The 243,793-nt window shown below is 45.4% G+C and overlaps 1 protein-coding gene, 2 non-coding genes and 1 pseudogene across 8 annotated transcripts; 2 read left to right on the top strand and 2 right to left on the bottom strand.

Moving 5' to 3' along the window:
- Positions 1 to 2,555: 2,555 nt before the first annotated feature.
- LOC144669566 (TOM1-like protein 2) lies at positions 2,556 to 118,989 on the top strand. 6 transcript variants are annotated; one of them, XM_078532056.1, is made up of 16 exons: positions 2,721 to 2,839; positions 33,913 to 33,997; positions 51,267 to 51,345; positions 56,984 to 57,133; positions 60,444 to 60,578; positions 64,184 to 64,312; positions 65,431 to 65,547; positions 66,649 to 66,782; positions 69,833 to 69,872; positions 70,802 to 70,913; positions 74,339 to 74,468; positions 96,375 to 96,450; positions 101,946 to 102,011; positions 106,858 to 106,917; positions 115,208 to 115,250; positions 118,307 to 118,989. In XM_078532056.1, exons 1-16 carry the CDS (start codon positions 2,788 to 2,790, stop codon positions 118,450 to 118,452), a joined length of 1,554 nt encoding a protein of 517 aa, XP_078388182.1. In that variant the 5' UTR covers positions 2,721 to 2,787; the 3' UTR covers positions 118,453 to 118,989. The 6 variants fall into 6 exon arrangements, with proteins under 6 accessions (XP_078388184.1, XP_078388186.1, XP_078388182.1 ...); XM_078532055.1 differs by lacking the exon at positions 2,721 to 2,839 and adding an exon at positions 33,704 to 33,731; XM_078532058.1 differs by lacking the exon at positions 101,946 to 102,011 and having other exon boundaries at positions 2,556 to 2,839.
- Positions 118,990 to 167,047: 48,058 nt separating this feature from the next.
- Positions 167,048 to 167,210, top strand: LOC144669885 (U1 spliceosomal RNA). The gene has a single exon (XR_013573785.1). It is a non-coding gene; the product is annotated as a U1 spliceosomal RNA (small nuclear RNA).
- Positions 167,211 to 196,101: 28,891 nt separating this feature from the next.
- Positions 196,102 to 196,253, bottom strand: LOC144669737 (U1 spliceosomal RNA; annotated as a pseudogene).
- A 12,560-nt stretch (positions 196,254 to 208,813) lies between these two features.
- Positions 208,814 to 208,995, bottom strand: LOC144669740 (U2 spliceosomal RNA). The gene has a single exon (XR_013573721.1). It is a non-coding gene; the product is annotated as a U2 spliceosomal RNA (small nuclear RNA).
- Positions 208,996 to 243,793: the final 34,798 nt, after the last annotated feature.

Here is a 243,793-nt window from a genome sequence, read left to right as displayed (position 1 = left end):
ATGCCTTAAAGGAGCAAAGTGAGATAGAGAGGCTGATAGTTTAGGGAGAGAATTTCAAAGTTTAGGGCCAGGGCAGCTAAAGGCTCTGGGGGGAACAGTTAAAATCGGGAATCCTCAAGAGGCCAGAATTAGATGAGTACAGATATCTTGGGAGGGTTGTGGGGCTAGAGGAGGTTACAGGGAGAGGGAGGGGTGAGGCCACGGAAAGATTTGTAAATATGGATGAGAATTTTAAAGTCAAGGCTCTGTTTAACTGGGAGCCAATGTGGGTCAGTGATGGGTGATAGGGACTTGGTGTGAGTTAGGTCACAGGCAGCAGAGTTTGAATGACCTCAATTACGGAGAGTAGAATGAAGTCGGCCTGGAAGTGTGTTGTTATATCAAGTCTAGAGATAACATAGGCCTGAATGAGGGTTTCAAACACATGTCTGGCATGAGTCATCCCAACTCCAATTACAGCTGCCAACTCTGAACGTATTCCCTGGAGCTTTCATCAAATGGTCTGCCATGTCAAATCGGCCCATATCTCCATCCTCTTCGTCCATCAGACGGACTCTCCAGTTACCCAATTCGATGATGTCTTGCCTGTCAGTTCAACAACCTTTCTTCCTCCATCTTTTTTTATTACTCATAAAGGTGTTCAGAGAAAATAAAATAAAAGGTAATTTGTTGTAATGTTCCCTCTACTTTGTCGCTTTCATTGCAGCAGCGTACCTGAAGATTTACCTTCAATTCCTGGACGACCCTTAGCTTCAATGTATAAAAATCATGAGAACAACTTTCTTTTTGGCAAAAACAGTAAACGCTGGAAAAACTCAGCAGGTTTGGCAGCATCTGTGGAGAGAGAAACAGAGTTAACGTTTTGCATTCAATATGACTTCTTTGGAAGGGCCATGGGACCTGTGTTCCAAAGAGGAGCCACATTAAACTCTTTATTCAAAAAGGGAGGGAGACAGAAAGCAGGTAACTACAGGCCAGTTAGCTTAACATCTGTCATAGGAAAATGTTAGAAGCTATATTTAAAGATGTTATAGCTGGGCACTTAGAAAAACTCAAGGTAATCAGGCAGAGTCAACATGGTTTTGTGAGAGGGAAATCATGTTTAACCTATTTATTGGAGTTCTTATCCACACATGCTGTGGATAAAGGGGAACCGGTAGATGTACTGTACTTAGATTTTGAGAAGGCATTTGATAAGATGCCACATCAAAGGTTATTGTGGAAAATAAAAACTCATAGTGTAGGGGGTAACATCTTGGCATAGATAGAAGATTGGCTAGCTAACAGGAAACAGAGAGTGGGCAATAAATGGGTCTTTTTCAGGTTGGCAAGATGTAATGAGTGGTGTGCCACAGGGATTAGAGCTGGGACTTCAACTGTTTACAGTTTATATAAATTACTTGGATGAAAGGACTGAAAGTGTGGTTGCTAAATTTGCTGAGGATACAAAGATAGGTAGGAAAGTAAGTTGTGAAGAGGACATAAGGAGGCTACAAGGGGATATAGATAGGTTAAGTGAGTGGGCAAAGACCCGGCAAATGGAGTATAATGTGGGAAAATGTGAAATTGTCCATTTTGGCACGAAGAATAATAAAAGAAGCATAGCTAAATGGTGAGAGATTGCAGAGCTCTGAGATGCAGAAGGATCTGGGTGTCCTCATGCATGAATCGCAAAAGGTTAGTATGCAAGTAATTAGGAAACCTAATTGAATGTTATATATTGCAAGGGGAATTGAATACACAAGTAGAGGGGTTATGCTTCAGTTATACAGGGCACTGGAGAGACCACATCTGGAACACTGTGTACAGTATTGGTCTCCTTACTTAAGGAAGGATGTCAATGGATTGGAAGCAGTTCAGAGGTTTACTGGATTAATACCTGGAGTGGGAGGGTGGTCTTGTGAGGAAAGATTAGACAGGCTAGGTTTGTTTCCACTGGAGTTTAGAAGAGTAAGAGGCGATTTCATTGAAACATATAAGATCCTGAGGGATCTTGACTGGGTGGATGTGGGGAGGATGTTTTATCTTGTGGGAGAATCTAGAACTAGGGGTCACCAATTTAAGACAGAGATGATGAAAAATTATTTCTCTGAGGGTAGTGAGTCTTTGGAACTCTCTTCCTCAAAAGGCAGTGGAAGCAGAGTCTTTGAATATCTTTCAGGCAGGGGTAGATAGATTCTTGATAAGCAAGGAGTTGAAAGGTTATTGGGAGTGGGTGAGAGTGTGATGGGAACGTGGGATTGTGATTACAATCAGATCAGCCATGCTCTTATTGAATGGTGGAGCAGGCTTGAGGGGTCAGGTGGCTGAGGAACTCCTGCTCCTAATTTGTATGGGCTTGAAACATTAACTCTGTTTCTCCCTCCATAGAGGCTGCCAGACCTGCTGAGTTTGTCCAGCATTTTTCAGTTTTTATTTCAGAACTCCAACATCCTCAGCATTTTGCTTTCTCTTTGGGTCAATGTGCTGTGATTCCTCAGCCAGGGCAGCAGAGGGCGCTGCACTGCCCTGCCCGCTCTCACTAGTCAGATCATCTCTTGCCGCTTCGGAATGTTGTCGACAACTATGCGCCATAGAAAGGGGCGGGATTGGAATGAGGACGATATTACTGAGCCGTTTTAGAATTTATTATTTTTTGCCCTGGGCGTTTTTAATGTATTGAATTCCGAGGGCGAGGCAATTATTTTGGAGGCAGTTTGATTTTTGATTTCTGACGGTTTGTACCATGCTGCCTTGCGGTGGGTGGTAAACATCACGTGACGCGGGTCAGCTGCTCGCTCGCTCGAGATGGAGTTTCTCTACGGGAATCCCTTTAGCACCCAAGTCGGGCAGCGGGTTGGTAAGAAACACAACAAAATGCATTCAGAGAAAACAGCGGCAGTGCTTTCTGTCGGCAAATGATCACACAAAGGTGCCTCCGGCTCCTTTTCAAACGTTTGCGAGGGATTTTCCCCTCAACGGCCGGACTGAATGCCGCTGGTGGTTGACAGCCGTGTCAGCCAATCGGGTGCAGGCCGGTCCTGGGCAGGTAGCCAATGGAGGCGCCGGTGGGCGGTGCCCAGCCTGGTTGATTGACAGCTGGCATCTCAGGCTGTGCAGCCCTCCTGCAGTTGTGGCTGGGAATTTTTTCTCTTTCAGGGTATGTGGGTATTTTTGACAAGGCCAGCATTTGTTGCCCATTCCTAATTGCCCTTGAACTGAGTGGCTTGCTGGGCCATTTCAGAGGGCAGTTAAGAGTCAGCCATATTGCTGTGGGTCTGAAGTCACATGGAGGCCAGACCAGGTAAGAATGGCAGGTTTCCTTCCCGAAAGGGCATTAGTGAACCAGATAGGTTTTTATGACAATCAATGATAGTTGTCATGCTCATCATTCACTAATTAAACTTCCAATGTCAATATTGTACATTTGCCCAGGGATGCATTCTTCAGGCACATTTGAAAATATTCAAATAGTAGTTCCTACCTTAGCATATAAAAAAAAATTGAAATTAGGTGTTCAGCATGTGGAGCTAAAATAAAAACAAAATACAGCGGAAGATGGAGATCTGAAATGAGAACAGAAAGTGCTAGGAAAACTGATCAGATCTGGCAGAAGGAAACATTTCAAGTTCAATATGACTCTTCTTCAGAACTCTAGAGTCATATTGGACTCGAAACGTTATCTCTGTTTCTCTTTCTCCACAAATGCTGCCAGACTTGCTGAGTTTTTCCAGCACTTTTTTTTAGTGGGGAATTGCTCAGGAGTCTGTCAGTGTTTGTGGTGGGAGATGCAGCGTTTCAGGGCGATGGCCTTTTGTGAGTACGGGTACCGGACCTCTTATCTGGCATCCAAAAATCTGGAAGGACTGCAAACTAGAATCCCCATCAGGCATTGCTGATGGTCATGTCTAGGTTGCAACGCACTAATCTCCTGCTCTTTGGGTCCGGGATTAACGGTGGAAGTGGCCTGGTCCGCCCCTCATCCCTTTCTTTCCCCATCCTGGCTTGGTCCATCTTGATGGAGAAATCAGTCCAGCTTTAAATTATCCTATTTACCCCCCATCCCCCCGCTCCCCGATCTCCCCCCCCCCCCCCCCCCCCCCAATCCTCCATCCCCCATCCCAGAACCCAAAATCTGAGAAATTCCCATATCTGGTACACATGTGGTCCCCTGCTTCCCAGATGCAGGGTCTAGTACCTGCATTGGAAAAAGTTAGACATGTAACAGGTTTTCAGTAAGTCCAGAGGTAGGAGATGTGGGGAGGAGGAACCCAAGGAAAGGCCTGTGACAGGGTGGAAGGCTGGATAAATGAAACGGCAGCCCAATTACTGCTCCAACCCCTGCCTCTGTACTTAAATTCTGTTACATCTTGAACTTTTTCCAATCCTGACGAAAGGTTAGCTCTGTTACTCTATTTACAGGTACTCCTGATCTCTGCAGCATTTCAAGCATTCTGTTTTTATTTCAGATTTCCAGTATCTGTTGAATTTTGTTTTTGCTTTAGCAATGGAAGGGTATGTTTAAGAAATAGAAAGTTATGCTGCTGGGCTGAGATGAAGTAAGGCAGGAGGGGGCTCATGTGGAGTATAAACACCATATACTAGTTGGGCTGAATGACCTGTTTCTGCACTGTAGGTTCTATGCATGGTATTGTGTTCAGAGGCTTCATGTCAGGTTTTGTTGTGTGCCATCTGCATTTAGTTTAGGTGCCAGGTGCTAAAAGCCAAATGTTTGGCTGTGAACTGCTTTGGGACACTCTGTGTTCATGATTTATAAATACAGTTTGTTTCCTTTCTTGAGCATTCCTAAAGGAGTTCTGAGTCTTTGTTCCTCTACAAGAGATGAGTACTTTGCTGGATGGATTCAGGTTTTTTAATGACTGTAATTGTAGGCCTTCAAGTCAGATGTGGTTTCAGATGTTTCTTGGTACAGGGCCAAAATCAGTCTCTTATACAAACGCCCTGAATTTGGATCTGTGTATCGTTGTTCTTAAAATGCTGAAGGATCGCTTTCAGTGGGTTCCTAAAATGAACTTGACTCTGCATTTTTGCATTTTCTGGAGTTTGCTGCATTATTGGATTTGTATTGTCTTAACTGAGTGGCCACAGACTGTTCAATCGTCTGGGGTTGTGCGATTTTGTCTTCACGTGATGTTCACCTCCAGCTGGGATCACTGCATTATAATCAGGAATCATATAGACTGGACTAATCAAATTGGCAAGGGTAGCCTCGAGGGAGAGTTCATAGAGTGTATTAGAGATTGTTTATTTCTTGGAGCAATATGCTGTGGAACCAACCAGGGAGCAGGCTATTCTGGATTTGGTTTTGTGTAATGAGATGGGATTAATTAATGATCTCATAGTAAAGGATCCTCTAGGGAAGAGTGATCATGGCATGCTAGAATTTCAAGTTCAGTTTGAGAGCGAGAAACTTGAGTCCCTCACTAGTGTTCTGGAGTTAAACAAAGGTAATTACCTAGGCATGAGGGCAGATATGGCCCTAGTGGACTGGGCAGGAAGACTACAAGTTAGGACAGTTGATGAACAGTGGCAGATATTTAAGGAGATATTCAATTCCTCCCAAGTAAAGTATATTCCAAAGAGGAAGAAAGATGGTAAAAGGGGGGAAAAGCATCCGTGGCTAAGCAAGGAAGTTAAAGATAACATAAAGGCAAAAACTAAGGCATACCAAATTGCAAAGGTCAGTGGCAGGCTGGAAGATTGGGAAACTTTTAAAGATCAACAAAGGGTTACTAAAAAAAAAATAAAAAGAGCAAAGGTAAATTATGAAAGAAAACTAGCACAAAATGTAAAAACTGATAGCAAAAGCTTCTACAAGTATATAAAAGGAAAGAGAGTGTCTAAAATGAATGTTGGTCCCTTGGAGGATGAGACTGGGGAGTTAATAGTAGGGAATGCAGAAATGGCAGAGACACTTAATCAATATTTTGCCTCAGTTTTCACAGTGGAAGGCACTAGTACCATCTCAATTGTAATAGGTAGTGCAGAGGGTATAGAGAAGGAGGAACTTAGAACAATCACCATCACTAGAGAAAAAATACTGAGCAACCTATTGGGATTAAAGGATGACAAGTTCCCAGGACCTGATGGCCTTCATCCCAGGGTCTTAAAGGAAGTGGCAGCGGAGATAGTGGATGCATTGGCTATAATATTCCAAAATTCCATGGATTCTGGAAAGGTTCCAGTGGATTGGAAAATGCTAATATAATGCCCTTATTCAAAAAGGGTGGTGGGGGGGAGGCAGGAAGTAGGAAACTATAGACCAGTTAGTTTAACGTCTGTCGTTGGGAAATTGTTGGAATCCATTATTAAGGAAGTAGTAATGAGGCATTTGGAAAGTCAAAATGCAATCCATCAGAGTCAGCATGGTTTTATGAAGAGTAAATCGTACTTGACTAATTTGCTAGAGTTCTTTAAAGATGTGACAAGCAAAGTGGATAATGGGGATCCTGTAGATGTAGTGTATCTGGACTTCCAGAAGGCCTTTGATAAGGTGCCGCACAAAAGATTAATACACAAGATAAGATCACATGGAGTTAGGGATAATATATTAACTTGGATAGAGGATTGGCTAACCAACAGAAAGCAAAGAGTTGGGATAAATGGGTCTTCTTCTGGATGGCAAGCTGTAACTAGTGGGGTGCCACAAGGTTCGGTCCTTGGGCCCCAACTATTTCCAATCTATATGAATGACTTGGATTCAGCGATAGAAGGTACTATAGCTAAATTTGCAGATGACACCAAAATAGGTGGGAAAGTAAGTTGCAATGAAGAAATAAGAAATTTACAAATGGATATGGACAGGTTAAATGAATGAGCCAAAATTTGGCAGATGGAGTTTAACATGGATAAGTGTGAGGTTATCCATTTTGGTCGGAAGAATAAAAAGGCCACTTATTATTTAAATGGAGAGAAACTTCAGAATGCTTCAGTGCAGAGGTATCTGGGTGTCCTCGTGCATGAATCGCTGAAAGCTAGTATGCAGGTACAGCAGTTAATAAGAAAGGCAAATGGAAGTTTGGCATTGATTGCTAAAGGAATAGAGTATAAAAGTAGGGAAGTGTTGCTGCAACTGTACAAGGCATTGGTGAGACCGCACCTGGAGTACTGTGCACAGTTTTGGTCCCCTTACTTGAGGAAGGATGTAGTTGCATTGGAGGCGGTTCAGAGGAGGTTCACTAGATTGATTCCAGAGATATGAGGCTTGTCTTATGAGGAGAGACTGAGCAGTTTAGGCCTATACTTGCTAGAGTTTAGAAGGATGAGAGGAGATCTAATTGAGGTATATATGACGCCAAAGGGGATAGACAAAGTAGATGTGGAGCGGATGTTTCCCCTTGTGGGGCATTCTAGAACGAGACGCCATAGTTTTAGGCTAGGGGGTGGTAGATTTAAATCAGAGATGAGGAGGAATTACTTTTCTCAAAGGGTTGTGAATCTGTGGAATTCACTACCTCAGAGTGCAGTGGATGCCAGGACACTGAATAAATTTGAGGAGGAGATAGACAGATTTTTAATTAGTAAAGGGTTGAAAGGTTATGGGGAGAGGGCGGGAAATTGGAGTTGAGGCCGAAATGAGATCAGCCATGATCATATTGAATGGCGGGGCAGGCTCGAGGTGCTGAATTGCCTACTCCTGCTCCTAGTTCTTATATTCTTATGGATGGGAGGCTTGGCAGGTTCTCCCTCTCAAGCCCAGAGTTGTGAAACAGATTGTTGTCCCCACTCCCCCCGTTCCCCCGTCCTGCCCCCATAACCAGCTGAAAACACTGAGCACAGGCCAGAATCAGAAGTTGGAACTTGGGCAGGAATTGGAACATGGGACTTCTTAGTCAAAATGGCTTTTTCTTTTTGTTGCCATTGCTGGGGGAGGTTGTCATTCTTAACGAAAATATTTCCAGTCAGGCCAGATATTTATAAAGGCAAAATACTGTGTATGCTGGGCTTCTGAAATAAAACGAGAAAATGCTCAGCAGGTCTGGTGGTATCTGTGGAGAGAGAAACAGAACTAATATTACAGGTGGCTGACCTTGCATTCATAATTATCTCCAGTTCAAGGGTTTCTTTTAAGAGCCTGAGAGCAACTTATTTTAAGTTAAGCAGATTCTGTGTGGGTACGCTGTAACAGACAAGGAGGGCATCTACGAGTAAGAAAGAAAATTATTTGCATATAGCATCTTAACACATTCCTCAAATGTCCTTGGACATGAGGTTGAAGTGCAGAAACTATGTCTGACAGGTTACTGTCATTAGGCCTGACAACCAGGACATCACAAGCGTACTTGGTTCCCTCACAAGGTGTACACTCTCAACAGAAGTTAAGGTTGGAAGCTTGCTGGTTTGTTTTGCTCATTATCCCAGGGAAGCTTTGTCCATAAGGCTGCTTCAGCCAAGCTTAGATCAGTTAACTTGGCAAAGCCTGATGGTCGATCCTAGGATTGTGGCTCATTTGCACGGATATACAGTTTTGTGGCATTGGAGATATATTTATCTGTGACTCTACTGGGAGTGTTTAAAATAAATTTGTGCAGTGTAAACAGCTACATTGTCATTGCTTCTTAAATGAAATCTTAATGCAGTGTATTTATTGACACCACTATGGTAATCAATGAGCTCTTGTGGCAGGATTCTCAGCTAACAGTCTTTTATACAACAGACAAAGTTTTTAAATTTAGCAAAGCAAACAAAGTCAATTTACACTACCTATTTGAAAAGAGTCTCTTCCCACTTCAACAAGCAGAACACATGACCAAAACTGGAGCAGGATGATTTTATCCAACACAATGCAGTGAGTGGAGTACAGTTATAAAAGACAAACAAGTGAAGAGGGCACTCAGAAGCACACTTACCTCTGCCATGCTGTGTTAACTTTATTATGCAGCTCTTCCCTGCCTGATTGATGCTCTTTAGCTAAAGTTGAAAAATAAATCTTTTTATTAAGAGCTTCCATTTCCTTGAGGAGGCTTCAGCCAATCCACATCGAACAACCTGCTCTGAAAACTCTACTCACATTTTGACAGCTGTGACAAATTGCACCACAGCAGTTGAGACAATCCACAACATTCTAAAATAATCAACAACAATCTAAATAAAACAACCCACAACATTCTTCAAAAAATATCAATTTGTCCTATCTCCCAATGTTAATGGATCTTTTGAAAAATCCTAAGATCTGGATCCGCATCTTCACCAAAAACGAATCGGTTCTTCCTTGGGCTATACCCTACTTGTGTACCAAGTTCTATTGAAGTCTGTGGATTGGTTTTTGAGATTATTTGTCTGTAAACAATGTGACTAATGAAAGAGACAAAAACATTATTGTCCCAGTCACTTAACAGCAGTGCAAGCTCCAGGTGTGATTGACTGGAGAATTACCCCAGTTACCCCATTCTGACCAAGAGTCGTGACATCACCGTCAATCAGCATGTTAAAGCAAGGTCAGAATTTGCCCCAACAACATCAAAATGGGGCCAGCAAACACACTTTTTTGTATACTTTCTTTCATAGAGAAGCCTAGATGGGATGCCACCCAGGTTGATGTGAGTATGAGAAAAGCTGAAGTAAATTGAGAAGCTTTGATGAGATATAAGGGCAAACTCAACCTTGAGTTATTTTCAACTTCATTTCATAATTCAGTTTTTCTTAAGGAAAGTACCTGTTCTAGAATCATAGAATGAAACGGCTGCTTCTTTGAAAGAACTGTCAGATTAGTTCCATTCCCCCTGCTGTTTTCCTGTAGCCCAAGAAGTTTTTCCTCCATGTGACACCCAAGTTACTGGTTCACAACCTCAGTGCACTGTGTTTAAATAATATCACTCTGGGTTTTAATCTACAATTTGCCCAATTAACAGCATATGAGTAAAGTGTCCCAATGAACTGTGTCAACAGAAAGTAGCATTTTATGGCTGGCTCTTCAATAAATTCTTCTCTCAATTCATTTTTAAATGAATAATCTGCTAGCCACTATCATATCAGGTACAGTGTAAGTAGGTTTTTGAAGCCAGTTTGCTACATCCTGCCTAATACAAGGCTACTGAAATTTATAGTGAACAAACACTGACAGTTCCTGCTCAGTTGGTTTTCATTTGTTGAGAATTTGGTTTTGAAGAATATAAATCGTTGGTAAAACTGAGATTCTGCTTCTCTAAGCTGAAAAACACCCTTGTCTGACCTTGCAGAATTTTGAAAAAATAGCATTACAATATAATGTTGGATCATTGGAAAATAATTATTGTGGGAGCAATATTTTTGGGTAAACTTTATACGCCTCCTCGATTCCCTTCAATAAAAAATTGCAAAAGCAGCCAGGACACCGCTGTGTGGAGGGAGGGGGAGCCCTCTACAGGGTGGCTGTTAGCTGAGCCCCCACTTAGTCTGGGAGGGCCTGCAAGCCTGCCAGGAGCACTGGCTCCCGGGTTATAATCTTCCAAAATTCCTTAGATGCTTTAGTGACTGGAAGCCAGTGTCCAGTGGCGTACCACAGGGATCTGTGCTCAGTCCCCTATTATTTGTCATTTATATAAATGACATAGATGACTAGGGGTAGGATTAGTAAGTTTGCGGATGACACAAAGATTGGCCGGGTGGTTAATAATGAGGTTGAGTGTCTTGGGCTAAAGGAAGATATAGACGGGATGGTCAAATGGGCAGATAAGTGGCAGATGGAATTTAACCCTGAAAAGTGTGAGGTGATACACTTTGGAAGGAGTAATTTGACAAGGAAGTATTCAATGAACGGTAAGACACTAGGAAGTTCTGAGGAACAAAGGGACCTTGGCGTGTGTGTCCATAGATCTCTGAAGGCGGAGGGGCATGTTAGTGGGGTGGTGAAAAAGGCATATGGGACACTGGCCTTTATCAAGGCATAGATTACAAAAGTAGGGAGATCATGCTGGAGTTGTATAGAACCTTGGTGAGGCCACAGCTGGAGTACTGTGTGCAGTTCTGGTCGCCAAATTATAGGAAGGATGTGATTGCACTGGAGAGGGTGCAGAGGAGATTCATCAGGATGTTGCCTGGGATGAAACATTTAAGTTATGAAGAGAGGTTGGATAGACTGGGTTGTTTTCATTGGAGCAGAGAAGACTGAAGGGCGACCTGATCGAGGTGTACAAGATTATGAGGGGCATGGACAGGGTTGATAGGGAGCAGCTGTTCCCCTTAGTTGAAGGATCAGTCACGAAGGGACATAAGTTCAAGGTGAGGGGCAGGAGGTTTAGGGGGGATGTGAGGAAAAACCTTTTTACCCAGAGGGTGGTGACGGTCTGGACTGCACTGTCTGGGAGGGTGGTGGAGGCGGGTTGCCTCACATCCTTTAAGAAGTACCTGGATGAGCACTTGGCATGTCATAACATTGAAGGCTATGGGCCAAATGCTGGTAAATGGGATTAGGTAGGTAGATCAGGTGTTTCTCATGTGTTGGTGCAGACTCGATGGGCCGAAGGACCTCTTCTGCACTGTGTGATTCTGTGATTCTGGAAGTGTTCCAGCGGATTGGAAAATAGCTAGAAAGGAGGGAGGAAGAAGCAGGAAACTATAGGCCAGATAGCCTAACATCTGTCATAAGGAAAGTGCTAAGGAGGTTATAGCACGATACTTAGTTAAACACGATTTGATCAGGGAGAGTCAACCTATGAAAGGGAGTTTTTTGACGAAGTAACATTCAAGTGGATAAAGGGGAACTGGTAGATGTGTATTTGGATTTCCAAAAGGCATTTGATAAGATACCACATCAAAGGTTATGACACAGATAAGAGCACGTAGTGTAGGGGATAACATATTAGCATGGATATAGGGGATTTGTTGGTTAACAGGAAGCCGAGAGTAGGGATAAATGGGTCTTTTTCCAGATTGGCAAGCTGTAACTAGTGGAGTGCCACTGGAATCAATGCTGGGTCTTCAGCTATTAATGACTTGGATGAAAGGACTGAATGTATGTAGCTAAATTTGTCGATGACACCAAGATAGGAAAGTAAGTTGTCAAGAGGAGGTAAAGAGTCTGCAAAGGGATATGGACTGGTTAAGTGAATGGACAAAAATTTGGCAGATGAAATATAATGAGGATAAATGTGAACGTGTTCACTTTGGCAGGAAGATTAGAAAAGCAGTATACTATTTAAGTGGAGAAAGATTGCAGAACTCGGTGGTCCAGATGGATCTAGGTGTCTCGGTACATAAATCATGTTAAGTTAATATGCAGGTACAGCAAGTGATTAGGAAGGCAAATGGAATGTTGGCATTTATTGCAAGGGGAATGGAATATAAAAGAAGGGAAGTTTTACAGCAGCTGTACAAGGCCTTGGTAAGACCACATCTAGAAAACTCTGTGCTTTGGTGTGTTTAGTCTCCTTATTTAAAAAAGATATAATAGCTTTAGAATCAGTTCAGAGAAGATTCACTGGACTCATTCCTGGGATGAAGAGGTGTTATTATGAAGAAAGGTTGAGCAGGTTGGGCCTATACCCTTTGGAGTTTAGAAGAATGAGAGGTGACCTTTTTGAAACATAAGACCCTGAGAGGACGAGATTGGGTGGATGTTTCCTCTTGTGGGGGAGACTAAAACTAGGGGACATCATTTAAAAATAAGAGGTCTCCCTTTTAAGCTAGATGAGAAATTTACTCTCCCAAAGGGTCAGTGTGTGGAATTCTCTTCCCCGGAATGTAATGGAGGCTGAGTCATTGAATTTATTGAAGAAAGAGTTAGATAAATTTTTGTTAGGCAAGGAAGCCGAGGGTTATAGGGGGGCAGACAGGAAAGTGGAGCTGAGACCACGATCAGATCGGCCATAATCTTATTGAATGGTGGAATAGGCTCGAAGGGCCTGATGGCCTACTCCCTTCTTCTAAGTTCCTGCTGCTGGGTGCCCACTTCCAGGCAGTTATTCTGCCTCCTGTCATGCCGTTGAAGTGGTCAACTGGAAAATCCAAGTTGGCCTCCTTAACAAAACTCTTAATAGGCCTAATTGCCTGCATTGCCGTCGTGGGGGAAGACGACCTTCCAGGTCCTGAACCCACGAGGGTCAAAATGGTGCCAGGTGTGGGGCCGGAAAGCTGACATGCTGGCTGGCCTCATTATTTTGGGACCCGTCCTTCTCCATTCCTGATGTTGGTAGAATCTGAAAATTCAACCTTTAGGGTATACAGCAGTGCACACTTCATTGGTTCAACGTGGGATAAGCTCCCTGTACTCTTCCTCAAAAACACTCCAAAAGGGACATCCTTCTCCCAGAGTATTTCCCTATTGTAATTTCCACACATGTTACTCTTGTGACCTGTATGAATGAAAGTGGCCTTGTAGCATTGTACAATGATAACAACGAGGAACTTAGTCAGACCCATTGCTTCGTACCCTTGTGCCTGCTGGAAATAAAATCTTTCTATTAGTTTACTAGGCTCAACTCCAGATCCCACTGTTGATGATATTGAGATTCTGATAATGCTGTCAAGTCTAATCAGGACTTTATTTGCTTGTGGAAAAATGGATAAGCATGGATCTTGACTGTTTTTCCTAATGAAACAGAAACATTGGGACACATTGGCTTTGTGTTTTGTTGACAGCCTACTATTAACATTGCAATTGCCCATTTCCAGATGAGATTAAAGAAAAATTACAAGGGAAAGCGTATATTAATTTCAGCACTACTGAAGAGAAATGGCGAACAAAACTTCAAGGACATGTACTGCTCATCTACCTGATGGAGGTTATTTCAATATAGAGGTTGCAACCATTGTCAGCTAACATTGCACTGAAAGCCTACAAAGCCACTTCCTTTGTTTTTGGAAAATGAGTTGCAGATGTTTGATAATTGTCGATGAGCAAAAGCATAATTCTCTTTCAGCTTTTTATAATGGTGCATTCAATTGCACAATGTCTGTGAGTGTAAGAAATAGAGGTGACATTCTTGCTGATTGCTCGCTGGGTGTTTTCAGCATTTTCAGGGTTTTTACATTTCGGATTCACAGCATCTACAATATTTTGAACTTTGTTTTGTTCTAAACCAAATAACACTGGAAGAAGGAGCTCAGCTGACGTAAAAGGCTTAATCTCTGAGCAGTACAGATCAGGTTCATTTCTGGGTGTATGCTGTGTTAGCTAATTTTAATTGGAAGATGGAGCCTTTTTTTTAAAACACCATCTGAAAGCTGGCACCTCTGAAGCTACAGCACTCCTTCAGAGTTGCACTGGAGTATCATCCGAGATTCTGCGCTCAGGTCTCTGGGGTGGGACTTGAGCTCACGACTTTCTGACTCCCAAGTGAAGAGTGCTACCCATTGAGCCATGGATCAAAGAAAAAGTGACGAACTGATAAATACTTAAGAAACAATTGCCTCTGGATTTAAAGAGAGTTTGAACGTTATTTTGACGTGAAAACTTCTGCTAATATGTGAAGCTGGAACAGCACTCAGTAACCTTTCACTTGTCAAGACCAAGGTATGAGATTATATCCAAATTAACTTGAAAAGTAAAGCCATATAACCTGGAACAGACAAGTCAACAGTGCTCCACTTTCTAGGTGAATTGAGGTAAATAAATGTACGCAAGTGAGATGGGTGACAGGCTCTGGTCATAGAAAAGCTTCCGAAATTAGGTTTCTTCTCAGCAGAGAAGGTTTAGAGGAGGCCTGATGGTGGTGATCAATATGATGAGGACTTTTGATAAGGCAAGTTGGAAAAACCTATTTGCAGTTGTTAATTAGAGGGCATAACTTGATTACAGCAGCATTAGTAACTTGCATTTATATAGCACCTTTAAGATAGTAAAACATCCCAAGGCACTTCACAGGAGCATTATCAAACAAAGTTTGACACTTAGCCATGTATGGAGATTTGAGAGTGGTGACCAAAAACTTGGTCAGAGAGGTAGGTTTTGAGGATGCCTTCAAGGAGGAGAGAAGGGTTTAGTGGAACAATGAAATTCGGGGATGTGGAAGGGTTCAGGATTGGAGGACTGCAGAGAAGGAACGCAATTTCGGAAGCTTTTCTATGACCAGAGCCTGTCATCCATCTCACTTGAGTACATTTATTTACCCCAATTCACCTAGAAAGTGGAGCATTGTTGACTTGTCTGTTCCAGGTTATATGGCTTTACTTTTCAAGTTAATTTGGATATAATCTCATACCTTGGAGGAGTGCAGAGGCTTGAAGAGTTGGGGAAGATCAAAGATTGATATCACCAAAAGAACAGTCATAGAGTCATTTACGGCTCAGAAGGAGGTCATTCGGTCCGCCGAGTCCATGCCAGCTTTTTAAAAAGCTTTTAAAAGAGAAGTAAGCATGTTAAGGGTATGTGGAAAGTGCAGGGGAATGAGGTTAAGTGTGTAGCTGTTTCAGAAATCTGGCATGGGGCCTTTTACCATCATGTTTCCATTTCATATTTGTTTCATCTACCTGTGGAATAGTAAATTTATAAAATATTTAAAAAGTAAAAATAACATTTAATATTTTTTCATTGCCTCTTAACATCATGGCATATACAGTCTTTTCAAATTCAGTACTCGGTTTGTGGAAAAGACTTGCATAATATTTTGTTTTTTGGGACATATGTTTATGATGTTGATTTCATGAATTGTTTTATGTCGTGTAACAAGGTTGTTGTTTAGTCAGCCAGTTTGGTTAGCCTTGTAACTTTAAATTGTTTAAGTTTCTCCTTGGATTTACGACAAATTGGAAAAATCTAGTGACATCAACTTTATTCATGTGGTACATTATGGTCTTATTAAAATGAACTTAAATTGCTTAAGTTTCACTCATGGTTTGACCCACATTGAGGCTATTCGGTCCATTATGTTTGCATTTGCTCTTGGGAAACACTATCCAAATAATCCCATTCCCCATAGCTTTTTTTTACCCCTTGTAAGTTTTTATCCAATTCATTTTTGTTTCCACCATTCATTCGGGCAGGTCAAACTCCACAAAGTTGTCAACTGAAACTCTCAGAATTGATACTCCCTTCCGGTTGCCTATCTAATTATGATGCTTTGCTTACCATTATTGAATGTTATTTTATAATGCTGATGTTCATATATTTATGAAATTTGTACTTCTCTGAAGCTAGAACGCACAGTCACCTGACAAAGTTGTGTTCATGGGTGATATTTTAACTCACTAAAAACTCGTTCACTTGCAGAGTTAAAAATTGGTTCTCATCCAATGGATTTGTTGCCTTTTATTTAACCAATTCTTTAAATTAAAGCTTAAATTTAGCCACTGGAATGTCTTTCTAAAAAGATTGGAATTTTTAACTTTTGCATTTTTGTGTGTGTAGGATCAGGAGTAGATCATGTGGCCCTTTGAGCCTGCTCTACCATTCAGGGCTTATCTTTTGTTGGAACTCCAGTTTCCTGCTGACTCCCCACATTCTTTGATTCCCCCGAGTCCAAAAATCTATAAAAATACAAGTAATAAGTATTTACCGATGATTGCTTGAGTGTGTTGTGTGAATGATTTATGGTGAAAGTATGTATGATCATGTGAAGACCCAGATGTTTCTTTTGGTAGTTTCACTCCGTTGTCATGCTTGGCATCCATCTTATTGAAAAGGTGGTTGCGAGAATGTGAGGAATTTATGCAGAATGGTCAATCTGGCACACAGACCTAGAATAGATTTTTAATTTAGGCTAGCCAGATGTGCTCATCACCTTTCTTCAATCTTCTGCTCTGTAATTCATGAAGAAAGTTTTTGACATGATTTGGAAGAATATCAGCGATTCCAGCTGAATAAGTTTAAAATTGGATTTGCACAGTGAGCTTATTGCTATCTACTGACTTAATGTAGCTTCTTTGCTAGAAAAAATTGAAATTAATAATACAATTGGAGAACAGCATGCATTTACATATTATCCTTAAAATGGAGGTGTTAAATTGAGCCAAATCAGAAAAAAAATTTATCCTGCGTTGAGAGCTTGGTCATTGAAGTGGGTTTTATGGAGAAGAGTGGTAGAGGGGTTTAGAGAAGGAATTCCTGAGCATGGGGCCCATGCGATTTTTTAAATTTATTCTTTTGTGGGATGTGGGCACTACTGGCTAGGCCAGCACTTATTGCCCACCCCTAATTCCCCTTGAGAAGGTGGTGGTGAGCCATGTTCTTGAACCGTGAGCCGTGTTCTTGAACCGCTACGGTCCATGTGATGTACGTACACCCATTGTGCTATTAGGGAGGGGGTTCCAGGATTTTGACCCAGCGACAGTGAAGAAACGATGATATAGTTCCAAGTCCAGATGGTGTGTGACATGGAGGTGAAATTGCAGGTGGTGGTTTTCCCGAATGCACAGCTTGGAATAGTGGGGCAAAGGGCAAGTGCATAGTAGACTAGAGTACAAAGAAGATGAGGTGTCATAGAGGTCTACAGCACAGAAAAAGGCCCTTCGGCCCATCGAGTCTGCGCCAGTCAAACAAGTTCCTAACTATTCTAACCCCATTTTCCAGCACTAGGCCCATAGTCTTGTATGCCATGGCATCGCAAGTGCACATCCAAATACTTCTTAAATGTTATGAGGGTATCTGCCTCTACCACTCTTTCAGGCAGTGAGTTCCAGATTCCCACCACCCTCTGGGTGAAAAAATTCTTCCTCTCATCTCCTCTAAACCTCCTGTCCCTTACCTTAAACCTATGCCCCCTGATTATTGATCCCTCCACCAAGGGGAAAAGTTCCTTCCTGTCTACCCTATCTATGCCCCTCATAATTTTATACACCTCAATCATATCCCCCCTCAATCCCCTCTGCCCCAGGGAAAATAACCCCAGTCTATCCAATCTCTCCTCATAACTAAAACTCTCCAGCCCAGGCAACATGCTGGCAAATCTCCTCTGCACTCTCTCTAGTGCAATCACATCCTTCCTATAATGCGGATTCCAAAACTGCACGCAATACTCTTGCTATGGGCTAACCAGCGTTTTATACAGTTCCAGCATAACCTCTCTGCCCTTATATTCTATGCCTCGGCTATTAAAGGCAAGTATCCCATATGCCTTCTTAACCACCTTTATCTACCTATCCCGCTACCTTAAGGGACCGGTGGACATGCACACCAAGGTCCCTCTGATCCTCGGTACTTCCCAGGGTCCTACCATTCATCGTGTATTCCGGTGCCTTGTTTGTCCTGCCCAAGTGCAACACCTCACTATGGATTAAATTCCATTTGCCACTGATCAGCTCATCTAACCAGCCCGTCTATATCCTCCTGTAATCTCAGGCTATCCTCCTCACTATGTACCACCCCACCAATTTTCGTGTCATCTGCAAACTTACTGATCAACCCTCTTACATTCAAGTCTAAATCGTTTATATATACCACAAACGGCAAGGCACCCAACACCGATCCCTGTGGAACCACACTGGACACAGGCATCCAGTAACAAAAACACCCCTCAGCCATCACCCTCTGCTTCCTGCCACTCAGCCAATTCTGGATCCAATTTGCCAAATTGCCTTGGATCCCATGGGCTTTTAACTCCGTTATCAGTCTCCCATGTGGGACCTTATCAAAAGCCTTGCTGTAGTCCAAGTAGACTACATCAAATGCATTGCCCTCATCTACACACCTGGTCACCTCTTTGAAAAATTCAATCAAATTGGTTAGACATGACCTCCCCTTGACAAAATCATGCTGCCTGTCCTTGATCAATCCCTGCCTCTCCAAGTGTAGATTAATTCTGTTCCTCAGAATTGCTTCCAATAGTTTCCCCACTGCTGAGGTTAGACTGACTGGTCTGTAGTTCCCTGGTTTATCCCTTCCTCCCTTCTTGAATAACGGTACCACATTGGCTGTCCTCCAGTCCTCTGGCACCTCTCCTGTGGCCAGAGAGGTATTGAAAATTATTGCCAGTGCCCCTGCTATCTTCGCCCTTGCCTCGTTCAATAGCCTAGGATACATTTCATCCGGGCCTGGAGATTTATCTACTTTTAAGCATGCCAGACCATTTAGAACCTCCTCCCTTTCTATGCTAATTTCTTTAATTATATCACAATCCTTCTGCCTGATTTCCATACCCACGTCGTCCCTCTCACTTGTGAACACCGACACAAAGTATTCATTTAAAACCCTACCTATGTCTTCCGGCTCCACACACAAATTACCACTATGGTCCTTAATGGGTCCCACCCTTTCCCTAGTTATCCTTTTACTCTTAATGTACTTGTAAAATAACTTTGGATTTTCCTTTATTTTACCTGCTAATATTTTTTCATCCTTCTTTTTGCTCTCCTAATTTCCTTTTTAAGTTCCCCCCTACACGTTCTATACTCCTCTAGGGCTTCTGCTGTTTTGAGCCCTCGGTTTCTGCCATAAGCCTCTCTTTTTCTCTTTATCCAATCCTGTATATCCCTCGATATCCAGGGTTCCCTGGATTTGTTGGTCCCACCCTTTGTCTTTACTGGAATATGTTGGCCCTGTACTCTCTCTATTTCCTTCTTGAATGAGTCACACTGCTCTGACTCATATTTAACTAAAAGTAGCTGCTCCCAGTCCACTCTGGCCAAATCATATCTGATCTTATTAAAATCGGCCTTCCCCCAATTTAGAACTCTGATTTTTGGCCCATCCTTGTCCTTTTCCATAACAACCTTGAATCTAACGGAGTTATGATCACTATCTGTAAAATGCTCCCCCACTGATACCTCTACCACTTGCCCGGCTTCATTCCCTAAAATTAAGTCCAGAACCGCCCCCCCTATTGTAGGGCCTTCTACGTACTGGCTTAAAAAGCTCTCCTGGATGCATTTTAAGAATTCCGCTCCCTCTAAACCTATCACACTATGACTAACCCGGTTAATGTTGGGGAAGTTGAAATCCCCCACTATTACCACCCTATTATTTTTACACTTCTCTGAAATTTGCCTACATATCTGCTCTTCTATTTCTCTCTTGACTGTTTGGGGGCCTATAGTACACTCCTAGCAATGTAATTGCTCCTTTTTTGTTTTTCAATTCTACCCATATGACTTCATTTGAAGAGCCTTCTAAGATGTCATCCCTCCTTACTGCTGTAATGGATTCCTTGATCAATATTGCGATAACCCCTCCTCTTTTACCACCTCTTTTTCCCTGTCTCGCCTGAAGACCCTATATCCTGGAATATTGAGCTGTCAATCCTGCCCTCTCTCAACCATGTCTCTGTTACAGCAATTACATCATATTTCCATGTGTTAATTTGTGCCCTCAACTCATCTGCCTTATTTGTCAGACTCCTTGCATTAAAATAAATACCATCCAACCTTGCCAAGCTCCCTTGTGCCTAAACTGGCCTAAAATTTCTATGCCTTCCAGACTCACTTTCTCTCTCTTCTAATTTTGGCTGTGAATCTCCCTCTGCTGAACCTCCTCTCAGGATCCCATCCCCCTGCCAAATTAGTTTAAACCCTTCTCAACAGCACTAGCAAACTTCCCCACAAGGGTGTTGGTCCCATTCTGGTTCAGATGCAACCCGTCCACCTTGTACACCTTGTACACCGCCTCCAGAAATGATCCCAATGTCCCAGAAATCTAAAGCCCCCCCTCCTGCACCATCTCTCCAGCCACGCATTCATCTGTACTAACCTCCTATTTCTATACTCACTAGTGTGTGGCACTGGAAGTAATCCAGAGATTACTACCTTTTGCGATCCTGTTTTTTAATCTGTTTTCTTGCTCCCTAAATTCTACTTGCAGGACCTCATCCCTCTTTCTACCCATGTTGTTGGTACCAATATGTACCACAGTCTCTGTCTGTTTGCCCTCCCCCTTTAAAATGCCCTGCAGCCGTTCAGTGACATCCTTGACCCTGGCACTAGGGAGGCAACATACCATCCTGGACTTCTGTGGTCTACGGCCGCAGAAATGCCTGTCTGTTCCCCTTACTATCAAGTCTCCTACCACTATGGCTCTTCCCCTTTTTTTCCTACCCCCTGTGCAGCTGAGCCACTCACAGTGCCATGAGCGTGGCTGCACTCCCCAGGGAACCGTCACTCTCACCATTTTCCAACACAGAGAAACGGTTCTCGAGCGAGATGCACCCTGGGGATTTCCTGCCCACCTTTCTTCTGACTGATGGTCACCCATTCCCTCTCTGTTTGCACTTCTGTAAGCTGTGGGGTTACCACGTCTAAAGACGTGCTATCTACGAAACTCTCAGCCTCGCGGATGCACTTCAGTGCCTCCAGCTGCCGCTCAAACTCCGAAACTTGGAGCTCAAGTAGCTGCAGCTGGTGGCACTTCATGCACACGTGGTCGGTCAGAACGCAAGGAGCATCTAGGACTTCCCACATGTTGCAGGTGGTACATTACACAGAACTGAGCTGCCCTGCCATGCCTCTAGTTGGAAAAAAAGACCCTTACTTTAAAGGTGCTGGAGAAGGTTACAAAGGTGAAAAGGAATAAGTTCATGAAGGGACTTGAACATGGGGATGAGAATTTTAAGGGTTTGGGGATCAGGATTTATTGCAGGTCAGCAAGGTCAGGGTTGATGAGCATTTGATATTTGTTGTAGTATAAGATGTGAGCAAGAGCTTTCAATAAGCTGAAGTTTGTAGAAGACCAGTTCGGAGAGCATTGAAATAGTTGCTCTGGAGCTGACAAAGCATGGATGGGTTTTTTTAGCGACTGAAGCAGTGGCAGAGATGGGCAATGTTACAGGGGTGGGAGTAGCTAGTCTTTATGACTCAGAGGATGTGGGTTTGGAGGCTTATCTCAGGGTCAAATCAGACAGAGTTTGCAAAGAGTCTGGTTCAGCGTGAAACAGTGGTTGTGGTGAGGGATGGCATTGGTAGCAAGGTATGGAGTTCCTGGTGGAAGTTAAAGACCATGGCTTCAGAATTCCTATTTTTAGCTGTAAGATGTTGTGGTCCATCCAAACTTGGATGTCAAACAATTAGACTGATGACACAGACTTGGGTCAGGAGAGGTGGTGAAGAGGCCTTTTTCTGTGCTGTCCATTGTATGTAATATTCTGCATTGCCTCAGTGACCACAGTGTAAATATTGCCTGTAATTACAATATTGATGAAGAGTGGAATCTAAAGTGAAATATGCAGTTTGTTAACGAAACGTTACAAGGAAAGTGACCAGATGGCAACAGTGAGCACGTGGACTCCTACTTTGCAATCCAGCCCAAGTTGCTGAGATGGAAAGAGATCTGATGTCTCAACAAGTTCCAAGTAAACCGAGTCTAGGTTGTTTCAGTGCAGCTACTGTGGCTACAAGCCTGCAGAAAAGCATTGTCCATTACCCAACATAAATTACTGCCAAATTGACAACCTCCTTCACAGGGCCCAAGTAAATTGCTGGTGTTTAAAATATCACATTTATGTTTGAAGTGATTACTCCTTTGGGTATTGGATTAAGGTGACGTAAAGGAAATAGATTTTTTTCATGACTACTGGCCATTTCAGCGAGCTTTACAGCTCATGTAGCACTTGAAGTATAGCAACTTTTGTAATGTAGGAAACGTGGCAGTTAATTTGCGCTCAGCAAACTCCCATCAACAGCAATGTGATAATGTTCAGATAATCTCATTGTTGTGACGTTGATTGAGTGATAAGTATCGGCCAGGTCACCGAGGAGATCTTCCATGCTCTCTCCTTCAAAATAATGCTATTGGATCTTTTACATCCAGCCGAACAGGCAACGGGGTCTCGGTTTAAAGATTATCCAAAAGATGGCACCTCTGAATGTGCAGTTCTCCCTCAGTACTGCACTGGAGTGGCAGCCTTGAATTTTGTACTGAAGCCCTGGAGTGGGACTTGAACCTGGAGACCTGTGATTCAGAGTGTGCTTCCAGCTGAGCTGTGACTGACATGAGATGAATCCGATCTCATTATAATCCAAACTTGATACTGTGTTTTGTTTAACCACTGACATTCACCATGATTATCAGCATCAATTTCTTTCATTTTGAAAAGTGCAAAAGATGAGCTGGCAGAACTATTTGGTGGTCGTACTTAGTCTGCATTTGGGGAAATGCAGGGAGGAATGGGTGTTCAGTTTAATGAATTAGCTGAGACTGCTGCATGGTTTAGCGGAGGGCAAGGATCAAACTTGCTGGCTGGGGAATCACAGGACCAAACATATCCATGCCAAAGCATCCATGGACTCTGTCACCTAATCAGTTGTATAGTCTTGATCTTACCTTGAATGAAACAACACTGAATTAACTGATGATCACTTTTTAGCACCAAATACCCAATAAGCTCTTCTTAATTTACATTATTGTATAAATAAATTTTTAGCACAGTAAATTACTTTGAATTATCAGATCTGGACTGTATTAGGATTCTAATATCCCACAATGGCACCAAATGTCTCTCAACCCTCTTCAGAGTTTCTAACCATAATGGTGGCTGTTTCCATTCTTGGGCAATGATTAAAGACAACCACCCATACAAATGGAGCCGAAGAGCAAATGTATGAAAACTTGTAACTATAATTCGGAAATCTTGTCTTCCTATTAATTTTCTTTACATACCGTTGATCACTTGTTTGGGTTCGCTGGCCGCTGATCATCAGTTCATTCAAATGTCAGTTGTGCGCACGTGAACCTTGTAAGTATACGTCCGTATGCTATTCAGCTGAGGGGGCATCAGAGCTGCATCAGAAGAGACTGTGTCTACATAGATATATTCCCAGTTGGAGTATCTGAATATTGTTTAGAAGTGAGGATACTGACCAATTTTACAGTCTCTCTGTTGTGACTGAACTTAATACAGACTGAAAATTACAGCTGGATCTTCCTGTTTGATCTGATGATAATTGACGTGATTCATTAGCACTCAGATGATAAATAACAAAAGCAGGTTCTGAGAAAATTGTGCTGTTAATATTTGAGATCTCAAAACTCAAAGATCCCTCTCTCGCTCCAATATCTCTAGTACATTCCCATTAAGCACATAACCTTCCCTCTGTCAAATCTGATAACCATACTTTTCCCTGTATTAAATGGCATCTGCCATTTCTGCACCCACTGATCTTGGCGAGATCCTTTTGAATTTGTGCGCTTTGATCTTTATGGTTTTCCAGTACTTGCAGTTTGGTATCGCCTGCAAATCTGGACATAATTCCTTCCTCTAAATTATTTATAAAAATTATAAACAGCAGCAACTCCAATTTTCATAGAATCATATGCAATGAAGGAAGTCATACAACCCATCATATCTGTCATAGAGCTATCTAATTAGTCCCATTTTCCTGTTCTTTCCCCATAACCCTGCAAATATTTCCTTTTCTAAGTATACATCCCTTTTAAAAGTAACAATAAATTTACTTCCACTGCCCTTTCAGGCAGTGTATTCCAGATCATGCGGAAATTCTTTTTTCCTTGCTCTTGTTCGTTGAAACATCGACAGATGAATGCCACATGTTTCAATCGGCTGTTTATCAGATATCTGCCCATGCACTGTTACTCGTTCTCTACTTACCAACTATTTGCCAATACATTCCCAGCTGTCCCCTGGGCTTAGACCTAATGTCGTAGCCTATTATTTGGGACAGTGTCATCTTCCCTCCTGAAATCCTCATGGCTATTATCTACTGTTTCTCCCCTATCTATTAACTTGGCCACTTCAAAGAAATTCATTAAATTGGTCTAGCAGGACCTCCCACTCATAAACCATGCTGCCTCTGATTATCTCATGCTTCTCAAGATGCTCCTTTTTATATTCTACTTCATAATAATTTCAAAAACTTCCCAACAGTGCAACTTTAGCTGAACTCATCTATATTTTATTTTTCATCCCTTTTTTCTTGAAAAGCCTCTTTTTCCCAACCCTTTGGAGTTTGGCCTTGGTCCAGTGAACCACGAGGATTTTGAGGCAATTCCTTCAGGCCTCTAGGATGAAAAGCTGTTGGGGCCTTGAGATTCAAAAACCACTTCAATCTGTCTCCTTGAGATCTAAATACTTGTTGGTGCAAATCTCAATAAGCGCATGCTTTCTCATTCCAAATAACAACAACAAAAAAATCTCTGCCAATTTGTGAACATGTACTCACTCTGCCATCAACATTGTTTTTACAATGCAATACAATTGGACTCAAAATTGGCATGTTTTGTTGAGAATCCTTTTAACTAGAAACTGAGACTCAATACTGTGTGTTGCAGTGGCCCTTCACTGCTTTTGGAAAAGCATGCCTGTTGACACAGTCATTGTGATAACGTGATCCCACTATGCATCTGCCTTGTTTGTATTGTAATGTTTGAAGGTACTGTGGTACAGCAGAGATCTGATTCAGTTCAAAAAATGTAATCTCTTGGAAGTGGCAGTAATCCTCATCTGTAAACTAGTGTTTGTGCTTAGCTGCTCCTGATAGTTTCAGACAACCACTTGAAGTTGCAAAACTAGATGGAGAAATTGTTTTACATTTTGTACTTTTTTTTCCCCCTCTTGCTTCCAATTCTGCTGTCTTGTGCATCTCTGATTTTCATCGTTCCACCATTGGCATTATGTATTCAGCTTGCTAAGGCCCTAAACTCTGGAATGCCCTCCCTAAATTTTTCCGCCTCTCTTTCCTCTTTTAAGGTGCTCCTTTAAAACCTATCTCCTGACCAAGTTTTTTAGAGACCTGTCATGATATCTCCTTATCTGCCTTGTCGAATTTTGTTTGATAATCACTCCTGTGAAGCGTTTTACTGGGATAAAAGCAAGTTAAGTCACTCGCTGCTTGCTTTGCGTGTCAGAAGGGGCCCCCATTTGTGTTATAATGACCATGCCTCTGCCATATTGAGTGATTGCTGTGATTCATAGATATCCCTCTGTGGCCAGATAATCGGGGATTGGCATCTGTTCCCTGGTTACCATTTGGTGGATTCTGCCCACTTAGCCCCTGCAGGTGGCTGAAGTTTGAGCCAAAGTCACCTCTCTGTGGTAGATGCAGTCCATCCAATACCTGAGCTGGTAACATTGCCCAGCTACATAACTCACCAGTGGAACATGAGAAGTATAATTGTCACTGGAGGTTTGATTTCTCTGCACTCTGCTTCAGATGAATTTGTAAGTCAATGCCCAACTGGTGGTGATGCTCTAGCTGAAGCAACGGGAAGCCATTCAGTGCTCAGTGGATTAAAATCCTGTTACGATTTAGAAAAAACGATTCAGTCTGATTTGTGAAATTTCAACAAGCACAGACCTTCTCATTCCAAACAGTAAACAATAAAATCCCTGGCAGTCTATGTTTGCACATTCTGCCTGCAGCATTGTTTTTACAATAGAATGGGAAGTAATAACAGCAATGTGATGTTGAATAACTGATGTGTGATGTTGAATAGTCTTTTAACTAGAAACTTGTGAACTAAAGTTGTTTGCTACAGTCTTTCTGGTATGTTCTGGTTATAGCTCAAACCCATTAGTACCGTTGCCAATGATAACAGGATCCGAGTGCTCTGTCACTCTGTGCTCACAGTCTCGAGATTTAATTAAGTATGAGGTGTCCCTATTGAGAATGAGCTTGCATTCCATGTTGGGCCAGTAGAATCTACCAGCGTGGACTGCGGAGTAGCTTATTTTGGTGGGTTTCAAAGTACCTGATAAACCTGACTAGCAAAACCTTTTGTTGCTGGGTATGGTGATCCAGGGTCTTGCATATAGTGCTGTTCTTCATGTGCATGAGTCTAGGCAGTGTCTGTCATTAAGGGCATCAGCTGCAGGAGCATCACAACCAAACCTGATCGTATCCCTACCCAAGATCCCCATGTACAATTACAGCAGAGGATGCTGTGTAGTGATCACCAATGGAGAACCTGATCATGTTTTCTCTCCACAACCCTTCTCTAGGCCAAAGGTCAGGGCATTTGACCTATTAGCAGACAACTGGTACCTAACTCTCTTGAGTTACACAACTATCCCAGAGTGACTTATCCTCCCATAATGATGAGTGGAAATGTGATCTGTGGGGGCAGAAACACTTAGGTCATTAGGATGATGGATGTGATGCACTGCTGTCCTGTATTATTCCATGCCCAAGGCTGTCACTGTCATGGGAGAGTTTGTGTGCTTGGTATCTCATGTGATGAGAATTTTGTTCCATTAATACTTCGGCAGCATTTTTTTTAAAAAGCTATTTCACAATGGTGTAGTAAACTGGCCCAATGTGCTTCGCGAGGGCTGTGAAACAAAATTTGACACCGAACTTCATTAAAAACAAAAGATATCATTCAGGAGCTGTTCAGGTTGGTTGTGTGCGGTTCCTGTTTGATCCTGAGGCAAGTTCTGAACTTACACTTCTCCATCACAAAGATTGCCTAGATCTAGACCAGACTGCCAGACTAGATTGCCTAGACCAAAGATCTCTGTAACATTGCCCATCTCTACCCCTGCCTCACCTGATCAGCTGCTGTAAACCTCATCCGCCTCTAATGCTGTCCTGCCCAGCCTCCCACCTTGCACCCTACATAAGCTTGAACTCATCTGAAACTCTGCTGCCTGTATTTAACTTGTCTATCTTACCCTCTTAAAATCTACCTCCTTTTGGCTAAGCTTTTAGTCACCTGTCCCAATATCTTCCTATGGCTCCACAGCAAATTTTGCTTGACAGTTGTTACTTTAAAGGGCTTGGAATATTTTAATATGTTAAAGATGCTAAATAAATGCAAGTTGTTGCTATATTGCAATTTCTCAATGCTTTCCCGGCTGCTAGAATCTAAGATTTTGTTTTGAAAAGAGAAACCTGGATGCTGATGGTTTTGACAAATGTAATGTTTTGCTGAGCCATGCGGACCAGCAAGGCCCCAGCTCTGAACACTGGTGAATGATCTAATCTCAATTGGAGCTGAGGTAAGAGGATATACAGTTGACTTCATTTTTCCCAACAAAGAAGCAAGTAAATGATTGATTGTTAATCCACAATCTCCTAATTGTAAACCAATGACCTTTGTTGAGTGTGTCAAGGGATTGCCACCCTGTAGCTGAGAATTGGGAATATCTAGAACTATCAGTGTAGCCTAATTGCCTTATTTTTCAATTTCACTGTTATGAAGTCTTCTGTAGTTGCTACTTTACAAAACAAAGTTATTTATTCAAAGCATGGAGAATAAATTAGTTGCCATCGGTCATTTTTTTTCCTGTGAATTTTTTTCTCAGTTCCTCTCCCCCTGAAGTTGATGGCTCATTCTGTAATATGATTACTCAGCACAATAACCCCCCCCACCCCTCCATGTTTCTACTTAATTTGTGAGGGTCATCATAAGATAAGTCAGAGACAAACAAAGACCACGGTCTAGAGATTCTGATAATTTGTGCAATTTACTTGAAATCAGCCAAACCATGTAAGCTGAAGGAATTTAAGTGGAAGTTGCATCCAATGCAGCTAAGAGTCTCCATGATCTTTTACGCTAGTTTGTGTGGGAGCACAGAACTAGCCCACACCCCCAGACTGAAATAACAAGCATGGCAAGTTTCTACTAATTGTGACAATTTTCCACCCTTCGAAGAGACTCTTCAAATTGAGCTTTCCATGGCTGAAAGTCACTAATAGCCATGTTTAAATATTAAGTTTTTAATTTACTAAGAAAATGACCATTGTAAACCAATGCAATGGTTTTCTACAGTTTTTCAAAGTCATTTGCAATTATTTCAAATCGGTTCCTCAAAGTAGTGGAATAGACACTCTTATTGAAAATGCTTTTTTTTTAATTAATTCATTTTTAGCTGTATTAATAAAGCGGCACTAAGTTACCAGCTAAATATATCAGGGAATGTTTTTAATGTAATGTGGGGATGAAAAGCCTTCTTTACAGTATCTTGATTGTACTGGTTCATGGGAGATGCTGCGATTGGCAGTAATGCAAATGTGTTTGAGCAGAAGCATGGACCGTAACTTCACTTCAGGAACCAGTGTAATTTATGCTTGGATAACCAACTGCCCCCAAAAATAATGCTATTTTTCTGTGTGAGCTTCATTGCTCTAATGCTCCAACTTTATGCTGTCATAACAGCCAAGTTTTGCCGTTTTCTATTGGTTTTAAATTTTCTTTCCACTAATTTCCGTTCATGTCTAAGTCCTACTTTTCTGATTTACTTTACATCATACATGAATTTCTCATTGAAGTATAATTTATTTGTTTCTACTGTAGGTTGTAAAGCTTAAACTTCTGAACCCCATCCTAGTAGTTCACCTAGTCTCCGACCTGGTACACTATCCCCGGAGAGGATGATCTGCCAGTTGCGAGAAGATGTGTGGCAGGATGGAACACGGATACTTGTTCGTGGTGCATTTGTAGTCATTGGATGTGATTTCTGTATGCTGCACGTAGAATCTGATTATGGCTAAATGCTTTCTTCCCCCTCCCCCCACCTTTGTTTTGGGAGTGGAGTTGCACTATATCTGGCCAATTTTATACCGTCTGCATGGAACCTTTCCTATGCCTCTTTTGGCAATGGTTGTTAGAAATGACTGTGTGAGAAGGTGTTGGAACTGTCTAGACTACCTCTAAGAGGGGAGACAGCTGGGACTAGCTCTGCCCTGGCACGGTGTCTGCTGGGTTTGGACTGGCTCTGCATGAGGGCACGAAATCGACCTTTTGACTTCTGCTGATTTGCGTCTCGTCACTGGCTTGCAGCTGTTTTTGGGAGAATATGTGAGTTTTAGCATGTGTACTCTTCCAAGTCCTCTGCAAGGATCAATTGGGTAAGTGTTCTAGGCTCTTGGTGGTTCAGTGGTTTTCTGCTAGAAGAACTGTGGATCTTAGCCTGGAGCACCACACACCGCCTGTACCTGGGATTTACCTCAGTCCTGTGGAGGAAGCCTGGAGGAAGCAGGTGTCGAGTGCTGATCGTAAATCAGCTGTGATAGTGGCTGGTGGCCCTGACCCTCCTGCTTAGGGAGGGCAGTAAAGCCTTCACATATTTAACTAACTTGCTGGAGTTTTTTGAGGAGGTAACAGAAAAGGTTGATAAAGGAATTGCTGTTGATGTATATATGGATTTTCAAATCGCATTTGAAACAGTACCACACAACAGACTTGTGAGCAAAATTCTAGCTCGTGGAATGCAGATGATATGAAGATTGGAAATGTCAATTGCATTGGGGATAGTGTTGAATTTCAAAAGAACATAAGACATGTTGGTGGATTGGGTAGACAAGTGGTAGATTAAGTTAAATGCAGACAAGTGTGAGGTGATTCATTTTTGCAGGAAAGATATGGTGAGACAGTATAAAACAAAGGGAGAGACTCTAAAGGCGGGGCAGGAACAGAGGGACCTTGGTGTATATGTACATAGGTAATTGAAGATGGAAGGGCATGTTGAGACAGCAATTAATAAAGCATATGGTATCTTAGGCTTTATTAACAGGGGCATTAAGTACAAGAGTAAGGAGGTCACGTTGATTTGTATAAGACACTAGTTAGGCCTCATCTGGAGTTCTGCTTCCAGTTCTGGGTGCCATACATGAGGAAGGATGTGAAGGCATTGGAGAGAGTACAGAGGAGATTCACAAGAATGATTCACAGAATGAAGAACTGTAACTATGAGCATAGATTGGAGAGGTTGGACTGTTTTTTGTGGAGGAAAGAAGGCTGGGAGAGGAGACTTGATAGAGGTATTCAAGATTCTGAGGGGTATGGACAGAGTAAATAGTGAGAAACTGTTCCCACTAAAGAGAACATCAAGAACTAAAGGGCACAGATTCAAAATAATTGGCAAAAGCAATAAATGTGATGTGAGGAAAAATCTTTTCACCCAGAGGGTGGTTGGAGTCAGGAACAAACTTCCTGAAAGGGTGGTGGAGGCAGGTTCGATCGAGGTATTCAAAAGGGAATTGGAATGCTACCTGAAAAGAGAGAATGTGCAAAGTTATGGGGATAAGGTAGGGGAGTGGGACTAGGTGGAATGCTCTTTCAGAGAGCCAGTGCAGACTCGATGGGCCGAATGGCGTCCTTCTGCCCTGTAAAGATACCGTGACACTGTGTGATACACAGGTTGTGAATTACCGTCTTTGGACCCTACGGAGGTAGCTGTATGTTGACAATCCTTCTAGATGGTGAATATTTGCAAGAGTTTTCTTTGCCTGAACTGCGACAGGTAGTTCCTGTTTGTATTTGTTTTTTTATTGCTTATGTTAAATTTATATTAATTTATTTGGTGCATGTGTTTCATCTGTGCATTAATGGTGCCTGAAAGGGGCATTTGTTTGTTGCCCTGTTGGTCCATCAAAATCAGCCCAGTCGTTCATATTTTGTTATTCAATTTAGGAGATGTCTCCCCTCTATCCTTTTATATCTATCCCAGTGTATGTTTACCATTGTTTTGTCGTGTGGTGACCCAACCCCAGGCACAGTTCTTCAATGATACTTTTTATATTATGGAAGAATGGCATGCCTTCCTTTTTTGGCTGCTACTCAATTGGAAATGCAGTCCCTATACTTGTATTCCCAATAAATATTCCAGACTACACAGTGCAGCATAGTGTTAATTGTCAACTCCCTTCTCTCTGGTTCTTGCAGCACTCATTGAGTAAGCATGAGACGGTTGTTTGTATGGAATAGACGTTATTTGTGCTGTTCAGATAATCAGTGCATACGATGTAAAGTGAAGCATTTGGTGTGTTCTCTTCCTTTTTCCCTCTTTATCACTGTCTCTTGTTCTTTGCCACCCCCGCCCCCCAACCCCACCTCAGAACATAAGCACAAAAATCAAGGCTAACGCTCTAGTGCAGTATTGAGTGTCACAACTCACTGGGGATAGTGTGCTGCAATATCAAGCCCCATTGCTCCCCGAGCCGTGACAAATGTGAAAAAATTTTATCAACTCGCTTAATTGTTCAATTTAGGTTAACAAAATACAAGCACCAGGTTTGTAAACTTAATAAGTAATTACCTGCAAATTGAACAAACTGTCGTTAACCAGTGGCAAAAGAAAGAAATATGAACTGTTAATTTCTAACTCTATAACCCAAAATCTACCCCATCTCAAATCCCTATACACACATATACAAGACACATAAGACACACAAAAACATGGATTTTAAGGGTGGGATAAAACAGTTCAATAGCACCAATTTCAGAGTATAGAATTCGATGGGTTGATTTTGATCGACGCCTTCCAAATTCAGTTCGGTTCTTTGTTGATGACACGAAGTGGTCTTCCAGCACTTTCAGTCTGTAGTTCATTGTGAAGAATTTGGTGCGTTCTCTCTTTTTCTCTCTATCGCTGTCTCTCATTCTTTGATCCCCACTAGCACTTGCCTTTTAATGTCTCTAACAGTGATTTTCTCCTTCTCCACTTGACAAGGGTTTTCAGAGAGAGAAGATTATAGAGATATGAGGAGAAAAAGCCAGCTAGCTGCTATTCTGGATTGCTATTACTGGAATCTTACACACACATGAGCAAGAGGTTTTTGGTCTTTTTTCTTTCAGACTAGGAGTTATTCTGCTGCACTGCTCTCACACAAAACCTGGTCACCTGGTCAGGAGCCAATTAAAGCGTTGTTGCCAGGCAGTCCCCCATTAGACCAGAACACTCTCGGCGCCATCCTGCCTTTCATGGCACACTCTGTTCCAGGACAGCAACATTGTATATACCCCTCACACTATTCCAGTGGACATTTCTGTCAAACTGTAGCCATTGTAATTTTAATCCACAGAATTTTAATCAACAGAAATAAAAAGACATGTTCCTTACATGCTTCCACCCTTAAAAAAGATGAAACGCCATTTCAAAATACGTTTCATCACAAGGTATGTGACACATGGACAACAAAACACGACACTTACTTCCATTCATCATACGATATAAAGCGAAGCATTTGGTGTGTTCTCTCTCGTTCTTTTTCTGTCTACCACTGTCTCTCATTCTTTGACCCCCACATTCGCTCTTTGCCCCCCATCCACCCAAATCAGAACTTGAGCACAAAAATCAAGGCTAATGCTCTAGTGCAGTACTGAGGGAGTGCTGCACTGTCGGATGTGCCATCTTTTGGATGAGGCCCTACTTGTTCTCTTGGGTGGAAGTTAAAAGATCTCATGGCACTATTTCAAAGAAGTGCTCTGCCGGGCCTCCTGCCAAATATTAATCCCTCAATCTGCATCACTGAAACAGATTATCTGATCATTATGACTTTGCTGTTTGTGGGAGCTTGCTATGTACAAATTGGCTGCCACGTTTCCTCCACTACAACAGTGGCTACACTTCAAAAAGTTCCTCATTGGCTGCAAAACTATTTTGAGACATTGTGTAGTTGTGAAAAGTGCTATATAAATGCAATCAGTCTATTTTTCTTAACCAACACCACTTTTTCAGAAAAGAAATTCCAGTCATTTTCTTATTGCAGCTGTGACTACACATCAGAAGTGCTTAGTTGGCACTTTGTGACTACCTGAGAATGTGGAAGGTGCTATATAAATGTAAAGTTTTCTTTTATACAGGCAGCAGCCTCAGACCTGGTGTTTCTGTTAAGCCCGTTGGTTTGTATATAAGACGTCAGATTTTTTGGGGAGAAAAAGGAAATGAGATTGACTAATAGGAAGGAGCAGTAGGAGTGTTATAAATGGCTGTAGAGTCCTGAGATAGGGAAGGGGAAATCAGCTTGGGTTCCTGATACAAATATCTATATGTCTAGTGACCCTTATACATGCAGATCTTGGGTGAAGGCAGATGGAGCTCAGTTGTAATATCCTGTAATCGTCTGAGTATTGAGATTCCCCAGGAATATGGCCTCTTAAATGAGACGTGAACGTAATTGCTTACGTTGGAGTGTTACGTTAGAGTGGGAGCTGATGCATTCAGGAGGTGGAGGAGTCAAACTGGCGAGGGGGAAAACAATGAAACTATTGGGTGGGAAAAATAGCACAGTTTAGTTACAAATACAAATCCATATGATAGGGAATGTAAAGAACGAAGATTGTAAAACAAAAAAGTCTTAATTTGTGAAGTATAAAGATGACTTGTGTGTTTTGCCTCAGTAATGCTTTAATCACTTTAAGATGCTTCCTAATGTGCTATATGTTTTCACTAGAACAAGCAACAGATGGCTCGTTGCAAGCAGAGGATTGGGGCCTCAACATGGAGATATGTGATATCATCAATGAGACTGAGGAAGGGTGAGTAATATTATGACTTAGTTACAATACAGCAAGTATCTTTTAAAGTTACATAGCTTGCAGGATTGTGCTGTTCTCCTATAAGAAGGGGATTAGTTAAATATTCTTTCACAGAGTGGTTAGGATGTGGAATATGCTGCCAGAACCTCTTGCAGCAACAACAATTGCACTTTTAACATAGAACAACATCCCACAGTTAGAGAGAATCCCAGGGTTTAGTACTAGGGCAACTGCTTTTCTTGATTTATCATAATGACCTAGACTTGGGCATACAGGGCACAACTTCAAAATTTCCAGATGGCACAAAGCTTGGAAGTATTGTGAATTGTGAGGAGGGTAGCGATAGACTTCAAGAGGACACAAACAAGCTGGTGGAATGGGCAGACGTATGGCAGATGAAATTTAATGCAGAGAAGTGACATTTTGGATGAAGAGAGGCAATATGAAACAAAGGGTGCAATTTGAAAGGGAATGCAGAAACGGACAAATCTGAGGGTGTATCTGCACATATCATTGAAGGTGGCAGGGCAAGTTGTGGTTTAAAAAAGCATATTGGATCCTGGGTTTTATAAATCGAGACATAGAATACAAGAACAAGGGAATTATGATGGACCATTATAAAACACTGGTTGGACCTCAACTGGAGCATTGTGTCCTGTGTGGGCACCACACTTGAAGACTGTGAAGGTTTTGGAGAGTGTGCAGCAAAGGTTTATGAGAATGGTTCCTGGGATCAGAGACTTCACTTGTGTGGATGGATTGGAGAAGTTAAGACTGTTCTCCTCTTGGAGAAAAGAAGGTTGAGAGGACATTTGATAGAGGTATTCAAAATCAGGTGTCTGGGGAGAAACTGTTTCCACCGATAGAAGGGTCAAGAACCACGCAACATGAAAAGCTTTTTTCTATGCAGCAAGTGGTTAGGATCTGAAATGTACTGTCTGAGTGTGTGGTGGAGGCCGATTCACTTTTCTTTCAAAAGGGATTGGATTGTTATCTGAAGGGAGAGAATTTGCAGAGCTACAGGGAAAGGGCAAGAGAGTGGGGCTAGCTGAGTTGCTCTTGCAGAGAACCAGTATGGACACCTTGGCTGAATGGCCTCCTTCTATGTTGGAACTATTCTATGATTCCTTCTTTCCTCACATATTTTACTTGCCTTTGAATGCATCTACGCTATTCACCTTAACTATCATGTAATATTTAGCTGCACACCCTGGGTAAAGAAATTTCTCCTGAGTTCTTTATTGGATTTAATAGGGACTATCTTATTTATGGCCTCTAGTTTTGTATTTCCCACTAGTGGAAACAACATCTTTCCATCCAGGAAATATCAGGGAATACCAGCACCTGCAAGTTCCCTTCCAAGTTTCACACCATCCTGACTCGGAACTATATCGCCGCTCCTTCACTGTCGCTGGATCAAAATCCTGAAACTCCCTAACAGCACTGTGAGTGTCCCTAGACCACATGGACTGCAGTGGTTCAAGAAGGCGGCTCATCACCTTAAGGGCAGTTGGGGATGGGCAACAAATGCTGGCCTTGCCAGTGGTGCGCACATCCCATAAAATAATTTTTAAAAAAGTCACCTCCCCACCTTCTCTGAGAGAAAGGAACCCCAGTCTGGTCAGTGCTTCTTAATGGTTATAACTTCTTCATTCTGATATTGCTCCTGTAATTTTTTTTTATCCAGACCAGAATATTCACATTTTTGTAAGTGTGGTCTAACCAAGGTTCTGTATAAGTTGGACATGGCATCTCTGCTTTTGATTTCTGTTCCTCAAAAAAATAAACCCCACTACTTTATTTGCATTTTTGATGGCTTCGTTAACCTGCATTGCTACTTTTAAATGACTTATGCATCAGTTCCCCTACCCAGTTAGACTTATATTTTCCAGGAAGTATGTGGTCTCCTTGTTCCTCCTACCAAAATCCACTACATTGCATTTAACATTTACACACCCATTCTCATGCTTGTTAAAGCTGTGCATTTTGTCATCTGTTATTTTTACTGTGTACTTCTGACATCTGAATCCAAGTCATTTATGTGAATAGTGACTAGCAGTGGTCCCACCACTAGTCTCTTTGGAACACCACTTCCCACCTTTCGTCTGTCTGAGTAACTACCTTTTAACCCCTATTCTCTGTCTTTAGTTTTGTAGCCAGCTCACCATCTGTTCTGCTTACTTGCCCACTGAATCTACCCTGCAGTATCATATCAAAAACTTTTTGAAAGTCCAAATATATCTTATCCAGTGTATCACTCTTGTCTACTCTTTGTGTTACTTCAAGAATTCAATAACACTGGTCAAACTTGACATTGCATTTTGAAACCTGGGCTGACTGTTTATTATATTTTGGATTTTTATATGCTTTGCTATTATATCTTTGAGTAAGCCACTTTTTAAACTTAATGCAGTGATAGAAAAGATTAGCTGGTCTGCAGTTCCCAGGATTTAGGTGCTTTTAGTACCCGCGGATGCAATCCATCTGGACCAGGGGTTTTATCCTTTCTAAGTGTAACTATTTTATTAGTTATATCCTCCACTTCTATCGTAAGTGTCTTGATTTTTTTTTGTTCGACCTTTTCTAATGACCACCTGGTTGCTCTCCTGCATAAGTACTGAGGCAAATTAATTAATATTTCTGCAATTTTGCTCTTGTTACCTGTGATTTTATTGTGTGTATCTCAGCAGTCCTATCCCTATCTTGATTTTCCTTTTGTTTACATGTCCCTAGGATACTTTACTATTTAATTTTTATAGTTGATAATTTACTTATATAATTAGAAAGGCAAAGAGAAACTATTAAGACTTCTTTGTTCTCTTTTGTTGTATATGTACTTGATGGTGTTTCTCTCTTTTATCTTTATTTATCCATAGTGTTCCATCATTGGCTTGTTCTTATTTTTAGTGAAATATATTTCTCTTGCACTCTATTGAACACCTTTTAAAGCATTTCCCACTGCTGCTCAATATCTATTTGTCATTTTAAAAAAAATTTACCCTAATTCCATCTCTCCCTCGAAATAAACTTTTTTCAATTAATTATTTAGATCTTAGTCTTACTTATATCTTTCTCATTATGCTCCCCATGCTTACTTCTTTTATCTGCTCTGGTTCATTTCCCATTTCTCGATTCAATAGCGGTTCCTCCTTTGGATGCTTGTGTATTGAGTAAGAATGAAATCCTGTACATACTGTAAAAATGCTATTCCTTTTTCCCCTTTCACAACTTTTGCCAGTTTATTTGGAGGTGGTTGTATTCACCCATGATTATTATTCTTTTATTCAATTCATAGATTTGCCTGTATATTTCTCTCTTAACGTCCCTTCCATTAGCTGAACTTCAGAGGTGAGGTGAGAGTGACCGCCCTTGACATCAAGTCTGCATCTGACTGAGTATGGCATCAAAGAGCCCTAGCAAATCTGGAGTCAATGGGAATCAGGGGGAAAACTCTCCATGGTTGGAATCATACCTAGCACAAAGGAAGATGGTTGTGGTTGTTGGAGGTCAGTTATCTCAGCTCCAACACATCACTGCAGGAATTTCTCAGGGTAGTGTCCTCGGCCCAAACATCTTCAGCTGCTTCATCAATGACCTTTCTTCCATCATAAGGTCAGAAGTGGGGATGTTCGCTGAAGATTACACAATGTTCATCAATCACGACTCCTCAGATACTGAAGTAGTCCATGTCCAAATGCAGCAAGACCTGGACGATATCCAGGCTTGGGCTGACAAGTGGCAAGAAACATTCGCGCCACACAAGAGCCAGGCAATGACTATCCCCAACAAGAGATAATCTAACCACCACCCCTTGACGTTCAATGGCATTACCATAATTGAATTCCCCCATTATCAACATCCTGGGAGTTACCATTGAGCAGAAGCTGAACTGGACGAGCCATATAAATACTGTGGCTACAAGAGCAGGTCAGAGGCTAGGAATCTTGCAGTAAGTAACTCACCTCCTGACTCCTCAAAGCTACAAGGCACAAGTCAGGAGTGTGGTGGAATACTCCCCACTTGACTGGATGAGTGCAGCTCCCACAACTCTCAAGGAGCTTGATGCCGTCCAGGACAAAGCAGCCCGCTTGATTGGCACCCCATCCACAAACATTCACTCCCTCCATCACCGATGCACAGTAGCAGCAGTGTGTACCATCTACAAGATGCACTGCAGGAATTCCCCAAGGCTCCTTCGACCGCATCTTCCAAACCCACAACTGCTACCATCTAGAAGGACAAGGGCAGCAGATAGATGGGAACACCACCACCTGCAAGTTCCCCTCTCTGTCAGGAGAATATATCGTCGTTCCTTCACTGTCACTGGGTCAAAACCCTGGAGCTCCCTACCTAACAGCACCGTGGGTGTACTGACACCACAAGGACTGCTGCGGTTCAAGAAGGCAACTCACCACCATCTTCTCAAGGGCAATTAGGGGTTGGCAATAAATGCTGACCCAGCCAGCGTAGCCCACAACACATGAATGAATTTTTAAAAAAAAAAATCCCTGTAGTGTGATTGATCCCCTCTTATAATTTATCTCCACTCAGTTGTCGCCCTTTTTTCTACCAGCAGTATATTATCGCTAATTAATACAGCTACTCGTGTGTCAGCCGTATCTCAGTGGGTGGCACTCTTGCTTCTCAGTCAGAAGGTTGTGGGTTCAAGTCCCACTCCAGGACTTGAATACAAAAATCAAGGCTGACACTCGTGGAGTGCTGAGGGATTGCTGCACCGTCTGATGAGACATTAAATCAAGACCTCGTCTCCCCCCCAAGATGGCTGTAAAAGATCTTGTGGTACAATTTTGAAGAGAGCGAGTTGGTGTACTGGTCAATATTTATCCTCCATCAACATCACAAATGTAGATTATCTGTTCATTATCACATTACTGTTTGTGGGAGCTTGCTGTATGCAAATTGGCTGCCACATTTCCTGTATTACAATAGTGACTACATTTCAAAAATAAGTACTTAATTATCTGTAAAGTGGCTTGAGACATCTGTAGTCATGAAAAGCATTGCATATATTCCAGTCTTTTTTACTGTAACATATTTTATTTTACTGTAAAATAAAATATCACCCCTTCTTTCCTATCTTTTTCTAAATACATTGTACCCTGCACTACTTAACTCCTGATCCTGCCCTTTATGTGGCCAATGCCCATTATCCCTACTGCATCTGGTTCCTTGCTACCAATTGTTGCCTCCAGTTCCCCGCTTTTGTTTTGGATCCTATGTACATTACTGCATATGCAATTTAGTTCATTGATTGTTCCTCTTGCTTTATTTTTGTTCTTTTACCCTGCTGTTCTATAACTTTATCTGTTCCTTGACTATTTGTGTCACCCTTATTCCTTTCCTTGGTCTGACCTTCACTTTCATCTCCTATTTTATTTTCAGGCTTATGTTATTTTTCACCAGATCCCCCTGGCAGGGAGCCCCCAGTCCATCTTACTAGTTTAAAGTCCAGTCCAAAACCTGATTTTTAAAATTTATGCTAGGACTCTAGCTCCATTCCACCCCAGTGGTATAGCCTTCTTACATTGTTCCTTCAGCCATGCATTCACCTTTCTGATCTGTTAATCCCTATTCCAGTTAGAACGTGTTTAGGTAATATAAAAGCAAAATACTGCGGATGCTGGAAATCTAGAACAAATACAAAAATACCTGGAAAAACTCAGCAGGTCTGACAGCATCTGTGGAGAGGAATACAGTTGACGTTTGGGATTCAAAACATCAACTGTATTCCTCTCCGCAAATGCTGTCAGACCTGCTGAGTTTTTCCAGGTATTTGTGTTTAGGTAATAGTCCAGAGATAACCAGACCTGAGATCCTTTTTTAAAAAATTTAGCTCCAGCTTCTGATATTTGTTTAGCAAGAACTCCTCCCTGTTCTTCCCTATGTCATTGGTCCTGATATTGACTGCCACAGCAGTTTTTTCCCCAAATTCCTCTCTAGTTTTTCTGGGATATCCTTTACCCTGGCACCAGGTAATCAACGCACTATCTTGGACCATCAGTTGCAACTGCGAAGGATGCTATTTGTCGCTCTAATTGTTGAATCCCACATGACTCATACCTTTTCTAACCTACCTTCTAAACCTGCGACCTCTCACACCGAGAAGAACAAGGGCAACAGATGCATGGGAACATCACCACCTGCAAGTTTCCCTTCAAGCCACACATCATCCTGACCTGGAACTGTATTGTCGTTCCGTCACTGTTGCTGGGTCAAAATCCTGAAATTCCTTTCCTTACAGCACTGTGGATGTACCTATACTACATGGATTGCAGCGGTTCAAGAAGGCAGCTCACCACCGTCTTTTCAAGGGCAGTTAGGAATCGACAACAAATGCTGGCCTAGCTAGCAATGCCCACATTCCCCATGAACAAATAAATAAGAAAAATCTACTCCTCCCCTTCCATACCCCACTTTTCCCCACTCCAAACTACCAAACTATAATCTGCTCAGTGGTTAACATTTTGGCCATTCTCTCTGCTGCCTTCATCATTATCATCACAGGTAATAAGTGCGCTGTATAGAACAACAGAACCATAAAAAGGCTAAGGCACAGAAAGAAGCCATTCTACCCATTGTGTCTGCGCTGGCCAAAAATAAAAACACTAGCTGCCCATTCTAATCCCACCTTGCAGCACCGGTCTATAACCTTGTAGATTACAGCACTTTGGGTGCAGATCCAGGTACCTTTTAAATGAGTTGAGGGTTTCTGCCTCCACCACCAAACCAGGCAGTGAATTCCAGACACCCACCACCCTCTAGGTGAAGAAGTTTTTCCTCATGTCCCCTCTAATCCTTCTACCAGTCACCTAAACCTGTGCCTCCTGGTATTTGACCAGTCTGCGAGACATCCTTCTCTGCTTCCCCCTCCTTCTCTGCTTCCCCGACCTTGCTAACTGACAGTTCGACATGCCCCATTTTTGCAGCTGTGCTTTCTTCTGAGGCATGATAGTGTTCTAGAGTAAATGTCCAGAAATTTCTCCCCCTCTGTCACTTGTCAGAGTATCTCTAGCTCATGTTCCAGTCCAACAACCCCTGACCCCGCATGTCTTCCTGGTGTGGTCATCTGGGACAGGCTCACAGTCCACAAACTCCTACATACTGCAGTCCCAATTTATCATTTATTTGCTAGCTTATAATTTATTTTTAGAATGAATGGAATGACTTACAGTCTAGATTATATTTAGTAGGTGGATTTAGCCTAGTTTCAAATTAATTAGTAATTAGTTACTCTGATTAAATAGTTAAAACAAGAAATAAATAAATTTGATAAGGTTTAAGATGAACATTTGGCTTAAATTTCTTGGGCCCTACCTCTGCTCCTTCTGCGTTGACTGTGAAGCCACTGTTTCTGATTTTTCCCTGAGTTTGTTTTACTGCCCATTCTGTTTAAATGATGGGCTCTGCTTCTGTACTGCAATATTGTATGTATTAATAAAATTGAGGCGAATTATGCATTCATTGGCAAACCAACCATCAATCCATCTCGGTCCCTTTTCTAATTTGTTTTTGTCTTTCAATGGTCACTGTGGTCCTAGTGGTATATATACCCGTTCAGATCAGCTGACTAAGCCCAGAACAGGCATTGTATCAGAACTTGCCTGGTCTGTGTGGCTCATTGGTGCTTTGTCTGTTTTCAATTAAGCAATGATTTTTTTTTCCCTCAGCTAGGTGTTTGGCAAGCATGGAAGCCCATCACCTTGGTAAGAGTTTCCAAGCTAAGCCATTGAAACATCTCCACATTGTATGGGAATGTGCCACAGTTACCCAAGTCCAGGATATTTGGGTTAGAGACCCAGAGTATACTGGAGCAGTGCTGGAATTTAGTTAAAAATTTGCATCTTGTCAGTGCAAATCGGCAGTAGGCTTCCTACAGCTTGACTATCATAAGTGCATCAGTTTATGGGGTATTTTAGAGCCAAGTCGGAAGTGAGAGTTGTAGCTTCTAGGCTCCATTAATGTGCTAAGCCAAACAGCGGCAGTGTTTAAGACCTGCCTGCTTTAGGTATTTCAGTACTGCTTTGTTCTGGCCTTGAACCTCTTCCTTTTTCCAAGCGTGTCAATTTGGGCTACCTCAACTCCCTTGGACCTGACCTATCTACTAAACCATTGAGGAAGCTAAGAATGGTGTGTCAGGCTTGACAATGTTATTTTCTCCTTGTTTATCTTTATTGCAATTCCCTTTGGACCACTGTGTTTTGCAGCCATTTTAGTGGAACAAACAAGCTGGTTTATTCTACAGGAATCTTGTTGCCTTGCCTTGCAGCTGCTTCAAGCGAAAGAAAACCAGTTTATTTTGTTGACTGTTTAACAGATTATTCGTCCATTTTATTTCATTCCCAAGCAGTATTCACTGAGTGTTTTGGTAAGCGTTGAGTAGGAACAGAAAAATAATCCATCCAGCGACAAAATGTGAATCTTCATTGTCACTGTTGTACAGGAATCCCCTTGCACATAAACAGAGGGCTGATAACCCTCTAGGATTACCCTGGAGTCCCCCAAGAATTAAAGATGAATCTCTAGGAACTGCTGCGAGCAACCCAGGAGATTTGAAGTGCAGCATTCTGGGGAAGGTTTAAGACAGCACAGCAGGTTTCCGTCTTATGATAATGTCCGTCAGAAGATGCTGACAAACAAAAGCTACCGAAGAAGTGCTGACAGTTTTGCATGTAAGCATTTGGTAAAAATCAATTGGTGAGGGTGGGGGGGAAACAACAATTTTAGAATGGTGGTCTTGCTATCAGAAAAAGTGTGGTTGGTGTATCCTCTAAGGTTTAGTCACACCACTTTGAGCCCTGGCACTCCAACAGGGGATCACCCCAATGTCATGATTTAACTAAGAGACGGGTTGTGATTTAAAAGGTGCAGAACCTCTGCTCTCGTCTGTAATGTAATCCAAGTTAATAGATGACAACACTGTGAACCAAGAATACTAATCGTTTGAAAGAGGAGAAGCGGGACTAGCCAACAGGAGGCTCAAAGAGCATTACACATATTCCTGAGGAATTTCAAAACACTGAAAAAGAAAATCACAATTGTTTGTCTTTATATAGTGCCTTTCATGACCTTGGAATGTCCCAAAATGCTTTACCGCCAATTAAATACTTTTGAAATGTCACAAGAAGGAAGTACAGCAGCCTATTTGTATATAGCAAGGCTTCACCAACAGCCGTGTGATGATTTTTTTTCAGTAATGTTAATCGAGGGATAAATATAGGCCAGGGCACTGGGGAGACCTCCTCTGCTTTTCTTCGAAATATGCCATAGTATCACTTAAGTCAACCTGAAAGGGAAAAAAGAGCTTCTGTTTAATATCATCCAAAGATGGACCTCTGACAGTGCAGCACCCTGTCACTACTCCACTGGAGTGTCAGCCCAGATTTTGAGCTGAAATCTTTGGAATGGAGCTTGAACCCATAGTTTTCTGAGGTGACTGCTACCACTGAGTCATGGCTGATAACATTGGAAGTATTAACCAGAAAAATATATTTCAGTTTGTTCATGTATGCTACCAACTAGCATTATCACAAGCACAGAAGCTACCTGAGCACATTAAATGGATCCAAGCCAGCTGAAGTATGAAACTAGACATGGATCCTTTTCTTGATGATAGTAGGTTTATTTACAGAACACAGCATTACATATCTCTGTCTCCTACCTCCCAATCAATCCAGTGCCCTAGCAACACTGTTTTAAGTATACCAGTTAAACAAATTAACTAACACCCCCTTCAAGGAACAAAATCAAAAATTAGAAACTTATTAAATTAAAATGACGTTACCAGGGCTGATGATACACTCCAGCCCTTGTAGCAGCCACCGGCTGCAGAAGTCCCTTTTTATACTCTTTTCAGCAAACTGAAAACAATTAACCCAATTGATTAATGAACCTCCCCTTCAGGGGGAATCCCTTTTTAGATATGCTGAAGATACTTAATCACACCCTCCATCTGTTTGTCTTTAACCTTAACAATACAATTAACATAACATTAACAATGGCCATGCGTACCTACAAGTTCTAGGTGCTTGCAGCTTTCTGTGATGATCTGGTATAGTGTGAAATTCATATGATTTTGGCAGTAAATATTGATAAGTAAAATTACAGTTCATTCACTTACTGGCCTTATGCAGGTAAGACCCTCCTCTCACTAGCAGCTGTCTTAATTGCTAATCCTGACTGTGTCAGGGGTGAGAGGGTGTTATGACACAGCAGTTTTTAAAGGCTGAGTTATTTAAAATCCCAGAGGGAAACTTTAAACAACTGTCATAACCTATATTTTCAATTGGTATGTTTTGAGTTGCAGCTCTAACTTCAGGAATAAGACCACCAGTTCTTGAGAAGTTTTTATATCAAACTACACGAGACATTTATTAATTCACAACAAATTAAACGTATACACACGGCTACAAATTACTACTACTATAACTTTTTATCAAATTTCCAAATTAATCTCCACTAAGGCAACAATAACCAATAGACTTAACCAGACACCAGGCAAAGTATTTTCACCTTATGAATTCATAATGAGTTTCCTTTCAGTTTGGTTCCTTTGCAGACACTTGTAGGCTTACAGCTGCTTAGATGTTACATGCCTCTGCTCCTCACACACACAGCTGCTTTTTGTTATACCCAGGACTTCTCTTTGAATGTAAATTCTCATTGTATCACAGGCCCTTTGAACTCCTTTCATAGTACCAATTTTTATTAATATAAACATTGCTTGGTGTCTCCTAGCTAGGTGCAAGATTTCACTCCCACTCTTGAATGCTCTATTCAACAAAATGCAAATGTACCTCTACCTCTGTGTACATCTCAAAACTACTATACATCAAAGCATCCAGACTAGCTAGCTTTAATCCAGTTAACACACACACAGATTAAACCTCTATAAAAAAAATTCCAATAACATTATATACATAATAGCTTCATGACAGAGGGTGCAACCGCAAAAAAAAAAACCGGTAACAGGTTTTAAGTATTTTCCAAAACTATGATGCAGTTTGCTCCATGACCTGTTTGTTATTTTCATATGAGAACATTTCTCCAGGAATGAATTCAATAACTTGCTGGTCCCTGAATTCACATATAATTGAGTAGAAACAAATGATCATTACAAGTTCAATCTCTCCCATACCCTGCATTGAGACTAGAATCCAGGCAGTGTCACCTCAGGAGAGACAGTGGAATGACAAACGCACTGCTTGTTTGAGTAAACATCTTTTTCACTGAAACAGAACTAAAGCACTGCTGAGATTAGAAAAAATTTCTCCCTGAAATTCATGTAGCCCTATAAAATGCTGGCACCTAGTTCTCCTCTGAACCTTGACTCCATGATCCATTGAAAGCAGGGATAGGACCCAACACTGACCTTATGGCTACAACCCATTGATCAGAACCAATGCATTCAGCCAGCGAAAGGAAGAGCAGCACAGAGCTTGACAGAGATAGCAAATGACCTCATCACAAAGTGTTTGTGTGTAACTTTGACTGGTGTGTATCTGAGTCCTGCTGCACTTGCAATATGGAAGCTATTGAATCAAGTGCACATGTGCAGAACCAACTTTGTTGGGGCGCTTTATAGGATGAATTCAGCTTAGCATAGTAACTTGAAAAAGACTAACAAGTGGAAACAAGGTGAAAATGCTGACCGGTTGGCATGTATTACCTGCACTTTGCTGTCATCTTTTTAAAAAGGACTTGTGTGAAGTAACTTTGACAAGGCCAGTTAGCCCTTTACATTTCAGTAACCAGCAGCTTGAGATGTGCTCTAGCCTTTCTTATTTTGATCCCTTAACCCTTTCAATAATGAACCATTGAATTTATTTAAGAAAAATGTAATAACTCCTGGCATTCAATTTTTAAGCTGTAGTGAATATGTAATTTTAAATGCTCATTGCTTGCTGTTTATATTTTAGTAACGTATTATGATAGTGGTTTGTAATGGGATTGGCAAATGAAGTGATGTGTATGTTTAACTCAGATTTATGGTGACAGAATTGGGTGTGAGTATTTTTGGAAAATTGAGGCATGTAGGTTGGAAACACCCTGAAGTTTTATTGTTTGCGAAATGTGTTGAACATATCTGTCACATTCCTCATGTCCTTGGCATTTGTACTCTACTTATCCAATATATTTCATGTGTGAAGTTCTGTTCCCTATCCCATCACAATATTGACCTACAGCTTACTCTAATTATAGTTTTGTTGCTTGCTCTTCTCTCTATCTTCCCCTGCCCCTCGCTTCACTGACTTCATGTGCCTGAAAACACTGAATTGAAAATCACCATCTATATGTTTTAAGTTGTCACCCTGGATCCGCAACTTTCGCTAGCCCTTGTACCTATTGAACCTTGGTTAGACCACAATTGGAGCACAGTTCTGCTTTCCGTATTAGAAAAATGATATGGAGACACTTGAGGCGATGCAAAAGATCGAGGACCAGAACTCTGAGATTATAACTATCAGGAAAGACTGAACAGGACTGGGGCTCTTTTTCCCTCTGGGAAAGAGAAGGCTGAGGGTGACCTTATATAGGTCTTGAGGATTATGAAAGAGTTTGATAGAGTTCGCAGAGAGAAAACGGTATCACTGGTGAGAGAGACCAAAAATAGAGGTCATAAATGATGGTCATTAATGAAATCCAATAGGTAATTCAGTAGAAATTTCCTTACCCAGAGGGTGTTTAGAATTTGAACTTGTCACCATATGTGGTGAATAGCGTAGATACATTGAAGGGGAAGTTGGATAAACACCTGATGGAGAAAGGCATGGAAGGAAATGCTGATAGTGTGAGTTGTGGCGCATAAACACTGGCATAGACCTGTGGGCGGAATGGCCTGTTTCTCTTGTATAGACTCCTTGTAACTATGTAAGCCTCTCTGTCTCTAAGCTCCTCATTTTGCTTTTCTTTAAAATCTTCTCCAAACTCAACTTTTCAATCATCTCTCTGAATTCTCCCACAAGGGCTGAGTGTCCTCTTTCTTTTCTGTGAATCAACTCGGGATATTTTTTTCCATGTTAAAGGCACTATATCAATGCAAGCTGTATCCTGCCCATCATAAAGCTGTTAAAGGCATTGTATTAATGCATGCTGTATCTAGCCCATCATAAAACTGTTTTGAATTTAACAATTATGCAATCTGAGCTGGGCGTTTTCGATGTTTTGTCTTAAATCCTAAGGAACACTACCTGAACCAGGATTGGGGAAAAAAAAAAGTATTTTCTGTATCTAAAAAGAAAAGGATTTAGAAACCACAATGCATTACATTTAAGGACTTGCAGTTGACACTGTGCCAAGACGTGAAGCTCCTTTGCTCTATTAGATGTGCAGCATTCAATTAGATATCAAAATTTACATCGGCTGACTGCGGAATTCATTTTATATTTTCTTTGGGGAATAAAAAACGAGGACATGTTTATCTGGCGCCTTAGTGCCTTAATATCTCAGAGCACTGGTGAATTAGTTTGAGGTTTTCTGACTGCAACGTTTTACCCATATCACAGCAACCATTTGGTACACAGCAAAATCCCAGGGACAAAAATAGGAACAAATGTGATTTTTGATTTTAGATGATTGATAGTTATTGTGACAATAATGGATGTTTATAACTTCCATTGGGGTGGAATTGCTTCTGTCTTGTGGCAGAACTAAGCCACCCTGTTCCCTTTGTTGTTGAACAGCATAGTATTCATGTGAGTGCAACTAGTTGTGCATTCTTTCCATACATGGCCCTTCCAGAGATCTAGATGTGGCTGTTTGTAGAATATATGGCATTAACTAGGTACTGTAGCATAGTGGTTATGTTAGTGTACAAGCAATCCAAGGTCTGGACTAATCGTCCAATGACATGAATTTAAATCTGGTCACGGCACCTAGGGGATTTCAGTTCAGCTAATTAAATAAATACACCTGGCATAAAAAGTTAACGTTGATAATGGTGATTAAACTACTGGATTGTTGTGAAATCCAGCTAGTTCACTAATGTCTTTTCGGTGTTGGGGGTGCGGGAGGGGGAAAGTCTGCTGTCCTTATCCTGGTCTGAATTATGTGACATATTTCCAGACCCACAGAATTACCTTCTGAAATGGCCAATCAAGCCACACTGTCGTCTCAATGGTAATTAGTGATGAACAATAAATGCAGGACTTGCCAGTGATACCCACATCCCATTAATGAATTAATAAAAGAAAAACAGCCTGCTGTAGAATCTGTATGATATTACTAGTCTTTGACTTGCATCATTAATATTCTCTGCTGATTGATTTAAGACTAAGTGAACAAAATAAACATCAAGCCAGTTAATTGGAAAATATGAGATACATCAATTTCCTCACTCATTAGTGTGTCCCCATTAAATAAAACTTCTGTGTATTACTTTTGAAGTATTATTGTATTGATTGGGGAAACATTAAATTTCCAATTTAAGCCATGAGTTTTTAATCCCCACTGCAGAATGTTTGCTATTAATCATTAAAATATTTTTTAATGTTTTATGAATTTTAATATCTGTATAAATATTAAAAGTGCTTTATTTCAAGTACCCTAAAAGTATAGACAGCCCTGAAGGTAAAATCACTCTAAGAGTTTACACCAAGCTCAGAGTATTTTAAAAAAATTACAAAATGCTCTTTCTTTTGTGAGCCATCTGCATTGAATCACAACAGTACTTTTAAAGATAGGATTCCATGCAACTTTAAGGTCAAAAAAGGAATAAGGTCCTTTCATCATTTTCAGCTCATCCTGAGTGTCAAAGACCACTTGTCTGATTTTAAGAGATGGCACCTTCAACAATGTAGCACTTCTTCAGTTGGATTATATAATTTGATTATTGATGATCTAAAATCAAAAATATTTTGAGCCTGAGTGAGAGGGCTTCTAGTGGAGCAAAGGAAATGCACGCGTGTCCATTCAAAAAAGTGCAATCATTTAAAAGTTTAAAGCTCTCTAAATTGTTAATGTAATTACCAATGTGAAATCCCCTGTTGATGCTATGGGTTGGGAGCTGAAATATTGCTGCCGTAGTGCACTGGGCCAAAGAGTGGCCAGATGCTTTTCCACACTTTGGTGTTCTTCATTTTCACTTGGGGATTGGAGGGGGGCGCATGAAATGGAAGTTTCATAGGTTGGAGAGGGATTCCTGAGGATGTTAATGCAGAATTTGTCCCAAGTCCTCTTCAAAGCAACAGTAGTTAATTCAAGCATTTGTGGCTCTAGGCACAGAGAGAGAGAGAGGGGAGTACAATACCTTGGCAATATCATCTGAAAATAGTGTCAGGTTTCATATGTACATTGACCAATATCCATCTCTACCTCACTACTACCTCTCGCAACCCCTCCTCTGTTTCCGATTTGTCATGCTGCTTGTCTGACATCCAGTATTAGATGAATAGAGAGAATCTTCAAATTATATTATGGGAAGACAAAAGCATTGTCTTTGGGCCTCACCGCAAACTCCAATTCTTAGCCACTACCTGAGGCTGAACAAGGTTGTTCATGACCTTGTCCTACTTGAACCTTAGCCAAGCTTCTGATCATATATTCAGTCCTTTACTAAGATCTCTGTAACATGGCCTGTCTCTGTCCTCCCTCTGCTCATCTGCTGAAATTCTCAATCTATTCCTGTGCTATCTCTTGACTTGGTTGCACCAATGCTGTCATTGCCGGTCTCCCGTTGACACTTTCCGTAAACTTGAACTCATTCACACTGGCTGTCTGTACCTTAGTTCGCACCATGCTCTGTCCACCCATTATACCTGTGTTTGCTAACCTACAATAGCTCCCAGTCTGGCAACATCACTTTAAAATTCTCATCCTTTCTTTCAAATCCCTCCATGACCTTCCCCTTCCCCGTTTCTGCAACCTCTTCAACCCTACAACTCTTGAGATAGTCACGCCAGTTCTGGCCCCTGCATCCCCAAGTTCCTTTGCTCCACCATTGGTGGCCATGCCTTTGTCTCCCCTGGCCCTAAGCCCTGGAATTCCCTCTTTAAATCTCTCTACCTCTCTCTCCTTTAAGATGCCCCTTAAAACTTACTACTTTGACCAAGCTTTTGGTCATTTGTCTTTAGTATTTCCTTTTGACTAGGCTTGTCGCTTGTCTTAATGTTTCCTTGGTGGTTCAGTGTCGTATTTTGTTTACCCTCCTGTGAAGTAACTTAGAACGTTTTACTACCTTAAAAGTGCTCTGTAGAGGATAGTGAAAGAGATAGGTTTGAGAAGCATCTTGATGGAGGAGAGATGAATGAGGTGAATGATAGTCTGAAAATCACACATCATCCATTAACACTTAACACCAACATAATAATAACATTAACACTAGAAGCCTACCAATGTTATGGTAAAATTAGATAGTGAATTTAGCCTGTATTGTATGTTAGACTTTGAACATTACTTTGTTATACTAGACAATGCCAACTAATGTTGAGAATTGCTGCTTTCTAAGTTTACTGTTGAGCCTTTTATAATGTAGATCTTAATTTGTGATAAATATTACTGTCCTTGTAATCCCCAAGAGTGAACCTTGTAATTGTATTAATTGGATTATTATAAATATAGTCAAATAAAGTGCTCATACATCTATGACTGACATCCAACAGGCAAACGAGAGATAAAAGCAACATACTGCGGATGCTGGAGACCTGAAATAAAAACAAAGTGCTGGAAGAACTCTAAGTCTGGCAGCATCTGTGGAGTGAGAAATAACATTAACATTTCAAGTCCAATATGACTTCTTCAGAACAGGAAAATAAGAGACATGTGTTTCACTCAGTGTTCCACTATGATCCTACTGGGACTGATCTAGCTTAGTTAATAATCAGCCTTAAAGATCAGATTATGTGGAACATAGTGAGTCAAACTAACTTAGACACGAGATCTGAAATTCTAGGCTGGGATAGTAAATCTTGATCTAATGTTCTAATATTGTTGATTTGGGGCAGGAGTGAGGGGAAGGAGGAGATCATTTGACTTATATTAAATGGCACATTAAAATTTTTGAATACAATATTTCTTGCATTGGATAGGCATTGTTTGAAACTTAGTGTTCATATTCCTACATAACACTGGGGATCAAACTTGAGACCTCCTTGGACTCTTGTGGTTCAGTTAATTTTTGGATAACTTCACTGAATTTTTAGGGATTTTTTATAGGATGTTTAATCAACAATTAAAAGCCTGCTGCCAATTCTGTCTTGTAAACTGTTGGGCTTTTTTTGCCTCATTTTAAATGGATTTCTGTTTTGTTTCTCAGACCAAAGGATGCAATCAGGGCCTTGAGGAAGAGGCTTTCGGGAAACAAAAACTTTCGGGAGGTGATGCTATGCCTAACGGTTAGTCTTGTGATTTGTCTTTCAGGGCTCTTTTGTAACAAGAATGCTGCAATGGAACCTACTTTTGCAAGCATGTTATGTGCTGTTGACTTGTGTAATATTGCATCTTTGTAATATTATAAGTGGGTCTACAGTAGAATTGCTAACATGCATGATAGTGTTTTGTAATATTGGGATCATTATACATGTAACACACACTGCATTCTAATGTTAAGATGGAACTGTACTTCAGTTGGTCTATTCTCCAAAGTCTAACTGCTATAAACAGTGTCAACCTGATATCAGTCACAAGTTATATTGTTGCATGGTGAAGGAAGTTTGTACATTGGAAGGTACTGGTAATTCAATAGATGTTAAGCAACTACTGATAGCAACTGAGCACATAACATGCTTGAGAAAGAAGTTTCCCGTTACAATTCTCTCAACACTAAAGAACCAGAAACAAACATTATTATTAAATAACTGCCTTTGTCTTTTTAAAATATCTGTTGTAATCTTGAATCATGGCAGATGGCACTTTTATTCATAAAATAAATTCAGGAAATAAAATATCTATTGATCAAAGCAGTATCCAGCAGTTGATAATTTCAGGGAGGCAGGTTAGATTTAGGTCTATCTTGCACCTGTCTCTCATTTAGTGACTAGAAGCTCATTTATTTTGAATTTGTACAGACTGCAGCGGTACAAGGGAGGATTAGATGCTGAGTTGAAAAAGAAAATATCAGAAAGTACGATCAAAAATGTGTGGTCGAACAGGTAGGTTTTGAGGAAGGCCTTAAAGGAGCTGAGGAAGGTGGAGCCTGGTAGGATTTAGTGAGGGGATTCCAGAGAGTGAAGCCTAAATGGCAGAAGAGACAGTGGGCAGAAGGAAGAAATATTTGAGGACAAAGTAAGAAAAAGGGAGAGTTTGGTGAGAGGGTTATGGTGCAGGAGCAAGTTGGAGGTGGTACATAGACCAGGAAAGGATTTGAGCAAATGGATGACGTAAATTTGAGGGAGTTGGGGACTGGGAGCCAATGTAGTATCGGAAGCATAGACTTGATGGTAAAGCAGGACTGCAGAGTTTAAAACCTTCTCGACCTTAAAACCAAGCCGTAGAGAATCGGAGCATTTCAAAGAGAGTATTGGAGTAGCTGGCTCCAAGCAAAGACATGCTTGAGGATTTCAGTGGTACATGGGCTAAAGTTGCAAACAGTCTGGTGGAGCACTAGACTGTGGTCAGGAAAGTAATGAGGATGTGGCTGGAATTTGAAGATGATAGCTTTGGTCATCTCCATATTTAGCTGGATGAAATTGTGATGGATGGAAGCATGGGGCATTGGGATTAGAATATCGGGATCCAGCAATCCAACCCTCATTCTCCTGCCATTTAAATGTAAAAAGATAAACCAAATCAAGCCATCGAGACTTTCACAAAAGGCAGGGGGGCCTAATGAACATGCGAAGATTGCGGCCCAGTGATGACATCAGTGCAATATAAACTTAACTGTAGATTGAGGAGGCCTGAGTTGGGGGATTCCCAGAGGTAGATGCCAGACAGGCGGAGCTGGCTGCCTAAGGCAAGTACAGGACCTGCCCTTTTTAAACACTCCTTGTGGGCCAGGAGGCGCAGGAGTGCTTCCCAGTTCCTAACATGTTCCCGATCACTAAGCCTTGCATCCCCATTCCTGATTGCAGCACAGAACTTCTGGCTCTCAGGGGCCATGCCCTTGTGTCCCTGGCTGCGGTCTCGTTCTGCTACATATCACTCCCATCCACCAGCCAGACAGCCGATTGGCTGGCTGTTGGGTAGGAGTCAGCCCAAAATTATTCAAGCGCGATCCTGACATTACAGTCAGCGGATTCCACGCCCCCCCACCTGGCCTTGCTGCTTTCCACCCACACTCTCTTTGAATCCTCGTTAATAGTAGGGCCACTGTCTCTGGACAACAGCCTTGGTTATGACTTATTTAGAGTATTGTGCCTAGTTTTGGTTTCCTTACATGATGGTTGTCACTTAGGTATGATAAAGGCTCTGAGGAGGTCCTTACCTAGTTTAAAAGGCCCTTTGTTACCATGATTGACAGACAGCTGGGCTTTTTTTGACTTTAGAAAGCGTAGGCATGAGGAGATTTGATTGTGGATGTTAAAATAATGAAAGCATTAGATTCAGTCCAAGTAGACAGGTTGTTTGAGCTTGATAAGTTAGCGGGAGATCAGGTCCCATAAAGCATGGAATTAGGTTAGATGTCAGGAAGTACTTCTTTCCACGAGTCATCAACCAACGGAACAAGTTGCATCCTTGTGCTGCAGACATTGAAAAGTGAGCTGGATGAATGCCTGAATGTGAGCAACCGAACTATGTACAGAGGGCAATGTGCCTCCCAGTCACCTTGGGCTGTTTGTAAAATCAAAAGTTCAAAAAGTAATTTATTGATTTTAAAGCTCTTCTTTTGAGGGACATTCTGAAGATCTGATGAACAACATAACAGTGAAACGTATATCTTGCTTATGAACATATGAATTAGGAGCAGGAGTGGGCCAGTCAGCCCCTCGAGCCTGCTCCACCATTCATTAAGATCATGGCTGATCTGAATGTAACCTCTGCTCCACATTCCTACCTACCCCTAATAACCTTTAACTCCCTTGTTAATCAAGAATCTATCTAGCTCTGCCTTAAAAATATTCAAAGACTCTGCTTCCACCGCCTTTTGAGGAAGAGAGTTCCAAAGACTCACTAACCTCAAGAGAAAAAAATTCTCCTCATCTCTGTCTTAAATGAGCGACCCCTTATTTTTAAACCGTGAATCCCCCCTTCTAGGTTCTCCCACAAGAGGAAATATTCTCTCCACATCCACCCTGTCAAGACTCCTCAGGGTCTGAAAGGTTTCAATTAAGTCGACTCTTACTCTTCTAAATTCCAGTGGATACAAGCCTAACCTGCCCAGACACAAGACAACCTGCTCATTCCTGTTATTAGCCTGGTAAACCTTCTCTGAACTGCTTCTAATGCATTTACATCTTTGTTTAAATAAGGAAACCAGTACTGTATACAATCCTTCAGATGTGGCCTCACCAATGCCCTGTAAACCTGAAGCAAAACCTCTAGATAAAGGCAAAACACTGCGGATGCTGGAAATCTGAAACAAAAACAATAAATGCTGGAAAAACTCTGAGGAAGAGTCATACGGACTCGAAACATTAACTGTCTTTTTCTCCACAGATGCTGTCAGACCTGCTGAGTTTTTACAGCATTTATTGTTTTTGAAGCATAACCTCCCTACCGTTGTAATTAATTCCCCTCACAATAAATGATAACATTCTATTAGCTTTCCTAATTACCTGCTGTACCTGCATACTAACCTTTTGTGACTCATGTACTAGGATACCCAGATTCCTCTGAATTTCAAGAGTTCTGCCATCTCTCGCCATTTAGATAGTCTTTTTTATTCTTCCTGCCAAAATGAACGATTTCACATTTTCCCACATTGTACTCCATTTGCCAGATCTTTGCCCACTCACTTAACCTATCCATGTCACTTTGCAGCCTCCTAACATCCTCTTCACAGTTTACTTTCCTACCTATCTTTGTGTTGTCAGCAAATTTAGCCACCATTCTTTCATCCAAGACATCGATATAAATTGTAAAAAGTTGAGGCCCCAGCACTGATCTCTGTGGTGCACCACTTGTCACATCTTGCCAACCAGAATAAGACCCATTTATGTCAACTCTTTGTTTCCTGTTAGCTAGCCAATCTTCTAACCATGTCAATATATTAGCCCCTACACCATGAGCTTTTATTTTCTGCAATAATCTTTGATGTGGCACTTCATCAAATGCCTTCTGGAAATTGACAGTACATCCACTGATTCTCCTTTATCCACAGCACATGTGACTCCTTCAAAGAATTCCAGTAAGTTGGTTAAACATGATTTCCCTTTTACAAAACTATGTTGACTCTGCCTGATGGCCTTGATTTTTTCTAAGTGCCCTGCTATAAAATCTTTAATAATAACTTCTAACATTTTCCCTATGACAGATGTTAGGCTAACTGGCCTATAGTTTCCTGCTTTCTGCCTCCCTCCCTTTTTGAATAAAGGAGTTATATTTGCTATTTTTCAATCTAATGGAACCTTCCCTGAATCTAGGGAATTTTGGATAATTAAAAACAATGCAGCAACTATCTCACTAGCCTTTTCTTTCAAGACCTTAGGGTGAAGTCCATCTGGACCTGGGGATTTGTCAGCCCGCAGCCTCAACAATTTGCTCAATACCACTTCCCTGGTGATTTTAATTTTCCCGAGTTCCTCCCTTCCATTTCCTGATTTACAGCTATTTCCGGGATGTTACTTGTGTCCTCTATAGTGAAGACCGAAGCAAAATACCTGTTTAATTCATCCGCTATCTCCCTACTTTCTATTATCAATTCCCCAGATGCACTTTCTATAGGACCAACACTCACATAGTTAACTCTTTTCTTGTTTAAATATCTATAGAAACTCTTACTATCCATCTTTACGTTACTAGCTAGCTTTCTCTCATACTCTAATTTTTCCCTCCTTATTAATCTTTTTGTCATTGTTTGCTGTTCTTCATATTCTTTCCAATCTTCTGACCTGCCACCCGTCTTTACGTAATTATCTGCTTTTTCTTTAAGTTTGATACTGCCTATAACTGTTTTAGTTAACCACAGATGGTGGCCCTCCCCTTAGAATTTTTCTTTCTCATTGGAATGTATATATTCTGTGTATTCTGAAATATTTCTTTGAATGTCTGCTACTAAACTTTTTTAGACATATCCCTTAACCTCATCTGCCAGTTCGCTTTAGCTAGCTCTGCTTTCATGCCCTCATAATTGCCCTTATTTAAGTTTGAAATACTCATCTTGGACGCATTCGTTTCTCCCTCAAAATGAATGAAAAATTCAATCATATTATGATTGCTGCTGCCTAGGGGTGCCTTCACTAGGAGGTTATCAATTAACCCTATCTCGTTGCTCAACACCGTGTCTAGTATAGCCTGCTCTCTGGTTGGCTCCAGAACGTGCTGGTCTAAGAAACTATCCCGAAAACATTCAATGAACTCCTCATCTATGCTACCTTCGCCCATCTGATTTTTCTAATCTATATGTAGATTAAATAATCTCCCATGATTATTGCTGTACCTTTCTGGCAAGCTCCCATTATCTCTTCTTTTATACTTGTCCTGCTGTGTAGTTACAATTAAGGGGCCTGTACAACACTCCCACAAGCGACTCCTTGCTTTTATCATTTCTCATTTCAACCTAAACCGTCTCTACATCCTGGCTTCCTGAACTTAGGTCAACTTTCTCTAATATGCTAATACCATCGTTAAATAACAGAGCCACCCCTCCACCTTTTCCTAACTTCCTGTCCTTCCTAAAAGTCACATATGAATTCAATATTCAGGTCCCAATCTATGTCATCCTGTAGCCATGTCTCTGTAATGTCTATCAGATCATACTTCTATATTTCTATTTGCGCTATCACTTTTCCCTTTGTGCATGTTTGCAGCCCAGTCACAATTGTAAACCACAATAGTCAAGTTAAAATTAGAATAGAGGATGCTATTAAAATTCATGCTTAATGGATCAATATATTCTCAGTTTGAATTTGTCTAATGTTTTATCTAATAAAGGTTCTAGAGACTTGTGTGAAGAACTGTGGCCATCGATTCCATGTTATGGTGGCCAGTCGGGACTTTGTGGAGGATGTATTAGTAAAAACCATTCTGCCTAAGAACAATCCACCCACTGTAGTGCAGGATAAAGTACTGAGCTTAATTCAGGTAAGTGGCACTGATGGCTCATACGTGTCTGTGATAACTGACGAATCAGCAGAGGTCATGAAAACATAAGAAATAGGAATAGGAGTAAGCCATTCAGCCACTTGAGCCTGCTCTGCCATTCGATAAATCATGGCTGGTCTGATTGTGGCCTCAACTCCACTTTCCTGCCTGTCCCCCCTTAACCCTTGGCTCCTTTGTAGATCAAAAATCTGTCTTAAATTGGGCTTGAATATTTTTAATCCCAGAAATCAACCTAGTGAACGTACTCTGGACTGCCTATAATACAAGTATATCCCTCTTAAATAAGAGCAAAGCTATACATAGTACTCTAGGTGTGGACTCAGCAATGTCCTGTACTGTTGTAGCAAGGTGTCCCTACTTTTATACTCCATTTCCCTTGCAATCAAGGCCAACATTCCATATCTTATGAGGAAAGGTTGAGCAGGGTCAAGGTGATCTTATTGAAACATACAAGATTCTGAGGGGGCTTGACAGGGTAGATGCTGAGACGATGTTTCCTCTCTTGGGACAATCTAGAACTACGGGGCACACTTTCAAAATAAGGGTTCTCTCATTTAAGATGGAGATAAGGAGAAGCTTCTTCTCTGAGGGTTATTAATCATTGGAATTTTCTATCGCAGAGCGTAGCAGAGCCTAGGTTTTTGACCTGTAAAGGAGTCGGGTTAAGGGGGTGGGGGGAGGGGGCAGGCAGGCAGGAAAGTCAAGTTGAGGCCACAATCAGATGAGCCATGATCTTATTGTAAGGCAGAGCAGGCTTGAAGGGCCAAAGGACCTATTCCCTCTATTTCTTATGTTCTTAGGCGCTTCACAGCAGCGTTATAAAACAAAATTTGACACAGAGCCAAATAAGACAATTTTGGGACAGGTAACCAAAAGCTTAGTCAAAGAACTACGGGTAAGTTTTAAGGAGCATTTTAGAGGACAAGAAAGAGATATTGAGGTGTGAGATTTAGGGAGAGAATACCAGAGCCATGGCCTCTATTGGTGAAGCAATTCAAATTGAGATATGCAAGAAGCCAGAATTGTATGAATGCAAGGATGTTGGAGAGTTTTGGGGTTGAAGGAGGCTACACAGAGTTTAACCTCCATAAACTGAATGCACCCAAGTTCCACTGGCCTATATTGGCTTCACACTCTGAATGCATCAATTCCTTGGCTCCGTGTTAGCGCTTGACCGTGAGTCAGAAGCCCCATTCTGGAAGCAGAGTGCAGAGACTGAGGGAGTGTAGTATTGTCAGAGATGCTGTCCTGTGGATGAGACATTTAAACCATCTACCTGTTTTGGTGGATGTAAAGGATCCCATAGCACTCACTTTGTGTACAAATTGGCTGTTTGTTTGCTTGTATGTCAACAGTGGCTGTGTGCCAAAAATGATTCATTTGCTGTGAAGCAAAATCCTCATCTACAAATATCTTCTATCTTATATTTGCAGTGCAAATGGAAACTTTGGGCAATGTACAGCATTTGAATGAGAGAAAGAAATAGATTGTACATTTACAATGCCTTTCATGACCTCAGAGTATACCAAACCATTTTACAGCCAATGAAACTAGTCTTGGTAATGGTGACGATGATGACTATCATTTGTTGTTGTGAAAATCCATCTGGTTCACTAATGTCCTTTAGGGAAGGAAATCTGCCACCCTTACCTGGTCTGGCCTACATGTGACTCCAAACCCACAGCAATGTGGTTGACTCTTAACTGCCCTCTGGAATGGCCTATCAAGCCATTCAGTTCAAGGGCAATTGGGGGCGGGCAACAAATGCTGGCCTAGCCAGTGACACCCATATCCTATGAGAGAATAAAGAAAAAAAAGTACTTTTGAAGTGTAGCCATTGTTGTAATGTAGAAACCGTGGCAGCTCCCACAAACAGCCATGTGATATTGTCCAAATAATCTGTTCTTTTAGTGATCTTGGTTGAGAGATAAATATTGGCGAGGACACAGGGAGAGGACTCCCTTACTCTTCAGAAGAGTGCAAAGGGATCCTTTACATCCATCTGAGAAGGTGAAGGGACCTCAGTTTTAACATTTCATTGAAAGAAGTAACCTGAAAGAAGCAGCACTCCTTCAGAACTGCACTGGAGTGTCAGCCTGAGTTTCGATGCTCTGTCCAACCTCTAACTAATAACCTTCTGACTCTGAGCCGAGAGTGCTACCCACTGAGCTGTGGCTGATACCTTAATGTTTTCAGCAGGCTTTATTTGTAATTTGTGTTAAAATTCTAATGAGGCTTTCTGTTTTGCAGCAGTTAACTGTTTAAATACCACAAAAAACATTCAATAGTGTGAATCTTTCTTGCAAGGTGTAAAATAGTTGGCCAAAAAAACACTCTTAATATGAGGCTGGGATGCATACCATTCAAATCAGATGGATACTGGTCAACAGTGGTGGACTTTTCAGGGAATTTTGGTACTTAATGTTTGTTACCTCCCTGGTCTCCATTTATGCTGTTCTTCAAAAAGTGATGTGGTAGAGAGGATCATTCCCTGATCTGTATTGTGAACTAACCTTGGCTGAGACAGCAGTTGGGTGTGATGCAACTGTTTTTAGTATCTTGGAGTTCACTTTTCAGTACTTGTGCAGAAAACTGCACATGTAGATTTTGTGCAAGCCTATCTGTAAAATGCTTCAAGATGATTCACAATGGTTGTGAAGCCATTTATCAATAAGAGTCAAAATTAGTTTTTAACTATGCTGAAGTGGTATGGCACAAGCTGAAGCATTTTGCCTAATTTTGTGCACCATGTTTTGGGAAGGATGTGGGTGGGGCCTTGACTGCAGGAGAGATTAATGGTGCCACGGATGAGAGACTTCAGTATATGGAGATTGTTTTCCTCAGAGCAGAAAAGTTTAGTGAGAAGTTTAATAGAGGTGTTCAAAATTGATGTTTTATAGTGTAGATAGGGAAAAACTCTTTCAACTTGCAGGAGGATAAATAACCAGAGGGAACACATTTAAAGTAATTGGCAAAAGATCCAGAGGAGAGATGTTTGTTTTACGCAGAGTTATATGGTCTGGAAATTATTGCCTGAAAGGATGATTGAAGTAGATTCAATAGCAGCTTTCAAAAGATAATAAATTAAATAAAGGCAGGGCTGTGGAACTAAGTGGATCATCTTTCATTGAGCCAGCACAGATGTGATGCACCAAAAGAGCATCTCCTGTACTGTATGATTCTATGAAGAGCCCATGCCATTATGAGAGATAGGGAGGAACTTGGGGATAGGCATGTATAAAATATGACTTATAAAATAGTAATGCTATGGCTTTAATGTTGAATGCAGGCTTGGGCTGATGCTTTCCGGAGTACTCCAGACCTCACTGGGGTAGTGACTGTGTATGAAGAACTGAGGAGGAAGGGGCTTGAGTTCCCTATGACAGACCTTGATGCACTGTCTCCCATTCACACACCTCAGAGAGTAAGTATGAATTGGGGTTTAGTTATTGCACTGCCCCTGATGATATTATGCTGATTTTAATTCAGCTGCTTAAATGGTTAAACCTTTAAATTTTCAACTTAACTGGTTTGACAGTGACTCAGAGGACTTTGATGCTTTAAGTATTTGGCAACATAATTCTAATGCAGCTCCTCGCTGATATAAACTAGCCAGTGATTTAGACATTGGACACTGGCACTTGTGACTCTGTTTGGAGCCTTTTCAGACCTGTGGAAGCAGTGCAAACTTAATTGGTGAGATTCAAACATGGAGTAACAAAAAATGGTTGGTGATGGATTTGGGAGATTGCAATACGTTCAAGGATTTTGTAGAGGAAAGGAATGTTGGAGATGGGATGTAATTTGCTGAGGACAAGAGGGGTTGAGGGTGAGTGTGTTTTGAGGAGAGAGATGATAAAAGTGGCTTTGAAAAGGGGAGGGCAGTACCCGAGGAGATAATGTTAGCTAATATGGGGGCCAGAGTGGGAAACTAGATGATTAGTAGTTTCCTTGAAATAGGGACCAAGAAAGTAGGTGGTGGGTCTCATGGACAAGATGAGCTTAGAGTGGGGTATGTGGGAGAGATTAGGAAAATACAGTGTGGGTCCTAGGGTAGGGTGGGGAGGAACCTTGGGGGTCGTTTGGCTTAAGAAATGTGGCACAGGCAGCTGAACAGATCTCAGTTTTCATGATGAGAAGTTCTTGAGGCTATTGCACTTGTTGGAGGTGAGGGTAGAGGGAGCGGGGCAGAGAGGGGTTTAAGGATCTTGGGGGAAAAAATGATCTGGAGGTTTTCTTTGCTTTCCATGAAAACCCTGGAGTAGAAAGTGCTTTTGCCAGAGAAAAGTGAGGCCCAATAGTACTTGATGTCCAGCCAGATCTGAAAATAAATAGTTAAACCAGTTGTGCACCAGATACTTTACTCCATGTACCTTTGGACTTATGACCAAAAAAAGAGGGACAGACCAGAAGGAAAATCCAAAACGACAGAGATTAGGAAATAATAATATTAGGGCTCACAGCATCAAAGGTGCATGGGAGAGACTGGTTGAGCTGACCAGCTGCAGAAGTATTGTGACAGGCAGAGAGCCCAAGGTTAGACAGTTGGGACTTGAAAGTGAAGTTGTTAATGACGTGAGGGAGCACATTTACAGGGATGTACGCAGAAGGAATCGGGGTTGGAAGTGGTCAGAGGTGGCCACATGTATGATTCAGATGATGGAGAGGACATAATGAGACGGTGAGGTCGAGGGGTAGCCATGAACGAGTAAGAGATTTTTTTGGAAGGGACGATTAAGGAAGGAGAGGAGAACAATGAAATTGAAGGAGATGGCATGAGATGAGATGGGGATTAAAGTTACTCAGGCTGAGACATCACTCGGCGCAGATGCTGAGGAAGGATATCTGAAAAACTTGGGTTGAGACTCAAGTGGAGAGAAAAAAGATTGTACTGGAATTATGAAACTTCCCTTTTTTGGACAGGTTGAGTCTACAACTGCCCCTTCTCGAAATGCATCAGCATTAGCAGTCTTATTCTGGATTAGGAATGTTTCAATTTGATGATATCGGTTTAACTATCAGGAATGATTGAACAAGCTTGGATTTTTCTCTGGAAAAGGAAAACATGAAATGTGGCCTGATAGAGATCTTTAAAATTAAGGAAGGATTTGATAGCGTGGACATAGAGAAGATGTCTCCACTTGTTGGAGAGACCAAAACCAAGGGCCATAAATGTAAGACGGTCACTAATAAAGGTACTGTTTTGACCAAATTGCACATGTCCAACCTATCTCCTGCACCTCCGGCCTCACCCCTTTCCCTCCCTCCCAGAATCATGATAGGGCCCCTCTTGTCCTCACTTTTCACCCCACCAGCCCCCACATTCAAAGGGTCATTCTCTGCCATGTCCGCCAACTCCAGCATGATGCCACCACCAAACACATCTTCTCCTCACCACCCCCTGTCAGCATTCTGTAGGGACCATTCTCAAGGCCACCCTGGTCCACTCCTCCATCACCCCAACTCCTCAGCCCCTTCCCACAGCACCTCCCCATGCAATCACAGAAGGTGTAATACCTGTCCCTTTACCTCCTCCCTCCTCACCATCCAAGGCCCCAAACACTCCTTTCAGGCGAAGCAGCGCTTCACCTGCACCTCCTTTAATTTGGTCTACTATTTGCTGCTCCTAATGCGGTCTCCTCTATACAGGGGAGACTAAACACAGACTGGGTGACTGCTTTGTGGAACACTTTCGCTCGGTCCACAAGCATGACTCAGACCTTCCTGTTGCTTGTCATTTCAACACATCATCTTGCTCGTACGACCACATGTCCGCCCTTGGCCTGCTGCAATGTTCTAGTGAAGTCCAATGCAAACTGGAGGAACAGACCTCATCTTCCGATTGGGCACTTTACAACCTTCTGGACTTAACATTGAGTTCAACAACTTCAGACCATGAACTCGCTTTTCCATCTTTATTCCTTTTTAAATCCAATTAAAAAAAATATATTTATCTTATTTATTTCTTTCTATTTATTCATTTTTAAAATTTAAAAAAAATTAACCCTTTTTTTTATCCTTTTTCCCCAACCACTGTTGTGCCTTCACAGAGCATTGACACTTGTTCAGCTATTAACACATTCTGCTATCTTACCTTTATGCCACAAACAGCACTTTCTTTAGTCTTGAACACTGCCATTAACACTCTCTTTGTCTTGTGTCCGTGACATTTTTGTCAATCTCTCCCGAGCTCCCACCTATCCCTGACCTTCTATCTTGCTCCACCCCCTCTTAAACAGTATAAAACCCATCACATTTCTACTTCTCTTTAACTCTGAAGAAGAGTCATACAAACTTGAAACGTTAACTCTGTTTCTATCTCCACATATGCTGCCAGACTTGAGTTTTTCCAGTATATTCTGTTTTTATTTCAGTTTTCCAGCACCTGCAGTATTTTGCTTTTACACAGTTTTGAAACCTGGTTTCTGCTGAGTTAATTCAGTATGGAGCAGCAATTGACCTCTGCCTTTGAGCTACAGAGAGGAGAGGATTTTCCAGGATTCTTGCTCCTGATTGCTGTCCAGTGACCATGACAGGAAGATTTCACATGGATGCCAGGCGTTGACAATATTTGAGTCAGCTGTGATACATGTTACCCTGTTACTTTGGTGGAATACATTAGGGAATCCAGACCCTGTGGAACCATCTCCAGCAACTTCAGATGCTGAGGCTGTTAAGGCTCCAAACACCACCTGGTTCAGGTCAGCTGGCTCAGCACCGAGCAGGGTTCCAAACTAAGCACCTTTCTGGTTTATAATGGCTCAGCTAATTAACTGGATGAACTTGCTGAGTCATTAAAGAACCTCTTAAAACTTTTGTTATCCTGCTGTGTAAACTGAGAAGGACTTACTTTCCTACAAGTAACCTGCATAATTTGGGAGTTTTAACATCAGACGTTTATCCAAAATGGATGTCTATTCATTTTGTCCTGTTGTTAATCCTGGACGTTAATTCTGGAAGCTTGTCATTACCCACTGCACTCATCCTTTTGCGTACAGATGTTCATTTTACTCTTGTTTTATTTTTCAGACTATTCCCGAAGTTGACCCAGCAGTCACACAAAACTCTGCCCCAGCACAGCCAGCGATGTTCCCGGTCTCTGAGCAGCCTATCCCAGCAGTGTCCACAGAAGGTGCAATCACTCCCTCCCTCGAACAGGTAAAAACTAGTTGAGACTCTACCTCCTCAAATGCATCACCACAACTGCAGCCATCGTTCACTGTTGACACACAGCAAATTAAGTAGTTGGTTTGAGATTCTTCTGCTTGATGTCCCTTATGCATTGACTAGAAAACCAGTTATAGAATGTGAAGGCTTTTCAATAGAAACAATCTTTCACCCTTCCCTCCTTAATCCACAATGAGAAAATGTTTCCCCTGCTATTTACTAGGATGGTACCAGAATTGAAAGACCTCAGGTTATGTGGAGAAACTAGAATAACTGGATTGTTCTCCCTCGAGTTTTGAAGGTTAAGGGAAGATTTGATAGAAATGTTCAAAATTGCGAAGGATTTTGAGTGAATAAACAAGGAGATATTGTTTCCAGTGGCAGAAGTGACATGAGGACAAAATCTTTTACACTGAATCGCCATGTTTTGGAATGAAATGCACTACCTGAAAGAAACTGGAAGCAGACTCAGTAGTAACTTGCAAAAGGGAACTAGATAAATACCTGAATGGGGAAGATTTGCAAGGCAATGAGGAAAGAGCAGGGGAGTGGAACCAATTAATAGATCGTTCAGATAAAACCGGTAAAGGCATGATGGGCCAAACCGCCTCATCCTGCGGTATTATTGAAAGGGGCACTGTCCTGGAAGGCTTGTTTTGATAATTGTGCCTTCTTCCTCTCATTCTACCAATTAAAACAGAATAGTCGGGTTAAATGATTATTTTAAATGTCTTCAATCCACAGTTTGCCGTTATTTGAGGCTAGTTTTTTTTATTCATTTGGGATGTAGGCATCGCTGGCTAGGACAGCATTTATTGCTTGTAATACACATAAGATATAACTGTGGAAACACAATTCAGTTTCTACTGGTTAGTCATAACTATTGAGAAATGCTAGCTGCCATTGAACAGAATGAATCTTAACACCCGTTGCGTAATGGTTGAAGTGCTCACTTTACTATTAGTCATTTTTAATGAAGACGAACAAACTTATCAAATGGTTTGTCATTCAGTCGCCACCTGCTGGTAGCAGTTAGAATAACATAGCTGCGCCAGTTAGAACCCACTTGATTATCCTTGACTTTTCAAGATTTTAAATGTGTTTTGCAGGTCGCTAAACTGCGGAGTGAACTGGATGTTGTTAATGGTAATGTAAAGGTGATGTCTGAAATGCTGACTGAGATGGTCCCGGGTCAAGAAGAATCCTCTGACCTTGAACTGCTACAGGTGAAACAATGTTTTAACATAGGACGGGAGGAGTAAGCCATTCAACCAGTTGGGCCTATATTGCCATTCAGTTATATTATGCTGGATCTGTATCTCAACTTAATTTACCTGCCTTGGCTCCATATTTCTTGAATATGGAATTGAACTGGATTTGGGGAGGAAAACATCATGGCCCATCTGGCCAATCCTGCAGTTCAAAAAAAATCAACTATACTTTAACTCCCATCAATTAGCTCTATTGTCAAAAGCTAGCCCCTTTCTTCTCTGTTGCCACTGCCTCCTTTGATGGTCTGTTCCACACAGTGTCAAGGAGTGAAATCTGTACTATTCACTTCCATCTTCTGACTTAGAGTCCTGGCCCTTGAGTCAGTTCACTCATACCCTTTGGCATCTTTAATTTTCGATACCTTAAGCCATTAAACCCTAAACCATCTTTTGGGTATTAGTAATCCACACCTAAGTCTCAGCAACCAGATTAGTCTTCACCTTGCATCAGTTAAAACATCATGTTCTTAAACCAATATGCTAGTACGCCTAAACCCCAAAGTTCTGATTTTGTGGTGAACAGAATTTGGAACAGTTTACAGTAAATGTGAAAAACCTGCCCTTGTGACAATCATGCACTCTTCAAATGGAAATACCTGGGGCATCCCCTAATGACACAGCAAGTTTATCGACACTGTAGCTGAACAATAGAGAATACTGAGTTCTTGGATTCCTGTCCCATGTCAACTTGATTGATGTCAGTAGTAAGGGGTGACAGTTAGCCTGAGTACCCTGAGATTAAGGAGAAGACTGATCTTATTATGCTCTCCAGTGACTGCAGCTATAAGTGCTGATGTGTGGCATTAAGCAAGGACAAGATCGGGCTCAAGAACACCAATGAGCCTGCTGATATTGTGTAGGCTCATGCAGGAAGAATAGCCACTTCAGCAAAGGTGACTGGTACTCTTAATACAAGGAGCCCAGACTTTTGGGAGGAACAGAACTTTCAAAAAAAAAAGAAAGTTGGTTTAATATTTAAACACCTGCTTTAAGATAATTCACCTTTGCCTGCCATATCTTTAGCAGTTGCATGTAATTACACATTTTCCACAACAGGAGTTGAACAGAACATGTCGAGCAATGCAGCAGAGGATCCTGGAGCTTATCTCAAGAGTCACCAATGAGCAGGTGACAGAGGACCTATTGCATGTCAATGACAACCTCAATAATATATTCCTCCGATATGACAGGTAATCAAGTGCACCTTTACAGCTACACTGAAAGATCCTTTTCTTTAAAAAGAATTTGCATTTATGTAATGCCTTTCACAACCTTGATGTCCCAAAGCACTTCATAGCCAATTACAGTTTTTGAAGTGACTGTTATGTAGGAAATGTGGCAACCAATTATTGCTCAACAGTGTCCTTTAAATAGGAATGTGATGACTAGTTAATCTGTTTTAGTGCTTGAGTATTGCCGAAAAAAGAAATGTTTTTTGTCAAAACCTTTCGTCTTGCACTTGTTAGGACAATTCACAAGAATACCAAATTAAAAGGGGACAACAATTAATACTATGAGAAGACAGTGCTGATTGGCTGGCAAGTGGACTCTGATTGGTAGAGTTGTTGCCGTGGAGAATGCGCCAGTTGATGGTGACCTACAGTTAACTGCCAAACACTGTTTGAAATTTAAACCAGGTAGCTTAACTCTCGTCAAAGCATTGCCCTGAGTAATGAAGCAGCAAATGGCTGTCACTTATTTTGTTTAGCTGAAACAGGTGCAATGTGTGTACACGTTCTTTCTGTCTGCAAAGAACAGGGCCCTGTTTATTGATATATGTAGCTTCCAGTACACGCAAATGCGCCAAATTGTGAGCCCAACTGATGATCTTAAATTGGTTGTCAGTATAATTCTTAGCACACTGAGGATTATTTAGCAAATGTTGTCCAATCACGGAATCACATCTAATGTTGGACACTGTGTTTTGAGTTTTGCAAGCACGGGCTGGTTGAGTATGGTCTGTACCTTGCCCATTGTGAACAGCGGAAGGGATATGCTATTTGACATGATCGGCCGTCTTTGGGATGTACGGCCCACATATCTAGCATCACACTGGCACTGAAATTCATATACCACATTACCCATTTGTGTGATAGGCAGAACATCTTTTTGGCTTGACAGCAGCACCCTGTTAGTGGTGAATACCACTTGTGTTGCTACTGCATAGTCACAGCATGTAACAGCCAGCTTCACCTGCTGCTCAATTTTTTTGAGACACCTTTCCCTTCCAGGGTAATCTGAGGTAGGCTGGGCACTTTTCAGGGCCAAAAATGATGGCCTTAGGTCTGTTCATGAGATTGCATGATATACAGCACGAAATGATCTGATTAGGGTAGCCATTATCCTGCAGGATGCCTTTAATGTGCCTTATTTTGGCATCAAGCTTGCATGGCGAGCAAATGGCTGGGGCCTATTTACGAGATTTTCGATAAGGCCAATCTCCAAGCACGTGGAACTGTAAGGATCCCAATGTGTATATTAACCAGTGAAGGTAGGCTTGCGGTCGACCTTGGTAGAGAATCCCCCGGCAGATTTCTCAACTAGAAATCAAGGAAAAGGAGTTCATTTGACTGCTCCATTTCAAAGATGAATTTGAGTGCAGAATTGAGCCCATTGAGACATGTAAGGAAATTATACATGCAGCTGCAGATTTAAATATGGCGAACATATCATCTACATATCGGAAATATACAAAGCGTAAGAGATTGCGTGACATTTCATCGAAGACATGTTTCCCATTTCGCACTGTATATCGTGCAAACTCATGAATGGGCCTAAGGCCGTCACTTGCGGCCCTGAAAAGTACCCAGTCTACCATATTACGCTGGTTAGGCCATAGCTAAATTGTGCCCAATTACGGACACTACACTTTAGAAAAGATACAAAGGCCTTAGAGAGGGTGCAGTGGAGATTTACTAAATTATCAAGGGATGAGGGATTTCAGTTATGTGAATCAAGTAGAGAAGCTTAGATTCCCCTCCTAAAACAAAAGAGGGGAAATGGGATAGAACTGCTCAAAATTATGAGGGGCTTTGGTAGGTTAGATGGGGAGCTGGTAGGAGGGTTGATAGCCAGAAGTCACCGATTTAAAACGTTGTTAAAGGAGCCAGGTGAGAATGAGGGGAATTATTTTTCTCCACGGTGAATTATGAACTGGAATGCGATGCCTGAAAGAGCAGTGGAAGCAGGTTCAACAGTAACTTTCAAAGGGGAATTAGATAAATACTTGAAGGGGTAGGAAAGGCAGGGGTGTGGGATTAATTATGATAGCTCCTTCAGAAAGCTGACACAGGCACAATAGGTTGAAGAGCTGCCTTGTAACTGTAATGTCAGTTATGTAGTTAAGGTTAGGGGTAAACAGGTGGTGGGTATTGATTGATTATCTTGGAGCACATATAAAAATGGAGTGCCCCACCAGGGGCTGTCAACCCCTCTGATTTATTGATTTTTTAGTTTAATCTATTGATTTTTGTTTTGCTTAAAAAGAGAGTTTATTACAAGAGAATATAAAAGAGAGTGCTGGGATACTGGGAATTAGTAGTAATGAGGCAGAGATCTGTAATGCTGCACCCTGTAAATAAACCTACCAGCAAGGAAAAGATTGGTATCTTGTTTTGTACTTCACCACCTGGCTTGGAACCTATTATCAGCTTTTTGTGTTGTGCTAACCTACATCGATGTTGTACAAAGCAGGAGGAGTGTGATATTTGTGCCTGAAATTTCCAACATGAACTTTCTGGTTTATATGGGAGAAACCCTTAATTCAAGAGCACAGGGCAGAACAATTGGTGACTCCTGCTCCATTTGTACAGAATTCAGATAAACATGAAATCATTTTTTATATCTCACACTTGTCACAACCCACATTTAAGCACATTGCCAAAGTACTATCTCAATTTTTAATCTCCAACATTCCTAGTATGTACATTCTTAAGCTGAAGAGTTTTGAAAGATTTTAGACTGGTTGAGAATTAATAGTGCTTGTGGAATCTGTCCCTGATTTGACTGAAAGTTTTAAAGACCGAAAATTCTCAGTATCTTCTCATGGAATCATAAAATGATACAGTGGACCATTTGACCCATCATGTCTGTACTGGTCCTTTGCATGAGCTGTCCAATTAATCCTACACCCTTTGCTTTTTTCCCCCATAGCCCTGCAAATTTTTCCCTTCAAATATTTATTTGGCGGTTTATATCTTGTGCCTATTTCATTGATTCTGTCTTTCTCATTTTTATCCAGGTTTGAGAGGTTCAGAACTGGACAGAATGCTGCTAATCGAGTGAGTACAGATCAACTCTTGAAGTAAAGCCAACTAATCTAGTTTGAGTCACTATAGACACATGGCAAATATCTCAGACTGAAGGTAGATGACATTGTGCGCATGTTATTTGAAGAAGGTCTGTATTGTGTGTGATGCAAGATTGTACCATACTGTGCAGTTCTTATGGATCTGGAAAATTGATTTAAGATGATTAACAAAAGAAATCCAGAAGGGGTGAGATGGTTGAGCGGAGAAATTTTTTAAAGTAGCGAGTTACCATGATCTGGAATCCATCACCAGAGAGGGTAGCGGAAGTATGTTCAATAATAACTTTCAAAAGGGAAAGAGATAAAAATTTGAAAAGGATAAAATTTACAGAACTATGGGAAAGGGAAGAGGATCGGGCATAATTGGATAGATCTTTTAAAGACCCAGCACAAGCACAATGAGCTGAATGGTCTCCCTGTGCTGTATGATTTCTATGACTTGGCATCCCACTGGCAGCCAATAATGCTCAGCATTTCAATGAATCCAGATGTAAACTGTGCCAACTTGGGAACATCAGATACAGAAAAATCAACCCATGATATCCACAGGCACGGAATTTACTTCCTTTTCAGACTGACTAGGTGCACCTTCCCAACTTGATGAGAGGTGTCAGCTGTGGCTCAGCTCATAGCACCCTCGCCTTTGAATCAGAGGGTTGTGGGTTCATGTCCCACTCCTGGAAACCAAGAACTGTGATTGTACTCGAAAGAGTTCCAATCTGTGACTGTTGATAACTCGAAAGAGTTTCCCAACTTGATGACATCCCATATCACTTCCCAATTGCAGGGTTCCACATATTTAGAATTCATTTGTCGCTACATTTCCTCTTGAGTTAGTTTCACATTAGTATGTTGTAATAAGTTAATTTTCAATCTCTCTTTCTTTCTGTTTCTGTTAAGGTGCCCAGTGGTTCAGAGAATGCAGACAATTTAATAAATCTTACACCAAGCTCTCCAGCTGTTGTCACCCCAGTGACTTCCTCTAATCTCTCATCACAATTGGCAGGGCTCAGTAAGTATTGGTTCCCAATTACCTTAAATCATTAACATTGAGAAGGGGTTAAACAAAACTGCATTTCCCCATCACTGCATATAGTTTCACAGGCAGCAGTGCCTCTCTAGTACAACATACAGGCGATTGTTCTTTGTTTCTAAGTCTGCACAGTACCTCTGGGAGATATTGCAGCCAAGTCTGGTCCTGTCTTTTTACTGTTCCCTGTAGGAGTTGCCTGCTTGATAATTTAAATTGAGGCCCTGACGGTTTAGTCTATAGCCTTCCCCAATGCAGAATGCTGAATCCACTCCACCTGAAATTGGCAGCGTTTCAACCTAGTTAACATCTCAAATAACTAAGCCAATTATATCACATTCAATAAATTAGACGTTGGTTGAAGATTGCATAGTTATAGATAGATCTACAACACAAAAATTGGTCCCTGCCCACAGGAGCTGCCTGCTACCCTCCTTCATCTTAACCCTATCAGCGTAACCATTCTATTCCTTTCTCCCCTTGTGTTTAAATAACTTCTTTCCAATGTATCTGTTCCGTGTACTTCAACTGCTCCATGTGGTAGCAAGTTTCACATCCTAACTACTCTCTGGATAAAGAAGTTTCACTTGACTACAGAAACTCAGTTAGATTACTTTAAATGGACAGTTTTTGTTTTAAGACAAGCAATCCTACTCGCTTTACTGTGCACCAATGGATTTCTGGTAGTTTCAAAGACCACTCGTCATAATATACTCCTTTTAAAAAAAAAATCGAATAGCACAAATTTATTTGGTTGAGACTGAGGGGCTGAAAGGTTTGAGCTGTCAGGTACACAGGAAGCTGAAGGTAACCAAAGAAAACGGCAAAGTAGAAGCCGCAGACCTGGTATATTTCTCCCTCCCTAGCCCAGAGATATGGATGTAGCACCACAATTGTAACCCTTGCTGATTGAGGACAAAAGCAGAATTTGAAGCTTGACTTGCCTAGTTTATGGCTCAGTGCCTCACAGTGCAGTGCATTTAAGTATTTGATCACTTACTAAGGTACAAGAGGGCTGTGAACTGAGTTGGTGACTTCAGAAAAAGTTGGGCGGGAGATGCAACAGTTTCACTTTTTTTGATACATTGCAATAGTAATGAATATTATAATTCTATTATGAGTAATGTAAATAACATGTTTCCAGAGCTAGGGGCCATAAATATTAGATAGTCACTAATAAATCTAGTATGGAATAGAGGAGAAACGTCTTTAACCAAAGAATGAAGAACATACAACTCCATACTGCAAACCGTAGTTGAGGTGAGTAGTATTAATACATTTAAGGAGAAGCTAGATAAACACAAGAGGGAGAAAGGAATAGAAAGATGCAGTGATAAAATCATAGAATGGTTACACAACACCACAGTAATTTGCTGAGGTTCGCATGGTCTATGGAACTCATTTGGTGACTGTTCAGCTACTGAATGGAGGAGGCCATCAGATTCTGAAGGGGCTCGATGGGATAGACAATGAGATAAAAACGGAAAATGCTGGATAAACTCAGTAGGTTTGGCAGTATCTGTGGAGAGAGAAACAGAGTTAATGTTTCTACTCTAATATGACTTTTCTTCAGAACTGGTGAAGAATAGACACTGAGAGGTTGTTTCCCCTGGCTGGGGAATCAAGAACACAGACACATAGTCTCAGAATAGGGAGCTGATCATTTAGGACTGAGGTGAGAAAGCCCTTTACTCAGAGTTATGAATCTTTAGAATTCTCTGTCCCAAAAGGTTGTGGATGCTCCATCGTCGAGTGTATTTCAGGCTGAGATAGACAGTTTTTTGGTGTCTCAGGAAAGTAAGGGATTTGGGGAGTGGGCAGGAAAGTTGTGTTGAAACAGAAGATTAGCTGTAATCATACTGAACGGCAGAGCAGGCTTGAGGGGCCATATGGTCTACTTCTGCTCCGATTTCTTTTATTCTTGTGAAGCCTGTCTGCAATAGCAAATCAGTTAATCCCATACCCTTGCCCTTTCCCTGTAGTCCTGCAGAATCTTTCTCTTAAGGTGTTTATCCTGTCCCCTTTTGAAAGCCTGGATTGTATCTGCCTCCATCACACTCTCAGGCAGTGCATTCCAAATCCTAACTAATTGCTGTGTAAAATATTTTTCCTCATGTCACCATTGGTTCTTTTACCAACCATCTTAAATCTGTGTATTCTGGTTCTCAACCCTTCTGCCAATGATTTCTCTCCATCAGCTCTATCTACAACCCTCGTGACTTTGAAGACCTCCGTCAAATCTTCACCTCAACCGTCTCAAAGGAAAACAACTCCAGCTTCTGCAGTCAATCAACGTAACCAAAGTCCCTCATCCCTAGAACCATTCTCGTAAATCTTTCCCCCACCGTCTCTAAAGCCTTCACATCCTTCCTGTGGTGTCCAGAATTCGTCCCAATACTCCAGCTAAGCTGAATCAGAGTTTTATAAAGGTTCACCATAACTTCCTTGCTTTTGTACGCTATTTATAAAGCCCAGGTTCCTATGTGCCTTTTATCACTTTTTCAACTTGCCCTGATACCTTCGATTTGTGCACATAAACCCCCAGGTGTCTCTGTTTCTGCACCCACTTTAGAATTGTATCCTTTATTTTAGATTGTCCCTCCTTGCTCTTCCTACTAAAATATACCACTTCACACTTCTCTCCATGAAATTTTACCTGCCACGTGTCTGCACATTCTACCAGCCTGTTGAAGTCTATCACGATCCTCCTCAAAGCTCACAGTATTTCTCAGCTTTGTGTCATCCACCAATTTTGAGTTTGTGCTCTGCACCCAAGTCCAGGTCATTAAAATCTATCAAGAAAAGTGGTGGTTCTAGTGCCGACCCGTGCCTCTCGTCTGAAAAATAAACGTTCACCACTACTCTCTCGTGTTACTCACCCATCTTCGTATCCATGCTGCCAATATCTCTCTTATTCCATGGGCATCAACTTTGCTGGCAAGCCTGTTTTGTGGCACTTCACCAAATGCTTTTTGGAAATCCACATACACCATATCAACTCATCATAAAAAACTCAATTGAATTATTTAAACATGATTTGCCTTTGACAATCCATGCTGGCTTCCTGTTGGACACCTATCTAAGTGACTATTAATTTTGTCCTAGATTATCATGTCTCCACAGAGGTTAAACTGATGGCCTGTAGTTGATAGGTGAGATGAGGGGTAGTGAGAGGAGGTTTGTATGGAGCACAAATGCTGACATAGATCAGTTGGGCTGAATGGCTGTATTTTTTGCTGTAAATTCTATGCAATAAATCATTTTTGTTAAAAATCTTTCTCTAAATCAGTGTAAGGTTCAGCTTAATGCTGAAAACGCCGGCCTGTTTCTCCTGTATTGTGGAGCAATCAGTCTGTTGAAATTATATTATCTGAGAAGTATTACATTGGGGATTTGTGTATATTTAGGTGTTGCAGAAGAAAGTGTGAGTCGAACACTGAAGTCCTTGGAGAACAACGACCATCCAAAAACTGAGGAGGAAGAGTTTGACATGTTTGCCCAGACCAGAAGCAACTCCTTGGCTGATCAGCGCAAGAAGTGAGTAATGGCTCATCTGGTTTGTTGCTCCAATTTGTAATTTCTCACCAGTTACCTGAATTTAGAAGTTGAAACAAAAACAGAAAATACAGTGCCTATGTGTTGAAAGAGGAAGAATAAGTAAATATACATGTTGGAGACTAATCCCTACTGAATGAGGACTGAGTTCTGAGGAAAGACCAGACGAATTTGAGTGCTTAGTGTTAAACTCCTGATAACCAGTTGGTGAAGAATGACACCAGGGCCAATATTTACTCAGTTTTGGTTTGTTCAGAGTGAAGCATTACAAGTATACACCTCCTAACTGAACCCTCACCATAGACAAGGTAGATGTCAAAAAGATGTTTCTGTTCTGGGTGAGTCCAGAACTAGGGGGCACTGTTTTAAAATTAGGGGTTGCCCTTTTAGGACAGAGATGAGTAGAAATTTTCTGAGGGTTCTGCGACTTTGGAACTCTCTGCCTCAAAAGGCGGTGGAGACGGGGTCATTGAATATTTTTAAGGCAGAGGTAGATAGATTCTTGTTAGGCAAAGGAATCAAAGGTTATTGGGGTTAGATGGAAACGTGGAAATTGAAACACAAGAAGATTAACTAAGATCTTATTGAATGGCGGAGCAGGCTCGAGGGGCCAAATGGTCTACTCCTGTTCCTGTTTCTTATGTTCTTGTATGTGCTCAAGTAACAACACAGTCAATGCTCTCCACCTGCATTTGTTAACCATTTTTTTATTCTTTCACTGGATGTGGCCATCGCTGGGTCTGCCCAGCATCGGTTGCCCACCATTGATCTCGAGAACTTGGTGGTGAGCTGCCTTCTTGAACCACTGCAGTCCATGTGGTGTGTAGGCACATCCACAGTGCTGTTAGAAAGAGAGTTCCAGGATTTTGATCCAGCAACAGTTGAGGAATGGTGTTATAGTTTCAATTCTGGATGGTGTGTGTGGCTTGGTGGGGAGCTTGCAGATGATGGTGTTCCCATGCATATGCTGTCCTTCTAAGTGGTACAGGTCGCAGGTTTGGAAGATGCTGTTGAAGGAGCCTTGGCAAGTTGCTGCAATGCAGCTTGTGAATGGTACACACTGCTACCTCTCTGCGTCGGTGGTGAAAGGAGTGAATATTTAAGGTGGTGGATGGGGCGCCAATCAAGTGGGCTGCTTTGTCCTGAATGGTGTTCAACTCTGTGTGTTTGTTGGAGCTGCATTCCTCCAGGCAAAGGAGAGTGTTCCATCACACTCCTAACTTGTGCCTTGTAGATGGGCTTTGGGGGGTCAGGAGGTGAATTACTTGCCACAGAATTCCCAGCTTCTGATCTGCTGTTGTAGCCACAGTATTTAATATGGCTAGTCTGATTCACATTCTGTTCAATGGTAAACCCCAGGATGTTACTGGTGGGGTATTCAACGATGGTAATGCCATTGAATGTCAAGGCGATGGTTAAATTCCTTCTTGTTGGAGATGGTCATTGACCGGCACTTGTGTGGCATGAATGATACACAATTACTCAGTATTGAAAGGAAGCCACTGAGCTGGAATCTCAAATATTAATTATTAAAGTATATAGAAAGTGTTCCAGACTTGCCTTATTTCAAGCTGTAGCACCAACAACAGCTTATGTATATAAAGCTCCTTTAAACATAGTAAAACCTTCCATGGCACTTCATTGGAGGATTATGTTATGACCCAGCAGTTGGTAAAGCTGAGTTATTAAAGTGGCAGATGGAATACAACGTGGGGAAGTGTGAGGTCATGCACTTTGGTAGGAAGAATAGCAGCATAGACTATTTTCTAAATGAGGAGAGAATTCAGAAATCTGGAGTGCAAAGGGACTTGGGAGTCCTAGTCCAGGATTCTCTTGCAGGTTGAGTCGGTAGTTAGGAAGGCAAATGCAACGTTGGCATTTATTTCGAGAGGACTAGAATATAAAAGCAGGGATGTGCTGCTGAGGCTTTATAAGGCTCTGGTCAGACCACATTTAGAATATTGTGAGCAATTTTGGGCCCCGTATCTCAGGAAGGATGTGCTCGCCCTGGAGAGGAGGTTCACAAGAATGATTCCAGGAATGAAAGGCTTAACATATGAGGAACGTTTGAAGACTCTGGGTCTATACTCGATGGAGTTTAGAAGGATGAGGGGGGATCTGATTGAAACTTGCAGAATACTGAAAGGCCTGGATAGAGTGGACGTGGGGAAGGTGTTTCCATTAGTAGGAGAGACTAGGACCCGAAGGCACAGCCTCAGAGTAAAGGGAAGACCTTTTAGAACAGAGATGAGGAGAAACTTCTTTAGCCAGAGAGTGGTGAATCTATGGAATTCATTGTCACAGAAGGCTGTGGAGGCCAGGTCATTGAGTGTATTTAAGAACAAGATAGATAGGTTCTTGGTTGGTAAGGGGATCAAAGGTTACGGGGAGAAGGTGGGAGAATGGGGTTGAGAAACTTATCAGCCATGATTGAATGGCGGAGCAGACTCGATGGGCCGAATGGCCTAATTTCTGCTCCTATGTCTTATGGTCTTATTTAAGAATCCCTGAGGGAAACTTTAAACAACTATCATAACCTATATTTTAAAGTGGTATGCTTGAGATGCAACTCTAAATTCAGGAATCAGACCACCAGTTCTCGAGAGGTTTTTATATTAAACTAAATGAAACATTTTATTAAGTTACAATACATTAAACACATACACGTGGCTACAAATTACTACTATCATAACTTTTAACAAATTCCCAGACTAATCGCCACTAAGGCGACAGCAACCCATAGATTTTTAAGCAGACACCAGGCAAAGCATTTTCACCTTACAAATTCAAAATGAGGTTCCTTTCACTTTGGTTCCTTGCAGACACAGTGGTAGGCTTACAGGTGCTTTGATGTTACATGCCTCTGCTCTGCACACACAAAACTGTTATTTGTTATACCCAGCACACCTCATTGAATGTAAATTCTCATTATATCACCAGCCTCTTTGAACTCCACCTCTTCTAACAGTAAAACCCCTTTCATAGTACCAATTTTATTAGTAATATAAACATTGCTTGGTCTCAGATAGCTAGGTGCCAGAGTTCACTCCCCTTCTTAAATGCCCTATTCAACAAAATGCTCTACTGCTCTTACATCTCAAAACTAGTGTACATCAAAGCACCCAGACTAGCTGGCTTTAATCCAATTAAGACACACTCACAGACTTAAAAGAAAAATAATTTCCAATAATCTATATTAATAGCTTCATGACAATTATCAGACAAAATTTGTCATCAAGCCTTAAAAGGAGACTTTAAAACAGATGACCACAGCTTGTTTGAGGAGGTAGGTTTTAAGGACTGTCTTAAAAAGGGAAAGAGAGATAGAGAAGTGAAAGGTGTAAGGAGTATTGCTGAAAAAAGAGACATGCTGTCCAAGCTTTTCGTCTTGCACTCAATCAGGACAGTGCGCAAGAAGTTACCAATAGTAAAGGGGGATCAACAATTTATACTGCATGAGAAGAGAGTGCTGAGTAGTTAACAAGTGGACTCTGGTGAAGGTGTTGCCATGGAGAATGCGGAATGAAACAGTTAACTGTCCAGCTTTGTTCAAATTTGGTAGCATGTTTCTTTCTTTTTCTTCAGCAATACTCGGGTTTAAGGAGGGAATTTTAGAGCTTAGGGCTGAGGCAGTTGAATGCAGGGCCATTGGTGGAACAACAAAAAACAAATGCACAAGAAGCCAGAATTAGAGGAGTGCAGAGATGTAGGAGGGTTTTAGGGCTGGTTAAGATTACAGAATTAGGGAGGGGGCAAAGCTATCGAGAAATTTGAAAATGAGGATGCGAATTTTAAAAATTGAGGCATTAAAGTAGAAAAATGTCTCCGAGCACATCAGAGGTGACAACAAAAAAAAGATGCTGAACCTAAAGGAGAAGAGCATAGGAGAGGTGACCAGGAGCTTGGTTGAAGAGAGAGTTTTAAAGATGGCCTTGAAAGGGAAGAGTTGTGGCGAATCAGAGTTGTACATGGTTGAAAACACGGCTGCTAAAGGTGAGGCAAAGGGTGAGAAGTATGCATATGAAGTTGGACCCAGAGGAACAGAGTGCTTGGGAAGGTTGGGATTATAAGGTTTGAGGACATTATGGAGAGGGAGGAATTAAATACAAGAAAGAGAATTTTAGATTTGAATTGTTGGGAGGGGAGGTGGTGCAGTGGGTTATTGAGGGTGCGAGGCAAGTGAGATGGTGTGAGCAGGAACATTTTGGATGAACTGAAGTAGGTTTCCTGCTTGCACAACCTTAGTGTAATTGAGTTCAAGTGACAAAGGCTTGTGTGAGGGCTTCAGTGGGAGTTAGGTTGAGGTGTGAGCATGGGTTCAAAATGCAGTCTGGCAAGTTTCAGAGTCCTTCACCAGAGAGACGTGTGCAATGGATATCCAGTTAGCAAAGTGGAGGTAAAAACCTGGAACAATATAAGTGTAGTGGATGATGTGATGAGGATGTATGGGGGTTTTCCCCTGAATGAATGGGCCAAATAATAGCCCAACTTATAGAATCATTCAGCCCTCTGGTCATTGTGCCTGTACCTGCTCTTTGAGAGAGTTGCCTGATTTACTCCCACTCCCATGCTCTTTTGCCCATAAACTTCCAGCTGAGGCATAGCCTGTGATTTATAAAGATTTAGCATAACTTGCTTGCTTTTGTACACTCATTTTGTATCTGTTAACATGCTTTTTTTAACAGGCTTATCAACTTTTCCTGCCACCTTCAAGGATTTGGGCTTGTGAACCCCCAGATCTTTGTTGTTGCATCCATGTTTAAAAATTTTATCATTTAACTGTGGCTCAATTGGTAGCACCCTTGCTTCTGAGTCAGGTTGTGGGTTCAAGCCACAATCCAGAGATATAAGCTGTTACAATCCCCATAGAGACAAATAACATGAAAAAAAAGGAATCCCTAAATGACCCCGATGAAAGGAACTTTTCACTTTTACTGTAATAGTCAAACCCAAAAGCAACATAAAATTACGTATGCATTAATGGATAAATTGTATTTCAATAGAAACGATAAATTGCACTTTAAATAATTGATACAACAAAGATAGGTGTCTCAAAAATACATCACCCCCCACTGTGCCCAAATCATATATGGCATTAATTTCAGCCACCTAGTCACACAATCTCTGTGTCACCCAGGTGGAGATTCAGTTCCTTTACTTATACAGGAGGCAGGCCTGAAGTCCTTTCAGACAGCAGTCTTACCACACCCAATTTCCATGAATACCCCAAAGGCATACTCTTCCAGGAACACTCCTCCTATCCTGGAATCGGTCTTTTTGGTTATCTTTTCCCAGCTGCCCAAGACTTCCTTCCTTAGCCATCTCCCACTCACAGCTTCACCATACTGAGCTGTTCACCTTCTCCTGACCTGAACCTCTCAAGAACCCTGCCTGTTTCTTTCTTCCGAACAGAAACCAACTCCTTGACAGCCCTGTTTGGGTTCAACACCAGAAGTTCTAACTCTGCTTCTGACCCCAACAGAGGCTCTGTGTCTGTGTGTGTGTTCTGCACACAACACTAGCTGAAACCTAGAACCCAATTAGCTGATGTTTGTCATTTTTGGTTGTCAAGCTGTCATCTGTATAGCAACCTATTTCTCAGAATTGACCTCGCAGCTAAGAAATCCAATTACAAACTCCTTTCCCAGAACCAGCTTAGTTTGACTTTGGATTAAAGGGATATCTCACAAATACAAGCTTTTGCAAGGCGCAGAGCATCACAAAGCACATAATTCAAGCTGATTCCAGTATAGTAATGAGAGAATGCTGCATTGACTTGAGTTGCTCTCTTTTGGATGAGAGATTAACCCAAGGCCCTGTGTGCCCTCTTGGGTAAAAGATCAAATGGTAATCTTTGAAGAAGAGCAATGGAATTCTCCATGGTGTCCTGGTCAATGTTTACCTCTCAGCCCACATCCCAATTACCTGGCCATCATAACATTTGCTGTTTATGGCAGCTTGCTGTGCACAAATGGCTGCTGTGTTTCTGACATTACAGCAATGACTACACTTCAGAGTTTTTCATTGGCCTAAAGCATTTGGGATGCCCTGAAGTTGAGAGAATGCAGTATAAATGCAAGTCTTTTTTCAAACGGCAGAGAGATGTCCACCCAGAATTTATTTTCTATTAGCTTTCTTCCCCCTCACACGCTGCACTGGCACCAGGCACACCTTATGATGTGGTGGCATTAACTAGTAAGTTTATGCAAATTCCATGCTGGTTAAGACAATATGCTCGCAAACAATGTTCCGTTGTTTACGGTATAATGCTTCAACACTTGGAACCAAGTTAATTTGATCATGAGAACAATATCACTCGAGTTTATAGTTCTTGAGCTCAGTCTCCCCAGGTCAAATTCAAATTCCTGTTTTAGAAAAGAGTAATAAGACCGTTTATCCTACAGCAACTATAAATTCCTTATTACGATGTCATAATGGCAGGCTTTGCATGACCTGATTAAGGTCTTGTTCACTTGCAACCTTCTATCTAAACTGTAGAGTATATTAGGGTGAGTCATTTACAATACTTCTACTGTATTGCTTGATGTGGCTGAAAACTGTTTCACTTTCAATCATTTTGCCTGTCGTCTTCCTTGCTACCAATATTTTTCCTTCGCAAGTTCACAACCATTCTTTTAAGTCTTAACCTAGCATGGTTTCCCACTGGGCCTGGAGTGCATGCAGGTGTTATCTGCCTTGGTGAGGCCCGATCTAGTATTTTAACGGAAAAAGCCAATTCATGAAATTCTGTACTGTGGAAAGTGTTGGTTGGATTACAGCTATGCAACTCAGCCCACCTTGTTCATCACCCACCCCCTGTGCAATCTGGTCATATTCTTTACAAGTTGGTACAAGATCATTGTTGCAGTCCAAGCAGGGCCATTGGCCAGAAATAACAGGAGGGTAACCCATTAGATCTTTGCCTTTTGGTCGGAACTGCAGACAAGGGTTTGGATTCCAATGCCAGTGTCACATGGCAGCTGGGTCATTTTACAGCATTACTCTTTAATGAAGGAGTGTGTGTGTCACAGATGAAAGTCGGGAATGAATAATTTCCCCCTATTTTGAGAGGCAAAATTCCAAATCGACAAAAAAAAAACCACATCTAAATTTGGAAGTAAGCAACCTCACAACATTACAATGTAAACCTCAACCAATCAGAATGATGTTCCGCTGCCAGCATTTATCCCTAACCTCAAAAAAAGGAATCTGAACTTCAAACCTGCTCGCAGATCCGTCTTTAAATGTCAGACTTCAAAAAAAATAGTTTTACTTTTACATTTTAAACCTGCATAACAATTAGGATGAATGAAATCGACAACCTGGATACGATAGCGTTTACTTTAAAAATTAGGAAAAGGAGGGAAGTTGGGCAAAACATTATCTCGCCCAAAAACTTCTAAGAGTAAATTACCAGACATGGCATTTGAGAGGACAGAAGGACAGAATGCACCATGGTTCCCAATCCTGTAGGAATCGCTGGATTCTGACACTCTTCCAGCATGCAGTTCTTGTTTCCATGTGAACAATCATTGCCATTTATAGAAAGGTAACACATGATCAGCCAAATGAGAAGGATACTTTACAGTCAGGTTGTTACATTGCAGCAGCTGGTTATGCCCTATATGGCAGTGCCACAATGCTGGTCATATCTACAGGAAATGGGGTGTGCAGCTCCATGCTGGATCCAGCCATTGAGGAAATCCATATTGCTGGGCAAGAATGTGACCGTGAAAAAGGAGGATAGTATTTAAGCTGGTTTAAGGGGGGGTGGGGGGCCCCAGCTTATATTTCACCCCTTTCCTATTTTTACTTAGTTCTGTTGAAGGGTCATGAGGACTCGAAACGTCAACTGTGCTCTTCTCCTCTGATGCTGCCAGACCTGCTGAGTTTTTCCAGGTATTTCTGTTTCTGTTTTTGTTTTGGATTTCCAGCATCCACAGTTTTTTGCTTTGATCCATATGTAAGGAGATGTCGGTGGTTAAAGGTTAAATGTGGACTGCGGGCCTCAGTAAAATAAGGAGCAGGAGAAAATTTAATGACTTTGCTTTCCCTGCTGAAATACTAGAATGGGTTGTAACCTAACCACAATATTCAATTGACTTTCTAAACATTAATCAAATTTCATTTATATTTATTTCTGTTTATTAATACCATGGGCCTACATGCCTACCTTCTGAAGACAGATTTATGATCTACAAGGGTTATGAGGGATAAGCAGGGAAGTGGAGTTAAAGCCACAGTTGGATCAGCCATGATCTCACTGAATGGCAGAGCAAGCTCAAGGAGCCGAATGACCTACCCCTTATGTTAAGAAAGGTTCACATACCTAGATGACCAGAGGATTGTGTACAGCATAAATTTTGAGACTAAGTTTTCTGTAAATTGCATGGCCCGGCAAAAGGGCACGATGACATTTTAAAATTTGCCTGTTTACTGTAGGGAACTTGCTAAATAGTTAATAAAAGGAAAAAAGTAGGATTTTAGCTCTTAATTCTAGACATAAAGTTTGAATTTTGTGTAGAGGGAACAGATCAGTCTCAACTAAATTGAAGCAGATTCTCAGAGAATCCATGGTGCATAACAGTTGATCACTTGCTTCCTGTTGGAAAACTCATCTTCAAAAGACCATTTGGTGTAGTAGATGATATGTTGCCTTTCTAGTTGTTGAGATAATCAATGTCCGTGTTGGAAATTGACTGTTCCTACTTTTTGCGTTCATTGTCAAACATTAATTTTTCCCATGTGTGGTGCAGCATTAGGAAAACAGTGACTGGAGTAGGCCATTCAGTTAGGTCGTGGCTCATCTGTGCCTCAACTCTATTTGCCCACCTTAGCTCCATACCCCTTGATACCCTTATGCAATAAAAACCTGTCATCTCAGATTTGAAAGATCCAATTAGTCCTTTGTATCTGTTAATGTTGCAAATGTTGTGACAATGATCTAGTTGTGATTAAGAGCAGTTGATACTAATTGGGGTAAGGTCAGGGCACATATATAAGAACCAGTTTCCACCTGTGTGGGGGAGAAACTATGTGGAAGGGAAAAACAGCCTGCACTTATGTTATATTGGGTTTTGTGAATAAGCCTATGTTGAAAACAGACTGGCTACAGCTTATTCCGTTACCTGATACCTGCTCAGCATGTTATCATGGTAGCAGAAGATTAACATCAATGTGGAGGATGGAAGCTGAATAAGAGATTTTTATCTCTTTCTTCTGACAAAAGTAATGCTCCCTGCAGCTTCTGGTAAGAAATGACTGAGAACCGATGCAAATTCTCAAACTTTGATTATCACCATTTTTTCCGGAGTCTGAACTGTATGAGCAATGGAAATATGACATGTAAATGTGGACTGGGGTTACCTCGTCATCCAAGAGGAAGCAAGATACAGCCTTGGCTTTGTCACTATGAGGAAATATTAAGATTAGAAGTAAAGTATTTTCAGAGCTAGATGTGGATGACTTGTATACTGAAGAGGGATTAGTTTTTCTATTACAGGATTTACAAGAAGGATGATCTGTTGGAAACCTATGAAGAGTGGTCCACTTTTGATAAATTTAAGATGGGCAATCAGCCCAAGTAAGAGTATATTATAGACTTTAATAGGTTGTATAAGAGATTGGAGACTGTACTTGCATTCAAGTTACTGGATTGTGCACAGATTCCACAGAGAGACAGACTTCTGGTACTGATGGGGGTTCAATTTCAGATTCTCTTTTAAACCAAATGGCTGCTGCCCTAAAAGAACAATTTGGAAAGCAATCATTTCCAGCTGCTATCAGCTCACAAACGGACAGCTCTGCAGTAATGCAAAGAATGGAGGACTTTGTGTGCTGAATTTCAAGACCACCACCAGAATACTAGATGCAGGCGTCAGTACAAAGATGGAGTTGCTGATAGGCGGTCTGAGGATGGTTGCACCTTTGGCCAATTTGTGGTTTAAGACAGAAAGCAGGACTGAGATGGTGACTGCAGGCATACAAACCCTAGAAATGCACGGGGAATGATTAGCTGACGTTTTCTAAAAATCATAGTGCAGTGAATTGTCCAAAGCACAAAAATCGAGCCTTTGAGGTAACACATGATACAGACAATTCTGATGATACAAACTTGACGATAGACTGGACTGAAGGAATTGTATTGGTTAATGGAAAGCCTGAGCCTGGTGATGAGCATTTTGGTCATTGATTCGTCCAACTGTGTGGTGTTGGATAGCAGTTGCAGCTCTACAGCAATTGGCTCAATTGCTGGAATCTCTAGACAAGGAAGATAGACATGAGGTTAAAAAGTATGAAAGCTCAACCTGCTTTAGGTTTTGGAATGACAGTAGGCTCAAGTTCATGCAAAATAGCTGGAAAAGTCTGTTCATTAGCTCTGATGTTGTCTCCAATGAGATACCTTTATTGTTGAGCAAGTCTTCAATGTAAAAAGCGCAGATGAAACTAGGCATGGAAAATGACAAAACACTTTCGGGAAAGCCATGGATTTACGTTTCACTTGATCAGGGTATTACTGCATACCATTGAGGAAACCAGATGTTTCTTGTCGAGAAGTCCAGGCAGTATTGTTGGCTTTAGGGGATAAAAGCCTGGCTGACAGGAAAAGAATTATTTGAAAAATACATAGACTATTCGCACATCCTGCGTCGCAAAAATTAAAAGCTCTGCTGAGGGATGCTGGAGTAGTTGATAGGGGATTTGAAATACTTATTGAGCAAGTTACTTCTCAATGCGACATTTCTGCCAAATACCGGAGGACACCAACGTGTCCTGTTGTAAGTCTTCCACTGGCTCAAGAATTTAAAGACGTAGTGGCTATGGACCTAAAGGTATGGGACAAAGATCGAGGTTACACTTTGTGGATCTGGCAACTAGATTCAGCCTATCTACAGTGATATATGGCAGGGACAAACAAACCACAAGGTCATGGAAAAATGGGTTGGTACTGACTAGGAACACCAACGTTTTTGAGGATAATGTGGAGGAGAATTTGTAAGTTTCAGCACATGTGCAAGTATTTGAATATTGTAGTCAGGAATACTGTGGCCAAGAGCCCATTCAGCAATGGTTTATGAGAGAGGAATCCTGCAGCAATTGACGAGATGTTGTGTAAGATACTGGTCGACCAACTGACTTGCAAGTTGCAAATGGCACAAGCGTGGGTGATGCATGCTAAAAATTCTTTGCAAATATGATAGATGACGAAACACCATGTGCATCGCATACTCATGCATTTTGCAGAGTAGGGGCCTGAGGGACAAGATATGACAGATCAGAGGTTGGATGCCAGTAGAGAAACTGATCATGATGAACCAGAAATGGCTATTTTACGTAGAGGCCAACTGCCCAAAGTGGGTTCCTGGGTAATGTACCATCCAGAAGATTCGAATAACTGGATGCAGCAGTAGCGGGAAGGGAAATCCACTGGAAAATATAAAAATTGGTTGAATGTGCAGGATGATGGGCAAAGAGTGAGGGCCATACACTGAGAGCATGGTGTGTGAGAATGGAAAATAAGATAACATAGCTCGAATTCCAGTTGTAGGTCCGGCGATGAGTCCTAGTTGAGGAAACATTTATTTACAGTGGAAAGGTGCTTAGATTGGGTATATGGGATCTAACAGCAATAGCCTGCAAAGACTTAAGGTGAATAGAGGTCAATAGTCTGACTAGATGACACAGTGGAACGGAGAATGCAGCATCGTCTCAACAAACTAGTAGAAGCAGAAGCCCTCATACCTGAGACATTTTTGTAGCTGCCAACAAATTAGGAGATAAAGCCAAATGTGAGGCTAAACAGAAAGTTTGGCGTATTTTCAGATCGGGGTCAGCCTGCATTAGCCACATAGATGGACCTGCATAGAAAAGGTCCTACTGGATGGAACTTAAGGCCAAAGCTAGTTAGTGGCCTGGGGTATTGAAGATTGCTTAGGAGATAGAGGTCAGAATGGACTTGCCCTTTATGGGCAAGGTAATTTTTAAAAGACTGGCCCTTTTAAGCAACATTTTCTTGGGAATGTAAATCAGTGGACATGAAAACTGCATTTGTGCAGGAGAATCGCCTCCAGAGGGAAGTGTTTCTCCAACCTCCTAAGGAGATGTCAGATGTAGAAGGAAGACTTCGGAAGTTAAATAAGTGTGTCTGTGGTTTGAACAATGCTTCCACAGTATGATATTTTTCAGTTAAGTCAGTTTTATTAAAGTTGGGCCTTTAAATATATTGGGTTGGAAACAAGGCAACATGGATCTGATGTTACTTTATGACAACAATCTGACTGAGAACATGTTAAGCCTATCACAGTCAACTCTGTCAGGTCCTCACAAAAAGATGCGGATGCTTCCAAAGCTGAGATGGAGCAGCTGTGAAGTCTAGTTGGGCATTTGAATTGGCTGGGCACACAGACAAGGCATAGTGCAAATTTTGATGTCTTACAACTGAGTACTGTAATGAAACAAACAAAGGTCGAGAACATTTTTTGGGCAAAAAAAATGGAGAAATGTGTACAGAAATTCCCATCTTTGGGTGACCCCAGGAATATAAAATTGATTGTTTCTGGTGATGCCTCTCATGAAAACTTATGTGATGGGTTTTTGAGCACAGCTGGTTTTATAATATTTCTAATGGGAGAAAGCGAGAAATGTTGCCCCTTGGCCTGGGAAGCCAAGAAAATAAGAATAGTAAAAAGTACTCTGATTGCTGAAACTCTTGCACTTGAGGCAGTTGACATGGCAGTCTTTTTATCAAAGACGTTAGGGGAAATGCTATATGAAGAAACCAAGCCTACTGAATGTTATGAAGACAGTCGTTCCTTTTTGGGATAGTGTACACTCATAAAAAGTTTGAATGAGATGAGATTAAGAATTGATATTGCGAGTTTGAAACAAATGTTGGAGAAAAAAGAAATCTCCAACCTCAGTTGGGTAGATACAAGCCATCAATTGTCTGACTGTTTTACCAAAAGGATTGCTTCCCGGTAGTCTTAGGAATCCTCATGATGCAAGCCTTGCGAGTGTAAGATTTATTTCTCTCTCTGCAGTATTTTTTGAAATCTTGTCTGTAAATATGTAGTTTTTTTTCTTTTACAAAAGAAGGGAATCTTGTTAATGTTGCAAATGCTGTGACAATTGAGTGCATGCTCTAGTTGTGATTAAGAGCAGCTGATACTAATTGGGGAAAAGCTAGGGCACATAGATAAGAACCAGTTTCCAACTGTTTGAGGGAGGAACTGTGGAAGGAAAAAGTAGTCTGCACTTAAACCCAGTACAGCACATGTTGAAAACAGACTGGCTGCAGCTTCTTCCTTTACCAGATGCCTGCTGTGCATGTTAACAGCATCTACAGCCTTTTGAGGCAAAGTGTTCCAGATCCTGCTACCCTTTGTGTGAAAAAATTGCCTCTTAATTTCCCTCCTAAATAGCCTAGCTCTAATTTTAAGATGGTGTCGCCTTGTTCCTGATTTCCTCAAGGGAAAAGTTTCTCAGTATCTACCCTATCAAATCCTGTTTAACATGTTGAGCACCTCGATCAGCACAGATTTACCAGGGCAAGAAGGTTGAATTATGAGGACAGGTTGCATAGCCTAAGCTTCCACTCTCTTGAGTAGAGGAAGATTAAGGGAACTAATTGGGGTGTTTAAGATGATAAAGGAATTGATAGAGAGAAACTATTTCCTCTGATGGGTAGAGCCCACATGAGGGGAGAACATTAAGAATTAGAACTAGGCCACTGGGGTTGATGTCAGGAAGCACTAATGGAAATATGGAACACTCCCTCTCTCCCAAAAAGCTGTTGAGTTAGGATTATGGCAGATGGCTACAAAAAAGATACTAGGAGTAGGGAAGGTATGGGGTAGAGCTTGGGTGGGGTTTCACTATCAGTACAAGGCTGGTGAGATGGACTGCACTCCTGGGGTCTCCCCAACTTTTTGGCAAAGTCCCCAGCCCATGGGAGCCTTTTCCTCTTTCTATGCTTCTCTCAATTTCTACTCATATCGAATACTTGAGTGTGACTTGAGAGCACATTTCATGCCTGGCCTCTTTAATAGGGAATGATGCTGGGTGGACTTTAAATGGAGGGAGTATGTAGTAAAGCCAAATTAATTTGAAGGAAATTGATCTCTTGAAAGGGAACGCTGTGCTATGATCTGGAGTACTCAATAAAAATTTGATCCCTTGCTAAACAGCAAAAGCATGTGAAGCATCATATGTACCCATGCAATTATTTGGAGGTGTCATTTAAAAAAAAAAGCAAGATCTCTGAATTTAATCCTTGTGTACGTACACTGTGTTCTATTTTCAGGCGTTCTATTTTTGATTTGAGCCTGTCGTGTGAAAATACTTCTCCAGTTGCAAAGTAGTTCTTAGTCCTCAGCTTTTGACGGAGATGTATTTGAAACACCTGAAGCCCTTTGTACCATTTTTCCTCATCAGTTTGTTACTTATTGCACTTTTCTTCATCATTGATGCTATTATTCACAGTGGCCCGTTCACCGATCCCCACTTTTTCGAAAAGTTTGACCGCCAAAGACCCAACCCAGTCTCTCTTAATTGGACTGGGATATGATGAAATGGATTTGGTTGAGCACTTCATTTAAGAACTTTTAGTTTTGAAACTTGGCTGAAGCTTATAAAATGGCAGCAATGGTTTTGATCGAGATCCTGGAATTGTTCTACTGCACTACTTATTTAGGTGAGTTTACAACAATTGATGCAGAATTTAATTCCAAACTGTAACTTTTCTAATGCAATGATCCTATTGCCTGCAGTTGGGCAGAATGAGTAATTAAAGTTTAAACATTTTAGCATCTTGAGGAAGTCAGTAGCAAATTCTGCGTGGATAGATTTTTGTTAACTCCCAATGTACACAAGTGTTATGGCACAGTGGATAGTAAATGCTGAGCTGTTCAAATCCCAGAGGGAAACTTTAAACAATTGCTACAACTATTTTACAATTTGTATTTATTTCGAGATGTGTGCCTTGAATTCAATAGTAATAAGACCACTGAATCTCGTAAGTTTCTTACAAAACTAAATTAAATCTTTATTAAATTTAAAAAATGATTTTAAGCACATACATAGGTTTACAAATTACTACTATGATAACTCCTAGCTCACCTAGTTAGTCTAACTCCCAGTTACACCTCCTTTAAGGCAACAGTAAAACACATACATTTTAAAAGACCCAAGCAAAGTAACACGATACCCTGAACAGTCAAATTCCAAGTGAGTTTTTCTCAGCTTCTTTGTAAACAGCAGCTCGAGGCTTAGATGCTGGAGGCTTTTCACACTTGTGTTAGATCTTAAAATGCCTGCCCTTACACACTGCCTTCTCTTCTTTATACATATTTTCCCCTTTGATTGCAAATTCCCATTGTTTCACTATGTCTTTGGACTTTACCTCTCTAATAATAAAAATCTATCATAGTACTAATTTTACCAGTAATCTTTGGGAAAAATAAACACACTGTTTCTTAACATCTTCTGGCTAGGTGTAACATTTCATCCCCCTCTTTGAATTCAAGCCACTCTGGTTTATTTAAAAATGCAAATGCTCCCTTTACACCTCACATTCTAAAACTTTACTCATGTTTACCTATTTAAAATTTCAAACCCAGCTTATATTCTGATACATCAAAGCTTCAGATCAGCTGCCTTTAATTCAGTTAAGTCACACAAGCGCACGCACACACACATCCCACTATTACTGTACTTCACAAATACCAATAACATTATGAAAATTATTATAATCTTCCTGACAATAAATATATTTGCATGTTCTTATTTTGTTTTATGTAGAATTACATAAAAGTTACAACACAAAATTGGGCCATTTGGCCCAATTGGTCTGTGTCGACCATTCAAGTTCCGCACAAGCTTCTTTCCACCCCTCTTCATCTAACACCATCAGCATATGTTTTTATTGCTTTCTCCTTCATGGTTGTCTAGTTACTCCGTAACTGCATCCATGCTATTTGCCTCAACCATGGCTGGGCATCTCAATTCCGCTTATGTCCTGGGCAGCCACAAGTGTAAGAAGTGTTGTCAGCTCCAGCAACTTGAGCTCTGGATTTTGGAACTTGAGCAGCAGCAGGTGTCAGTGCTGTGCATCTACAAGGTTGAATTTTATGGGTAGTTTTTGGACGTGGTCACTATGTGGTTTAAATGTTTCCAGACAGAGGGGAAATGGGTGACCACCAGACAATCCAGGAGGGACAAGGCAGGTGGCGTAGAAATCCCTGGAGTGCATCTTACTCTCCAACCATCTTTTAGGGAGGGAGTGAAGGCACTAGAGGGGGTGCCGAAAAGTTTTATACGAATGGTTTCAGTGACATTGATAGATGGAGAAGCAGGAGTCCTTCTCCTTGGAAGGTTGAGAAGAGATTTGATCAAAGTGCTCAAATCATGAGGAGCCTAGATAGAGAGAAACTGTTCCCATTGGTAGAAGAGTCGAGAACCAGAGGACAAGGATTTAAAGTGATAGGCAAAAGAACCAAAAGTAACAAGAGGAAAAAAATTGGCTAGGGTCTGGATTGCACTGCCCAGAAGTGTGGTGGAGACCGATTCAGTCGGGGCTTTCAAAAAGGAATTGGCTAATTATCTGAAAGAGAAAATATTTGCAGTGCCAATGGGAAATGGTGGGGGAGTGTGACTAACTTAGTTGCTCTTTCAGAGCACTGGCACAGACAGGATGGACCAAATGGCCGGCCACCTTCTGTACTGTAACCATTCTATGATTCTATGAATCTACTCATTTAGCTGTGGTGACCAGTCCAAGAGTTTCTTTGTGCTATCACACTTACTGGGACTCTTTTTGAGACTTGTCTGAATAAATGTTTTTAAATATTGAAGCAATTGCTCAACAATACTGTTCAATGGGTCAGAGAGAGCTGTAATGTATGGACTTGAAGCAGTAATGCATGACATTCCGTGTCTGCTACTAAAGTTGCTTTACATGTACACAGTGCCTCTGTTTCTCCTGTCCTTCTGATTTTTTGTCATGCAGATCCATCATCCATCTCCCCATCTTATTGCAAGGCATTTGAACTGGGTGCTCTGTCTTGGGTATTGAGCCATGAGGTGTGTCATGACAAATTAGGTTTGAACTCTGTTGTCTTGCTGTAAACCAGGAATGCTTTGATTTATTCTTTATCTAAATGGATCAACCTGATTTATTTAAATGAGGTGAGGATTTTTTTTAGGTGGTGAGTTGTGATCTGGAATACATTGCTTGGAAGGGAGGAGGAAGTAAATTCAGTAGTAACTTCCCAAAAGAGAATTGGATTAATACTTGAAAGGAAACAATTTGCGGGCTATGAGGAAAGAGCACGGTGGAACAGAACTAATTGGATAGCTCCTTCAGCGAGTCAACAGGCATGATGGGCCTACTCCTGTGCTGTAAGATTCCATGATTCAAGGTGTGGTTTTGCTTCATTCAGTGGTTTCCTACCACCCCCACCAGATAGCAAGTAAAAAGTCAGCAAGGACTCTTATTTCTGAGCCCTATCCAATGTCTGCTCAGTTGTAATTGCCCCTGTGGTTAAATAGCCAATAGCATTCACTCACACTTGGAGGGTGATTAGTTGACTACTTGGGAATGTCCTCCAGATCAGTTCCAGCACTAGGGCATTCAGAAGAGGAAATGAAATTGGAAGGGAAAAAAATTAGAGGTGTTTTTGTTAATAATGAGCAAAGACAAGGTAAAAGGTAAACATAAGGAAGACTTACCTTGTGTTCATGTGCAGCACCTCAGGAACATGCTGTGTCATTTAATGTTATGATGCGACTCTTGTGCCATAATGTGTATCACTTTAAAAGAGCTTGTACTTAAAGTCTAGGACATGATTTGAAATGACCTCAATGTTGTGTTGAATATGATGTCAAGAGCCTTAAGTCTGGACTTGTTGCACCGTCACCTCTTAAGTTGGAAGATCTTGGGTTTAAGCCACTTCAAGGCTTGAGTATGTCATTTAGACTGACCTGACGGATAGTTACACTGTCTTTTAGATGTGGTCTTAAACTGAGGCTCTTTCTTCTGGTTCTCCTGACCAGCATTGATCCTTTTCCCCATTTCATCAAATGAAATACTTGATAATTTATTTAAATGCTGGGTATGGAATGTTGTTGTGCGAAAATTGGCTGCTGTGTTTGTCTAGTGACTATGCTGAAATGAAATTGTTTGGTTGTGAAACAGTGTGGGATGTCCTGAGTGTCTGAAAGGCTTTGCATAAATGCAAACTGACCCTTAATTTGGGCAACTTTTTAATACAAATTTGTTTCATTAGGTGTCATTTTGTTCATATACTTTTGAACTTTTACTGCACAGTGCTGCTAAAACTTCATTGTTGGCAAGAGTTAATTGTTAGCTTCATTTTGCCTCCTGCATTGGAAATTTGAAAGGAGGAACTGGATGATAGCAGTGTGATACTTGACCATGTGGTCCTCCTTGGGGTATAATATCACTTTTATTGTCATGTTGCTCCTGAATGTGTACACATTGTACAAATAACATAAAATGGATGAAAGGCTCTAAGTAGCTGATCGGCTGAATGGCCTGTACAGATATTAAACTCCCCACTTGCACTTTAGCGGAGCAACATCTATCCCCTCTAGTCTGCTCTACCATGTAATGAAATCATAGCTGATCTGCAGCTTAACTCTGTATACCACCTTTGCCTCATATGCTTTAGATTTTTTTTGTTAACCAAAAGGGTATCATCAATCTCAGGTTAAAATTAATAAATGATTAATTACTGCCATTTGCAGAAGAAGGTTCCAAACTTGTACCACCCTTTGCACATAGAAGTGTTTGCTAACCACACTCCCTGAAAGGCCGGGGCTCTAAATTTTAGGTTATGCCTCAGTGCTAGATTCCTCATGCAGCGGAATTAGTTTCTATCTATCTTCCCTATCTGTTCTCCTCCATAATATCTGGTCAAATCACCCCTTAACCTTCTAAATTTCAGGGATTGTAGAAACCTTGTTTGTTAGGACAGATGATCAAAAGCTGTCATCGGAATCTCTTGTTTAAAGTGAGCTATCAAACATCCATTTTGCTTGAAGTGGTAACTTGAAATTAAAACACTGTTTCAGATTAAAACAAACTACTTTCGAATCTAAAATTTAATATATAGTTTCCTTAGAAAATGTCTGATTTACCATTATTCTACTTGTTCTTTACTGTTGACTTTTACTTTCAAATCTGTCACCAGTGTGTATGGTGCCATAATTTGGATTTTGACTTTAAAGTGCTAACCATCAAATTGTTAAGAATCTTCTGACTAGAAGAATTTATATGAAAGGGAATATTGCTGCAGAAGATACTGTACATTGGCAATCTGTGTATATTTAAGATCAGAACTTGAGCATTGCTGATAAAAAGACATGCTGCTTAAGCTTTTCGCCTTGCATTCATCAAGACAGATGCAAAAATACCAAATTTCAAAGGGAAAAACAGTCAATAAATCAACCAATCAGCCCCCTTTTCTCATGTAATATAAATTATGTTTCCCTTTGAAATTTGGTATTCTTGCGTCTGTTCTGATGAGTGCAAGATGAAAGGTTTTGACAGCATGTCTCTATTTTTTCATTGATATATTTAAGATCCATGTTGACACAAGAAGTTTGAACCAAGTACAATGCTCTTTTGTGAAAAGAGAACCTGTTTTTATTTCGGATTACCAGCATCTGCAATATTTTACTTTTTTATTCTGTCTGTATTGCATTTACTGTGTTGGCTACACTGTGTGATGTGTCCAAATAATCAGCATTTTCTTGTATTCTGTAAATGGTTTTCAATTATATTTTAAGTAAACACAGAAAAACTAAATCTCTCTTCAGATGCCCTAAGCTCTTATACAAATTTATCGCATATAATTAGCAATGGAATCACCATTGATATTTAAAATTGCCTTTTCACCTGTACTCTGCTGCCTTTGCATCTTGCTTTAGTCTCACTGCTCTGTTAGAATGTGGAGGAATAATGTTGTTTTATTCAGGGATGTATTCCAGTGGGTGAAAGGGAATAGGTGTGCTCTCGTGATTAGCCAAGTGTACTGTTTCTAGGTACTAACGTTATATAATGCTGCTGCCTTCAGTTGATCAGCTTTCAGTTCAGTTGGTAAGGTGGTGATACTTGCATTTACTGGAGGGAACTAATAATTGTAATTACTGTTTCTTGGGTTTTTTTTAAAACTGCACTGCCATTTACTTTTGAAGCAACCCAAGTGGCCTGTCTTCTCTTCATCCCCTTCACCCCACATTTCCCCTTTTCATTTTGAAATCATTGTCTTGTTGCTTGGAGTATGGTTCAATAGACATTTGAGTAAGAGTCATTTGTGCAAGCCTTAACCGCAATAACCTATGGGGTATTCCAGTGGAGGAATGGAAAGAGGAAGTGTAATGCTGCCCTCTCCGAACATGTTCAGTCACAGCAGAGCAGGAACTAGGTTACTTTGTTACTCCTTAAATAACTGAGGCCACTGGGATAAAATGTGGCTGAGATTGGGCAATACAAAACCAAGGATCAAATCAGATCTTTTAGTCTATAAAAGTTCAGCTGCTTACTGGACATTTTTACCTCATTAGAAGAGCCTGGCCAAAAACTTGGCCTCAACTCCACCTACCTCTCTTGGTTCTCTAACTCTTGATGCTCTTTACCTAACAGGGTCCTATTAGCACGGCCTAACCAGACACTTCTGAGGAGTTGAAATTTATATCCTTTTGACTCAGTTGAAGTATTGAAAGGGGGAGGGAAAAAATATATGATAAGGATCGAAACAGTTACTATACCATGTGCAAGAAAAACATAAACATCAACAATAATTTTTATTTGTATAGCACCTTTTAAAGTAGTAAAACGTACCAAAGCACTACAGAAGAACATTATCAAACAAAATCCAACACCGAGCCAGAGGAGTAGATATTGGAGCAGATAGGGAGCTAGGATTCAAGAAGTGTCTTAAAGGAGGAATGAAAGATGGAAGTTCAGAGAGGATGTTTGAGAGCTTAGGGCTTCAGCGGCTGAAGGCAAACATTGAATGGTGGAGCGATTTAAAATGTGCAACGGGCAGGGTACAGACCATACCCAGCCAAAACACAGTGTCCGACATTAGATGTGATTCCGCGATTGGACAACATTTGCTGAATAATCCTCAATGTGCTAAGAATTACGTTGACAACCAATTTAAGATGGTCAGTTGGACTCACAGTGTAGCGCGTTTGCATGTATTGGAAGCTACATATAATAATGCACAGGACCCTGTTTGCAGACAGGAAGAACATGCACATACATTGCGCCTGTTTCAGCTAAACAAAATAAGTAACAGCCATTCGCTGACTCATTGGTCAAGGCAATGCCCTGAGGAATCGGCGTCAAGCTGTCTGGTTTAAATTTCAAACAATGCTTGGCAGTTAACTGTCAGTCACCATTAGTGGTGCATTCTCCATGGCAACTTATCAACCAATCAGCACTCTTCACATTCAGTATAAATCGTTGTCTTTCCCTTATATTGGTGTCCTGATGAGTGCAAGACAAAAAGCTTAGACATGGCTTTTTTTTACAGCAATACTCAAGTTCTGTACTACCAAATGACTATTTGATTTAAAAATCAGAGGTACAGAAAAGATCAGAGTTGGAGGACTTCAGAGATTTTGTGAGAATGGAGGAGGTTACATGATAGGGACGGGCAAAGCCATGGAGGGATGTGAATGGAAGGATAAGAATTTAGATACAGCTTGCTATTTATGAGCTGTTTTTCTTCCCTCCTCTTCTCGGTATAGTGAATCCGGCAGTCAACATTTCAATTTGTTGCATCCTCTAAGGCTGGTTATGGAGACTGATTAATCAACAAGCACATTGCTAACAAGAGAATGTTGGTTTTCTTCCAGTGTAAAATATGAAGAACCTCAGGCAATTGAAGGACTGGCAGGAGCGCTGGATACTCGACAACAGAACACCGGAGCGGTGAGTGTTGCTTCAAATCTATTTCCTATACACAGCTCATTAAATATTATAATGAACATAGGTTTCTACTGATTTATTCTCTAATTTGTGGATTTGGTCCAGTTTTGTATTTGCTGAAGCAAAGTGAATTTCACTTCATCAAAATCATTAAACATTTTTTTTAAAGAAATTCAATGCTTTTTACAAACAAGTGAGACTTATTAGTTGTTAAAATGTAGTTCCATTTTATTTTCAAAATACAGATGAAATTTGTGCATTTGAAAGTTTTGAAATGTTCTTACATAAAGTTGTTCCTGGGAGGGGTGGGGTTTGGTGGACCAACACAGTGCCACAGATTGGAGGATTTGGGCCTGGCTTCAGCACCTAGACAGTGTGTTTCACAGTATCACAGTATCTTTACAGTGCAGGAGGAGGCCATTCAGCCCATCGAGTCTGCACTGGCTCTCTGAAAGAGTATTTCACCTAGCCCCACTCCCTCGCCTTATCCCCGTAACCTTGCACATTATCTCTTTTCAGGTAGCCATCCAATTCCCTTTTGAATACCTCGATTGAACCTGCCTCCACCACCCTTTCAGGAAATTTGTTCCTGATTTCAACCACCCTCTGGGTGAAAAAATTTTTCCTCACATCACATTTACTCCTTTTGCCAATTATTTTGGATCCGCGTCCTCTAGTTCTTGATGTTCTCTTGAGTGGGAACAGTTTCTTACTATTTACCCTGTCCTTACCTCTTGGGATCTTGACTACCTCTATCAAGCCTCCTCTCAGCCTTCTTTTCTCCAAGGAAAACGGTCCGAACCTCTTCAATCTATCCTCATAGCTACAGTTCTTCATTCTGGGAATCATTCTTGTGAATAATCTCTGCACCATCTCCAATGCCTTCACATTCTTCCTTAAGTATGGCACCTAGAACTGGACGCAGTACTCCAGATGAGGCCAAACTAGTGTCTTATACAAATTCAACATGACCTCCTTACTCTTGTACTCAATGGCCCTATTAGTAAAGCCTAAGATACTATATGTTTTAATTACAGCTCTCTCAACATGCCCTGTCATCATCAATTACCTATGTACTTATACACCAAGGTCCCTCTGTTCCTGCACTAAAGGCTCTCCCTTTACTTTATACTGTCTCACCATATCTTCCCTGCCAAAACGAATCACCTCACACTTCTCCGCATTGAACTCCATCTGCCACTCGTCTACCCAATCCACCAATATGTCTATGTCCTTTTGAAGTTCAAGACTATCTCCATCTCAGTTGACAACTTTTCCAACCTTCGTATCATCTGCAAATTTTGAAATCATGCCCTGCACACCACAGTGTAGGTCATTAATATATATCAGGAAGAGCAAGGGTCCCAACACTGACCCCTGAGGAACTCTATTACAAGCCTTCCTCCAAACTGAAAGGCAACCATTCATCACTATTCTCTGTTTCCTGTCACTCAGCCAATTTCTTATCCAAGTGCCTACTTTCCCTTTTATTCCATAACCTAGAATTTTTCTCACAAGTCTGTTGAGTGGCACTGTATCAAATGAACTTTTAAAAATCCATATACACCATATCAACAGCCTCCCTTATCAACCTTCCCTGTTACCTCCTCAAAAAATTCCAAGTTAGTTAAACATGATTTTCCCTTAATGAATCCATGCTGGCTTTCCTTAATTATCCTGCACTTCTCGAAGTGATTATTGATTTTATCCCATACTATAGTTTCCAGAAGTTTCCCTACTACTGAGGTCAAACTGACTGGCCTGTAGTTGTCAGCTTTATCCTTGCAACCCTTTTTGAACAAGGGTGTAACATTTGCAGTTCCCCAGTCCTCTGACACCTTCCCTGTGCCTAAGGAAGACTGGAGGATTATCACTAGTGCCTCTGCAATTTCCACTCACTTCACTCAGTACCCTTGGATGCCTCTCATCCAGTCCTGGTACCTTGCCTATTTTAAGTAAAGACAGCCTTTCCAATACCTCTTTCCTCTCAATTGTAAGTTCTTCTAGTGTACCAGTTACCTCCTCTCTCACCTGGGTAACAAGCTCTTCCTTTGTAAAGACAGATGCAAAGTACTCATTCAATACCTCCACCATTTAACCAACCTCCACATGCAAGCCCCCTTTTTTGTCCTTAATCGGCCCTATTCTTTTTTTTACCACCCTTTTATTATTTACATGCTTATAGAAGACCTTGGGATTCCCTTTTATGTTTGCTACCAGCCTCTTTTCATGCGCTCTCCTTGCTTTTCTTATTAGTTTCTTCACTTCCCCTCTGGTCCTTCAGTTGCAATGGATGAGATCTTGAGCAGAGGTAAAGGAACAGTGTCTATTGACACCACTGTGCTAACCACTGAGTTGGGTGGGACTTGAGGAAGGATTTGCAAGTCTATTTTGCAAACAACTCTATGTTAACAGAGCAGTACAGCAAATGGTCTACAGAATCTGTTTAAGAAAAATCTTTGCTAGCTACAGAAAACAGAACTCATAACCTAAAAGCTACAGCAACGTCTCCTCATAAAAGCATAGTTATTTCTCCAGGAAAATGCAGCGAGTGGAGAATAATTTATATAATACAAATTGTGTGTAAAACCAATCCCAGTCACTCAGTGTGATTGATGGGGAAATTCCCCACCATCATTTCCATTCTAGCTGGCAATAGTGATGTCACTTTATGCAGATGGTGAGGAATGAAAAGTAAAAAATTGATTTACTTAACATTAACTTCATAACACCCTGTAAACCATTGTGAATCACTTTGACATCCTGAGAATGTGGAAGGCACTATATAAATACAAACTTTTCCTGTGCTGCACTGCCTCCATCTCTAATGATACATTTACAGTAAACACTAATTGAAATTATTACAGGATAACTACAGTTCTTGTTCATTACTATTCTTGGAAATTCGTAAGTATCTTAAAAGGTCACTTGGGTGGGTCAAGAGAGAGGCCCGTTTAACTTTCCAAAGGTCCCCAGGAATGAGATGAAAGTAATTTTACCATCCAATTTAAATTTCCATTCACACCCCTGACTCAGTCTAAAGAGAAACCTGTGCCAAGCTCCAAGTTTCTGTAAGATAATTAATTGTAGCTAAGCAACACTTGGTCAGGGCTCATTCAGTTATCCAGATGATGACTTCAAATGAACTCTAAACAGGTGGTGTATGTATTTGTGCCCTACTCATTATTCAATGTCTGGTGAGGCACTGGGGATATTGGATCTCTCTATATCCCTACAACAGAGGCTGAAGAACAGCACTTGTCATTAACATTTCTTTACTTAAAGCAATTTTAAAAGATGATTATTTTGTAAGATGTTTAACATTTGTCTCAACACTGAATGAGGAGAGAACCAATGTGGATGAAGCTGAATTAGTGACAACATTGATTATAGGCATTGATCCAGGTACTTTAATGTTTTGGGTCCTTTCAACAGTTCAGTTTGCTGATTCTCGTTTACATCCTGGGGATCAATATCACAAAGAAAGTTCTCCTAAAACCATCGTTTACTACTTCAGAGATTTTCAAGTAGTAGAAAACGGCAATAATATTTCACATTTATATAGCGCCTTCAACATAGTGAAATCTCCCAAGACGTTTCGCAGGAGTATTATTGCCCAAAGTTTAACACTGACCCACAGATATTAGGACAGGTGAAGAAGGTAGGTTTAAAGGAGTGTCAAAAAGGAGAAGAGATTTCCAGGGCTGAGGGCTGAGACAGTTGAAAAAACTTGGGGATGCGCAGGAGACCAGAGTAGGAGGAATGCTTAGTTCTCTCAGGGTTGTAGAGGAGGGGACAGTTGCAGCAATAGGGAAGGCCAAGGCTGTGGAAGGATTTGAACGCAAGGATTAATTTTAAAATTAAGGCATTGCTGGACTGGAAGCCAGTGTACGTCCGCAAAGACTGGGGTGATGGATGAACAGGATTTAGTGTGAGTCAGGATACAGGCGACAAAGCACAAGGACATTCAAGTTGATAGTAAATTCTTTAAGCATTTTTGGATTACTTTCCAATCTTCTCTCCTGAAGACATTGATCCCTTGAAGGGGCCCATTTCAGTGGAGATTCTCCTCTGATACGCTGGCCAAGAGATCATTGGAGTCTTAATAGTATCATTAAACTGGAGTCTTAATAGTATCATTAAACTATCAGCTGTTGAGAAAATTGCAGCTGAGCTTGATGCTGTCCTTAACCTGGCATCCATGTACACAGGCTCTTGGTTGAAGTTGTTGTTTAGCAAGAACACTGGTTGCTTTTATTTTCTTCCCTCTACTCTCAATTACCCAGAGACTTCAAGAATTGCAGTGCTCCTATTGCTGCGATCAAATAACTCAACAGATCTGTGTCCTTCGTACCTGCATAGCTCAAAGGTGGCTTTTAGTTTTATAAAGAGCACGACTCTCCACCCATATTCTTGAGGGCAGTTCAGGATAGGCAACAAATGCTGGCCTTGCCGGCAACACTTGCATCCCAAAAAAAGGCCTTACATGTGGGAGACGTGATTGGAAAATTTGCAGATGACACAAAAATTGGCTGTGTAGTTGATAGTGAAGAGGATAACTGTTGTCTCCAGAATAATATCAATGGTTTGGTTGAGTTGGGCTGAAAAGTGGCAAATGGAATTCAGTCAGAAAAGTGTGTGGTAATGCATTTAGGGAGAGTGAACAAAGCAAGGGAATACTCAATAAGTGGAAGGTTATTGAGAAGGGTTGAGGAAATGAGAAACCTTGGAGTGCACAGGTCGCTGAAGGTGACAGGACGGGTGGTAAAGAAAGCATATGGAATGCTTTCCTCTTTTGGACGAGGTATTGAATGCAAAAGCAGGGATGTAATGATGGAAATGTATAAAACATTGGTTAGGCCACAGCTGGAATTTTGTGTGCAGTTCTGGTCACCACATTATAGGAAGGACATAATTGCTGTGGGGTGAGTACAGAGAATATTTACAAGAATGTTGCCAGGGCTTGAAAATTGCAGCTATACGGAAAGATTGGATAGGCTAGGGTTGTTTTCCTTAGAACAGAGGAGGCTGAAGGGTGACCTAATTGAGGTGTACAAAATCATGAGGGGCCAAAATAGGGTAGACAGGAAAGACTTGTTTCTCCTAACTGAGGGGTCAATTATCAGGGGGCATAGATTTAAGGTGATTAGTACAAGGATTAGAGGGGACCTGAGGAGAAACTTCTTAACCCAGAGGGTGATGGGTGACTGGAATTCACTGCCTAAATTGGTGGTTGAGGCTGAAACGTTCAACTCATGAAGTGCTATAACCTGCAAGGCTACGGACCAAGTGCTGGAAAGTGGGATTAAAAATGAGCGGCTGGTTTCTTCTTTTTTGGGGGCTGGCCCAGGCATGATGGGCTGAATGGCCTCTTTCTATGCTGTAACTTTTCTATGGTTCTCGAAAAACAGTGTCCTTTAAAACACAGGTGAGTTGAGTATAGACTTTTAAAGTTGCTTTAACCTGTTTTTTATTGAGTGATAATTTCTCTGAAATAGACGAAGGATACATTGAATGAGCACACGAACGGAACGATAGACACCTGGATGTTAAACCAAGGACTGGTGAGAGTTCACCATATTCTCTGGCTGGTTCATCTTCTGCCCTTCAGGGCCTTGACCTGTGGGCTGTTTGGTGATGCCGCAGACAGTGTTAGGTGACGACCTTACCTGAGATGACACGGTGGTTGTCTTTGTGTTTTACATCAAATTGAAAGGATTTGGGGGCTAAAAACCTGCTCCCTGAATATTAAGAATGATGAAATTCTTCCCATCCAGTACGTCCCCTGCCCTTCCAACTCTCACTGCAAAGCCTACATTGCTGCTCGATTCCCTTCCTTTCCTCGCATGCAAAAAAAACAAGCGCCTTGCTAGGAATTAACCTAAAAAATAATCTGGATTTCTACAACTGACGAATTACGTGTACTTACAGCTCAGAAACAGGTTACTCGGCCCACTTGGTCTATGCTGGTGTTTATATGCCACATATGCCTTCTCTCAACCTACTTCACCCTATCAGCATATCCTTCTGTTTCTTTATCCCTTATATCTTTAGAGATGTGTTTTTCAGCCTAGAAAGGAAGGTCCTAAGAAATAACTCCATAGAGGATTATAAGGTAGTTAAGGGACTGGGAAAGGTAAACAAGAAAATCCCCCCCCCCCCCCAAACTATATCTTGGATGCTGGCCACCTATTCAAAGGTGAATTCCAAAAGTCATTGGATAGCTCAGTTGGGGTAGGAACCATGAATAACTTTCTTTCTCCTCCTCTTCCCCATTCCTGCATCTCCCCACAATCAAACAAAGCCCAATTAAAGCAAGAGATAAAAGCAAAGAACTGCGGATGCTGGAAATCCAAAACAAAAACAGAAACAGAAATACCTGGAAAAACTCAGCAGGTCTGGCAGCATCAGCGAAGAAGAGCACAGTTGATGTTTCGGGTCCTAATGACCCTGAGAGAATAGGGAGAACCCCCCCCGCCCCACAAACCAGCTTATATTTCACCCCTCCCCTATTTTTCCTTAGTTCTGTTGAAGGGTCATGGGGACTCGAAACGCCAACTGTGCTCTTCTCCGCCGATGCTGCCAGACCTGCTGAGCTTTTCCAGGTATTTCTGTTTCTGTTCCCAATTAAAGCAATCTGGTTTAGTTTGTTTTTAAAAATCACTTGGTAGATGTCGCTTTATCATTCTTATTTTTTTGAAGAACAAACATTACTAAATCCTTTTGCCTAACACTCTCCCTCCTGTTGGATTGATTTCTTTGTAAAATTCTTCTCGTCTTCAGAGAATGAAAAATATTTTATTGGCAGAATTAGTATTGCTAACTGTATACATCTAGGCTGGTGGAAGTCCCTCAATACTGTCTGTGTCCTGGGGTATTGTAACTCTCAATCCAACCTGTCTGGGTTTTTGGTATTTGGAGCAAGCGTGTTTCTACTTTGCTTTACTGGGAACAACTTGGTTTTCCAACAGGCATTTATTTCACTTAAACAATTGATGAAGCAGAGGCTATTGCAGGACGTCCTCTGTACTTGCTGATTCCAATGCTGGGTCATTTATGTTGTTGGGTGATCTTGTAGAGTTGTTACTTATTAATCATTTGTTAAAAGCTCTATTCAACTTGTGATTATTTTAAATAATTATTGTGAAATGTTTAATTTTCCATTGCCCTTTCTGAAATGTAATCTTCCTCACTGTCTAAAGTGCTATGTATATGAACAACTTTCAGAATCCGAGATGCATATCAATTCTACTAGTTATTTTCAAATTTCAATGAAAGGAGATCAGAGCCACTGCTAGAAGCAAAGCAGTGTATGTATTGGCTGTGGACTTTTACTTTTTTTGGCATCTGATTGCTTCTTCAGGATTCCTGCACTTAAGGATTGTGACCATCCAGTGCTGCCAAAAGATAATGTTATTAAAAATTTGATTCAAATCTTGTAATGTCCAGAATAGCTTAAAATACTACCACTGTGTTCAACCTGAAGCTTTTGAGATGGTATCAGTGGTGGGCAAGACTATTTTGAATGGGTCCATATTCACTTTCAGTCTCTATTCAAAGCTCTCTGACCACAGGATGACAGTCCCTTCCAGGTCCTTTGTGACTAGAGTTGAGGTCATTCAGCCCAAATCCTGAAGGCCATGGATCCACAGCACAGAATAGCCAGAAATGTTATACTGCTTGGCACTTGGATATTCAGCACATCAAGTCTACCATTGCTGCTTCTGAAGTACAGGGTTGGGTCAGAATAGAGGGTACATTACATTTTCAAACTGTCCCATACTTAGCCTGAGGGTTTTGTATTCTTACGTTGACCAGTGCAAAAAAGAAATAATCACTTACAATGATATTTTTAAATGACTGAGTGTTGGCTGTTTTGCGTGCCAAGGCATAAGCGCAAGTCTGTGACTGATTGCGTTGCCATAATGTGCAGCTGGTTATTTGGTCTAGAACAGGCTTGTTCTACCCGCAGCCCATGAAGCCCCTCCATGTGGCCCCTGGAACGATTGTTGAAAAATGGTAAGATGGCTCAGTGTGTTTGAAGATTTCTTCAAGGGTCTGCTCTCCAATCACAGCCTGTTTTTCTCCCAGCTTTGCTGCTCAGTAGTGAGCCTGTCAGCATCAAACATGAAACAGGATGTGATTGGAGGAGCAGCGAACATCAGCAACTGCGAGTATTTGAAGATAGAGACACTTTGAAGCACACGTTCACCATGCTTTCCTGTGGCTGCTGGTGCCCTGGCCCAGCTGCGTCTGCTCCCCCCATCCCACCCCCGGGCTGCTGTGAGGGAGGGAGAGTGCAGGTGAGGGCGGGAGTGTGCGAGAGTGCGGGTGGGGGCGGGAGTGTGCGAGAGTGCGGGTGGGGGCGGGAGTGTGCGAGAGTGCGGGTGAGGGCGGGAGTGTGCGAGTGTGCGGGTGAGGGCGGGAGTGTGCGGGTGAGGGCGGGAGTGTGCGGGTGAGGGCGGGAGTGTGCGGGTGAGGGCGGGAGTGTGCGGGTGAGGGCGGGAGTGTGCGGGTGAGGGCGGGAGTGTGCGGGTGAGGGCGGGAGTGTGCGGGTGAGGGCGGGAGTGTGCGGGTGAGGGCGGGAGTGTGCGGGTGAGGGCGGGAGTGTGCGGGTGAGGGCGGGAGTGTGCGGGTGAGGGCGGGAGTGTGCGGGTGAGGGCGGGAGTGTGCGGGTGAGGGCGGGAGTGTGCGGGTGAGGGCGGGAGTGTGCGGGTGAGGGCGGGAGTGTGCGGGTGAGGGCGGGAGAGGGCGGGAGTGTGCGGGTGAGGGCGGGAGTGTGCGGGTGAGGGCGGGAGTGTGCGGGTGAGGGCGGGAGTGTGCGGGTGGGGGCGGGAGTGTGCGGGTGGGGGCGGGAGTGTGCGGGTGGGGGCGGGAGTGTGCGGGTGGGGGCGGGAGTGTGCGGGTGGGGGCGGGAGTGTGCGGGTGGGGGCGGGAGTGTGCGGGAGGGGGCGGGAGTGTGCGGGAGGGGGCGGGAGTGTGCGGGTGAGGGCGGGAGGGGGCGCGAGAGGGGGGGTGGGGGCGGGAGTGCGCGGGAGTGCAGGTGAGGGCGGGAGTGTACGGATGAGGGAGGGAGTGTGCGAGAGTGTGGGTGGGAGCGTGTGTGAGGGAGAGGGAGTGCACCGTGTGAAGATAAGCGCAGGTGTATATGTGACAGAGTGTGAGCGCATGCACCTGTGTGTGTGTATGTGAGAGTGAGGGGGGTGATAAGGAGGGGAGAGTGTATGTCTGACTCACTCCCAGTCACGGGGTTCTCATTCATCCTTATCTTCTCACACCAATAGGCACTCTCAAAGTGGGTAATGGTGAGTGAATGAGCACCCTGAGACTCGGAGTTAGCTGGACACACACACTCACCCTTTCAGATTCGAATGGTCGCCTTTATTTATTACTCATTTTTTAATTATCAATTTATTGTTGTGATTGTTTGTTTTTTGCTCAGCAAGTTGTTTCTAATCATATGTCAGTTTATTTTTAAAAATTCATGTTTAATGTTGCGCCAAACCTCATCTTTCTGAAATTTGCTCATCCCCCCCCCAGTGTGAGAAACATTGAAATGTGGTCCCCAGTGAGAAAAGGTTGGACAAGTCTGGTCTAGAACAACACACTAATGTTCAGACCCAGATTGTCCTGTTGTACAGGCTTGCTATAAAGTCATAAGAGTATAGCTGCAGCAGCTGATCGCCTGACTGCTGTCTGCAAGGTTTCTTGGCTTAGCTATCACTCAGACTATCCTTACCTCAGGTGAGTTTCAGTTCTCAGGTGGTGTAAAGTGGCAGCAGCACTGGCGAGATGAGCGAGAACCAAACCAGCAAGTTCTGGCCTTGCTCTGTTTGCAACAGAAGAGGTATGTTTCACTTCCACAGAGTTGAACACCCAGTAGTGGAAAAAGAAGGTGGTGTATGAACAGGCTGTCCACATGGATAAGTGCATGGTTAACTAAATCCTTCCTGTATCATTTTGGATGGATGTCTTAACTATTTTAGACCGTCCAATCATCAACTTCTCTTACCATGCTGACCCTATTCCTCATTTTTTTTGATTAAATTATTAATTTTGAATTTATTTTTCCTTTTGGAATATTGTGACCAATCAGTGATGTATATGTTTGTGTGGTGAAATTGACTATAATTTTATCAGTTTATTTTTTGGAAAGCAAGGTATAAAGTTCTTGGAGATCCACCTGCTCCAGAAGGAATCCTTTGGAACCTCATTTTAAAAATCAGCACCTTCCAAATTCTTAAATGGGAAGCAGTTATGATTGACATGCTATATGGAGCAGAAATTAAAATAAAAGAATTTTATACCTTGCTTACATATGAATTTTAAAGACCAATTTTATTATTTTTAAATTATTTAGTTTTGATTGTTGTTTAACTTCCTCCTGCCCTTCCCATTTATGTGTAACAGATTCCAGTCACTCAGACCAATCTAATGGATGACATTGAACAGTGGCTGTCCACAGATGTGGTGAGAATTTTGGGTATCTTTTTAATTTACATTGTTTAACTCCAATAAAGCTTGAATTTGACAGGCGCAGTAATGAACCATTGGTGCTTTGGAGCTGTGGCAGAGCTGCTTTATGGATTCCAAGCTTTGTCTGAGAAAGGCATTTCCTATCCTGGCCAGAGACCTAGTTTTGTTCTGCTTTTGTCTATCCATTCATCTCCCTGATGATGTTTGTTGGAACTGTTCTCATGAGTTTTTGCTCAAATGGGGGACACAGAGATCATTCAACGGCTGAATTCTGAAGGTTTGAGCCCAGTTACTTGATGATGATGACTGTGGTGCAGGTACTGAGCCATACAGGCCAGAAAGAACACCAGGACATAAGAAGTAGGAGCAGGAGTGAGCCATTGGGAAAAGTCACAGTTCAGTTTCTGGTTGGTGTTTAAGTTAGCTGATTGCTCGAGTGGTCGTGATAAGCGATACCACAATTGGCCCAAATGCCTCAGTTCCCCTCCTGGCCACAGTGGTGCGGTGAATCCTGCTCTTGTGTGTGGAGAACAGGTTCTGCATTGACTTGGAATCACTCCTCCACCTCCCCCAGTTGCCCAAATTGCTGTTACTGCTAAACTTGCGCTTGAATACTAGTCACTTGGGCAAGATCCACAGGCGGCTAGTGCACATGAAATCTCACTGAGGGTAAGGGGAGCTTGAGATTCTCTTATTCACATTTGTTTTGACCACTGTTAGAAAGGCCATTAAGCTGCCACAGTTGAGATCATTCAAAGGTAGGCATTTAACATGCTATTGAGCTTTGCTCTTTCAGCTAACAAAAATTAAGCATGTTTATCTGCTACTGAAAGGGGAAAAAGTTTTTTTGAGCTCATTGGCCTTAAACAATTCAGCATTGGTCCATGACCTCCCAACAGTGGTCTCCAATGGAAGATAGTGATTTACAGCTTCTGTATAAAACTGATCTTTGGAAACCCAAAGAAATTATTGGAGAACGACCTAGGAATTAGTTTGGAAAACTAGATTACACTGCATACCTGTGATATTACGATGGAGATACAGTGAAACCTGTATAAATGGTCACTTCCAAAAAATGGACATCCGCAAAAACGAACATTTAAGAGACTCAACGTATTTGCATGGTAAAATATACTTGAGGCACTTGTAAATTACAAGCTACTGCAATGCACCAAGTCCTTTAAAACATCGAACATACAGATCACTGAGGCAGTGGATTTTGTGAAAGAAGTGTCCTTGTGGAATAGCAAACTCTTTACTCAGTATCCATAGAGAAACCACTGTTGTCTCTAAGATTTACTGCTTGCATGGCCCTTCCTCAGGGACACAGCAGTACCTCTGATGTTGGATAAAGACGTCTCTGTTTGACAAAAGCTGTTCATTTCATAAAATCCACTGCCACCTTTTGCTGATGTATGCATTGAACTCACCAACCTCTCAAATCAAGGAAAACACATGACTCTCAGTCAAGCAGAATTTTGATTTTTAAAATTCTCATCCTTGTTTTCAATGGCCTTGCACTTCCCTATCTTTGTAACCTCCTCTGGCCCCACGATCCTCCATGATATCTGCACTCATCTAATTTTCCTGAGCAGCCCCAATTTTAACAGCTCAACCATTAGTGACTGTGCCTTCAATTGTCTAAGCGCTAAACCCTGGAATACCCTCTCCACACCTGCCTACCTATATCTGACTGAATTATCTCTGTGTCTCCTGTAAGCGCCTTGGTTTTACTAAAGGTGCTATGTAAAAATAAATTATTACAAACAGCGAGAAAGGCCATTCTGTTTTGCCCCAGTGTGGTATTCATAAACACAGCGTCTGATAGCAGTTCTTCTCCCTCAGACGTTGCTATTATTGTCTTTCCCTTCCTAAAATATGAACATAATTAACTAGGAGCAGGAGTAGGCCACTCGGCCCCGTGAGCTTGCTCCATCATTTAATAAGATCATGGCTGATCTGATTGTAACCTCGACTTCTCATTCCTACCTACCCCAATAACCTTTCACCCCTTATCAAGAATCTATCTACCTCTGCCTTTAAAATATTCAAAGACTCTGCTTCCACCGCCTTTTGAGGAACAGAGTTCCAAAGACTCACGACCTCTTGAGAGAAAAAATTTCTCCTTATCTCTGTCTTAAATGGGCATCCCCTTATTTTTAAACAGTGGCCCCTATTACTAGGTTTTCCCACAAGAGGAAACATCCTCTCCACATCCACTCTGTTAAGCCCTTTAGGATCTTGTATGTTTTAATCAAGTCACTTCTTACTCTTCTAAACTCCAGTGGATACAAGCCTAGCCTGTCCAACCGTTCCGCAGAAGACAACCTGCTCATTCCAGGTATTAGTCTAGTAAACCGTCTCTGAACTGCTTCCAGCACATTTACATCCTTCCTTAAATAAGGTGACCAATACTGTACACAGCACAAAGATAAAAGCAAAATTCTGCGGATGCTGGAAATCTGAAACAAAAACAAAAATTGCTGGAAAAACTCAGCAGGTCTGATGGCATCTGTGGAGAGGAAGACAGAGTTAATGTTTTGAGTCCGTATGACTCTTCATTAGAACTAAAGAGAAAAAAAAATGTACACAGAGTTCTATACTGTACACAGTACTCTAGATGTAGTCTCACCAATGCTATGTATAACTGAAGCATAACCTCCCTACTTTTGTATTCATTTCCTCTTGCAATAAGCAATAACATTCTATTTGCTTTCCTAATTACTTGCTGCACCTGCATACCAACCTTTTGCAATTCAAGCACTAGGACGCCCAAATTCCGATGCATCTCAGAGCTCTGCAATCTCTCACCATTTAGATAATGTGCTTTTTTACTATTCCTGCCAAAATGGACAATTTCACACTTTCCTACATTATATTCCGTTTGCCAGATCTTTGCCCACTCAGTTAACCTATCTATATCCCTTTGTAGCCTCCTTATGTCCTCTTCTTTCTTACTTACTTTCTTACCTACCTTTGTATCATCAGCAAATTTAACAACCATACCTTCGGTCCCTTCATCCAAGTCACTCATATAAATTGTAAAAGATTGAGGCCCCAGCACTGATCCCTGTGGGATACCACTTGTTACATCTTGCCAACTAGAAAATGTCTCAATTATGCCTCCTGTCTCTTTTCTGTTAGCTAGCCAATCTTCTAGCCATGCCAATATGTTACCCCTTACACCATGAGCTTTTATTTTCTGCAGTAACCTTTAATGTGGCACCTTATCAAATGCCTTCTAGGTACAGTACAGTCCTCTGCCTCTGATGGTGGAATCACTTCTTTGAGGAGTTTTGGCTTCGAAGAGTGAAGGTTGATGCCTGTCTCTCTCTGCTGCTCCATAAAGTGATGGAGAGGCCTATGAGTCCCAGCTATCGGTCAGGTTTCCTACAGACACTCTGCCAGAGAGTCCAGAAAACTGCTGATATTCCTACGCACATGTGACCTGTTGTGTTTTCCCTACCAGATGTTCTCAATCCATTCTAAGACTTGCCTTTGAAACTTCAGTATATGGGCACAACCTGTCATCACATTTTCCCTCCTTTTAACACAATATAACCAAAGCAAAAGGCTATTTGGCACTTCTAGCCTGCTTTCCCATTCAGTAAGATCATGGTTGATCTTCTAGCTCAACTTCATCTTCCCACATTATCCATTAATTTTCTTAGTATCTAAAAACCTATAGACTTTTGTCTTGACTATACTCTGACTGAATATCCACAGCTCTTTGGGGTCGAGAATCTCAAAGACACTCAACCATTTGACTGAAGAAGTTTCTCCTGATCTCAGTCCTAAATGGCTGACCCCTTATTCTGAGACTGATGTCTAATTTGAGAATCTCCAGATAGTTGAAACATCCTCAAGCATCTACCCTATCAAGCCCCTTTAGCATTTTATGTTTCAATTAGATCACCTTTCTTTTAAATTCTAAGGAATATAGGCCTAGTCTATCCTATCCTGCCTCACAGGACAATCCTCTCATCCCAGGAATCAGTCTATTGAAACTTAATTGTATTCTGTCTAAGGCAGTATATCCTCCCTTATGTAAGCAAACCAAAACTGTACACAGGACTCCAGGTTAGGTCTCATCAGCTGTGAGACTTTACTCATAGGCTGATCACTTTGTATAAAAGCTAACACACCATTTGCCTTCCCAATTGTTTGGTGTACTTGCATGTTAGCTCTGAGATTTGTGTACGAGGACAGCAGGGTCCCTCTGAATGTAAACGTTTCCCCGTGTCTCACCATTGAAAAAATATTCTGCTTTTCTATTTTTTTTTGCCAAAGTTGTTTTTTTTTAATTAAAAAAAAAATTAAAATTTTTGCCAGAAGGTACTATAGCTAAATTTGCAGATGACAGACACCAAAATAGGTGGGAAAGTAAGTTGCAATGAAGAAATAAGAAATTTACAAATGGATATGGACAGATTAGGTGAATGGGCCTAAATTTGGCAGATGGAGTTTAACGTGGATAAGTGTGAGGTTATCCAAATTTTTGCCAAATAATGCCCTTATTCAAAAAGTGGGGGGGGAGACAAAGTAGGAAACTATAGACCAGTTAGTTTAACGTCTGTCGTTGGGAAATTGTTGGAATCCATTATTAAGGAAGTAGTAATGGGGCATTTGGAAAGTCAAAATACAATCCATCAGAGTCAGCATGGTTTCATGAAGAGTAAATCGTGTTTGACTAATTTGCTAGAGTTCTTTGAAGATGTGACAAGCAAAGTGGATAATGGGGATCCTGTAGATCTAGTATATCTGGACTTCCAAGAAAGCCTTTGATAAGATTAATATTAACAAAATATATTATTACAATATATATTAACAAAAGATTAATACACAAGATAAGATCACATGGAGTTAGGGGTAATATATTAGCTTGGCTAGAGGATTGGCTAACCAACAGAAAGCAGAGAGTCGGGATAAATGGGTCTTTTCCTGGATGGCAAGCTGTAACTAGTGGGGTGCCACAGGGTTTGGTCCTTGGGCCCCAACTATTTACAATCTATATGAATGACTTGGATTCAGGGATAGAAGGTACTATAGCTAAATTTGCAGAAGACACCAAAATAGGTGGAAAAGTAAGTTGCAATGAAGAAATAAGAAATTGACAAATGGATATAGACAGGCTAGGTGAATGGGCCAAAATTTGGCAGATGGAGTTTAACGTGGGTAAGTGTGAGGTTATCCATTTTGATTGGAAGAATAAAAAAGCAACTTATTATTTAAATGGAGAGAAACTTCAGAATGCTTCAGTGCAGAGGGATCTGGATGTCCTCGTGCATGAATCACTGAAAGCTAGTATGCAGGTACAGCAGGTAATAAGGAAGGCAAATGGAATTTTGGCATTTACTGCTAAAGGAATAGAGTATAAAAATAGGGAAGTGTTGCTGCAACTGTACAAGGCATTGGTGAGACCGCACCTGGAGTACTGTGCACAGTTTTGGTCCCCTTACTTGAGGAAGGATGTAGTTGCATTGGAGGCGGTTCAGAGGAGGTTCACTAAATTGATTCCGGAGATTCGGGGTTTATCTTGAGCAGTTTAGGCATATACTCGCTAGAGTTTAGAAGGATGAGAGGAGATCTAATTGAGGTATAGGAAATGCTAAACCCTTGTGGGGCATTCTAGAACGAGAGGCCATAGTTTTAGGCTAATGTGTGGTAGATTTAAATCGGAGATGAGGAAGAATTACTTTTCTCAAAGGGTTGTGAATCTGTGGAATTCGCTACCTCAGAGTGCAGTGGATGCTGGGACGCTGAATAAATTTGAGGAGGAGATAGACAGATTTTTAAATAGTAATGGGTTGAAAGGTTATGGGAAGAGGGAGGGAAATTGGAGTTGAGGCTGAAATGAGATCAGCCATGAATGGCGGGGCAGGCCCAAGGGGCTGAATTGCCTACTCCTCCTAGTTCTTATGTTCTAAGTGGATAGCTTCATACCTCCCCACATCATATTCCATCAGCTACATTCCTGTCCACTCTCTTGACCTGTCTGTATTTCTTTGTAGTCTCTGGCGTTCTCACAGCTTGCTTTGCCACCTTAGCCTGCAAATTTGGTTACATTACATTCGGTCCCCTCACCTAAGTTCTTGTTATAGATTGTAAATAGCTAAGGCCCAAGCACTGATCCTAGAAGTACCCCACTAGTTACAGCCTGTCAACTTTAAAATGTTCTGTTTGTTCCTACTCTCTGTTTCAATTTGTTAACTAATCCTCAATCCATGCTAATTCTAGGTGGCCTAATTGTGGAATAACCTCTTGTGCGGCACCTTCTCTAATGCCAGCCCACTTTAAATGGAGTGGCTCAGTTCATAGCACCCTCGCCTTTGAATCAGAGGGTTGTGGGTTCATGTCCCACTCCCGGAAACCAAGAACTATGGTTGTACTCGAAAGAGTTGCAATCTGTGACTGTTGATAACTCGAAAGAGTTTAAATGGAACATGTCCTAATGGAACAGTTCCATCTTTTCTGAGTGCTCAGCCATTGCCCAAGAGCCAAAATGTGTGCCTCAGGTAGCTGTGTGTTTAACCTTCTAATTTGGTTATCCCTATGCCAATTTTACACATTGCTCAGGTAGCAATTCAGAGATTATAGCTATGAGGTTTTGTTTTTCAATTAAGATTCCAGCTCTTCAGACACTCTCAGTAGAACCTCATTCCTAGTTCTGCCTATGTCATTGCTTCCTATGTGGACCATAGCACTGGATCCTCCCAAGTTCTCCAACCATGAGGAGATGTCCTGGAGCTGTTCAAGTGCTGGTAATTAGAACTGAGGAATGAAGTTCATTACTGAAGTTGCACTCTGCTCCAGGTGAAAGTAGTTTCAAATAAAATGGGAATTTAGACTGCAACAATCATTGAGCAGACCCAAAAGCTGGAGTAATGGGAGCATTGGAGGGGAAGCTGAATGCTCAAATTGAATACTGGAGTGGGTGGGGCTGTTGAACACTAGAGTATTAAGGGGGAGGAACTGAACGTTGGAGTGTCGGGGGATTCTTGGCATTGTTGCAGCTGATTGAATAGATCAGCTGATTCCACAAGATTGAGAACATTTGTACAGCATATCCAATGACCATGCAAAAGATGGACAGCTGACCATAATTTACAGGTTTTATTGTATATACTGTAAATAAAATTTTGCAAGGCTTAAAGGAAAAGAGCAGGGGAAGTGGGACTAATTGGATAGCTCTTTCAAAGAGCGACCGCAGGCACAATGGACTGAAAGACCACCTTCTGTGCTGTATGATTCTATGATTATGTAAAATCTGGAATTATAATTCTATACAGTTGCATCAATCACCTCACTTATCATGCTAATTTGTTATGCCCATTACAGCAGTTATGGTATGATTATCAGGAATGTAAATTTCCCAGTGATTATATGAGTATATAAAGTCCTTTCATCAGACTTTCTGCTGTGCTGTAGCATAGTTGCAGCTTGTAGAAGAGAGTTGAGAAGATATTATCAGCACACAGGTAAGTAATTTCATCTATATGAATTGAGAATTTTGAGGGGGAGAAATTGAATTTAAAACAACTGTGCTTCAATATTGGTATCAATATAGTGTCTGTTTATTGGGGTGTCTAAAGTTTAATTATGGGAAACTCTGAAAATGGGAATCTTAAGCCCTTATTGCCTGGGTTGGAATGGGCTAAGCTGAGGCCAATGTTGCTAACCTGCACTAATGCACCGTAGGTGTATAGCTTTTGCTGAATGTGGGTGAATTTGGGGAAGGAAAGAGTTGTCTCTGTCCAGTTCAGATAAGGACGCTGCTATGAGGTGACACAAGATTTGAATCGATATCGTTTTGATGCTTTAACCTCCCTTAACCTTGAAGTACTTTGGTGTTCTTGAAGTCCATGTGGTTGTGGATTTGATTTTTAATGCTAAGCAGTACCTGAATCAAACAGTCAAATGGATTTACTCACTTCTTTGAGCTAGGATCTGAAAAGGTATTTGTTATTTTGGGGGTGGTAGTGTTTAGTTTCCCTCACCCTGTTTCTCTGCATAGTATTGGTGGTGGTAATGGCCATAAATTATTGTGTGGTTTTAACAGCCAAAGTAAGATATCTATTTTGTCTGTGACCCATCGATGCAGATGGCTATTTCAACAGCTGCTGTGGATGGAATGTACATTCTCATTGACCTCACTCGCTTGACCATGCACTCAGAATTCAGTGCAATCTTAGTTGACACTCATTCAGGATAGAAGAAAAACACAAGATAGAATTCTATCTTCAGCGCATGTGGAATGACTAACAAATCTTATCTTTAATTTTAGAAGGGTGAATTTGGAGAAGATTCTGAAGGAGTAACAAGTGAAGGTAAATTCTGTTTTCCTTTGCTCTATTTTCCTTTTTGACCTTTTTTAAAAGATCTGTAGGAATATATTTTATATTTCATATGTTGAATTCATAATACATGTAACTGTTTTCATTTCTCAATATTGGAAATACCATTGACAGGTTATCTCACCAATTCCCGGGCCCCTCTAATATCGATCTGATTTTTATTCTTTCCTCTTAAAAAGCGCAACTTTATTGCTTGAAAACCTGAAGGCATTAGAACAGTGCTTCCCAAATTTTTTTCTGCTGTAACCCCATTTTAATGCTTTGCATTTGGTACGACCCCAGGGTGAAAATTGCAGGGTGGGAAAGAGAGTTGTTGAGCAGGTTGGGGGGTTCGAACAGCACGGAAACAAGGCACAAAAACATCTAAGATACGTTCCATTTTGCAGTCTCTGTTGGTGTCAATGATTGGGCCTAAGAGTTCATTTGATTAGGCCATGCCCACAAGCAAGAAAATTATGCACATTTAAAGGGTCCTCTCAGCCTGCACTCCAGTCAAATCTCAGCCTGCACTCAATTGCCACAGTTGCTGCCTTGGAGCTCATGACCCCAGTTTCTCATTGTCGCGACCCGAAGTATTAGAAGTGCATTGTCATGTACAATGAAAGCTCCCAACTTTGTCACTGGTCACAGATTATAACAGTGAGCTATTGATCGATGCCCTTAGTTTTCTTCTAATTGGCCAAGTTTTACCCAGAATGGTAATGGCTTGATGCCTACAAGGCACCTGTCCCGTTCATCCAGCACCCCTGTGCTCACTGGCCTACATTGACTCTCGGTCAAGCGATGCCTTGAGTTATCCTTTTTTTTTAAAAAATCCCTCCATGTCCTCTACCCTCCCTGTGTCTGTAATCTCCTCCAGCCCAACAACCCTCAGTTACCTGTGCTCCTTTAGTTCTGGATTCATGAGCCTCCCCAGTTTTAATAAGCCACCATTCTTAGTTGAGCCTTCGTTCTTCTCCCCATGAACCTGAACCTGCCTAAGCTCTGGAATTCCTTCCCCAAACCCCTCCACCTCCCTTTTAAGATGTTTCTTTATGATCAAACTTTTGGTCTTCCCTAATATCTGTGTGGTTTGGCATCAAGTTTTGTTTTAAAATTGCTTCTGTGAAGTGACTCGCAACATTTTATTACATTAATGGCACGCTATAATTACCAAGTTGTTGTGAAAAGCCCTCTGAAGAACTGCCAATAAAATCCCACCACATTATTCTCCACAAACTCTGTCACACATTATGTATGATTCCATTTTCCTAAACCATGGTTAACTTTGAAATAAAAGCTAAATGTCTCTTATTCTTATTAAAAGTGCATGAATGCTGTTTGTTTGATTTCAATGGTTTAGATGCTGCAGGTAAATCATGCTCCTGACTTGTTTGTAATCTGGAGTGCTGGCTGCTTTCCACTTTATTTGCTGTTAACCTGGCATTTAATGGCATTAAAATATTTAGCTGCTGCACCCCTTAATTCTTGAAGTGTTTTGGTATGAATGTCATTTTGTCTCGTTCTCATGGATGTCCAATCCATCCAGCTTTTATTTAATACCATTTGAGGAGATCTCCTATTCTTTATCTATCAGAAATAATCTACCAGGTTTCTCTACAGTGAAAGATATTGAACCCAAAAATCCTTCCATGATTTCATCTGATAAAAGCTTTTTCTTTTTCATCCTTTATTTTCCTTTCAGAAATTTTTATTTTAGTTTTAATTCCTTTTTGATCCCCCTCTTTTCCTGGAAAATTGTAAACCATTCATCCTGACTTTTTAAGCAATGGATTTAACTTTTAATTTGTTTATAGGATGTATATTTAGTTTCTATCTCTGATATATCCATTAAAGGAGTTTTACAGGTTTCCCCTTTTCTAATTTTATTCTTTTCATTTTGAATATTGCTGAGAAGAAAGCCATGTTGCCAAAGCTTTTCATCTTGTGCTCATTAAGACAAATGCAAGAATGCCAAATTTCAAACGATCACAGCAATTTATATTAAATACCAAAATAATTTGTCTACTGTTATGTGATTCTGCGATTGGCAGAACTTATTGAACAATCCTAAGCATGCTATTAACGACCAATTGAAGGTAATTAGCAAGCTTGTAACATGGCTCATTTATGCTTGCCAGAAGTATGAGGTGTCAGCTGTGGCTCAGTTCATAGCACCCTCACCTTTGAGTCAGAAGGTTGTGGGTTCGTGTCCCACTCCAGGACTTTGAAAAAAAAAGCTTGCCAGAAGTGATGTACATTCATACGCAGGGACAGTTCTCTGCAAACAGAGGAATATGTTCAAGCCTTGCTCTTCTTTTGAATTCCCTGGAAGCTTGGGGAGCCTATAGTTGACCGTTGTTTTCTCCATGGCAACATCTCAGACTTTCCAACCAGGTAGCAACCTTTTCTCCTATAGCATAAAATGTTGTGATTGTTTGAATTTTGTCATTCTTGCATTTGTCCTGATGAGTGCAAGATGAAATGCTTTGGCAGCATGTCTCTCTTTTCAGCAATATTCAAATTCTCTTCATTTTGAAGCTCATGATTACTAAATCCAAACTCCTAAAATCTTTGTTTTATTATTGATTTATCATTTCTGAGGCGGAGTTAAGTAGAAATTGCATATTTTTATTCTCTTGAGATGAAAATCTTGACTCTCTTGATATTTCCTATCTATGTATAAACAACGACGGACTGGATAAGATCCTCTGGTCCATCATAGCCTGTCCCACATAATTGTGATACCTTGTGTATAACAATATATAAGCACTTTACGCCAGCCAGAACCAGGTGATCTGGGAAAGGCAAAAGAAAAATCCAATTTTGGGGAAAACAAGCTGTGAAATTCTTCCCCTTGCCCCCTGCCCAATGACCAAAATTAGCCCAGGAACCCGCTCTCTGGCCTTAAATTCTTTGCAATACTTTTCCTTTGTAAGAGGTGAACTCCACCCCAGCCAGAAACAAACCCGGTTCTTGCTTGATCTAAAATACTAAGCTGCAGAAAAGTTGCATTTTTGCACATTAGGTAAAGCACATTTTTCTCCTAGAATTTGATAAATTCCTGGAAGAACGAGCGAAAGCAGCGGAACGGCTGCCGAATCTCCCCTCGCCTCCCACAGAGACCCCTGGTTCTGTTACTGCGACCAAAAAGAAGAAGCAGGAAAAGATGGAGGACGCCCTCTTTAAGCTGTGAGACCTCGAATCCGCCCTCCGCCTGCCACCATGTATGAAGGAACACATTGAGGCAGTCCTGAGCTGCGCCTCTCCTAGAAATTTACCCTGTTGCTCCTGAATAGGGGATGGTACGAAAATAGAGTGCACACTCTTGCCCTGCGAAGTCTGTGTTTCAAGATGGACCCTATTTTCAAATATTTCTCTCAAATGACCCTATAACAGGGATAAAGGACAACACGTGACTCTTTGCTGAAGTTGTGGAGATGCCATCCAATTACAGAACGATGTTGTGGGCTGACTGTGCTTAAGTTCAAAATAGGCTTGAAAATAATTTAAACTGCAGATCTGAGAGTACACTACTTTTTAACCTGTATCCTCCTCACAAATCCATGTACATTTTATTAATTTTTTTTTTCTTATGTATGCTAAACTGAGAAATGGTTTCCAAGCATTAACTTAATCTATTTTAAATACTTCAGCACAAGGATAGTGATGATGATGTGTTATGGTGTTTGTGGGCATGTGTTGGGGAATAAACGATGGCGCCTCCAAGTGATGCATTGGGTCACGTTCCACACTTTAGTCTGATTTATGGGATTTCTGAATCAGATGGATTCTGTTGTTTTGCTATTGGGGGGGTAGTATGCAGCTGCAATTTCTTTTTACATCTGTATCCTGTTGTCTATGCAATGAGACCTTTCCCCCCCTCCACAAGCTTTTAGAATGGGGCACATCTGTGGCATGAAGCAGAGAGTTTAAAGCTGTGGAAATTGTACGGTTGCCAACCCTCCAGGTTTGTCCTGGGGTTTCCAAGAACTGAAGATTAATTTCCAGGCCACTGCTGCGAGCAACAGGCAAGAGAAAAATACTGGGGGCTTTAAACAAAATTGTTGGAATAGGCAGTTTCACCAATAGTCAAGATTAACACAATTGGACACCTGGGTTTGGTCTCTTTCCAATTGGGCCATGGGATGCAGTGTGCCTGGAGGATGGATCAATGGCCAGAGTGTGGAGGTGGCAGGGTGGTTGCAGTGGGAGCTAATGTAATGAAACCTCCAGGAATACACCCAATCGGAGTTGGCAACCCCAAGAAAATGCCCCAATTGCACTTAGTGTTTAATTATATCAATTCCTAGACCAATTTTGGGGGTGTGGGGAGGGGAGGGAAGAGAATGTATGGTTTAGAAAAATAATTTAATGCAAAATCAATAAAATGATTTTTGTGGGTGTTGGCACGCCCAGTAATTTCTAGTGTTTTAGTGCCTCTTAGTAAAACTTACTAGCTCTTCTCAGTGGCAGCTGAGGTGTCCAAATCTATATCGTGGAAATATATTCCTGGCTAAGATTTTGCAACGGTGTTGTGACAGGTCGGGTGTTATTTTAGACATGGTTCAATGCAGTAACTTTTCACTTCTGTATCCCTACATTGGACAAATGCAACCACTCGAAGGTGTCTGTTGTATAATACATATCCATTTCTGCTCTGTTGTGTTGGCTTCAGATTCTGCTGGCTTGTAAGAGATCCAGCTCCCAAAAAGCGCTGAACTGTCAGCAGGAAAAGTCATGGTCAATTGAGAAGAAGCATGCTTCTTCATAGTAATATTTTGAACATGCCCCATGTTATGAAAAGGATATAGAGGCACTGGATAAATTGGGAAAGAAAGGTTTACAAGAATGATCCCAGAACTGGAAGGTTGTAATTAAATACGAATTAGGAGCAGGAGTAGGCCCTTCAAGCCTGCCCCGCCATACAATAAGATCATGGCTGATCAGATTGTAACCTTAATTCCGTATTCCCACCTACACCTGATAACCTTTCACTCCATGCTTATCAAGAATCTATACCTCCTCCTTAAAAATATTCAAAGACTCTGTTTCCACCTCCTTTTGAGGAAGAGCTCCAAAGACTCACGACCCTCAGAGAAAAAAATTCTCCTCATCTCTGTCCTAAACGAGCAACCCCTTATTTTTAAACAGTGACCCATAGTCCTAGGTTCTCCCACAAGAGGAAACATCCTCTCCACAATGACCCTGTCAAGACCCCTCAGGATCTTATATGTTTTAGTCAAGTAATTAGCAGGAAAGGTTGAACAGAGAGAGAAAGGAATAGAAGGTAATGCTGGTAGAGGTGTGATGGAGAAGGGCAGAAGGAGGTTTGTGTGGAGCATAATGACAAGTTTGGTCAATTGGCCTGTTTCTGTTTGCATTGATCAGAATAATCAAGAGTTATTGAATATTATTTGGAAAAGTTATTCATCAAATCAATATTTCTTAGTTAATGCCTTAGAAATTGATTTCCCAATTAGGCATTTTTAATCCTGAAATTTCAAAAAACATTCTAACATTTGCATGGGGAATCTTGAGGCAGTTGAATTTGTGCTAAACAGGGGAAAGGTGTTCCTTTTCAATATACGAAACATACTACTGCTGAAAAGTCTGTGAAATTTGTGCAATCGATGCTCACTTAGGAGGTCATCCAGCAGAACTTAGGATCCCTGCCAGACCTTTCATCAGGAAATGATGTCTGGGACGACACCTAGTCAGCTGAAGAGAACCATTGACTAAAGGCCTAAAGACATATCTTGTTGCTGCTTGAACGGAGCAGGAGCTGAGTCACAATTTAAAATAAACAGTGGCCTAAATCTTCCAATTAGCATCTTGAGAACTTCCGAAGGACAATCATCACAGGAAAAAATACACATTTACCCGACAGCGTTTTTTTCAGGCTGCTCCCTGGAGCCTCCATCGTAGAAAACCAGCAGGCCTCGGTGCAGCACAGGAGAGGCCAAGTTACACCCCCTGTTTGCAGCACTAGCTGCCATATTCTGGTAAGCTTAAATGTCCTAGAACTTCTCATTGTGTTTGTGTGTGTGAGTGAATGTGTAAACGGGCAGGGTGCCGGCTGGGCAGTAGGTTAGAGTGATGAGGTTGAGTCCGATTGGAGGGGTGGTCCAGGGAGGGGTGGGGGGGAGGGGTTGTGGGTGGTGGTGGGGTCAGTTGTATAGCTAACCAAAAGTTAGAACTGGTTTTCATCTGACTGACATTTCCTGGGTAACTATCCAGATAAGTAAGTCAGAACCATCTGAAGTCTCTGACTCCTAACTTAAGAGTTGGATACTTTTTTGGATCGCTGTGGACGCAGGGTAATTGTCCATCGGAAGTTTAAATTTCTCAGGCATTCACACGTAAGTCAGTGCATCGGGACATCCAAGGGATTCCGACGCTTATTTTGCTGGGGTGGGGAGGTATGTCTGGCCTCCGAATATTTGGGGACCAGAGGATCTGGGCCTATATACCCTCAACATACAGGCATACCTGATTCGACATACAACTTATCCCCCAATCTTTTTAGAGAATCTTACCCCGATGGGGATGTGTTGATTCATCCTTTTTGGGAAAGTTTCTTTTGGTTGATTAACCGAGGATCAGGATTTGTACAAATCTGCAGATATAATGGTTGTCTTGAACCTGGGCCGTTTTTGATCATTTGTTCAGCAATTCAACCAAAACAGAAATTGCAAATGTTACATACTTTACATAGCTTGCTGTGGGCAAATTGGCAGCTGTGTTTCCTACATTAATCATTTTGTATTTAATTAGCTGTCATGAAAGGCACTACATAAATGCAAATTTGTCTTTAGTGATTTGATTTTGAAAAGCTTACCGTTGGAATTTGACAGTGACTCAATGTGTGTGTCGAGAGTTAAAAAGCAGTCAGTGACTTTATAATTTAGTTTTGGATTTAGTATTTGAAACACTTGAAATAATTAAATGGGTGTGAGTGAAGCATGCTTGAATTATCTGACTCTCTTTTATATGGAGTCAACACCTCCTAAACCTAGTGTAAACCCTGTTTTGTCTCTGTTGCTCCCCGCCCCTTGTCCCATGCCAATCATGTGATGATTAATTTTCTGATAGGCAGTCACACTGCTTGGAACATGTTTTTCCCTTTCTATCAATCTAACGTCACAGCAAGGATTTTGATTTTTTTATTTAAACATGCGTTTTGTCCGTCACAGGGGCTGCTGAAGAATCCAGAGCAGATTTTGCTTTGTTCGTAAAGATTTGTAGAGGTATAGTATAATACAATGCTAGTGTAACAGTGCGTAACCAAGTTGATCTTAAATACAGTACATGGCACTCTTAAAGTGCCCCACTCCACTTACAATGCAGATTGCATCTACACTTGCATTGTTTCAACACAATCTGATACATACAAACCCTTTTTTAAAATAAAAAAAATATACATTATTCATAAAGTATCTAAAAGAACATTACAAAACATTTCAAAATGTCCATCACAAAGTGCAATGCTATTCAAATCTTCTACATAGATCATGTTGCACAATACAATTGTGATACATGTAATTTTTGCGTACTGTGAGGCATACAGCCCGAGGGATCTATTTCCGTTTCCAGGCCCTCACTGTACTATGGCTGAAAGGTCTTAGACAGTGACTTTTAACCATTGCAGCTCTGCGGCAGCTATCCCGATGTTGATCAGTCTGCGCGTCAACAGCGGATCTGAGCAGAAGACGTCGTCCATGTACAGGGAGGCTTTGACCCAACTGCCTCCACTACCAGGGATCATCACTCCTGTTATGCTCAATCCTTCCTGATGGACTTGGCAAAGAGTTTATGTAACACATAAATAGGACAGAGGAGAGAGGGCGGCCCTGCCTGACTCCAGATTTGATCGGAAAGCTTTCCAATTCCCACCTATCGATTGAAACTACACGACTGATGTTTGTGTAGAGCAGTTGGATTCAATTGCGGGTTCCCTCCCTTTTGACTTTGAGCAAGACACTTTTTTTGCCAGGACATGCAACCAAGATGAAAAGCCATCTGCACAATGCATCCCTTCCCTTTTGGCAGAAACTATGCAATGTAAACATTTGCACAGGATTAACCAGCGCAAATGCCTCAGATTAACTAAGGTTGGAATGAGGGAATAAATCAGCAGCTGTTATAGGAAGCTATGTACAGCACAGAGGACAGGCAGGCTGGCTTAGGCAAAATAGACTGCAGCTGGCAGGGGGCAGGAGACAGGTTGCACTTCCATTTCTAATATGGGGTGCATCAGCCTGCAGTGTTCATACTGGCAGTTCCATAGAATCCAACAGTGGGAATTGCCTAGCCCACCTGAGTGAGAAATGTGGCAAGGCACTGCCCTGAAAAATAGGACGTATCCATGCAGCCCCTTCATCTCATTCCGCCATTGAATTAGACCTTGGCTGATCTGTACCCCAATTCCATTTACCTGAATTCCCTATTTTAAAAATTAATCATCCTCCTATTCCACTTTTGAATTCCAATCCTTTTACATAAAAGCCAACAATGCATTGGCCTTTTTGATTCTTTTTTGTATTGTTGGTGCACTAGCTTTTAGTGATTTATGTACATGGAAACCTAAAGCCCTCATTGAACACCATTTACCCATTCACTGTCTTTCTGCTCCCATCCACACAACTTACTGTGCCTCCTAACATAATGTCATCTGTAAATTTGGACATACAATTCTCTATTCCTTGGGTTGCCAACCTTCCAGGATTTACCTGAAGTCTTCAGGAACTGAAGGACACTCCCGTGAGCAATCCCTGAGGACAAAAACATAGGGGTATCAACCAAGTAATGGGATTTCTTCCCAAAATTGTTTGACTGCTTTTATTTATGATCATCGAGATATTGCAGATGTGGACGAAAAAGGCTGTTTGACTGACTGGCAAATAATTAGCTGTTTCTTGGCTAAGAGTTAATGTGCTTTGAGGGATGCGGTACGATGAACTTGTTGGTTAGCCACTGGTGAGAGCCTTGGTGGTGGGGTGGGTGTGTGCAGAGGTGGGGAATGGGACCGGTTGAAGATAAAGTGATGAAATCTTGCAGAATATAACCAGTCCTAATCCATCCCGGCTAACTAATCAGATTACCTTCTGATAGATGCCAAAATGCATTTGATTAAGTATTATTTATCAGTGCAACTATGGATATAGAAAAATAAATTTAATGTGTCCATTGTTAAGTTGTGACACTTGTCCTGTGTCTACACAGCCAGGTGCAAACAAAGTGCTCATGCATTAGTTTGTAACGTGGTTTGTCTAAATATTTATTCATTAATTCCTCCCTTCTCATTCGCCTTGCAGCTAGAAAATCCCGTTACTTCTCTCATTCACTGGATTTGCTTGGTGTAAGCTCGGCTGTGCTTGGTTATGCAGAATCCTCCATTGTCTGTTGGCGCTACTCCTCGAACAGTCTGTCAGAGTTGCTAATTAAATGGGCCAGAGTTGAGTTCTTGTTTCCTGTAGTACCCTACATACCCCTCATGTTCCTGCATTAGTATGTTATAGGATTCATGCAGCTGAGACATAAATCTGCTGCAACTAAACTAAGCCAAGTGGAACTTAACTAAAGTAACATCTCACCATATGTTGTCTTATAAAGCTTCTGAATCCTTTTGCACAACGAGAGACAGAAGACGGTCTAAAGGAATTACCTCAGTGTCTACCATACCAGTGGTTTATGGAAGTAGGGATAATAATGCAAAGGTAAAGCAGGGGAGGTGGTGGCATAGTGGTATTGTCACTGGACCAGTGTTCCAGAGAGCCAGGGTAATGCTCTGGGGACCTGGGTTTGACTCCCACCAGATGGTGGCATTTGAATTCAATAAAAATCTGGAATTAAAAGTCCGATGATGCCCATGAAACCCTTGCCGATTGTTGTAAAAACCCATCTGGTTCACTAATGTCTTTTAGGGAAGGAAATCTGCCGCCCTTACCTGGTCTGGCCTACATGTGACTCCAGACCTGCAGCAGTGTGGTTGACTCTTTTTTAAAAAAATGCCCTCTGAACAAGGGCAGTTAGGCACGGGCAATAAATGCTGACCTAGCCAGTGATGCCCACATCCCATGAATAAATTTAAACAAGTTTGCTATCATAGGGTTTGGAGAATTGTAAAATGGATCATTTTTCCTAATGCTGCGTTTGTAACAGCGAAACCTACTTCATGACAAGCACTGCACTGCCCTCAAATTTCTGACACTATGTTCGTTACTCAACTTCCCATTGTCTGCAAGCAGGATTTGGGCTTGTTAAACCTAAGCCATCAATTGTTTCCTTTCATCTCATTGCGAAGTCTAGAAGGAGCCAGGGTTGTCTGTATTCCTAGCACCACTGCCTACTGCACCCATTTCAAAAGCAGAGCGACTGGAATCTCACTTAATATTCACTGAAGAGTTCAACTTCACTTTAAGTGGTTCATGAGGTGGAGAATTCACTGACAATGACACAGACCACAGTGGTGCAATCCCCTGTAGACCATTTTCTGTTGCACCAACACAATCTTAATTTTTAACATTATCCAGTATTCACAACTTTTTGCATCTCTGTTACTAACATCATGTGAATTCCTGTGAAGTTCATATGTGTCTGTGGTGGGTCAGATGCCATTTGTCCTGAACTTGCCTCGGAACCTGGGAAGCCTATTGGACAAGTAGCAATGAACTTACATGAACCCGATTCTGCGCTGTGTAGAAAAGAGCACTTTTTAAACAGCCATTCACTTCCCAACTAGAGGAATGTGGGTTAAAGTTCCCACATGTTTTCTGATGTTTTAGTCAATTGTTGAAATAGTTTCAAATGGGGAAAAATGATTGAAATTTAAGACAGAGGGGCAAAGCTGATGTCTGTCATTCACACACACGTCATCTCAATTTATCAAACAACAGTGTCTGAAGGTGGAGCGAAGCCTCTGGACCCTCCTCGTTTCCACCCTGAGAAAAGTGTTCTACAGTTCAGAGAGGGGAGGAAAACCCTGTTTATCATCTGAATTTCAATAGCTTTACATGTGAATTTGTAACCCTTCAGCTATTTACCAAATGGGTCCTTGGAAAAGTAAGATACTAACATTGATTTTCCAGAATGTATGGAATTAAGTTTTTTCAGAATTTAATTGGGAAGAAGAGAGGAAAATGATTGATAAAATTTTCTCATTTTAAAGCAAATGGTAACTTTGTTTGAAGGGTTGTTGATAAATTTCAAGAATGAATTAAGCCTACAAATCTAGTAAGATAACTTTTAAAATTAACAGTTCACGTAAAGAATTAAAAATGTCCAGAAAGTGACCTCCTTAAACCATATCCATTCTCGGTTTGTATTGGAGTACCATAGAATCATTGAAATTTGCAGTCATTGGGCCCATTGTTTAATTTAAAAAAAATAGAGCTCTGCAGCCAAATCTTGTTCCGTAGCCTTGCACCTCAGGTGCATATCCAAGTACTTTTTAAATGCGATAAAAGTTTCTGCCTCTACCACCCTTTTGAGCTTTGAGTTTCAGATCCCCACCATATGGTAGAATGGCAATGTAGAGGTTCAGTCTTACCCCCCGATTTTCCGTAAAAGGACTGTAGTATTTATAATTTGCCTTTAGAGTGACCACATTGACTAACATTATCTTAATATTCCAGCGAGATTATACTGGTCACATAACAGAGTATTCTAGCTTCCTTCCTATGTAATATATTTGGATTTCCAACAGGTGTTCGATAAAGTACTGCATATTAAGGCTACTTAATGGTGTTGGGGTAGTATATTAGCATGGATAGAGGATTGGCTAACCAATAGAAAACAGGCAAAACAAAAACAGAATTACCTGGAAAAACTCAGCAGGTCTGGCAGCATCGGCGGAGAAGAAAAGAGTTGACGTTTCGAGTCCTCATGACCCTTCAACAGAACTCTGTTGAAGGGTCATGAGGACTCGAAACGTCAACTCTTCTCTTCTCTGCCGATGCTGCCAGGCCTGCTGAGCTGAGTTTTTCCAGGTAATTCTGTTTTTGTTTTGGATTTCCAGCATCCGCAGTTTTTTGTTTTTAATAGAAAACAGAGTTGGGATAAGGGGGGGCATTTTCAGGATGGCAGCCTGTAACTAGTGGAGTGCCACAGGGATCGATGCTGGGGTCACAATTATTTACAATATAAATGACTTAGATGAGGGAAATGAACCCTGGATGTCAAGGGATATAGAGGATTGGATAAGGGAAAAAAAGGAGGCTTATGGCAGATACAGAGGGCTGAAAACAGCGGAAGCCCTAGAGGAGTATAGAACATGTAGGGAGCGAAGAGGGGGCATGAAAAAAACACTAGCCGACAAGATAAAGGAATATCCCAAGACATTTTATAAATATATTAAGGGCAAGTGGGTAACCAGGGAAAGAGTAGGGCCAATTAGTGACCAAAATGGCAATCTGTGCATGGAGCTGGAGGACATAGTTGAGGTTTTAAATGATTACTTTTCATCTGTGTTCACTATGAAGAAGGATGATTAGGTGTAGAAATCAGGGAGGGGGACTGTGATATACTTGAACAAATTAGCATTGAAAGGGAGGAGTTATTAGCAGTTTTAGTGGGCTTAAAAGTGGATAAGTCCCCAGGCCCAGATGAGATGTTTTCCAGGCTGCTATGTGAGGCAAGGGAGGAGATTGCAGGGGTTCTGACACTAATTTTCAAATCCTCTGGATTTGCATCTAGACATCAATTAAACAGTTAGGTTAGTGAGCCTCATACCGCTACCTGCACGTTGGTAGAGGAGAATATTGGCATCTTGAAGATGCGATTCTGAAGCCTCGACAGATCTGGCAGAACGCTCCAGTCCAATCCCCAGAGGGTCTCTCAGATCATCGTAGCTCAGTGAATGCGGCCTAACCTGGCACTACAAAGGGGTGAGGACTTATTCGTGGGTGTGGACATCACTGCCTAGACCAGCAGCTATTGCCCATCCCTAGTTACCCTTGAGAAGGTGATGGTGTGCTGCCTTCTTGAACTGCTGCAGTCTATGTGGTGTAGGTGCATCCATAGCGCTGTTAGGGAGGGAGTTCCAGGGTTTTGACCCAAGTGACAGTGAAGGAACGGTGAAATATTTCCAAGTCAGGATGGTGAGGGGCTTGAATGGGAGCTTCCAGGTGGTGGTGATTCCATGTGTCTGCTGCCCTTCTCCTTCTAGGTGGTAGCGGTGATGGGTTTGGAAGGTGCTGTATAAGGAGCCTTGGTGCATCTTGGGGATGGTACACACTGCTGCTACTGTGCATCGGTGGTGGAGGGAGTGAATGTTTGTGAAAAGTCCAGCTAAACGCGATTAGGGATGGGCCATAAATGTTGGCCGAGCCAGCGACACCCACATCCCATCAATCAAAAAAACAAACACCTCACCCAGAGACTTCAGAGAGGCACAACTGATTTGAGCTGGGCTGCTCCAAAAAGCAGGGACAGAATTGTTAAGTGAGCCATCAAATGCTGAAGCGTTTTATCCTCAGGGTGGGGATTTGTAGAAAGTTTAGCTTTAATAATTAGCTTGTAGTTCAATTATGTTTAGTGATCAACCAATCGAAGTATGTTCATCAATTAACCCAACATGACTTTGCTGAATTGTAGTCAATACAGGACATTAGTGCATCACATGACTAGGCCCTTGTTAAAAGTCAGATCCACACTTGATCGAGTGGACACACCACACGGCCCCAAGCCAGTGCTCTGAAGTCAGTCAATGTTGATTCGATTAGAATGTAGCGTCATTGTGCTTCCTAGCAATTGAAATTCAGATTGCATTTCAAAATTTAAATGAAGAAATTTAAAAGGTTTATTGTGTGAAGTAAAACAACTGCAAGGTTCTAAACAATTAATCAGAACCAGCTTAGTCTTTTTAAACTGGGAGTGTTGTAAATATATAACCATCCTCGTCTCTGTAAATTTAGTGAAGTTCTGTAATCGGTTTTTGTAGCTGTGTAGTTCTTGTGACTTTTATTCTTTATGAACCTGTGATATATTAGTCTATATCTTGTACCTGTACCTTGTTACCTTAAGATAAAAGCAAAAAATTGCAGATGCTGGAAATCCAAAACAAAAACAAAAATACCTGGAGGAACTCAGCAGGTCTGACAGCATCTGCGGAGAGGAATACAGTTAACGTTTCAAGTCTGTATGACTCTTCACCAGAACTAAGAAAAAATAGAAAAGAAGTGAAATATAAGCTGGTTTAAGGGGAGGTGGGACAGGTAGAGCTGGATAGAGGACCAGTGATAGGTGGAGATTGCCAAAAGATGTCATAGACAAAAGGACAAAGAGGTGTTCACGGTGGTGATATTAGCTAAGAAATGTGCTAATGGTGACATTAAGGGTAGAAAGCAGGACGAGCAAGGTACAGATAGCCCTAGTGGGGGTGGGGGGAAGGGATCGAAATAGGCTAAAAGGTAGAGATAAAACAATGGATGGAAATACATTGAAAAATAATAGAAATAGGTGGGAAAAGAAAAATACATATAAATTACTGGAAAAAGGGGAATCGGAAAGGGGGTGGGGATGGAGGAGAGAGTTCATGATCTAAAGTTGTTGAACTCAATATTCAGTCCAGAAGGCTGTAAAGTACCTGGTCGGAAGATGAGGTGCTGTTCCTCCAGTTTGCGTTGAGCTTCACTGGAACAATGCAGCCAGCCAAGGACGGGCATGAGAGCAGGGTGGAGTGTTGAAATGGCAAGCGACAGGGAGGTCTGGGTCATACTTGCAGACAGACCGGAGGTGTTCCTCCAAGCTGTCACCCAGTCTGCGTTTGGTCTCTCCCATTGGGAGAAGTGAATGCAGTAGACTAAATTGAGGGAAGTGCAAGTGAAATGCTGCTTCACTTGAAAGGAGTGTATGGGCCCTTGGACGGTGAGGAGAGGGGAAGTAAAGGGACAGGTGTTGCACCTTCTGCGGATGCATGGGAAGGTGCTGTGGGAGGGGGTTGAGGTGTTGGGGCTGATGGAGGAGTGGATCAGGGTGTCTCGGAGGGAACGATCCCTGCGGAATGCCACCGGGGGGGTGAAGGGAAGATGTGTTTGGTGGTGGCATCATGCTGGAGTTGGCGGAAATGGCGCAGGATGATCCTTTGAATGCAGAGGCTGGTGGGGTGACCTCAAGGTAACCTTGTTACCTTAAGTTTAATACAGCAGTAATCTCTATGCACTGATATATGCATTTGTGTAGACTGTTTGTACTTTCTGTAACTTTGTAATTTCTATGACGCTATGTACCAATTTGCACTTTCACTATTTTAAAAATTAATTTGTAACATTTAGGTGAATGAGTCTAAATGTTAATCAGTAGTGTTGGGCACCACACTCTCCTAACATAATCCAAAAATAGAACTCATCATGCACATGGGTTGTACTTTGGAAAGAGTTAAAAGCACCAGCTTTAAGGTATCAGGCACATTGAATTTGAAGATTGAACTGGGAGCAGAAGACCACAGAACTGATAGAGAAAAGGTGGGGGGAGGGGAGAGAGGGGAAGAGGGGGGAGGGGGAGAGAGAGAGAGGGGAGGAAGGGGAGAGAGAGGGGGGAGGGGGAGAGAGAGAGAGAGGGGGGAGGGGGAGAGAGAGGGAGAGGGGGAAGGAGGGGGAGAGAGAGAGGGGGGAGGGGGAGAGAGACGGGAGAGAGAGAGAGCAAGTGAGCCTAGCTTGAATGGAGAAGTAAAAACTGTATTAAGTCAGTAAATTCACTGCCTAATTGGTTAATTCTTATTTTTGGTGCTTAATAAACGTTCCTGAGTTACATTACTAGATTGTGTTCTGTTGCCTGAATGGTTAAAGTCTCAAAAGAACAAACTAATATTGGGTGAGTGGATTTGGAGGTTAAAACCCTGAAAAAACTTAGTGGCCATGTACTGAACAACTCCACACAGACACACACAACAGGAAGAGACCAGCTGAGCTGCTACTTGGATACAAAGCAACAGCAAGATGCCAGAGCTGAGGGAGATCAGTGTAGATCAGGAGGTCTGAGATCATGATGCTGAAAAAATGCAGAGGCTGCTGCAAAGCTTTATGGAGACCACTGAAGGCGGGCGGTGGGGGGGCACGAGACAGTCTGATCAAATACTGCTGAGACAAAAGAATCTGAGGGAGAACGGATACACCATTTTACCCCAAGCTGTACACTGTCATTGCCGAGAAGGGAAACCGTGCGAATCTCCAGCTGCCAGAAGCAGTACTGTGTGGCACAAATTCTCCATGTGTCGAAAAGGATTCTGGTGACAAAGGCATAAGCAGCAGATGAACCAGATGTAGGAGCTGAGGCAAAGCTGACATCCAGTAATCCACAAGCCCAGGTCAGCAATGCTGACGGCAGGCACACAGCTAGCTATCCAGAGGGGAAAGCACCAGTTCCAGAGGGGAACCTAACCCTGACATGATGGCCAGAGTTCCCAAAACAGCAGGCAGGGCCACGATGCGACAGGTTTGGCTCAAAGAAGGGCAGGACTGGGCATTAAATATTCTCGGTGTTTGGGAGAGACAGGAAAGGGGGGAAACGGCCGGGGGTGGATGGGAGCGGCGATATTGGTTAAAGGTGGCTTTACAGTACTGGAAAGAGAGGATGTCCCAGAGGGGTCAAGGACAGGATCTCTCTGGCTAGAGCTAAGGAATGAAAAAGTTGCAATGACATTGATCAGTGTAGTATATAGATCGCCAACTAGTGGAAGGGATGTGGAGAGATAAATTTGCAAAGTAATTTCATAGAGGTGCAAGAATTATAGAGTAATCGTAATGGGGGACTTCAACTATTCAAATTCACACTGGGATAGGAATAGTGCAAAGGGACAAGAGGGGCCAGAGTTCCTGGAATGTGCTTAAGATCATTTTCGGCGGCAGCATCTTTCCAATCCAACCAGAGGGCAGGCACTGCTGGACCTGCTTCTGGGCAATGAGTTGGCCCAAGTGGTCAAATATCACTGGGAGAGCCTCGAGGGGACGGTGATCATTGTATCATAAGGTTTAGATTGCCCATGGAAAAGGACAGAGAACAATCCAGAGCAGGGATAATTAATTGGGGGAAAGACAACTTCGATGAGATGACAATGCACCTGAGTCAAGTGAGTTGGAATCGAATGTTGGCGGAAAAGACAGTGGCTGAACAATGGACCATGTTCAGAGAGAAAGTATTGTAGACAATGTCAAGGTATATTCCCTTGCAGGGAAAGGTCGGACAAATAAATCCAGAACGCCCCTGGATGATGAGAGATGGAGGTGAGGTTGAAATGGAAGGAGTGCACATATGTCAGGTGGAAACTACAATCGACAATCAGGCTAAATATAGAAAGACCAAAAGGGAAGTGAAGAAACTAATAAGAAAAGCAAGGAGAGAGCCTGAAAAGAAGCTTCCAGCGAACATAAAAGGGAATTTCAAGGTCTTCTGTCAACATGTATATAAAAAGAAAGGTTGGTAAAAGAAAGGGTAGGGCGGATTAGGGACAACAAACGGGACTTGCACGTGGAGGCTGGAGAAATAGTGGAGGTATTGAACAAGTAACGTCTGTCTTTACAAAGGAAGACGATGCTACCCAGGCCGAGGTGAGAGAGGAGGTAACTGGTACAGTAGAAGAATTTACAATTGATAGGAAGGTGGTGTTGGAAAGGCTATCTTTACTTAAAACAGATAAGGTACCAGGACCGGATGAGATGCATCCGAGTCTTCCAGTCTTCCTTAGACACCGGCGAGGTGCCAGAGGACTGGAGAATTGTGAATGTTACACCCTTGTTCAAAAAGGGTTGCAAGGATAAAGCTGGCAACTACAGACCAGTCAGTTTGACCTCAGTGGTAGGGAAACTTCTGGAAACTATAGTACCGGATAAAATCAATAATCACCTAGACAAGTGCAGGATAATTAAGGAAAGTCAGCATGGCTTCATCAAGGGAAAATCATGTTGAACTAACTTGGAGTTTTGCGGAGGTAACAGAGAAGGCTGATGAAGGAAATGCTGTTGATGTGGTGTATATGGATTTTCAAAAGGCATTTGAGACAGTGCCACACAACAGACTTGTGAGCAAAATTCTAGCTCCTGGAATAAAAGGGAAAGTAGGCACTTGGATAAGAAATTGGTTGAGTGACAGGAAACAGTAGTGATAAATGGTTGTTTTCCAGATTGGAGGAAGGTTTGTAGTGGGGTTCCTCAGGGGTCAGTTGTGGGGCCCTTGCTCTTTCTGATATATATTAATGCTCTAGACTGTGGTTTGCAGGGCACGACTTCAACATTTGCAGTTGATACAAAGATTCAAAATGTTGTCAACTGTGATGAGCATAGTCTTGAACTTCAAAAGGACATCGACGTTGAAGATGCAGAAAATTTGGATTTATTTTAAAGTACTAGCCAGGACCAGCAGCTAAGGCACCAAAGCATACACAAACAGTCGCAGCCTTACATGAAAGCTATAAACTTGTACAAAGGGCTCAGCTGTAAATTTGCAGTTAGGAAATGGGAGACACACGGGCGGGGACACGGGATAACTCAATCAAGAGATGGGGAAGCCCATTTCGCACCGTCTGATAGCAATCTTCAAAAGGACAATGCCCAGTCCCTGCACTGCAATTACTGTACAAGAACACAATTATCAGCCCACCGGGGGGGGGGTCATTGTGCTGTGGCCTTTGTCTAACGAATACCATTAAGTTGTAACTGATAGTAAAAGATATATAAACTGTGCTCATTTCATCCTCGGTGGAGAAGCGCCCGAATTTCCCAGCATTTTCTCCCTGCATGTGTAATAAAGGAACCACTTGAATATTGCATCTGGACTCCGAGTGTTGAAATTTTGTCCCAGAGTATTCCTCGGACCTTTCAATTGGTGCTGCGAGCAGGGCCCGAAGGATGCAGGACACCGACGGGGAAATGGGATGAGTCAGTGTGAATTCATTTTTATTCATACTAAATCCGACTCCGTCCCGATCCAGGAACCGTCAGGCGCCCCACGTATCAGAAACCTGGGCTCCAGGCAATAGTTCAAGGGGTGGTAAGGGTGGGGTAGTTCGCTTGTCTTATAGATTGTTATAATTACATCCGGTATTAGCCGCAAGTAACGAGTTCGGTCAGAAAGGACCCAGGGTAAGAACCATACCGCTGACAACAACTATACCCCGACCGTCTTACCCAGAGATGGCCAGTGGTGACAAACTCGAGTGGGGACCAGAGGGATCCTTGACACAGCATTGAGCTGACAAAAATAAGAAATCGATAGGCAAAATGATAAAGAACAATTGGAACCCATTTGACTCACCCGCTGATCAGAGAAAATGGTGGGATAATCAGAAAAAAGACAAAGATGATGAAGCCTGGATCCTAATGTTAAGACAACACGTAGAGTTAAGTAAGAAAGTAAATCGAATGTTGGCCAACAAATCCCAAAATGAAGAGCTGGTCCAGGCAAAAAATCTCATGTCAGTTTCGGCAGCTTTACCACAGCCACCAGGAGCTGCACAATACGCAGATAATGTAGATTGGAACGGGCTGGTGGAACAAGCAGCAGGATATGAGGAACAACGGGAAGCGGGTTGGGAATCACCACCCCCGTAACCCGTGGCCCCAATTAAGATAGAGCATGTGCCCCTGGTGCCCGGACAACCAGGCAGACCAGGCACAGCAGCAAGCTGATTTCCGAGCCTTTAGAGCAGAAATGGCACAAGACTTAGGGCAAGCCCCAGTTAATTGGAATACAGTGACTGGAGTAAAACAAGAAAAGGGCGAGAGTGCCCATGAATATGGCAATCGGAGGTTTGAGGCATATTGTAACTACAGGGTTGTAGGTGCTGCGCTGAACCGAGACGATGTACAGATTATGCAATTGTACAAGGATGGCCTTAGCCTGGCCCACCAGGCAATCCTAAACACCAGGCCTGGGCCCACCAGGCGATCCTAAACACCGGGCCCACCAGGCGATCCTAGACACCGGGCCCACCAGGCGATCCTAGACACCGGGCCCGGGCTAGTAGACAAGAACACATATGATCGAGGAAGATGGGCCACCGGGGTAGATAACCACATAGGGAAAACTAAGATAAAGGTGTCGGCAGTGAGGTTACAGACCCCACTGAAATGGTGGCCACTGCAGCAGCCGTTCCTAAACCCGAGGTGTGCTTTAATTGTAAAAACCCGAACATAAAATATTTACAGTGTTAGATGTAGCCAATGGATTTTGGTCGATACCACTGGACCAGGAATCCCAAGATAAATTCGCTTTCACAGTGGGAGGGAGACGGTGAACATGGGCGAGGCTCCCACAGGGATTCCACAACAGCCCCAACATCTTCCATCGGGTCACGAGTGAGAAGCTGAGTCCGTGCGACGTAGAGTCTAACAACAGTACAATCTTATAATATGCAGATGATATCCTAATAGCGTCAGAATCGGAAAGGGGCCACATCGGAGCTCTCCTCTGATAGTCATAAGGACACTGAAAAATGCTGGATTTAAGATAAACCCCTTTATGAGTTGCTGACCGGGAGGGCGATGCGCTTGCCAGAGGGCAGAGCCACCGGAAGTGAGGATATGGGACCCATCAGAGATAAAATTAAAAACGATATTAAGCAATTGGATGGACAGCTAAAGGAATTACAACAGGAAGTGAAGGACCAACAGGCTATCAGGGATTTAGAAGAGAGGACAAAAGGGGGACCCCCGTCACCACCGGCTGAGGTCGGAGACATGGTGTTTGTTCAAATCACCCCTAGCCAACCAGGTTTTGCCCCAAAATGGACTGGACCGTACGGAATTATTCACGTGCCTGCGCCGATATGAAGGGAAAAGCTAGGTGGAAACACTGGTCGCAACTGAAAAGGTATGATGTAAGTAAGAAAGACTAAATTACCAGGCAGCGGGGGGAAAACGGGCAACGAGCAGTCCGTACTGTGTAGGCCAAGTGGTTTAGGATTCATTCCCGATCTGGAGGACCGGCCATCTGAAAGACAAAAGGGGGAATCCTCAACTACGGGGAGGGTCACCGTGGGCTGTGCACAAGGAGGGACGTAAAGGAGAAAGCTACAGTGTGTGAGAGATTTTTCGCAATTTACCTTCACACCCCAGGAGAACAACAACTGGGGTCACTGTCCCGGGGAGGAAGACTTGGGAATGACAGATACCTGGCATTGGATCTTGAGGGCCAAACACGGAGAGTTGACTGCAACGGCGGACCCCCGGACCGACACCACCCTGCTATCACAGGACACGACGACACCACAGAGACTATCTTGCCCAGACATGACCCCTGGGCCACAGAATGGACTGGTACTGTATACGGACGGTGAACTCTTGTATGATAATGTTAAACATGAAATTGTACAGGTAATTGTGAACCTGGCAGGTATGCGACTGCCAGAGTATTGCAGAAACCAAGCGCCCCTACGAAAACTGTACAAATTACTGAGTAAGGCTGTGATTAATCAGGCGGCCGACGCCACGGGAGCCACTAGATTCAGGGCACCACCAGAAGAGAGAGTTAGTTAACAATGTACTGACAAGGGTGAACACAGGGACTTCCCTGGTAAACTCTCTCGACATTCAAGGAATCAACTCCGAGGTCACGAATCTTAAAGGGATCATGAGGCAGCTTGCTCATAAGAGTAGCGAGGGGTGGTGAAACGGCAGCGGCCCTAGGGGGCAAGAGTGTGGCATCTGTATTGGAAAGCGTACACATTATAGAGACCCATGCTAAAGCCACCAGCCAATTAACAGAAAGGGAGGAACGACAAGAGGGCAGCACCCAAAAAAGCCAGCTTACGGCCGGTGGATGATCGGGCAATTAAGACACAATCTGGGCCAGATCCAAAGGGGGGAGGTACCGGGCTGGATCAACAGTGCCCGGTTGTGGGGGATGGCCAAGAACCCAGGCGTCATCGACGCATGTACATTGAAAGGAATGACCAGGGTGTATGCGGTGATTCAGAAGTGCACCCCAAACCAAATGAACGTGATAGGTATGGGCAATCCCCTCAGTCACAGCAGACACGGGCCCACACCCTCAGTACCAAGTGGAGAACATTGGGTTAATCCGAGACAATGACTCCCTCCGGTACTACCCCATAGATATGCATGCCATACGCAAGAATGAGGGCATACACAGGGTATCACTGAGCGGGTGCAGGAGGAAAGGTAGCCTCACAATTTGCTCCCAACCAGTTGGAACGGGGGTGGTGCTGGACAAATGCGGGTACAACCGAACGGAGGGTTGTATATTAGAAATTACCCACAGAGGAAACCATCACACCCGCTCAGGATACAAGGGAACCCCGGCTCCCAGTTAGTATCGGACACGCGTGAATAATGTACGTCCAACAAAGGGGTCAGGTCTCAGTCAACCAGGGGGTCATTGTGCTGTGGCCTTTGTCTAATTAATACCATTAAGTTACTGATAATAAAAGATATATAAACTGTGCTCATTTGAACCTCGGTGGAGAAGTGCCTGGATTGCCCAGTGTTTGCTCCCCGCATGCGTAATAAAGGAACCACTTGAATATTGCATCTGGACTCCGAGTGTTGAACTTTTGTACCAGAGTATTCCTCGGTTCTTTCAACGTGTTGGTGGATTGAGCAGACAAGTGGCAGATGAAGTTCAATGTACAGAAGTGTGAGGTGATCCATTTTGGCAGGAAGAATATGGTGAGACAGCATAAAATAAAGGAAGAGCCTCTAAAAGAGGTGCACAAACAGAGGGAACTCAGACGTACATAGGCCATTGAAGATGGCAGGACGTGTTGAGAGCAGTTAATAAAGCAGATAGTATCTTAGGATTTATTAATAGGGGCATTGAGTACAAGAGTAAGGAGGTCATGTTGAACTCGTATAAGACACTAATTAGGCCTCATCTGGAATACTGCGTCCAGTTCTGGGCGCCATACTTGAGGAAGGATGTGAAGACATTGGAGAGGGTACAGAGGAGATTCACAAGAATGATTCCCGGGATGAAGAACTGTAGCTATGAGGATAGATTGGAGAGGATGGGACTGTTTTCCTTGGAGAAAAGAAGGCTGTGAGGAGAGTTGGTGGAGGTATTCAAGATCCTGAGAGATATGGACAAGGTAAATCGTGAGAAACTGTTTCCACTCAAGTGAACATCAAGGACTAGAGGGCACAGATTCAAAATAATTGGCAAAAGGAGTAAATGTGATGTGAGGAAAGATTAATTCACCCAGAGGGTGGTTGGAGTCTGGAACAAAATTCCTGAGAGGGTGCTGGAGGCAGATTCGATCGAGGTATTCAGAAGGGAATTGGATCGTTACCTGAAAAGACAGAATGTGCAAGGTTACGGGGATGAGGCAGGGGAGTAGGACTAGGTGGAAGGCTCTTTCAGAGACCCAGTGCAGACTTGATAGGCCGAATGGCCTCCTTCCACACTGTAAAAAATTCTGTGACATCACAAAGCTTCATCAAGATTTTGTGATTTAGAGATAGATCATGAAATCGGAAATGATCAAAACAAAGGGCGTACATTTATTGTGAGCTGTACAGCCCGAGGGGCTCTAAACAGTTCCCAGTCCCTCGGTACACTGTGGCAGAAGGGTCTTAGACAGCGAACCTTCCCCATTGCGCCTTTGCGGCAGCTGCCCCAAGCTTTAGTGCGTCCCTCAGCACGTAGTCCTCGGCCTTGGAATGTGCCAGTCCGCAACACTCGGTCGGGGACAACTCTTTGTGCTGGAAGACCAACAAGTTTCGGGCAGACCAAAGAGCGTCTTTCACCGAGTTGATGATCCTCCAGCTGCAGTTGATGTTTGTCTCGGTGTGTGTCCCTGGGAACAGCCCCTAGAGCACAGAGTCCTGTGTCACAGAACTGCTCGGGATGAACCTCGACAGAAACCACTGCATCTCTCTCCAGACCTTCTTTGCAAAGGCACAATCCACAAGGAGGTGAACAACGGTCTCTTCCCCACCACAGCCACCTCGAGGGCAACGTGCCGAGGGGGTGAGACTCCTGGCGTGTAGGAAGGATCTGACGGGGAGGGCCTTTCTCACCACCAGCCAAGCTACGTCTTGGTGCTTGTTGGAAAGTTCTGGCGATGAGGCATTCTGCCAAATGACTTTGACAGTCTGCTCAGGGAACCATCCCACAGGATCCACCCTCTCCTTTTCCCTCAGGGCCTCTAAGACGTTACGTGCCGACCACTGCCTGATGGACTTGTGGTCAAAGGTGTTTCTCTGCATAAATTTTCCCACGAGGGACAGGTGGTACGGCACAGTCCAACAACTTGGAGGGTTCCGCGGCAGCGTGGCCAGACCCATCCTTCACAACACCGGGGACAGGTAGAACCTCAGCACGTAGTGACACTTGGTGTTTGCGTACTGAGGGTCTACGCACCGCTTGATGCAGCCACACACAAAGGTGGCCATCAGTATGAGGGCGATGTTGGGCATGTTTTATTCCCCCTTATCTAGAGGCTTGTACATCGCGTCCCTGCGGATACGATCGATTTTTGACCTCCAGATAAAGCGGAAGATGGCTCGAGTGATCGCCATCGCGCAGGAGTCTGGAATGGGCCAGACCTGCGCCACGTACAGCAACAGCGAGAGTGCCTCACACCTGATGACCAGGTTCTTACCCGCAATGGAGAGGGAGTGTCGCTCCCAAATGCCCAGTTTCCTTTTCACCATAGACACTCGCTCCTTCCAGTTTCTAACGCATGCCCTGCTCCCTCCGAACCATATCCCCAGCACTTTAAGAACAGATTTTTTTTTTTGAAAAAGTACTTTATTCATAAAATATCTGGAAGAACATTACAATACATTTCTAAATCGCCATCACAAAATGCGCAATCACATGGATCACGAGGTGCTTCAATACAATGAATGAATATCATAATCATTTCAATATGGTAAATGCAGACAATCAGACAATGGTATTGGAGTTATCAACATACATCATGTTGCACTCTGAGGTGCTAGAATACAATTATAATACAATTAGTCTTCAATTCATACATTCATTGTGAGTTGTACAGCCCCAGGGGCTCTAAACAATTCCCAGCTGCTCGGCTGTCTGTTGCCTCAATCTTTTCCTTCATCCAGTCTCTCTCCGTGTCCTCCTTTGTCCCATTGTGATTGCTGGTGGCCTTGGTGGTTGGAGTGTTGCAAATGTCCTTGGTAGTGGTGACACGAAGCATTTCTTCTGCTTCCCCCTCGTTGGCTTTGGCTGCCTGTGCGTAAGTGAGGCAGCGTTTGGGGCAGGTCCTGTAGAGGTGAGCTGCCTCGTCACACAGGTTGCAGCACTTAGTCTGTTTGCAGTCCTTTGTCTGGTGCCCTTCCTGTTTGCAGTTCTTGCAGAGGGCGGCGCTGCAGTTGGCCGCCACATAACCAGACTTGATGCATGAGCAACAAAGTTTGGGCTGCCCAGCATAGACAAGGTAGCCACGGCTTCCCCCAATAGTGATGCTGGAAGCAGGGTGGAGGATGGCTCCCTTACCGTCGGTCTTGAGCGTGACCTTAAACTGGCATTTGCCTGTCCAAATCCCCAACTCGTCTCTAATCTTGGTGCCGCTCCCCACCTTATCGAAGTACCTGGTTAGGAAGGTGACCACGTCGGCGACAGGGACGAAGGGGTTGTACACATGCACTGTCACCACCCTGTCCCGTTGCAACGGCAGAGCAAAGAGCAGCTCCACCATCAGGATCTTCATCTCCGGCTGGTCTCTCTTCTCCTCGAACACCTTCAGGAACTTGACACAGGCAGCCACACTCGTGAAGGTCACGTCGAAATATCCAGCGCTGGAGAAGTCTTCCAGAGAGTCGATCTCGTCTGCTTCAACTCCAAATGACTCAAACAGGATCCGCTTGACGAAGAAGGCTCGATCCATGGGCGTTCGTCCATCGCTGTCCTTCATTGCCACCCGAATGGTGTTCTGTAACCCACAGTTTAGCGCTTGACTGGTTATAGCCATCACTTCACAACTTTTTTTTTTGCAAAAATATACTTTATTCATAAAATATCTTCAATCACATTCCAAACCATTTCAAAAACACCATTACAAGGGTACAATCCAGGTTAAACTTTTACAAAATGTATCACCAGGTGCATCAGTACAAACAATATTACAATCATTTACAGCCTTTCATTTTGATCTGTACAGCCCGAGGGGCTTTAAACAGTTCCCAGTCTCTCGGTGCGCTGTGGTAGAAAGGTCTTAGACAGCGACCCTCCCCCATTGCGCCTTTGCGGCAGCTGCCCCAAGCTTTAGTGCGTCCCTCAGCACGTAGTCCTGGACTTTGGATTGTGCCAGTCCGCAACAATCGGTCGGGGACAACTCTTTGCGCTGGAAGACCAACAAGTTTCGGGCAGACCAAAGTGCGTCTTTCACCGAGTTGATGATCCTCCAGCTGCAGTTGATGTTTGTCTCGGTGTGTGTCCCTGGGAACAGCCCGTAGAGCACAGAGTCCTGTGTCACAGAACTGCTCGGGATGAACCTCGACAGAAACCACTGCATCTCTCTCCAGACTTTCTTTGCAAAGGCACAATCCACAAGGAGGTGAACAACGGTCTCTTCCCCACCACAGCCACCTCGAGGGCAACGTGCAGAGGGGGTGAGACTCCTGGCGTGTAAGAAGGATCTGACGGGGAGGGCCTTTCTCACCACCAGCCAAGCCACGTCTTGGTGCTTGTTGGAAAGTTCTGGCGATGAGGCATTCTGCCAAATGACTTTGACAGTCTGCTCGGGGAACCATCCCACAGGGTCCACCCTCTCCTTTTCCCTCAGGGCCTCTAGGACGTTACGTGCTGACCACTGCCTGATGGACTTGTGGTCAAAGGTGTTTTTCTGCATAAATTTTTCCACCAGGGACAGGTGGTACGGCACGGTCCAACTACTTGGAGCGTTCCGCGGCAGCGTGGCCAGACCCATCCTTCACAACACCGGGGACAGGTAGAACCTCAGCACGTAGTGACACTTGGTGTTTCTGTACTGAGGGTCTACGCACCGCTTGATGCAGCCGCACACAAAGGTGGCCATCAGTATGAGGGCGATGTTGGGCACGTTTTTTCCCCCTTTATCTAGACGCTTGTACATCACGTCCCTGCGGATATGATCCATTTTCGACCTCCAGATAAAGCGGAAGATGGCTCGAGTGATCGCCACCACGCAGGAGTGTGGAATGGGCCAGACCTGCGTCACGTACAGCAACAGCGAGAGTGCCTCACACCTGATGACCAGGTTCTTACCCGCAATGGAGAGGGAGCGTCGCTCCCATATGCCCAGTTTCCTTTTCACCATAGACACTCGCTCCTTCCAGTTTCTAACGCATGCCCCGGTCCCTCCGAACCATATCCCCAGCACCTTCAGGCCGTCAGCCCTGACAGTGAAGGGGACAAAGGATCGGTCAGCTCAGTTCCCAGAGAACATGGCCTCGCTCTTCCCACGATTTACCTTGGCTCCCGAGGCCAGTTCAAACTGGTCGCAGATGTGGATCAGTCTGCGCACCGACAGCGGATCCGAGCAGAAGACGGTGACATCGTCCATGTACAGGGGGGCTTTGGCCTGAGTGCCTCCACTGCCTGGGATTGTCACTCCTCTTATGCCTGAACCCTTCCTGATGGACTCAGTAAAGGGTTCTATGCAACAGACAAACAGGACAGGAGAGAGAGGGCAGCCCTGCCTGACTCCAGATTTAATAGGAAAGCTATCTGATTCCCACCCATTGATTGAGACTGCGCTACTGATGTTAGTGTAGAGCAGTTGGATCCAATTTCGAATTCCCTCCCCAAGAGCACTTCCACCATGTAGGTGTGCGATATTCTGTCAAAGGCCTTCTCCTGATCCAAGCTGATGAGGCAGGTGTCCACACCCGTCATGCACATGATGGGGAGGGCCTTTGTCACTATCAGCCAAGCTACATCCTAATGCTAATTTGAAAGTTTTGGTGATGAGGCATTCTTCCAAATTACTTTGACAGTCAGCTCAGGAAACCACCCGACAGCATTCACTATCTCCTTTTCCCGCAGGACCACATTACAATACGTGCAGCCCACTGCCTGATGGACTTGTGGTCAACAGGTTTTTCTGCATAAACTGTTCCACAAGGGATAGGTGATACAGCAGGTTCCAACTGAATGGAGCGTTCTCTGGTAACATAGCCATATCCATTCTTCCCAACACCGGGAAGAGGTAGAATCTCAGCACGGAGTGACACTTGGGCCTGGATTCTTGGGCCTGAGCATTGGGGCGTCTTAGGTCACTGTGCTAATGACATCATTGCTGCATCACTACCCAGCAGCCAAACTCAATGTACATTGCTCAACATGGGCTGCTGTGTTTAACCGACTTCAGTTTCAGGAAAATGTAACAGGAGCACATTTCACTCTGTGCTATTGGACAGTGGTTTAATAGTTGGAAAAGATCAGTGGTGCTCACCAGGGTTCACACCTGAAGAATTGTCAACCTTTGTGTTGCTGCACAGCACAATCAGATAAAGCATTTCTTACCTTCCGTCACTTCCTGTTCCTTCAGCTGTAGCCTAACCAGTGTATCATAACGGTTTGGCATAACTTCCTTCCCTTTGGACTCCACGCCTCAATTTATAAAGCCGAGGATCCTTATTTGTGTTTACATGAATTCTTGCTGCAACAAACGGAGCTTTGGCGAGATCATACCCAGAGTATTGTGTACCATTGTTTTGGTCTCCTCACCAAATGAAGGATATATTTTCCATAGTAGGGATGCAACAATGGTTCAGTAAAGATTGAATGGAGTGGCCAATATTTTCTGGAGTTTAGAAGAATGAGCCGTGGTCTTGGGTTCGCTAAGGCTGTGCTGAGGAAAGTGGAGGGAAGGCGAGTACAGCACAAAGGATAGGAAGGCTGGCACAGGCAAAAGAAACTGCAGCCAACAGGGTGAAGCGGGGTACAGGTGCTGTCACCCTATTTTCTAACGTGGACAACTGCCTTAGTGTGGTTGTGCCTGCAGTTGCACAGAAATCCAACAGGGGGCAGTGTCTGGCCTAGCTGCACAGGAGAAAAATTGCAAGGCCCTGAGCTGAACTTCAGCGCAAATACCCACATGTAAATGGCACATTGAAGGTGAGAAAAGCAACTCTTAATGAGGAGCAGTTTCAGAAGAAATGTAAAGCATGGTCAGGCAGCTGTAAAAACATTGTTCTGTTGACTGTTACATCTGCTCATCGTAAACAGGGGAGTTGCACCATTCTGCTATACCCTGCAAGACCAGGTTAAAGCATGTAGTGGACATCGGCATGTTTTAAAAGTTTTTGTCGCATCAGAATTGTTTAATTTAATAAGAAACTTACTGATGTGTCCCAATGAAACAATTAAGTGGTTCAGTATAATTTTTTTTCTGCCATTTTAAATCAGCTTACTCAGGGACAACTGGTCACCCAGATTACAAATTCTCATTTTATTACAATAAACCAGTTTCAGATATATCACTGAAACATTATCTGTCACCTACCATTCAAATGCATCAAGGAATACAGAGAAAATAAAGTTACTTTTTATTATTCTGCCTTGTTGCGTTGGTTCAGGGAGATTTTGCATTCATGATTTTCCAAATGAATTGGTGGCCAGAAGCCTAACCTAACCTGCACAATTTCAAGTGTTCTTCCCGTGCAATTTCCCGATTGTACCCAAAGTGAAATTATCTCAGCTCGTTTCTGTGATGTAAACTGCTGCATTGTTGAGTGAGATGGAAACAATGGAAAGAAGCATTGAAGAAATTAAAGACATTAGCAAAACAAAGAACATGTGGATAGGTCAGACATGCAAGGAAGTGAGAAGTGAGACACATTGAAAACAAAGACACCCTGCAGATCAGGTCTGACATTCAAACGGAAAATTGCAGACAACTCATGATTTGATCAGAGAGTAAATGCAAAATACTGCTGATGGATGCTGGATGCAGATAGAAATCTGAAACAAGAACAAAAAATGCTGGAAAAGCTCAGCAGGTCCAGCAGCATCTGTGGAGAGAGAAACACAGCTAACATTTCGAGTCCCTTTGACCCTTTGTTTGGAGAGTACTGTGTTCTGACAAAGAGCCTCATCCCAACAGCTACACAGCTCCCCACACCCCAATAAAAAGCCTGTTTCCAGATTGTGTGTGAAAAGCTTGTGGAGCTGGGCTGCCCACTGCTCATAGATTTAAAGAGATAGTCCATTAAAATAACCAAAAGTAATTTGACTTCCATTAGTAGACCTCTAAACTGCTGTTTTTCTGTGGGAAGAGGGTTGTGTGAGATCTAGTATCACCCCAGAGAATTGAGCAGATATTCCAGCTAACATCATAACTGGATGCAAAATATTCCATGGCACTATTCAAGAAAGAGTGGCCGAATTCTCCCTGGTCTCCTGGCCAATATTTCTCCTTCAACCAACATTACTGAAAACATTATTTGTCATGATGTCATTTCTGTATGTGGGACTTTGCTGTGAGTAAATTAACTGACACATTTCCAGCATCACAACAGATATCAGCACTTCAAAAATATTTAATTGATTGAAGTATTTTGCACCATCCAGTAGCGAGCAGGAATAGAAATGATTGCCTCTTGGTTGAGAAACACAGCAGAAACTGAACCATTAGAATGAAAAACATAAAAGTTCCCACAAGGAAAACCAATCAGATAATGTCACAGAATCACAGAATTGTTAGGGTTCAGAAGGAGACCATTTGGCCCATCATATTTACACCAGCTCTCCGAATGAGCATTATGACTTAGCACCATTCTCCTCCCTTTTCCCCTTACCCTTGCACATTGTTTCTATTCAAATAATCATCTAGTGATAATCCTCTTGAATGCCTCGATTGAACCTGCCTCCACCACACTTCCAGGCAGTGCATTCCATACTCGAACCACTCGCTGTGTGAAAAAGATTTTTCTCACATCACGTTTGCTTCTTTTGTAAATCACTTTAAACCTGTGCTCTCTCGGTCTCGATCCTTTTCAGAGCGGGAACAGATTCTTCCTATCTACTCTATCCAGCCCCCTCATGATTTTGAACACCTCTATCAAATCTCCTCTTAGCCTTCTCTTCTCCAAGGAGAACAGTCCCAACGTTTCCAATCTATCTTCGTAACTGAAGTTTCTTACCCCGGAGACATATTTGTAAACCTCTTCTGCACTCTCTCCAATGTGTTCACATCCGTTCTATAGTGTGGTGCCCAGAGCTGGACACAATACTCCAGCTGAGGGCTAAATAGCATCTTATATGAGCTCAGCATAACCTCTCCACTCTTGTACTCTATGCTCCTCTTAATAAAGCCCAGGATACTGCATGCTTTACTAACTGCTCGCACCACTGTCCTGCCACCTTCAATGACCTATGCACATAAACACCCCGATCCCTCTGCTCCGCCACGTCCTTAAGAATTGTACCCCTTATTTTATATTGTCTCTCCATGTTCTTTGTACCAAAGTGTATCCCCTCACGCTTCTCCGCATTGAGCTTCATCTGCCACCTATCTGCCCACTCTACCAACTTGTCTATGTTCTTTTGAAGTTCTATACTGTCCTCCTCACAGTTTACAATGCTCTGTAATAGATCAGTGCTCTGTACTCTTTTTGTAGTGGCTGCTAAAGGAGAAACATTTGACTCTTTATATCTGAGTAAATTCCAAGTAGAACCTGAAATGCTGCAGTTTTGTCCACTCCCAACCTAGCCTGTACCTGCTGGCACAAATCTTGTATTCAGCTCCTGCTGATCTGAGGTACAGATAAAGGCCTGGAGTGAGAGCAGCCACTGCTGGGAAAATCCTTTGAGCTGGAGCTGGTCAAGCTGCTGTGCACATCCTGTTAAAGAAACATCACCAAAATGCAAAGACCTTTCACAGGAACAAGGATGGTTTGAGGCTTTTCCATACACAGTACACATGAAGGCTACAAAAGGTGTAGTCAGCTAGTCCTTAACATGCAGGTCTAATAATGACACTGGAACCAATTTTTAATGAGTGAGGTAGTTCCAGAATGGAAAGTCTTTAAACTCTACAAGGTTCAGCTGCAGGACCGCAGTGATGCTCGTTATTACTTTATTATTTTGCAATGCCGTTCAAGTGAAAATTTCAAATCAATAGAACTGATCTTTTTGTGCTCAGTCCCAACCATCACCTTCTCCATAAAACACGACCACATCCCACCTCAGCCGCTCTAGAAGAAATACTTCCATATAAATAGTTGCATTTGTGGGTTGACGTGTATTAGATCCCCTGCTTTTTGAGGTATATCTAATAATTTGGATGTAAATGTAGGGGGAATGATCAAGAAGTTTGAAGATTAGTAGAAGCAGAAACACTCATTTAAAAGCGTGTCTGGATATGCACCTTAAAATGCCGGAACCTGCAGGGTTACAGACTAAATGCTGGAAAGTGGGATTAGGCTGGGTGGCTCGTTTTTCAGCCCGAGCAGACACGATGGGCCAAGTGGCCGCTTTGTGCCATAAACTTTCTATGATTCTATTCTGTGTGGAGATGATAATATCCAGCTGCAGATCACTGCTGGCTGGATGACAGGAAACATTGAAAGTGTTTGCTTGGGTTAGACATGCCGTGTCTTTCAATGTACAGTAATCCCTCTGCACTAATTGCTCTCTGGGCTGAAAGCTCTTACTTTACCACTGACAGTGAAAAAGGAGGATGGAAAGGGAAAGTGTTGGGTACCAGTTTATACTCTTGGCTGTCTTTTACTATTAAATCATTCCAAGATATCAGGGCCTATTATAACTCCACCGTTTAATTGCCACCTGTCAATCTAAGACCACGAGTTTTTATACTGACAAAGAGCTTCTCAAAATGCTTTGTTCACTCCCACAATCCTATATTTTGGAGAGGTTCGATCATATTCTTTGCAATGTTTACGTATCGAATAATATAGCAACCTATGAGTATGAAAATGGGCTTATGGAAAAATTTATCTGGAATCTACTGGATTGGCTTTCATCTAGGGTGAAACTAAAAATCAATTCCAACAGCAGTTTAAGAGCTGTTTACTGTAAGGGTGAAACCCTTTTGCATTACTATCAAGTATTGGTACTTGGGATTGAACACATTCACGTCATTAGTTAATGTAAATTGCAAAATATGAAATCATTCATATGTCAAGAGAACCTGAAACTTTTCTAGGAGATCCCCTCCTGCCTCAGTTGGTAATGGTTTGATTGTTTGATCAGTGCTCAGCTAGCCTGAAACCAGTATTAGTGCAGCAGGAAGGATGCTGCAGAGAAACAGAGCAGAAATATACAGCCAACATACCTGTCAGTTTTCAGCACCAGTTTAAAGTTACTGCATTAGAAGTGCTCCAATGAATTAAGAAAGTCACAACAGTATTGTTTTCAGAGATGAATTCAAATAACTCTTGCGTTAATTCAGTGTTGCCTGTTATTTTGGACCCTCCCAATCCCGATATCTTCGTGCTGTAATTGCTCCTGTTAAAATATTACTGCACTGCTGTTAACCCAGCATCTTCCCAGCTGTGTTTCTCTCGCAGCCGGTCATGTGACAGTCCGGACACTACAGCACCTGCATTGTGGTTTGAACCATCATGCAATTTCCTTTAATGATCCTTTTCTTGAAAGTTTTGGAGGGGATGCAAGAAAAATCAAAGTCTGGAATCCAACTCCAGACAATTTCAGCAACATCAAAATTCCAGTTACTCAACCCCCAGACAGACACAAAAGCAAGCTGTGCTTAATTGTCTGTCTTTTTACGCAATTAATGTCTCAATTAATTAATTGCTTAATAACTTCAAGTGCTTTTGAAAACATTAATTGTTAATTGTAGCTGAGTCAGTATGTAATAGCAGGCTCCATAAAAGGTGCAAGTTATGAATTCACATTGCCAGCTCTGAGCTTCCATACAAAAGGTGCACATGCTGGGAACTGAAACTTGTGGGTCAGTTGACATCAAGGTATCTCTGTCTATTACACCCTATAGGACCTATAGGTACGTGTATCAACAATTCTCCCCCATAGACACTATTTGGTCATTTAAGCTTCATGCCGACAGTGTGAATCTGCAAGTTGATTTGCTGCCTGCATCTTCTAAAATGCTCATCTCTGTCCCGGAAAGAAAACCTCCCCGCCAAATTAAAATCGGTGTGAAAGTGCAAAGCTTCAGTCAACATTCTGGTAGTTCTCATTTCACCTCTGGACACGATGAGCAAAATCCAGATCTCTCATGTGATAATTGTACAAAAAAAGTCTGCGAAGTAAAACTTGGAGCTGCCACCTTCAGGCAAGTCCCTTCCTCCCAAAGGATATAATAAAGTCTGTAAATTGTTGAATTAACAATAAAAACAGTTAAGCTTTAATCTGATTCCACTCTTCCCAGACATTACTTTCAGCAGGTTCACCCACTCAACCAGCTCATTCCCCTTTGCATTTGAAGCTCTCCATCTGCAAGAGGTGCTGTGATTGGAAGAAGGAGCGGAGCTTGTAAAAGCAGATTCACAGAATCTGCCTGGAATTTGTTCCAGGGTCATTATTAGACGTAATCACACAAATTGAAAAAAAGAGTGTTCTTCAAATGCAAGGATTCTGAGTCATTGATAATAATCAAAATGTTTATCAGTATCAGTCACTAATGGCCAGCGACTTCAGACTGGAGAACAAGGGAAATTGCACGCGTGCTATACTTTTGAGTATTACCATCATCCTCTAATGATATTGGTTTATTTAACACACAAAAATTATCAGGGCTGATGCTGACCAAATGGATTATGCAGCAGGTATGTGCCTATGGCCAAGTGTTGCTTAAGCAGCGAGGGTAATATCATGGACTTGGATGCCTCTGGATGAACTTTAGCATATTCAGCGCCATCCAAACAGCAAAATTAGCACTGAGCAGAGGATCAGTCAAGTGTAGCTTACTTTGCAAAGTAAAGCAAAAGTAGTAATCCTGGCAGTAGCAAGCTTGTGAAGTGTGCACAAGAGGTGCACAATACGTATGCTGAGGTGAAACCCCAGGGCAGAAAGTCGCTGGAAATGCTAGAAATCACACAGCAGAAACTGGCCACTAAACATTCTGCCAAGAGTCACTGCTTAGAAGGCCCATGTTACAGCTCCATATCTTACTGTTAAAGAAAAGGGAAAACCAAACCAGAGTAGTGCTCTTTAAAAATTTGGGCTTTTTTTGAGTTTCCAAGGTCATATTCCAGTGTTTGTTTTTAAACTTAATCCTGTATTACACGAACAAACTGCATTAAACACTGGGAAGTTAAAATGATGTTAAAATTGGTGGTGGCACAGCACCCATTTCACCTCCATCTCCACTTCCAATATTCCATCTGACCAGTATCAGCATCTGCCCACCACATCACTTGTGTCCTAATTACCAGAGCTCAGGACTCGCCCTAGCCCATGTTTCCTTTCTTTAAAACAAAAATGAACTCATCACTGCCCTGCCAAATGCAAGTGTTGTAAATGTGATGCACCCATTCAGAACACTTAACATCTAGGTCATGCACTTGTTCAGACTTTACACAGCTCCAGGATTTTAGGGCAAATTGATGCCTGCCTGATCTACTCTAAGGAAGCATTTCACTAAATGAACATTGCCATATGAAGCTTCAGATGACAACTGTAGTTGATGCTGCAACAAATTGTACAGACAGACAATCTTGATTGTCCCAGTTCACAATAGCATTGCCTGCAAGCCTTGCTGAGTAACACACCATCCTGCTTTGGAGTCATCATGGAATGTAACAATGCAAAGGGAGGCCATTTGACCCTCGAGTCTGTGTGAACCCCTTGAGTCACGCGAGGGGACTGCTCTCTCCCCATTCTTCTGTACATTCCACCCCTTCTAGCCCTGCTCACAAAAGGGTGCGCTTCCTGAGGAATTTGAAGGAGGATGGCAAATCCATTTGCTCTGAAAAATTTTCATTCATTCTCAAGCTCACTCAGGAAAAAAAAAGGTACACAAGGTTGATCCTGCAACTGAGAAATTGCTGCATTCAGCTAAGGCTGCAGATTCAAGAATAACATTTCTGCCACCAGGGGTGTAAAGTTGTCACCTTTGTAGAGCAGCTGGGGAAAAGAGAGCACGTTGCCAGATTGTATGCTGAGGCCGTTTACGAAGGCTTCCTGGGAAAAGAAAGAGCCAGGCTATGGAAAACACACCCACAACGCCAAGAAATTTAGTGCTGAGCACAGCATAAGAAAGTGAGACTTAGTGCCAGTTAGCATGGTATGAGTGGAAGGTCTGACTGAGATCAATACTCTGGATATGGAAAGAGCTCTGCAGAGCAGGCCAACGTCTCAAGAGGGAGGAAGGTGATGTATGAACTGCTTTCTCAAGCACTCAGTCACAGTATAAGGTCAAAGAGACTGCACACAGTTAATATTGAAATAAGGCAAACACATAGCACCTCGACAGGGGCTTGTGAAGGGAACACCATCAGATCATACACAGCTGGGATGATAGACAGGGAAAGCCTAGGATATGGACAGAGTATCTAATATCATTGGTTACAGCACTGGAGGACATTCTACCCATCAGATCAGTGCTGGATCTCTGAAGGAGCACGTTGTCCTATCGAGCTTAAGCTACACTTGTCCACAAACATTCATTCCCTCAACCATCAACACACAGTAGCAACGTGTACCATCTACAAGATGCATTGCAGGAATTCGCCAAGGCTCCTTCGACAGCACCTTCCAAACCCACGACTACTACCATCTTGAAGGACAAGGGCAGCAGATACATGAGAAAACCACCACGTAGAAGTTCCCTTCCAAACCACTCACTATCCTGGCTTGGAAATATATTGCTATTCCTTCACCATAGCTGGGTCAAAATCCTGGAACTCCCTTCCTAACAGCACTATGGGTACACCTTCACCACATGGACTGCAGTGGTTCAAGAAGGTAGCTCACCACCACCACCACCTCCTCCTCCTCCTCCTTCAGGGATGGGCAATAAATGCTGGCCCAGCCAGCGAAGCCCACATCCCATAAATGAATTTTTTAAAAAATGACCTTGTCAATGGAATATCCTGCCCATCCAATGGTATAAAAATTGTTGCAAAAAAATAAATAAATAAAAATAAAAGTGCTTAGCCAAGCAGCCTGGGTCAACTACTAGAAGGAAAGATCAGGGGGTTGACAACTCGCTGTTAATTTCTTGTAACACGTTTGCAACTACCGGCATTATTGCTAATGGGTGTAGGGAATTCTGTGACACCAGTCAGGAGTGTGATGAAATGCTCTCCACTTGGCTGGACGAGTGCAGCTCCAACAACACAAGAAGCTCAACACCTTCTACAACAAGGTAAACTGCGTTCTACCGAGCACTTCAAATGAAGCAGCTCAGGCCTTTTTTTGGCATGATGAATTTGTACTGCATGCGGTAGGTTTCAAATATCCCCATATTCACAAACTAAAGATACTGCAGAGCCTCTACAGGTTAGTGTAGGCAGCAAAAGTGGCCCCTTTAAAATCCCAAAGAATCTGTAAATGACCAATCCTGTTGTAGAGGCACACACACAATTTGTCACTGGCACACCTCAGGTAACATTTGGAGCACTCATCTGGAGGTCAGAGCCATGGCAGAGGAGCTAAACTTAGGTCAACCACAAGCCATCCATTGAAATGATTTTGTTTTGAAGATGAGATCAAGAGAAATTTGGAAGGAACACATCATAATTTCCAGCATCCTTCACATTGACCGAAACCTCATGTGTTGTCACGCACAATGTATATTCTGGGTGTAAAAGTCCTTTGGAGGTGCTTTTCTATTTGAGAATGAAACACAACATTGATGGCATTAGTTACGTAGCCTGGACCATAAGTAAGCCAGTGACCTCGTGAGACTGAATGGCCACATCTTGCTACCACTTTGCTGAGGTGACAAATGTGACCAGTTTCCCTGCTCTCCTGTCCCACAGACTCAGGCATTACAGAGATGTCCCAGAGGCCCCCCCATTTCAGAGTCTGTGCTATAAACGTACTTTGGTCAACACCTTCAAACTGGACAGGTGATAAGCTGCTGGTCTTCATGCAGTAGGTGGCAGAGATGACATATACCCCCTATGTTGAGGTATACAATTCTAATGCACATCTCACCAAGGCCCTTGTGATTTTGTTACCTGTACATTGCATTCTATGCAGGGTAGGGCACGGTGTTGGGACATGTTCACGTCCTATGCTGCCCCTTCTCTTTTGTTGCCCCTCCTTCACCATAAAAAAGGCTTTACAACGATTTGCAATGGCTCTTCTGAAGAAACCATTCATGCACCAAGAGCTGGATGTTTGTTTACAAAGTCTGGAAATTGATTTTTGACACCCTTAAGGGCCATGATTGTAGGTGCCCTGCCAGTGTTGACAGCCAAAATACTAATGGTTTGGAAATCAAGTTGAGCATCTCTGGAAACTGTACCCAAATTGTTTTCACTTCCTAATAAGAGTAGAATATTGGCACCAATTCATTTTAGCTCAATGCAATAGACTGCATTCTTTTAAACAATCCAGAAATCAGATGATGTAATAAAGACATGTACCTTTTTATTATTTAATACCCTCCAGACTTCCCCCAGCTTCTTACTCCCCAACACGTGTCCACCGTACTATCAGAAATCCCCCAAAAGCAAAAGATGTTGAGAGGGGTGCTTTGTTTGCCTATTCAAGTTGATGTTCAGAAAATATAGGGAGATCAATTACACGACAAGGACAGATGAACACTCATTGCTGTCAGTGACAGTCTGCTGAGGGAAAGGGGTCCCACATTTGCTTAAATGAATACAAGAACCACTAAAATCAAATCAAGATTTTAAAGAGAAAATACTTGCATACTCTGATGAAACTTACTACCACAGAGTAGTAGAACAGATTGCAAACATTTAAGGGGAGCCTGAGGGGAATAGAGAAATACAGGCAGGTGGAAACAGTTCAGAGTGGGAGGGAACTCCTGAGGAGTTTAAAATCAGTGAACAGTTTTGCCAAAGGGCCTCCATTTTAGTGTTGACTCTTTACAATAAGTGACAGCACTTAAACAATTCAGCAGTTTGGGGCATCCTTTTATGGGGAGAGCCTGCACAAAAACACAAGCTGTTGATGTTTACACAACTTCTCACCAATGTCCAGAGCATCAGGAAAATATAAATACTCTCTGGAAATGATCAGCAGCTTCTTGAATCAGGGAACTAATTAAATGCTAAATTAATGAGGATTAATGTGATGAATTCTTGCACCAATGCAGATTCCCATTGATTCTTCAGTGTCTAAAATCATACATTAAAAAAGGCAGCTATTCGACCATTGAGGCTGTGCTGGCTCTTTAAAAGATCCAATTGATCCCATTCCTCTGCTCTCCCCCCAACCCCAGCCATTGTTCCTATTCAAGCTGATGTCCAATTCCTTTAGGGAAATCATTGCATGGGCTTCCAGCATCTTTCCAGGCAGTACATTCTCCACAATGTCTGACCGCATTGGCCTTGTTTTGTTGCAGCCACATTTGCTTCATCCGGATGGAAAGAGAAGAAAAAGCCTGAATGTCACAAGAAGCTTTGGAAAGAGCGGAGAGAGCCGGACATCGAGTGTTAATGTCAGTGGCCGAGCCCGAGCTCTCCACACAGCCTCATCGGACTAAAGCCCATTCGGCCCGTTTTTCCCTCCCTGAGAGTTTCCCCCCAATGAGAGTTCCCAAAGACATAAATTCCCAAACCCTGCCCGCTGGAGAGACAGGGGCTCCGGCGGCGCCTTAAATACCCATTGTCACGTGATGCCGCTCCGGGGCCCTCTCGCGAGGTTTGAGCCGGGTCACGCGGCCGTTGCCGGGGATCGGGAGGCGGCGGTTGGTTTTGGCGGTAAACTGAATGGCGCACGCGGCGATCGAGAATCAAACGGGAGAGAAAAGGACCGAGGGCAAAATATAGAAATAGCGGAGGAGCGGAGAGAACTCGGAGGGGGGTTGGGGGGCGGAGAGAACTCGGGGGGGGGGGGGGGGGGAGGGGAGAGAACTCGGGGGGGTGGGGGGGGAGGGGAGAGAACTCGGGGGGGTGGGGGGGGGAGGGGAGAGAACTCGGGGGGGTGGGGGGGGAGGGGAGAGAACTCGGGGGAGTGGGGGGGGAGGGGAGAGAACTCGGGGGAGTGGGGGGGGAGGGGAGTGAACTCGGGGGAGTGGGGGGGGAGGGGAGTGAACTCGGGGGAGTGGGGGGGGAGGGGAGAGAACTCGGAGGGGGGTTGGGGGGCGGAGAGAACTCGGGGGGGTGGGGGGGGAGGGGAGAGAACTCGGGGGGGTGGGGGGGGAGGGGAGAGAACTCGGGGGGGTGGGGGGGGAGGGGAGAGAACTCGGGGGGGTGGGGGGGGAGGGGAGAGAACTCGGGGGAGTGGGGGGGGAGGAGAGTGAACTCGGGGGAGTGGGGGGGGAGGGGAGAGAACTCGGGGGGGTGGGGGGGGGCGGAGAGAACTCGGGGGGGAGGGGAGAGAACTCGGCGGGGGTGGGGGGGGGAGAGAGAGAGAACTCGGGGGGAGGGGGGGGAAGAGAGAGAGAACTCGGGGGGAGGGGGGGAAGAGAGAGAGAACTCGGGGGGGAGGGGGGGAAGAGAGAGAGAACTCGGGGGGAGGGGGGGAAGAGAGAGAGAACTCGGGGGGGGGGGTGGGGGGAGAGAGAGAACTCGGGGTGTGGGGGGAAGAGAGCTGGGGGGGGGGAAGAGAGCTGGGGGGGTGAGAGAGGGCTGGGGGGAGCGGAGAGAGAGAGAGCTGGGAGGGAGAGAGAGCTGGGGGGGAGGGAGAAAGCTGGAGAGGAGGGGAGCTGGGGGTGGGGAGAGCTGGTGGGGGAGGAGGGGAGCTCGGGTGGGGGGTACAGCTGGAGGGGGAGGAGGGGAGCTGGGAGGGAGGAGGGGAGCTCGGGGGGGCGTGGCGAAGTGCTGGGGGGGAGGAGGGAGCGGGGGAGGGGAGAGCTCGGGGGAGAGGAGGAGGGGAGGGGAGGAGGGGGAGCTCAGGGGGTAGGGGGAGGAGGAGAGCTGGGGGGGGAAGGGGAGCTCGGAGGGGGAGAGAGAGCTCTGGGGGGGGAGGAGAGAGAGTGAGCTCGGGGGGAAGGGGGCGGGGGGGTGGAGAGCTCGGGGGGAAGGGGGCGGGGGGAAGGGGAGCTCGGGGGGGGTGTGGTTGGCGGGGGGGGAGAGAGAGCTCGGGGTGGGGGGGGAGGAGAACTCTGGGGGGTGGAGGGAGAGAGGGAGCGCAGGGGGCTGGGAAGGGGAGCTCGGGGTTGGGGGAAGAGAGCTCGGAGGGGAAGACGGGGGTGTGGTGGGGGGGGAGAGAGAACTCCGGGGCGGGAGACTGGGGGGTGGGGGAGGGGGGGGAGCAAGTTGGTGGGCGGCGGCGGCGGGGAGGGGGCTGGAGTCACAAGCTATTGGGGAATGAAAGGAAAACCGTCATTAGGAAAATTAGAGTTTGTGGGAGCTGGAAAAAGGCTGGGTGGGCGGAAAGAAACGAGTGGAGGAAAATCCGGGTCCAGCTCAGTGTTCAGAAGCTCATCTTGAGGTCAAGATTTCTTGTCAATAAAGGAGCTCAGATTTCGACAGATGCCAGGGATGGAAACAGTGGTCAGGAAACGGAGTTTCTCCCATGACCCAGGACAGTGGCTCCAACAGGGGGACAAACATCGATGGATGTCCCGCTCATTGTTTCTCTGATCACCATCAGAAAGATCCATTATTATTAGTCGGATCTGCAAGGCTTTCGGACAAAGTAAAATCCCATCGATTTGAACAAAATGTCGACGGCCAGTGGATTACTTTAAAAATGAGGAAGTTAGTGGGAAGGTAAGAAGTCAGCCACATCTATTTTGCTGGGTGGTAGCTGTTGAGCGGGTTCCACGAGAAGCCTGTTAAAGTGGACGGTACGAATCAGCATGTCCGGAGAAAGAGGTCAGCCAAGGCCATTCTCCACTGTCAGCAGCACATTGCATAAAGCAGTTTATCTGTAAAGTGATAGAAGGGAAGAAATAGTTCCAATTTATATCAACCTTACTATAAAGCATTTTGTCCAAATGTGATATGCGATGACACAAAGGCCAACAATTCAAGTATGAACACCGAGCCTGAGGATATCATTGATCCTTTCAGCTTTTCTCTCACTGCCGAGTGACGCAGATTGAAATATATTCATGGGCTGAATCTTCCCCCCATCGGGGGGGGGGAGTTGTGCAGGGGCCGGCGTGAACCCAATTGACGCCCCCAATCGAGGGCGAGTTGCCATTTTATGTGGGTGGGCCAATTAAGGCCCGGGCAGCGTGATGCTCGCTCGCAATCGCTGAGAGCTACCTGTGTGGTGGGGGGGGGATTCCCTGAGCCATTCCCTGAGTGGGTGGGGGGACATTCCCCTTGATCTCTCAAGTGCTCTTCCGTATCATTGATTAGCCTTTTAAACACCGCCTGTAACACGTAATGCTGATTCCTCACCTTTCGTAAGTCACCTTTAAACTTTGTCAGACTTTTGGGAAGGTGGGGAATTGGGGCCTGCTTAGGTTCGTCATAGTGTTCCAGGGTATGGTGGAGTGTGTCGGAGGCGTTGACTGAGACCTGACCCCTTTGTTGGACGTACATTATTCACACGTGTCCGATACTAACTGGGGGCCGGGGTTCCCTTGTATCCTGAGCGGGTGTGATGGTTTCCTCTGTGGGTAATTTCTAATATACAACCCTCCGTTCGGTTGTACCCGCATTTGTCCAGCACCACCCCCCCCGTTCCAACTGGATGGGAGCAAATTGAGGCTACCTTTCCTCCTGCACCCGCTCAGTGATTCCCCGTGTATGCCCTCATTCTTGCGTATGGCATGCATATCTATGGGGTAGTACCGGAGGGAGTCATTGTCTCGGATTAACCCAATGTTCTCCACTTGGTACTGAGGGTGTGGGCCCGTGTCTGCTGTGACTGAGGGGATTGCCCATACCTATCACGTTCATTTGGTTTGAGGTGCACTTCTGAATCACCGCATACACCCTGGTCACTCCTTTCAATGTACATGCGTCGATGATGCCTGGGTTCTTGGCCATCCCCCACAACCGGGCACTGTTGATCCAGCCCGGTACCTCCCCCCTTTGGATCTGGCCCAGATTGTGTCTTAATTGCCCGATCAGCCACCGGCCGTAAGCTGGCTTTTTTAGGTGCTGCCCTCTTGTCGTTCCTCCCTTTCTGTTAATTGGCTGGTGGCTTTAGCATGGGTCTCTATAACGTGTACGCTTTCCAATACAGATGCCACACTCTTGCCCCCTAGGGCCGCTGCCGTTTCACCACCCCTCGCTACTCTTATGAGCAAGCTGCCTCATGATCCCTTTAAGATTCGTGACCTCGGAGTTGATTCCTTGAATGTCGAGAGAGTTTACCAGGGAAGTCCCTGTGTTCACCCTTGTCAGTACATTGTTAACTAACTGTCGCGGAAATCGGAGTGAACACTCAGACCCAGGAGGTTTGTCTCGGAAGCCTTTATTAATCGTGATATCACGGAGAGCCCAGTAGCATACAAGCACACTCTGAGGAAGCATCAGAGCACACACATATTTATAGTAGAGGTTGTACATATCAAAGAGCTTGAAGGTGATAAGACTGTCTAACTTTCAATGATCAATTACATTGAGAATCATTGTCACACAATTAGTCTATTCTAAGTTTATGACTATACAGGATATTAGGGGAAGCTCACGTACTAATAAAAAGTGAGACAGAGAATAGATAACCATGCTTGACCTTATCTTTAGTGCTAGGCGGTGTACACTCTAGAGAACAGATGACCATTGCTTGATCCTGTCTCCTTGTGTTGGGGGCAGACATCCCAGCCCCGTCTTAATGACTCCAGGAAGCCTGCCCATGACACTCCCTTTCTCCCCTCCTGCTCAATTAGCTGGCAGCTGCAGGTGTACCTGCTAGAACAAAAGAGGGAACTGTGCTGTAGTATTCCACGATGGTGCTAACGAGAGAGGGAACAGTGCTGTAGTATTCCACGATGGTGCTAACGAGAGAGGGAACAGTGCTGTAGTATTCCACGATGGTGCTAACGAGAGAGGGAACAGTGCTGTAGTATTCCACGATGGTGCTAACGAGAGAGGGAACAGTGCTGTAGTATTCCACGATGGTGCTAACGAGAGAGGGAACAGTGCTGTAGTATTCCACGATGGTGCTAACGAGAGAGGGAACAGTGCTGTAGTATTCCACGATGGTGCTAACTGTTTAACCCTTAGTTGACCTGTAGATGTATTTTATTCTTCCACACTAACTCTCTCTTCTGGCGGTGGAAAGCAGGATGTCCCCTGAATCTAGTGGCACCCGTGGCGTCGGCCGCCTGATTAATCACAGCCTTACTCAGTAATTTGTATAGTTTTCGTAGAGGTGCTTGGTTACTGCAATACTCAGGCAGTCGCATACCTGCCAGGTTCACAATTACTTGTACAATTTCATGTTTAAAATTATCATACAAGAGTTCACCGTCCGTATACAGTAGCAGTCCATTCTGTGGCCCAGGGGTCATGTCTGGGCAAGATAGTCTCTTTGGTGTCGTCGCGTCCTGTGATAGCGGGGTGGTGTCGGTCCGGGGATCCGCCGTTGCAGTCAACTCTCCGTGTTTGGCCCTCAAGATCCAATGCCAGGTATCTGTCATTCCCAAGTCCTCCTTGTGAAGGTAAATTGCGAAAAATCTCTCACACACTGTATCTGGACCTGTGCCCCCTTCGCACATGTCCAGGGTCCGTCCGAACCATCGCTGATCTGGAAGCATAATGGACCCTCATTTTTCCATCGGAGTTCCGTTCCCGAATGCGAGCTCTGCCCTAGGCTCTCACCATCGCTCGTTCCAATGGATAGTTGCGTAAGCCCGGTGCCACACTTGAAGAGCATTGACCTTTCCGTTGTGACATTCACACCTTTCACGCAATATCCGTCGCTGACATTCTTGTAGTATAAGCCCATACCGGCCACTGCTTCACGGTTTACATTCTGTATGCCGGTGGCTGCGATAGCCAGGGCCCTGGTAATGATCATGGACACCCAGCTTTTTTCCATCTTGGCGTGGAGGTTACCCGGTTATTGTTATTTCTGTAATGAAGCACACTGCTGGTGATCACCAGGGTTTAGGTTGGATATAAGAGGCAGCTTTCTCCTTTACGTGCCTCCTTGTGCACAGCCCACGGTGACCCTGCCCGTAGTTGAGGATTCCCCCTTTTGTCTTTCAGATGGCCAGTCCTCCAGATCGGGAATGAATCCTAAACCACTTGGCTAACACAGTACGGACTGCTCGTTGCCCGTTTTCCCCCCGCTGCCTGGTAATTTAGTCTCTCTTACTTACATCATACCTTTTCAGTTGCGACCAGTGTTTCCACCTAGCTTTTCCCTTCATATCGACGCAGGCACGTGAATAATTCTGTACGGTCCAGTCCATTTTGGGGCAAAACCTGGTTGGCTAGGGGTGATTTGAACAAACACCATGTCTCCGACCTCAGCCGGTGGTGACGGGGGTCCCCCTTTTGTCCTCTCTTCTAAATCCCTGATAGCCTGTTGGTCCTTCACTTCCTGTTGTAATTCCTTTAGCTGTCCATCCAATTGCTTAATATCGTTTTTAATTTTATCTCTGATGGGTCCCATATCCTCACTTCCGGTGGCTCTGCCCTCTGGCAAGCGCATTGCCCTCCCGGTCATCCACTCATAAGGGGTTAAACCAGTTGTCCTGTTGGGGGTAGCCCTCAGTCGCATCAATATGCGGGGGAGCACATCCACCCATCCCCTACTAGTTGCTGTGTTTGCCATTGCAATAGCATTTTTTAACGTGCGGTTCATACATTCTTCCATTCCTGAGCTTTGTGGATGGTAAGGTACGTGAAATTTCTGTTTTACTCCGAGCAGCTCACACGTCCTTTTCATAATACTGTCCGTAAAATGCGCTCCTTGATCCGAATCTATCTGTAAAGGGATTCCCCACCTTGGTACTACTTCAAAAGCGAGGATCTTTGTGGCCGTGGTGGCGTTGCAGTCCCTGGTGGGGAAAGCTCTAGTGAACCTCCAGTGCACCTACACCCCCGTAGTTACAATATGCCTCAAACTTCCAATTGCCATATTCATGGGCACTCTCGCCCTTTTCTTGTTTTACTCCAGTCACTGTATTCCAATTAACTGGGGCTTGCCCTAAGACTTGTGCCATTTCTGCTCTAAAGGCTCGGAAATCAGCTTGCTGCTGTGCCTGGTCTGCAGCGATATCATTACACCAGGTTCCGTCCTGATACGCTCGCCGCAGCCGTCCCCAAAACGCCTCAGGTAGTTTTATCCGGACTAACCCGCGAACGTCCCTGTTATGGAGACGGTGGCATTGCCTTATTTCCCTCAATTTTTGCCAAAACGACTCATTCCGTGTCTAGGTTTTAGTTGGGGTAATTTATTTGCAATAGCTTCATAGTGTCGCTAGGTGACAGGGACACATACGTGGTTCTCAGTTGCGCCAGGAACCCCCCGTTATAGCTCTCTGTCCGTGTATTGGCGCCTGGGCCGGCTGCCCATTTTGTGCCGGTACGGCCGCTTGAGCTGGTCTGCCTGGTTGTCCGGACACCGGGGGCACATGCTCTATCTTAATTGGGACCACGGGTTATGGGGGTGGTGATTCCCAACCTGCTTCCCGTTGTTCCTCATATCCTGCTGCCTGTTGCACCAGCCCGTTCCAATCTATATTATCTGCGTATTGTGCAGCTACTGGTGGCTGTGGTAAAGCTGCCGAAACTGACATGAGATTTTTTGCCGGTACCAGCTCTTCATTTTGGGATTTGTTGGCCAACATTCGATTGACTCGGCCTTTTGGCTAAGATAAAGTGTAGTCGTGAAGCGATGGCTATAACCAGTCGAGCCCCATATGATGGGGTACGTAACACTGTTCGGGTGACGGTGAAGGGCAGCGAAGGAGGAGCACCCATGGATCGGGCCTTCTTCATCAAGCGGATCCTGTTGAAGGCATGTGGATTTGAAGCGGGGGAGATCTACTCCCTGCAAGACTTCCCAAGCGCTGGACATTTCGATGTGACTTTCAAGCGAGTGGCAGCTTGCGTCACGTTCCTGAAGGTGTTCGAGGAGAACAGAGACCAGCCGGAGATGAAGATCCTGACGGTGGAGCCGCTCTTTGCTCCGCCGTTGCAACGGGACCATGTGGTGACGGTGCGTCTCTGTAACCCCTACGACCCTGTCGCCGACGTGTTCACCTTCCTCGCCAGGTACGTCAACAAAGTTGGGAGCTCCAGCGAGGATAGAGACGCCTTCAGGATTTGGACATGCAAACGCCAGGTTAAGGTCACGCTCAAGACCCCGACGGTAAGGGAACCATCTTCCACCCTCCTTCCAGCTTCGCTATCGGGAGAAGCCATGGCTACTTTGTTTACGCTGGGCAACCCAAACTTTGTTGCTCATGCGGCAAGTCTGGTCATGTGGCGGCCAACTGCATCGGCGCCCTCTGCAAGAACTGCAAACAGGAAGGGCACCAGACAAAGGATTGCAAACAGACTAAGAGCTGCAACCTGTGTGGCGAGGCAGCTCACCTCTACAGGACCTGCCCCAAACGCTGCCTCAATTATGCACAGGCAGCCAAAGCCAAAGAGGGGGAAGCAGCAGAAATGCTTCGAGTCACCACTACCAAGGACACTTGCAACACTCCAACCACCATGGCCCCCAGTGAAAACAAGGGGACAAAGGAGGACACAGGGAGAGACAAGGTGGAGGAAAAGATTGAGGCAGCAGACAACCGATCAACAGCACTGCCCCCTGAACCTCCCACTCCTCAGGAGAGCGAATCAATGGAGGAGGAGGAAGCAGCGGAAAATCAGCAGGGGGAGTGGCAGCTGGTGAAGAGAGCCAAAAGGAAGAAGGGACCAAGCCACTTCCCAGACAAGAGGCAAGAGGCGTCTCCCATCCGACACGGATAACAAGGGCAGCTGCTCTTCGGACGAAGAAGTGCCTGGGCGACACCTGCAGAAGAAGCGGCAAAGCTCTAGGGAGTTGGAGGACGAGACACCTGAGCTCCAGAACATTGGAGACAATGAGGAGACCAGCGCACCCCAACTTTGCCCACAACCCGAAGAGGCCAGCGCATCCCAGCCCCAGGAATCTGGGAGCAGTGAGGCGCTCAGCGCACCCCAGCTCCGGGAAGCCGGGAGTAGCAACGCCCCAGAGAGGGAGAGGATTGGAGAAGCTTCTCCAACAGAGGACATTTCAAATCCCATTCTCTGCACGAACCCCAGATGCCACCTGAGCAGAACATTGCCAATGGGGATGTTCAGGACAGTTTCCTCAGCCCATCCAAAGTGAGGCAATTTGTAAACACTATGGGTATGCAGGAGCAGACCAAAGGCCTGGGACTCTCAGAGGCAACAGGTTTGGTAAGAGACTAAATGCTTTAAAATGGGTGTAAAGATGGTATCCATAAATGTGCATAGCACTAAATCAACTACGCGATGTGTAGCGACCTTGGATTACCTTGCCAAGGTCAAAGCTGACCTGTTGTTTCTGCAGGAGTGTGCGATACCGCACCTCAGCTACTACAGACAATGGTCACGGTGGTGGTCATACGGGCCATCGATCTGATCGGACGGATACGACTCTCGTTCCTCCGGCCTTGGTATTCTGCTGCGGGGAGGCAACTTCACTGTCTCCGAGGTTAAGGAGGTCATGGGTGGGTGCCTCCTCGTAGCAAAAGTAATGTACAAGAATGCTCCACTCCGGTTAATTAACGTGTATGCCCCGGCACAAAAGACCGCCCGGCTGGCGGTTTTTCAGCAGCTCCCACTGCTGTTGGTGACGTCCAGGCCGGTCATTGTGGGCGGTGACTTCAACTGCAACATCGATGCGGCTGGACGATCCGGCAGGGCCGACAGAAGGTTGGACGCTACGTCCAGATCCCCGATGGAAACAGTTAAGGATGCCAAGCTGCACGACGTCTTCAGCAACCCTGCAGACTGAGCACAGCATAGATACACCCGGTCGCGACCAGACGGGTCCATCCGTTTCAGGATAGACTAACTGTTTGTGTCCCGCGCATTCGCAGTCAGATCCACCGATGTCAAGCCGGTGTTCTCTGACCACTGCCTCCTACTGGTTGACTGTCACTTAGAGGAAGACCAGAGGGTGGGCAGGGGGGCATGGAAGCTAAACGTGCAACTGCTGACCCCAGAGAACATTGAGGAGCTCAAGAGGGATTACAAAGGTTGGAGAACCATGAAACCCCTCTTTGAGTCCCTGACACATTGGTGGGAAGCGATCAAGGGAAACATCAAGAGGTTTTTCATCGTCAAAGGCACCCAGAAAGCTAGAAAGGAACAGAGGGAAATGTCCCGACTCCTGAAATACATGCAGAATCTGCTCCGGCTGCAGTCGGTGGGGGTCGATGTCAAGGAGGAACTCTAAGAGGTGAAGAGCCAGCAAGCCTAGCCCTTTGCCTCCAAGAACATCTTCCATTCCGGAGCGCGCTCCGTGGAGCAGGATGAGACGTGCTCACGTTTCTTCTTCGAAAAGGTACAGAGAGAGAGCTCTGTGATCAGCAGCCTGAAGGAAGAAGACGGCTCAGTAAAGTCAGCGCAGTCCGACATTTTGAGGATCAGCAAATCGTTTTATGCCGGATTGTATGACGTGAAGCCCACGGGCAGCACGGCCTCCCAGTCCTTCTTGTCCTCTATCACGGAGGTCTTAGTCGACAGTACACGGGAGAGGCTTGACAAACCGCGAACTCCTGACGAACTGACTTAGGCCCTTGAGTCCTTCGAGAAGAGTAAATCTCCCCAGAAGCGACGGCTTGCCGGTGGAGTTGTATTCGGCTCTGTGGGACTGGAAGGGCCCAGACCTACTAGAAGTGTACGAGAGTATGCTCCTGGCCGGCAGCATGTCAGAATCCATGAGGAAAGGCATCATCACCCTCATCTACAAGCACAAGGAAGAAAGGGAGGAAATTAGAATTTGGCGACCCATTTCACTGTTGAATGTGGACTATAAGATTCTGTCCAAGGTCATCGCCAATCGGGTCGAATCCGCTCTGGAATTGGTGATACACCATGACCAGACCTGCACTGTGCCGGGCAGGAAGATCTCTGACAGCCTGGCGCTGCTCAGGGATACGATTGCCTATGTGCAGGATAGGGGTGTGGACATTTGCCTCATCAGCCTGGATCAGGAGAAGGCCTTTGACAGAATATCGCACACCTACGTGGTGGATGTGCTTTCCAAAATGGGGTTTGGGGAGGGAATTCGATATTGGATCCAACTGCTCTACACTAACATCAGTAGCGCAGTCTCAATCAATGGGTGGGAAACAGATAGCTTTCCGATTAAATCTGGAGTCAGGCAGGGCTGACCTCTCTCGCCTGTTCTTTTCGTGTGTTGCATAGAACCCTTGGCCGAGTCCATCAGGAAGGATCCGGGCATAAGAGGAGTGACGATCCCAGGCAGTGGAGGCACTCAGGTAAAAGCCTCCCTGTACATGGACGATGTCGTCGTCTTCTGCTCGGATCCGCTGTCGGTGCGCAGACTGATCCACATTTGCGACCAGTTCGAACTGGCCTCGGGAGCCAAGGTAAATCGTGGGAAGAGCGAGGCCATGTTCTTTGGGAACTGGGCTGACCGATCCTTTGTCCCCTTCACTGTCAGGGCTGACGGCCTGAAGGTGCTGGGGATATGGTTCGGAGGGACCGGGGCATGCGTTAGAAACTGGAAGGAGCGAGTGGCTATGGTGAAAAGGAAACTGGGCATGTGGGAGCGACGCTCCCTCTCCATTGCGGGTAAGAACCTGGTCATCAGGTGTGAGGCACTCTCGCTGTTGCTGTACGTGGCGCAGGTCTGGCCCATTCCACACTCCTGCGTGGTGGCGATCACTCGAGCCATCTTCCGCTTTATCTGGAGGTCAAAAATGGATCGTGTCCGCAGAGACGCGATGTACAAGCCTCTAGATAAAGGGGAAAAAAACGTGCCCAACATCGCCCTCATACTGATGGCCACCTTTGTGTGTGGCTGCATCAAGCGGTGCGTAGACCCTCAGTACGCAAACACCAAGTGTCACTACGTGCTGAGGTTCTACCTGTCCCCGGTGTTGCGAAGGATGGGTCTGGCCACGCTGCCGCGGAACGCTCCAAGTAGTTGGACCGTGCCGTACCACCTGTCCCTGGTGGAAAAATTTATGCAGAAAAACACCTTTGACCACAAGTCCATCAGGCAGTGGTCAGCACGTAACGTCCTAGAGGCCCTGAGGGAAAAGGAGAGGGTGGACCCTGTGGGATGGTTCCCCGAGCAGACTGTCAAAGTCAGGAGTCTCACCCCCTTGGCATGTTGCCCTCGAGGTGGCTGTGGTCGGTATGAGACCGTTGTTCACATCCTTGTAGTTGGTGCCTTTGCAAAGAAGATCTGGAGAGAGATGCAGTGGTTTCTGTCGAGGTTCATCCCGAGCAGTTCTGTGACACAGGACTCTGTGCTTTACGGGCTGTTCCCAGGGACACACACCGAGACAAACATCAACTGCAGCTGGAGGATCATCAACTCGGTGAAAGACGCTCTTTGGTCTGCCCGAAACTTGTTGGTCTTCCAGCGCAAAGAGTTGTCCCCGACCGAGTGTTGCGGACTGGCACATTCCAAGGCCGAGGACTACGTGCTGAGGGACGCACTAAAGCTTGGGGCAGCTGCTGCAAAAGCGCAATGGGGAAGGGCCGCTGTCTAAGACCTTTCTGCCACAGCGCACCGAGAGACTGGGAACTGTTTAGAGCCCCTCGGGCTGTACAGCTCAAAGTGAAAGCCTGTAAATGATTGTAATATTGTTTGTACTGATGCACCTGGTGATACATTTTGTTAAAGTTGAACCGGATTGTACCCTTGTAATGGTGTTTTTGAAATGGTTTGGAATGTGGTTGAAGATATTTTATGAATAAAGTATATTTTTGCAAAAAAAAAAGGTTCTCCCAGGACGATGCTAGCCCATTGCACTTCGGGTGTGCTGACGCCTGCGATGTCCCCAAATGCGGGATACTCGACTGTAAAATTTGTGGTAGTGGGGGACTGCGTTTGCGCTCTCCCCGATTCACAATTCAAAAAATAGATTTCATCATATCTTTCATTTTCTCTTCTATTTCCTGTCAGCAACCTTTTCTGAAAAAAGAAATATATAACCCCCAATGTGTGCTCTTCAAAATCTATACTGGACTGGTTATTTAGCTTTTTCTTTCCTCCTCGCAAATATTATCCAACCCCCATTCTTTTCCTCCCTGTCATTATCAGCCGACAATTATTCCATCTATGCATCATTTTCGCCAGACCGTTTGTTTCGTGGCCGCCAAATTACTCGCGCCATTTTTAACCCCGCGTTTGCCCACTCAAAAATCTCTCTCAAACAACCCCCATCTAACACCCAACCCACCATCACAACAGTCCCCGCACTCCCAGCACCGCCCCACCCCCTATCTATCTGGACGTCTGTATAAATACAAACTCATATCAGCTATTAACTCATATGCATTCACCATTTTAAACATGTAGCAGCGACCCCTCACTATTTCAAACATGAACAAGCACCCTGTCCCCATGTTCATTCTAATTATCCCCCTCCGAAACGAACAGCAGCCTCCCACCCCCTCTGTGTGACTCCTACCTTCTGAAACTCCTGCCCCCTCTCCTCATGTGTAAAAGTCTTTCCCTGCCCCTTCTGCAGCTCACTTGCCCTGCTGTAGGCCCATCAATTCACCTGTGATTATTCCTTGAAGGCTTAAATAGCGCAAAGCGAAGAAATAAACAGAAAGAAAACTGGAGAAAGGCAGATAGAAGTCTAAACCCTCAGTAAAATGACCACCGGGAATCCCGTTTAACCGTCAGAATGATCGCACAGCCCAAAATACACGCATTGTCCCTGAATTATAACAAGATTTTAGGCAGCTTCACTTTAGGACTTTTCATTTCCTCTTGTGGGGCTCCTGTTCCTCACACACTGGAGGCTAACATGTAAGTTTTGGATTGCAAGGCTGGGCTACTTTAACCCCAGGATTTTCTTTTTGAAACTCCAGGCCCGCAGTCCAACAGGAACTGGTTAACCGGAGCCACCGAAAACCAGGGTCCCGGAGAGGAAATTAAATCTCAGGGTAAGAAACGGACACAAACTCACGTGGGCCCATGGGGCACGGCCTTGGAGAAGGTCTCAGGAAACTCCTGAAGAAGAAGAGTCCTTGTCCCAGTCTGGATCTTCAGATTGCAGGTTTCAAAATAAAAATTCTTTGAGGGGTGGGGGAGAAAATTAATTCCATTAAAACAGAGAGCAAAGAACATTTTCAAACAAAATAACGCAAGAGCCAATGATTCACTCTCAGTTACAACTCAGCAACATCCAAATACAAACAAGTCAAAGAGTTATAAAGCAGATTGAGACAGAGGGAACACACACGCACATTAAACCAGAGTGGGGACTAGCTCCGCACTCTGGAGGCGGTTTTCGGATTGGGTTCCTAGCCAGGTATATCCTGAATGAGCAGTTTGCAGACTCCACCCCTGGCATGTTGGGATGTCTCTCAATCTGCTCCCCAGGAGGCCTGTCCATTGATATGTTAATCCCAGGGCAGGACAACTTTCTGATTCTTCCTGTCCTTTGACGTGTTCATCCCAGGAAAACAATGTTTCAGCCATTTTCTGGTTAAGGTTAAAACTTTAACTCATCTTGTCGGGAATGTCACTGCAGTTCGAAATATCAAACACTAAACCCCCAACACAAGACTGTGCAAAGCATGTGGATTGTTACTGAGATTCCGTCTGTGATTTTTAGTGATGTCAGTGTGGATTGTGTAATCTGTGTGTGTGTGAGTGTTGCTGGTCCCATAATGTAACGCAAATGTCTCCTCGCAGCCTCTCAGTACGCCACTCATGGTCTCCTGGTACTTTTTGGATTGTCTGGAGAAGACATTGAAAGAATTAGAGTTAAACAATGCTAACACTAGCTGCACTGCGACGAGTATATGAGAGCTTATTCTTATCCAGGGGTGTATGTCCGCATTCAGCCCCCATTCCCACACTTGCTCCCACCATGTCGGATCTCTCAAGTGCTCTTCCATATCATTGATTAGCCTTTTAAACACCGCCTGTAACACGTAATGCTGATTCCTCACCTTTCGTAAGACACCTTTCAACTTTGTCAGACTTTCGGGAAGGTTGGGAATTGGGGCCTGCTTAGGTTCGTCATAGTGTTCCAGGGCATGGTGGAGTGTGTCGGAGGGGTTGACTGAGACCTGACCCCTTTGTTGGACGTACATCATTCACGCGTGTCTGATAGTAACTGGGAGCCGGGGTTCCCTTGTATCCTGAGCGGGTGTGATGGTTTTCTCTGTGGGTAATTTCTAATATACAACCCTCCGTTCGGTTGTACCCGCATTTGTCCAGCACCCCCCCCCGTTCCAACTGGATGGGAGCTAATTGTGAGGCTACCTTTCCTCCTGCACCCGCTCAGTGATTCCCCGTGTATGCCCTCATTCTTGCATATGGCATGCATATCTATGGGGTAGTACCGGAGGGAGTCATTGTCTCAGATTAACCCAATGTTCTCCACTTGGTACTGAGGGTGTGGGCCCGTGTCTGCTGTGACTGAGGGGATTGCCCATACCTATCACGTTCATTTGGTTTGAGGTGCACTTCTGAATCACCGCATACACCCTGGTCACTCCTTTCAATGTACATGCGTCGATGACGCCTGGGTTCTTGTCCATCCCCCACAACCGGGCACTGTTGATCCAGCCCGGTACCTCCCCACTTTGGATCTGGCCCAGATTGTGTCTTAATTGCCCGATCATCCACCGGCCGTAAGCTGGCTTTTTTGGGTGCTGTCCTCTTGTCGTTCCTCCCTTTCTGTTAATTGGCTGGTGGCTTTAGCATGGGTCTCTATAACGTGTACGCTTTCCAATACAGATGCCACACTCTTGCCCCCTAGGGCCGCTGCCGTTTCACCACCCCTCGCTACTCTTATGAGCAAGCTGCCTCATGATCCCTTTAAGATTCGTGACCTCGGAGTTGATTCCTTGAATGTCGAGAGAGTTTACCAGGGAAGTCCCTGTGTTCACCCTTGTCAGTACATTGTTAACTAACTCTCTCTTCTGGTGGTGCCCTGAATCTAGTGGCTCCCGTGGCGTCGGCCGCCTGATTAATCACAGCCTTACTCAGTAATTTGTACAGTTTTCGTAGGGGCGCTTGGTTTCTGCAATACTCTGGCAGTCGCATACCTGCCAGGTTCACAATTACCTGTACAATTTCATGTTTAACATTATCATACAAGAGTTCACCGTCCGTATACAGTACCAGTCCATTCTGTGGCCCAGGGGTCATGTCTGGGCAAGATAGTCTCTGTGGTGTCGTCGTGTCCTGTGATAGCAGGGTGGTGTCGGTCCGGGGGTCCGCCGTTGCAGTCAACTCTCCGTGTTTGGCCCTCAAGATCCAATGCCAGGTATCTGTCATTCCCAAGTCTTCCTCCCCGGGACAGTGACCCCAGTTGTTGTTCTCCTGGGGTGTGAAGGTAAATTGCGAAAAATCTCTCACACACTGTAGCTTTCTCCTTTACGTCCCTCCTTGTGCACAGCCCACGGTGACCCTCCCCGTAGTTGAGGATTCCCCCTTTTGTCTTTCAGATGGCCGGTCCTCCAGATCGGGAATGAATCCTAAACCACTTGGCCTACACAGTACGGACTGCTCGTTGCCCGTTTTCCCCCCGCTGCCTGGTAATTTAGTCTTTCTTACTTACATCATACCTTTTCAGTTGCGACCAGTGTTTCCACCTAGCTTTTCCCTTCATATCGGCGCAGGCACGTGAATAATTCCGTACGGTCCAGTCCATTTTGGGGCAAAACCTGGTTGGCTAGGGGTGATTTGAACAAACACCATGTCTCCGACCTCAGCCGGTGGTGACGGGGGTCCCCCTTTTGTCCTCTCTTCTAAATCCCTGATAGCCTGTTGGTCCTTCACTTCCTGTTGTAATTCCTTTAGCTGTCCATCCAATTGCTTAATATCGTTTTTAATTTTATCTCTGATGGGTCCCATATCCTCACTTCCGGTGGCTCTGCCCTCTGGCAAGCGCATCGCCCTCCCGGTCAGCAACTCATAAAGGGGTTTATCTTAAGTCCAGCATTTTTCAGTGTCCTTATGACTATCAGAGGAGAGCTCCGATGTGGCCCCTTTCCGATTCTGACGCTATTAGGATATCATCTGCATATTATAAGATTGTACTGTTGTTAGACTCTACGTCGCACGGACTCAGCTTCTCACTCGTGACCCGATGGAAGATGTTGGGGCTGTTGTGGAATCCCTGTGGGAGCCTCGCCCATGTTCACCGTCTCCCTCCCACTGTGAAAGCGAATTTATCTTGGGATTCCTGGTCCAGTGGTATCGACCAAAATCCATTGGCTACATCTAACACTGTAAATATTTTATGTTCGGGTTTTTACAATTAAAGCACACCTCGGGTTTAGGAACGGCTGCTGCAGTGGCCACCATTTCAGTGGGGTCTGTAACCTCACTGCCGACACCTTTATCTTAGTTTTCCCTATGTGGTTATCTACCCCGGTGGCCCATCTTCCTCGATCATATGTGTTCTTGTCTACTAGCCCGGGCCCGGTGTCTAGGATCGCCTGGTGGGCCCGGTGTCTAGGATCGCCTGGTGGGCCCGGTGTTTAGGATCGCCTGGTGGGCCCAGGCCTGGTGTTTAGGATTGCCTGGTGGGCCAGGCTAAGGCCATCCTTGTACAATTGCATAATCTGTACATCGTCTCGGTTCAGCGCAGCACCTACAACCCTGTAGTTACAATATGCCTCAAACCTCCGATTGCCATATTCATGGGCACTCTCGCCCTTTTCTTGTTTTACTCCAGTCACTGTATTCCAATTAACTGGGGCTTGCCCTAAGTCTTGTGCCATTTCTGCTCTAAAGGCTCGGAAATCAGCTTGCTGCTGTGCCTGGTCTGCCTGGTTGTCCGGGCACCAGGGGCACATGCTCTATCTTAATTGGGGCCACGGGTTACGGGGGTGGTGATTCCCAACCCGCTTCCCGTTGTTCCTCATATCCTGCTGCTTGTTCCACCAGCCCGTTCCAATCTACATTATCTGCGTATTGTGCAGCTCCTGGTGGCTGTGGTAAAGCTGCCGAAACTGACATGAGATTTTTTGCCTGGACCAGCTCTTCATTTTGGGATTTGTTGGCCAACATTCGATTTACTTTCTTACTTAACTCTACGTGTTGTCTTAACATTAGGATCCAGGCTTCATCATCTTTGTCTTTTTTCTGATTATCCCACCATTTTCTCTGATCAGCGGGTGAGTCAAATGGGTTCCAATTGTTCTTTATCATTTTGCCTATCGATTTCTTATTTTTGTCAGCTCAATGCTGTGTCAAGGATCCCTCTGGTCCCCACTCGAGTTTGTCACCACTGGCCATCTCTGGGTAAGACGGTCGGGGTATAGTTGTTGTCAGCGGTACGGTTCTTACCCTGGGTCCTTTCTGACCGAACTCGTTACTTGCGGCTAATACCGGATGTAATTATAACAATCTATAAGACAAGCGAACTACCCCACCCTTACCACCCCTTGAACTATTGCCTGGAGCCCAGGTTTCTGATACGTGGGGCGCCTGACGGTTCCTGGATCGGGACGGAGTCGGATTTAGTATGAATAAAAATGAATTCACACTGACTCATCCCATTTCCCCGTCGGTGTCCTGCATCCTTCGGGCCCTGCTCGCAGCACCAATTGAAAGGTCCGAGGAATACTCTGGGACAAAATTTCAACACTCGGAGTCCAGATGCAATATTCAAGTGGTTCCTTTATTACACATGCAGGGAGAAAATGCTGGGAAATTCGGGCGCTTCTCCACCGAGGATGAAATGAGCACAGTTTATATATCTTTTACTATCAGTTACAACTTAATGGTATTCGTTAGACAAAGGCCACAGCACAATGACCCCCCCCCCGGTGGGCTGATAATTGTGTTCTTGTACAGTAATTGCAGTGCAGGGACTGGGCATTGTCCTTTTGAAGATTGCTATCAGACGGTGCGAAATGGGCTTCCCCATCTCTTGATTGAGTTATCCCGTGTCCCCGCCCGTGTGTCTCCCATTTCCTAACTGCAAATTTACAGCTGAGCCCTTTGTACAAGTTTATAGCTTTCATGTAAGGCTGCGACTGTTTGTGTATGCTTTGGTGCCTTAGCTGCTGGTCCTGGCTAGTACTTTAAAATAAATCCAAATTTTCTGCATCTTCAACGTCGATGTCCTTTTGAAGTTCAAGACTATGCTCATCACAGTTGACAACATTTTGAATCTTTGTATCAACTGCAAATGTTGAAGTCGTGCCCTGCAAACCACAGTCTAGAGCATTAATATATATCAGAAAGAGCAAGGGCCCCACAACTGACCCCTGAGGAACCCCACTACAAACCTTCCTCCAATCTGGAAAACAACCATTTATCACTACTGTTTCCTGTCACTCAACCAATTTCTTATCCAAGTGCCTACTTTCCCTTTTATTCCAGGAGCTAGAATTTTGCTCACAAGTCTGTTGTGTGGCACTGTCTCAAATGCCTTTTGAAAATCCATATACACCACATCAACAGCATTTCCTTCATCAGCCTTCTCTGTTACCTCCGCAAAACTCCAAGTTAGTTCAACATGATTTTCCCTTGATGAAGCCATGCTGACTTTCCTTAATTATCCTGCACTTGTCTAGGTGATTATTGATTTTATCCGGTACTATAGTTTCCAGAAGTTTCCCTACCACTGAGGTCAAACTGACTGGTCTGTAGTTGCCAGCTTTATCCTTGCAACCCTTTTTGAACAAGGGTGTAACATTCACAATTCTCCAGTCCTATGGCACCTCGCCGGTGTCTAAGGAAGACTGGAAGACTCGGATGCATCTCATCCGGTCCTGGTACCTTATCTGTTTTAAGTAAAGATAGCCTTTCCAACACCACCTTCCTATCAATTGTAAATTCTTCTACTGTACCAGTTACCTCCTCTCTCACCTCGGCCTGGGTAGCATCGTCTTCCTTTGTAAAGACAGACGTTACTTGTTCAATACCTCCACTATTTCTCCAGCCTCCATGTGCAAGTCCCGTTTGTTGTCCCTAATCCGCCCTACCCTTTCTTTTACCAACCTTTCTTTTTATATACATGTTGATAGAAGACCTTGAAATTCCCTTTTATGTTCGCTGGAAGCTTCTTTTCAGGCTCTCTCCTTGCTTTTCTTATTAGTTTCTTCACTTCCCTTTTGGTCTTTCTATATTTAGCCTGATTGTCGATTGTAGTTTCCACCTGACATATGTGCACTCCTTCCATTTCAACCTCACCTCCATCTCTCATCATCCAGGGGCGTTCTGGATTTATTTGTCCGACCTTTCCCTGCAAGGGAATATACCTTGACATTGTCTACAATACTTTCTCTCTGAACATGGTCCATTGTTCAGCCACTGTCTTTTCCGCCAACATTCGATTCCAACTCACTTGACTCAGGTGCATTGTCATCTCATCGAAGTTGTCTTTCCCCCAATTAATTATCCCTGCTCTGGATTGTTCTCTGTCCTTTTCCATGGGCAATCTAAACCTTATGATACAATGATCACCGTCCCCTCGAGGCTCTCCCAGTGATATTTGACCACTTGGGCCAACTCATTGCCCAGAAGCAGGTCCAGCAGTGCCTGCCCTCTGGTTGGATTGGAAAGATGCTGCCGCCGAAAATGATCTTAAGCACATTCCAGGAACTCTGGCCCCTCTTGTCCCTTTGCACTATTCCTATCCCAGTGTGAATTTGAATAGTTGAAGTCCCCCATTACGATTACTCTATAATTCTTGCACCTCTATGAAATTACTTTGCAAATTTATCTCTCCACATCCCTTCCACTAGTTGGCGATCTATATACTACACTGATCAATGTCATTGCAACTTTTTCATTCCTTAGCTCTAGCCAGAGAGATCCTGTCCTTGACCCCTCTGGGACATCCTCTCTTTCCAGTACTGTAAAGCCACCTTTAACCAATATCGCCGCTCCCATCCACCCCCGGCCGTTTCCCCCCTTTCCTGTCTCTCCCAAACACCGAGAATATTTAATGCCCAGTCCTGCCCTTCTTTGAGCCAAACCTGTCGCATCGTGGCCCTGCCTGCTGTTTTGGGAACTCTGGCCATCATGTCAGGGTTAGGTTCCCCTCTGGAACTGGTGCTTTCCCCTCTGGATAGCTAGCTGTGTGCCTGCCGTCAGCATTGCTGACCTGGGCTTGTGGATTACTGGATGTCAGCTTTGCCTCAGCTCCTACATCTGGTTCATCTGCTGCTTATGCCTTTGTCACCAGAATCCTTTTCGACACATGGAGAATTTGTGCCACACAGTACTGCTTCTGGCAGCTGGAGATTCGCACGGTTTCCCTTCTCGGCAATGACAGTGTACAGCTTGGGGTAAAATGGTGTATCCGTTCTCCCTCAGATTCTTTTGTCTCAGCAGTATTTGATCAGACTGTCTCGTGCCCCCCCACCGCCCGCCTTCAGTGGTCTCCATAAAGCTTTGCAGCAGCCTCTGCATTTTTTCAGCATCATGATCTCAGACCTCCTGATCTACACTGATCTCCCTCAGCTCTGGCATCTTGCTGTTGCTTTGTATCCAAGTAGCAGCTCAGCTGGTCTCTTCCTGTTGTGTGTGTCTGTGTGGAGTTGTTCAGTACATGGCCACTAAGTTTTTTCAGGGTTTTAACCTCCAAATCCACTCACCCAATATTAGTTTGTTCTTTTGAGACTTTAACCATTCAGGCAACAGAACACAATCTAGTAATGTAACTCAGGAACGTTTATTAAGCACCAAAAATAAGAATTAACCAATTAGGCAGTGAATTTACTGACTTAATACAGTTTTTACTTCTCCATTCAAGCTAGGCTCACTTGCTCTCTCTCTCTCTCCCGTCTCTCTCCCCCTCCCCCCTCTCTTTCTCCCTCTCTCTCCCCCTCCCCCCTCTCTCTCTCTCTCCCCCTCCTTCCCCCTTTCCCTCTCTCTCCCCCTCCCCCCCCTCTCTCTCTCTCTTTCTCCCTCTCTCTCCCCCTCCCCCCTCTCTCTCTCCCTCTCTCTCCCCCTCCTTCCCCCTCTCCCTCTCTCTCCCCCTCCCCCCTCTCTCTCTCTCTCTCCCGTCTCTCTCCCCCTCCCCCCTCTCTCCCTCTCTCTCTCTCTCCCCCTCCACCCCTCTCTCTCACTCCCCCTCCCCCCCTCTCTCTCTCTCCCCCTCCCCCCACCTTTTCTCTATCAGTTCTGTGGTCTTCTGCTCCCAGTTCAATCTTCAAATTCATAGTGCCTGACAGCTTAAAGCTGGTGCTTTTAACTCTTTCCAAAGTACAACCCATGTGCATGATGAGTTCTATTTTTGGATTATGTTAGGAGAGTGTGGTGCCCAACACTACTGATTAACATTTAGACTCATTCACCTAAATGTTACAAATTAATTTTTAAAATAGTGAAAGTGCAAATTGGTACATAGCGTCATAGAAATTACAAAGTTACAGAAAGTACAAACAGTCTAAACAAACGCATATATCAGTGCATAGAGATTACTGCTGTATTAAACTTAAGGTTACCTCGAGGTCACCCCACCAGCCTCTGCATTCAAAGGATCATCCTCCGCCATTTCCGCCAACTCCAGCATGATGCCACCACCAAACACATCTTCCCTTCACCCCCCCGGTGGCATTCCGCAGGGATCGTTCCCTCCGAGACACCCTGATCCACTCCTCCATCAGCCCCAACACCTCAACCCCCTCCCACAGCACCTTCCCATGCATCCGCAGAAGGTGCAACACCTGTCCCTTTACTTCCCCTCTCCTCACCGTCCAAGGGCCCAAACACTCCTTTCAAGTGAAGCAGCATTTCACTTGCACTTCCCTCAATTTAGTCTACTGCATTCACTTCTCCCAATGGGAGAGACCAAACGCAGACTGGGTGACAGCTTGGAGGAACACCTCCGGCCTGTCTGCAAGTATGACCCAGACCTCCCTGTCGCTTGCCATTTCAACACTCCACCCTGCTCTCATGCCCGTCCTTGGCTTGCTGCATTGTTCCAGTGAAGCTCAACGCAAACTGGAGGAACAGCACCTCATCTTCCGACCAGGTACTTTACAGCCTTCCGGACTGAATATTGAGTTCAACAACTTTAGATCATGAACTGTCTCTTCCCCTTTTTCCAGTAATTTATATGTATTTTTCTTTTCCCACCTATTTCTATTATTTTTCAATGTATTTCCATCCATTGTTTTATCTCTACCTTTTAGCCTATTTCGATCCCTTCCCCCCACCCCACCCCCACTAGGGCTATCTGTACCTTGCTCGTCCTGCTTTCTACCCTTAATGTCACCATTAGCACATTTCTTAGCTAATATCACCACCGTGAACACCTCTTTGGCCTTTTGTCTATGACATCTTTTGGCAATCTCCACCTATCACTGGTCCTTTATCCAGCTCTACCTGTCCCACCTCCCCTTAAACCAGCTTATATTTCACTTCTTTTCTATTTTTTCTTAGTTCTGGTGAAGAGTCATACAGACTTGAAACGTTAACTGTGCTCCTCTCCGCAGATGCTGTCAGACCTGCTGAGTTCCTCCAGGTATTTTTGTTTTTGTTTTGGATTTCCAGCATCTGCAATTTTTTGCTTTTATCTTAAGGTAACAAGGTACAGGTACAAGATATAGACTAATATATCACAGGTTCATAAAGAATAAAAGTCACAGGAACTACACAGCTACAAAAACCGATTACAGAACTTCACTAAATTTACAGAGACGAGGATGGTTATATATTTACAACACTCCCAGTTTAAAAAGACTAAGCTGGTTCTGATTAATTGTTTAGAACCTTGCAGTTGTTTTACTTCACACAATAAACCTTTTAAATTTCTTCATTTAAATTTTGAAATGCAATCTGAATTTCAATTGCTAGGAAGCACAATGACGCTACATTCTAATCGAATCAACATTGACTGACTTCAGAGCACTGGCTTGGGGCCGTGTGGTGTGTCCACTCGATCAAGTGTGGATCTGACTTTTAACAAGGGCCTAGTCATGTGATGCACTAATGTCCTGTATTGACTACAATTCAGCAAAGTCATGTTGGGTTAATTGATGAACATACTTCGATTGGTTGATCACTAAACATAACTGAACTACAAGCTAATTATTAAAGCTAAACTTTCTACAAATCCCCACCCTGAGGATAAAAGGCTTCAGCATTTGATGGCTCACATAATAATTCTGTCCCTGCTTTTTGGAGCAGCCCAGCTCAAATCAGTTGTGCCTCTCTGAAGTCTCCGGGTGAGGTGTTTGTTTTTTTGATTGATGGGATGTGGGTGTCGCTGGCTCGGCCAACATTTATTGCCCATCCCTAATCGCGTTTAGCTGGACTTTTCACAAACCTTCACTCCCTCCACCACCGATGCACAGTAGCAGCAGTGTGTACCATCCCCAAGATGCACTGCAAAAATTCACCAAGGCTCCTTGTACTGCACCTTCCAAACCCACCACCGCTACCACCTAGAAGGAGAAGGGTAGCAGACACATGGAATCACCACCACCTGGAAGCTCCCATTCAAGCCCCTCACCATCCTGACTGGGAAATATATCACCTTTCCTTCACTGTCACTGGGTCAAAACCCTGGAACTCCCTCCCTAACAGTGCTATGGATGCACCTACACCACATAGACTGAAGCAGTTCAAGAAGGCAGCTCACCATCACCTTCTCAAGGGTAACTAGGGATGGCCAATAGATGCTGGTCTAGGCAGTGATGTCCACACCCACGAATAAGTCTTCACCCCTTTGTAGTGCCAGGTTAGGCCGCATTCACTGAGCTACGATGATCTGTGAGACCCTCTGGGGATTGGACTGGAGCGTTCTGCCAGATCTGTCGAGGCTTCAGAATCGCATCTTCAAGATGCCAATATTCTCCTCTACCAACGTGCAGGTAGCGGTATGAGGCTCACTAACTTAACTGTTTAATTGATGTCTAGATGTCTTCTAGAATTCTTATCTGCCTGTGCTTGGTACAAGTTAATTTTAAAAAATGGTGAAAGTACAGAGTGACACGTTGCCTTACAGAAATTACAAAGTTACAGAAGGTACATACAGTCTACAGAAATACATATAGGCCAGACTTTTCACCTGGGCGGGCGTGCGCCCGACTTGAACAAGTGTAAAATGACGGGCGATGGCGGCGGGCGAGTGTCCTGGTGTCATCGCGCACTCGTGCGATATTTCGCTCGGCGGACCCACGCAGAAGTCGGAGCCGCGCCTGCCATTGATAAAGAGGCCAGTTAAGGCCCTTAGCAACTCAGCTGATGCTGATTGAATGTTCCCCGTGCGACTTGTCAGTCCTTGCACAGGCAGGTGGGCAGCCCACAATTCGCTAAACCTCATCCACGTGCGGCGTAAGAAGGGTCAGCAGCATTGTCGATGTGAGTAGTGAGGAGTTTTGGAGATAACTTGCTGCTGGTGGCTTATTGGTACTTGTCAGCTGAATCTCTGATCGGGGCTTCATTCAGAGCATTTCCACACGTCATTCCAGGACTCGTTGGTGTCTTCCAGGCCCCCTGAGGATTCGGATCGTGTGGACCCTTCCAGGTATCAGACAGCCTTGTGGTCTCTGCTGGAGGCACCTCCTCTGAGGAGGGAGGGGCAGAAGGGGGAGGAGGCCAAGTGTCCCAATGCAGGTCCAGGGGAGTGACCTGCGGGAGGAGAGTTGCAGGCACAAGGGGCGCAGGGCCAGCAGGTAGACCAAGGCACAAGGGGCCGCAGAAGATGCCACTATCCTGCTGCCAGGGTTTACAGGCAGTGATGTAGCTACTTCAATATGTCTGAGGTGCAATGCTGAAGGTGGCTCCATCGTTCCAGCGAGACTGTGACCTCCATTTGTCAGATGATCGGGCCTGAGATGACCTCCGACTGCGTGGATGGACACTTCATGCCAGTGGCTCTGAAGGTCACTGTGGCCTTCAATGTCTATGCCTCTGGCTCTTTCCAGGGCTCAGTGGAGCATCTGTGTGGAGCCTCCCAATCAGCTGTCCACAGTTGTGTCAAGCTGGTGACAGAAGCTCTGTTCAGGCGGGTATTGACTTCACTCATTTCCGTAAGACGAGGCCAGCCAGGCTGAGCGAGCCAGAGGCTTTGCAGCGATTACTGGGATGCCCTCCCATCCTGGGTGCAAGTGGGTAAGCCGGATGCCTTCGTCAACAGGAAGGGATTCCCCTCCATGAACGTGCAGATAGTGTGTGACCATAGGATGCAGATTCTGCAAGTCTATGCAAGGTACCCAGGCAGACCCCATGTCACTTACATCCTGAGACACTCCCAGGCGTCAAGGCTATTCAGTGCTACAGCCCATCTGGATTGATGGCTCCTGGGAGACTAGTGCTATCCCCTGAAAAGGTGGCTCATGATGCCTCTCCGTCATCCAAGAGCAGCAATACAACAGGAGCCAAGCCTCCAAAGCGGGGTGGTAAGAGAGGACCAAAAGACTTCAGAAGATGCGCTTCCGATGCCTGGACCGTTCGGGGGAGCACTACAATAACCCCCCAGAGCGGGTGTCACTGATAGTGCTTGCATGCTACGCTCTCCACAATCTGGCAATGGCAAAGGGGGACCCACTGGAGGAAGAGGATCTTGACACAGCTCCATAGGCCACAGATGATGAATCCCGGAGTGAGTCCGAAGAGGAGCACAGTGAGGAAAACGCTGAGGGTGTGGAGGGAGACTCAGTAACGTCTATGGAGGCAGGGATGCCTTGATCCAACGCTCCTTCAGCTAGGCTGCCAAATAAGAACTACCACCTCATGCCAGGGCTGCCACCTCCATCCTGGATCACAGAAATCACCCTTTCCTTGGGCCCCAAGATACACTCAGTGCCTGTGCAATAAAGTTTTGAGCCACCCACATCCAGCATTACATACCGGCGTACCCTGCACCTACAAAATAAATGAAACAGACACACGCCAATAACACAAAAGCAAATATAATTTAATGTTGGAAGTCACATAGTATTGAAGGGAACAATATCCGCTGTTGGTGGTCACACCATTAAAACAAGATAAACAAAACAGGGAACAATAGATGACCGGTGACCAGTCCCTCTTGTTCTTAAGGTGCTTTAAACTTGCGTTTACGGGTGCTCTCCCCTCACTGGCACCGACATTGGAGACAGCCTGCTGACTCTGCTGTCCTGTTGGCCTTGATGATCTTGGTGTCATCCTCTGGCCAGTGGAGCCTGTGCTGGCCCCGCCTGGGAGGGAGCGGCCAGTGCCACGGCTGGCATCGTCCCAGTCATCGCAGCCTCATCAAATGTGACAGTCACTGGCAGAGGGATGGAGGAGCTGCTGCCATCATCCAGAGCGCCCTGAGAGGAGCCCGCAGAGACAACAAGAAGGTCGTGATCCAACGTGAGGTCGCTGTGCACCTCCCTGCTTGCTGCTGATGGATGGGCAGCTAGCTGGGATACTGGGTGCCTCATCCACTTCCCACACTGACACTGACCACTTGAGGTTAGCGTCTGTGTGAGGGCTTGCAGGCCTGAGCGCAACCCCAGGAACCCCTGATTCTGTCCCTGGAGCAGCCTCTCCATGAGAGTCGCCACTCTCTCAATGGAGGAGGAAGTGCGTTCGGCCATGAGGGTCAACACAGTGCTGATGCTCCACAGGGACTCCTCCATACTGGAGACCATGGCACGAATACCCTCGTGTATCTCCGCCAGATCCTCCCGCACATCCCGTTGGACATCCAGCATCTGTCGCCTAATGGACAACTCCAGAGACTCATCATCAGCCCTGAGCACTCTCTGCCTCTGCCTACACCTCAAGCGAGTGTGAAGTGCCTTCACCAATGTGCACTGAGATACTATCTGCCGAACTGATGCCCACCGAGGTGCTGGTATCTGCGCTGGTGTCTGGTTCAGAGAGTGGGTGTGGCGGATGTGCTTGGGGAGCATGGTGGTCCTCTGGGGTCAGGTATAGCTCCTGGGGGTTGTGTGCTTCGCTGCTTGGTGGCAGACCTAGGGGAGAATGAGGACAAGTCATTAGTTTAATGCATGCCAGGCACCCTGGTGAGACAATGGCGATGTGCATCATGGTGCCATCATCATTCAGTGGCCTATGGAGACTCCAGTCTGGAGGCTACCATGAATAATGAGACTACATGTTTGCACCATCCGACACTCTCACCTCAGTGCACTGCACTCTTACCTTCACCTGGCACTCCCAGCCTCTCCATGGCTGGTTAATTGAGATGCGTGGCACCTCTCAAGCTCCAAGTCCTCCTGCTCATTGTGGGAGAGGCTGAGAAGGTGTGGGGGTCCTCCGCCTGTCCGTGACCTCTCAATATTGTTATAGGATATCTTTTCCTGAAAGGACAGAGGAGCATTGATTGGTCCACTCTCTCCCTGCAGCACCATTGCAGCCTGGCCAACCCCACCTGAGGAGCACCTCACAGGGCTCATCCGAGTTGGGGGCCTCATGCCGCAAGGCACTCAGTCCAAGCAGCCAGGACTCAGCCCCTGGGACAGCTCCGGTGTCGTAGACAGTTGGCAGTCACACTGTAAAACCCCTGAGCTCCACGAGGAGACGGCCAGCCCTTAACATTTCACCACACTGACCCATGCCAACATGGTACTCGCCCTTCCTGAGCGCAGCAGGTCATTAAACCACATCGTGGCTGCTCACCCGGGCTGCCACCTCCTCCCATGCCCTCTTGCTGAGGTGCAGTGGCCTCCTCCTCCTATCTCTGGGGATAAGGGTGTCCCTCCTGGCAGCCACCCCCTCCAGGAGGACGACGAGGCACTCGTCCGAAAAACAGGGTACCGAGTGACCAGCCGACCTCCTCTCCCGCCTGGTCTCTGCATCCTCGTTTGCAGCCATGTCCTTGCAGCAACTCTGACCCGGGCAGCCTCCCTGGCGCTGCCTGCGTCGTTCTTGAACTGGCTGCCGGGTCGCCATTGGACCCAGCGGCCAACAGGCCCCCGCCTGCCCCTTCTCAAACATTTCTGCAGCTGGCGTTCACGCTGGGGGGACAGTTAAGGCCTTAATTGGTCCGCACAGTGTGAAATCGTGGTCACAGCCCACTCGTGGGCAGTGGTCCATTTCCCAGCCGCTCCCGCTCACCCTGCAAATCCTGCCCAACGTGGGCAAAATTCTGCCCTTAAGGTTCATCCAGTTCACCACCTGTGGTAGTTGCATGATAGGATGTTGATGGAGTTGTTCACTAATCACAGCGATCAAACTCTTATCAATTTGTCTCCAACAGGCCCAGGTATAAGGTGAGCAAAACTCCCAGGCCAGAATTTTGAGCTCGGTGTGCAGGCGCCCGCCCGACATGCCCGACTGTGATATAAAGCGAGTTGACCTCAGCCGAGCGCACTCTCAGCATATTTTGCTAGGTGGGTGCACGATGGGGTTGGAGGCGCACCGTCCATTAATTAACTGGCCAGTTAAGGCCCTTGAGACACTGAGTGTCCCGGACTTTACGTAGCCCGTGCGATTTTCAGGCTACCGCATGGGCTAAATGTGCTGGCGTGCAGGCCACATTGACAAAAACCTCATCCACGAGTGGGGTAAGAGGGGTCAGAGAGCTTGTAAATGTGAGTAGTTTGTAGTTTAGGATATAACTTGCTGCTGGTTGCTTGTGTGAATAAGGCATCTTCATTTCGCTTCAGAAGTGCTTTGACAGAAATAAGAGGCTTCAGTTCAGGACTCAGTTTTGTTTTCCAGGCTCCCGGAGGATTCATAACATTTGAGGCCTTCCAGGTATCAGACAGCCTTGGCTTACCCTGCGAAAAGGGATTGTGATCTCCGCTGGAGGCCCCTATTCTGAAGAGGAAGAGAGGGGTAGAAGAGGGAGGAGACCAAGTGTCCCTATTCAGCCTCCAGGCTGACCTGTGGGAGGAGAGGCACAGGCACATGGGTGCGGGGCCAACAGGACGTCCGAGGCAGAAGGGACCGCAGAAGATGCCACTAACCTGCTGCCAGGGTTTAAAGACGGCGATGCAGCTACTCAATATGCCTGAGGTGCAATGCCAAAGGAGGCTCCGTGTCTCAAGGGAGACAGTGACCTCCACCTGTCAGATGATCGGCCCTGAGATCCGTTCCAACTGTGTGGGTGGACACCCCATGCCAGTGGCACTGAAGGTCACTGTGGCCCTCAACTTCTATGCCCTCCGGTATAGAAGGGGTCAGTGGGTGATCTATGTGGAGTCCCCCAGTCAGCTGTCCACAGTTGTGTCAAGCTGGTGGATGCTCTGTTCAGGCGGGTACTGTACTTTATTCACTACCGTACGGACGAGGCCAGTCAGGCAGAGCGAGCCAGAGGCTTTGCAGTGATTGTTGAGTTCCCCCACGTCCAGGGTGCAATCGACTGCACACCAGTGGCCATCAAGGCACCAGCGGGTGAGCCGGGAGCCTTCGTCAACAGGAAGGGATTCCACTCCATGAACGTGCAGATAGTGTGTGACCATAGGATGCAGATTCTGCAAGTCTGTGCAAGGTACCCAGGAGGCTCCCATGACCCGTACACCCCGAGACTCTCCCAGGCGCCGCAGCTCTTCAGTGCTCCAGCCCGGCTGGATGGATGGCTGCTGGGTGACAAGGGCTATCCCCTCAGAAGGTGGCTCATGACGCCTCTCCGCCATCCAGGAAGAGAGGCTGAGCAGCAGTACAATAGGAGTCATGGCACCACAAGGGCGGTGATAGAGACAACCATCGGTCTTCTCAAGATGCACTTCCGATGCCTGGACCGTCCAGGGGGCACACTCCAGTACCCCCCAGATCGTGTGTCACTGATAGTGGTTGCATGCTGGACTCTCCACAACCTGGCATCGGAAAGGGGGGAATCAGTGGAGGATGATGTTGCCACAGCTGCTCTGGCAGCAGACAATGAGTCCAGTCGTGGGTCCGAGGACGAACACGGTCAGGAGAACGCTGAAGAGATAGATGCCGACCTGGGCAACCTCCAGGGAAGCAGGGACACTCGGGAGGCTTTGATCTACTGTTCCTTCAGCTCGCCTACCACACATGAACCACCACCACATGGCAGGGCTGGAGGCTCCATACTCAATACCTGAGAGCAATAGTTGCTTGGTCAGCAACATGCACTATGTGCCATTTCAATAAAGCTCAGTGACAAACAGTCACTCATAACATCATGGATTCCCCTTCACCTGCAGAACTAATGAAGCACCCAGAGGCTTGTTGAGAACCAACCCATTTAATGCTTTACAGCTTGGCATACAGAAATTAAACTAAATGAAAATGTGTTCAACACCAGCACCAACTTAACAGGAACTTAAAAGCGGGACAAAAGAAAACGACTAGTGTTAAGCCCGTGTTGTGCATAAAGTGCTTTACATTTACACTGGCGGGTGCTACGTCTTGGTGCTCCCCCCTCGTTGACACTGGCATTGCAGACAGCCTGCTCACTCTGCTGTCCTGTTGGCCTTGATGACCTTGGTGGGCATCCTCTGGCCATGGAGCCTATGCTGTCCCTGCCTGGGAGGGAGTGGCCAGTGCCATGGCTGGCATCTCCCCAGTTGCCGTAGCCTCACCAGACGCCACGGTCACTGGCAGAGGGGTAGAGGAGCTGCTGCTCACGGAGCCTCCCAGAGCGGCCTGAGAGGAGCTCGCAGAGACGACAGGCAGTTGGTGCGCCACCGTCAGGTCACTTTGGACCTCCCTGCTCACCACTGATGGATAGTCGCCTAGCTGGGATACTGGGTACCAATCCATCTCCCACACTGACGGTGACCACCTGAGGTCATTGCCGGTCATTGAGGGCTTGCAGGTCTGAGCGCATCCCCAGGAAGCCCTGGTTGTTCTCCTGGAGGAGCCTCTCCATGAGAGCTGCCACTCTCTCTATGGAGGAGGCAGCGCACTCGGCCATGAGGGTCGTTGCATTGCTCATGCTCCGTATGGACTCCTCCACAACGTAGACCATGGCACGCATTCCCTCATGTATCTCCGTCAGATCCTCCCACACAACCTGCTGGACTTCCAGCATCTGCTGTCTCAGGGACGACACCAGAGGCTCATCAGCAGCCACTGACTGAGCATGTTTCTGGTCCCCAGCCGTCCTCCAACTGCCAGCGCCCTGGACGTGCTCTGCCTCCGCCTACACCTCAAGCGAGTATGAAGTGCCCTCACCGCTGTGCACCGAGTTTCTAGCTGACAATCTTATTCTCACTGAGGTGCTGGTATCTGCGCTGGTGCCTGCCTGGCTGAGAGGGTGTGGCGCTGGTGCCTGCCTGGCTGAGAGGGTGTGGCGCTGGTGCCTGCCTGGCTGAGAGGGTGTGGCGCTGGTGCCTGCCTGGCTGAGAGGGTGTGGCGCTGGTGCCTGCCTGGCTGAGAGGGTGTGGCGCTGGTACGTTCATATCATCTGTGTCTCAGGGGTCAGCGGCGGTCCCTCAGGCTCCTGAGACCGGGCGTGCTCTGGTGAGGCTGAAAGGGAGAACCAGGACATTTGATTAGTTGAAGTAGTTACACTGTTAATGTGCATGCCTGGCACCCGGATCAGGATGCGCTCGTCTTTCCATTATCAATGGGAATCCCATGTTGGAGGCTGAAATCAATACATAGCAGATGACCGAACTCAGTGGCTGCCTGCACCGTTTTTGAATAGGCCGCCGGGTCGCCATTGGACCCGGCAGTCATTGGCCTCCTGCCGCTGCCCGCCCCTTGCTGCAGATATCAGGAGGCACGAATTACGCTGGGCGGGCTGTAATTGGCCCGCCCACGTAAAATCGCGGTGTGCAACCGATGGTTTTAGGGTTCCTGCTTCGATACCAATCTGGGCTACAAATTCCAAATGCCCACCACCCTCTGGGTGACACAGTTATTCCTAATATCCCTTCGAACCCTTCTTCCAAGCATCTTAAATCTGTGCCTCCTGCTAATTGACCTCTCCACTGGGGTAAACAGGGCATCTTGTCCTCTCTATCTCGGCCCCTCATAATTTTGTACACCTCAATTAGGTCACCCCTTAGCCTCCTCTGTTCTAAGGAAAACAACCCCAGCCTACCCGGTCTCTCCTCATAGCTGCAATTTTCATGCCCGGGCAGCATTCTTGTAAATCACCTCTGCACTTTCTCCAGAGCAATTATGTCCTTCCTGTAATCTGGTGACCAGAACTGTGCACAAAATTCCAGCTGTGGCCTAACCAGCGCTATATACAGTTCCCTCATTACATCCCTGCTTTTATATTCAATACCTTGTCAAATAAAAGACAGCATTCCATATGCTTTCTTGAGCACCTTATCCACCTGTCCTGCCACCTTCAGGGACCTCTGGACATGCATTCCAAGGACTCTCAATTCCTCAACCCCTCTCAATATCCTCCCATTTATTGAGTATTCCCTTGCTTTGTTTGCTCTCCCCAAATGCATTACCTCAGACATTTCCGATCGAACCCCATTTGCTACTTTTCTGCGCACTCGGCCAAACCATTGATATCTTCACAATTCATGACATGGACAATTTTTGTGACATGGGCAAATTTCCCAACTATGCCTCCCACATTTAAGTCCAAATCATTAATACACACCACAAACAGCAAGGGGCCCAATACTGAGCCCTGTGGAACACCGCTGGAAAGAGCTTTCCTTTCGCTAAAACATTTGTCGACCATTACCATTCGTTTCTTGTCATTGAGCCAATTTTGGATCCAACCCACCACATTCCCCTGTGTGGCTTTGACTTTTCTGACCAGTCTGCCACATGGAACTTTGTCAGATACCTTACTAAAATCCATGTAGACAACATTCACTGCACTACCCTCATCAATCCTCGTTATTTACTCAAAAAATTCAGTTAAGTTAATAAGGCACAGCTTTCCCTTAAGAAAACCATGCTGACTGTCCCCGATTAATCTGTGCCTTTCTAATTGACAGTTTTCTCTGTGTCTGAGAATTGATTCTAATAATCTGAATACTACCTAAGTAAGACTGACTGGTCTATAATTATTTGGCCTATCTGTACAATGGCACAACATTCACAGACCTCCAGTGCTCTGGTACCTCGCCTGTATCCAGTGAGGAGTGAAAAATGATTTTTTTGTGCAAAACTGTACTTTCAGATATTTTATGAACATAGAAGATGACAAGACATTTCAAAATGGCCTTCACAAAAAGAGTAATAATATTCAGCTTTTCCTTGCAGATCATGTTGCACTCTGAGGTGCTTCAGTACAATTGTGATACATGTAATATTCACTGCATACATTCAATGTGAGTCACACAGCCTGAAGGGTCAATACGATTCCCAGCACCTCGGTGCACTACGGCTGAAAGGTCTTAGACAGCGACCTTTCCCCTGTGCAGCGGCTGCCCCAAGCTTTAGTGCGTCCCTCAGCACATAGTCCTGGGCGTTGGAATGTGCCAGTCTGCAACACTTGGTCAGGGACAACTCTTTGCGCTGGAAGACCAACAAGTTTCGGGCAGACCAAAGAGCGTCTTTCACTGAGTAGATGATCCTCCAGCTGCAGCTGATGTTTGTCTCGATGTGCGTCCCTGTCCCTGGGATCAGCCCGTAGAGCACAGAGTCCTGTGTCACAGAACTGCTCGGGATGAACCACGGCATAAACCACTGCATCTCTCTCCAGACCTTCTTTGCAAAGGCACAATCTACAAGGAGGTGAACAACGGTCTCTTCCCTACCACAGCCACCTCGAGGGCAACGTGCAGAGAGGGTGAGACTCCTGGTGTGTAGGAAGGAACTGACGGGGAGGACCTTTCTCACCACCCGTTAAGCTATGTCTTTGTGCTTGTTGGAAAGTTCTGGTGATGAGGTATTCTGCCAAATGACTTTGACAGTCTGCTCGGGGAACCATCCCACAGGATCCACCCTCTCCTTTTCCCTCAGGGCCTCTTGGACGTTACTGCCTGGTGGACTTGTGGTCAAAGTTGTTTCTCTGCATAAATCTTTCCACGAGGGACAGGTGGTACGGCACGGTCCAACTACCTGGAACGTTCTGCGGCAGCGTGGCCAGACCCATCCTTCGCAACACCGGGCACAGGTAGAACCTCAGCACATAGTGACACTTGGTGTTTGCGTACCGAGGGTCTACAGACAGCTTGATGCAGCCACACACAAAGGTGGCCATCAGGATGAGGGTGATGTTAAGCACATTTCTTCTAGAGGCTTGTACATCGCGTCCCTGCGAACACAATCCATTTTTGACCTCCAGATAAAGCGGAAGATGGCTCGAGTGATCGCCACCACGCAGGAGTGAGGAATGGGCCAGACCTGCGCCACGTACAGCAACAGCGAGAGTGCCTCACACCTGATGACCAGGTTCTTACCCGCAATGGAGAGGGAGCGTCGCTCCCACATGCCCAGTTTTCTTTCCACCATAGCCACTCGCTCCTTCCAGTTTCTAACGCATGCCCTGGTCCCTCCAAACCATATCCCCAACACCTTCAGGCAGTCTCACCTGGTGACGAACGGGACAAAGGATCGGTCAGCCTAGTTCCCAAAGAACATGGCCTCGCACTTGTCATGATTTAACTTGGCTCCCGAGGCCAGTTTGAACTGATCGCAGATGCTGATTAGTCTGCGCACCGACAGCGGATCCGAGCAGAAGATGGCGACATCGTCCATCTACAGGGAGGCTTTGACCTGAGTGCCTCCACTGCCTGGGATCGTCACTCCTCTTATGCCCTAATTCTTCCTGATGGACTCAGCAAAGGGTTCAGTGTAACATCCGAACAGGACAGGGGAGAGAGAGCAGCCCTGCCTGGCTCCAGATTTAATGGGAAAGCTATCTGATTCCCACCCATTGATTGAAACTGCGCTACTGATGTTAGTGTTGAGCAGTTGGATCCAATTGCAGATTCCCTCCCCAAACCCCATTTTGGAGATCACATCCACCATGTAGGTGTGCGATATTCTGTCAAAGGCCTTCTCCTGATCCAGGCTGATGAGGGAGGTGTCCACACCCCTCTGTAATGATTGAAGATATTTTATGAATAAAGTTTATTTTTGCCAAAAAAAAAGTGTAGTAAAGGAACCACTTGAATATTGTATCTGGACTCCGAGTGTTGAAATTTTGTCCCAGAGTATTCCTCGGACCTTTCAATTGGTGCTGCGAGCAGGGCCCGAAGGATGCAGGACACCGACGGGGAAATGGGATGAGTCACAGTGTGAATTCATTTTTATTCATACTAAATCCGACTCCGTCCCGATCCAGGAAGTGTCAGGCACCCCGCGTATCAGAAACCTGGGCTCCAGGCAATAGTTCAAGGGGTGGTAAGGGTGGGGTAGTTTGCTTGTCTTATAGATTGTTATAATTACATCCGGTATTAGCCGCAAGTAACGAGTTCGGTCAGAAAGGATCCAGGGTAAGAACCGTACCGCTGACAACAACTATACCCCGACCGTCTTACCCAGAGATGGCCAGTGGTGACAAACTCGAGTGGGGACCAGAGGGATCCTTGACACAGCATTGAGCTGACAAAAATAAGAAATCGATAGGCAAAATGAGAAAGAACAATTGGAACCCATTTGACTCACCCGCTGATCAGAGAAAATGGTGGGATAATCAGAAAAAAGACAAAGATGATGAAGCCTGGATCCTAATGTTAAGACAACACATAGAGTTAAGTAAGAAAGTAAATCGAATGTTGGCCAACAAATCCCAAAATGAAGAGCTGGTCCAGGCAAAAAATCTCATGTCAGTTTCGGCAGCTTTACCACAGCCACCAGTAGCTGCACAATACGCAGATAATATAGATTGGAACGGGCTGGTGGAACAGGCGGCAGGATATGAGGAACAACGGGAAGCGGGTTGGGAATCACCACCACCATAACCCGTGGCCCCAATTAAGATAGAGCTTGTGCCCCCGGTGCCCGGACAACCAGGCAGACCAGGCACAGCAGCAAGCTGATTTCCGAGCCTTTAGAGCAGAAATGGCACAAGACTTAGGGCAAGCCCCATAAAACAAGAAAAGGGCGAGAGTGCCCATGAATATGGCAATCGGAAGTTTGAGGCATATTGTAACTACGGGGGTGTAGGTGCTGCGCTGAACCGAGACGATGTACAGTTTATGCAATTGTACAAGGATGGCCTTAGCCTGGCCCACCAGGCAATCCTAGACACCGGGCCCGGGCCCACCAGGCGATCCTAGACACCGGGCCCGGGCCCACCAGGCGATCCTAGACACCGGGCCCGGGCCCACCAGGCCATCCTAGACACTGGGCCCACCAGGCCATCCTAGACACCGGCCCCGGGCCCACCAGGCCATCCTAGACACCAGGCCCGGGCCCACCAGGCCATCCTAGACACCGGGCCCGGGCCCACCAGTCAATCCTAGACACCGGGCTAGTAGACAAGAACACATATGATCGAGGAAGATGGGCCACCGGGGTAGATAACCACATAGGGAAAACTAAGATAAAGGTGTCGGCAGTGAGGTTACAAACCCCACTGAAATGGTGGCCACTGCAGCAGCCGTTCCTAAACCCGAGGTGTGCTTTAATTGTAAAAACCCGAACATAAAATATTTACAGTGTTAGATGTAGCCAATGGATTTTGGTCGATACCACTGGACCAGGAATCCCAAGATAAATTCGCTTTCACAGTGGGAGGGAGACGGTGAACATGGGCGAGGCTCCCACAGGGATTCCACAACAGCCCCAACATCCTCCATCGGGTCACGAGTGAGAAGCTGAGTCCGTGCGACGTAGAGTCTAACAACAGTACAATCTTATAATATGCAGATGATATCCTAATAGCGTCAGAATCGGAAAGGGGCCACATCGGAGCTCTCCTGATAGTCATAAGGACACTGAAAAATGCTGGATTTAAGATAAACCCCTTTATGAGTTGCTGACCGGGAGGGCGATGCGCTTGCCAGAGGGCAGAGCCACCGGAAGTGAGGATATGGGACCCATCAGAGATAAAATTAAAAATGATATTAAGCAATTGGATGGACAGCTAAAGGAATTACAACAGGAAGTGAAGGACCAACAGGCTATCAGGGATTTAGAAGAGAGGACAAAAGGGGGACCCCCGTCACCACCGGCTGAGGTCGGAGACATGGTGTTTGTTCAAATCACCCCTAGCCAACCAGGTTTTGCCCCAAAATGGACTGGACCGTACGGAATTATTCACGTGCCTGCGCCGATATGAAGGGAAAAGCTAGGTGGAAACACTGGTCACAACTGAAAAGGTATGATGTAAGTAAGAAAGACTAAATTACCAGGCAGTGGGAGGAAAACGGGCAACGAGCAGTCCGTACTGTGTTAGCCAAGTGGTTTAGGATTCATTCCCGATCTGGAGGACTGGCCATCTGAAAGAGAAAAGGGGGAATCCTCAACTACGGGGAGGGTCACCGTGGGCTGTGCACAAGGAGGGACGTAAAGGAGAAAGCTACAGTGTGTGAGAGATACAGTGTGTGAGAGATTTTTCGCAATTTACCTTCACACCCCAGGAGAACAACAACTGGGGTCACTGTCCCGGGGAGGAAGACTTGGGAATGACAGATACCTGGCATTGGATCTTGAGGGCCAAACACGGAGAGTTGACTGCAACGGCGGACCCCCGGACCGACACCACCCTGCTATCACAGGACACGACGACACCACAGAGACTATCTTGCCCAGACATGACCCCTGGGCCACAGAATGGACTGGTACTGTATACGGACGATGAACTCTTGTATGATAATGTTAAACATGAAATTGTACAGGTAATTGTGAACCTGGCAGGTATGCAACTGCCTGAGTATTGCAGTAACCAAGCGCCCCTACGAAAACTGTACAAATTACTGAGTAAGGCTGTGATTAATCAGCCGGCCGACGCCACGGGTGCCACTAGATTCAGGGGACATCCTGCTTTCCACCGCCAGAAGAGAGAGTTAGTTAACAATGTACTGACAGGGGTGAACACAGGGACTTCCCTGGTAAACTCTCTCGACATTCAAGGAATCAACTCCGAGGTCACGAATCTTAAAGGGATCATGAGGCAGCTTGCTCATAAGAGTAGCGAGGGGTGGTGAAACGGCAGCGGCCCTAGGGGGCAAGAGTGTGGCATCTGTATTGGAAAGCGTACACGTTATAGAGACCCATGCTAAAGCCACCAGCCAATTAATAGAAAGGGAGGAACGACAAGAGGGCAGCACCTAAAAAAGCCAGCTTACGGCCAGTGGCTGATCGGGCAATTAAGACAAAATCTGGGCCAGATCCAAAGTGGGGAGGTACCGGGCTGGATCAACAGTGCCCGGTTGTGGGGGATGGCCAAGAACCCAGGCGTCATCGACGCATGTACATTGAAAGGAGTGACCAGGGTGTATGCGGTGATTCAGAAGTGCACCTCAAACCAAATGAACGTGTTAGGTATGGGCAATCCCCTCAGTCACAGCAGACACGGGCCCACACCCTCAGTACCGAGTGGAGAACATTGGGTTAATCCGAGACAATGACTCCCTCCGGTACTACCCCATAGATATGCAAACCATACGCAAGAATGAGGGCATACACAGGGTATCACTGAGCGGGTGCAGGAGGAAAGGTAGCCTCAATTTGCTCCCATCCAGTTGGAACGGGGGGGGGGTGCTGGACAAATGCGGGTACAACCGAACGGAGGGTTGTATATTAGAAATTACCCACAGAGAAAACCATCACACCCGCTCAGGATACAAGGGAACCCCGGCTCCCAGTTACTATCAGACACAGCGTGAATAATGTACGTCCAACAAAGGGGTCAGGTCTCAGTCAACGCCTCCGACACACTCCACCATGCCCTGGAACACTATGAGGAACCTAAGCAGGCCCCAATTCCCCACCTTCCCGAAAGTCTGACAAAGTTTAAAGGTGACTTACGAAAGGTGAGGAATCAGCATTACGTGTTACAGGCGGTGTTTAAAAGGCTAATCAATGATACGGAAGAGCACTTGAGAGATCCGACGGTGGGAGCAAGTGTGGGAATGGGGGCTGAATGTGGACATACACCCCTGGATAAGAATAAGCTCTCATATACTCGTCGCAGTGCAGCTAGTGTTAGCATTGTTTAACTCTAATTCTTTCAATGTCTTCTCCAGACAATCCAAAAAGTACCAGGGGACCATGAGTGGCGTACTGAGAGGCTGCAAGGAGACATTTGCGTTACATTATGGGACCAGCAACACTCACACACACACAGATTACACAATCCACACTGACATCACTAAAAATCACAGACGGAATCTCAGTAACAATCCACATGCTTTGCACAGTCTTGTGTTGGGGGTTTAGTGTTTGATATTTCAAACTGCAGTGACATTCCCGACAAGATGAGTTAAAGTTTTAACATTAACCAGAAAATGGCTGAAACATTGTTTTCCTGGGGTGAACACATCAAAGGACAGGAAGAATCAGAAAGTTGTCCTGCCCTGGGATTAACATATCAATGGACAGGCCTCCTGGGGAGCAGATTGAGAGACATCCCAACATGCCAGGGGTGGAGTCTGCAAACTGCTCATTCAGGATATACCTGGCTAGGAACCCAATCCGAAAACCGCCTCCAGAGTGCGGAGCTAGTCCCCACTCTGGCTTAATGTGCGTGTGTGTTCCCTCTGTCTCAATCTGCTTTATAACTCTTTGACTTGTTTGTATTTGGATGTTGCTGAGTTGTAACTGAGAGTGATTCATTGGCTCTTGCGTTATTTTGTTTGAAAATGTTCTTTGCTCTCTGTTTTAATGGAATTAATTTTCTCCCCCACCCCTCAAAGAATTTTTATTTTGAAACCTGCAATCTGAAGATCCAGACTGGGACAAGGACTCTTCTTCTTCAGGAGTTTCCTGAGACCTTCTCCAAGGCCGTGCTCCATGGGCCCACGTGAGTTTGTGTCCGTTTCTTACCCCGAGATTTCAATTCCTCTCCGGGACCCTGGTTTTCGGTGGCTCCGGTTAACCAGTTCCTGTTGGACTGTGGGCCTGGAGTTTCAAAAAGAAAATCTTGGGGTTAAAGTAGCCCAGCCTTGCAATCTAAAACTTACATGTTAGCCTCCAGTGTGTGAGGAACAGGAGCCCCACAAGAGGAAATGAAAAGTCCTAAAGTGAAGCTGCCTAAAATCTTGTTATAATTCAGGGATAATGCGTGTAATTTGGGCTGCGCGATCATTCTGACGGTTAAACGGGATTCCCGGTGGTCATTTTACTGAGGGTTTAGGTTTCTATCTGCCTTTCTCCAGTTTTCTTTCTGTTTATTTCTTCGCTTTGCGCTATTTAAGCCTTCAAGGAATAATCACAGGTGAATTGATGGACCCACAGCAGGGGAAGTGAGCTGCAGAAGGGGCAGGGAAAGACTTTACACATGGGGAGAGGAGGCAGGAGTTTCAGAAGGTAGGAGTCACACAGGGGGCTGATTAAGGGGGAGATTATACAGAGGAGGTGGGAGGCTGCTGTTCGTTTCGGAGGGGGGTAATTTGAATGAACATGGGGACAGGGTGCTTGTTCATGTTTGAAATAGTGAGGGGTCGCTGCTACATGTTTAAAATGGTGAATGCATATGAGTTAATAGCTGACTGATATGAGTTTGTATTTATACAGACGTCCAGAGAGATAGGGGGTGGGGCGGTGCTGGGAGTGCGGGGACTGTTGTGATGGTGGGTTGGGTGTTAGATGGGGGTTGTTTGAGAGAGATTTTTGAGTGGGCAAACGCGGGGTTAAAAATGGCGCGAGTAATTTGGCGGCCACGAAACAAACGGTCTGGCGAAAATGATGCAGAGATGGAATAATTGCCGGCTGATAATGACAGGGAGGAAAAGAATGGGGGTTGGATAATATTTGCGAGGAGGAAAGAAAAAACTAAATAACCAGTCCAGTATAGATTTTGAAGAGCACACATTGGGGGTTATATATTTCTTTTTTCAGAAAAGGTTGCTGACAGGAAATAGAAGAGAAAATGAAAGATATGATGAAATCTATTTTTTGAATTGTGAATCAGGGGAGAGCGCGAACGCAGTCCCCCACTACCACAAATTTTGCAGTCGAGTATCCCGCATTTGGGGACATCGCAGGCGTTAGCACACCCGAAGTGCAATGGGCTAGCCTCGTCCTGGGAGAACCTTTTTTTTCTTTTTTTTGCAAAAATATACTTTATTCATAAAGAATCTTCAATCACATTCAAAACCATTTCAAAAACAACATTACAAGGGTACAATCCAGGTTAAACTTTTACAAAATGTATCACCAGGTGCATCAGTACAAACAATATTACAATCATTTACAGCCTTTCATTTTGAGCTGTACAGCCCGAGGGGATTTAAACAGTTCCCAGTCCCTCGGTGCGCTGTGGTAGAAAGGTCTTAGACAGCGACCCTTCCCCATTGCGCCTTTGCGGCAGCTGCTCCAAGATTTAGTGCATCCCACAACACGTAGTCCTGGACTTTGGATTGTGCCAGTCCGCAACAATCGGTCGGGGACAACTCTTTGTGCTGGAAGACCAACAAGTTTCGGGCAGACCAAAGCGCCTCTTTCACCGAGTTGATGATCCTCCAGCTGCAGTTGATGTTTGTCTCGGTGTGTGTCCCTGGGAACAGCCCGTAGAGCACAGAGTCCCGTGTCACAGAACTGCTCGGGATGAACCTCAACAGCAACCACTGCATCTCTCTCCAGACTTTCTTTGCAAAGGCACAATCCACAAGGAGGTGAACAACGGTCTCTTCCCCACCACAGCCACCTCGAGGGCAACGTGCAGAGGGGGTGAGACTCCTGACGTGTAGGAAGGATCTGACGGGGAGGGCCTTTCTCACCACCAGCCAAGCTACGTCTTGGTGCTTGTTGGAAAGTTCTGGCGATGAGGCATTCTGCCAAATGACTTTGACAGTCTGCTCGGGGAACCATCCCACAGGGTCCACCCTCTCCTTTTCCCTCAGGGCCTCTAGGACGTTACGTGCTGACCACTGCCTGATGGACTTGTGGTCAAAGGTGTTTTTCTGCATAAATTTTTCCACCAGGGACAGGTGGTACGGCACGGTCCAACTACTTGGAGCGTTCCGCGGCAGCGTGGCCAGACCCATCCTTCGCAACACCGGGGACAGGTAGAACCTCAGCACGTAGTGACACTTGGTGTTTGCGTACTGAGAGTCTATGCACCGCTTGACGCAGCCACACACAAAGGTGGCCATCAGTATGAGGGCGATGTTGGGCACGGTTTTTCCCCCTTTATCTAGAGGCTTGTACATCGCGTCTCTGCGGACACGATCCATTTTTGACCTCCAGATAAAGCGGAAGATGGCTCGTGTGATCACCACCACGCAGGAGTGTGGAATGGGCCAGACCTGCGCCACGTACAGCAACAGCGAGAGTGCCTCACACCTGATGACCAGGTTCTTACCCGCAATGGAGAGGGAGCGTCGCTCCCACATGCCCAGTTTCCTTTTCACCATAGACACTCGCTCCTTCCAGTTTCTAACGCATGCCCCGGTCCCTCCGAACCATATCCCCAGCACCTTCAGGCCGTCAGCCCTGACAGTGAAGGGGACAAAGGATCGGTCAGCCCACTTCCCAAAGAACATGGCCTCGCTCTTCCCACGATTTACCTTGGCTCCCGAGGCCAGTTCGAACTGGTCGCGGATGTGGATCAGTCTGCGCACCGACAGCGGATCCGAGCAGAAGACGGCGACATCATCCATGTGCAGGGAGGCTTTGAACTGAGTGCCTCCACTGCCTGGGATCGTCACTCCTCTTATGCCCGGATCCTTCCTGATGGACTCGGCAAAGGGTTCTATGCAACACACGAAAAGAACAGGCGAGAGAAGACAGCCCTGCCTGACTCCAGATTTAATCGGAAAGCTATCTGTTTCCCACCCATTGATCGAGACTGCGCTACTGATGTTAGTGTAGAGCAGTTGGATCCAATTTCGAATTCCCTCCCCAAACCCCAATTTGGAGAGCACATCCACCATGTAGGTGTGCGATATTCTGTCAAAGGCCTTCTCCTGATCCAAGCTGATGAGGCAGGTATCCACACACCTGTCCTGTACATAGGCAATCGTATCCCTGAGCAGCGCGAGGCTGTCCGAGATCTTCCTGCCCGGCACAGTGCAGGTCTGGTCATGGTGGATCACCAATTCCAGAGCGGATTTGACCCGGTTGGCGATGACCTTGGACAGAATCTTATAGTCCACATTCAACAGCGAAATGGGTCGCCAATTTCTAATTTCCTCCCTTCCCCCCTTGTGCTTGTAGATGAGGATGATGATGCCTTTCCTCATGGATTCTGACATGCTGCCGGCCAGGAGCATACTCTCGTACACTTCTAGCAGGTCCGGGCCCATCCAGTCCCACAGAGCCGAATACAACTCCGCTGGCAAGCCGTCGCTTCCGGGAGTTTTACTCTTCTCGAAGGACTCAAGGGCCTTAGTCTGTTCGTCAGGAGTTAGCGGTTTGTCCAGGCTCTCCCATGTACTGTCGTCTAAGACCTCCGTGATGGAGGACAGGAAGGACTGGGAGGCCGTGCTGTCTGTGGGCTTCACGTCATACAATCGGGCATAAAAGGATTTGCTGATCCTCAAAATGTCGGACTGCGATGACTTTAGTGAGCCGTCTTCTTCCTTCAGGCTGCTGATCACAGAGCTCTCTCTGTGTATCTTTTGGAAGAAGAAATGCGAGCACGTCTCATCCTGCTCCACGGAGCGGACTCTGGAACGGAAGATGATCTTGGAGGCCTCCGAGGCAAAGAGCGAGGCTTGCTGGCCCTTCACCTCTTGGAGCTCCTCCTTGACATCGACCCCCATCGACTGCAGCAGGAGCAGATTCTGCAGGTTTTTCTGGAGTCGGGACCTTTCACTCTGTTCCTTTCTAGCTTTCTGGGTGCCTTTGAGGATGAAAAACGTCTTGATGTTTCCCTTGATCGCTTCCCACAACTGTGTCAGGGACTCAAAGAGGGGTTTCACGGTTCTCCAGCCTTTGTAAGACCTCTTGAGCTCCTCGCTGTGCTCTGGGGTCAGCAGTTGCACGTTTAGCTTCCATGCCCCCCTGCCCACCCTCTGGTCTTCCTCCAAGTGACAGTCAACCAGTAGGAGGCAGTGGTCAGAGAACACCGGCTTGACGTCGGTGGATCTGACTGCGAACGCGCGGGACACAAACAGGAAGTCTATCCTGAAACGGATGGACCCGTCTGGCCGCGACCAGGTGTATCTACGCTGCGCTCAAGCGGCCGTACCGGCACAAAATGGGCAGCCGGCCCAGGCGCCAATACACGGACAGAGAGCTATAACGGGGGCTTCCCGGCGCAACTGAGAACCACGTATGTGTCCCTGTCACCTAGCGCAACCATGAAACTATTGGAAACAAATTACCCCAACTAAAACCTAGACATGGAAATGAGTCGTTTTGGCAAAAATTGAGGGAAATACGGCAATGCCACGATCTCCATAACAGGGACGTTCGCGGGTTAGTCCGGATAAAACTACCTGAGGCGTTTTGGGGACGGCTGCAGCAAGCGTATCAGGACGGAACCTGGTGTAATGATATCGCTGCAGACCAGGGACAGCAGCAAGCTGATTTCCGAGCCTTTAGAGCAGAAATGGCACAAGTCTTAGGGCAAGCCCCAGTTAATTGGAATACAGTGACTGGAGTAAAACAAGAAAAGGGCGAGAGTGCCCATGAATATGGCAATTGGAAGTTTGAGGCATATTGTAACTATGGGGGTGTAGGTGCACTGGAGGTTCACTAGAGCTTTCCCCACCAGGGACTGCAGCGCCACCACGGCCACAAAGATCCTCGCTTTTGAAGTAGTACCAAGATGGGGAATCCCTTTACAGATAGATTCGGATCAAGGAGCGCATTTTACGGACAGTATTATGAAAAGGACGTGTGAGCTGCTCGGAGTAAAACAGAAATTTCACGTACCTGACCGTCCACAAAGCTCAGGAATGGAAGAATGTATGAACCGCACGTTAAAAAATGCTATTGCAATGGCAAACACAACAACTGGTGGGGGATGGGTGGATGTGCTCCCCTGCATATTGATGCGACTGAGGGCTACCCCCAACAGGACAACTGGTTTAACCCCTTATGAGTTGCTGACCGGGAGGGCTATGCGCTTGCCAGAGGGCAGAGCCACCGGAAGTGAGGATATGGGACCCATCAGAGATAAAATTAAAAACGATATTAAGCAATTGGATGGACAGCTAAAGGAATTACAACAGGAAGTGAAGGACCAACAGGCTATCAGGGATTTAGAAGAGAGGACAAAAGGGGGACTCCCGTCACCACCGGCTGAGGTCGGAGACATGGTGTTTGTTCAAATCACCCCTAGCCAACCAGTTTTTGCCCCAAAATGGACTGGACCGTACGGAATTATTCACGTGCCTGCGTCGGTATGAAGGGAAAAGCTAGGTGGAAACACTGGTCGCAACTGAAAAGGTATGATGTAAGTAAGAGAGACTAAATTACCAGGCAGCGGGGGGAAAACGGGCAACGAGCAGTCCGTACTGTGTAGGCCAAGTGGTTTAGGATTCATTCCCGATCTGGAGGACTGGCCATCTGAAAGACAAAAGGGGGAATCCTCAACTACGGGGAGGGTCACCGTGGGCTGTGCACAAGGAGGGACGTAAAGGAGAAAGCTGCCTCTTATATCCAACCTAAACCCTGGTGATCACCAGCAGTGTGCTTCATTACAGAAATAACAATAACCGGGTAACCTCCACGCCAAGATGGAAAAAAGCTGGGTGTCCATGATCATTACCAGGGCCCTGGCTATCGCAGCCACCGGCATACAGAATGTAAACCGTGAAGCAGTGGCCGGTATGGGCTTATACTACAAGAATGTCAGCGACGGATATTGCGTGAAAGGAGGTGTGAATGTCACAACGGAAAGGTCAATGCTCTTCAAGTGTGGCACCGGGCTTACGCAACTATCCATTGGAATGAGCGATGGTGAGAGCCTAGGGCAGAGCTCGCATTCGGGAACGGAACTCCGATGGAAAAATGAGGGCCCACTATGCTTCCAGATCAGCGATGGTTCGGACGGACCCTGGACATGTGCGAAGGGGGCACAGGTCCAGATACAGTGTGTGAGAGATTTTTCGCAATTTACCTTCACACCCCAGGACAACAACAACTGGGGTCACTGTCCCGGGGAGGAGGACTTGGGAATGACAGATACCTGGCATTGGATCTTGAGGGCCAAACACGGAGAGTTGACTGCAACGGCGGACCCCCGGACCGACACCACCCCGCTATCACAGGACACGACAAGAGACTATCTTGCCCAGACATGACCCCTGGGCCACAGAATGAACTGGTACTGTATATGGACGGTGAACTCTTGTATGATAATGTTAAACATGAAATTGTACAGGTAATTGTGAACCTGGCAGGTATGCAACTGCCTGAGTATTGCAGTAACCAAGCGCCCCTACGAAAACTGTACAAATTACTGAGTAAGGCTGTGATTAATCAGCCGGCCGACGCCACGGGTGCCACTAGATTCAGGGGACATCCTGCTTTCCACCGCCAGGAGAGAGAGTTAGTTAACAATGTACTGACAGGGGTGAACACAGGGACTTCCCTGGTAAACTCTCTCGACATTCAAGGAATCAACTCCGAGGTCACGAATCTTAAAGGGATCATGAGGCAGCTTGCTCATGAGAGTAGCGAGGGGTGGTGAAACGGCAGCGGCCCTAGGGGGCAAGAGTGTGGCATCTGTATTGGAAAGCGTACACGTTATAGAGACCCATGCTAAAGCCACCAGCCAATTAACAGAAAGGGAGGAACGACAAGAGGGCAGCACCCAAAAAAGCCAGCTTACGGCCAGTGGATGATCGGGCAATTAAGACACAATCTGGGCCAGATCCAAAGGGGGGAGGTACTGGGCTGGATCAACAGTGCCCGGTAGTGGGGGATGGCCAAGAACCCAGGCGTCATCGACGCATGTACATTGAAAGGAGTGACCAGGGTGTATGCGGTGATTCAGAAGTGCACCTCAAACCAAATGAACGTGATAGGTATGGGCAATCCCCTCAGTCACAGCAGACACGGGCCCACACCCTCAGTATCAAGTGGAGAACATTGGGTTAATCCGAGACAATGACTCCCTCCGGTACTACCCCATAGATATGCATGCCATACGCAAGAATGAGGGCATACACGGGGTATCACTGAGTGGGTGCAGGAGGAAAGGTAGCCTCACAATTTGCTCCCAACCAGTTGGAACGGGGGTGGTGCTGGACAAATGTGGGTACAACCGAACGGAGGGTTGTATATTAGAAATTACCCACAGAGGAAACCATCACACCCGCTCAGGATACAAGGGAACCCCGGCTCCCAGTTAGTATCGGACACGCGTGAATAATGTACGTCCAACAAAGGGATCAGGTCTCAGTCAACCAGGGGGTCATTGTGCTGTGGCCTTTGTCTAATTAATACCATTAAGTTACTGATAATAAAAGATATATAAACTGTGCTCATTTGAACCTCGGTGGAGAAGTGCCTGGATTGCCCAGTGTTTGCTCCCCGCATGCGTAATAAAGGAACCACTTGAATATTGCATCTGGACTCCGAGTGTTGAACTTTTGTACCAGAGTATTCCTCGGTTCTTTCAACGTGTTGGTGGATTGAGCAGACAAGTGGCAGATGAAGTTCAATGTACAGAAGTGTGAGGTGATCCATTTTGGCAGGAAGAATATGGTGAGACAGCATAAAATAAAGGAAGAGCCTCTAAAAGAGGTGCACAAACAGAGGGAACTCAGACGTACATAGGCCATTGAAGATGGCAGGACGTGTTGAGAGCAGTTAATAAAGCAGATAGTATCTTAGGCTTTATTAATAGGGGCATTGAGTACAAGAGTAAGGAGGTCATGTTGAACTCGTATAAGACACTAATTAGGCCTCATCTGGAATACTGCGTCCAGTTCTGGGCGCCATACTTGAGGAAGGATGTGAAGACATTGGAGAGGGTACAGAGGAGATTCACAAGAATGATTCCCGGGATGAAGAACTGTAGCTATGAGGATAGATTGGAGAGGATGGGACTGTTTTCCTTGGAGAAAAGAAGGCTGTGAGGAGAGTTGGTGGAGGTATTCAAGATCCTGAGAGATATGGACAAGGTAAATCGTGAGAAACTGTTTCCACTCAAGTGAACATCAAGGACTAGAGGGCACAGATTCAAAATAATTGGCAAAAGGAGTAAATGTGATGTGAGGAAAGATTAATTCACCCAGAGGGTGGTTGGAGTCTGGAACAAAATTCCTGAGAGGGTGCTGGAGGCAGATTCGATCGAGGTATTCAGAAGGGAATTGGATCGTTAACTGAAAAGACAGAATGTGCAAGGTTACGGGGATGAGGCAGGGGAGTAGGACTAGGTGGAAGGCTCTTTCAGAGACCCAGTGCAGACTTGATAGGCCGAATGGCCTCCTTCCACACTGTAAAAAATTCTGTGACATCACAAAGCAGTATCAAGATTTTGTGATTTAGAGATAGATCATGAAATCGGAAATGATCAAAACAAAGGGCGTACATTTATTGTGAGCTGTACAGCCCGAGGGGCTCTAAACAGTTCCCAGTCCCTCGGTACACTGTGGCAGAAGGGTCTTAGACAGCGACCCTTCCCCATTGCGCCTTTGCGGCAGCTGCCCCAAGCTTTAGTGCGTCCCTCAGCACGTAGTCCTCGGCCTTGGAATGTGCCAGTCCGCAACACTCGGTCGGGGACAACTCTTTGTGCTGGAAGACCAACAAGTTTCGGGCAGACCAAAGAGCGTCTTTCACCGAGTTGTTGATCCTCCAGCTGCAGTTGATGTTTGTCTCGGTGTGTGTCCCTGGGAACAGCCCGTAGAGCACAGAGTCCTGTGTCACAGAACTGCTCGGGATGAACCTCGACAGAAACCACTGCATCTCTCTCCAGACTTTCTTTGCAAAGGCACAATCCACAAGGAGGTGGACAACGGTCTCTTCCCCACCACAGCCACCTCGAGGGCAACGTGCAGAGGGGGTGAGCTTCCTGGCGTGTAGGAAGGATCTGACGGGGAGGGCCTTTCTCACCACCAGCCAAGCTACGTCTTGGTGCTTGTTGGAAAGTTCTGGCGATGAGGCATTCTGCCAAATGACTTTGACAGTCTGCTCGGGGAACCATCCCACAGGGTCCACCCTCTCCTTATCCCTCAGGGCCTCTAGGACGTTACGTGCTGACCACTGCCTGATGGACTTGTGGTCAAAGGTGTTTTTCTGCATAAAGTTTTCCACCAGGGACAGGTGGTACGGCACGGTCCAACTACTTGGAGCGTTCCGCGGCAGCGTGGCCAGACCCATCCTTCGCAACACCGGGGACAGGTAGAACCTCAGCACGTAGTGACACTTGGTGTTTGCGTACTGAGGGTCTACGCACCGCTTGATGCAGCCGCACACAAAGGTGGCCATCAGTATGAGGGCGATGTTGGGCACGTTTATTCCCCCTTTATCTAGAGGCTTATACAGCGCGTCCCTGCGGACACGATCCATTTTCGACCTCCAGATAAAGGGGAAGATGGCTCGGGTGATCGCCATCGCGCAGCAGTCTGGAATGGGCCAGACCTGCGCCATGTACAGCAACAGCGAGAGTGCCTCACACCTGATGACCAGGTTCTTACCCGCAACGGAGAGGAAGCGTCGCTCCCAGATTCCCAGTTTCCTTTTCACCATAGACACTGGATCCTTCCAGTTTCTAACGCATACCCCGGTCCCTCTGAACCATATCCCCAGCACCTTCAGGCCGTCAGCACTGACGGTGAAGGGGACAAAGGATCGGTCAGCCCAGTTCCCAAAGAACATGGCCTCGCTCTTCCCACGATTTACCTGGGCTCCCGAGTCCAGTTCGAACTGGTCGCAGATGTGGATCAGTCTGCACACCGACAGCGGATCAGAACAGAAGACGGCGACATCGTCCATGTACAGGGAGGCTTTGATCTGAGTGCCTCCACTGCCTGGGATCGTAACTCCTCTAATGCCCGGATCCTTCCTGATGGACTCGGCAAAGAACAGGCGAGAGAGGACAGCCCTGCCTGACTCCAGATTTAATTGGAAAGCTATCTGATTCCCACCCATTGATTGAGACTGCGCTACTGATGTTAGTGTAGAGTAGGATCCAACTGGATCCAATTGCGAATTCCCTCCCCAAACCCCATTTTGAGAGCACATCCACCATGTAGGTGTGCGATATTCTGTCAAAGGCTTTCTCCTAATCCAGGCTGATGAGGCAGGTATCCACACCCCTGTCCTGTACATAGGCAATCGTATCACTGAGCAGCGCCAGGCTGTCAGGGATCTTCCTGCCCGGCACAGTGCAGGTCTGGTCAGGGTGTATCACCAATTCCAGAGCGGATTTGACCCGGTTGGCGATGACCTTGGACAGAATCTTATAGTCCACATTCAACAGTGAAATGGGTCGCCAATTTCTAATTTCCTCCCTTTCTTCCTTGTGCTTGTACATGAGGGTGATGATGCCTTTCCTCATGGATTCTGACATACTGCCGGCCAGGAGCATACTCTCGTACACTCCTAGCAGGTCTGGGCCGATCAAGTCCCACAGAGCCGAATACAACTCCGCCGGCAGGCCGTCGCTTCCGGGGGTTTTACTCTTCTCGAAGGACTCGAGGGCCTTAGTCAGTTCGTCAGGAGTTAGCGGTTTGTCTAGGCTCTCCCGCGTACTGTGGTCTAAGACCTCCGTGATAGAGGACAGGAAGGACTGGGAGGCCGTGCTGTCCGTGGGCTTCACGTCATACAGTCCGGCATAAAAGGATTTGCTGATCCTCAGAATGTCGGACCGTGATGACTTTACTGAGCCGTCTTCTTCCTTCAGGCTGCTGATCACAGAGCGCTCTCTGTGTACCTTTTGGAAGAAGAAACGTGAGCACGTCTCATCCTGCTCCATGGAGCGGACCCTGGAACGGAAGATGATCTTGGAGGCCTCCGAGGCAAAGTGCGAGGCTTGCTGGCCCTTCACCTCTTGGAGCTCCTCCTTGACATCGACCCCCATCGACTGCAGCCGGAGCAGATTCTGCATCTTTTTCTGGAGTCGGGACATTTCCCTCTGTTCCTTTCTAGCTTTCTGGGTGCCTTTGAGGATGAAAAACCTCTTGATGCTTCCCTTGATCACTTCCCACCAGTGTGTCAGGGACTCAAAGAGGGGTTTCACGGTTCTCCAACCTTTGTAATCCCTCTTGAGCTCCTCAATGTTCTCTGGGGTCAGCAGTTGCACATTTAGCTTCCATGCCCCCCTGCCCACCCTCAGGTCCTTCTCCAAGTGGCAGTCCGCCAGTAGGAGGCAGTGGTCAGAGAAGAACACCGGCTTGACCTCGGTGGATCTGACTGTGAATGCACGGGACACAAAGAGGAAGTCTATCCTGGAACGAATGGACCCGTCTGGCCGCGACCAGGTGTATCTACGCTGCGCTCCGTCTGCAGGGTTGCTGAAGACGTCGTGCAGCTTGGCATCCTTAACTGTTTCCATCAGGGATCTGGACGTAGCGTCCAATCTGCTTCCGGCCCTGCCGGATCGTCCAGCCGCATCGATGATGCAGTTGAAGTCCCCGCCCAGAATGACCGGCCTGGAGGTCGCCAGCAGCAGTGGGAGCTGCTGAAAAACCTCCAGCCGCTCAGCCCCTTGTGCCGGGCCATACACGTTAATTAACCGGAGTGGAGCGTTCTTGTACATTACGTCTGCTACGGGGAGTCGCCCGCCCACCACCTCCTTGACCTCGGAGACGGTGAAGTTGCCTCCCCGCAGCAGAATACCCAGGCCGGAGGAACGAGAGTCGTTTCCGCCCGACCAGATCGATGGCCCGTGGGACCACCATCGTGACCATTGCCTGTAGGAGCTGAGGTGCGGTATCGCACACTCCTGCAGAAACAACAGGTCAGCTTTGACCTTGGCTAGGTAGTCCAAGGTCGCAACACATCGCGTAGTAGATTTAATGCTACGCACATTTATGGATACAATCTTTAAACCCATTTTAAAGCATTTATTCTCCTACCAAACCCACTGTCTCTGAGAGTCCCAGACCTTTAGTCTGCTCCTTCATACCCGTAGTGAGCTCAAATTCCTTCACTTTGGATGGGCTGAGGTAGATCTCCTTGGCCGTGTTCTGCTCCAGTGGCATCTGGAGGTTCACGTAGTGAGCGGGTTTTGAGATGACCTTTGCTGGAGAAGCTTCTCCAAAACTCACCCCCTCTGGGGGGTTGCTGTTCCCGGCTTCCTGGAGCTGGGGTGCGATGATTGCCTCACTGCTCCCAGATTCCAGGGGCTGTGGTGCACTGGCCTCCTCAGGTTGCAGGCAAAGTTGGGGTGCGCTGGTCTCCTTGTTGTCTCCAATTTTCTGGAGCTCGGGTGTCTCGTCCTCCAACGCCCTGGAGCTTTGCCGCCTCTTCTGTCGGTGCCGCTCTGGCACTTCCTCATCCGAAGAGCTGCTGCCCTTGTCATCCGTGTCGGATGGGAGACGCCTCTTGCCGCTTCTCTGGGAAACGCCTTTGCTTCTTCTTCGCTCCCTCTTACTTTTCTTGTTCTTCACCGTCCGCCACTCCCCCTGCTGCTTTTCCACTGCTGCCTCCTCCTCCATTGATTCGCTGTCCTGAGGGCTGGAAGGTTCAGGGGGTAGTGCTGTTGATTGGCTCTCTGTTGCCTCAATCTCTTTCTCCACCTTGTCTCTCTCTGTGTCCTCCTTTGTCCCGTTGAGCTCCCTGGGGGCCTTGGTGGTTGGAGTGACACGGAACCTTTCTTCTGCTTCCCCCTGGTCGGCTTTGGCTGCCTGTGCGTAAGTACGGCAGCGTTTGGGGCAGGTCCTGTAGAGGTGACTTGCCTCGCCACACAGGTTGCAGCACTTGGCCTGTTTGCAGTCTTTTGTCTGGTGCCCTTCCTGTTTGCAGATCTTGCAGAGGGAGGCGCTGCAGTTGGCCGCCACATGACCAGCCTTGCCGCATGAGCGACAATGCTTGGGTTGCCCAGCGTAGACCAGGTAGCCCCGGTTTCCCCCGATGGCGAAACTGGAGGGAGGGTGGAAAATGGCTCCCTTACCATCGGTCTTTAGCGTGACCTTAAACAGGCGTTTGCCTGTCCAGATCCCCAAGTCGTCTCGAATCTCGGTGCCGCTCCCCACCTTATCGAAGTACCTGGTGAGGAAGGTGACCACGTCGGCGACAGGGACGAAGGGGTTGTACACATGCACCATCACCTCACGTTCCCGTTGCAACGGCAGAGAAAAGTGCGGCTCCGCCGTCAGGATCTTCATCTCCGGCAGGTCTCTCTTCTCCTCGAACACCCTCAGGAGCCGGACGCAGTCTGCCACCCGCTTGAACGTCACGTCAAAATAACCACCTTTGCGGGAGTCGTGCAGGGTGAAGATCTCCGTAGCTTGGAAGCCGCACGCCTTCAACAGGATCCTCCTGGTGAAGAAGCCCCGATCCATAGGTGATCCTCCTTCGCTGTGGTTCACCGTGACTCGGACGGTGATAGGTAGCCCACGGTATGGATTTGGATTGCGATTGGTTATCGCCCTTCCATCCCGACCTTGCCTTGGCAGGACCATGGTGTCGCCCCTGCAACACTTGATGTTAGCCAAAAGGCCGAGAAGCGATGAGAAAGAAAGAAAGTTGTGTTTTGAAAGATGTGCATGTTGAAAAGTAAAGAAAGCAGATGTTTGTAAGAAAACTATTTTTAGCATTGAAAATCCCCTGGAAAGGGGTGGTGCACCATTCCCAGAGATACTGCAATACCGGGTCGATGCGTGGAGTGGACGGAGCAAGCCCCTATTCCATCTCCCTGCTCCAAAAATCAATTTAATATATGGTCCCCAGATAAGGGACGTATCAGATATTAAACTGATAAGAACAGATTTTTTTTTTTTTTTTTTTGTAAAAATATACTTTATTCATAAAAAATCTTCAATCACATTCCAAACCATTTCAAAAACAACATTACAAGGGTACAATCCAGGTTAAACTTTTACAAAATGTATCACCAGGTGCGTCAGTACAAACAATATTACAATCATTTACAGCCTTTCATTTTGATCTGTACAGCCCGAGGGGCTCTAAACAGTTCCCAGTCTCTCGGTGCGCTGTGGCAGAAAGGTCTTAGACAGCGACCCTTCCCCATTGCGCCTTTGCGGCAGCTGCCCCAAGCTTTAGTGCGTCCCTCAGCACGTAGTCCTGGACTTTGGATTGTGCCAGTCCGCAACAATCGGTCGGGGACAACTCTTTGTGCTGGAAGACCAACAAGTTTCGGGCAGACCAAAGCGCCTCTTTCACCGAGTTGATGATCCTCGAGCTGCAGTTGATGTTTGTCTCGGTGTGTGTCCCTGGGAACAGCCCGTAGAGCACAGAGTCCTGTGTCACAGAACTGCTCGGGATGAACCTCGACAGCAACCACTGCATCTCTCTCCAGACTTTCTTTGCAAAGGCACAATCCACAAGGAGGTGGACAACGGTCTCTTCCCCACCACAGCCACCTCGAAAGCAACGTGCAGAGGGGGTGAGCTTCCTGGCGTGTAGGAAGGATCTGACGGGGAGGGCCTTTCTCACCACCAGCCAAGCTACGTCTTGGTGCTTGTTGGAAAGTTCTGGCGATGAGGCATTCTGCCAAATGACTTTGACAGTCTGCTCGGGGAACCATCCCACAGGGTCCACCCTCTCCTTATCCCTCAGGGCCTCTAGGACGTTACGTGCTGACCACTGCCTGATGGACTTGTGGTCAAAGGTGTTTTTCTGCATAAATTTTTCCACCAGGGACAGGTGGTACGGCACGGTCCAACTACTTGGAGCGTTCCGCGGCAGCGTGGCCAGACCCATCCTTCGCAACACCGGGGACAGGTAGAACCTCAGCACGTAGTGACACTTGGTGTTTGCGTACTGAGGGTCTACGCACCGCTTGATGCAGCCGCACACAAAGGTGGCCATCAGTATGAGGGCGATGTTGGGCACGTTTTTTCCCCCTTTATCTAGAGGCTTGTACATCGCGTCCCTGCGGACACGATCCATTTTCGACCTCCAGATAAAGCGGAAGATGGCTCGAGTGATCGCCGTCGCGCAGGAGTCTGGAATGGGCCAGACCTGCGCCACGTACAGCAACAGCGAGAGTACCTCACACCTGATGACCAGGTTCTTACCCGCAATGGAGAGGGAGCGTCGCTCCCACATGCCCAGTTTCCTGTTCACCATAGCCACTCGCTCCTTCCAGTTTCTAACGCATGCCCCGGTCCCTCCGAACCATATCCCCAGCACCTTCAGGCCGTCAGCCCTGACAGTGAAGGGGACAAAGGATCGGTCAGCCCAGTTCCCAAAGAACATGGCCTCGCTCTTCCCACGATTTACCTTGGCTCCCGAGGCCAGTTCGAACTGGTCGCAGATGTGCATCAGTCTGCGCACCGACAGCGGATCCGAGCAGAAGACGGCGACGTCGTCCATGTACAGGGAGGCTTTTACCTGAGTGCCTCCACTGCCTGGGATCGTCACTCCTCTTATGCCCGGATCCTTCCTGATGGACTCGGCAAAGGGTTCTATGCAACACACGAAAAGGACAGGCGAGAGAGGGCAGCCCTGCCTGACTCCAGATTTAATCGGAAAGCTATCTGTTTCCCACCCATTGATTGAGACTGCGCTACTGATGTTAGTGTAGAGCAGTTGGATCCAATTTCGAATTCCCTCCCCAAAGCCCATTTTGGAGAGCACATCCCCCATGTAGGTGTGCGATATTCTGTCAAAGGCCTTCTCCTGATCCAAGCTGATGAGGCAGGTGTCCACACCCGTCATGCACATGATGGGGAGGGCCTTTGTCACTATCAGCCAAGCTACATCCTAATGCTAATTTGAAAGTTTTGGTGATGAGGCATTCTTCCAAATTACTTTGACAGTCAGCTCAGGAAACCACCCGACAGCATTCACTATCTCCTTTTCCCGCAGGACCACATTACAATATGTGCAGCCCACTGCCTGATGGACTTGTGGTCAACAGGTTTTTCTGCATAAACTGTTCCACAAGGGTTAGGTGATACAGCAGGTTCCAACTGAATGGAGCGTTCTCTGGTAACATAGCCATATCCATTCTTCCCAACACCGGGAAGAGGTAGAATCTCAGCACGGAGTGACACTTGGGCCTGGATTCTTGGGCCTGAGCATTGGGGCGTCTTAGGTCACTGTGCTAATGACATCATTGCTGCATCACTACCCAGCAGCCAAACTCAATGTACATTGCTCAACATGGGCTGCTGTGTTTAACCGACTTCAGTTTCAGGAAAATGTAACAGGAGCACATTTCACTCTGTGCTATTGGACAGTGGTTTAATAGTTGGAAAAGATCAGTGGTGCTCACCAGGGTTCACACCTGAAGAATTGTCAACCTTTGTGTTGCTGCACAGCACAATCAGATAAAGCATTTCTTACCTTCCGTCACTTCCTGTTCCTTCAGCTGTAGCCTAACCAGTGTATCATAACGGTTTGGCATAACTTCCTTCCCTTTGGACTCCACGCCTCAATTTATAAAGCCGAGGATCCTTATTTGTGTTTACATGAATTCTTGCTGCAACAAACGGAGCTTTGGCGAGATCATACCCAGAGTATTGTGTACCATTGTTTTGGTCTCCTCACCAAATGAAGGATATATTTTCCATAGTAGGGATGCAACAATGGTTCAGTAAAGATTGAATGGAGTGGCCAATATTTTCTGGAGTTTAGAAGAATGAGCCGTGGTCTTGGGTTCGCTAAGGCTGTGCTGAGGAAAGTGGAGGGAAGGAGAGTACAGCACAAAGGATAGGAAGGCTGGCACAGGCAAAAGAAACTGCAGCCAACAGGGTGAAGCGGGGTACAGGTGCTGTCACCCTATTTTCTAACGTGGACAACTGCCTTAGTGTGGTTGTGCCTGCAGTTGCACAGAAATCCAACAGGGGGCAGTGTCTGGCCTAGCTGCACAGGAGAAAAATTGCAAGGCCCTGAGCTGAACTTCAGCGCAAATACCCACATGTAAATGGCACATTGAAGGTGAGAAAAGCAACTCTTAATGAGGAGCAGTTTCAGAAGAAATGTAAAGCATGGTCAGGCAGCTGTAAAAACATTGTTCTGTTGACTGTTACATCTGCTCATCGTAAACAGGGGAGTTGCACCATTCTGCTATACCCTGCAAGACCAGGTTAAAGCATGTAGTGGACATCGGCATGTTTTAAAAGTTTTTGTCGCATCAGAATTGTTTAATTTAATAAGAAACTTACTGATGTGTCCCAATGAAACAATTAAGTGGTTCAGTATAATTTTTTTTCTGCCATTTTAAATCAGCTTACTCAGGGACAACTGGTCACCCAGATTACAAATTCTCATTTTATTACAATAAACCAGTTTCAGATATATCACTGAAACATTATCTGTCACCTACCATTCAAATGCATCAAGGAATACAGAGAAAATAAAGTTACTTTTTATTATTCTGCCTTGTTGCGTTGGTTCAGGGAGATTTTGCATTCATGATTTTCCAAATGAATTGGTGGCCAGAAGCCTAACCTAACCTGCACAATTTCAAGTGTTCTTCCCGTGCAATTTCCCGATTGTACCCAAAGTGAAATTATCTCAGCTCGTTTCTGTGATGTAAACTGCTGCATTGTTGAGTGAGATGGAAACAATGGAAAGAAGCATTGAAGAAATTAAAGACATTAGCAAAACAAAGAACATGTGGATAGGTCAGACATGCAAGGAAGTGAGAAGTGAGACACATTGAAAACAAAGACACCCTGCAGATCAGGTCTGACATTCAAACGGAAAATTGCAGACAACTCATGATTTGATCAGAGAGTAAATGCAAAATACTGCTGATGGATGCTGGATGCAGATAGAAATCTGAAACAAGAACAAAAAATGCTGGAAAAGCTCAGCAGGTCCAGCAGCATCTGTGGAGAGAGAAACACAGCTAACATTTCGAGTCCCTTTGACCCTTTGTTTGGAGAGTACTGTGTTCTGACAAAGAGCCTCATCCCAACAGCTACACAGCTCCCCACACCCCAATAAAAAGCCTGTTTCCAGATTGTGTGTGAAAAGCTTGTGGAGCTGGGCTGCCCACTGCTCATAGATTTAAAGAGATAGTCCATTAAAATAACCAAAAGTAATTTGACTTCCATTAGTAGACCTCTAAACTGCTGTTTTTCTGTGGGAAGAGGGTTGTGTGAGATCTAGTATCACCCCAGAGAATTGAGCAGATATTCCAGCTAACATCATAACTGGATGCAAAATATTCCATGGCACTATTCAAGAAAGAGTGGCCGAATTCTCCCTGGTCTCCTGGCCAATATTTCTCCTTCAACCAACATTACTGAAAACATTATTTGTCATGATGTCATTTCTGTATGTGGGACTTTGCTGTGAGTAAATTAACTGACACATTTCCAGCATCACAACAGATATCAGCACTTCAAAAATATTTAATTGATTGAAGTATTTTGCACCATCCAGTAGCGAGCAGGAATAGAAATGATTGCCTCTTGGTTGAGAAACACAGCAGAAACTGAACCATTAGAATGAAAAACATAAAAGTTCCCACAAGGAAAACCAATCAGATAATGTCACAGAATCACAGAATTGTTAGGGTTCAGAAGGAGACCATTTGGCCCATCATATTTACACCAGCTCTCCGAATGAGCATTATGACTTAGCACCATTCTCCTCCCTTTTCCCCTTACCCTTGCACATTGTTTCTATTCAAATAATCATCTAGTGATAATCCTCTTGAATGCCTCGATTGAACCTGCCTCCACCACACTTCCAGGCAGTGCATTCCATACTCGAACCACTCGCTGTGTGAAAAAGATTTTTCTCACATCACGTTTGCTTCTTTTGTAAATCACTTTAAACCTGTGCTCTCTCGGTCTCGATCCTTTTCAGAGCGGGAACAGATTCTTCCTATCTACTCTATCCAGCCCCCTCATGATTTTGAACACCTCTATCAAATCTCCTCTTAGCCTTCTCTTCTCCAAGGAGAACAGTCCCAACGTTTCCAATCTATCTTCGTAACTGAAGTTTCTTACCCCGGAGACATATTTGTAAACCTCTTCTGCACTCTCTCCAATGTGTTCACATCCGTTCTATAGTGTGGTGCCCAGAGCTGGACACAATACTCCAGCTGAGGGCTAAATAGCATCTTATATGAGCTCAGCATAACCTCTCCACTCTTGTACTCTATGCTCCTCTTAATAAAGCCCAGGATACTGCATGCTTTACTAACTGCTCGCACCACTGTCCTGCCACCTTCAATGACCTATGCACATAAACACCCCGATCCCTCTGCTCCGCCACGTCCTTAAGAATTGTACCCCTTATTTTATATTGTCTCTCCATGTTCTTTGTACCAAAGTGCATCCCCTCACACTTCTCCGCATTGAGCTTCATCTGCCACCTATCTGCCCACTCTACCAACTTGTCTATGTTCTTTTGAAGTTCTATACTGTCCTCCTCACAGTTTACAATGCTCTGTAATAGATCAGTGCTCTGTACTCTTTTTGTAGTGGCTGCTAAAGGAGAAACATTTGACTCTTTATATCTGAGTAAATTCCAAGTAGAACCTGAAATGCTGCAGTTTTGTCCACTCCCAACCTAGCCTGTACCTGCTGGCACAAATCTTGTATTCAGCTCCTGCTGATCTGAGGTACAGATAAAGGCCTGGAGTGAGAGCAGCCACTGCTGGGAAAATCCTTTGAGCTGGAGCTGGTCAAGCTGCTGTGCACATCCTGTTAAAGAAACATCACCAAAATGCAAAGACCTTTCACAGGAACAAGGATGGTTTGAGGCTTTTCCATACACAGTACACATGAAGGCTACAAAAGGTGTAGTCAGCTAGTCCTTAACATGCAGGTCTAATAATGACACTGGAACCAATTTTTAATGAGTGAGGTAGTTCCAGAATGGAAAGTCTTTAAACTCTACAAGGTTCAGCTGCAGGACCGCAGTGATGCTCGTTATTACTTTATTATTTTGCAATGCCGTTCAAGTGAAAATTTCAAATCAATAGAACTGATCTTTTTGTGCTCAGTCCCAACCATCACCTTCTCCATAAAACACGACCACATCCCACCTCAGCCGCTCTAGAAGAAATACTTCCATATAAATAGTTGCATTTGTGGGTTGACGTGTATTAGATCCCCTGCTTTTTGAGGTATATCTAATAATTTGGATGTAAATGTAGGGGGAATGATCAAGAAGTTTGAAGATTAGTAGAAGCAGAAACACTCATTTAAAAGCGTGTCTGGATATGCACCTTAAAATGCCGGAACCTGCAGGGTTACAGACTAAATGCTGGAAAGTGGGATTAGGCTGGGTGGCTCGTTTTTCAGCCCGAGCAGACACAATGGGCCAAGTGGCCGCTTTGTGCCATAAACTTTCTATGATTCTATTCTGTGTGGAGATGATAATATCCAGCTGCAGATCACTGCTGGCTGGATGACAGGAAACATTGAAAGTGTTTGCTTGGGTTAGACATGCCGTGTCTTTCAATGTACAGTAATCCCGCTGCACTAATTGCTCTCTGGGCTGAAAGCTCTTACTTTACCACTGACAGTGAAAAAGGAGGATGGAAAGGGAAAGTGTTGGGTACCGGTTTATACTCTTGGCTGTCTTTTACTATTAAATCATTCCAAGATATCAGGGCCTATTATAACTCCACCGTTTAATTGCCACCTGTCAATCTAAGACCACGAGTTTTTATACTGACAAAGAGCTTCTCAAAATGCTTTGTTCACTCCCACAATCCTATATTTTGGAGAGGTTCGATCATATTCTTTGCAATGTTTACGTATCGAATAATATAGCAACCTATGAGTATGAAAATGGGCTTATGGAAAAATTTATCTGGAATCTACTGGATTGGCTTTCATCTAGGGTGAAACTAAAAATCAATTCCAACAGCAGTTTAAGAGCTGTTTACTGTAAGGGTGAAACCCTTTTGCATTACTATCAAGTATTGGTACTTGGGATTGAACACATTCACGTCATTAGTTAATGTAAATTGCAAAATATGAAATCATTCATATGTCAAGAGAACCTGAAACTTTTCTAGGAGATCCCCTCCTGCCTCAGTTGGTAATGGTTTGATTGTTTGATCAGTGCTCAGCTAGCCTGAAACCAGTATTAGTGCAGCAGGAAGGATGCTGCAGAGAAACAGAGCAGAAATATACAGCCAACATACCTGTCAGTTTTCAGCACCAGTTTAAAGTTACTGCATTAGAAGTGCTCCAATGAATTAAGAAAGTCACAACAGTATTGTTTTCAGAGATGAATTCAAATAACTCTTGCGTTAATTCAGTGTTGCCTGTTATTTTGGACCCTCCCAATCCCGATATCTTCGTGCTGTAATTGCTCCTGTTAAAATATTACTGCACTGCTGTTAACCCAGCATCTTCCCAGCTGTGTTTCTCTCGCAGCCGGTCATGTGACAGTCCGGACACTACAGCACCTGCATTGTGGTTTGAACCATCGTGCAATTTCCTTTAATGATCCTTTTCTTGAAAGTTTTGGAGGGGATGCAAGAAAAATCAAAGTCTGGAATCCAACTCCAGACAATTTCAGCAACATCAAAATTCCAGTTACTCAACCCCCAGACAGACACAAAAGCAAGCTGTGCTTAATTGTCTGTCTTTTTACGCAATTAATGTCTTAATTAATTAATTGCTTAATAACTTCAAGTGCTTTCGAAAACATTAATTGTTAATTGTAGCTGAGTCAGTATGTAATAGCAGGCTCCATAAAAGGTGCAAGTTATGAATTCACATTGCCAGCTCTGAGCTTCCATACAAAAGGTGCACATGCTGGGAACTGAAACTTGTGGGTCAGTTGACATCAAGGTATCTCTGTCTATTACACCCTATAGGACCTATAGGTACGTGTATCAACAATTCTCCCCCATAGACACTATTTGGTCATTTAAGCTTCATGCCGACAGTGTGAATCTGCAAGTTGATTTGCTGCCTGCATCTTCTAAAATGCTCATCTCTGTCCCGGAAAGAAAACCTCCCCGCCAAATTAAAATCGGTGTGAAAGTGCAAAGCTTCAGTCAACATTCTGGTAGTTCTCATTTCACCTCTGGACACGATGAGCAAAATCCAGATCTCTCATGTGATAATTGTACAAAAAAAGTCTGCGAAGTAAAACTTGGAGCTGCCACCTTCAGGCAAGTCCCTTCCTCCCAAAGGATATAATAAAGTCTGTAAATTGTTGAATTAACAATAAAAACAGTTAAGCTTTAATCTGATTCCACTCTTCCCAGACATTACTTTCAGCAGGTTCACCCACTCAACCAGCTCATTCCCCTTTGCATTTGAAGCTCTCCATCTGCAAGAGGTGCTGTGATTGGAAGAAGGAGCGGAGCTTGTAAAAGCAGATTCACAGAATCTGCCTGGAATTTGTTCCAGGGTCATTATTAGACGTAATCACACAAATTGAAAAAAAGAGTGTTCTTCAAATGCAAGGATTCTGAGTCATTGATAATAATCAAAATGTTTATCAGTATCAGTCACTAATGGCCAGCGACTTCAGACTGGAGAACAAGGGAAATTGCACGCGTGCTATACTTTTGAGTATTACCATCATCCTCTAATGATATTGGTTTATTTAACACACAAAAATTATCAGGGCTGATGCTGACCAAATGGATTATGCAGCAGGTATGTGCCTATGGCCAAGTGTTGCTTAAGCAGCGAGGGTAATATCATGGACTTGGATGCCTCTGGATGAACTTTAGCATATTCAGCGCCATCCAAACAGCAAAATTAGCACTGAGCAGAGGATCAGTCAAGTGTAGCTTACTTTGCAAAGTAAAGCAAAAGTAGTAATCCTGGCAGTAGCAAGCTTGTGAAGTGTGCACAAGAGGTGCACAATACGTATGCTGAGGTGAAACCCCAGGGCAGAAAGTCGCTGGAAATGCTAGAAATCACACAGCAGAAACTGGCCACTAAACATTCTGCCAAGAGTCACTGCTTAGAAGGCCCATGTTACAGCTCCATATCTTACTGTTAAAGAAAAGGGAAAACCAAACCAGAGTAGTGCTCTTTAAAAATTTGGGCTTTTTTTGAGTTTCCAAGGTCATATTCCAGTGTTTGTTTTTAAACTTAATCCTGTATTACACGAACAAACTGCATTAAACACTGGGAAGTTAAAATGATGTTAAAATTGGTGGTGGCACAGCACCCATTTCACCTCCATCTCCACTTCCAATATTCCATCTGACCAGTATCAGCATCTGCCCACCACATCACTTGTGTCCTAATTACCAGAGCTCAGGACTCGCCCTAGCCCATGTTTCCTTTCTTTAAAACAAAAATGAACTCATCACTGCCCTGCCAAATGCAAGTGTTGTAAATGTGATGCACCCATTCAGAACACTTAACATCTAGGTCATGCACTTGTTCAGACTTTACACAGCTCCAGGATTTTAGGGCAAATTGATGCCTGCCTGATCTACTCTAAGGAAGCATTTCACTAAATGAACATTGCCATATGAAGCTTCAGATGACAACTGTAGTTGATGCTGCAACAAATTGTACAGACAGACAATCTTGATTGTCCCAGTTCACAATAGCATTGCCTGCAAGCCTTGCTGAGTAACACACCATCCTGCTTTGGAGTCATCATGGAATGTAACAATGCAAAGGGAGGCCATTTGACCCTCGAGTCTGTGTGAACCCCTTGAGTCACGCGAGGGGACTGCTCTCTCCCCATTCTTCTGTACATTCCACCCCTTCTAGCCCTGCTCACAAAAGGGTGCGCTTCCTGAGGAATTTGAAGGAGGATGGCAAATCCATTTGCTCTGAAAAATTTTCATTCATTCTCAAGCTCACTCAGGAAAAAAAAAGGTACATCCTGCAACTGAGAAATTGCTGCATTCAGCTAAGGCTGCAGATTCAAGAATAACATTTCTGCCACCAGGGGTGTAAAGTTGTCACCTTTGTAGAGCAGCTGGGGAAAAGAGAGCACGTTGCCAGATTGTATGCTGAGGCCGTTTACGAAGGCTTCCTGGGAAAAGAAAGAGCCAGGCTATGGAAAACACACCCACAACGCCAAGAAATTTAGTGCTGAGCACAGCATAAGAAAGTGAGACTTAGTGCCAGTTAGCATGGTATGAGTGGGAGGTCTGACTGAGATCAATACTCTGGATATGGAAAGAGCTCTGCAGAGCAGGCCAAAGTCTCAAGAGGGAGGAAGGTGATGTATGAACTGCTTTCTCAAGCACTCAGTCACAGTATAAGGTCAAAGAGACTGCACACAGTTAATATTGAAATAAGGCAAACACATAGCACCTCGACAGGGGCTTGTGAAGGGAACACCATCAGATCATACACAGCTGGGATGATAGACAGGGAAAGCCTAGGATATGGACAGAGTATCTAATATCATTGGTTACAGCACTGGAGGACATTCTACCCATCAGATCAGTGCTGGATCTCTGAAGGAGCACGTTGTCCTATCGAGCTTAAGCTACACTTGTCCACAAACATTCATTCCCTCAACCATCAACACACAGTAGCAACGTGTACCATCTACAAGATGCATTGCAGGAATTCGCCAAGGCTCCTTCGACAGCACCTTCCAAACCCACGACTACTACCATCTTGAAGGACAAGGGCAGCAGATACATGAGAAAACCACCACGTAGAAGTTCCCTTCCAAACCACTCACTATCCTGGCTTGGAAATATATTGCTATTCCTTCACCATAGCTGGGTCAAAATCCTGGAACTCCCTTCCTAACAGCACTATGGGTACACCTTCACCACATGGACTGCAGTGGTTCAAGAAGGTAGCTCACCACCACCACCACCTCCTCCTCCTCCTCCTTCAGGGATGGGCAATAAATGCTGGCCCAGCCAGCGAAGCCCACATCCCATAAATGAATTTTTTAAAAAATGACCTTGTCAATGGAATATCCTGCCCATCCAATGGTATAAAAATTGTTGCAAAAAAATAAATAAATAAAAATAAAAGTGCTTAGCCAAGCAGCCTGGGTCAACTACTAGAAGGAAAGATCAGGGGGTTGACAACTCGCTGTTAATTTCTTGTAACACGTTTGCAACTACCGGCATTATTGCTAATGGGTGTAGGGAATTCTGTGACACCAGTCAGGAGTGTGATGAAATGCTCTCCACTTGGCTGGACGAGTGCAGCTCCAACAACACAAGAAGCTCAACACCTTCTACAACAAGGTAAACTGCGTTCTACCGAGCACTTCAAATGAAGCAGCTCAGGCCTTTTTTTGGCATGATGAATTTGTACTGCATGCGGTAGGTTTCAAATATCCCCATATTCACAAACTAAAGATACTGCAGAGCCTCTACAGGTTAGTGTAGGCAGCAAAAGTGGCCCCTTTAAAATCCCAAAGAATCTGTAAATGACCAATCCTGTTGTAGAGGCACACACACAATTTGTCACTGGCACACCTCAGGTAACATTTGGAGCACTCATCTGGAGGTCAGAGCCATGGCAGAGGAGCTAAACTTAGGTCAACCACAAGCCATCCATTGAAATGATTTTGTTTTGAAGATGAGATCAAGAGAAATTTGGAAGGAACACATCATAATTTCCAGCATCCTTCACATTGACCGAAACCTCATGTGTTGTCACGCACAATGTATATTCTGGGTGTAAAAGTCCTTTGGAGGTGCTTTTCTCTTTGAGAATGAAACACAACATTGATGGCATTAGTTACGTAGCCTGGACCATAAGTAAGCCAGTGACCTCGTGAGACTGAATGGCCACATCTTGCTACCACTTTGCTGAGGTGACAAATGTGACCAGTTTCCCTGCTCTCCTGTCCCACAGACTCAGGCATTACAGAGATGTCCCAGAGGCCCCCCCATTTCAGAGTCTGTGCTATAAACGTACTTTGGTCAACACCTTCAAACTGGACAGGTGATAAGCTGCTGGTCTTCATGCAGTAGGTGGCAGAGATGACATATACCCCCTATGTTGAGGTATACAATTCTAATGCACATCTCACCAAGGCCCTTGTGATTTTGTTACCTGTACATTGCATTCTATGCAGGGTAGGGCACGGTGTTGGGACATGTTCACGTCCTATGCTGCCCCTTCTCTTTTGTTGCCCCTCCTTCACCATAAAAAAGGCTTTACAACGATTTGCAATGGCTCTTCTGAAGAAACCATTCATGCACCAAGAGCTGGATGTTTGTTTACAAAGTCTGGAAATTGATTTTTGACACCCTTAAGGGCCATGATTGTAGGTGCCCTGCCAGTGTTGACAGCCAAAATACTAATGGTTTGGAAATCAAGTTGAGCATCTCTGGAAACTGTACCCAAATTGTTTTCACTTCCTAATAAGAGTAGAATATTGGCACCAATTCATTTTAGCTCAATGCAATAGACTGCATTCTTTTAAACAATCCAGAAATCAGATGATGTAATAAAGACATGTACCTTTTTATTATTTAATACCCTCCAGACTTCCCCCAGCTTCTTACTCCCCAACACGTGTCCACTGTACTATCAGAAATCCCCCAAAAGCAAAAGATGTTGAGAGGGGTGCTTTGTTTGCCTATTCAAGTTGATGTTCAGAAAATATAGGGAGATCAATTACACGACAAGGACAGATGAACACTCATTGCTGTCAGTGACAGTCTGCTGAGGGAAAGGGGTCCCACATTTGCTTAAATGAATACAAGAACCACTAAAATCAAATCAAGATTTTAAAGAGAAAATACTTGCATACTCTGATGAAACTTACTACCACAGAGTAGTAGAACAGATTGCAAACATTTAAGGGGAGCCTGAGGGGAATAGAGAAATACAGGCAGGTGGAAACAGTTCAGAGTGGGAGGGAACTCCTGAGGAGTTTAAAATCAGTGAACAGTTTTGCCAAAGGGCCTCCATTTTAGTGTTGACTCTTTACAATAAGTGACAGCACTTAAACAATTCAGCAGTTTGGGGCATCCTTTTATGGGGAGAGCCTGCACAAAAACACAAGCTGTTGATGTTTACACAACTTCTCACCAATGTCCAGAGCATCAGGAAAATATAAATACTCTCTGGAAATGATCAGCAGCTTCTTGAATCAGGGAACTAATTAAATGCTAAATTAATGAGGATTAATGTGATGAATTCTTGCACCAATGCAGATTCCCATTGATTCTTCAGTGTCTAAAATCATACATTAAAAAAGGCAGCTATTCGACCATTGAGGCTGTGCTGGCTCTTTAAAAGATCCAATTGATCCCATTCCTCTGCTCTCCCCCCAACCCCAGCCATTGTTCCTATTCAAGCTGATGTCCAATTCCTTTAGGGAAATCATTGCATGGGCTTCCAGCATCTTTCCAGGCAGTACATTCTCCACAATGTCTGACCGCATTGGCCTTGTTTTGTTGCAGCCACATTTGCTTCATCCGGATGGAAAGAGAAGAAAAAGCCTGAATGTCACAAGAAGCTTTGGAAAGAGCGGAGAGAGCCGGACATCGAGTGTTAATGTCAGTGGCCGAGCCCGAGCTCTCCACACAGCCTCATCGGACTAAAGCCCATTCGGCCCGTTTTTCCCTCCCTGAGAGTTTCCCCCCAATGAGAGTTCCCAAAGACATAAATTCCCAAACCCTGCCCGCTGGAGAGACAGGGGCTCCGGCGGCGCCTTAAATACCCATTGTCACGTGATGCCGCTCCGGGGCCCTCTCGCGAGGTTTGAGCCGGGTCACGCGGCCGTTGCCGGGGATCGGGAGGCGGCGGTTGGTTTTGGCGGTAAACTGAATGGCGCGCGCGGCGATCGAGAATCAAACGGGAGAGAAAAGGACCGAGGGCAAAATATAGAAATAGCGGCGGCGGCGGCGGGGGGGGGAGCGGAGAGAACTCGGGGGGGTGGTGGAGAGAGAGAACTCGGGGGTTGGGGGGAGGGGAGAGAACTCGGGGGAGTGGGGGGGGAGGGGAGAGAACTCGGGGGAGTGGGGGGGGAGGGGAGAGAACTCGGGGGAGTGGGGGGGGAGGGGAGAGAACTCGGGGGGAGGGGGGGAGAGAACTCGGGGGAGTGGGGGGGGAGGGGAGAGAACTCGGGGGAGTGGGGGGGGAGGGGAGAGAACTCGGGGGGGTGGGGGGGGAGGGGAGAGAACTCGGGGGGGTGGGGGGGGAGCGGAGAGAACTCGGAGGGGGGTTGGGGGGCGGAGAGAACTCGGGGGGGTGGGGGGGGAGGGGAGAGAACTCGGGGGGGTGGGGGGGGAGGGGAGAGAACTCGGGGGGGTGGGGGGGGAGGGGAGAGAACTCGGGGGGGTCGGGGGGGAGGGGAGAGAACTCGGGGGAGTGGGGGAGGAGGGGAGTGAACTCGGGGGAGTGGGGGGGGAGGGGAGAGAACTCGGGGGGGTGGGTGGGGAGGGGAGAGAACTCGGGGGGTGGTGGTGGAGGGGGAGTGAGAGAGAACTGGGGGGGTGGAGAGAGAATTCGGGGGGAGGGGGAGAGAGAGAGAACTTGGGGGAGGGGTGGGGGAGAGAGATAGAACTCGGCGGGGGGGGGAGATAGAACTCGGCGGGGGGGGGAGAGAGAACTCGGGATGGGTGGTGGAGAGAGAGAACTCGGGGGTTGGGGGGGGAAGAGATAGAACTCGGGGAGGGGGGGGGAAGAGAGAGAGAACTCGGGGAGGGGGGGGAGAGAGAGAGAACTCGGGGGGAGGGGGGGGAAGAGAGAGAGAACTCAGGGGGGAGGGGGGGAAGAGAGAGAGAACTCGGGGGTTGGGGGGGAGAGAGAGAGAACTCGGGGGGGGGGGGAAGAGAGAGAGAACTCGGGGGAGTGGGGGGGGAGGGGAGAGAACTCGGGGGAGTGGGGGGGGGCGGAGAGAACTCGAGGGGTGGGGGGGCGGAGAGAACTCGAGGGGTGGGGGGGGCGGAGAGAACTCGTGGGGGTGGGGGGGCGGAGAGAACTCGTGGGGGTGGGGGGGGCGGAGAGAACTCGGGGGGGGGTGGGGGGGGCGGAGAGAACTCGGGGGGGTGGGGGTGGTGGAGGGGAACCATCCCACAGGATCCACCCTCTCCTTTTCCCTCAGGGCCTCTAGGACGTTACGTGCTGACCACTGCCTGATGGACTTGTGTTCAAAGGTGTTTTTCTGCATAAATTTTTCCACCAGGGACAGGTGGTACGGCACGGTCCAACTACTTGGAGCGTTCCGCGGCAGCGTGGCCAGACCCATCCTTCGCAACACCGGGGACAGGTAGAACCTCAGCACGTAGTGACACTTGGTGTTTGCGTACTGAGGGTCTACGCACCGCTTGATGCAGCCACACACAAAGGTGGCCATCAGTATGAGGGCGATGTTGGGCACGTTTTTTCCCCCTTTATCTAGAGGCTTGTACATCGCGTCCCTGCGGACACGATCCATTTTCGACCTCCAGATAAAGCGGAAGATGGCTCGAGTGATCGCCACCACGCAGGAGAGTGGAATGGGCTAGACCTGCGCCACGTACAGCAACAGCGAGAGTGCCTCACACCTGATGACCAGGTTCTTACCCGCATTGGAGAGGGAGCTTCGCTCCCACATGCCCAGTTTCCTTTTCACCATAGACACTCGCTCCTTCCAGTTTCTAACGCATGCCCTGGTCCCTCCGAACCATATCCCCAGCACCTTCAGGCCGTCAGCCCTGACAGTGAAGGGGACAAAGGATCGGTCAGCCCAGTTCCCAAAGAACATGGCCTCACTCTTGCCACGATTTACCTTGGTACCCGAGGCCAGTTCGAACTGGTCGCAGATGTGGATCAGTCTGCGCACCGACAGCGGATCCGAGCAGAAGACGGCGACGTAGTCCATGTACAGGGAGGCTTTGACCTGAGTGCCTCCACTGCCTGGGATCGTCACTCCTCTTATGCCCGGATCCTTCCTGATGGACTCAGAAAAGGGTACTATGCAACACACGAACAGGACAGGGGAGAGAGGACAGCCCTGCCTGACTCCAGATTTAATCGGAAAGCTATCTGATTCCCACCCATTGACTGAGAGTGCGCTAGTAATGTTAGTGTAGAGCAGTTGGATCCAATAGCAAATTCCCTCCCCAAACCCCATTTTGGAGAGCACATCCACCATGTAGGTGTGCGATAATCTGTCAAAGGCCTTCTCCTGATCCAAGCTGATGAGGCAGGTGTCCACACCCCTGTCCTGCACATAGGCAATCGTATCCCTGAGCAGCGCGAGGCAGTCAGAGATCTTCCTGCCCGGCACAGTGCAGGTCTGGTCAGGGTGGATCACCAATTCCAGAGCGGATTTGACCCGATTGGCGATGACCTTGGACAGAATCTTATAGTCCACATTCAACAGTGAAATGGGTCGCCAATTTCTAATTTCCTCCCCTTCCCCCCTTGTGCTTGTAGATGAGGGTGATGATGCCTTTCCTCATGGATTCTGACATACTGCCGGCCAGGAGCATACTCTCGTACACTCCTAGCAGGTCTGGGCCGATCAAGTCCCACAGAGCCGAATACTACTCCGCCGGCTAGCCGTCGCTTCCGGGAGTTTTACTCTTCTCCAAGGACTCAAGGGCCTTAGTCAGTTCATCAGGAATTAGCGGTTTGTCCAGGCTCTCCCGTGTACTGTCGTCTAAGACCTCCGTGATAGAGGACAGGAAGGACTGGGAGGCCGTGCTGTCCGTGGGCTTCACGTCATACAATCCGGAATAAAAGGATTTGCTGATCCTCAAAATGTCGGAGGGCGATGACTTTACTGAGCCGTCTTCTTCCTTCAGGCTGCTGATCACAGAGTGTACCTTTTGGAAGAAGAAACGTGAGCACGTCTCATCCTGCTCCATGTAACGGACTCTGGACCGGAAGATGATCTTGGAGGCCTCCGAGGCAAAGGGCGAGGCTTGCTGGCTCTTCACCTCTTGGAGTTCCTCCTTGACATCGACCCCCATCGACTGCAGCCGGAGCAGATCCTGCATGTTTTTCTGGAGTCGGGACATTTCCCTCTGTTCCTTTCTAGCTTTCTGGGTGCCTTTGAGGATGAAAAACCTCTTGATGTTTCCCTTGATCGCTTCCCACCAGTGTATCAGGGACTCAAAGAGGGGTTTCACGGTTCTCCAACCTTTGTAATCCCTCTTGAGCTCCTCAATGTTCTCTGGGGTCAGCAGTTGCAGGTTCAGCTTCCATGCCCCTCGGCCAAGCCTCTGGTCTTCTTGAACCACTGCAGTCCATGTAGTGTAGGTACACCCACAGTGTTTTTAGAGTGGGAGTTTCAGGATTTTGACCCAGCGACAGCGAAGGAAAGGTGATATGTTTCCAAATCAGGATGGTGCGTGATTTGGAGGGGGACTTCCAGGCGCTGGTGTTCCCATGTATCTGCTGCCCTTGTCCTTCTAGATGGTAGTGGTCATGGGTTTGGAAGGTGCTGTCTAAGGAGCCTTGGTGAGTTCCCGCAGTGTATCTTGTAAATGATACACACTGCTGTTACTGAGCGTTGGTGGTGGAGGGAGCGAATGTTTGTGGATGGGGTGCCAATCAGCGCGCTGCTCTGTCCTGGATGGTGTTGAGCTTTTTGAGTGTTGTGGCAGCTGCACTCATCCAGGCAAGTGGGGAGTATTCCATCACATTCCTGACTTGTGCCTTGTAGGTGGTGGACAGGCTTCGGGGAGTCAGGTGGTGAGTTACTCGCCACAGGATTCCTAGCCTGTGGTCAGCCCTTGTAGCCACAGTATTTATACAGCTAGTCCAGTTCAGTTTCTGGTCAATGGCACCCTCAGGATGTTAATAGTGGGGGATTCAGTGATGGCAATGCCATTGAATGTCAAGGGGCGATGGTTGGATTCTCTCTTGTTGGAGATGGTCATTGCCTGACACTTGTCTGGCACCAATGTTACTTGCCACTTGTCAGCCCAAGCCTGGATATTGTCCAGGTCTTGCTGCATTTGGACATGGACTGCTTCAGTATCTTCAACCATCAGCAAACATCCCCACTTCTGACCTTATGATGGAAGGAAGGTCATTGATGAAGCAGCTGAAGATGGTTGTGCCGAGGACACGACGCTGAGGAACTCCTGCACTGATGTCCTGAACCAAGATGACTGACCTCCAACAACCACAACCATTTTCCTTTGTGCTAGGTACGCCTCCAACCAGTGGAAGGTTTTCTCCCGATTCCCATTAACTCCAGTTTTGCTAGGGCTCCTTGATGCCACACTCAGTCAAATGCAGCCTTGATGTCAAGGGCAGTCAATCTCACCTCACCTCTGGAGTTCAGCTCTTTTATCCGTGTTTGAACCAAGGCTGTAATGAGGTCAGGAGCTGAGTGACCCTGGCGGAGTCCAAACTGGGCATCAGTGAGCAGGTTATTGCTAAGCAAGTGCTGCTTGGCAACACTGTTGATGACCCCTTCCATCACTTTACTGATGACCAAGAGTAGGCTGATGGGGCGGTAATTGGCCAGATGGGATTTTTCCTGCTTTTTGTGTACAGGACAAATCCGGGCAATTTTCCACATAGCCGGGTAGATGTCAGTGTTGTAGCTGTACTGGAACAGCTTGGCTAGGGGCGTGGCAATTACTAAAGCACAAGTCTTCAGTAGCATTGCCGGAATATTGTCAGGGCTGATAAAGACCTGTACTGATATACATAGAAGACAGAGGGTAGCAGTGGAAGGGTGCTTTTCTGAATGGAGAGCTGTGACTAGTGGAGTTCCACAGGGATCAGTGCTGGGACCATTGCTGTTTGTAGTATACATAAATGATTTGGAGGAAAATGTAACTGGACTAATTAGTAAGTTTGCAGACGAGACCAAGGTTGGAGGAGTTGCAGATAGTGAAGAGGATTGTCAAAGGATACAACGGGACATAGATCGGTTGGAGACTTGGGCGGAGAAATGGCAGATGGAGTTTAATCCGGACAAATGCGAGGTAATGCATTTTGGAAGGTCTAATACAGGCAGGAATTACACAGTAAATGGCAGAACCATTAAGTGCATCGACGGGCAGAGGGATCTGGGTGTACAGGTCCACAGGTCACTGAAAGTGGCAACGCAGGTGGATAAGGTAGTCAGGAAGGCATATGGCATGCTTGCCTTCATCGGCAGGGGTATTGAGTATAAAAGCTGGAAAGTCATGCTGCAGCTGTATAGAACCTTGGTTAGGCCACACTTGGAATATTGCGTGCAATTCTGGTCACCACATTACCGGAAGGATATGGAGGCGTTGGAGAGGGTGCAGAGGAGGTTTACCAGGATGCTGCCTGGTCTGGAGGTTATTAGCTATGAGGAGAGGTTGGAGAAACTCGGATTGTTCTCACTAGAGCGACGGAGATTGAGGGGCGACTTGATCGAAGTTTACAAAATTATGAGTGGCATGGACAGAGGAGATAGTCAGAAGCTTTTTCCCTGGGTGAAAGAGTCAATTACTAGGGGACATAGATTTAAGGTGAGAGGAGGAAACTATAGAGGAGATGTGTGGGGCAAGTTTTCTACGCAGAGGGTAGTGAGTGTCTGGAATTCGCTGCCAGAGGAGGTGGTGGAAGCAGGTACGATAGTGGTGTTTAAGAGGCAGCTTGACAAATACATGAATAGGATGGGAATAGAGGGATACGGACCCCGGAAGTGCAAAATGTTTTAGCTGACGGGCAATATGATTGGCACAGGCTTGGAGGGCCAAAGGGCCTGTTCCTGTGCTGTACTTTTCTTTGTTCTTTGATAAAGACCTGTGTGTGTGTTAATACTCATGTATTCTCTCGATGATTTATCCAGTTCTAATTGTTGGATGGTTGGCTCATATCCACTATTGTATAGGACTTGCCTCCAGCCAGCTTTGCATACAATTGGTCTATCCTTGGAATGGGGCAGTTGTCTGGTTTTGCTGCCTTATTCACTGTCAACTTATACTTCCCACCAATTCCTATGGTTTGGTCAGGCTTAACCACTGGAACTATGAGTGCTGCCCACTCTGAGAATTGGACAGCTTGGGCGATGCCCAGTTTTTCTAACTGGCACAGTTCTGCATCCGCCTTCTCCTTCAATGCATAAGGCACAGGTCCGGTCTTAAAGAAACGTGGTGTCACCTGTGGATCCACATATATCGTGGGCTTTTAACTTCCCTGATTAATCCCAAAATACCATGGCGTATTTCCTTAGCAGTTCAGGAACTCCTGTTTTCAGGTGAAATATCTCAGACCAGTCAAGCTTGATCTTCTGTAACCAGTCTCGGCCTAACAGACTGGGTCCTTCTCCAGTCACTATTATCACAGGCAGCTGGGCTGTCTGTTGCCTGTAAGACACTGGTGCTGTGGCGATCCCCTTTACCTGAATAGATTCTCCAGTGCAATATCTTTAATTTAGCGGTTCTCTGCTCCAGGTTTACTAACTTTCTACCTTTAGTCAGGGATCTGAAAGTGTGCTCTCCCACCACTGTAGTTGAGGCCTCCATATCCACCTCCATTATTAATGGCTTCTCATTAACTTGGATTGTGACAGTGATGGATTCGGTTTTTACAGCTGTTACATTACACAGTGAATAGATGTCGGTGTCAGCAGCTTCAGGTTCTGCTGTATTCTTTAATTCAATCTTCTTGGTTTGATGCTTTGTGGGCTGTTTCGACCCTTCTTATGGCAATAATGACATTCTGCCTCCTTGAATTTACAGCTGTCTGGCACGTGGTCACCTCCACATCTATAACAACTTAATCTTGGAGCCGCTGATGAATTCTTTCTTTTGATAAAGGACTTTTCATGGTTTTAACAGCAGACATTGCATCTCCCCTCGATGCTGTGGGTCTGGTTTCCACGCCACACTCAGCAGCAGGTTCCTGCCCCACATGAAGAACAGCGCCATGTTGTATGTGTACAAAGCCTGCCAGTCTCTCACTGCACTTTCCATGGCGAGGGAGATTCCTTGGGTACGCTTAAAGACGATGTTTACCTCGGTGAGTGAAAGGCGCTCTGTGGCATCGTCTTGAACTCCACAAACTAATCGGTCCTGCAGCAAATCATTTACCGTGTTCCCGATGTCAGTGTTCTGTCAGTGCACCCCATCTCTGGGAAGCAGCAACGCCCCTGAGGGGGAATGGATCAGAGAGATTTCTCCAGCAGAGAACAATCCAAACCTCGCTCCTTGCACGAACCCCCCGTTGTCACCTGAGCGGAACATTTCCAACGGGGCGGTTCTGGGCTGTTTCCTCAGCCCGTCAAAAGCGAGACAATTTGCAAACACTATGGGTTTGTAGGAGCAAACCAAAGGACTGGAACTGACAAAAACAACAGGACTGGTAAGTGAGAAAATGCATTAAAATGGGGATCAAGATTGAGTCCATCAACGTGTGTAGCGTTAAATCTGCTACGCGATGTGTTGCAACCTTGGATTACCTTGCCAAGGTCAAAGCTGACCTGTTGTTTCTGCAGGAGTGTGCAATACTGCACCTCAGCTCCTACAGGCAATGGGCACGATGGTGGTCCCAAGGGGCATCACTCTGGTCGGGAGGAAACGACTCTCGTTCCTCCGGCCTGGGTATTCAGCTGCAGGGAGGCAATGTCACCATGTCCGAGGTTGAGGAGGTGGTGGGCGGGCCCCTCCTCGTAGCGGACATTATTGTACAAGAATGCGCCACTCTAGTTAATTAACATGTATGCCCCGGATCAAAACAGCGAGTGGCTGGTTGTCCTTCAGCAGCTCCCACTTCTGCTGGCGACTTCCAGGCTGGCCATTCTGGGCGGTGACTTCAGCCGCATCATCGATGGAGCTGGACAATCTGGCAGGGCCGACAGCAGACTGGACACCACGTCCAGATCCCTGATGGAAATAGTAAAGGATGGCAAGCTGCACAACGTCTTCAGCAACCCTGCAGATGAAGCGCAGCAGAGATACACCTGGTCGCGGCCAGAGTGGTCCACCCACTCAAGGATAGACTTCCTGTTTGTGTCCCGAGCGTTCACAGTCAGGTCCACGGACATCAAGCCAGTGTTCTTCTCTGACCACTGCCTCCTACCGGTCAAATGTCACTTACAGGAAGACCAGAGGCTTGGCCGGGGGACATGGAAGCTGAACGTGAAACTGCTGACCCCAGAGAACTCAAGAAGGATTACAAAGGCTGGGGAACTGTGAAACACTCTTTGATTCCCTGACACACTGGTGGGAAGCGATCAAGGAGGATATCAAGAAGGTACTCATCCAGAAAGCGAGAAAGGAACAGAGGGAAATGTCCTGACTCCAGCGAAACATGCAGAATCTGCTCCGGCTGCAGTCGATGGGGTTGATGTCAAGGAGGAACTCCAAGAGATGAAGCCCACAGACAGCACGGTCTCCCAGTCCTTCCTGTCCTCTATCACAGAGGTATTAGACGACAGTACACGGGAGAGCCTGGACAAACCGCTAACTCATGACGAACTGACTAAGGCCCTTGAGTCCTTCGAGAAGAGTAAAACTCCCGGAAGCGACGCCTTGCCGTTGGAGTTGTATTCGGCTCTGTGGGACTGGATGGGCCCAGACCTGCTGGAAGTGTACGAGAGTATGCTCCTGGCCGGCAGCATGTCAGAATCCATGAGGAAAGGCAACACCCTCATCTACAAGTGGAAGTGGAAAGGGGAGGAAATTAGAAATTGGCGACCCATCTCACTGTTGAATATGGATTATAAGATTCTGTCCAACGTCAATGACAATTGGGTGAAGTCTGCTCTAGCGTTGGTGATCCACCCTGACCAGACCTGCACTGTGCCGGGCAGGAAGATCTCTGACAGCCTCGCGCTGCTCAGGGATACGATTGCCTATGTGCAGGACAGGGGTGTGGACACCTCCCTCATCAGCCTGGATCAGGAGAAGGCCTTTGACAGAATATCGCACACCTACATGGTGGATGTGATCTCCAAAATGGGGTTTGGGGAGGGAATCTGCAATTGGATCCAACTGCTCAACACTAACATCAGTAGCGCAGTTTCAATCAATGGGTGGGAATCAGATAGCTTTCCCATTAAATCTGGAGCCAGGCAGGGCTGCTCTCTCTCCCCTGTCCTATTCGGATGTTACACTGAACCCTTTGCTGAGTCCATCAGGAAGAATTAGGGCATAAGAGGAGTGACGATCCCAGGCAGTGGAGGCACTCAGGTCAAAGCCTCCCTGTAGATGGACGATGTCGCCATCTTCTGCTCGGATCCGCTGTCGGTGCGCAGACTAATCAGCATCTGCGATCAGTTCAAACTGGCCTCGGGAGCCAAGGTAAATCATGACAAGTGCGAGGCCATGTTCTTTGGGAACTAGGCTGACCGATCCTTTGTCCCGTTCGTCACCAGGTGAGACTGCCTGAAGGTGTTGGGGATATGGTTTGGAGGGACCAGGGCATGCGTTAGAAACTGGAAGGAGCGAGTGGCTATGGTGGAAAGAAAACTGGGCATGTGGGAGCGACGCTCCCTCTCCATTGCGGGTAAGAACCTGGTCATCAGGTGTGAGGCACTCTCGCTGTTGCTGTACGTGGCGCAGGTCTGGCCCATTCCTCACTCCTGCGTGGTGGCGATCACTCGAGCCATCTTCCGCTTTATCTGGAGGTCAAAAATGGATTGTGTTCGCAGGGACGCGATGTACAAGCCTCTAGAAGAAATGTGCTTAACATCACCCTCATCCTGATGGCCACCTTTGTGTGTGGCTGCATCAAGCTGTCTGTAGACCCTCGGTACGCAAACACCAAGTGTCACTATGTGCTGAGGTTCTACCTGTCCCCGGTGTTGCGAAGGATGGGTCTGGCCACGCTGCCGCAGAACGTTCCAGGTAGTTGGACCGTGCCGTACCACCTGTCCCTCGTGGAAAGATTTATGCAGAGAAACAACTTTGACCACAAGTCCACCAGGCAGTAACGTCCAAGAGGCCCTGAGGGAAAAGGAGAGGGTGGATCCTGTGGGATGGTTCCCCGAGCAGACTGTCAAAGTCATTTGGCAGAATACCTCATCACCAGAACTTTCCAACAAGCACAAAGACATAGCTTAACGGGTGGTGAGAAAGGTCCTCCCCGTCAGTTCCTTCCTACACACCAGGAGTCTCACCCTCTCTGCACGTTGCCCTCGAGGTGGCTGTGGTAGGGAAGAGACCGTTGTTCACCTCCTTGTAGATTGTGCCTTTGCAAAGAAGGTCTGGAGAGAGATGCAGTGGTTTATGCCGTGGTTCATCCCGAGCAGTTCTGTGACACAGGACTCTGTGCTCTACGGGCTGATCCCAGGGACAGGGACGCACATCGAGACAAACATCAGCTGCAGCTGGAGGATCATCTACTCAGTGAAAGACGCTCTTTGGTCTGCCCGAAACTTGTTGGTCTTCCAGCGCAAAGAGTTGTCCCTGACCAAGTGTTGCAGACTGGCACATTCCAACGCCCAGGACTATGTGCTGAGGGACGCACTAAAGCTTGGGGCAGCCGCTGCACAGGGGAAAGGTCGCTGTCTAAGACCTTTCAGCCGTAGTGCACCGAGGTGCTGGGAATCGTATTGACCCTTCAGGCTGTGTGACTCACATTGAATGTATGCAGTGAATATTACATGTATCACAATTGTACTGAAGCACCTCAGAGTGCAACATGATCTGCAAGGAAAAGCTGAATATTATTACTCTTTTTGTGAAGGCCATTTTGAAATGTCTTGTCATCTTCTATGTTCATAAAATATCTGAAAGTACAGTTTTGCACAAAAAAATCATTTTTCACTCCTCACTGGATACAGGCGAGGTACCAGAGCACTGGAGGTCTGTGAATGTTGTGCCATTGTACAGATAGGCCAAATAATTATAGACCAGTCAGTCTTACTTAGGTAGTATTCAGATTATTAGAATCAATTCTCAGACACAGAGAAAACTGTCAATTAGAAAGGCACAGATTAATCGGGGACAGTCAGCATGGTTTTCTTAAGGGAAAGCTGTGCCTTATTAACTTAACTGAATTTTTTGAGTAAATAACGAGGATTGATGAGGGTAGTGCAGTGAATGTTGTCTACATGGATTTTAGTAAGGTATCTGACAAAGTTCCATATGGCAGACTGGTCAGAAAAGTCAAAGCCACAGGGGACACAGGGGAATGTGGTGGGTTGGATCCAAAATTGGCTCAATGACAAGAAACGAATGGTAATGGTCGACAAATGTTTTAGCGAAAGGAAAGCTCTTTCCAGCGGTGTTCCACAGGGCTCAGTATTGGGCCCCTTGCTGTTTGTGGTGTGTATTAATGATTTGGACTTAAATGTGGGAGGCATAGTTGGGAAATTTGCCCATGTCACAAAAATTGTCCATGTCATGAATTGTGAAGATATCAATGGTTTGGCCGAGTGCGCAGAAAAGTAGCAAATGGGGTTCGATCGGAAATGTCTGAGGTAATGCATTTGGGGAGAGCAAACAAAGCAAGGGAATACTCAATAAATGGGAGGATATTGAGAGGGGTTGAGGAATTGAGAGTCCTTGGAATGCATGTCCAGAGGTCCCTGAAGGTGGCAGGACAGGTGGATAAGGTGCTCAAGAAAGCATATGGAATGCTGTCTTTTATTTGACAAGGTATTGAATATAAAAGCAGGGATGTAATGAGGGAACTGTATATAGCGCTGGTTAGGCCACAGCTGGAATTTTGTGCACAGTTCTGGTCACCAGATTACAGGAAGGACATAATTGCTCTGGAGAAAGTGCAGAGGTGATTTACAAGAATGCTGCCAGGGCTTGAAAATTGCAGCTATGAGGAGAGACCGGGTAGGCTGGGGTTGTTTTCCTTAGAACAGAGGAGGCTAAGGGGTGACCTAATTGAGGTGTACAAAATTATGAGGGGCCGAGATAGAGAGGACAAGATGCCCTGTTTACCCCAGTGGAGAGGTCAATTAGCAGGAGGCACAGATTTAAGATGCTTGGAAGAAGGGTTCGAAGGGATATTAGGAATAACTGTGTCACCCAGAGGGTGGTGGGCATTTGGAATTTGTAGCCCAGATTGGTATCGAAGCAGGAACCCTAAAACCATCGGTTGCACACCGCGATTTTACGTGGGCGGGCCAATTACAGCCCGCCCAGCGTAATTCGTGCCTCCTGATATCTGCAGCAAGGGGCGGGCAGCGGCAGGAGGCCAATGACTGCCGGGTCCAATGGCGACCCGGCGGCCTATTCAAAAACGGTGCAGGCAGCCACTGAGTTCGGTCATCTGCTATGTATTGATTTCAGCCTCCAACATGGGATTCCCATTGATAATGGAAAGATGAGCGCATCCTGATCCGGGTGCCAGGCATGCACATTAACAGTGTAACTACTTCAACTAATCAAATGTCCTGGTTTTCCCTTTCAGCCTCACCAGAGCACGCCCGGTCTCAGGAGCCTGAGGGACCGCCGCTGACCCCTGAGACACAGATGATATGAACGTACCAGCGCCACACCCTCTCAGCCAGGCAGGCACCAGCGCCACACCCTCTCAGCCAGGCAGGCACCAGCGCCACACCCTCTCAGCCAGGCAGGCACCAGCGCCACACCCTCTCAGCCAGGCAGGCACCAGCGCCACACCCTCTCAGCCAGGCAGGCACCAGTGCCACACCCTCTCAGCCAGGCAGGCACCAGCGCCACACCCTCTCAGCCAGGCAGGCACCAGCGCCACACCCTCTCAGCCAGGCAGGCACCAGCGCCACACCCTCTCAGCCAGGCAGGCACCAGCGCAGATACCAGCACCTCAGTGAGAATAAGATTGTCAGCTAGAAACTCGGTGCACAGCGGTGAGGGCACTTCATACTCGCTTGAGGTGTAGGCGGAGGCAGAGCACGTCCAGGGCGCTGGCAGTTGGAGGACGGCTGGGGACCAGAAACATGCTCAGTCAGTGGCTGCTGATGAGCCTCTGGTGTCGTCCCTGAGACAGCAGATGCTGGAAGTCCAGCAGGTTGTGTGGGAGGATCTGACGGAGATACATGAGGGAATGCGTGCCATGGTCTACGTTGTGGAGGAGTCCATACGGAGCATGAGCAATGCAACGACCCTCATGGCCGAGTGCGCTGCCTCCTCCATAGAGAGAGTGGCAGCTCTCATGGAGAGGCTCCTCCAGGAGAACAACCAGGGCTTCCTGGGGATGCGCTCAGACCTGCAAGCCCTCAATGACCGGCAATGACCTCAGGTGGTCACCGTCAGTGTGGGAGATGGATTGGTACCCAGTATCCCAGCTAGGCGACTATCCATCAGTGGTGAGCAGGGAGGTCCAAAGTGACCTGACGGTGGCGCACCAACTGCCTGTCGTCTCTGCGAGCTCCTCTCAGGCCGCTCTGGGAGGCTCCGTGAGCAGCAGCTCCTCTACCCCTCTGCCAGTGACCGTGGCGTCTGGTGAGGCTACGGCAACTGGGGAGATGCCAGCCATGGCACTGGCCACTCCCTCCCAGGCAGGGACAGCATAGGCTCCATGGCCAGAGGATGCCCACCAAGGTCATCAAGGCCAACAGGACAGCAGAGTGAGCAGGCTGTCTGCAATGCCAGTGTCAACGAGGGGGGAGCACCAAGACGTAGCACCCGCCAGTGTAAATGTAAAGCACTTTATGCACAACACGGGCTTAACACTAGTCGTTTTCTTTTGTCCCGCTTTTAAGTTCCTGTTAAGTTGGTGCTGGTGTTGAACACATTTTCATTTAGTTTAATTTCTGTATGCCAAGCTGTAAAGCATTAAATGGGTTGGTTCTCAACAAGCCTCTGGGTGCTTCATTAGTTCTGCAGGTGAAGGGGAATCCATGATGTTATGAGTGACTGTTTGTCACTGAGCTTTATTGAAATGGCACATAGTGCATGTTGCTGACCAAGCAACTATTGCTCTCAGGTATTGAGTATGGAGTCTCCAGCCCTGCCATGTGGTGGTGGTTCATGTGTGGTAGGCGAGCTGAAGGAACAGTAGATCAAAGCCTCCCGAGTGTCCCTGCTTCCCTGGAGGTTGCCCAGGTCGGCATCTATCTCTTCAGCGTTCTCCTGACCGTGTTCGTCCTCGGACTCACGACTGGACTCATTGTCTGCTGCCAGAGCAGCTGTGGCAACATCATCCTCCACTGATTCCCCCCTTTCCGATGCCAGGTTGTGGAGAGTCCAGCATGCAACCACTATCAGTGACACACGATCTGGGGGGTACTGGAGTGTGCCCCCTGGACGGTCCAGGCATCGGAAATGCATCTTGAGAAGACCGATGGTTGTCTCTATCACCGCCCTTGTGGTGCCATGACTCCTATTGTACTGCTGCTCAGCCTCTCTTCCTGGATGGCGGAGAGGCGTCATGAGCCACCTTCTGAGGGGATAGCCCTTGTCACCCAGCAGCCATCCATCCAGCCGGGCTGGAGCACTGAAGAGCTGCGGCGCCTGGGAGAGTCTCGGGGTGTACGGGTCATGGGAGCCTCCTGGGTACCTTGCACAGACTTGCAGAATCTGCATCCTATGGTCACACACTATCTGCACGTTCATGGAGTGGAATCCCTTCCTGTTGACGAAGGCTCCCGGCTCACCCGCTGGTGCCTTGATGGCCACTCGTGTGCAGTCGATTGCACCCTGGACGTGGGGGAACTCAACAATCACTGCAAAGCCTCTGGCTCGCTCTGCCTGACTGGCCTCGTCCGTACGGTAGTGAATAAAGTACAGTACCCGCCTGAACAGAGCATCCACCAGCTTGACACAACTGTGGACAGCTGACTGGGGGACTCCACATAGATCACCCACTGACCCCTTCTATACCGGAGGGCATAGAAGTTGAGGGCCACAGTGACCTTCAGTGCCACTGGCATGGGGTGTCCACCCACACAGTTGGAACGGATCTCAGGGCCGATCATCTGACAGGTGGAGGTCACTGTCTCCCTTGAGACACGGAGCCTCCTTTGGCATTGCACCTCAGGCATATTGAGTAGCTGCATCGCCGTCTTTAAACCCTGGCAGCAGGTTAGTGGCATCTTCTGCGGTCCCTTCTGCCTCGGACGTCCTGTTGGCCCCGCACCCATGTGCCTGTGCCTCTCCTCCCACAGGTCAGCCTGGAGGCTGAATAGGGACACTTGGTCTCCTCCCTCTTCTACCCCTCTCTTCCTCTTCAGAATAGGGGCCTCCAGCGGAGATCACAATCCCTTTTCGCAGGGTAAGCCAAGGCTGTCTGATACCTGGAAGGCCTCAAATGTTATGAATCCTCCGGGAGCCTGGAAAACAAAACTGAGTCCTGAACTGAAGCCTCTTATTTCTGTCAAAGCACTTCTGAAGCGAAATGAAGATGCCTTATTCACACAAGCAACCAGCAGCAAGTTATATCCTAAACTACAAACTACTCACATTTACAAGCTCTCTGACCCCTCTTACCCCACTCGTGGATGAGGTTTTTGTCAATGTGGCCTGCACGCCAGCACATTTAGCCCATGCGGTAGCCTGAAAATCGCACGGGCTACGTAAAGTCCGGGACACTCAGTGTCTCAAGGGCCTTAACTGGCCAGTTAATTAATGGACGGTGCGCCTCCGACCCCATCGTACACCCACCTAGCGAAATATGCTGAGAGTGCGCTCGGCTGAGGTCAACTCGCTTTATATCACAGTCGGGCATGTCGGGCGGGCGCCTGCACACCGAGCTCAAAATTCTGGCCTGGGAGTTTTGCTCACCTTATACCTGGGCCTGTTGGAGACAAATTGATAAGAGTTTGATCGCTGTGATTAGTGAACAACTCCATCAACATCCTATCATGCAACTACCACAGGTGGTGAACTGGATGAACCTTAAGGGCAGAATTTTGCCCACGTTGGGCAGGATTTGCAGGGTGAGCGGGAGCGGCTGGGAAATGGACCACTGCCCACGAGTGGGCTGTGACCACGATTTCACACTGTGCGGACCAATTAAGGCCTTAACTGTCCCCCCAGCGTGAACGCCAGCTGCAGAAATGTTTGAGAAGGGGCAGGCGGGGGCCTGTTGGCCGCTGGGTCCAATGGCGACCCGGCAGCCAGTTCAAGAACGACGCAGGCAGCGCCAGGGAGGCTGCCCGGGTCAGAGTTGCTGCAAGGACATGGCTGCAAACGAGGATGCAGAGACCAGGCGGGAGAGGAGGTCGGCTGGTCACTCGGTACCCTGTTTTTCGGACGAGTGCCTCGTCGTCCTCCTGGAGGGGGTGGCTGCCAGGAGGGACACCCTTATCCCCAGAGATAGGAGGAGGAGGCCACTGCACCTCAGCAAGAGGGCATGGGAGGAGGTGGCAGCCCGGGTGAGCAGCCACGATGTGGTTTAATGACCTGCTGCGCTCAGGAAGGGCGAGTACCATGTTGGCATGGGTCAGTGTGGTGAAATGTTAAGGGCTGGCCGTCTCCTCGTGGAGCTCAGGGGTTTTACAGTGTGACTGCCAACTGTCTACGACACCGGAGCTGTCCCAGGGGCTGAGTCCTGGCTGCTTGGACTGAGTGCCTTGCGGCATGAGGCCCCCAACTCGGATGAGCCCTGTGAGGTGCTCCTCAGGTGGGGTTGGCCAGGCTGCAATGGTGCTGCAGGGAGAGAGTGGACCAATCAATGCTCCTCTGTCCTTTCAGGAAAAGATATCCTATAACAATATTGAGAGGTCACGGACAGGCGGAGGACCCCCACACCTTCTCAGCCTCTCCCACAATGAGCAGGAGGACTTGGAGCTTGAGAGGTGCCACGCATCTCAATTAACCAGCCATGGAGAGGCTGGGAGTGCCAGGTGAAGGTAAGAGTGCAGTGCACTGAGGTGAGAGTGTCGGATGGTGCAAACATGTAGTCTCATTATTCATGGTAGCCTCCAGACTGGAGTCTCCATAGGCCACTGAATGATGATGGCACCATGATGCACATCGCCATTGTCTCACCAGGGTGCCTGGCATGCATTAAACTAATGACTTGTCCTCATTCTCCCCTAGGTCTGCCACCAAGCAGCGAAGCACACAACCCCCAGGAGCTATACCTGACCCCAGAGGACCACCATGCTCCCCAAGCACATCCGCCACACCCACTCTCTGAACCAGACACCAGCGCAGATACCAGCACCTCGGTGGGCATCAGTTCGGCAGATAGTATCTCAGTGCACATTGGTGAAGGCACTTCACACTCGCTTGAGGTGTAGGCAGAGGCAGAGAGTGCTCAGGGCTGATGATGAGTCTCTGGAGTTGTCCATTAGGCGACAGATGCTGGATGTCCAACGGGATGTGCGGGAGGATCTGGCGGAGATACACGAGGGTATTCGTGCCATGGTCTCCAGTATGGAGGAGTCCCTGTGGAGCATCAGCACTGTGTTGACCCTCATGGCCGAACGCACTTCCTCCTCCATTGAGAGAGTGGCGACTCTCATGGAGAGGCTGCTCCAGGGACAGAATCAGGGGTTCCTGGGGTTGCGCTCAGGCCTGCAAGCCCTCACACAGACGCTAACCTCAAGTGGTCAGTGTCAGTGTGGGAAGTGGATGAGGCACCCAGTATCCCAGCTAGCTGCCCATCCATCAGCAGCAAGCAGGGAGGTGCACAGCGACCTCACGTTGGATCACGACCTTCTTGTTGTCTCTGCGGGCTCCTCTCAGGGCGCTCTGGATGATGGCAGCAGCTCCTCCATCCCTCTGCCAGTGACTGTCACATTTGATGAGGCTGCGATGACTGGGACGATGCCAGCCGTGGCACTGGCCGCTCCCTCCCAGGCGGGGCCAGCACAGGCTCCACTGGCCAGAGGATGACACCAAGATCATCAAGGCCAACAGGACAGCAGAGTCAGCAGGCTGTCTCCAATGTCGGTGCCAGCGAGTGGGGAGCACCTAGGCATAGCAGCTGTAAACATTAGTTTAAAGCACCTTAAGCACAAGAGGGACTGGTCACGGGTGATCTTTTGTTTCTCTTTTTGTTTTTCTTTACTTAATGGTGTGACCACCAACAGCGGATATTGTTCCCTTCAAAGCCATGTGAGTTCCAACATCAGACTAGATTTGCTTTTGTGTTATTGGCGTGAGTCTGTTTCATTTATTTTGTAGGTGCAGGGTACGCCGGTATGTAATGCTGGATGTGGGTGGCTCGAAACTTTATTGCACAGGCACTGAGTGTATCTTGGGGACCAGGGAAAGGGTGATTTCTGTGATCCAGGATGGAGGTGGCAGCCCTGGCATGTGGTGGTAGTTCTTATTTGGCAGCCTAGCTGAAGGAGCGTTGGATCAAGGCATCCCTGGTGTGCCTGCCACACCGGAGATTAGAGAGGTCTCCCTCCACACCCTCAGCGTTCTCCTCACTGTGCTCCTATTCTGACTCACTACGGGATTCATCATATGTGGCCTGTGGAGCTCCCTCAAGATCCTCTTCCTCCAGTGGGTCCCGCCTTGCCATTGCCAGATTGTGGAGGGTGCAGCGTGCAAGCACTATCAGTGACACCCGCTCTAGGGGGGTTATTGTGGTACTCCCCCTGAACAGTCCAGGCATCGGAAGCGCATCTTCTGAAGATATGGTCTTCTCTATCCCCTCCACCCTTGTGGAAGTGTGGCTCCTGTTGTAATGCTGTTCGGCCTCTGTTCTTGGGTGACGGAGAGGAGTCATGAGCCACCTTTTCAACGGATAGCCCTTGTCACCCAGCAGCCATCTATCCAGCCGGGCTGGAGCACTGAAAAGCCGCGGCGCCTGGGAGAGTCTCAGGGTGTACGGGTCACGGGAGCTGCCTGGGTACCTTGCACAGACTTGCAGAATCTGCATCTTATGGTCACACACTATCTGCACGTTCATGGAGTGAGATCCCTTCCTGTTGACGAAGGCTCCCGGCTTACCCACTGGCACCTTGATGGCCACATGTGTGTCAGGGGATGGCACCCTGGACATGGGGGCATCCACCAATCACTGCGAAGCCTCTGCCTCACTCAGCCTGGCTACCCTCATCCATACAGAAATGAATGACAGTCAATACCCGCCTGAACAGAGCTTCTGTCACTAGCTTGACACAACTGTGGACAGCTGATTGGGAGGCTCCACATAGATCTCCCACTGAGCCCTGGAAAGAGCCAATGGATAGAAGTTGAGGGCCACAGTGACCTTCAGAGACACTGGCATGGGGTGTCCACCCACAGTCAGATCTGCAGGTCCTTCAGCATTGCACCTTGGATATATTGAGGTAGCTGCATCGCAGCCTGTAAACCCTGGCAGCAGGATAGTGGCGGCACCTGCAGCCCCTTCTGCCTTGGACTACCTGCTGGCCCTGCGCCCCTTGTGCCTGCAACTCTCCTCCCGCAGGTCACTCCCCTGGAAGCTGCATTGGGACACCTGGCCTCCTCCCCCTTCTGCCCCTCTCTTCCTCCTCAGAGGAGATGCTGCCCAGCGGAGACCACAATCCCCATGACCAAGGTAACAGGAGGCTGTCTGATACCTAGAAGGGGCCACACGATCAAAATCGTCAGGGGGCCTGGGAGACACCAGTGAGTCCTGAAATGAAGCCCTGAACAGAGATGAAGCTGCCAAGTACCGATAAGCAACCAGCAACAAACTATTGCCAAAACCCCTCATTACTCACACTGGAAATGCTGCTGACCCTTATTATCCCGCCCGTGGATGAGGTTTGCGAATGGTCGGCTGCCCGAGCGATGAGCGCAAACTTGCACTGGCAACGTTAAATCGGTGTCACTTGGCTTAAGGGCCTTAACTGGCCTCTTAATTAATGGCGGGAGCGGCTCTGACTCCCATGCGTGCCCGCTGACTGAACTATCCGTGAGTGTGCGATGACGTTGGGACGCTCGCCCAAGGTCTTCGCGCGTCACCTTACGCTCGAGCGTGTTGGGCATGCGCCCGAACGCCGGTGCAAAAAATTCTGCCCCAAGTCTTCTTTCCATCCAGTAATTCCAATGTTCGTTTCTCACCAGTGATTGGAAAGATCATGGTGATTCTTTTGGTAAAAGGCAAATATCTTTACTTTTTATCTCCAAAATTATTATTAGTGTTGTTAGAAACAAGATTTGAGGTGATATTCAAAACACAGTGAACAGTGATGTGAAATAAACAACATGCATTTTAATTTCCAAATCTATGATTGTCCACCAGTGGGAACAGACTTTGGCCTTTTGTTAACTTTAACTGGTTTGAATTGGAATATAAAAGATATTGTTTGGTTTAATAAAGTTTCAGTCTAACAGGAGCCCCAGAGTCAACCCCGAGCAACACCCACCCACCACCTCCTGTTACTGGGCAGCGCGATGTAACCTCCCCTTCACCCACTGTCCTTATCACTTTAATATGTCACATTCAAGCCCAGATGGGCAGCCGATCATAAAATGATTGGGAGTAAAAAATGAAAATGCTGGAGAAACTGAGCAAGTCCTTCGGGCTGATACCTGGCAGGGAGAGACCATGATCATGTTGCTTCTGCATATGTGCAAATGTAGTTTTTGTGGGTATCATTTCTTTTCAGCAAAGCTTTTGGCCTTTTTGCCCTTTGGTATTGGAGGCTCTTCTGTGGTTGTTTGTCCTCCTTTGAAGAGGCTTCAGTGCCGAACAGGAGTGATGGCTGCAACCAGTCAAGCCCCAAACCAGCGTTAGGGAGGCAGTGAAGGACAGCGAAGGAGGGACACCCATTGGCTGAGCCTTCTTCATTAAAAGAGTCCTTTTGGAATCCTGTGGAATTGAAGCTGCTGAGACCTACTGTCTGCAGGACTTGCCCAGCGCTGGATACTTCAATGTGACCTTCAAGAATGTTGCTGCCTGTGCCCAGTTCCTGAAGGTGTTTGAGGAGAAGGGAGACCAGCCACAGTTGAGAATCCTCACGGTGGAGCCACTCTTTACTCGGACTCCGCAATGGGACCATGTGGTGACTGTGCTTCACACTCGCTTGAGGTGCAGGCAGAGGCA

The sequence above is a fragment of the Cetorhinus maximus genome, chromosome 29 (assembly GCF_964194155.1).
Source record: "Cetorhinus maximus chromosome 29, sCetMax3.hap1.1, whole genome shotgun sequence".
Lineage (NCBI taxonomy): Eukaryota > Metazoa > Chordata > Chondrichthyes > Lamniformes > Cetorhinidae > Cetorhinus > Cetorhinus maximus.
Note: the sequence above shows the minus strand (reverse complement) of the source record. Positions and strands in the feature narration are given on the sequence as shown.

What these genes read in the sequence shown, in the direction of transcription:
- LOC144669566 (XM_078532056.1), top strand. Translation starts at nt 2,788, where the DNA reads ATGGAGTTTCTCTACGGGAATCCCTTTAGCACCCAAGTCGGGCAGCGG. An exon ending in ATCACAATTGGCAGGGCTCA is followed by an intron (nt 70,914 to 74,338) that starts GTAAGTATTGGT and finishes GTGTATATTTAG; the next exon opens with GTGTTGCAGAAGAAAGTGTG. An exon ending in GACAACAGAACACCGGAGCG is followed by an intron (nt 96,451 to 101,945) that starts GTGAGTGTTGCT and finishes TCTCTGAAATAG; the next exon opens with ACGAAGGATACATTGAATGA.